This window comes from Ceratotherium simum, chromosome 35, assembly GCF_057802395.1.
Source record: "Ceratotherium simum simum isolate JZ-2026a chromosome 35, ASM5780239v1, whole genome shotgun sequence".
In the NCBI taxonomy this organism is placed as follows: Eukaryota; Metazoa; Chordata; class Mammalia; order Perissodactyla; family Rhinocerotidae; genus Ceratotherium; species Ceratotherium simum.
The window spans coordinates 9513791-9757583 of NC_141934.1; the positions used below are offsets into that span (position 1 = coordinate 9513791).

The 243793-nt window shown below is 44.9% G+C and overlaps 3 protein-coding genes and 1 non-coding gene across 9 annotated transcripts; 1 reads left to right on the forward strand and 3 right to left on the reverse strand.

The window, feature by feature from the left end:
• Window positions 1-9545: 9545 nt before the first annotated feature.
• KREMEN1 (kringle containing transmembrane protein 1) lies at window positions 9546-79716 on the reverse strand. Of its 3 annotated transcripts, none has more exons than XM_087424005.1 (9): window positions 79539-79715; window positions 59824-59986; window positions 55148-55239; window positions 35705-35829; window positions 28035-28188; window positions 17951-18283; window positions 16859-17020; window positions 15638-15722; window positions 9546-13790 (listed from the first exon to the last, which is right to left on the reverse strand). In XM_087424005.1, the coding sequence occupies exons 1-9, from the start codon at window positions 79633-79635 to the stop codon at window positions 13622-13624; spliced, it is 1380 nt and encodes a 459-aa protein (XP_087280131.1). In that variant the 5' UTR covers window positions 79636-79715; the 3' UTR covers window positions 9546-13621. The 3 variants fall into 3 exon arrangements, with proteins under 3 accessions (XP_087280131.1, XP_087280132.1, XP_087280133.1); XM_087424006.1 differs by having other exon boundaries at window positions 16862-17020; window positions 79539-79714; XM_087424007.1 differs by lacking the exons at window positions 55148-55239; window positions 59824-59986 and having other exon boundaries at window positions 79539-79716.
• An 8178-nt stretch (window positions 79717-87894) lies between these two features.
• C35H22orf31 (chromosome 35 C22orf31 homolog) lies at window positions 87895-89791 on the forward strand. Its single transcript, XM_014787217.2, is given in 2 exon segments — window positions 87895-88343; window positions 89309-89791. Coding segments are annotated over 2 exon segments (816 nt in total). The 5' UTR covers window positions 87895-88010.
• Window positions 89792-90357: 566 nt separating this feature from the next.
• On the reverse strand, window positions 90358-239003 carry ZNRF3 (zinc and ring finger 3). Of its 4 annotated transcripts, none has more exons than XM_087424008.1 (9): window positions 238517-239003; window positions 151984-152109; window positions 102952-103026; window positions 102398-102529; window positions 100705-100815; window positions 99533-99700; window positions 97762-97864; window positions 95287-97035; window positions 90358-93848 (listed from the first exon to the last, which is right to left on the reverse strand). In XM_087424008.1, exons 1-9 carry the CDS (start codon window positions 238814-238816, stop codon window positions 93802-93804), a joined length of 2811 nt encoding a protein of 936 aa, XP_087280134.1. In that variant the 5' UTR covers window positions 238817-239003; the 3' UTR covers window positions 90358-93801. The 4 variants fall into 4 exon arrangements, with proteins under 4 accessions (XP_087280134.1, XP_087280137.1, XP_087280135.1 ...); XM_087424011.1 differs by lacking the exon at window positions 238517-239003 and adding an exon at window positions 238023-238308; XM_087424009.1 differs by lacking the exon at window positions 238517-239003 and adding an exon at window positions 190249-190771.
• Window positions 172784-172890, reverse strand: LOC147912450 (U6 spliceosomal RNA). The gene has a single exon (XR_015549992.1). It is a non-coding gene; the product is annotated as a U6 spliceosomal RNA (small nuclear RNA).
• Window positions 239004-243793: the final 4790 nt, after the last annotated feature.

Here is a 243793-nt window from a genome sequence, read left to right on the forward strand (position 1 = left end):
GACTATAACCTTGTGGGAGGCCCTAAACCCAAACCACTCAGGTAAACTGCTCCCGAATCCTGACCCAGAGAAACTGTAGATAATACATGTTCATTGTTTTAAGCTGCTAAATTTTGTGGTAATTTGTTACATGGCAGAGGATAACTAATACATGTATATAGCACAGTGCCTGGCACCGTACGTGCTCAACAAATGAGAGCAAGGCGCTATTACTAATTGCTCCTCTTCTTTGGAATCATGCTTTGTAACTAGATCGAGCTCGTGGTACCAGCTTCCTTCTTTCCTTAGGCTGTGGCCTGTTCTAGCCAAGGCAACGGAGGGCTGGTCCCAACAGTTTGCCAGCTGTGTCTGAATCCCTCTTTGACTTGAAGAGGGTCTCCCACACCACTGTCCACAGCCATTACCGTTTTGGACTAGTTCATCTATTTCCCACTTTTGTAATGCCTCCAACATCAGGACTGTTTAAAAAAAAAGTGTACAGGCCTCCTTAAATGTCTCTTTGTATATGAAAGTAGAGACTCCTAAGGTTAGGAGGAACTCATTGTCTCCTTGTTCAATCCCCCTCCCTCTCACTCTAATCCAATGCCCTCATTTTCCTGTTTGGCCTCCTGGACTTCATCTACTCATCTGCCATCCTCAACATCACCCCCTTTCAGAGCTCATCATTCTCTGTTTTTGAAAAATCTCTCACCAGTAAGTACCTGTTTCCTCCCAATCTTGCTCCCTAGCAAGTGGAATCTGAGCCCTGTCCCTCCTCAATGTTTATATCTGAGAACATTAAGGAGCCAGTCACTCCTGAGCTGACCACCGTCACCCATCTTCCTCCAGATCCATTTCCTGTTGCTTTGCTGTCCCATCAGGCTGGAAAATAGCCCCCGTCAGCAGCACCCTGGAGGCGAGGGCATCCGGAAAAAATGCTGATATCGCTGGACTCAGGGCTGGCTACATCATTTGTGGGGCCCAATGCAAAATGAAAATGTGGGCCCCCTGCTTTGAAAATTAAGAATTTCAGGATGAGGACAGCAGAACCAAGCATGAGGCCCTTCTGAACACGGGGCCCTGTGTGACTGCAGAGGTAGCACATGCATGAAGCGGGCACTGCTGGCACCAGAGACTTTTCCAGCCACCAGTCCCTGTTGTCTTAGAACTCCCCAGTGCCCTGTGTTTGCTTCTCTCCTCTGTTCTTTATTTTCATTTCCCAGCTCCCTCTTGCATCCTCTTCTTTTCTGGAGAGCCGGCCAGGACTCCTGGCTGGCGTGGCTTCCCTTTGACATCTTTAGGGCTATTGGATTTCCCTGGACATTCATCGGGAAGATTCTGCCTCCTGCTCTGGCACCATCTAGTCCTTCTCCTGCTGTGGCTGGATTGATGTCAGGGACTTGAGCCACGTGGATCTTGATTGCAAATCAGCACCCTCCCCACTTCCACCTTTTCACTGCTGTTTCTCACACTGGGACAGCCTAATTTTACAGCCTCACCCTCTTGCTCCTCCCATGTGCTGAGCAACATGCACACTGGCCTTCCCTCCAATCTTGAGGTCTTTCAGGTCCTGACGTGACTATGACCTTTTGAATAGTGTGGCAGAGACAATGCCATGGATTCACCAATTTCATTTCCCACACCTCCTCATCCACAAGAAGACATTTCCCAGAGGCCCTTGCATCGAGGTGAGCCCATGTGACCTGTTATGGCCAATGGGATGTGGGAGGAAGTGAAGTACATGACTCCTAGGCCTCGCCTCTAACATCTCCTGAAGACCCTCTGCCCACACTTGGTTCCCTCACCTGCCTGTTAGTGACACAGGGTGCCTTGAAGCCACAAGATGGAAGCAATCCGTGGTTAACTTTGCATAAGCAAGAAAAGCTCTTTTTTGGTGAGGAAGTTTGGCTCTGAGCTAACATCCATTGCCAATTTTCCTCTTTTTTTTTGCTGAAGAAGATTAGCCCTGAGCTAACATCTGTGCCCATCGCCTTCCATTTTGTATGTGGGTGCAGCCACAGCATGGCTTGATGAACAGTGCATAGGTCCGCACCTGGGATTCAAACCTCTGAACTTCGGGCCACCAAAGCAGAGCACGTGAACTTAACCACTACACCACAGGGCCAGCCCCAAGAAACACGCTTAGAAACTGCATGATGCCCTCCTCCCAGACCAAGGGCAGAGGGAACACTCCAGGAGGATCAGCTTTCTCCCCATTTTCCTAATCCAGTTCTTGCCACCAGCTTCATTTTTTTTTTTTTTTAGGATGTTCCATGCAGTCATGGAAAGGACACTGACTGTGGAGGCAAAATTAGGGTGGGATGAATTCTGCTCTCTGGGACTCAGTTTCCTCATTGAAAAGATGGAGGAGGCTGATCCTTTCAGATCCCCAAGCCTCTCATGATGGGATTCTGGACCTGGGGGAGCTGACAGCTGCCCCTCTCACTCCCTCTGGCTACACCCAAGCGGAGACCTGACCGTAATCTTTGCACTGAGCTCCCACAAGTCAGCTCCTTCAAGTTTGGCACGGCTTCTGGAAGCCTGAAAGGTGGTAACCGTCATCTGTGTTTGCAAACACAAGTGGACAGGGATGGGCGGATGTGTCTTTAAAGTGGTAAAGCCCTGGGTTTCAGTCCCAGCGTTGCCACCACTCACCAGCTCGATGACATCGGGCAAGGGACATATTCTGTATGAAGAGGAGAATCTACCCACCCGAGATTAAATGACGTCAGCAGCAGACTCTATTTCTCTGAGACTCCATTTCCTCATCCGTAAAACGTGAATATAACCACACCCAACCCATGGGGTTGTTGGGAGGAGCAAATGAAATAGTGTGTGGAGTTTAGCAGGGAGCCTAGTCCTTAGGCATTTAATGAATGTTCGCCATTGATACGACTAACGACCTGCTCTTTAGCAAATGTTAGCCCTGTGGCGGGCCTTGCTCCCAACGGCTGTGTGTGCACACCCGTCACTGAAGGTCCTGCCCCGAGTGGTTTGAATGCTGTGGCTGCTCCCAACCCTTCACCTGGAGCAGGTGCTGTGGCGTTGGGGGGCTTTCTGGGGGTCCCTAGTGCCTAATTCACAGTTTTAAAGATGTAGCCAGCATCCCTTCCAGAGTATTCCAAGGCTTCAAAGGCCCCTCAAACACAAAGTTATAGCAGAAGCCCACATCAGCCACCCACAACCTGCTGCAGACCAGTTGGCTGAAGATCAGACACCCCGATTGCTGAGGGTTAATTACTGACCTGGCGCCCATCTGCTTGGGGAGAACTTGCAAGAGTCTTTCTTTTTTCTCTTTCCAAAGGCATAAACATTTGTTCTGCAAGTAGCCCAGGGGGCCTGGCGATGCTTATTTTGTAGTTAACGAAGAGAAGGACCTTTTGGCTTGGGGGCTGAGTGTTCTGCTGGCCCCAGGGAGAAGCCTTTGGGAGGCCCCCTGCACCAGCAGGTGTCTCTGCGGGTGATTCCGGGTGGCGTGGGGCAGCTTCACTCCCGGCTGATGAAATGAGTTCCTTTTATAAGCAGAAAAAAGGATGCTCCTAAATAAAGATCTTCCTGTTGTTGGGTCCCGTGGGGTCAAGGCCCAGAGGACTCACCTTCCAGCAGACAGTTAGCAAATCGGAGAGCTTCTAGCGACACAGTGAGAGTGAGAGTCCTGAGTAACAGATTAGGTTTAGGGCCCGGAGGGTTGCGTGGAGCTGGCTGCTCAGTCGACCTTCCCCCGCAGCTCTCCGATCTCACCACTGGGCGGCGCTGGTGAGCAAGGCTGCGCAGGGATGGCTCCTGCAGGGAAGGCCAGGGCGCGGAGGCAGGGTCTGGGGCTGTGCGGAGGGGCAGCCCCGCTGGCGCGCAGCTCTTCGGCGCCTTCCGTCTGCGAGGAGCTAGGCCTGGATCTTAGGCTGCCTGTTTGCCCACCTGGGGCCAGGAGGGAAATATGAGGACGTTCAAGTTCTGTATTTGTTCCTGACCCAAAGTAACAGATAAAGAAATCCACTGCAGGCAGGAAGCCAGCAGACAAGGGTATTTTCACCCAATAGATATGTCCCCGAGAAGGTGAAGGCCAGTAGATACTTTTATAAAATAGGGCCACATACTGAAGGTATTGGAGGAAACTAACTGTATAAAGGAACTGAGTCGGAAATTATTTACTAAGGAGAGAACTGCCCTTACTTCATTGCATGCTTGGAGTTTGATAATTGGGGTTCTCAATCACAAAGGCAGGGTGCACCCAAGGTCGCCCGAGCTCTTGGTGGTCTCCTGAGGTCTGGTTTGAGAACCATGTGATTCAGCTCCCATTTACAGAGTCAGAACTATGGGCCAGGCCCTTGACACGTTGAATCTTCTCCAGACCTCTGCTGTTAGAAGTATTACCACCCTTAGTTTACTGATAAAAGTCATTAAAATGCTGTTGACAGGGCTGAACACTTTATCTTTATTATTTTATTTAATCTTCACAACAACCCTATGAGAAACTAGTGTTTTGTCTATTTTATAGATGAGTGAACTGAGGTTAGAAAGGTAACCCTTTCTGCCTGAGATCTGAGAATAGAGCAGAGCCCAAATTGAACCCAGGTTCCCATGAGGCTGGAGCTCATACTCTTAATGCTCCTCTGATGCTGCGTCAAGGCTTCCAAAGTGAAGCCAGGTCACTTGGCCCAGGTTGCCTACACAGGTGTGACATCAAGCCCATGTCTTCCTCCAGCCCCTCGTGCTGTCACCTTCCTCAGCCCCAGCTTCCAGCCTCTGTTACCCCAAATCATACACAGGTATGGCCCAGAGTGTGTTTCTGGAGTAGAGAGTTTCAGAGCCTTGGGCCCAAGTTGCAAATAACTAAGGTGGGAATGGAGACATGGTAAAGAGCATCACAGAAGAAAGGTTGCCTGTTGCAGTCAGTCTCCTTGAGCCCGACGGTCAGCCGGGAAGGCGAGGAGTCTGAGAAAGTTAAGCAGATTCCGTCTCCCCTTTTGCTAAGAGATCTGGATGGCAAATCCCAGCCAAGCAAGGCAGCTTGCAAAAGGACCGGCCTTGCCCGCCTCTCAGGACTGAGAATAAAGGCAAGTTTCTAGGAGACTGGGGCTCCCTACATGGGAAAGGGAAGTGATTTTAGCTGAGCATTTGGCTGGGAGTCTGGCGGGTAGTTCCAACTCATGGGTATTAGCAAAGGAGAACAAGGAATTGCTGAGGGTGGCAAATTGGTTATAATTAAGAGAACCTGGGAGACGCAAAACAATGTGAAGGCCACCAGCTGTCCTGGATCTGGGGCCTCCGTCCCTGGAGGAACAGCTCAGGAAGCCAGTCGCCCTCCCCTGCAGTGCAGACCATTCAAGCAGAGACAGGGGAGGAAGGAGCCTCTCTCGGCCTCCCTTACACTCCCCCCGCCGAGCGTTGCCGCACCTTAGGGGCCCCCTTTCTGCTCCTCCAGCACCTTTTCCTTCCCTTTCTCCACAATTTAAACTCGCCCATCTTGTCTCTCAGGAAAGCCAACAGGCTTGGGGGTGGGCTCAAGTCCTCACTCCGGAGCTTCGTAAATGAGTTATTTAACCTCTCTGGGCCTCAGTGTCCTCATCTGACAATAATCTGATAATAACAATGCCTAATCCACACAGTTGTTGTGAGCGTTAAATAAGATGTGTCAAAGTCGTTGGCAAAGTGCAGGGGGTGGCAAACAACGGCCTGTGGGCTTGCCGCCTGTTTTTTTATGGCCCATGAGCTGAGAATGGCTTTTACACTTTTTAATTGTTGGGGAAAAAATTAAGAGAAGAGTAATATTTGGTGACATGTGAATGTTATATAAAATTCAAGTTTCACTGTCCATAAGTTGAGTTTTATTGGAATACAAGCTGCCATTTGTTTACATGTTGTCTGTGGCTGCGTGTGCATGGGCCTCGGTGCCCCCCCACCCTCATCAGTCTCCTCCCCCAGATCGCCCGGGTGGCTCCAGAATGTGCAGTGATGGGGTCCTTGAGGGTCCCAGTGGATGGGCCGTGTTTCTGGCAAGCAGATGCCTCCTCCAACCAGTGTGGACAGAGTTGAGTAGTTGTGACAGAGACCTGAGACCATGTGGCCTGAAAAGCCTAAAATAGTTACTATTTAACCCTTTGCAGAAAAAGTTGCTTGACACTTAATAAGTGATCAGGAAAGTGTATCCATGGTTACTATTATTATTATTACTCTTGTTGCTGTCCTTTTTCAGCTTAATTTTAACTTTCAGGTAACCTTGCCTATGGCTTAATGGAGAGATTCCAAACGTGAGGTCCATGGGAGGGTTTCAAGGGATCTCTGAATCTCCAGAATTCCTACGCAGTTTTGCAGGTGAGGTTTTTGAGGGGAGGGGCTTGATAACATTCATCTGATTCTCAGAGGGGTCTGTGTTTTCAAAGAGGTCAAGAAGTGTAGGTTGAGCCTTCCCTGCCCCAGGCAAGTTGAATTGGTCTTTCCCTGGGCTGTCTGGAGACATCGCCTGTGATGGTGAGATATTCGGGGGCCAAAGGGCGCCCCTCAGAGCCCACTCCCCTGCCCAGGTGGGAGAGGCCTGCAGTGCAGCAGGAGCAGGAGCCCTGGCTTTGGAGCCAGCAGACATGGGCTGAATCCTGGCCCTGCCCTCCACTGGCTGGGCCCCGTCCCCAAGCCTTGGTTCCCAGGCTGGGTTGTCGCAGGATGGATTCAATAATGTCTGTCAAGTGCTTGGCACAGTCTGGCACACATAGGTACTGCAGAAATGGTAGCTATTTTATTATTATCCTTGCACCTTCAGAAGCTTTCCTCAGCTCACCCCAGACCCATAAAAAGCTGCTCGATATTTGGCTCAATATGAGGTTTGACTACCCCTTGAATGCTCCCGATCCACTTTTATCTTTGGTACTAGTAACGAAGGCAAGTTCATTAAACACATTCACATGAGCAGTGGCTTTATTTGAGCAGGAACAATGGTAAATGTTCCTAAGAGTGAAATAAGTGAAATCTGAAACTTCTCTGTTGCAAAAAGGCTTGGCTGTTTCAGACCTTTCTGTTTTTCCCCTGAGGAGTCACTCTGGACCTCAAGCTTGGATCTACTTTCCCCCTAAAATGCCTCTCTGTGGAGCCCAGTTCCCCAGCCAGTCAGCCACAGCTAGCAGGTTCATTCCAGAGCCCAGTGACTACCACCGGCAGGGCCGAGGGTGTCACTGCCGCTGGGATGTCCTGGAGACAGGCCTCCTGGACACAGGCTGGTCCACAGCCAGCCCAGCCTGGTGCTGCCTGCCCCCAGTTGCTGGGTGTAGTCCCATTCAGCAGGGGCCTGGTGGCTCCAGACAACAGCTGGAGACCAGAAATGAAGACTTCCAGCTACAAGCAAATGTTGCTGCTTCTTGAGGTTGAAATATTCTATCCCCAAAGCGTCCCTTTCAGCCAAGCAAAAACAATCCCCCATGGGGACCTGACCCCGCCACAGAGGAACAAAAGCTTCCCAGTTCTCTGAGTCCCAGAGACTGTCTGCAGTTTCAGGCGCACACAGCCCAGTGAGGAGAGGAGATGATCATGTGACTTCCGAGCTTGGAGACAAGGTCGCTCTTGTCCAGCCCTTTTTGTCTCCACAGGAAGAAGGGCTTTCCATTGCCTGACAAAGGATGAGGCTGATGCCGCGCTGGTGCTGGCTCCCAGGTGGGCGGGTTTTTCAATGTCCCATCTCTCAGGTTTGGGAGAACAAAGAGATGAGGTCAAAGTCAGCGGTCCCCAAAGGCCACTCAGATGGGTTTGGGGGGCTCTTCTTGGTCCTGCCTTAGGCAGGACAGTTGCACATTCTAGCTGCATTTATTTATTTTTCTGTTGCAGGCTAATCTGTCTCTAAGAAATTCACCAGCGAGGCCATCCCATTTGTTTTCCACTGGCCATTAAAAATATTTTCCTTCAGAGAAGGAAAGCTCAGAGAAGATAAACACTCAAGCGAAGCTGGCCTTGAAGGTGCCATCATATTGCAACAGCCACAGCAGTGTTTGGGCTGGCTGCTGTGGGTGCAGGCCGAAGTTAGCAAGGGAGAGGACAGTGGGAAAGAAAGGGGCTCAAACCCCATGTCAAGGTAACGTGCCTTCTGGAGAAGTATCTGGGATAACTTCTGTGCTGCACACCTTTCTCCCCCCACCTCTTTCTGTCCTGGGATGAATCCCTGGAGTGATATAGTCTTTGCAGTTGAATACATACACTGCTGACACTGAAGGAAGCAGCCTTCCTTTACAACTGTCTATGTGTGGACAATTTGTTTCAGAAGAGAGGTGACTACCAACCAAACTTCTCAAACAAATTAAAATGGTTGTCAGTGAGCATCAGCATCACTCAGGAAGCTTCCCAGGGATTCTGATTTGGCAGGTCTGGGGTGGGGCCCAGGAAACTGCATTTTGAACAAGGAGACCAGGAATTCCAAGGCAAGTGATCCAGGCACCACTCTGAGAAACATGTCTGTGTCTAAAGCGGTGGTAATGTCCTTTTGTCGGACTGGTCTGTGCTCCCTTTTCTCCTCGCCATAACTGGCTAGAGCAGAGACACCTCACCTGGCAAATCGCCTCCTGAGAATTTGGAATTGGGGCTCACAGAACCAGCAGCGTGTGTGTGCCTGAACCAGCCAGGTTAGAAACTTGGCTTGTAGGTTCTTTGGCTTCTGGGGCTGGCTCCTCTCCTGACCCCCCCAGCCGCCACTCCGGTCCTGCCCAGGATCCTCCTCATCCACCTAAGTGTGTCCTGAGACACTGTCCTTAGCAGCCTTCTGGGGTGGCCCCAGACTCACCCCAGGATGTCGTCCATGCCCACATGTCCATGGACTGTGCTCCCCAGGCCTGACCCTCTGTGTGTCTCAGGCTGCCTACTCAGTGTCCCATGGGGAACTCATTTGACTTGGCTCAAACAGAACTCAGCATGTCTTCTCTCACACCTGGCACCATTTATGTTCTTGATCTCAAAGAATGGCCCCACTGTCCCCTCAACACTCAAGTCAGAATACTTGGCCATTATCCTAGACACTTCTTTGTTCTTAACCCCTCACCTCTATTCTAGAATAACAAGGAACAGCTACCATTTATTGAAAACATACCACAGGTAATAATTCATCACAACTCTATGAGGCAGGTACTGTAATCACCCCATCTGACAGATGAGAAAGTAGGCACACAGAGCTGGGTCATTCGTCCAAGGTCATGTGGTAAATGGTGGGGCTGGGGTGTGAGCCCAGGCCTTCAAGCACGTGCCCCAGGACTATGGGTGTGGCCAGCTTGCTCTTACTTAAATCCTCCCCTCCCTCCTAGGTCTTTCTGAGCGCAAAGCCCTGTGTGCTTCCCCATGACCCACCCCTGTCTCTCCCCTGTGGTGGGTTGATCTGGAATTCCAGCTCCTCCAGATCTTACTGGCTGAAGATCAACTGTGGGTCAAAGCCATGACAAGACCTGAGGAAATCTGGAGACACGAACAGGAAAATCTGAGCAAACGGCGAGGCCTGGCATTTGCACAGAATTAAGAAGCGTGCACAGTCTCCCAGCACGCGACACCTTCGTCACGGGGCGCTGGGAGCACTGCTGTAAAAACGACAAGCTAGGGCCCATCGCTATTTCTACAACAATGAGAATATTTATTTTCTCCAGACGGTAAAAATAACATTTTTCTCTCTTTTGTAAAAGTTAAGTACCATTACATTCCATTTTCTTAAATAACAAAATCCTAAAAATATATATTAAATTGTATACAGTGCGTCACACTTCATCTTATATTTTAAAATACATGATGTTTCTATTTTATTCTCAAAGTTGCATATTAAAAGCATATTTACAAATAAAGCCTTGTCATCCAAAGTCAAGATCCCCGCAGGAAGGTGAGTCTGGATGTGGGCAGGTCTTGATGCTGCGTGAACCCCGCGACGACGGCAGCCCCCTGCCATGTGCTCCTGAAGACACATCCTTTCTGAAGCAGTAGATTTACCTCAGACTTTCCTCCACACTCCACTTCTGCCTCACTGAGTATGTTCTACTCGGCAAGACAGAAGCCTGTGAGATGGGCCCTCCGGGGTCTGCAGGCAGAGGGCGAGGCCCTGTCACCCCTGAGCCAGCCAGCCCGAGAGGAGGCAGCTGTGGCTGGAAGGTTTGAAAAACACCCCACGCCAGGGCAGCTAAGCTGAGAGACCTGGCCAGGAGGTAGAATAGTGAGGAAGGTAAACAAAGACACCAGAGGAAACAATCAAAAGGTTAAAAATTCCCAAGGTAGTAACAAAAGCCGACATCAAACACCAAGCAGGAGTTTCGAAACCCAAGAGGTGCCAGTTGACTGGGCTCTGGAGAGGGAAGCTGGCCCAGCTCAGTGGGAGACCTGGGGTGGCCTCACTAGGCAAGGAGACGGGATCTCGGAGGCTGTCCACTTATAAGTGCTCATGAAGATTAAGTGCCCAGGACACACGGGGGCTTGGTGACAGCCTGCATACCCCGCTGGTGTCAGGACAGCCTGGCCGGATCCTGAGCTAGGTCAGACTCCCACCTTGGGCTGACAATGGGGCCCAAGGCTGACAATGGGGCGTGTGGGTGGGGCTGTGCCCAGACACACCTCATGGGTTTGGCCTGAGGGCCAGGACAGCTGTATTTGCTAGTGCTTTGATCTTGGTGGGTTTCTGGCCAATGGGAGTCTTGAGCCAGAGCCCACACTTCAGAAGTTACAACAAGCGGGTTACCTCGCTTACACTCAGAGAGAGGCCTCAACCCTGTTCTGACATGGGGAAGTGGGGGAAGGTACCTGGGGCTCATTCCTCCTCTTTCTCTGCTCTGCAAGCAACTGGACACTCGAGGAAGAACACAGGGCACCACGTGCCTTCTAGAGGGGACAAGGACACTGTGAAACATGGCTAAGAGACCAGTTCACAGCTGGCTGAAGCACATTCACCACGGGAGGCAACAAGATCAGCTGCCTGAGGGCCCTCCCTCCCACTGGGACACACACGGAGAAGGCGGGGCCTAGGAACCAGAGTGAAGGGATGAGGAGGGCACAAAGGCCCTGAGGTGCCTGCTTGCAGCCTCCTCTGCTCTGTCACCTCAGGGCAGATGCTTTGGGCAGGATGCTTTCAGAGCCAACATCTATGGTGGTCCCCAAAGCCCCTCCCCTTCCTCTTTCATAATTTTCTGCTTTGTGATCTGTAAGGTTCTTTTCTCAGGATCACCCTTTCCAATAACTTCCAACCCCCACTTTCTCTCTTCTAAAGTGGTTTGTTAAAAGATCAAGTGCTTCCTCCTTCAGTGCTCCTAGAAGCACACCTCGCCTCTTCTGGGACAATTTATTTAGCCACAGGGGACCCTCTGTGCCGTGTTGCTGACAGGTTCCAACCAAGGCCGTGGCCAAAATGTGGCCAAGGCTTTTATGGAAAAGGACAATTTATGGCCATCTCCCCCCACACTGTCCTGAGCTGGTTTGGGTTTCCCACCGCTGCTCCCTGGACAGTAAGTTGATCCTGGTGGCACTGGGCTGTGCCAGGGCCAGCCGGAAGGAGAGCACTGGGGCATGACCAGCACTTCTAGGATCTCTGAGAAAGGGCTGCTCCAGTGACAGGCTCAGACAACACACTGGCTTGGGGCTTGTTCTCCATGACCCGAGGTGTGAGGTGGGCAGGATGGGTGGGTGGGCCCATGGGCTGCCCCAAAGGGCAGCAATCAGAGTAAGCCCTAGGCAGCCGAACAACTGCCCCTCGGCTGGGCGAACTCTTTGCTGAATTCCACATTCCCTGTGTGCTGTGAAAGGATCTATTCAGAGCATAGGGCCCTTTGTGACTGCACACACCTGACACTTGTATTTGAGAGGAGATTCCACAAAAGCCAAGAATAGCTTGGAGGGGAGACTGCACATGTCAGTGTATTTCCAGTGGTCTTTGTATGGGACAGGCTTCTGTCTCCAGACCCAGGGGCCTGCAGACAGCTGCTCGAGGGTAATCACCCCTTCCAGATCAAAGCATGAAGATAGCACTGAGCAGTTCCATGTCTGCCGCAGGCCTCACACAGCGCCTGGGGCAGCACCCTTGCCCCATTCCCCTCCTCTGAATGCCCCTCTGCCTGCCAGCTCCTAGCATCTCTCCTGGTTGCTGAGTGTCACTTCTCCCTGCAGACACCTCCCAGCTGGCCCCACATGGCCCTCCATCTTTCTGGGAGTGGCCAGGCGCAGACAGGTTGCCAGTGTGGCAGAACCCAGGAAGAGCGGCAGCAGGCAGTGACTTAGGGACTGGGGAGGTAGGCAAAGTGCTCTAAGAGGAAACCTGTTAGTCCAGAGGCACAACAAGGCCCAAGGCCTGAGTGCCTTTGGGAGAGTCATGTTCTGACAAAGGCTTAGGCCCGGCCTTCAGAGGCACAGGCTGCTTTCTCAGCTGCTGTTAACAAAGCCTGCATTTGGATGGTGGGGACTTCTAAATTGGAGATGGCACTGGCTCACAACCGGTGGCCACTGCAGTTGCAGCTCGCAGTCTTAGGAGGCCCATCCTCAGAGGGTCTCCAGTTCCCAAACTCTCCCTCTCACTCCTCATGCCATCTCTGCAATTCACCTCCGTCTGAGGCACAGGGTGGTGTGGGCCCAGGGACAAGAGCCCCCTCCTTCCCCACTGAGCCATTCCAAACCCCATTCTGTCCCCATAAGAAGGGCAGAGAGGGCTGCAGAGGGCACAGGCCGTGGGGTGTTTTTCATCTTCTTTTAAAATGAAGGACACCTAAGGCGGGACTGCTGGCTCACATAATGCTGCCTGAATGCTAAACCACAATATTTATACTCCTTGTTCTGAACTGAGAGTCAACTTAGAGAATGACGGACAGACGGGCCTGGCTCAGCCTCCACAGGACCACGAGCTGCTCGGGGGCAAGGCCAGACACATCTAATCCAACAAGGAGTTACTGAGCACCTATAAGAGTTTTTAGTGAAGTCTGTTGCGTGAATAAATGAATGGATGTTTTATACAATCACTCCTCAAGCTTGCTCTGCTGGTCATCGTGCTATGGAAAGAAGCCTGTATGTGGAAGGTGTCAGGTTTGACATGAATGGGGGTCACCAGACCCAATTCTCAGGCCTTCCCAGGTTGGAGGAGGCCCATCCTCATCTAGCACCCAGAGAGCGAAGCCTCAGTGTCAGCATAGAGAATAGGCCCTCTTTAGGGCTTTGGGGGTGCTAATGCCCAGGAGTACAGAACCAGGCCAACTCTCAAGTGAACCTCAGAGTTCTGTCTGGCCCTGTTCCAAGCCATGAAGACCAGAAGAAAGTGATCTCTGTGTGGACAAAATGGAGGAGAAGCAAGCAAGACTCAACGTATACTATACCTACCCACCACCTGATGTCATCTAGAATGTACCTGAACCCAGTTTCAGACACAACCATCTCTGTTGTCTCAGCCCCACCGTCCTGACACCCCCATTCCTAAATCAGAGAGAGAGACACAGGAGGGCCTGGACCCTGGGACCCTGAGTCTCTCTCCTAAGTGCAGCCAATAAAGCAGGACGAATCCAGGCTGTGCCTGTCCCTGCAGCAGAGCGCCCCTTCCCAGTCCATAGGAGGGCGCCCCTGAAGAGGTCGAGGGAGAGGCAGGGGAGAGTTGGTCAGAGGAAACCACATGAGAGGTGGTCCCCAGCGGCCTTGAGCTCTGAGGGACCTCGTGTCCTGGCCACGGGGGGAGGTTTTAGTCACTCACAAGAGGACTACAGTCATCTTGTTGACTCTGACCCTTGAGCTTCTTCTTAAAGATGGAAATCGAAGTAGAAGGCTCATAAAAAATGCTCCAGATTTCCCCCGATGTCCCAGGTTGACGACAATCCCTAAGGTCCCCTGAAGCAGGAACGCGATGGGATCTGTCAAACAAAAATAACTTAATCTTTCACGTAGAACAAAGCTTCCAAAACGAGCTAGCATCTCACGAGATACCTGTATCTATGAAATAGGACATTCAGTGAGGTGAGGCCTCGGGAAAGACCTAACAGGTGCCTTTAGAGATCTGAAAGACTATTGTGCGGATGGAATGTGTCCTGTGGGACGGGAGTGCAGTGGGACAAATTCCAGCTCAGTATAACAAAGAACTTTCTAACTGGCAGAATTATTCAAATCTGGAAAGGGCTAGCCCAAGAGACTATGAATTTTCAAATTCTTGTTTTTTTTAAAATAGAAATTTCTTCAAATGTCATTTATCTGGAAGCCCACCTAGCTAAAACAGGATAAAGACAAAACCGCTCTGCTTGAAATGAGTCCTGCCTGACTGCCAACGCCTGTCCCTGTCCCGGGGCAGCCCCTGCGGCTGCCTGGCAGGGAAGTTGCAGAGACTCCAACGTCAGATGGGAGTCAGACATATACTTTAGGGCCTCAGTGTGCTGTGAGGTGCTAGGCCCTACAGAAAGCCTCCTGCTCTCCTGCTGCTGTAGGGGACACACAGACAGGACTGTCCCTGAGAGGCTTCCCCAGAAACATGTGAATTGTGACTTAAAAAAAAAAAAAAAAAATATATATATATATATATATAGAAGGCATGTAAGTGGGCTCAGTAAACAATCACAAGGACATTGTTTCCACTGAAAAATGTAAAGTGCAAGGTGGAGAGGCCTATGGTTGGTCCCAACATGGCCAAGAGCAGCCTTCACAGGGCAATGGAGGAGCCGGCATTTAATGCATAAAAAAGTCTATGGCAGACGGCAAGTGAGAAGTACAGGAAAAAGGTGGCTTTCACTGGACACCAATGTTCAGGAAGGCCTTGAAATGGAGAAAGCCTGTATGCCAATTATATCTCAATAAAACTAGGGGGAAAAAAAGAAATGGAGCGAGCCTGGACTGGGAACCACAGGAAAGACACTAAGGATCTAGAAAAAATTAAATAGAACTCCCCTCTGTAAGTACACAGACATCAGCAGCATGAACAACTGCCCTTTCCTGGAAGGTGGAACTGTTAAACCTGAGCAGCCAAATAAAGGAAGGAAATATTTTTTTCCAAATTGCTTAGAATTGAAGGATGAAACTTCTATAAGCTTCTTTTTTTTTTTTTTTAAAGATTTTATTTATTTATTTTTCCCCCCCCAAAGCCCCAGTAGATAGTTGTGTGTCATAGCTGCACATCCCTCTAGCTGCTGCATGTGGGACGCGGCCTCAGCATGGCCAGAGAAGCAGCGCGTCGGTGCGAGCCCGGGATCCGAACCCGGGTCGCCAGCAGTGGAGCGCGCTCACTTAACCACCAAGCCACGGGGCCGGCCCATATAAGCTTCTTAAATAATTGTCTTAAAATAACTATTAAGCAACTGTTAACAAAGTGTTAGAATTCTCTTCTTAAGAATGTTTCCCAATTTCTAGAAGGCATCAAGAAATAGGCAATGGTATTATCCTAGGAATCTTTGCTCTTGCATAAAGATCTCTTTAAGGGGCCAACACAAGCTAAATAATGGAAATTGTTGCCTTTTATGCCCAGACTGTTTCAATCCTCCTTGAAATTGTATCCTCTGGACATGGAGCAAACACAAGCCCTCAAACCTTACTGAGATTTGTCCAGTTGTACATTTCACTCTACAGAGAATGAGGAATGTCTCCTGGCTCATGTTGCAGGACTAAGGGCTTTGGAATCGCGTTCTGATATTACAATTGTACCCAGACAAATGAAGTAGAGCAGAAAAAGAGTTCTGACCCTCCCCCTCCTGGAACCAGGCGGCTCTCTCATACTCACTTGAACGTGACATGCAGAAGTATCTTTGCTACAATGGCTGTGACTGTGAGGATGAGGAGAGTTGCCAGGCCATACACTGTCCATCCTGCAAGTGCAAAAGACAAGGTTTATCGGACCTATTTGAGCTCAGTTTTCAGAAGGAGGTCTGTTGGAAGCCCCAAGTGAACACTGGCAGCTCAGAGATGCAGGTCTGGCTGAGGAGCTCCCTGCAGGTGGGGGCAGCGGCAGGAGCAGCTGAGAACCGGGGCGGCATGGGGCCCACGCCTGTGCGCACCTTGTCTTGCTCTAGAGCTCCCTCTTGGAGACAGGCAGGCGGTGTGGTTCAAAGTGCGCTCGACTCAGAGTCGAAAGGGGTGGTATACATTATCTCTACCACTGGATCCACTGTGCAACCACAGATGAGTTACATAACCTCTCTGGGCCTCAGTGTCCTCATCTGAGGAATGAGACGTGGGACCTGTGAAATCCTATTTGCATACACAGACAAATGACGCAGAGCAAGCACTGGAGGGGCCCTTCCCGCTGACCTTCTACAGTGGGTCCTGCAGGGGACCCAGGGAGCAGTCTGAAAACTGCTAGGTTGGGTAATTGCTAATGGTACGCTGCAGCTCTACCAGTTCATACAGGCCTCAACTTCCTTGGCAGAAAAGAGAGAATGGAAGTCTGTACCCAACCAAGTGAGGCAGCTTAAACCACAAGCCCATCACCCAATCTCTACCCCTCTCCTGCATGACTTTTCTTCACAGCTCTTATCACTATCTGAATCTATTTTGCTTCTTGTCTTTCTCCTCCCATTTATAAGCTACAGGAGGGCAGGGATTTTGTTTGGTTCACTGTATAGTCCAGTGCCTGGCACCTTTAAAGCACTTACATCTCTTTTGAAGAAATGAATAAAGAGAGCTCTTGCAATTGCCAATAGGGAGCCACAACTTGGCACTCTAGAAAGATACTCTGAGTGAGAAAACACTGGGTTAGCTGACTAATCACACGTACAAAAGGCACACATGTTGGATCTGTGGAAGTGAGCACTTTTTCCTAAGGACTAAGGGAGCAAGCTAATGAGAAAATGTCCCTCAAAGGCCAGGACAGAGTCACAGAGCCAATACCCACAACCTGCCTCAGAATGAGAAACACCCAAGAGCGCTCTGTTTCTGTAACTCCCAAGAGTGCTGCCTTCAAGCTCTGTGGCTCCCATCCCCTTTGATGGCGTCTGGGAACTGCTACCTGGGACGGTCTGGGGCAGGTGGCTGGGGCTGGTGGTGATGACGTAGAGGACTTTGGAGGACCGTGCAGCGCTGACACTGAGGTTGGCCTGCTCCGTGATCACCTCGGCCAGTGTCTGGTTGGCAGTGGGCCTCTCCTGTGGCGGTTCTTCCTTGATGGCTGGAAGATCAAAAAAGAATGAACTGGCGGAAAGCTGGTGGAGACAACGAAGAGCCACGAGGAGGCGGCCCTGGTTATGTAGAAAGGCCCTTTTCTTTGATTCAATTTGGGTGCAATTCTCTCCATTGCCCCACTGGCCCCAAAGCAGAACCTGTCAGGCTCTGGCCCTGAAGGAGGCAGAAGGAAGGAGCTGTCAGCTTCTAATCATTGTAATTATTTGACTGGTCCCTTCACAGACACCCGAGCATGCTTTATCGTTTTCCTACCCTTGTGCCTTTGCAGCTACGGCTCCCTCTGCTCAGGAGGCCGTCTTCCTTCCTATCTATGGACCCAGATCTTATCTGTTCTTCAAGACTGTCCCACCTTCGGGAAGGCCTCCTCCCTCTGACTTCCTGCAGCACAAACTGACTGAACTGTTCTCGAGGCCCTTGACATCCAGGACAAAGACTAGGTCTTAGACATCTGCTGTTTCTTGTGTGCTGGCAAATATACGTGCCTGGAATACATGTGTTCACATTAGAGCAGTAGAGAGTGCAGCTCCACCTTAGAAGGGTTTGACGAAAGATGGTAAACCAGTCTTTTGGGATTGGCTGGGATGTTTAGAGGCAGGAAGATGGACCAAATGACCTCTTTAAAGCCTTCTGACTCTCCCAATCTCAGCTCTTTCTTTTAGTTGTTCTTTTAACCCTACCATGAAAACTGTCGTTAGAACTACTATAATAGCAAAATTGATAGGTTTCATCTCTTTTCTACATCATGAAACATATACAAGTTATGAAATAGGAAGTGGAAAAATCCTCAAGTTGAGCCAGCAGCTCCTGACTCACAGCCCTCCAGGCAAGAAGCCCCAGGTCCGCAGGGCACAACAGCGGGCAGGAGGAGCCGGGCTGCACAGGCCCTGAGGGCCTCCAGGAGGCCACGAAGTCTTACCTTGGTATAAGACAGCAAATCCCTGGGCCTGATTGATGCGATCAGAGAAGAAATACAAAATGACAAAATCCAGAGAGACGTTAAAGGACGAAGGTGGGCGGCTCCTTCCATTGAAACGGACTAGGACACGGTGGGTGTAGCCGTCCAGCAGCTCCACCATGTCAGCGGAATCCCTGATGTCAAATAAGGTGAAGTGGAAATGGATGTGGGAGGCTCCTGGAACCCGAATGGTCCAGTAGCAGACCCTTCCTGTGGCGTAGGTGTCAGGAAAGTCAGGGGAATAGACCACTGAAGTCATGGCTGAGTAATTCCCACCGCAGGCGCCAACGAGAGCTGTGGAAGACAAAAGGACACCGGCCCTCAGCCTGGGGCTCAGCCACAGGGCTCACTTTCCAACTTGTTACAAACAAAACTCTTCCTAACTAATGTCATCCAGTTTGGGATATTGTTTTTTGTCTACAAAACCAACCGTCTTATGTTTCAGGATCAAATCACAAAATGAATCTCTTAAAGCCTGAACAAATGACTGTGGAGGCTTTATTTTTTTTGCCCAGGAGACCTTAGAATTAGCACACGGCACAGGGGTGTGGCCTGGGTGGGGGCCAGGCTGGAGTCAGAGAGTCTGGGTTTGGCACCAGCTGGGCCATATGATCCAGGGGCTGCTCTTCATTTCCAGGCCTCTCCCTTCCCTCAGTTTTGAGGATGGAGAGACACCACCTGCTCCTGTATCACGTGAATGTGTGAGAACAAATGAGATAAAAAACATGAGAACACTGGCACCTCCTTGAAGGGGAGGCACTCAATGAGGTAAAGTCGTAAAAAGAGAGGGGCTTTACAGCTGTGCGGGCATCTCCGATACCTGAGGGGTGCAAAGCTCACATAAGGTCCACACTGATTTTTCAAGGAAACTGTGGCACAAGAAATTATTTTCTGCACAGAGGAAACTCACTAGAGGCTGATCACTCTGTACTAAGCACATTTGATTTCTCTGGATTCCTGTTTTTGATTGGCAGGCTCTGGGAAGGGGATACAATCACTTCACTGTATCTTTATTTTTTATTTTTATTTTTTTTGCTGAGGAAGATTCACCCTGAGCTCACATCCATTGCCAATCCTCCTTTTTTTCTTTGCTTGAGGAAGATTAGCCCTGAGCTAACATTTGTGCCAATCTTCCTCTATTTTTTTGTATGTGGGACACCACCACAGCCTGGCTGGTGAGTGGAGTAGGTCCACGTTCAGGATCCAAACCCGTGAACCCAGGCCACTGCCAAAGTGGAGCACGTGGAACTTTAACCACTTGGCCACAGGGCCGGGCCCACTTCACCATATCTTATGTGGTGAAGTGTAAACAGGATCCTGGAAATGAAAGTCCTTAAGAGGGAGTGTAGGGCTGGGATTAAAAAGCAGGCTTTGGGAGAGTTCCATTTCCCTTTAGGATGTAGAAAGCAATAACAGAATGGTGCTTCCATCTGAACAACAAGAAAAAGCTGAAAACTTTTCTTTAACCCATCAGAAAGCTGAGGGATCAAGACAACATAAGGAATTTAATTCTAAAAAGTAAGACGCCCCATCCAAGGAGAGTCAGGCCACACAAAGTGTTTCATCTTTGACAGAGCTTGAGAGGAAGAGGTGGCCACCATAAAAGCAAGTAAGAAGAAAGCAGCTAGAAGGCTGGGGGGTGGTGTGGCTAGCCTCTCACTACGACAACCAGGCGCCCAGACACAATAGGAGTCTGCAATCTCTTGCAAGCAGTTCTGTGCAGGCCTCCACCCAATGCCCACGAGAACGACTGGGGTAGGGCAGGAGACCAGAGTCCCCCTTGGTGGCACTGATGTAACAGAAGGCGATCAGCTGCTGCTGGGGGACAGGTGTGAAACCCTGCCTGCTTCCCAGACCCTCCTCTCAAAGGAAGCAAAAGACTTAAGCTGCTGGGGGAGGGGCAGGAAACCCTCTTGCTCCCAGAGCAGGGTAGAAGCAAAACCTGTTTGACCCTGGGGAGGGAGTAGGAAACACTCATTCCTGCCACAGATCCACTGCTTCTGAGGGAAGAGCAGAGGCAAAGGCCATGAGCCCATGGTTGCCTTGAACCCCAGGATCTGGCACCAATGCAAAGCAGAGGTCTGCTACCCCTAAGGGAGGGGCAGGAACTCTCTCCTTCCAGAGAGCCACCACAGATACAAAAGGCAATGCTTGGCTGCCAGGGAGAGGTGAGGCGTGCAGGGATGCAGAAAAGGCCCCACCCCTGAGGCCCAGTGACATGTCCTAGGACTGAGGATGGTGCGGGAGAACCAAGAACCATCCCCCTACACACACACTTGACCTCACTATGAGCACAGTACCAAGCAACAAGCAACAGCAATCTACCGTTGAGGGAGGAGAAAGAACCCCTCTGTGCCACAGGCATGTAGGAACTGCTCAAAGCTGAAGGTGGAACAAGAACACTGGAAAAAACCTACTGGCATCCCGGGCTCCACACTAAGTACAAGGTAAGTAGCCCATCGCTGGAGGAGTCTGAAGCCTGACGTGCACCGAGGGTCATGATAGAAATGAGGAAACCCAAACCTAGCTCAATTATTGACGGAATGTCTCAATCCCCACGTGAAGTGGCCTGCCTATTTCCAGGTATAAATACTATTTCCCTCAGCCTCTACTGTTCTTCCACACATAGTGTAGGACTTGCAATAAAATATTACAACACACACATAAAAGCAAGAAGGTAAGCAAGAAAGAAAAAAACTTTGTCAAGAGATAAAGCACCTGGTAATCATTTCACAATATATACATATATCAAGTCATTATGTTGTACATCTAAAACTAATACACTATTATATGTCAATTATATCTCAATTTAAAAAAAGGAGAGAGAAAACAATCCACAGAGCCAGACTCAGTAATGACCCAGATGTTAGAATTATCCAACAGAGACTACGTGATTAATACAGTAAAGTACCTAGTGGAAAAGATGGACAACATGCTTGAACAGATTGGAAATTTCAGCAGAGATACGGAAACTATAAAAAAGAGTCAAATGGAAATGACAGAAATAAACAGTATCAAAGATGAAGAATTCCTTTGATGAGCTTATAAACAGACTACACACAGCTGAGGAAAGAATCAATACATTTGAAGATAGGTCAATAGAAATTATCCAAAACAAAAAAGAGAAAAAAATAAGTGAAAAAAGAAGAATAGAGCATCCAATAGCTGGGGGACAATATCAAACGGTCTAACAATACATAATTGCTGTCCCAGAAAGAGAAGAAATAGAGAACGGGGCAGAAGAAACATTTGAAGAGATAATGGCTAAGAATGCTCCAAAGTCAATGAAAGGTAATCTAAGAATCTCAGCAAACTCCAAGCAAATAAATTAAAAAACAAAAACAAAGAAAACACACCCAGACACATTACAGTCAAATGATAAAATTCTTCTTTTTTTAAGGAAGACTGGCCCTAAGCTAACATCTGTTGCCAATCTTTTTTTCTTTTTTCTCCCCAAAGCCCCAGTACATAGTTGTGTATCATAGCTGTAGAGTTGTAGCTCTTCTGTGTGGGACGCCGCCTCAGCACTGCTTGATGAGAAGTGAGTAGGTCCACACCCAGGATTCAAACCTGAAACCCCAGGCCACCAAAGTGGAACGCGTGAACTTAACTGCTATGCCACCAGGCTGGCCCCAAAAGATAAAATTCTGAAAACAGGCAGAAGAAGGGAAAAAGATTACATACAGGGTAACAAAGATTCAGCAGACATCACTAGAAACTATGCAAGCCACAAGACAAAGGAGCAACATTTTTGAAGTACTGAAAGAAAAAAAACTGTCAGCATAGAATTCAATGTCTAGCAAAAATATTTTTTAAAAATGAAGGTGAAATAAAGATTTCTCAAACAAAAGCTGAGAGAAGCCATTGACAGCAGACCTGCATTAGATAAAATGCTAAAGGAACTTCTTTAGGCCAAAAGAATATGATACCAGATGGCAAATAAGAACATGACAAGATGTTCATGGAAATGCAAATTAAAACCACAGTGAGTTACCACTATATGCCTGCTAGAATGGCTAACTGTTAAAAAAACAGACAATACAAAAGTGCAGGAGAGGATGCAGAGCAGCTGGAAGTCTCACATGTTGTCGGTCAGAATGCAAAATGGTATAGCCACTTTGGAAAACAGTTGGCAGTGTCTTATAATGCTAAATATACACTTAGCATATGACCCAGAGATCCTGGGACTCCTAGGTATTTACCCAAGAGCAATGAAAACACATGTCCACACAAACACCTGCACATGTATGTTTATAGCAGCTTTGTAGCACCTTTATCATAGACAGACCAAGGTTTATCAACTGGTGAACAGATGACAAATTGTGATACCTTTGTACAAAGGCAGACTTCTGAGCAATACAAGGAACTACTGAAACAACATAGGTGGATCTCAAAAGCATTATTCTAAATGAAGGAAGCTAGACACAAATGGTTAAATACTGCATGACTTCATTTATATGACAGTCTTCAAAAGACAAAACCGTACAGACGGAATACAGCTCAGTGGTTGCTGAGGGCTGGGGGAGAGAACTGACCAAAAATGGGCACAAGAGAACTTTTTGAGGTGATGAAAATGTTCTATATCTTGACTGGTATACATTTGTTAAATCTTATCGAATTGTACAACTAAAAGGGTGATTTTTACTGTATATAAATTATACCTCGATAAACCTAAATTTAAAAAAAATGGAAACTTTAGAGAAAGACTTCCTAGGTTCTACTCCCAACTTTACCATGTACTAACTACGAATTTGAGCAATATACTAAACCTCTGTATACATCAGCTTTCTCATCTATAAAATGAAAATAATAACAGTTTCTCCCTCTTGGGGTTTTATAAGAATTAAAATGAGTTGATATATGTAATGTGATTAGTATAGGATCTGGCACATGGTACAAGCTCAGTAAGTGTTAGCTACACTATTATTATTATTTGTAAAGAATAAAGGATCCAGGTTAAACTGATATTTCAACAGCAAGGGCAGACCTTAAACTTAGAACTTTCAATTCCCAGATTTGTGCCATGCAGACAGCACATCCAATTCAGCAGTTTTGAGAGCAAACACATGACATCTATGATGGATTCGTAAAATTCAGTGACAATTCAATAGGAAACTTGAAACTTAGGAATATATTTAAGATCTTATTTTTTGAAGGGGAGATCAGCCTGACACACACAACTCGGGCAGGTGGAGGGCGTGGAATACACCTGGGCAAAACCTCCTGTGGCAAAAAGCCAGTGTCCTCTGCCTTCTGTGACTTAACACCTTTCCAAGCCTCCAGTCCACCTCAATATTAGCTCAGTCAGTTTCTTCAGGAATAAGCTTCAGGCATCAGCTGGAACCACTAGCTTCCCCCAGATGCAGCTGAGTGCTCTGCTTCTAGACATGAACGATAATGGAGATGTCCCGGGAATCAAACCTTAACCAAATGGGTCCCAGCCATAAATCAGACTCCACTGAACTGGCACCCCAGAAAGTAGAAGACTATTACTATATTTCATCAATTCTAAGGGACACATTTTAATCTTTAAACCTGGGATGTGTCTTTCAATCAATCCATATCATTGTTTAATTGGAAGCATTTTTTTTCTCAGTGGTATGTAAAATAATGTTGCATCTCACAAGTGATGACATCTTGGAGCCTATGAAACACAATTACTAATGCAGTCCCAGTGGTCAGATCCTACTTGTCCTTAGGCCCTCAATATTTTTCACCATTAATCTCTTCCCTTCCCACTAAAATATAAGTTCAACGAGGGCAGGACCTCTATCTGTGGGACCTCAGGCAAGTAACTGAATTTTATGAGCCTCAGTTTTCTCCTCAGGCAAATAAGGATAGTAATACTTGCTTCACAGTATTATGAGAATTAAGGGAGAGAATGCATGGAAAGTGAATGGCGCAGTGCCCTGTAAATGTAAGTGTTCAACTAATGTTACAAAGCAAGGCACAATCCATATGACTCACTTCTCCTTTCACTGCCTAGAAGCTGAGGGAGGCCCAAGAGGCCGCCTGGGCAGTCCCCGTAACCCACTATTGACTCAGCCTGCCTGATCCTCTATTTGGTTCTGTTAATTTAATAAATTAAATTCCAAGGGTAGCAGATGCTCTGAAGCCTCCATCAGTGCAGCATTTACACAAAGTATGCAGCGTACTTTAGCAACCTCCCTAAGCTCCTGAGAGCTTGCTGGAAAATCAGCCATTGAGCCTCTGACAAATGACTTGATGTGGCAATGATAACTGAGCAGACAGCTTCCGCCAGTTGCCTCTGTAGTCTCTCTCCAGAGGTGCAAATGCAGCCTAAGTGCCTCTAGAGCAGAGGAGCCTAGAATGCTCTTCTGTAATGAGTGAAGAACAAGAGGACCTCACTGATATTCTGATTGAGACTCAGGTTCGAGCCACACTGGTAGCAGAGCCTGATGTTCTGGGACACAGAGACTGTAATCTGGTCCCTTTCTTACCACCTAACTTCTCCAAGCTCTTTAGAGAGACTTCTTTGCCTTCTCAAATTATAGGACAGTCTGTAGTCACCATCTCCAAAATGCTCAGCCTTATCCAATGGATCATAAGGATTTCTATGAAGCAGTCCTCGAGCTATTTAAACTATTTTACTCTCTAGTAGATGAAACTTTAGGGGTTATTTCTGCAGTGCTGCATTTTGTACCTTTCTTTGCAGAGGGGTGGGAGTTATTAGAGTTGGTTACTGTCTGGGGCCCCTGCCAGTCAACATACATCAGCGCCTCTGGAGACTAGAGCATGCAGCCTCCCAGAATGCCAACCTTCTTAGTCCTTGAGTGAATGGAAACCTAAGAGGGCAGCTTCTGGAGACCTGCAGAAGGGGCCTGTTTGAAAATAATCAGAACAACTGGGCAAACCTGGTTCACATACTTTTAAAGCATTAAACTGGATCTGTTATTACGATCTATTTTATTATTGTTAATAAAAGGGATTCTGCTGCTGAAAATAGAATAAAAAACGTGACAAACCTGGGTTTGAATCCTGGCTTTGGCACTCATTAGCTTGGACAAATTATTTTATCTTTTGATCCACAGTTTTCTTATCAACAGGGCTGTTGCAAGGATTAAATAACATAAAATAAACAAAAGCACCCAGCATCAAGTTTGGCACACAGCAAGCACTCAATAGACAGCAATTATTTTTATTATAATTAATTTGTTTTAATGCATCTTTGTATCAGGCCCAGTACTATCTCCTAGATATGTTTCTACTACCAAAGATGATACTTGGTACTTGACTGACTTTAAACCAAATTATTTCCATTTGATACCTCCAGTAGAGGCACTGTACTAAATAAAACATAATTATATCTGCCACATAGCAGATACCCAATAAAAATGTGCTAAATGAAATATTATCATATAAAAACTATATTCTCTTTTTTATTGACACAAAATTCACCATTTTAATGGGTACAATTCAGTGGTATTAGTATATTCACAATGTTGTGCAACCAACACTATTATCTAATTCCAGGAAATTTTCATTACCCAAAAAAGAAAATCCATATCCATTAAGCAGTCACTTCCCATTCCTTCCCTCTCCCCAGCCCTTGGCAACCATTAATCTGTTTTATGTCTGTATAGATTTGCCTATTCTGGACATTTCCTATAAATGGAATAATAAAATACATGGCCTGATGTGTCTGATTTCTTTAACTGAGCATAACGTTTTCAAGGTTCATCATGTTGTAGCATGTATCAGCATTTCATTTCTTTTTGTGGCTAAATAATATTCCCTTGTATGGGTATACCACATTTTGTTGAACCATGCATCAGTTGTTGGACATTGGGGTTGTTGCCACTTTTTCGCTATTATGAATAATGCTGCTATGAACATTCAAGCTATGAACATTCGTGTACAAGTCTTTGTGTAAACATATGTTTTCAGTTCTCTCAGGTATATACTTAGCAGTGGAATTACTGGGTCATAAGGTAATTGTTTCATGTTTTGAGGGACTGCCAGACTGTTTTCCAAAGCAGCGGCACCATTGAACATTTCCACCAGTAATGATGAGGGTTCCAGTTTCTTCATATCCTCACCAACACTTATTTTCCATTTTAAAAAATTAACGCTATGTATATTCTGTTTAAAGTAGAAAAACAGGTAGCAAACCTACACATCCTGCTTCTGTTTACTACCTAGTCCCCTAGGACACACTTCTGTAAAATGAGAGTGATAATAATAACGCCTTCATCAGATGGCTGCTGGGAGGACCTAATGTGATAATTCATATAAAGCCTTAATACAAACTAGGTACTCAATAAATGTTTACTTCCTCTCTTTTTTCACTTAAGAGTATACCAGTCAATTTGTAAGCTCAGCAAACATATTCTCCTGGGTTAAGGTGTCAAGGCAGAGGATTTTATAATAATGAACTCTGGAAATGAAAAGTTAAATAGATGTGTAGTGCATATTATTTGCCAACTATTCTTCCTTAAACATTAGCCAATGTTCAATCTTTAGCTTTAACAGAGGTACTAAAACTAAGCATTTGTCTGACATAACAAGATGCATAGGAAGCCAGCGGCAGTCTCCAATTGGCACATTTAACTAAAAAGACCAACAATTAACCACATGAGTTCTGCTTGCCAATCCTTCCCATGTCCTCCTCCTCAAACACACATACTTTAGACAATGTCTAAGCTATAACCTATGAAAGGCTCAGTTATAAACTTGGGCTGGGACGTACAGTGACCATATGTAGTGGTTGAATTGTGTCCTCCAAAAAGATAATGTTCAAGTCCTAATGCCTGGTATCTGTGAATGTGACCTTATTAGGAAATAGGATCTTTACAGATGTAATCAAGTTAAATGAGGCCTTACCAGATTAGGATGGGCCCTAAATCCAATGACTAGTGTCCTCAAAAGGAGATACGGAGAGACACAGAGGCACAGACACACACAGAGGGAAGACAGCCACGTGAAGAAGGAGGAAGAGATGGAAGTGATGCAGCTACGAGCCAAGGAATGCCAACTGCCAGCAATGACCAGAAGCTGGAAGAGGCAAAGAATTTTTCCCTGGAGGCTTCAGAGGGAGCATCGCCCTATGACACTGTGATTTTGGACTTCTAGCCTCCCAAACTATGAGAGAATAAATTTCTTTTGTTTTAAGCCATCCAGTTTGTGATAATTTGTTTTGGCAGCCCTAGGAAACTAATACACCATATGTGATTTTTGCTTAAAACTGAGCTACTCTGCCTAGTTGAAATGTCAAGAGTGTATCTACTCTAGCTTAATGACTAAAAAAGATGCTACAGACTCTATAGTGTATTTTGGTAATCTCAAGCCTTTCTTTCTGTCCTTCTCATTGTGAGTATCTCCTTTCTATCATCTTAAAATCTGGCACTGTATTGATACTATGGCTCTCACAAAATCTCACACCACTGAGTGGATATCAGTGGATTACAATAAGGGATCAGGTGGCCTAGAGGTTAGAACAAGGTGTTGGAGAGGTCAAAGCCCTGGATCCATACCCCATTCAGAACACTCTGCCCCTAGCCAGCATCTCACAAGTACGGCAGGTCAGAGAGGAGGGGAGTCAGGGCACATTCAGTACCAGGCCTGGAAAGACAACTCAAAACTTATGCTCGTCTTCTCAGTTGCATCACAATAAGATATAAATCCCAAATGCCTAAGAAAACACTATAAGGGCTTGGAAAATACATTAATACAAGAGGATCTTAAAGCTGATACTGAACAGTTATATCAGTGCCTATATTAAATTGGAAAGGTTACCTTTTCTAGGTTGTCTAAGCATCCCACAATAGGCCACGTCTCTTCAAAGCACATGGCACAACTATAACTAATTACTTATCTGTCCTCCCTTCTAGAGGGCAGAGGCCGAGTCTCCTTGTTCAGTGCTGTATCCCCAGGGTCTGGTCAGGGCCCGGCCTGCAGTAGATGCTTAATTAGTATTGCCAGGTGAATGAATGAATAAATGGAGGGGAGAGAGGGTGGGCGGGCTTGTTTCCCTGACCCAAGGGTTCCTGTGCCTTGGGCAGTGATGAGCACGGGGCATACTCACTGTCAAAGAGGATGATCCTGCCATCACCACCACAGGGCTGGGTGTGATCCCCAAAGCAGACGCTGTTGCATTCGGTACTGGCTGCCTCCTCGTACTTCCAGTAGTCAGGATTGTTTCCACAGAAGCAAGCATAGCCTGACTCCATTCCGGCAAACTGCGCAACAGGAAGCAGCACTTGGTGAGCGTCAGTCAGGGGTGTCAGGTGACCTGAAGGAGCCTGGCAGGGTCGATCCCCAGCAAGCAACCAGCCTCATCTTCCCAACCCACCTTGCCCTGGGACCTCTCCCTTGTCCCACTCTCACACACTTCATCACACACTGACCAGTAACTATGCACCACCACCGTGTTTCCCCTTCAGTGAGCCATCCCTTTTTAATGTTTGCATTTCTATGTATTTAAGTAAGTTTAAAGTAGGGGGGGACCTCATTAACTTGAAATATTAGTAATAACAACAGCTAAACATTTTATTGAATGTTTACTATGTGCCAGGTAGTAAGTGCTGTATAGCTAATCCTCCCAGCAAACTCATTATAGGCCCCATTTAAATTTTTTATTTTATTTTTTCTATTACCATACAGTTAAACTATTTATATGGTGTATAGCTCTATGAACTTTAACCCACGTATAGATTTGTGCAACCACCACTACAGGCAGGATATAGAACAAGTGCATCACCCCAACAACCGTCCTTGTGCTATCGCTCTATAGTTCTCCCTCCTATAACCCCTGGCAACCACCAATTAGCTTTCCATTACCAAAGTTTTGTCTTTCAAGAGTGTCATATGGTATAGACTGAATGTCTATGTCCCTTGCAAATTCATATTTTGGAAGCTAATTCCCAACGTGATAGTATTTGGAGGTGGGGCTTTCGGGAGGTGAATGGGTCATGAGCGTGGAGCCCTCATGAATGGGAAGTGCCTTTATGAAAGAGACCCCAGAGTGCTCCCCTCCCCCTTTCCACTGCATGGAACACAGCAAGAAGACGTCTGTCTATGAATCAGGAAATAAGCCCTCACCAGACACCAAATCTGCAAACACCTTGATCTTGGAATTCTCAGCCTCCAGAACTGTGCGAAATGAATGTGTGTTAAGCCACCCAGTCTATGGAATTTTGCTATAGCAGCCAGAACAGACTAAGACATCATATAAGTGGAATCATATAGTATGTAACCTTTTGAGACTGGCTTCTTTCACTCAGCATTAATGTCTTTGAGGGTCATCTGAACTGGTGTGGGTATCAATTGTTTGCTCCTTTTTATTGCTGAGTGGTAGTCCATTGTACGGATGTATCACAGTTGTTAATCCACTGGGTTGTTTCAAGATTTCATGATTATGAATACAGCTGCTATAAACATTTCTGTACAGATTTTTGTGTGAATATAAGTTTTCATTTCTCTAGGGCAAATATCTAGGAATGGGACTGCTGGATTATATGGTAAATTTATGTTTCACTTGATAAGAAATTGCCAAACTGTTTTCCAGAGTGACTGTACCATTTTACATTTGCAACAACAATGTATAAGTCTCAGTTGCTCCATATCCTTGCAACACTTGTTATTATCAGTATATTTTATTTCAGCCATTCTAATAGGCTAACGTAGTAGTATCTCATTGTGGGTTTAATTTGCATTACCCTAATGGCCAATGATATTAAATGCCTTTTCATGTGCTTATTTGACATCTGTATATCCTCTTTGGTGAAGTATCTGTTCAAGTCTTTTGCCCATTTTTTTTTAAACAATTATCCTTTTGTTAAATTTTTTTGAGGCAGATTGGCCCTGAGCTAACATCTGCTGCCAATCTTCCTCTTTTTCTTTTCTCTCCCTAAAGCCCCAGTACGTAGGTGTATATCCTAGTTATAGGTCCTTCTAGTTCTATGTGGGATGCTGCCTCAGCGTGGCTTGATGAGTGGTGAGTAGGTTTGCACCCAGGACCTGAACCGGTGAACCCTGGGCCGCTGAAGTGGAATGCGCAAACTTAACCACTGCACCACTGGGCTAGCCCCTGCCCATTTTTCAATTGGGTTTTTTTTTTTTTTTTTACTATTTAGTTTTCAGAGTTTTTTTTTTTTTTTTTTTTTTAACACGTTCTGGATACAAAGTCCTTTGTTGCAGACGTGATTTTTCTCCCGGGCTGTAGCTTGTCTTTTCATTCTCTTAAAAATGTCTTTCGTAGAGAAAAAGTTTTTAATTTTGGTGAAGTCCAAATTAAAATTTACCAATTTTTTCTCTTATGGATCATACTTTTGGTGTCATGCCTAAGACCTTTTTGCCTAAACTCAGGTCATAAAGATTTTCTCCTCTGTTTTCTTCTAAAAGTTTTATAGTTTTACATTTTACTGTTAGATCTAAGATCCACTTTGGATTCAGCATCTACTTTTGTGTTTAACTTCTTTCAGTTAGCATAATGTTTTGGCGATTCATTTGTGTTGTTGTTTGTATCAGTATGTCTCACTATATCTTTTCTTTTTATTGCTGAGTAGTATTTCACAGTACGGATATACCACAATCTATTTTTCTGTTCATCAGGTAATGGACATTTGGCTTATTTACAGTTTGGGGCTATTGTGAATAATGCTGCTATGAACATTCATGTAAGTCTTTGTGTGAACATAGGTTTTTATTCTCTTCGGTAAATACCCAGGTGTGGTATTACTGAGTTGAAAGACAGGTGTATATTTACCTTTATAAGAACCCTCAAGAGCTTTCTTCTAAGAAGCTGCACCATTTTACATTCCTACTAGCAGTCTATGAGAGTTCCAGTTGCTCCACATTCTTAACAATTTTTAGCATTTTCTGTATTTTTTAATTTCATCATGCTAGGGGATGTGTAGTGGTAATTCATTGTGGTTTTAATTTGTATTTCCCTGATAACTAGTGATGTTGAACATCTTTTCATGTGTCTTTTGGCCATCCATGTATCTTCTTTGGTGAAATGTCTATTCAAATCTTTTGCCCATTTTTAAATTGAGTTGCCTCATTATCGAGTTGTAAGAGTTCTTTATATATTCTGTATAGAAGTCCTTTATCAAATATATATTTGGGAACTACTTTCTCCCAGTTTGTGGCTTGTCTTTTTATTTTCTTAACTCTGGTTTTTCAAGATAAGATTTTAATACTGATTAAGTCCAATTTACCAACTTTTTCTTTTATGGTTTGTGTTTTTTTGTGTCCTGTTTAAGAAATCCTTGTCTAATCCAATGTCATAAGATTTGCTGTATTTTTTTAGAAGTTTAATAGTTTTAAGCTTTTTTTAATTGATATGTAATTTATATAACATAAAATTTACCATTTTAAAGTGTAGTTTCAGTGATTGTTAGTATATTCACTATGTTGTACAACTATCACCACTAATTCCAGAACACTTCCATCACCCAGAAAAGAAACTCTGTACCAATTAGCAGTAGTCCTAATTCCTCCCACCTCCCGGCAACCACTAACCTACTGACTCTAAGGATGTGAATATTCTGGACACTTAATATAAATGGAATCATACAACATGTGGCCTTTTGTGTCTGGTTTCTTTCACTCAGCATAATGTTTTCAAGGTTCATCTATATTGTAGCATGCATCAGTACCTAATTTCTTTTTATTGTCTGAGTACTATTCCATTGTATGTATACACAACATTTTGTTTATCTATTCACCAGGTGATGGACATTTATATTGTTGCCACTTTTTGGCTAATATGAATAACACTGCTATGAACATTCATGTACAAGTTTTATGTGAACATATGTTTTCAACTGTCTTGGGTACCTAGGAGTGGAATTGCTGGGTCATAAGGTAATTCTATGATTAAAGTTTTGATGAACTGCCAAACTGTTTTCCACAGCAGCTGCACCATTTTACATTTCCAAGAGCAATGTATGAGGGTTCCAATTTCTCCACATCCTCACCAACATTTGTTTTTGTCTTTTTTTTTCTTGGTAGTTTTTAAAAAAACTACGGCCACCCTAGGTTATTTATTGTGTGAAGTGGTATCTCATTATGGTTTTGATTTGCATTTCCCTAAAGACTAATGATATTGAGCACCTTTTTGTGTGCTATTGCCATTTATATATATCTTCTATGGGGAAATGTCTATTCAAATCCTTTGCCAGTTTTTCAATTGGGTCATTTGTCTTTTTATTGTTGAGTTGTTAAAGTTCTTTATATATTCTGGACGTTAGATCCTTATTCAGATACGTGATTTGCAAATATTTTCTTTCATTCTGTGAGTTGTTATTTCAATTTCTTAATAGTGTCCTTGACATACAAAAGTTTTAAATTTTGGTGAACTCCAAATCACCCATTTTTAGTTTGATTGCTTGTGCTTTTGGTATCATAACTAAAAAATCATTGCCTAATCCAAGGTCATGCATATTTATACCTATGCTTCTGTCTAAGAGTTTTATAGTTTTACCTGTTACATTTAGGTCTTTGATCCACTTTTAATTAATTTTTATATATGGTGTAAGGCAGGGGGGCCAAATTCATTCTTTTGCCTGTGGTTATCCAATTGTCCCAGCACCATTTGTTGAAAAGACTATTCTTTCCCCATTGAATAATATGGCACCCCTATGAAAAATCGACTGACCTTAAGTAAATGTGTGGGTTTATTTCTAGACTCTAAATCCTATTCCATTGCTCTATATGTCCATCTTTATGCCAGTACCATAGCTCCTTCTTCAGCAGCAAAATTTAAAGTTAATTTTTGTCTATGGTGTGATGTAAGGATAGAGGTTCATTGTTTTTTTTTCATAAAGAGCTCCAGTTTTTCTCCAGAACCATTTGTTGAAAGACTATCCTTTGTTCCACTGAATTACCTTGGCATCTTTGTTGAAAATCAATTGTTCGTATAAGTACAAGTCTATTTCTGGACTCTCTATTTGATTCCGTTGATCTACAGCAGAGGTTGGAAAACTTTTTCTATAACAGGTCAGATAATAAATGTTTTCAGCTTTGTGGACCACACAGTCTCTTCTCAAGTAATGAACTTTGCTGTTATAACATGAAAGCAGCCATAGACAATATGTAAATGAAGGAGTGTGGCTATGTTTCAATAAAACTTTATTTACAAAAACAGGTGGGTGGTAGGATTTGGCCCACATGCCATTGTTTGCTAACTCCTGATCTATGTGACATACCACTCTCTTGATTATTATAGCTTTATAGAAAGTCTTGATATCAGGCAGGGTAAGTACTCCAAAGTTGATCTTTTTCAAAATTATTTTGGTTATTCCAGGTTCTTTGCCTTTCCATATAAATTCTCGGGTCAGCTTGTCAATTTTTTTCAAAAAATATGCTATGATTTTGATTGGGATTGCATTGAATCTATAGATCAATTTAGGGAGAATTGACATTTTAACAATATTGAGTCTTCCAATCCATGAACAATGTCTCTATCTCCATTTATTTAGGTCTTTAATTTTCCCTTGCAATGTTATGTAGTCTTTAATATCTTTTGTTAAATTTATCATTATTCATGCTACTATAAACGGAATTTAAAATTTTTATTTTCTAATTGTTCACTGCTAGTATATGGAAATGCAACTGATTTTTGTATATGACCTTATAACCTGCAACTTCACTAAATTCACTTATTAGTTCTAGAAGCTAATTTATAGACTCCTTAGAATTGTCTATATATATGATCACGTTGTCCATAAATAAAGAAAATTTTACTTCTTCCTTTCCAACCTACATGCCTTTTCTTTTTTTTCCCTTATTTCACTTGCAAGGACCTCCAGTGCAATGTTGAATAGAAGAGGTGAGAGTAGGCATCATTGTTCCTGATCTTAGGTAGAAAGCACTCAACCTTTTGCCATTGAATATGATGTTAGCTTTAGGGTTTTTCGTAGGTGCTCTTAATCAGGTTGAGGTAGTTCCCTTCTATTCCTAGTTTGCTAATGACTTTTATCATTGATAGGTGCTGTATTTTCTCAAATGCTTTTGCTATATTTTTATTTTGAAGTAATTTCAAATCCAGAACAGAAAAAGTACAAGAACAATACAAAGAACTGCCCCTATCCCTTTCACCTAGAGACCCCCATTCAAGTTGGCAACTGCCTGAATCACATCCTTTGTAGAAAAGGATCCAATCTAGGATCACAGATGTACTTAGTTGTCAGGTCTCTTCAGTCTCCTTTAATCCGGAATACTTCATTGGTCCTTCCTTGACCCCTGTGACCTTAACATTTTTGAAGAATAAAGGCCAGTCATTTTGTAGAACGTCCCTCGTTTCAGGTTTGTCTACATTTCCCCATTATTAGATTCATATTATGCATTTTTGGCAGAAATATCACCAAAGTGATGTTATGCTCTTGACAGGTTAGGTAGTACATGCCAATTTTCTCCACCGGAGAATTACTTGTTTTCCCTTTATAGTATTTTGTGGGGAGATCTTTGAGACTATATAAATATCCTGTTCCTCATGCAACTTTTACCCATTTACCAGTAGATGAGGACATGGGATATTTGCATGCCTTGATATATGTTCTTTAAATCAATTATTACTATGATAGTTGCCAAATGGTGAATTTTCTAATTCCATCATTTCTTATACATTTATTAGTTGGCATGCTCCTATATGGAAATGCTTTTCTTCTCATTTATTTATTTATATCAGCATGGATTTGAGGATTCTTATTTAATTCAGTGGAGTGTATTTATTACTGTCATTATTTGTTTTGAAGCACCAACTATGTCAGATTTGGCCAGTGGAGACTCTTTAAGCTGGTTCCTATGTACTTTTGACAAGGGCCTATCACTCCTTACTTTCTTATAATTTCAGGATCATCTAGCATATTCTCAGAACCAGCTCTAGAATCAGCAATTTTCTCCAAAGAGCCCCAGTTCTTCTTAATGGAGAACAGTGTTCAGAAACCAAGGTTGCACTATACTAATAACTTCAACCACTGTCTAACACTATAGGCTTCATTCCAGTTTTCCCTAGCTCCCTTCTCCAAAGTGAAAAATCTGGCTCCCATTATCCTCAATATATTTACTTATATGCTCAATCCCTTTGCAAGCAACCAATCACTTGACCATGCTGGGCCAACCGCCTTGCTAAGCCACCTGCCTCTCACAGGCCCTGAACCCTGCCAGCCTACTCTCCTTGCTTGGGCCTGATTAATGACTTTTTGACAGGGAGGGAGGAAGGAAGGGAGGAAGGAAGGAAGGAAGGAAGGAAGGAAGGAATTTTCTTTTTTTGATATAACAAACAATAGTATTACTGAACCTTAATGGCCAAGGAATGTACTTCAGATAGAGGAATGAAGAGGAAGAAAAGTAAATATTTTGGACTAGTGTCCAGGCTAGGGTCCCTTGATGTATCAAGGAAGTAACCACTACCTTGGCTTATTCCCAGATCCTCTGTGGAGTCAGAGATGTCCCTGCTCATAACATACAAGGGAACAAGGAAATACATAACTCTGTCAGAGGTCAAATAGGGATGCAGATATTGGGGATTTTCCTCTCCTTTTCTCCTGGTCTTTAGACAAGATTGCTGCCTCATGCTCCTGAATCCCAAGCCCCACTCTTCTTCCAACTTCTCCTTGGCAGACAAGTAGAGTTGAATGGCTTTACAGGTTGTTTTAAAAAAAATGTATATATATTTTTAAGTTATCTCAGCAGAATGCATGTACATCTTTATCTTTTTCTGCAGATATACAGCCACAGAACTATTACCTTGAACCTCTGACTCCGACAAAAACTGATGCAGGTTTGTATGGTAAGTTTGTTAGACGTTTTACTGGCGCCAGTTAGAGGAGGTGGGTTTCCATGATCCTTGTAGCAGCCAAGGTTTCCAGGCACTGGAGAAAAAAGAAAAACAAAAGAATTTCACAACACCTGGCTGTGAAACACCAAAAAGGAAAAGCAATTTGTGCCAGGTACTTTCATCTCAGCCAATATTTCCACTCCTAAGGTACAAATAAATAACAAGCAATAAGCTTTAAAAATGGAAGCCTTAGCGTCCTCAGCTAAATGCTATGTTTTTGTTTTATTTTGAAGAGTATGTGAGGCCCAGGTCCACATTTAACTAACCCTAAGAAATATTTTACCTGTTCGATATTGATAGAATTTAGTATTGAAGAGAACTAGGAACAATTTCCCAAAAATAGAGAAGCTACAATACGTAAATTATGTTTCAGAGTCACTGGAGGGCAGGAACAGCCCTTAGAAGCCCATCATCCTATCCCTTGTCCTTCCTCTTGCTCCTTAAAAAGCTCTCCAAGGTCCCTTGGTGAATGTTATTAGTTTCCTATTGCTGCTGAAATAAATTACCACAAATCTAGTGGCTTAAAACAGTATAAATTCATTATCTTATAGTTCAGGAGGTCTGAAGTACTAAATGAGTCTTCCAAGACTAAAATCAAGGTGTCAGCAGAGCTGTGTTCCTTCTGGACGCTCAAGGGAAGAATCTGTTCCTTGCCTTTTCCATCTCCTAGGAGCTGCCCCTATTCCTCTGCTTGTGGCTGCACCATTTCAGCCTCTGCTTCCGTCATCAGATTTCTTTCCCTCCCTCTGCTTCCATCATCACATCACCTTCTCTGACGCTGATCCTCCTGCCTCTCTGTTATACAAACCTCTGTGATTACATTGGGCCTACCTGGATAATTCAGGATAATCTCTTCATTTCAAAATCCTTAATTTAATCACATTTGCAAAGTCCCTTATACCATGTAACGTAACATATTCAAAGATTCCAGGGATTACAACACAGACATCTTTGTGAGGCCATTATTCAGCTTACCACAATGAACATATTAGTGTTTCATAACCACACAATCAGATGGTTTGGTCTAGCAGAAAAAGCTGTATCTGAGAATAAGGAAATCTGAATTTATGCACCAACTGTGGGAGACAGCTTTCAAAGATGGCCCTCAATGATCCTCACCACCTGGTATTCACACTCTTGTGTAATCCCCTCCCTTGAGCGTGGGCTGGACTAGATTTTGACCAACAGAATGTAGCAAAGTTGATGGGATGCTACTTCTGTGATTAGGTTAGAAGAGACTAATTCTGTCTTGCTAGTAGACTCTCTCTATTGCCTTCTTGGCTTATATACTTTGATGAAGCAATATGCCCTGTCACAAAGGCCATGTAGCAAGCAAATGAGGGTGGCCTTCTGCCAACAGCCAGCAAGACACCAAGACTTTCAGTTTCTGCAAAGACTAAATCCTACCAAAACTATGTGGGCTTGAAGTAGATCCTTCCCCAGTAGAGCCTTCAGATGAGACTCCAGCCCTGGCAGGCACCTTGACTGCAGCCTCATGAGATACCCTGAAGCAGAGAACCCAGTGAAGCCATGTCCAGATTTTCTGACCTACTGAAAGCATGAGACAATAAATGTGTGATGTATGTATGTATGTATGTATTTACTTACTATGTATGTATGTATGTATGTATGTATGAATGAATGAATGAATGAATGAAGATCAGCCCTGAGCTAACATCCATGCCAATCCTCCTCTTTTTGCTGAGGAAGACTGGCCCTGAGCTAACATCCGTGCCCATCTTCCTCCACTTTATATGGGACGCCGCCACAGCATGGCTTGACAAGCGGTGTGTCGGTGTGCGCCTGGGATCCGAACCTGGGCCACCAGCAGCAAAGCATGCGCACTTAACCACTACGCCACAGGGCCGGCCCTAAATGTGTGTTGTTTTAAATCACTAAGTTTTAGGGTAATTTGTTACACAACAATAGATGACTAATACACCTATATAATAGATACTAAATATATGTTTATTGAATGAAGAAATGAATTTATTGTGGGCTGTGGACAAATCAACCTCTCTAGACCTTAGTTTTCCATCTGTGTTATTAATTTATGAATCATTTTGCTATCAGGTGAAGTTCTTTTCCTACTTTCTCTGTTTGGCTGCTCATAGTTTATATAATTGAAGATATAACAAGACATGAATGGGGCCTGGTCCTAGGAGCACTTCTAGGTCTGTTAAGAGTTATACATTATCCACTTCCAAAGTGAGTCACATAGACTCTTAGAAAGCATTTTTCCTTCAAGACTGGAAAACAGCATGGTCCAGATAAGCTTTATATCCACATTAGTCTTTTGGCATATAAAAATATACACATGTGTATGTATGTATGTATACACACACACTTTTTAATTTCTGCCACCATCCACATCTAACCAGCTCATTTTAAATTGGCAGGAAGTACCTCTGCTAACCCAAACAGTCACACTTTCCCCTCTAAGCCAAGTGGTTACCCTTCTCCCTTGCGTCACACATGGTTCAAATATAACAAACATGGCTCACCACACAAATGTTAAAATGCATCTTTCGGAAACAAACCAAATCTCTATAGCAGCAAATGTAAACATAAAAGCTCTAGGCAGTAGGAGTCCAGTGTTCAGTGGAAGTCTGCCTTGGGAATGTCTGGGTTTTCGAGTTTAAACAAATGCAGTGAGTTAAGCACTCTGGCAGGGGTGGGGGGGTGGTGGTAGAGGGGTGGGGATACCACATAAGCCGAGTTTGTTAAAGGGACCTTGCATATGGAAACCTGAGCCATACATTTAATGGTTTTTAATAAGAACTACTTGATCATGATCATCTTGGTCATTTACTGTGATTTTTGTCTCATTTATTCCATTATGCTCACAAGTAAGCATGTTATTATGTATTAGTTTATAGAGAGCCCAAGGCACATAACATAAAAGTTAAGATTAGACATAAACAAGGCCAGGGGTTGCATTAATGCTGCTGGAACCTATAAGCTCTATTCACAATTCAGTGAGCAAATCCAGGCAGCTCACATTCCAGTGGGGCAGTGAGGTCCCAAAACACACCATGGGGTAGATCACCGGACATCAGAACACACCATGCTGTTGCTCCAACCATTTGAACGTCAGTGGCCTGAAGTATCAACCCTGCTGCCCAAGTCAATCACTTGCCAGACAGTGTCAATTCTAACTCCTAAAATATTGCAGACATCTGTCCACGTCTCTCTATCCAAGCTGCCACTTCCCCAGTTCAGGCCATCATCTCCCCTCACTAAGACCACTGGATTGGCCTCCTATTCCATCTTCCTGTTTCTAGGCTCACCCTACTCTAATCTAGTTAGTACACTGCAACCAGTACACTCCAGGCAGAAGGAATAGCAAGTGCAAAGGCCTAAGGCAAGAATGACCTTGGCCTTTGCAGGAAGAAAAAGAAATGAGCATAACCAGTGACAGAGAGAGAGAAAAGCAGCAGGAGCTAGAGAGGTACGCAGGGGCCTTGCCTAAAACCATCAAAGCTCGCTGGTTGTCCCTCAGGATAAAGTCCAAATTTTCTCACATGGTACACAAGACCCTGCCTGATCTGTGCTGCTCCCCTTCTCTCCCCTGCCAGCATGACCCCTCTCTCTATGCCTTGGCTCACATTCTATATAAAGGCCAAATCAGATTGTAGTGTATTTGCAAATTTCACAATTACACATTACTCTTTGGCCTCTGGACTTTTACACACGCTATTCCTTCTGCTTGGAATACTCTTCCCTGCATAAGATTGCAGCCTGAGCATCATTCCCCCTAGAAAGCCCCATGGCCGTCCCATCATCCCCTCCCTCACAAATAAGGTTATATGCTCCTGCTGTGTAATTCTACAGCAGCCTATGCTGAGTTTGATTCTAAACACTTGTTTACGTGTCTCTCTCCCCGATTAACCATGAACAATTTAAGGGTGACACTGTACCTTCCACACACCACTGTATTCCCAGGGCCTGGCACGGTCCCAGTTACACAGCAGATGCTCTAAAACTGTGTGCTGAATCAACAAGCACCTTCCGTGTCCCCAGCTGAAACCATGGAGTGAGCAGGTAAAGGCACTTCTTAGGCAGCAGTGAATGAAGAGAGCAGAGCTGATCTGCATCACAACATCCACTTAAAGCTAGTAAGGACTGGTTTTACTCCTGCCTGCTCACCTACTCTATGGCTATCTAGAAATACCATTCTAGATAACTGAGTTTTCCATATAGGTTAACCTTAAAACTTAAAATTTTATCTTTATCATTTTGGATGAAACTTTTCTAAAATGCATTAGTCAGGGCCAGCCCCGTGGCTTAGCAGTTAAGTGCGTGCGCTCCGCTACTGGCACCCCGGCGCGCACCAACGCACCGCTTCTCCGGCCACGCTGAGGCCGCGTCCCACATACAGCAACTAGAAGGATGTGCAGCTATGACAGACAACTATCTATTGGGGCTTTGGGGAAAAAAAAAAAGGAAGAGGATTGGCAATAGATGTTAGCTCAGAGCCAGTCTTCCTCGGCAAAAAGAGGAGGATTCGCACAGATGTTAGCTCAGGGCTGATCTTCCTCACAAAAAATAAATAAATAAAATAAAATAAAATGCATTAGTTATTTCTTCAAAAAAATTTAATTAGTTTAACCTACTTTAAATTTTTCTTGGTGGCTTGAGGTCATCAAATGTACTTTACCAAATGGCCCCAGACTGTTGTGCTTTTCTATATTCTTGTGTCTGACTGTAACAACTAACCTGGGGGCTGGACCCCTGGCGTAGCGGTTAAGTGTGTGCACTCCGCTGCTGGCGGCCCGGGTTCGGATCCCGGGCTTGCACTGATGCACCGCTTGTCAGGCTATGCTGTGGCGGCGTCCCATATAAAGTGGAGGAAGATGGGCACAGATATTAGCCCAGGGCCAGTCTCCTCAGCAAAAAGAGGAGGATTGGCATGGATGTTAGCTCAGGGCTGATCTTCCTCACAAAAAAAATAAATAAACAAAACAGTTAATCTGTCTCCTTGGTTACTGCCGAGGCTGCTGAACCCTCAGAACGTTAGAACTGCAAGGAGTCTTAGAGAGCATCTACTTCTTGCTACTGTCAGCACCAGCAGTCTTTGCTCACTCTCTTCTTAATATGCTACGTCTTAGGCTTAGAACAAAATTACCGAGCTTATTAGAATTATGTGAAAAATAAGAATAAATCGTTTCTAAAAGAGGGAAGGGCTTTATGCTCCCTACTTTCTGCCATCCGTATTGTAGCTCAGGAGTTGTTTTTGCATACTTACTTCCCAGTACTCGGCAATATTCTGAAGGGCACTGGTGCTACTATCATCTGTCCAGAAGCAGCCAGCGTTTTGCAGCAATCACAAACGTGGGCTTTGGAGTCAGACTGACCCGAGGGTGAATTGTGGCCCATTCACCATAGCCTTTCTAAGCTCGGTTTCATCAACAGTAGAATGAGGAAAAATAGGGGCCTCAAAGAGTTCTTCTGAGAATTAAAATGAGGTAAATAAAGTAAACACCACAAGGCCTGGCAAGATGGTATGTGCTGAATAAATAGTGTTTATTATCATTATATATAATAAGACTTTCATCATTCACCACACAAACAAGAACAACTGGCTTAGTAATAGAAAAGTAAAATAGCATCGAATTAAAAGACCAAATCAAAGGCAGCCACCTCAGAAAACTGGGTTTGAGTCCAAATATTAAAATATTAATCTCTTACATCTGGAGAGTGTATGGTGCACTTTCACGTAAGCATCTGACATGAAACTCACAGCCCTTTCAGGAAGGCAGGACAGATGATGTTATTCCCATGTGACAGAGAAGAAAACACAGTTTCGCAAGATTAAGGGCCTTGCATGGGGACACACGATGGAAGTGGAGAGCAGAGTTAGCTCCAGGGTTGCAGATTCTCACGCCATGGTTTTCTTCTTGCTGTCCCAGGCCCCCTTTCCTCGTAGGGTCAGTCTGGGGAGCCAAATGAAAATGACTCCCTGAGATTAGAGACTGAATTCTCAAACACCCTAGTCCCTCAATACTCTGTGCAACACGAGGCCAGCCTCTGAGACAGTGGCCAGCCTCTGAGGGGTGCCACTGCCCTCTGACTCGCACTGGAAAGTGTGGCTCCAAGTCTCGCCGGAGAAGACACGTCATGTAGTCTACAAAAGCATTATTGGTCAACTGAGTGGATTTCCAGACCATGTCCCACCCTCAGCTCTTCCCAGAAGCAGGGAGGAAAAGTCCATTTGAAAAAGGATATTTGTTCTCAAATTCCTTTTTACTTTCAAGACCACTTTAAAGTCCTGTGGCTTGGTCATGCATTTTTCCTGTTACCAAAGAGGCTCCATCACTTTCAATTTTTAAAAAAATCATCTTAAAATACAAATGGACCCCTTGTTTATCATAGTTGATGCTTTAAAACTCATGACAGTTAATTACAAACATTCTCTTCAGAGTTCTTTTTTTTTTTTTTTTTTAAAGATTTTATTTATTCATTTTTTTCCCCCCAAAGCCCCAGTAGATAGTTGCATGTCATAGGTTCACATCCTTCTAGTTGCTATACGTGGGACTCGGCCTCGCGTTGGACGGAGAAGTGGTGCCTCGGGGCGCGCCCGGGATCCGAACCCGGGCCGCCCGCATCAGAGCGCGCGTACTTAACCGCTAAGCCACGGAGCCGGCCCGTCTTCAGAGTTCTTGACACAGAAAAGTTTTAGAGGCAGCTGAGGGGAGATGGTCTTCTGTTCGGATTAACCCAGGAACTATTGTTCTTTTACTGTCACAAGGAACTGTTGGGAAGCAACTAGGTAGGGTTACTAAACACTTGTTACATTTGGATATAACTGTGGCCTCAATGTGAAGGTGCTACACACATCTCCATGGGTGCCTCTACGGCTGACAGCTCTTTTCTGAGAACCAACTATTGCCCACGGCACCTTCTCAGAGGATCTGCTCCCATAACTGCTGCTGCTTGGGGAAAAGCCGAAGGACCCCATCCTCTGGCCACAGCTGACTCCCACTGGGGCCACCAGATTCTCTCTCCCAGGAAGCTGGAATTGGGATTCCAGTTTGTGAATTGCAGGCACTGGACTTGTAGGGTTCTGTCAAGTAGGGGTTAAGGCAAGTAGCCATATCTGGGCCACATGAGTTGATGAGTGAGCTGATTCTGCTGGTCCACAAAGAGGAAAAAGAACGGACACCATGCCGAGAGAGAGGCAGAGATGAGAGACCACGTGGCCTCAGAGAGAGATGGCAAGAGTGGATACTTCCTTTCCCGGTTCTTGGGACACAGAGTTTGGGTTCTGTGATATATACTTTCAATGTCTTTCCAACAAATCCCTTCTGCTCAAGTTAGCTTGAGTGAGTTCTATTCCTGGCAATAAAACAATTCCTGACATAGACAGAGAGCTGGTTGATTATGGTAAAAGCTCAATTTGAACACAAATCTTCAGATGGTAATTTGCATAAGAAGTAGTCCTGACTGTTACTGTGTTTTCTATTCCAGTGCTCTGACCAGATCTGGGATATTTTTTTAAGAAACTAGAAGCAAAGTTCTCGTCCTGTGTTTTAGAAAACTCTTCCCTGGCTCTCCAGAACTCCTTCTACTTTCTTTTTTTTCCTGAGGAAGATTGGCCCTGTGCTAATATCTATTGCCAATCTTCCTCTTTTTGTTTTTTTTTCTTTTTTCCCCCCAAAGCCCCAGTACATAGTTGTATATCATAGTTATAGAACTGTAGCTCTTCTATGTGGGACGCTGCCTCAGCATGGCTTGAGGAGCAGTGAGTAGGTCTGCACCCAAGATCTGAACCGGTGAAGTCCGGGCCACCAAAGCGGAATGCAGCAACTTAATCACTATGCCACCCGGCCGGCCCCCTTACTTTTTCTTATAAGTAAAATCTGCTTCTTCAGAAACGATGCGGCAACTCTGTTTATTTTAAATGTCATTTAACTTTGCATGGTAGAGACTATCTTCTGGCCCAGGGACTCCACGTTGGTGCCTCAGTAGCTGATTTCTCCCCTTTGTGGGAACAAGGACTAAGTACACAGGAGATGATGCCACTGGTGTCTTATGAGAGGACCAATCATTTAGAATACTTCCTTCAGAGCATCAATGGGTTAAGTGTGGATTATTCCACACTCGCAGCCCGTGACCACTAGCACACTTTACCCCATCTTGTCCATCTGCAACTTCCATTCCAAGTCTGACAGCTGCCATCTTGGTCCAAGTGCTATCACAATATGGCCCCACCCTGCCTCTATAACTTTATTCTAAACATCAACTTTCCTTTTCAGTCACTCTGATTCTTCAAGCAGCCCTACTCATGTCTGAGTCTATATCAACTCACCCAAATAAATAAGTAAACACAGCTTTTTCTTCCCCTATGAAGTTTTACATTTAGGAGAAGGTAGTAAGAGTTCCTAACAGTACTGACCCCCATACAGCCCTGACGTATCACAGTGGTAGTTCTCTTCTGGTGGGAGTTCCTTCTCTGAAACTTAATTTCTGGTGATTTAATGTGGTAGACAGTTTTCAAAGGAGACTCTAATAATTTTTCCCTTCCCTGTACATGTGTGTTGCACCCCACTTTAGGAGTTGGAATTAATTTCCTCTTGAATCTGGGTTGGCTTTGCAACTTGCTTTGATCAATAGAATGTGGTGGACTTCTGAGTTCATGCCTTAAGGGGACTGGCAGCTTCTGCTCCCTCTCTCTTGGAAGCCAGCCACCATATAAGAGATCTGAATATGCTGCTGGAAAGAGAGGTCACCCAGGTAGAGGAAGGAAGCCATCTAGGATGTCCTAGCCCCAGCAGAGCCCCCAGGTAAATGCAGCCACCTGACTGAGCCTAGATGAGAGTAGCAGAACTGCCCAGCTGAAACTCAGCCAACCCACAGAATCAGGAGAAATGATCAGCTGTTGTTGTTTTAAGCTACTAGGGTTTGGGGTGGCTTGTTATGCAGTAACAGACAACTGAAACACCTTACTTGACAAAAGGTCAGTCCAAGTTCAAGAGGAATGATAGAGCTGTGTCTCTGGGAAGAAGCGCTCAGTTTGTTGACTTAGACTTTTTTTTCAGCGACACCACAAATATCCCAGGCACAGAACCACAGAGTCATCTTTCACTCTTCCTGCTGTTTCATCCCTTATGTACTCCACTTGTCATCAAGTTCTATCTTCTTTCTAAACGCATCTTGGATTTAACCCTTCCTGTCTTATCTCACTGCTGTCATCATAGCCCAGGCCCTTATCCCCTGGATTTAGAAATCTACACCCATCCTCTCCTCCCCACACTTCCTTCTTCCGATCCATCCTGTAAACGGACACTGGGCTGATCTTCCTAAACTAGGGCTTTCAGCATGTCAGTTCCCATCTACTCAACTCTGGCTTTCAAGGTCTGACCTGGTTCCTCTCTGTCTACTCCTCTACTCAGGCAGCTTGGTTCCCAACCTACACACATACCAATCCCGTACCCTTCCTCAAGTCTGTCAGGCTGTTCCCTGACCCATCCAGCCCCATCCACCTTTCTCTGTAATGATGCCTCCAACCTCCACAACCTTTACTGAGCCCTCTCATCTTCAAATACTCACAGCACTCTACCTCATAATTCAATCTTATTTATATAAGTGGTGGGCAGCTCTCCAATTTTCTCCTATGTTTATAACGCAGATTCCTAATTATATCATCAGATTGAGGATAGGGACTATTTCTCACATTTTTGTATATTCCTCACAGGCAAGTGCTAGTGGAAAGATTTTCAGTAAAATCATCCTTATTGATCTGAATGATTTTCCCTTCTTAAGTTATTAGTATGCTTTACCCAACAGTGCTTTAGAACATTTTGGAAATACAGTATATAGCTGTCACTGAGGAAAACGTCCATTTGGTTCAGAAAGTCTGTATTTTTTTATGGGAAATTAAATAATATCCACTGCCAAAAACAAGGAACAATCGAGCATATGCCAGATATGAAACTGTAAACTGCATTGTAATGCGGGGCCTCTTATGTTCCCCGAGTGCAGTGCCACACCAGGCCCCAGGGGAATGGCCACCACAGCAGCTTAGGCAGGCTACTGAGCCCCATGGCCAATCAGATAAAAAAGGAATGACAAGGGCCAGCCCCGTGGCTTAGCGGTTGGGAGCGCGCGCTCCGCTGCTGGCGGCCGGGGTTCGGATCCCGGGCGCGCACCGATGCACCGCTTCTCCGGCCATGCTACGGCCGCGTCCCACATACAGCAGCTGGAGGGATGTGCAGCTATGACATACAGCTATCTGCTGGGGCTTTGGGGGGGAAAAAATAAATAAATAAAATCTTTAGGGGGCCGGTCCGGTGGCACAAGCGGTTAAGTGCGCGCATTTCGCTGCGGCAGCCTGGGGTTTGCCGGTTCCGATCCCGGACGCGCACCGACGCACCGCTGGTCGAGCCATGCTGTGGCGGCCTCCCACATAAAGTGGAGGAAGATGGGCACGGATGTTAATCCAGGGCCAGTCTTCCTCAGCAAAAAGAGGGGGATTGGCAGATGTTAGCTCAGGGCTGGTCTTCCTCACAAAAAAATAAATAAATAAATAAAATAAAATCTTAAAAAAAAAAGGAATCACAAATAAAACACAGGTTAGGAAGAACCTATTTGGGAATTAGATGACAGGAAGATGCCAATGGTAGTCCATTCCTTGGGGAAAGCACAGGCCACCACAATACCTGCTGGAACTGTCATGCCTACCATGTGCTAGGTCCTAGCCTTAGGGTTGTGTGTAGTTTACTCATTTAATCTTCAAAATAACCCTGGAAGGCACAGATGAGGAAATGAAGGCTCAGGGGAGAGTCACTCTGCCGTAAGCTATTAAGTGAGTAATGATTCAAACCTAAGCCAGTGTGACTCTGAAGTCCACATTCTTTCCACTAGCTTGTGTTGTCTCTCTTACTGGAAGAGACGTGACATCACATCATCAAAAATATTCAGTGAGCACCTGTTATGGCCTCCACTGTGCTAGATGTTGCAGAAGATTGTTAAAATATATGGCTTTTTTCAGTAGCTGCCAAGGAAGAGGCTTGAGGGGGTAAAGATCCCATAAATTCCATCAGCATCCCTCCATAAATAAACATACAATCCAAGTCAAATGAGGGCGCCTGCTATGCAAATACAGCTTTAAGAGAAATCCTTGAGTCCCCCTTCCCACCTTAAGTCTCTCCTTCACAGAAATTCCAGAGCTCCCTTGCTCATATCTTTGAACAGCTTAGTCTAGTTGAGAGAGCAAGAATAAACAATATAAAACAGGGTTCTGACAATGCTAATTTGGGCAGTCTAAAAGGGTTCAAATAAATAAAAATGTTAAGTATTGTAATGGAAAGACAGAGGTAAAAAAATTAGTTTGCATAATTCATATTATTAACCTTCATTTCAATATTGCTTTGGCTATCGGCTAAAGTTTGAGGTTCCTTTTAACTGTAAAGTGTTAATGATGCACAGAGATGTGTCTTTTTTAAGATGAACTTCAGCCCATGCAATGAAGACAAGGTGTTGGGAGAGACCCTGAGGCCTGGACAAGGCGGCTGATGCAGCATCTCATGCAAAGGGTCCAACTCTGGGGAGCCCCTTCCCAGCTGAGAACAGCTGGGCTGGGAACACCCGCAGAAATGGCCCAACATTCTACAGAGAGGCTCTGCTGTGCAACAAATCCTTCCTGGATACCATCGCAGCCTGCTTTACTCCTGGGGCTTGGGATTTCCCAAACCCAAAGAAGAAAGGAAAATGACTTAGAGCTAACAGCTTGAACTGCAGACCCTCTGTCGCCACTGAGTTAATCCTTTGGTTTCCTCAATGTCAAAAAGGCAATCTTAATAACTCAGCATACTATCAGAATTTCAAACTCTAATTCCCAAACAATCCACAAACAAAATTCTCAAGAATGACCTCAACAGTAGACTGGATCCATCCCAGGGCCCCCGTTTTCAAGCAAATAAAGGAAATGGGGCTGTTCTCAAGTACTGAAAGGAAAGGGCACTGGTCTTGCCATTAGGAGTCCTAGGTTCAAATCCTATCTGGCTCAGAGTGTAATCCTCATCAAATCACTTAAGTATTCTACCCTCATTTTCTCATCTGAACAATGCGGGGTGGGGGAAGTGGACATACTACCTGTTTCATAGGAGTGTTGAAAAAGTTAAATAAGATAAAGTGAATACAATCACGCATCACTTAACAACGGGGATATGCGTTAGGCGACCTCCTCGTGCGAATATCATAGAGTGTCCTGACACAAACGTAGATGGTATAGCCTACTACACACGTAGGCTGTATGGTACAAATCTTATGGGACCACCGTCATATATGTGGTCCGTTGTTGACTGAAATCTCCTTCTGTGACACGTGACTGTATAAGTGCTTTGTACATAGTAGGTACTCAATAATAGCTGAAATAAAAGCTAAAACATACTAAAAATCAGCACTAACATTAAAATGCAGAAAGTGCTGACAGAAACAAAACATTTTCTGTAATTGAGAGACTGCCTTGACCACCACTGCCAAAGTGCTCTTGGCTTTGACTCCCACTCTGAACATAGCTTTAAAAACTCTTATTAGGGATCGCAATTGGAAGCTTTCGAATCCTGTTTTTTGGGGCTGTATTTTTGTAAGGAACAACAAATCTATTTTGACAAAGTCAGGGTGTCATTTAATTAAAAGGAACTTGAGCTGGCTGAGATCAACTGAAGGTCCCATATTGCAGAGGTGCTATCACTGGCATCCTCTTAGGGCTGGTCTGTGTGAACGCTACAATCAATCACTAGAGAACTTCTCACAGCTTAAGAGGGAGCAACCTCACCCCAAATCCCTAAAAAGGGGGCTTAAAAAGCTATAGAGAAATGTCTCCCTCTGACACTTTGCACTCTCCTCAGCCTTATCACCATCTTCCTGGGTCGAGTCAAGCTCTGTCCCCAGACCACAAGATCTTCCATTATCTGGCCCCATCTCATTCTTCTCAGACCTCATCTTCTGACCTTCCTTCTTAAAATTTATGTCTCAGCAACACTGACTTTGCTTGGGAATTCGTGTGTGTGTGTGTGTGTGTGTGTGCAAACTGTTCCCTCTGCCTCCAACATCCTCCCTACTTCACCCAAGCCTAACATCTAGAACCTGGCTACTTAAAGTGTGGTTCTGCAGCTCTGGCATCCCAGGGGCTTGCCAGAAATGCAGAGTCTCAGGGCTGTCCCAGACAGACTGAATGAATAAGATCCCTGGTGACTATATGCACCTTAAAGTTGGAGAAGCTTTGCACTAAGATCCCACTTCTTCCAGAAGCCCTCTTTAACAAACAATAGCTCCTGCCTCACACCATGCCAGGGCAGATGCCCCTCTTTGGTGCTCCCAATCTTTTGCGCATCTCACTTACAGGGAATCTTGCATATGCTTATCTGTTTATGTGTCTGTCTTTGGTCCTAAACTAGGGGCTCCCCACAGGCTGCACACCACGCAATTCTTGTATCCTCCACTTTGTACAAGGTCTGGTATATGGCCAGAGCTTAAACAATGTCATTTGTCACAGCTAATAACTTCTAAAGTCTTTGTGGTTTTAAAATTTAATAGTTTTAAATAACTAACTAACTTTAATAACTAATAGTTTTAATAACTTTAAATAATAACTAATAGTTTTAACAAGTTTAATAACTAAAACTTTAATAACTTTATTTTATTTATTTTATGTTTTTTTGTGAGGAAGATCAGCCCTGAGCCAACATCCATGCCAATCCTCCTCTTTTTGCTGAGGAAGACCGGCTCCGAGCCAACATCCGTTGCCAATCCTCCTCCTTTTTTTTCCTTTTGTTTCCCCAAAGCCCCAGTAGATAGCTGCATGCCCCAGTTGCACATCCTTCTAGTTGCTGCATGTGGGACACCGCCTCAGCATGGTGGGAGAAGCAGTGCGTCGGTGCGCGCCCGGGATCCGAACCCGGGCCGCCAGTAGCGGAGCGCGTGCACTTAACCGCTAAACCATGGGGCCGGCCCTAATAACTTTAATAACTAACTCAGATACCTGTAAGCTATGTGTAAAAGTATTACAATTTCGGTTAATCATGTCACACATTTGAATCCAGACACTTTGACTGTTGTATTTATGTATTCATTTTTTAATATTTAAATTTTAAAATATTATAAAATTTATTTTTTATAATAGAGACTTTCAAACATACACAAAAGTAGGAAAGAATAAGGAGCCCATCACCTGGTATCAACAAATATTCACTTTTTTTTTTAACCATTCTTGTTTCATTTATGTCCTGCACTCCCACCCACTCACTCTTTGGGAGGCTAGACTATTTTAAAACAAATCCCAGATATAATATAATTTCAACCACAAATATTTCAGTATGTATCTTTAATTTAAAAGGACTTAGGGCCGGCCCTGTGGCTTGGTGGTTAAGTGCGCGCGCTGCGATGCTGGTGGCCCGGGTTCGGATCCCGGGTGCGCATCAAGGCACCACTTCTCCGTTCATCCTGAGGCCGAGTCCCGCATACAGCAACTAGAAGGATGTGCAGCTACGACATACAACTATCCACTGGGGCTTTGGGGGAAAAATAAAATAAATAAAATCTTTAAAAAATAAAAAAATAAAAAAATAAATAAAAGGACTTAAAATATACATATATAACCACCATGCCATTATTGTGCCTAATAAAATTAACAGTGATTCCTTAGTATAGTCTAATACTCAGTCTGTATTCAAATTTCCCTAACTATTTTAAAGATGAATTTTTGTAGTTGGGTTTGTAGAAATCAGGTGAATGTTGGGGCTGGCCCCGTGGCTTAGCGGTTAAGTGAGGGCGCTCCGCTGCTGGCGGCCCGGGTTCGGATCCCGGGCGCGCACCGACACACTGCTTCTCCGGCCATGCTGAGGCCATGTCCCACATACAGCAACTAGAAGGATGTGCAGCTATGACATACAACTGTCTACTGGGGCTTTGGGGGAAAAATAAATAAATTAAAAAAAAAAAAAAAAAAAAGAAATCAGGTGAATGTTTTATTTTATTTTATTTATTTATTTTTGTGAGGAAGATTAGCCCTGAGCTAACATCCATGCTAATCCTCCTCTTTTTGCTGAGGAAGACCAGCTCTGAGGTAACATCTATTGCCAATCCTCCTCCTTTTTTTTCTCCAAAGCCCCAGTAGATAGTTGTATGTCATAGCTGCACATCCTTCTAGTTGCTGTATGTGGGACATGGCCTCAGCATGGCTGGAGAAGCGGTGCGTCGGTGCGCGCCCGGGATCCGAACCCGGGCCACCAGTAGCGGAGCCGAGTACTTAACCGCTAAGCCACGGGGCCGGCCCCAGGTGAATGTTTTATAGCAAACAAAAGATAGCTCTCAGAGATGACAAGCTAAATTTCTTCACGCCTGTGGCCTTAGGCCCAAATCAGCTATGTGAAGAAAATTATATTTGCCTTTAAATGCCATTTGCTGGTTCCTCTCCCCACCTACAACTAGATTATTTACTTTCAAAAAATGATACAAAACTTTTATAAAGAACCTGTAGGTAAAATAGAGCAAAGCAAAAGCCATGCTGAAATCCATACAAGCACATCCCTCAAAAGCAATGAAATACAGAAGAATTAGAATGAGGATGATCATTTAACAAAAGAGAGATACACAAAGGACAGATGTTAAGCCAAATGATTTCCCCCTCAATAGCCAAACCAACAGGATTTATAGATTTAGAGGGTGGGATCTAGACGGATGGTAAACTTGATGGCGTTGGAATTTGCTTTTAAAAATCTGTACTACTTCTTTCTGCAATAAGAACTTGGGGTTTCCGAGAAACATACTGGCGGACGTGGTTTGAAGAGGAAATCCAATTACCTCAGAGTTGTTCTCCTTTTAACAGTAAGTTCTGATCCATGCTCTATAGGTCAAGAGCACAGTTCAAATTTCTCTTTGCTCCCTTTTTGAATCATACTTCATCTCTGCCTCCCTGCTTGTTTTAGCTCTCTACGTAACGCGCTGAGGGGCAGAGATTCCGGTCTCCACACAATGGCCCACCATTCAACCACATTCTGCTTTGTCCCTAAACATTCATTCCCCCTGGCTCCTGCTGGGTCTGTTATATTCAGATATGAACTTTCCAGGAATCTGATCATGTCATAGGCCTTTTTCTGTACGACAAGTTCAATGCTAATAATGAATAGCGGGCTTCACACAGAGGGTTAGTATTATTCATGAAAATTATGACTCCACATCCAGAAATAGGGCAAAACTGGCCTAAAATAGGCAGGCTGTATCTCAATTGAGTCCACCAGGCAATTACCAAGGTCCCTTGCTGCAAATAGCACAGGAGTTTTTCTCAACTATGTTAATCAGACACACTAGAAGCACAATGTTCTGCCAGACTCAAGGTCTGAGGCTCGGCTTGACGGGGAACCCTGGTGCCCACAGGATAAATGGAAGAGTTTTTCAAAGAACCAAAGCCAGACACTCCCTCTACCCTCCCAAACTAGGTATTCCCCAGTTCTCATTACCAATTTCTGTAAATCTCTCTACCCAGACCATTTCAAGGGCAGCTTTAGAAGCTTTGAGAGAGTTACCAAAGGGCCATAAGAAAAGGAAATGATACTTAATTTTCCTTTTTGGAACAGTGAGGCACATTCCAGCAAATATTACAAATTAGAGGGGTACTAGATGATTTGTACCATTTTGCTATAATTCTCTCTTCTGGAACTTAGTTTCAATGACCACATGAGCCAGCTCCCATTGGCCCAAATTATATTTTATAAATGCAAGTTGAGGATTATCTTTCCAAATAAAAGCGCCCAGATTGAAATCCCCTGTGTTCGCCATTCCTGAGAGAATGACATAGGCTGGCTAAAAGACTATCTTTGTGTAAAACAAATGGACCGAGGAAAATCTGCTTTCCTCTCCCCCTGCCCCTTTCTTCTTTACATAACTAGAGCCAAATGAGATGTTTTTCATTTTAAAAATTTGATTAAGCAGACTGAGTAAAAGCCCATTCTTCTGGTCTTTACTGTTTTCTCAATTTTGAGATGGATGAAGGCACACTCAGGTTGGAGGATAGTGAAGCAGGGCCTAACTGCCAGGCAGAGGCAACATTTGGAAAGTTAACTTATGAAAGGTGAGCACTGGACCTGCAGCACCGGTTCAAGGACTGCCCTTCCCCCTTGAGGCATCAGAATTTAGACTGTTGAGTGGGCATGACTGAGAGGGTCCCAGGTCCCACGTGAACATCCATGTCACTCTGCCTACACAGCCTCCTGACCTGAGGAGTGAGAGAGGTGGCAGGGCAAGGAATAGGTTTAAATAATAAGGAAAAAATAACTCAGGTAGAATTATTATGAATGAGCTGTCCTTTTCTTCAGCTCTAGGAACTGAGAAACCCTGCTCCTCTGGCATAATTAAAAGGATATTATAAACACTGTATTAATAAATTCCTACACAGTACCATGTTTAGTTTTGGTTTCTGTACTTTAAATCTTCCCACAATATTTTCTACTTTGTTTTAAAGTATCTTCCTCAGATTCTCTGCCACACCACATATCTCCTGAAGGTCAGGGTATCTTTCTGCCTTGTACCTTGCATATAATAAATATTAAATATAGAAATGAATGAAGGAAACAGAAAACAGGCCTTGTAATAAAAGGCTGAAGAAACTGGGTTTTTTGGTAAGAGAGAAGAACAAGTTGTGAGTTATCATAAAAACAATAGAACATCTTTATACTAATGTGAGGAAAAGGACTATCACGATGGCTTTGGAAGGTATCTAATTAGGTATTTACTGAATATCACTTTTTAGGGGACATAGCATGTCAAATCCAAATAATACAAGTATCATAACCTAGTTTCACTGTCTGCAAAGGAGTTCTTTATTCATTTAAAAAAATTCATTCCTGGATCAAAATGAATAGACAACCCACCAGCTGGGAAAAAATATTTGCAAACCATATATCTGACAAGGGATTAATCTCTATAATACATAAAGAACTCACAAACTGAACAACAAAAATCAAACAACCTGATCAAAAAATGGGCAAAGGAAATGAACACATACTTCTCCAAAGAAGATATACAGATGTCCAATAGGCACATGAAAAGATGTTCAACATCACTAATCATCAGGGAAACGCAAATCAAAACTACAATAAGATATCACCTTATACCCATTAGAATGGCTATAATCATCAAAACAAAAAGCAACAAATGCTGGAGAGGCTGTGGAGAAACAGGAACCCTCATACACAGCTGGTGGGAATGCAAACTGGTGCAGCCTCTAAGGAAAACAGTACAGAGATTCCTCAAAAAATTAAAAATAGAGGGGGCCGGCCCCGTGGTGTAGCAGTTAAGTGCGTGCGCTTCGCTGCTGGCGGCCCGGGTTCGGATCCCGGGCACGCACTGACACACTGCTTGTCAGGCCATGCTGTGGCAGCGTCCCACATAAAGTAGAGGAAGATGGGCACGGATGTTAGCCCAGGGCCAGTGTCCCTCAGCAAAAAGAGGAGGATTAGCATGGATGTTAGCTCAGGGCTGATCCTCCGCACAAAAAAAAAAAAAAAAAGAAATACCTTATGATCTAGTTATCCCACTACTGAGTATCTACCCAACGAACCTGAAATCAACAATCCACAGAGCCTTATGCACCCCTATGTTCATTGCAGCATTATTCACTATAGCCAAGACATGGAAGCAACCCAAGTGTCCCTCAACTGACGAGTGGATAAAGATGTGGTGTGTATATCTATCTATCTATATACACGTACATAGATATATATACACAGGAATACTACTCAGCCATAAAAAAGACAAAATCGTCCCATTTGCAACAACATGGATGGACCTGGAGGGTATTATGTTAAGCAAAATAAGCCAGAAAGAGAAAGACAAACACCGCACAATTTCACTCATAAGTGGAAGATAAACCAACACACGGACAGATAGAACTGTTTGGTGGTTACCAGGGGCAAGGGGGGTGGACGGTGGGCACAAGGGGTGAAGGGATGCATTTACATGGTGACTGACAAACAATAATGTACAAGAAAAATTGCACAATAAAGAAAAAAAAATTCATTCCCAAAAGTGCACAGTACTTTTTTTTTCTGGCCTACTACTAAGCTGTTGCCATCTCTATCCATGAAAGAATCAGCAAGAGGAAATTAAGAAGCAGAAATTCTGGTTGGGCTTATCCATCAAGGGAATGGGGTCCTGAGGGAACTGGACATTCACATTTCTGAAAAGCCTTCAACAAGAGAAGTGAAAATCCTCAGCCCAGGATGGCCTCTCCTTTCACCTGCTTCATAAAATCCACCTGCCTGAACTAACTGCCATCTGGCAGTAGCCTCCACCTCTGCACTCAAGTGTTCCCTGTCCTGAAACCTTCAGATGGTGCATTAGAGTCTTACTCTGGCAAGCAGGTATCTCGCAGTACTTCCAGTAGACACCGTCCTCATGCTCTGCCACGTAGCACCAGGGGCTCACATCTCCATCTGGGTTTCTGTTAGGGAAAAGGACACAACCAGTAACATTTCCGTCGTTTTAAGTTAGCTGGCTCATTGCTTTTCATTTTTCCCAAAAAGTAACACTTCAGCTTCTGTGTTATTTCTTTTTTTTTTTTTTTTTTTAAGATTTTATTTATTTATTTTCCCCCCAAAGCCCCAGTAGATAGTTGTATGTCATAGCTGCACATCCTTCTAGTTGCTGTATGTGGGACTCGGCCCCAGCATGGCCGGAGAAGCGGTGCGTCGGCGCGCACCCGGGATCCGAACCCGGGCCGCCAGCAGCGGAGCGCACGCACTTAACCGCCAAGCCACGGGGCCGGCCTGTGTTATTTCTAATAATTGGTATGTATCTCAATGCTACCTCTTATGAAGAAGAAAAAAAAACGGTAATACTACAAGAACACATCTATCCACTCCAACATATACTTCAGACTTGGGGGGCAGTGGGTGGGGGAGGGAGCAAAGTTGATATATGTTTATACAAATTAACTACAGTATCACCAGGACAACTGACCACTGAACAAATCATGCCAAACAGCACTGGCACCTTAAGTGTGAACAATGGAGATTTCCACAGCTGAGAGAGCACATGCAGATAAGAATGTGAACAGATGCAAACGGTCAGGATGGCAATTTAGTAATTAGAGTCAAAGGCCCTAAATATATACAAACTCCCTTTACTCGGCAATTTCTCCTTTAGTACTTTATTCTAAGGAAATCTTAGAATAAAGCTGAATAACTTACAAAGATGTTCACCACAGCATTTTTATAATATTTAGAAGTTAGAAACAACAAATACCCAACAATTAAGCCTTGGTTAAATAAATATGTTATACCCGTGTAGGGAATGCCGGGCAGCTAGTAAAAATGTGATGTAGAGACACATATATTAATACGGAAAGACATTCACAATGTCTTGTTAGGTTTTTTAAAAAGGCAGTTGTAAAACACGATGGATGACATAATCTCATTATTTGAAAATATGTATATAGAGAAGGATACACACCAAATCCTTGAAAGTATTTATCTCTGGATGATGGGACTATCGGTAATTTTAATTTTTTTTTCTTTTTTGGATTCTATTTTCTTATTTCCTCTACAATGAACAGGTTGTGTAATTTTTAAACAATAAAATAAAATTCACATAGCATGGACTCCACTGACAAGCCTTCATCAGGATCAGGCTGATCAACTCACATCTGCTTGAAATGGGTCTTATTTCTACCTCAAAATACTAACTTCTCAGAGAATTTTGAAGAAAACTATGCCAAAGAGTTTCAGTTAGAACATACAATCCTGTAATCCTGGTACCAACTTCTGATACAGCAATAATATTTTTAAAAGATTAATTTACATTTCTAAATGAGTGGCTTGGAATAAACGCCCTTTAAGATTTTTTTTTTCTTTTGGTGAGGAAGATTAGCCCTGAGCTAACATCCGTTGCCAATCCTCCTCTTTTGGCAGAGCGAGACTGGCCCTGGGCTAACATCCGTGCCCATCTTCCTCTACTTTATATGTGGGACGCCTGCCACAGCATGGCTTGATAAGCAGTGCATAGGTCTGCGCCTGGGATCCAAACCTGTGAACCCCGGGTCACTGAAGCAAAGGGTGCGAACTTAATCACTATGCCACCAGGCCAGGCCCCCCTTTAAGATCTTCTGAATTCAGAGATGCCATGACAATAATGGGCAACACTGCTGGAATAGACCAAAAAATGGCAGGGGCTACTGGACACACAGAAAAGCCTCGCCTCTCTTCACTGCTGTCCAAGCTCCCTTTATTTAGACTCAGAACACTGGAAACCTGACACTCCGGTTAGGCCGGAAATGGGTATAAAGACCCTGCAGCGGGAGGTTTGGAGTAACCCCTATCAGGCCTGAGAGGGATAAGCCTATTGTGTGGCCCAGAAGATAAGCCGCCCTGAAACACAAAGGGTCCTTTTATTTTTTGTGCCCAAAGGCAGGTGCCAGCGCCAACTCTGCTCTTCCCAGTCTCTCTGCCTTCCCCTCTAATCCAGATACGTCGAGCCCGGAGAAGTGCGTTCCCATCACTCGCCATCTCTCAGACACTGCAACTGTGATGGGTCTGGAAACATGGCACAAGACAAACATAGTGTCAGATGTCAGCTGAGAAATCAAAGTAGGTTTCTTGCACAAAGCCCTGCTTTAAACAATATTTCACTGTCATCTTCCTCCCTCTATTCAGTGTTCGGCTTTGATGTAGTATTTGGTAAAGACCTTAGAAAACAACTGTTTATTAACTATGTCAAAACCACTCTGAAAAGCATCAGAATAGCTTAATAAAGAACAAGTAAATTCATCTTTGACTTTGTTGCAGTGCTAAAACAAAAGGCCCGGACTCTCTGATGTGATAATAATCAACAATTTCAGCCTCTCTTTTTCGAAGTATAAACTGGTAGTTCAGGTCTGGCACATTCCTTCAAATCAAAAGAGACAGCTGCAGCCAGCCAGGGCTAAGGAGGAAGGTGGTTATACCTGGCTCTCACTGCTCTCTCAATGGATATTTCCTGGTGCATTTCTAGGAGGCTATGGGTAGAACTGGGTGCTAATCTATAAGGAAAGAATTTTTTCACATAAATTAAACCTCCTTGGAAATTTAAAATTTACTTAAAGTCAGACTTAAAAACTAGAGCCCTTCTGAGAAGACTTGCTTGACAACAGAATAATAGATAAACCAATAGCCTACTACCAAAAGACACTTTAGAGCAAGAAGATAAGTAACAATGTAAAAAGAAAAAACAGATGCTGGTTTCTCTTCCCAAACCAACCCAACTATTCTATGATTAGAAAAACTTAGAGGAAAGAAATAAACCAGAAATGGAGTAGGGTTAATTTTTTTAGTTATGCAAAAAAAAATGTTAATGAACATGTATAACTTTGAAAATAAAATGTAAAAGAATTACTTAATGAGCATGTAACTTGAACAATAAAATACAAAAGGTAGCAAAATGTGAAGTAAAAAATATACAAATTGTTACCTCTGGGAAGTGGGGCTTGGTGGGGAGGATTTGGGGGGAAAGAGGTAAAATGGGGGACTTTATTTAAACAATACATATCTGTAGGGTTTGAGAATCTTTTTGGAAAGCTTTTAATATTTTTATAATAATAAACAAACTAAAAAACAATGCAACAGCAACTATGGGGGAATGGCCAGTTGGCACAAATTAGGACAGAGGTGAAGGAAAGAGCTAAAGGCACAGGGATAAAGATGACATGGACTACAGGCCTGGTGACTTCAAAACAACCACATGGGTCCTAGAGTGTTAGCAAAGGTATGTAGGGAGGGCAGAAGGTAAACAGTGTGGCCCACGCAATGCAGGTATAAATATGTTGGCTCAGTTGGGTCAACAGTGCCATGGTTGAGATTTCAACATACTGGTAGAACACGGGACACAGTGTGTAGCTCAAAATGTAGCTCAGCAATCCTTTTTCCCTGTCCCAGGGGCTCAAGAGGCTGCCTTTGCACCTGTCCTAATAATAACTAAATTCAACACATTGCTGAATCATGAGTCACGTTACCAAGATCTTGGGTATAAATAGCTAAAATGTAGCTATAACCAAAAGTGCTTAGAATCTTTGCTCTGGTCCCTACAGACCCAGTGATTCTTTTTTTAAGGAAGATTGGCCCTGTGCTAACATCTGTTGCCAATCTTCCTCTTTTTCTTTTTTCTCCCCAAAGCCCCAATACATAGTTGTGTATCATAGTTGTAGAGTTGTAGCTCTTCTGTGTGGGACGCTGCCTCAGCATGGCTTGATGAGTGGTGAGTAGGCCCACGCCGAGGATCCAAACCGGCGAACCCAGGGCTGCTGAAGCGGAAGGTGCAAACTTAACCGCTACGCCACTGGGCCAGCCCCAACCTAGTGATTCTTAACTTGGTTTGGATCACAGATAACGTTGAGAATCTGATCAAACCATAGATCATCTCCCCAGAAAATCGCACGTACACATTTGAAGCACCATGGATCTCAGGTTAAGCGCCCCTGCTAGAGTCAGACAGGAGGTGAAGAGCAAAGACACACCTTGGTCTATTGAAAGGAAGGAAACAGCACAAATCTGATGGCTACAGCTGCTCTCAGAGCAAGGTTATCCTGGGCTGGCAGGAAGTGGGATAATGCAGGGCAGCTTCCTTTGCTCAGAAGCAAAGGGAGATTTGGGCCACAGATGGTGCTCTGCTTGACCACTAGATTCACAGCAGCTTAAGAAGCTGTGTATTGTCCACTGGTAGTAGGGTCAACTAAGAAAACCCTCCCAGAGAGACATGTAAGTGATCAGACAGGAAAGCAGAGTTCTGAAAACCAGAAATTTGTATCAAAGCCACTCAAGTTGAAAAGAGTAGTAGATTGTATGTGGATGTCTGTGTGTGTGTGTGTGTGTGTGTGTGTGTGCGCGCGCGCTCGCGCACAAGGTGTGGGAGAGATTTTTAAAATAATATCAAGACAGGCCTTCTGAGTTGGCCAAAAGGATACAAAGAAGTTCTCCCTAGTTGTGAGCAAGGTTGGAAGGGCTTGGAAGAAGAGATCAGAGATTTTTTTTCTAAGTACTGTGTGGTCCCATCTTACCTGCAATAGTTATGCTCGCCCAGGCCCCCCTCCCCGTTGGGGTATTTCAGAGTGTTGTATGGATGCTGGAAAGTCTCGTTCCAGAACAGACATGGCTTCCCGCCTTGTAGTGCCGTCCAGTTCTGCGTTCCCCTATAATCGGCACCATTGGCTGTGAAACATTCTAGGAGAAAGAAAAGACAGAGCAAACTAATTTTCTGGCAACATCTATAGTCTCCTCCCTCTCTGGTTGATGTTTTGTTTTGTTTGGATCAAGCTGGAAATGGATAGTGTCTTGCTAGATCCTGGACACAGCAAAGTTAACACTGGTAGGGCTGAGTAAATCTGAAACAAGGTACCCTCCAAATGCTAGGCTCATCTTGCCTTCAGCTTGTCTACAGACACACTTTCCCCGAAAGTATATAGATCCCAAATAGATATCTATAAACAGGGAGCTGAAATGTATTGAAGCTCATGAAGTGAACCAGGAAACCCTCAAATCTGGGAACAGTTGGCAACAGCCATCCATGAGGAATTCTGGGTGCTCAGAGGGGGTCACTGCTCTCGCCAGTGTCTCTGTGTGGTAACTAGAACCAGGTCACCAGCTGTAACTGAGCTCTCCCCTACAGTCTGAAAGGCTGCACTGACACTTGGATTTAATAAGACCATCAGATATAGCAATGCTTTGGAATCCCAATCACACAAGCCTGGGAATGACTCACATTCCCTGGTAATGAAGAACAGTCCTCCCCAGGCTGTTTGAGACAGAGGTGCAACAAAACAGTCAATAGGAGGGAGGAGGGGCTGAGTTGGCATTTTCTCTCCCCTCTTTCTGAAATTCCTTTCTACAAGATACGATGAACATGGTCTCAGGTCCATTTAATAAAATGACAAAATCCTTGCAGGTGCAACAATGTGCTTCTAAAATCTGCTTCTCAGACTTTGGGGGGATGGGAACTGAGGCTGATAGGATTTCCCCCCACATATTGCATGCATTAAATTTACAGAAGTTCATGAGAAAGGCACAGTACAAAGAGCAATTTTTAAAAATTAACTTAGTTGAAACTGACAGATAGAAGCACTTCAAACACTTCTTTAAGACACATCACTAGGAGCCTGACAATCCAGGGGAGTTACACTAACATTCTGAGCTTTATTTCTTTCCCTCTCCTGGCATGCACTGACCTATGACTTCCGGTCTGAAGGACTCTTAACACCATCTCCTGTTGCAGTGCATGTGCCTACTCCAGCCTAAGCATGTGCACAACATGAGTACATCTATATTCTGGAAGATATTTCTTTTAATATTTAAAATCTATCCACAGACCATCTCTCTTCCTGTACCCACTTCGTACCACTATTCTGGGCCCTGTGTTTTGTCTGGAATAGCACGGTTTTATGGACAGCTGAAATAACCTGGAATTCCAGGCTGCACAGAACACCCTAGCAATTCATCGTGTTTGGTGCAACATTCATATGTTACAATAAGTGATACTCATCATGTACCATAACGACCAAATTCTCTACCAAGAGTCTGCATAAATAAAAAAGTTCAAAGATAATTGAGGAGGCATCTCAGTGTAGCATAAAATACGCTGACCCAAGAGGCTAACCTCTGGCTTCTCATCCTAGACCTGCTGCTGACCAGCCGTGCAACCTTGGACGAATCACCATCATCCACATCACCACTAATGCTTACATAGTGTTTTACTGTGTGCCAAGCTCTGCTCTAAGTGCTTTACAAATAACTCACCAGCTATCCAGTCGGAAAGTCCCTTAATACTCCCATTTTACAGATGAGGGAACTGGGGCACTCAACCATACCCCATATTGTCTCTAATAGAACCCCTTCAGCATCATCCTTCTTTCGCTATCCTCTCTCCCACTCCACATCCCACTCATCAGCAAGTCTTGTTGACTTTCTTAAAATATACACCTTGAAACCACCCTCTCCTCTCCATCTTGGATGCCACCACTTGAGTCCCATTCACTATCACAGTACAGCCTTGCTCAGGTCTCACAGCTTCCACTGCTGTGCTCCTGCAATCCATTCTCCACACAGGCCTCAAAGTTCTCAGGAAAATGTGAGCACTGGGAACAAAACCCAAACCCTTCATCCTTGTCTGCAAAGCCTCTGTGATGTGGTCCCAGGCCCTCTCTCCCACCGCACTCGGAGCTCTTCCCCTAGTCACTTGCTGTGCTCCAGTCACACTGGTCTGCTTTTAATTCTGTAAACACACCACACTATTTCCTGCCCGAAGTGCTTTTCTCCTAAAACTTCCCATCACAGACCAAATGCTACCTCCTCAGAAAACCCTTCCCCACAATCTCCACTCTTATTTTTCTGCCCTTCATTTGTTTGCTTCATAGCACTTATTATCACTAGGAATATATATAATCTGCTAGAAAGAGAGAAAGAGGGAGGGAGAGAGAGAGAGACTGTGTGCGTGTGTGCCATACCAGAGCCCTATCCCAACCCCAGGGTCAGAATGGGACCTGGGAACCTGTATTTCCAAAAAGTTGCCCAGGTGATTCTGTTAAGTAATTAGGTTTAGAAACCACCACACTGGGCCGGTCCCGTGGCTTAGCGGTTAAGTGCACGCCCTCTGCTGCTGGTGGCCCAGGTTCGGATCCTGGGCGCGCACCGACGCACCGCTTCTCTGGCCATGCTGAGGCCGTGTCCCACATACAGCAACTAGAAGGATGTACAGCTATGACATACAACTATCTACTGGGGTTTTGGGGGGAAAAAATAAATAAATAAAATCTTTAAAAAAAAAAAAAAAAAGAAACCACCACACTAGATGATTCTAAGAACATCAAGCCAATCTTTGCCAACTGCTAGAATTTTAATTGCTATGTGTTAATACATCTTTTTCTCCTATCAAAAGTGGTTGAGGAGTGGCCCAGGAGCCAGAAACACAGGCTAAGCAACGGAAAGCCTCAGCAACAGACAGGGCGGTGTGGTCGTGTCCCCAGAGGCTCAGATGACTGGATTTGTAATACAAAAGAATGTGGCAGCCATCCACACTGTGTCAGTTCTCATGAATAGGATGAGGTGGCATCTGAGAGAGGGAATGGGAAAGTGTAGGCTTATTTGCTTTAGTCTGTTTCTCCCAGACCCAATCTTGTTCTCAGATACACTAGGGAAACTGAGGCAGTGTACTAGATTTTATGATTATTTTTTGAACAGACTTGCCCAGTGCATGTCAGTTGTAGAAAAGAGCAAGAAAAACACACTTCTTCTGGATTAAAGTTATGTGTGCATCTTAATGTCAACAGAGTACTAGGGTGTGTACTAGGTAATGAGGACCCTGCCTCCCTTATTTTCTACTGTTATGAAACTGACATAAGCTTTGGCTAAATAAGCAAGGAGTGGCTTAACCCAATAAAAAATAAAATATCACATGGCTAGCTGTATATTCATGCATTCAGTGAAAGAAGGAACAAAGGCAAAAGATCTAATGTCTAGGATATTATTCATTAATTCATTCAACAAATATTTATTCAATACTTACTAAGTGTCTGGCACTGTTCACAGCAGTAGAGCTATAGTGGTGAATACTCTGTACTCACGGAGCTTACATGCTAACAGGAGAGACCTGCTCATAATAAACCAATCAAAATTAACATCAGATAGTGAGAAGCGCTAAAAAGAAAAATGGAGTACGGGGATGGAGAGTGAATGGTGGAGGTTCTCTTTTAGATAAGGTGGGTCAGGAAAGGCCTGGAGAAGAGGAGACATGTGAGCAGAGATGAGGATGAAAGGAGGAAGCAAACCACATAAATGACATGGGAAGAGCATTGCCCGCAGAGGGCACAGCAATGCAAACCCCCTGCAAGCAGCAATGTGCTTGGCAGGTTTGGGTAACTGTAAGGCAGCTCCTCTGACCTGCCTGGAGCAGGGCGAGTGTGCAGGGAAGGGTGGGTGGGAAATGAAGAGGAAGACGAGGCAAGGCCAAGACATGTAAGGTCTTGAGTGTCATATAAACTAGATTTTGGCTTTTGTTCTAAGTGTGAGGGGAAGCACTGAAGGGCTCTGAGCAGAGCAATGACATGATCTGACTTATCTTTTAATAGAACTGTCTAGCTGGGTGGAGGAAGAACTGGAGAGAGGCAAGAACTCAGCAGCAAGACCAGTTAGGTGGTTACTGAAAAAGGACGGGCTAGAAAGAAGTAGGGCCTGGACCAGGCTGGTAGCTGAAGGGTGGTGAGAAGCGGCCGGATTCTGGATGTATTTTGAAGGTAGAGCCAAAAGTATTTGCTGGGGGGTTGAATACAGGGTCTGAGTGAAAGAAGAGTCAGGTACAATATCAAGGATTTGGGCCTGAGCAACTGGGTGAGTGGTGATGCCACTTATGACAATGGGGAGGATCCAAGAGGGGCAGAGTGTCTTGGGGTGGAATCAAGGGTTTTGTTTTGGATGGGTTAAGTTTGAGACACTTTTCAGAAAACTGGATAGAGATATAGAGTAAGTAGATGGCTAGATGAGCCTGGAGTTGACGAAAGAGGCTGAGGCTGGAGCTAGAAATGTGGCAGTAATCGTATTTATGTGTAAAGAGAACAGGATTACCGCGTGTGGAGAAAGAAGACATCTGGGGCTGAGCCCTGGGGCCCTTCAACATTTCAGGCTTGGAAGGAGGAGGGCCTGGCAAGGATGACTGAGAAAATGCAGCCTGGAAGAAAGGAGAAAAGCTAAGACAGTGTATGGGTCTTGGAAGCCTGGGAGACGACGTTTCAAGAAGGAAGGAGTAATAAACTGCGAAAACTGAGGAAACTTTATTTCCTCCCTGTCTTCTCTAGCTAGATCCCAATTATTTCACAGAATTCATCTCTGACTCTACCTCTCCATTGGAAAACTCCAAATCTTTTGTTTTGGGGATTGAATGAAAACAGCCCTTAAGTTAAACATAAGCCTGATAGAAACTTAGTAATACAGCAGGAAACTTCCTTGATGGAAATTTTCAAAGCTGGCATCGAAGCACTCAGGGGATTAATTCTACCTTTCTAAGTTAGTAATTCCTTATCCTTTCCCCATAACCAAAATCCTCCAAAGTATGGCATATGGCATTTATTTTAAAAGTTAGAGATGCTAATTTTATTGAAATTCCCTTGAGATAAGTAGAATCATATTAGGTATACAAATCCTCAGCTGAGAATCTCGAGCAAATGGTTTTGTGCAGACCGTTTTCTGTAGGACCTGCTACTATATGAAGGCCTGGAGGTCATTCTCATAGTAGTAAGATCTGAGGGCAAAGACTACATTTGGGTGAAAGCTCAATACTCCTTCGTGGCGAATAAAAGCTAGCTGGAGTTTTCTCTCATAAAACTATTATTGTTCATTATGCTTGGAATTTAGAAGAGTTGAGTATAAAGAAAAGACTGATGGACATAATAGCATATATATTTTAAACTTTGATATTTATACCTCAAAATCCATAGGATCTCACATGATCACATGCTGTATGTAACATTATTTGAAGATTTCAATTAATTTAGAGGCATGACCTGTAGAAGACTTAGAGATATTTCCAAATATATTTTCCACATTATAATTCTCAAAGTCAGTCTACCTAATGATTTAATGGGCAATCATTTAACAGTTTATTAATTGCACACACTGGAATGGAGAGTTGCAGCTTGCACCTCGTAAAGGGAGAACGTATAGAGCAGGGAAGAAGCCTGGACTCTCACTAACATGGCTGTCTGACTGCAGAGGTTAGCATCACCTTTCTGTCAGGACGGGAAATGTGCTCACGGTCAGGGAAGAACACTGACCAGCGAAAGCCCTGCTCTGCTCTGGCTCTGATTTGGCCGGTGTCTGCTGCCTTTGCACACAGCACATCCTTTTGGCAACTCAAGTTTCTTTAGCTCTGAAATGAGGGGGGGTGAGTAGATCAGGAGTCCTAATCATTTTAGGTACACACACAGACCTCTTGGAGAATCGGTTGAAAGAAAGGGACCCACTCCCCAGACAAATATCATACACACAACACTTTACAATTCCAGAAGTGTTCATGGAGCCCCTGAAGCCGTTCTATGCAGCCCAAGATCCATTAACTCTAAGTTAAGGACCTGCTGAATAACTGATATCTACAGAATACACACACACACACACACACAGAACTTTATAGGATTGAGTATTTAATTTCAAGGGCTATGAAATAGTTTAAATCAAATCAAACACTTTTCTACGTGGAAAACTTCTAGCAACAATGTGGTACAGGATGGAAAGAGCATATTAAGGGCTGGAGTCAGACCCCAGCTTCATGGTTTACAAGCTACAGGTACTCAGCTAACTTTTTTGAGCCTCAGTTTCTTTACTTGTAAAATGGGAGATTAGATTATCTATAGCTCAGCGTAATTAGAAGAATTGGAGAATGTGCAAGTAAAATACCTAGCAAACAGTAGGTACCCAATAAATTATTATTATGTAATTATAAAGTTTTTAAAATAAACTTTATTAGAAATTTTAAAGTACTATAACCATCATGATCACATAGTTTATTCTGGTCCATAAAAATACTTAGTGATAAAAGGCAATATAACATGAGTGACAGGCACGTCATCGTACTACAATTCTGTTTACAGTTATCAGGATACCATCAGGATAGAAAAAATATATATGGTTTGAACCTTACGTTGAATCCTAGCATTCAATAAACAAGAGGTAAGAAAAAAAGGAATAATGGAGCAAACAGGTTTTTCTTAATCAAAATTTCAACTGTAAATGTGATGAAACATCTTTGTTTATACATGTTACTAGAATCACATAATTCAATATTCGTACTTATTATAAGTGAGGAAAATGCCAAGTTAATAGAGTCCCAAGCAATTTAACTCTGCCAGCTTGTATATGTACTGCATTTTTCAAGTTCATGTTTAAAATTATAACGAGGTGTTCTTTTCTTTTTTTTTTTTGGTGAGGAAGACTAGCCCTGAGCTAATATCTGTTGCCAATCCTCCTCTTTTTGCTGAGGAAGATTGGTCCTGGGCTAACATCCGTGCCCATCTTCCTGTACCTTATATGTGGGACACCTGCCACAGCATGGCTTGATAAGCAGCGCATAGGTCTGTGCCCGAGATCCAAACCCGTGAACCCCACGCCGCTGAAGTGGAGCACACGAACTTAACCACTACGCCACCACGCCGGCCCCACAAGGTGTTCTTTTCAAATAATTAAAACTTGACATATATGAGACAGTGGTAGGAAAGCAGCAGTTAAAAAAGACATTCTAGGGCCGGCCCCGTGGCTTAGCGGTTAAGTGCGTGCGCTCCGCTGCCGGCGGCCCGGGTTCGGATCCCGGGTGCGCACCGAGGCACCACTCCTCCAGCCATGCTGAGGCCGCGTCCCACATACAGCAACTAGAAGGATGTGCAGCTATGACACACAACTATGTACTGGGGCTTTGGGGGAAAAATAAATAAATAAAATCTTTAAAAAAAAAAAAAAAAAAAGACATTCTATTAAGATATAATAAAGTAGAAGAGTATGTTCTCAATGAAGCTCTATAACTAGGTTATTCCAAATCACACAATTTGTCTGAAACCACACTATTGAGAAACAGAATACTTTTCTCATATTGAGTCTAGAATATTCCTAGTTTTCAGTAGAATTACTAGTTGGATCTCTACATGTGATGTGTGTGAGAGGCACTGTTTTAATCCATCAAAGTTAAGTCTCTGTTCTACATAGAACCACTCAGCATCTCTATTGATCCTATGTTGGAAGAATCTGGCTGGTTTTAGCCTAGTTTGGAATCAACATGAATCAATAAACATTACATTCAATTAAAATAAGATGGCAGAAAACATTTTCCAATGGGAATATCTTCTGTTCTTTTAAAGATGTCTATAAAATTTGGTAGTTGGGTAGATTATAGAAATACAGGGCTTAGGCGGAAAAAGCTCCTTTTAATATTTAGAGGGCAACACAACGGCGTTGTCAAATGTTTGCACAACACATCTGGAACTCATAGGTACATCAGCAAAGCCTATGCTCCTGGGCAAAATTGCCTTTGCCCTCAGACACTCAAAAGCACTACATGAATGCTTACTTCAGTTGCGTAGGACCCTGTAGTAAAGAGGCCCACGGCCCTGGGAAGGCAGCGGTTCCCAACTTTTTCCCCACCCCAACACAGCTGAGGCTATGAGAAGTCACTCTCCAGTCTTTAATAATGGCTCCCCAAGAAAAGTGATTCCCATGATTACATGGAGGAAGGTTATCAGGTCTAGATTAGAAAGAGGGTAGTATGGAGGGGGTTGGATCTTCTACACACATAGTACATATTGAGAATCCCTGAAATAAAAAGGAAATGACACCAGATAAGTAGCTGACACTGTATGGCTTGCTCAAATCACCTGGACACTTTGCGCCTCCGTTTCTTCACCTGTGAGATGAGGGGATTCGAGCCAGATGGTCTCAATGTCCCTTCAATCTAAACTCTAATTTCAGGATTCTAACAAAATAGAACTGAGGTTCAAAAGTCTGGGATGATGTGACTGGAAAGAACTGATGGCTAAAAATCTCTTCCAGGCTTAAAATTCTCTAATTCTACATGTTTCTCTAATGGAAGTGAGAATTCTACCATAAAAAAATACCTCACCTCCTATGCAGGCGCTCCCTCTGAAGAGGCACTTAAGCACTGTTTTTGCTTAGAACAAACTACATCTTCAACAATTAACTGTAAGGAAAAAAGAAATAGAGGGGAAACCTATAGATTAATAGAGACCTAAGAGTCACATCACCTAAACGTACCTTGCTTAGATCCTGATTTGAACTGTAAAACACACTAATGAGACAATCAGGGAAATTTAAACACTGATCACTGACTAGATATTCGATGATATTAAAGAACTATTGTTAATTTTTCTAGGTGTGATCATGGTAATGGTACCGTTACTATGTTCTTGAAAAGGGTTATCATTTAGAGATACAAACTGAAATAGTTACAGATGAGATATGATATCTGAGATTTGTTACAAAATAATCTAGTTGGGAGAAGGAAGGGGGCACAAATGAATGAAATAAAATTGAGTAATAAATGAAATAATATTGGCCATGGTTAATAATCGTGGAAGCTGGGAGATGGATACAGGCAATTTCCTTATACTCTTCTATCCTGCATGTGTTCTAAATTTCCCATAATAAAATTTTTTTAAAGGACATGTTGAAAATAGTTACCAACATGTTGCTTTACAATTAATCTATCTTAGCTTCTTTTCAAGAACTATAAACAAACTTAACCAGCCATAAATTCAGTCATCTAAAATCAAGATAGACATTCACGTATCATGTTCCTGGACTCCGTATTAATAGTTCAAATGACCACAGAACAAGCTGTACTTTTGCCCAAAGTATAATCACCACAAAAATAATCACTATAATTTTTTATCAGTAGTTTTCTCTTTAAAATATCATTTAGGGCCGGCCCCGTGGCTTAGCGGTTAAGCGCACATGCTCCGCTGCTGGCGGTCCGGGTTCGGATCCCAGGTGCGCACCGACACACCACTTCTCCGGCCATGCTGAGGCCGTGTCCCACATACAGCAACTAGAAGGATGTGCAGCTATGACATACAACTATCTGCTGGGGCTTTGGGGAAAAAAAGGAGGAGGATTGGCAACAGATGTTAGCTCAGAGCCGGTCTTCCTCAGCAAAAAGAGGAAGATTGGCATGGATGTTAGCTCAGGGCTGATCTTCCTCAAACAAAAAAAAAAAGAAAACAAAACAAAATAAAACCCAACATCATTAAAAAAAATATATATATATCTTTTAGATCTTCCTTTTCATTCAAGGAAACAGTGTCCTTAAAAACAGTAACAGAAGAAAAGGCCATGCTTCTCAGAGCTATTTTAACAAAAGAAGTTATACCTTTGGAAGGGTACTTGGGGTTTTCTATTTGAATCTCCAGTTTATTCATCCCTATTAATAGATGAAATATTTAACTACTTAAAAGACTATTCCAAGAAAAACTGAACCTATAGTAAACATAGGCCAGAGGTTAAAATTCAGAAGATCCATGAAAACACTTCAGAGAGGAGTCTTTATTATTTGTTATAAAAAATTTTGAAAAATAGTAATTCTTGAGGCAGAGAAGGCCTAGAATGCAGTGCTGGTTGGGTACCACTCTTCCCACCTGGCTCTCATCTTGAATATGTTCTACTCCCATCCAGGCAGGACCCACTGGAAAACATGCTATGGTTGTCACTGTGAAGTACACATGGTTTTGCCAGGAATAGTCACCATGAATGTGCAGTAGGAATTTATTGAATTTATTTATCATTTGGGATATTATAAACACATACAACCATCAAACTGAAGACCAAAAGATCGTTTTTGAGAAAGAATCCAGCTCTATAACATAGATAGAGAGATCAGGCCAAGCCTCAGTTAAAGAATGGACCCACTCATTAGTTAGAAATCACTGGCTCAGCAGAACTCTAATTAATTAATCTCATTAATTAACCATGGATTTTACTGCCAATACCACCAGAACATATTCTATCACACTTTGGTGATGATATCTCTCTCAGTAAAATATTTCAGTACAAACGGATCTACTTCAATCTTGAAAAAAAAGTTCACACTAGAAATAGTTTTCACATAAGGAAACAGGAAGCATAAGATGTTTTAAAGCTCAAAGTCCAGTTCCCTGATGGACAATAACTCAGTGCATTATAAGTCAACTCTAAAGGAAACAAAAAAACAAGACAAAAGATGGAGCACTATTTGAAAGCTCAGGGTCTAGAACAGACAGCACTATACGCATATAGAACCAATGGGCTCTAAAATAAGTCCCACAGTGCCTGCTACCACAGCTCTTGTAAGACTTGCTCACCTTGAACTGTAACTGCTCGAGAAGCACCCGGCCCTGCTTCCACTAGTCCGTGAGTTTCTTGAGCATCTCACTCGTCTTCATATCTTCAGCAACTACAGACCACACAGGATGTGCCTGGCAAATGTTAGTTGAATGAGGGAAGCAGGTGTATGGGGAGCAAGGGGGGAAAAAACCCTTACAGACATATTCAGAGTGCCCTGGGCTTCCTCACCAATTTATGCCTCTAAGCTAGCAATCATGACTTACCTAGCAATGAGCTGTGAGACGTTCCAGGAAAGTTTATGTAAATAAAGTATTTGAAAATCAAATACTTGCTATTTAAACCAGGGGAATCTGCTATTTAAAGGAAATCTGTGGTGAAGCCATTTGTAATAGAGAATAATCAACCCCCTTTGTCATGAATCTACATCTTTATATTCTGAGTCTGCTTTAAGCAGCAGATACCTGGCTCAAATCTACACTTTGACTCACCATCTCTTAAGCAACCCTATTTCACACTGTCTGAAGCTTTCAATCAGTCTAACAGGAGACAAAATAAACTGATATAATAAGCTTCTGGACAAGTTTCATGAGTATTGCCTGTGCCCTATTTTTAATTTCAGATGGCAAGAAAGTTCCCCAATAATGGAGTCCTGGAGGGCAGCCAATGTTCCATGGAAGCCAGGCTCTGGGCTATTTAGCTTCCCTTGGTTGATATAGGATGGCCAAATAATACAAGAGTTCTTGAGTGGGGAGCTGACTGCCAAGTAGACAGCGTATCCCTAGAGCACATCTTTAAAGTAAAACCTGAAGTAACAAAGTTGTAGTCTTCTATGAACTGGCACAGGGATGAGTCCTAGTCAGAGATGCTGGGCATACAGTAGGCATTTGATAAGCACTTGTTAGTTGGTCCCAAGATAAAAATATGACTCAAGAGACAAGTTTCAGAAGTTCTGGCCAGGGAGACAGATTTGGGCAGAAGGAAAGACTCAGTGTAGCACAGACTTATTAACAGGAACAAGCAGTGCCGTCATCTCTAGCCACCCAGAGCAATAAAGGCAGACAGTGGCAACAGATTGATTTGATAGTCAAAGGTTTAAAGTTTCATGTAATGTCTCATGGATCTAGAGTAGGACTGGCAGATTTAGCACATGAAAATACAGGATGCCCAGTTAAATTTGAATCTCAGATACACAAAGAATAATTTTTTAAGATAAGTATTCCCAAATATTGCATGAGACAGACTTATACAAAAAAATTACTGTTTATCTGAAATTCAAATTTAACTGAGTGTCCTGTGTTTAATTTGGCAATCTTAGTCTAGAGATAGTAGAAACATACAGTGAATCACAGGCTTCCTCGCTCCATTAAGGTTTCTGAAACACTGTTCACAGAAATGCTTAAGGAGCTTAGATATGGATAATAAAGTGTCTACTTTATTAAGAGTGAAAAAAGATGCTGATCAGAGTTGCCTACTCCCAGGCCACAGTGAAGGGAGGGACAAAAGAATACAATTAGGACAGAGTTTTTCATCCTCAGCACATTTCGGGCCAGATAATTCTTTGTTGTGGGGCTGTCCTGTGCATTCTAGGATGTTTAGCAGCCTCCCTGGCCTCTACTCGACAGATGCCAGTAGCATACTCTACCCTACCCCAAGTTGTGACCATCAAAAACGTATCCAGGGGCCCGCCCGGTGGCTTAGCAGTTAAGTGTGCGCGCTCCGCTACTGGCGGCCTGGGTTCGGATCCCAGGCGCACACCGACACACCGCTTCTCCGGCCGTGCTGAGGCCGCGTCCCACATACAGCAACTAGAAGCATGTGCAACTATGACATACAACTATCTACTGGGGCTTTGGGGCGGAAAAAAAAAAGGAGGAGGATTGGCAATAGATGTTAGCTCAGAGCCAGTCGTCCTCAGCAAAAAGAGGAGGATTAGCACGGATGTTAGCTCAGGGCTGATCTTCCTCACACACACACACACACACACACAAAATGTATCCAGGTATTGCTAAATGTCCCCTGGGGGCAAAATCTCCTCCAGTTGAAACCACTGAATTAGAAGAAATGTCAAATAACCAGAAAGTGTCATATCCATTAACTAGTGATTATATAACAAAAGATTCTTCTCAACAGAGAAATTTTCAGCTCGCCCTGGGCTCCTGCAAGCCCCTAACAAGGTTGAGAAGGCCTAGTCATTTCAGCTAAGACAATCAGAAACCCTTCATCTGCCAGAAGCACTAGAGAAGAATCTTTGGCAAGCCAAGCCAATGAAGCTCTGCATGGCAGTGCACACATCACAGCAAGCAGGGCGTCGTACCCAGCCTTTGAAGAAGTTTCTTTTAAGTTAACCTCCCTTCCAACTAAACTTTTTCCAAATCTCTTCCTGCCATTTGGAAGTTGAGTGATTCTCAGCTGAAAAGGCCTGTATATACGAGGTGCAGATGGCAGCAGTTACGGCCCTCACCAGATGCTGCAGTCTCTAATTTGATTGAAAGGATATAATTAGACAACAGAAACACTTTAATGAAAGAGCAAAACATGGAGGGAGGGAAGGATTGAAGGCCCTTAACTGATGCCAAAACACCCACCAGTAATAGAGGCTTTGAGTCTGGGGAAGGGGAAGGGGAAAGCCCCTTAAAAGGACAGTCCCCATCCTGTTTATTTCCCCATAGACATAGGAATAGGGATTTTATTATCGTAGATTTCCACTGTATTTTATGTGGGAACAATCTGATTAAAACCAGAAGAGTCTTCGGAAGAACATCAAAGAAAAACAAATATGGCTTCTGTGGTCATTATTAAAAATATTTTTACCAGCCCAATAATTTTCTTTGAAGATGAATTTTTAGAGATTGAACAGCAGCAAGTAATTTAAATACTGTGATGACATTGGTTAACAATCCCTACTATTCTAGAAAAGAACTACTTGGTTGCCATGTTTTGATCCAACTTTAGGACACCAAGGAACACGGACAACCATTTAATGTATCTGTTTGGAAGGTATAGAGAAACCATGTAGAGGTAGTTCTATATGCTGATGCTGCAACCATTTTGAATCATCTTTAAAAGTTGCCTATGCTGATTTTACTATTTCCTAGCTTTCAAACTTTGAGTATGAGTATACTGTTCTGGTTCTAACCAAGAATCTAACCAAACTGAAAGAAATCCAGCCCTCAAAGTCTGAAGTTGCTAATGCGGTGTGACACTTGGGTTTGGAAGCAGCTGCAGCCTCCTCAGCCGACTAGAAGCAAGGCCCCGCCCTTGTGGTAAATTGAACAATAAAAGTTTAATGCTTTGGTGACTTGCCAGGGATTAAATTGGTGCCAAGAGAAATAGAAGCTGGGCCCAGCAGAGGGGCAGCCCCAAGAGGGTCCTGTTCTAACTGAAGGAGAGAGGCGACTTTGCATGCGAGGTGACCTAAAATCTTTTGTCTGCGAGGTGCTTCCTAGCACCCAACTTCATTCCTCTTCAAATCAGTGCAAGTCCAGGCTAGGGAGGTGTTTACCTAGAAAGAGGATTAAAAGTGGGGGCGTGGGGAGGGAGAAATTTCCTTAGGGAGGAGAAGGCAAGTTTCTGTAGACTGGCTACTTTTGAGGAGTATGGATACCCTTCTGCCATTTCTACAACGGCCTCTTTCCTTTCCCTGTTCAGTCCAAATCCAGGATAATGTCTCAGAGATGAGGTCTGGGGAAGAAACACTGCCATCTTGAGAGGAAGACACTGAAGACAACAGAGAGAGGGGAAAAAAAAATAGAGTGACTTCAGGCTGCCATTCCTAGGCTAATACTTTCCGGTTCCAGTCGGATTCTCAAGGTCAAACTGAATATGGAAGGAGCGTCAGTCATTGTTCTTACCCATTCAGAGGCTGCACGGTGAGCCAGCCAGAAACCAACCTGCCAAGTGGCATCAGGGGGCTTGAGGAGATCTTACCTCAAAACCTGCATAGGTAGTCTTTTAAGGGACATGTTCACTTCCTCCTCTCTTGTTCTTATTCAGGGGGCAAAAACTCAGGCAAAAGCTACAGATCCAAACTTCCGGCCTCTCTCAAGTGTTTTGCATTAACTGTTCCACAGTACAAACACAATCGACTTGCTATGTTTGAATGTTCCATTTTGTTTTTTCAAAAATGTTTTAATTAAAACAAAATAATCAGCCATGCTAAGCAGATTGTTGTTTTTTAAAGGCCGCTTTAAAAACGATGATGGAACCATGGAAATACAATTCAACTGCTTAGGAAAGTGATCGAAGTTTCTTTGCTTTTTTTTTTCCCCTGGCTGTTTTTCTATGTCTCAGGGCTGGTGCCACCTGCTGCCTGGGCTCTCCTCTGAGAAACAGATCTCTCAACGGTTCGTTCCCAGCAACATCTGTGTGGTTGAACAAACCACGGGCCAGTTCCAAGGCAGGCACTTTCTTTATGTAGCGCACACTGAACCATACTGAATTTCTTTTTAAAGTCTTATTAAAGATCCAAATGTATGTGCATGAACTTCTCCCCATATTTTTATATTTTAAAAAATTTATGATAAAATATACATAACACAAAATTTACCATTTCAACCATTTCTCCCATATGTCTCTTAAAGTTAGTTAATAGTAAAAGGTAAAATGTTCATTCATTCACTAAAATCAAGTCTCCTTGTCACCTTTCCAAACCAGCGAACACTGGAAAAAATCAATACATATGGACCTAGAGCAGGACCTGGCAAAGTACAGCCTGCAGGCTAAATCTGACTCGCTGCCTGTTTTTAACCAGCCCATGAGCTAAGAACGGTTTCTAAAACTTTAAATGGTTCAAAATGATCAAAAGAATATTTGTGACGTATAAAAATTACATGGGGCCGGCCCTGTGGCTTAGCGGTTAAGTGCGCGCGCTCCGCTACTGGCGGCCCAGGCTTCGGATCCCAGGTGCGCACTGACGCACCGCTTCTCCGGCCATGCTGAGGCCACGTCCCACATACAGCAACTAGAAGGATGTGCAACTATGACATACAACTATCTACTGGGGCTTTGGGGAACAAAAGGAGGAGGATTGGCAATAGATGTTAGCTCAGAGCCGGTCTTCCTCAGCAAAAAGAGGAGGATTAGCACGGATGTTAGCTCAGGGCTGATCTTCCTCACACACACACAAAAAAAATTACATGAAATTCAAATTTCAGTGTCCATAAAGTTTTATTGGAACACAGCCACGCCCATTTATTAACATTTTGTCTATGGCTTCTTTTCCCCTACAAAGTCAAAGAGTTGAGTAATTGCAACAGAGACAGTACATGGCCCACAAAGCCCAAATTATTTACTGTCTGGCCCTTTACAAAAAATGTTTGCCAATACCTGATCTAGAGCCTCAGATGGCATTACAGGCTCAAAGATTCTAAACTAAAGATAGTATTTTGTTCATCATCAAAAATCCCTAATCTGTATATTGTGAAGCCATATAAAGCAATATATTTTATCTTCGTCATTTATTGCTGTTGACCCAACTATGCTAAATCATAAGTGACTGTATTGATAATATCTATATTAAGGGTACCAACTTGCTATTTATTAGTAGTGAGCCTAAATGGAACTTCTTTTTGCTTTAAGATTTACAAAAGGTCTCATTGCCTACCTCAAACATTTAAATGGCTTTGTCTAGTGGCCAAAACAAATTTTCAGAAAAAGATCAGAGTCATTTGATACCAGGTCAGTGTTGACAGTTTTGTGTTTCTTAAAATACTCAAAGCATAAAAGTAACTGGTATGCATGTAGGTTCACTTCACTCCTCTCAGCCCCTATGTTGCATACAGGTAATTCTACTAACATTAATGAAGTCCTCAAGAGGGACAGGGCTCTGTACAGGATGAAGCTCTCACTGTTAACTGAACTCATAGGTTTTATGGCAAGACCTACTATTGGCTAATGGGATGAATTCTAGATGAGGAGTTAGAGGAGAATGAACATCAACTATAAAAGGCTGTTCACAGCAAATGTAACCTGAGTTGAGAAGCTCTGTTGATGCATATCTGAGAGCCCCCAAATGTAGTGAAACACCCAAGCAGGTAGTTTGCCTTAGGCGGAAAACTCAAATAGCCCAAGTCCATCCAGCCTTCTGTGCTCTTCCTACCTCTCCGCTCTCCACTGCAGGTCAGTAAATTCCAGATGGGAGCCCACTTCAGACAGCCCATGAGCCCCATGACCCTGGCTGCCTTCCTCCTTGAAAAGGGAGTCTAGATTCCACCATTAACTTCTATCTTCTTCCTTATCAGTTGCGAAGGAAGGAAGAGAATCTCAAAGAAAGAATGAAGAGGAGAAAGGAGATCATTTGGGGTTGGCTACACATTGTAATTAGAAGTAGCATTGATGGGGAATGAGCTAACTGTTTTTATAAAGTCAGCATTCAAAAATGCAAACCACCAGTAATTTAAATATTACAAAATTGTGCAGAATATAAGTACTGAAATAATTTTTTCCATCCACAAAATTTTAGAGAAAATTACAGTATCAAAAATATAAAATGGCAAGTTTGGCATATCCTCAGTGTAAAACGTGTTTTTTATTGGAAAGTATTTTAAAAACTAGTGGGTAGGCTCTAGACAGGATGTGATGCTGAAGACTATGTGGTATCTCCCTAAAACTGCTTCTGGAACTAAAGAGGAAAAGTCACAAAAGCATTGATGTACCAGGACGGTAGGAAAAGAGCTCTTGAGTCTCAGTGAATTGGGAACTTGGACCACTTATCATAAATCATTTCACGATGATTATTTATTTGTCCCTAGCTCAAAATCCCAAATAAAAGCACACCAAGGTCTGAGGTTTAAACTACCTAAGAGCTGCTGCATTTGACCCTTTCCAGCAAAGCAAAGGTGCCTGAGGGAGAGGATGCCACCTTCTAACAAGCGTAGCACAGAGTTGGCTCACTTAACACGTTTCAGAGCTGCTCCTCTGCCGTTTCCAGAAGGGGAAGCGGTCTATTTCCACCCATACCTCTCTAGAGCTCCGTAGAGGACATTAAATCCTGACCACACAAATGGCAAAGTGGAACTGAGGGGTTACTAGGTTACAGTTATGTTGACATATACTGGCTCTCAGAAAGTCCCTCCTTCATTCCTCACATAACCACAAACAGTAGAAGTGATCAAACTTCTGTAGAAGTTTTCGTAGAAACCCCCTAGAAGGCTGCCGATCACTCAGAAACCATGTCCTGAGCCTAAGGCTTACAGTACTTGGAGAGCCCCCCTCTACCCATCTAAAGCCAAGCTTTGCCTTTTTTACAAGGATTAATCAGACTGGAAGCTCACAGCGTTTGGAGGGCAAATGAGGTGTCTAGCACGTGGTGAACTGTGAAGCACTATAAAAAGTATTAAAATATGTTTAGGGGCCAGCCCAGTGGCGCAAGTGGTTAAGTGCAAGAGCTCCGCTGCAGCGGCCCCGGGTTCCCGGGTTCGGATCCCGGGCGCACCAACGCACCGCTTGTCAAGCCATGCTGCAGCGGCGTCCCATATAAAGTGGAGGAAGATGGGCATGGATGTTAGCCCAGGGCCAGTCTTCCTCAGCGAGAAAAACAAGCAAAAAAAAGAGGAGGATTGGCAGTTAGCTCAGGGCTGATCTTCCTCACAATAAATAAATAAATAAATATGTTTATTGACTGCCTTCTATACCCGGAGGTGGTACCTGCAGTATATCGTTTAATCTTCACAACACCCTGAAAGGGAGTTATCATTATTCTTCCTTTACAGATGAGGAAACTGAAGCTCAGGGAGCTGAAGGCACAACCCAAGGTCACACAGTAAGTGACAACACCAAGTCCTATCTTTTTCACTAATCCAAGTTGGTAAGTAAACAAAGCAACTCTGGGTTTTCTTTCAGCAGCAAAATCCTGTCTGTCTAACATCACAGGCTGTGACTTTAGGTGGAGAGACCAGAGGCCGGTTTTCCGACTCCGGGCAAATCAGTAATGAACTCTTGCCGTCTCTTTCACTAATGCCCGATTCCCAACACCCAAACAACCTGCTGAGGAACGTAACTGGGCCAGACAACGCCCTCCTGCCTGCTCTTCAACTTGGAAAGAGTTCTGCGGCAAGGAAGGGTGTGTGGGGAAGCTAAGCAAAGTCCCAGCTTCCATCCTGGTCCAAGGCCCCACCTCGGGAGGACCTGGCCTTGGCTTTGGCCTTGGCCTGGGGAGCAGGTGACCCCGTTTAAAGTGTGGGGCTATCCTGGAAGCGGGGCTCTGCACTGCACCTTCAGGATAAGCACCCTAAGCTCTGCAGGGGAGAAGTCTCCCGTCGCTCCTTCCTTTCTTCCTCTCTCCAAGCTGGGGCGGCACCTGAGTCACAGGGAAGTTCAAAGCGGCCCCGGGGGGTCGGGAGGGGGCGTCCCGGGACCAGACCTGCCTCTTGCAGGGCGCGAAAGTCAACTCGACTCCTCGAGGGGCAGAAATCAGTGTGGGGCCAGCGGGCGCAGCGGGGACGGGGCAGAGGGGCCGGGCGCCCGCTCCCGCAGGGGGGGCGCGGGGGGCCGCCGGTGTCGGTGGGAGGGGAGGCAGGGCTGGGGGGCGCGGGGGCGTCGTTGTGAGGCTCGCGGAGGGGATCCTGGCCTGGGGGTGTCGCCGAGGGGCTTGGGGCGGGCGGGGGAGCGGCCCGGCCCGAGGTGCGTCGCGGATTTAGGGAGGAGATCCCAGGAGGCACTGGGACAGAGGGGGCGTCCCGGCCCGGGGGACTTGAGCAGGAGGTCCCCGGTCCTGAGACAGGGGACGTCCCAGCCTGGGGGCGTCGCTGAGGAGCTCGGCGGGGGGCTCCGGGGAGGGACTGAAGCGGAGGGCGCGTCCCGGCCTGAGGGCCGTCGCTGAGGGGCTTGGAGAAGCGGTCCCGGAAGGTAGGGGCGAGGGGGTTGGGCCCCCCGGGAGGGCTCCGCGCGGGGCGGGCGCCGGGGGTCGTTCACTCACCGGGTCCGGGGCCGAGGCCGGGGCTGGGTGCGGGCCGGACCGCCAGCGTGAGCGCGGCGGCGGAGAGCAGGGCGAGGCGGGCAGCGGGCGGCGCCATGGGCCGTCAGTGCGGGACCCCGGGGCGCGGCCCGGGGGAGAGGGGGCAGCGCCGGGAGCCGGGGGCGGCCATGGGAGCGGGACGCGGGGCTCGAGCGTGGCCCCGCCCCGGCCGCCCGGCCGCCCCGCCCCGGCCCGCCCTCCCCAGAGCCGCCACCGCCCCGGCCGCCCGGGGCCCGCCCGGCTCCGCCGCCAGGCCCGAGAAGCGGAGCCCACTGCGCACGCCCGCTCGCCCCGCCCGCGCGCCGCGCCTGCCACTCACGTGCCAGGCCCCGCCCCCACCCCCTCCTCACCTGGGCCCGCCCCCCGCGGAGAGCTTTATTGGTCCGATAGAGGGGCGGGGCCAGCAGGTGAGGGGCGGGGTCTGGGCCCCGCCTCCGAGTCCCCACCCCGAGGTTTGGCCCACCGGACCGGGCCGGGAGCCCAGTGACCCCTGCTCCACCTGCGCTCAGGTCGTGACCCAGGGGCTCAACCGCAGCGGTAATAATCAGAACAGCAGTTTGCAAACCACTTTTCCCTGCTTGGCTCATCGTAGCGGTTTAAAAACGAGTACCCTGGATTCAGCCTGTCCGGGTTCATATCCCACTCGGTCACCTATAAAACCTTGGGCAGATTTAAAGGAAAAATAGCTCTCTTACTTCAATTTCCTTATCTGTTAAATGGGGGCGTTATATCAACTACTCCCAAAGCGGTTGTACTAAATGAGGCAATGCATGGAAACTTTTACACACGTAGAGTAGGAACTTCGAAAATGTTGAGTTCCTTTCACCATCCCAATTCTTGCAGCCAAGGAGGCAGCCTACTGAGCCCTGGTTCTGAATCCTATTACACATCCTTTGTCAACGGGGGCAAGCTTCCTGCTCTGTCTGAGCCTCAGTCATCTGCAAAATGGGAATAAAAGGCCTTCCCAGGATTAGATGAGATAGAAGCAAGTGAAGCTCCACAGAGAAAGTCCAGAAGTGGATGGGGCAATGATGCTTCCTTACAGACTGGGACACTGGGACTCTGAGCTTGCCTAAACCTCAGCCCCGGCTTGGCGGACCCTTTGCCCACCCCCGCCCCAGGTCTTCCCTTGGCTGCGCTCGGGGTCTGTCTTGGGCCTCCCTCCTCCCCCGCACTCCCCCAGGCAGAGGAGGTTTTCCTTCGGTTCCCGCCTAAAGCGCCGCGGTGACGCCCCGCGGGGCAGGTCCGGGCGGCGCGCCGGGCGCCTTCAAGTCCCTAGTCCCGAGCTTGCAAGTGCGGGCCTGCGCCCCGCGCGGCGGCGGAAGCGTCTACCCTCGTGTGCCGACTCGTCGCGCCCAGAACTGGGCTGGGGCGGTCCTGTCCCCGCGGGCTCCGGGGCCCGCCTTAGGTACACTGGCCCCTGCGCCCCCTCTCGCCACCGCGGAACTGCCCCCTCGCGCACTCCTAGGGTCCGCCTCCCCCAAACCCCCAGCCCCAGCTGCTCCCAGGGCTAGGCCCTAAAACAGCAGCTACCTCCCACCAGGCCTCTCAATCTCCGTCGGTCTCCACCCACACGACTCAGCGCCACGGCAAGAACCATCGTGTTCAGTCATTGTTTGCGCTGTGTCATTCCCGAGTTCAATAATCCTCTGGGCTCCTTACTGGAGTAGGGGGACACCCCCGCCCAGCCAGCCCGGTCCGTGGGGACACACTCTCCACATCCCACACGGTGCCTCCCACTTTTGCTCACCCTCTCTCTTCGGCACCATTTTGAGCCTTTCCCTACCTCCAAAACCATCTCCTCCTGGCATGACCTGGGAACTCTTCACCTCTAATTTAAGCTCCTTCAAGGAGAATGAAATGAGCAGATGCAGGTGAAACCATCAGCACAAAGTAAGCACTCAACAAGGTGACCCTTCCTCCATCCAACAAATATTCAGTGAGGAACATGCCAGGAGCTGAGAGGACACAGCCACCAACAAGATAAGCCAGTCTCTTCCTCCTACAACTTACATTCTAATGGGGCTAGTCAATCAACATGAAAAAAATGTGAATTTCAGAAAGCAAAAAGTACTGCAAAAACAAGAAAATGATGTTGTTAACAGAGAATGATCTGAGGACTGTTTTAAATAGGATGCTGGGGAAAGGTTTTAGCAAAGCAGGCCACAGCTCTCTATAGCTGACAAGGTTCTTTTGCATCTCATCCGGGTGTCAGAGGAGGAAATAGGAAGGGGCAGACAGGAGGTTAAAAATAAGGTTTATTTGGACAAGTCTGGGGATCCATGCCTCTTGAAAGTAGCTTTGGCCTGTCCTGCCCCACTGGAGGAGGGCACCCCCGCTGGGTGGTTACCAGCTCCCTTCCTTCATTTAGCTCTCTCTGCCTGTGTACAACCAGGACAGGATATGTAATTTGCAGGGCCCAGTGAGAAATGAAAATGTGGACCCCTTGTTCAAAATTGTTAAGAATTTCAAGATGGTGACAACAGAGCGTTAAACCAAGCATGGGGCCCTTCTAAGCGCGGAGACCTGTGCCACTACACAGATTGCACGCACGTGAAACTGGTTTGTACAACAGAACTCAGAAATAGTATGCAAGCCCCTGCCCCCATTGGCTGCTATGAGAAACATCCCTCTAGTCTTCCCCAGGCCTCCCTCCCCTCTTTTCCAGCTTCAAGTCCAGCACAGGTGATGGAAACAGTGCATAGAGGCTAAAAATACAGCCGAGCAGGTCTAGGTCAGGGCACTTAATGGCTCAAGGTCTTTTTCTCAGTTATGTGGTCCTGGCTCCTGGCAAGGAGCAGCCTGAGATATTCATTTCAATGCTTCACATGCCTTGGTCATTTAGCAGGTGTGAGTGGAAAGAGTAAGGACATTGACCGCAGCCCCTGGGCCTCCAAGAAGGTGTCTGTCTGTCTGTTAACCTGCTTGTGCTCTGCAGTCAGGCCGTTTGACTCCTCCAAAGGCAGCGAGATTTGCCAAGAAGCTGCGAGATCTCAGCTGGTGGAGTTTGAGTCATCTTAGTATCTTTGAAACTCTAGTTGGGATGATTTCTGCTCAAAGGGCAGTTACGTTGGGGAGAGAGCACTGGAAGAGGACCCTGATTATAATAACAACAATAGCAAACATTTATTGAAGACTTTACTAAGCTCTAGGCAGTGTGCACTGTTAGCCTTCACAATTCACATAATGCTCCCAGTAGCCCTGGGAGAGAGGTACCCTTACCACTTCCCTCCTCCAGAGAGGTTAAGTGACTTGCCCAAAAGTTACAAAGTGGTGGAGCTGGGCTTTGAACTCAGGCAATGGGACTCCAGGCCTACACTCTTAACCACCATGGTGAATTGCCTCCTTGTCCTCACGGGGTTCTGGCAACAAATGCTTACTGAGTGTCCAGGGCTGGGACCAGGAAGAGGCTAGTGAGGCACTGACTTCAGGCACAAAATTTAAGGGGTCTACAAAACTCAGTAATCAAGATAAATAAATATTCTTTAATAAATTTAAAAATATATTAAAGGGGCCGGCCCCGTGGCGTCGCGGTTAAGTGCGGGCGCTCCGCTGCTGGCGGCCCGGGTTCAGATCCCGGGTGCGCACCGATGCACCGCTTGTCAGGCCATGCTGTGGCGGCATCCCATATAAAGTGGAGGAAGATGGGTACAGATGTTAGCCCAGGGCCAGTCTTCCTCAGCAAAAAGAGGAGGATTGGTGTGGATGTTAGCTCAGGGCTGATCTTCCTCACACAAAATATATATATATAAAATATATTTAATAAATAGTAGTTCAATGCAATGTTTTAAAAAATCTAAATGAATGCCAGAAAAATCCATGATGAACAAAATATCAAAATTTTAAATAAAAATAAGATCTCTAATCCTGATTTTCCTTTAGCCTCAGGCTCGGCTCAGCACGGTACCGTTTCTGATCCTGTCTCCCAGGTTTCTAGGTCAGGCAACTAGTGATGGAAAATTCGCGAGAAGTAGTAGTTTACTTGTTCTGATGGGAGTGAAGGGAGAGAAAGAATTTGGTCTGGAATATCATGAGTTAGAGGTGTCTGTGGGACATCTAGGTGGCCACATCTGAGAACTCAGAGTCAGGTGAGAAGGATCGCAGGGTAGGCAGGGCACCCTTATTTCACATACTTGGCCCATGATAGGTGTGTCTTCCACACATGTGGTCTAAATCACTGGTCCTCAGAGTTTGCATCATGGTTCAGGAATCTTTTCAAATTCTCTCATCCAAAGTTTTTCTCTTCTTTCCTAAATCTTCTACATCAAAAACCTCAAATATATTCCCATATGGGTGTGGAAGTTTACTGCTTGGGTGTTAAAATAAAAACATTTTCTGAGGAAATTAAAAACAACTAAATTCCACTAGAATTTGGGGGGTGGAGCATAAAGGGGGAAAATGAGAATTAATATAAATTGGCTCAATTTCCTCTTTATTAGCTGATCCTCCAGAAAGAGAATAGGAGCTAAAAGAAATTAGAGAAGAAAGGTAGTAGAAAGGAAAAAAGAAAGAAGGAAGATTATAGGAGCTAAAAATACAGTGAGGAGAGCTTGGCTAAGCATCAAAGGAGGGCAGATGTGTTTCCAAATAGAAGTGGTGGTTTGGATATGTCAGGAAGCACAGCTCCAAATGATGGGTGGAAAAATAAAGGTTATTTAGACTGAGCTCAGCAGAATAAAAAGATTCATTGGAGAATCAAACTGAGGAACAGGCCTTTCAGCAACATGGAAGTCCTACTGCCTCAACCCCAAGTTCTCTGGATCAAGTGTTGGCACCAACGATGGAATCTCTTGCCATGGTTTCAGGACTGTGGACCAAATAGAGTCTTTCCATCCTGACTTTATAATACTGAACAACCTTCAATGGAAGGTTGTTTAACAATCTCTGTTAAAGACTAGTCACTCTCCTTAGCATATCCTCAGATACCCACTTCCTTTTCTGTCTAACAAAGTGTGGGATATTCTGGACATCTCCCACAACCAGGGGGAAATGTAGCTCCTGTAAATACAGCACTTCTGTGAGGTTGATGAATCTGACAAATATTTAGTGAAGATGCATCATGGGAAAAGAGATGTCATGCTACCCAAGTCAGATCAAAATCATTCCCCACTTCAAGAGACTCTTGCTTGCCTCATAAATCAGATGGATGCACATGAAAAACCTGAGATGAAGTTCATATCAAGTGTTGGGTTATGTCACTCAGACCATGAGCAACAGGGGCTCCAGAAAGGGTCAGATGGGCAAATGTGCCACAATATTAATAACTTTAATAAGAACATTATTTATTGAATGCTTACTCTGTGCCAGGAACCGCACCAAGTGCTTCATATATAGTCCCATGTCATCCTCACAGTAATCCTGGGTTAGGCACTATTACTATCCCCATTCCACAGATGAGGAAATAAGGTTCAGAGATGTGAATTCACTTGCTCATTGAGAGAAGGATCTGAGATGTCAGCTCAGGCAGACCAAATCCTGAGCCCAGAGACAGCCTCATGACAATGATAGGACATGAACTGGGCCCAGGGGTGATATGTGGATGGGCTGACCAGATGAGAGGCAAAGCATCAAGTGATATGAGTGGTTAAGAGCAAGGGTGGTGTAGACCTTGGTTGAATCCAGCCTTAGTTGGTTAGTAGCTCTGGGTCCTGGGGCATGGTTCTTGAGCAACTTCTGGGTCAGTTTCTTCATCTGTAAAGTAGGGATGGTGACAGGACCCAAACTCATAAGACTGTTGGTGGCCTTTCATGCGATGATGCTTGTGAAGTGCCTAGAACAGTGCCTGACCTACAGTAAGTATTCAATAAATACAGATTTTACTGACATAGGAGAAATAGCACAGGCCAGATTACCCTGGGTTAGTTCTAAGAAAAGTAAGGGTTTCCTGTTGAGGCACAGTCAATTGAAGTGAGTTACACTGAAGGGACAGAAGGCAGAATCTGATTGAATTTGAAGAGTATGCCGTCCACGTGAACAGCTCTGTGCTAGAAGGAGATTCAGAGTGCTCCTCAGAGCCAGAGCAGTGTCACTTGGTCATTGAGTAAAAGGCCTAGGAAAGTAAATACAACAGATGAGTGCCTGGAAAGAGAAGGTACGGGAAAGCCAAGGTCGGGAAGGAGAGAAGAGACACAGAAGAGCTACTTCTAGGATGCCTTTCTTGCCTATCAGTTCCCTTCCGTCGCTTTATGCAGAGTAAAGACAGGCAGTAGCCCAACAGCCTGGTGCCACCTCTCCACGACTCACCGGCTTTGAAAGGATGCTTGCCTGCCCAGTCAACAGACATCTGCAAACCTTTCCCAAACCCTTTCCAACGCCCTGCTCTAAAACTGACCCACCTCTCGGGAGGTGAGGCCAGGGCTCGCCACTGAATGGGCCCTATTGTCCTCCCAAGCGTCTGTGGGTCCAGATGCTGTCGGCCTGGAGGTGGTTCCACCGCGGCCTGCGGTGCAGTCTGCCTGCAGACTTTGATTCACTCCAGGGACAACACTTGAAAAATCAGACAGGCAACACATGCGATTCCAGGAACGCTTGCCAGAATCATACTCTGTTTTTCCATCATTTCACTCTCCTCCCCCTTGGGAGGGAGCCTCCTTTGGCATTTTGCATATGAAAAATGAAAACCACCAACAGGACAAGCACCTGATAAGGAGCTAGGCATTGCCCAAGAGTTCCCAGGAAGAGGCCTCTTTGTTCTCGTTTCAAGCCCTTGACACTGCTAACAGCTCTAATTACTGCATTTGCCATGGGATGTAAAATAAAACCACATTCCAGAAACCATGTAGTCTCCCGGGGAGAGACACGCAGGGAGAGGTGCCCAGGGCTGCAGGAACGTGTGGTTTCATTTCTGGTCCCTAACCTTGGCAGCCATTCTGAGAATTGAACAGTACCTTCTTTATGTGCGTGGAGAAGGGCACTTTTGCACATGTAAGGATGCATCTCACTACCTGTATCCACAAATCTGGTCTGCATATTTGACTATGTTATGTGCGAAGCATGCTTCTTAAGAACCTTAGGACCTTCAAAATTCACCCAAGCTAGGGGCCGGCCCGGTGGCGCAAGCAGTTAAGTGCGTGTACTCCGCTGCGGCAGCCTGGGGATCGCCAGTTCGGATCCTGGGTGCGCACCGAAGCACTGCTTGGCAAACCATGCTGTGGCGGCATCCCATATAAAGTGGAGGAAGATGGGCACGGGTGTTAGCCCAGGGCCAGTCTTCCTCAGCAAAAGAAGAGGAGGATTGGCAGATGTTAGCACAGGGCTGATCTCCTCACAAAAAAAAAAAAAAAATTTCACCCAAGCCATTTTGGGGGAAATGAGGACTTCAGAAATTCCTCAGGCTGTAAGCACAACAAAATAGAACTTCTTCCAACATAATTTAACTATAAAATCTGATGATGTAACACCCACCCACACCCACATCACAAACCAAAGTGACATCACAAATACTAGAGATAATGGTTCAAAACTGCCATCATGTGAGCCAAAATCTAAGCAAACTGCAATTTGCCCATACACGACTGAGGCAGAGAAAGACAAGTGACTAGAAATATTAAAACAAAACAAAACAAAACAAAAAGGGAGAAAAAGAGAAAAGAAAATACATATTTCTTCCCCCTACTAAGCTAGCTAAAATAAAATTTAACGCAACCGAAATATGGTAAGGTGATTTTATTTTTTATAGATGACATTGCTTAAAAAGCCAGGTGTCTTTTACGTATGTGATTCTAATCTATCCAAATTGTTTTTCTTGTTCATGGCTAGTCCCAGGAAATGGAGACCAGCATCATTTACGTTGTGCTTTTGCCTTTATGGACCCCAGACTATATTTCCCTGTTTAGCAGCTTTCTTGGCTCATGGCAGTCTGGTTAGAAAGTGTATTCAGGGTTTGGCAGAAGTTTACCTGCTGTCATTTCTGTGTTGCAATATGACTGAGGAGTGACTACAGCTCCTTTGGGAATCTTGGAGTGATCCTGTCTCCCATTCCTTTCCTGCCGTGTGGTCCCTTAGCTTTCCAGAAGACAGGAATTGTCTTGGAGTCCTTGTAAATGCCGCCTGACTGTCCACTTCCAGCCCAAGCATGCTGTGTTCTTTCAGACCCTGAATATCACCATGACTTTGTGAAGTTACTGTCACTTCCCTACTTGGTACAAGAGGCTTTGATAAGCAGGAGAGAGGATGTATAGAATGATTTCTAAGAGCTGTGTTGGAGGAATGGTCTATAAAAAGATGCTAACACTTTGCCTCCAAAGTAGACCTTCTAGTCTCTGCTTGAGAACTGATCATTTTTATTCCCTTTTTTCCCACTTGTAATTCTAGCATTCGATCCATGTGAGACGAGACCCCAGCATCCCCACCTATGGACTCCGACAATCTATCTTACTGAACACCAGGCTTCAGGACTGCTATGTGGACTCGCCAGCTCTCACCAACATCTGGATGGCCAGAACGTGTGCAAAGCAGAAAATCAGTGCCCCACAACCAGGTACCACCTCTTCCTGGGAAGTTGTAAAGAACCCGTTAACTGCCAGTTCATTCTCCCTGGTTAAGCTGGTGCTCCGGCGACGACAACTGAAGGATAAATGCTGCCCGGTACCACGCAAGTTTGGAGAAGCAAAACCCTCGAAGAGATTAAAGCCCAAGGACAATTCAGCAATGAAAGCCACCCAGCGGGGCAGGATAAGAAACTCCATTAGTTCCAAGAGCAAGCGGCCAGTGGGGCAGGGGCCAGGCTCACCTAGGTGCAGGGGGCCTGCAGGAGGCATCAATGAGGTAGATGATGGCTGGGGGTGAGAAAATGTGATGGAGTGGGGAGAGGGAAATGTAAGCTAGAGAACAGTTAATGCTATGTGAAGCGAAGGAAATCTTAAAGTTAAACACAGGGTTGTGTGGGGGTGATGTGGGGGATGGTGTGGGGGATGGCGGGGAGGTTAGAACGAGGGTGAGGAAGGCAGCAAGATATAGTGGAGAGTGTACCAGATCTGGGGTCACTACCTATCTACAGTCTGCCTAGTTTTCTAGGAGGATGAAGTGGGTTTCATAGACAAAAGGAACTTGAAGTGAAGGGAAATAAGAGTGGGCAAGGCCAGGATACGGGTAGTGCACCCAGGCACACACACTCGAACAACAGAGGTGAGCCACAGATCTGGCTATGAACTTCCCCATGGAGAACCTGGCATCCAGAGGCCTGATCCAAGTCCAGCTCCATCACTCCATGGTGGCCAGCAGAGCTCAGAATGCACCCCGTAGCTAGGCTGTCAGGGTTCAAATACCAACTCTGACGATAATTTGAGGACAACTGTGGGCTTAGCCTCTTTCTGCCTTGGTTTTTGTCATCTATAAAATGGGGGCTAACAGCCTTTCCCTCATAGGGTTTCATGAGGATTAAATGAGTTAAGACATGCAAAGGGCTTTTGAACAGAGCCTGGCACAGAGTAAATGATTAGGATCTTGCGTGGCATTCAATAGATGACAACTGCGGTTATTAACCTTCCAGCTGTGTGGCCTTGGGCAGACCAATTCCAATTTCCTTGCCTTTAAAGCTGTCTCCTGCTGACCTTACAGGGTTATGGGGAACGCATGCAGCGGTATACATGAAGGAATTCAGTAAACTAGAACACGCTAGACAAATGTTGGTTGTGGCTGTAACCAAGACTCTGGGACACAAATCCCAGATAATTATTCTGAGCTCCCTTCTCAAGTTTTAGCTTTGACTTCTCTGCTTTCTTCCTGGCTAGAGTAAAGAAAGTTCAAAGGAGAAAAAAGTAACAGTCTGCCAAGATCTTGAGAGCAGATATGCTGAACATGTGGCTGCCACCCAAGTGCTACCCCGGGACATTGGGACAACAGCCTGGAAGGGCCGAGCGTTGCTTCCTGAAACCAGAAAGAGACAGTCGTCAGAGGACACGCTAACCATCCACGGCCTCCCCACAGAGGGTTACCGGGCTCTGTACCACACCGTGGTTGAGCCGATGCTGTGGAATCCTTCAGGGACCCCCAAGAGGTACAGCTTGGAGCTGGGCAAGGCCATCAAACAAAAGCTCTGGGAAGCTCTGTGCAGCAAGGCTGCCACCCCCGAAGGCACTCAGAAGGACCTGCGACCAGGCAGGAAGCGGCTGGAGGTCCACGAGGAGCCTGTGCCCAAGAAATGGCCCAAGTTCAAGACGGAGAAATAGGAACAGGAGCTCACAGGATCGGGATATTCTCTGCTAGATGTCTGAAAAATAAACACCACTTTGCACCTTCCATGTAATCTGAGTGCTTTACAAATTAGTAACTACCCTCCCCGGGAAACAAGGCAAATGGGTGCGAGATTCATTTCAGACTGAGGGCCCCCCTCCACTCTCATGATTAGGTAATTTCGAGGGCTAGATGCTGGGGGCTTTTTTCCTACAAGCCCCTTTCCCTTAACAGGGGCTTGAGGGTCTCTCAGTCTTCCAGGTAGGAAAAGGCCTGGTAGATGAAGTCGACAGTTTATATATAGCCTATATTCCCTATTTTTAGAAAGTGGACTGCTAGGATCGACTATTTCCCTCACTCCCTCCACACAGGGCTGAGCAGAAAAACTACCACCACCTCAAGGACATAATCCCACACACTCGCTGTCAGATACTCCCCCTGACACCACCCAAATCCTCAATAACCTGAACTCTGTGTTAACAGGAGAGGAATTTATAGACACTTCCACGAGCGACTTGAAGTTAAGGGTATTGCTTCAGGCAAACCTCTCCTTTGTGGAAACCGTAGACCTTTACCAAATAGAGCAATGACAACATGTAACACGTACTTGATAAAATTGTATTTTTTTTACAGTCATTTGTACAATTTGTTACAAAACCATAGAAGACTATAACTTGTTTTAAATCATTTTTGGTCGGCAAATATGTAAAATCTGTGTGCAATTATCATGTATTTACAGGGCCGCATGTTAGTCATTTTCAATGATTATTCCAACAATGTCACACTCTCAACATAAGACATGGCTTAAGATAAATATATTAGTAAATAAATATTCTGAGAACATATTTCCATAAATGAAATGTGCTGCTATACATATACAGAATATACATAAGTTGTTTTCTAGCCTTTAAAACATTTTTTAAAAATGGTAATGTTGGAGAAGGAGCCCTTAGACCATTTTATTACAAAATCTTTACAGCAAAGTCTTTACAAAATATCTTTTAAGTGCTATGGGAGAAAGTTTTTAAAAAACATTTTAAAATAGTGCCTTGTTAGACCAACACAATAGAGTTTACATAAAGAATAGAAAAAGGCAGTTCTGTTTAAAAAATAATACTCTTGATTAGTAATTATTTTTTAGACCTCATTCTAAAAGCATTAGTCCTGCATGAACTTTTGAGTAGAAACTAGCAGCACGTTAGGGAGGGCCTGAGCGGTGGCACAGCAGATGGCGCCTCATAAAATGGCGTGGGTTCAAAGGAGAGGCGAAGAGACTGAGAGACCTAAAGCGAGCATACTGGGGCTGCGTCTGCTACAAAGAGGTACCTTGTTGATCAGAACTCCCCAACTCCCAAACCGTTTCTAGCACTCTTCAGTTTACATGGCTGTCCTACACCCAGGGCTGGGCCACGGGACCACGCCCAACAGTCACACTCCAGCCTGGGGGGTGGTTCTCAATGGAAAATGCTATGCTCCCAGTTTCCACGGCGATTTAACCCCCACACGCTATGGAGAGGCCAACGAAAAAGCTACTTGTCATCATTATTGGAGTTTTACAACTTCAAAGAAGACATTTCTTTTGATTTGAATGGTGAGGCAATAATACCATTGGCTACTGTATTCTGGTGACCTGTCTGGTGAGCCAACACAAATTTAAGATAATGGCTGATATTTAAAGTTCCATTTTTCTGTTTCTACCACCCTGTAAACTACAAAAATTAAATGTGCTTCTTTTGCCATCTGTACTTATTGCTCTTTCAAATGAAAATTAGACACATTTAATAAGCTCAGTTGAAGTCACATTCTCTACTCATCTATTTATTGCTTAAGGCGCCTGAGGAGTGGTTTTCCAGCCAGGGCTAAAGAAAGCCACTTTGGGGGTATGGTTTCAGACAGGGAAGATCATACGCATTCAAAGGCATTAAAAACAAAAAAACAAAACCACAAACAAACAAAAAAATCTCAAAAATGAGAAGCTGCTTTTTGCAATTCATGTTAGAAGCCATACTCCCCACCCCTTCCCTAAAACCATGTAATGCAAGCTGTTGTCCTCAGCAGCTGCTCCTCCTGGCCGGAGAAATAAAGGGAGCCCAGATCACATGTCAACAGCTTAGGCTCTTCTCACACCCTCGCCAACAGGTGTGCTAGGCATAGCCCCTGGGAGGGGGGTACTGCACCTCAGAGACTGGAGGACAAATCTTACCACAGTGAGTTCCTAAATGGCAAATGGCTCAATCATTTGATACTAGAATTTCTTTCTATCAAATCCTGGCTAGAAGTAGGTAGGTAAATTTCCTCATCATAGGCTGGGGTTTTTAAGAAAAAGCGATTCTGATACAGTGAGATTCTCATTCAAAAGGTTCTGGTCTGGACCCTGGGCTGACTTCGCTGAGCCTTACTGGAGAGGAGTCATCACAGTTGCCTGGCAACCCAGGGTGGTCTCCATTTCCTCACCTATAGGGGGCCAGGTCTAAAGTTTCCTATTCCGCTAATAAGCATTTCAGATGACAACTAATATTTGCTGAATAAATGAATAAATAAAAGTGATCAGAAGAGTCAGTGAACATAAAGCTAATGTCATTAGTTTCCTCTAAAAAAAATTTTTTTTAGAACAAGAAATACATTGGACGAAAAGGATGAAAATCCCTGATCTGAAATAGCTTTAGATTCTCCCTTTTAAAATGGAAATATCTTTAAAAGAAAAAAAATGGTTTGGGTTTTTAACTCTCCCTCCCTCTTAAAAAACGACAACAACAAAAGGCTGGAAAAATATACAAAAACCTACCCTTTGGGTCTAAACTATCTGATAGTCTCTTTCTCTGTCTCATGGAGAATCAATACATAATAGTGCATTAGGTAGAAAGGATAGTAGACATTTGCAGGCGAGATGAGCACTTTCAGCCATGAGGCAGTGGGCTGAATAACCCTGAAGCGGTGCTTCGCTAGGGAAACGGGATGGGAAACGTATCCTTCAAGCGGAGCTCGGTGCAGACCCGGCGGGGGCCCTGCCTCGCGCCCCCAGGAAGGCAGCCCAAGGGCTCAGCAGCCGAGGGGCGTGGCTGCGCCCACACAGACGCATGCGCACAGGCACGCTCCAGCGCGCCCTCCGTCCCTTCTCCGGGTTAGAGAGCACTCTCTCCCAGCCCTATCCGACACCAAGGCCGCAAAACGACCTTCTTCCTGGGTGTTTGTCCCCACACACCCCGTCGAAGCATTTCTGCAGCCAGTGGCAGGAAGCCCAAGATCAGGATTGTGAACTCTGTCCTTTTACTTAGAACGATGACCCGAGGGGACAGACTGAGGACACTGGGCAGAACCGTCCCTGTCACCCTGGGGCTTATGTAGCAATGGCTTATCCCGGCTCCCCAGTGCTGCAGACCTTCCCCACTATTCCTAGCTGTTTCCATCAGCTGCCTAAAGGTGTGGGCTGGAGAGGCATGGCTTCTGAGAAAACCTGAAAGTTTGTACACTGGGATTTGCCACGAGAAAGAAAGAGGCAGCATTGCATTGTTCCTCAGAGTTTGTACCCATATCAACTAGCTTTACTTCAAGTTTCTGGTTCATTTTCTAAGGCAGGTGTAGCCCTGAGCTTTTCAAAGGCCTGAGCTCCCTCCGGGGAGACAACAGTATCTACACATGATGTGGTTTAATTAATGCAGCAGTGATTTTTTTTTCAGCAAAAGTTGGCGGTTAGAGTTCTTTAAAATATATATTTAAATAACTTTTTACATTTACATATAATATCTTAAAAACAAAGCAGAGAATTCAATCCCACACACCTCGGAACCCCAAGCACACACACTTTACAAAACAGAAGAATAACATGTTATCAAAAGAGGCAAAAGACTCAGAGAATTTTGTCTGTTGGTTTGTTAATTGTGGGGGGAGGGTTTGCCACAGGTGGCTCACATTTTGGGTTGAGAAGGAGGGCTCTCTTTATTACCACTTTTGTGTGTTTGTCAAAGCTAAAAAAAATTTTTTTTTTCTGAAGGAAGTCAGAGTTTGGAGTCTCCGTACAGTTCCCATTTCCACATCAGAGTTCCTTCTGGGCTCAGGCACCCGTGCTGCCACCACCGTCTGCTGGGCGGGATCTCTGTCCTGGGAGAGAGAGAACAATCATCAGGAGAGGGAGCCAGCACCGCAGGCTTCGGGTGTATGCACAGGGAGCAGGTAAGGGACTGGGGTGCCTGTCCCCAGCGTGTGGCAGGCTCAGGAAGGGACAGCTCACGATACTGGACAGACTGTGTATATGGTAAAGGGCTGAAGCAGAGCTCCTTTTCTAAGAGCTCCTCATCCTGTGCTAAGAGCACACATGCCTCCTGGAGAGCTGGCCTCCCTCATCTGGATGTGCAGAGCCTTCTGGAAGCCCTTAGGTAGCATGAAAACACAATGTACAAAAGATGTACATCAGGCACTGGGAAGAGCAGGGGAGAAGACTCCTCTCACAGAGCTTACAGACCCCAAAACAAAGTAATTTCAGATTGTGATAAACAGGGAAGTAAACAGACAGTGTGAGAGTAACCTCAGAGGGGGCTGGAGGGCGTCCCTGAAGCTGAGATCTGGAGGAGAGAAGCAGCAGAGAGGTCTGGAGGCTGGAATGAACTTTGCATGTTGGAGGAACAGGATGGAGGCCACAGAGCAAGGAGCAGCGAGCAATGAGGAGAGCAAAGCAGGAGACAGTCAGAGGGGCAGGCAGCGCCAGACCACATGGAACTGCGTGACGAGTTGACAGTTTTGAAATCCTAAAGGCAATGGCAAGTCACTGAAGGGTTTTCTAGTGTAAAGACATAGACCTAAGTTTGAAAAAAGACCACCCTAGCTCCCATGCAGAACAGAAGGCAAGACTAGCGAGAGACCAGAAGGCTACTGTCTTCCCCCTGGAGAGAGGAAACGGGCCTGACTGAGGGGACAGCAGGTGGGGATGCGCAGTAGATAAATGTGGGATATGCTCTGGAGGTGAAATTTGTCACAGTGCTACTCAAACGTGCTGGACTGCACACTGTTTAATTACTGAGACGAAATGTTTGGAAATTTTATAGCAATTTGGCAATGTCTGCTGAATCTAATAATGAATTCTGGACCTGGATTCTGCATGTCTTTTGCTAAGTTTTGTGTTTCTGGGAGTTCAGTTTTCTGGACGGGGAAAACATGCACATGTGGTCCTCACAGACAGGTTGAGAAGCCCAGGACACTGGAGAGTGAGGGACAGGGTGGGCCCAGGGATGGTGTCTGGGCTTTTGGCCTGAGCAGCTGGGTGGGGAGTGTTGGAGAAGGTGGGGCACAGAGGGAGGAATTCAAAAGTGCTGCTGTGGACGTGATGTTGGGATGCTTACGCAGCATCTGGGGGGAGAGATCATGGAAGCAGAGGGCCTAATGGGTCTGGAACTCAGAGAAGGCTGGGTTGGGGAATAACACTGGGAAATCATCAGGCGCAGATGGTGTTTCAAGTCAGGGGCACAAAGGAAGTCACTTAGAAAACCACCAGAGAGAGAGAAGAGGAACCCGACTCTGGCCTGCTGTCATCTCCTGCTCTCACCTGCAGCCTCAGTGGCTGTGGCGTTGGACTCCTGAGTGTCCTGGGGGCCAATGGGAAAGCTGGCCCTGGTGGCCCCTGCCTCCTCTAGGGGGCAGCCAGGGGGCAGCAGTGCCCTGGCCTGGCAGCACAGAACCCGCTCTTCTTCCTGGGCTGCTCCCAGGCCCCTGTGGGGCCGCAGGGCGTCTGGGCCCAGCGTCCCACCCCAAGGGCCGAGGCCATGGGTCCCATGGCAGTCCGAGGACAGGCCCAACTCACAGTCCACATCCTCTGGAATGATGGGGATGCGCTGGCTCAGGTCCCGGGCCCCTGGGTGGCAGCTGGGCAGGGCCTCCTGGGAGAGCGTGTACTGCACGCTCACCGAGCAGTCCTCAGTGTAGCAGCCGCCGCCGCCTCCGCCACCGTGGGCCACCTGCTTCTCTTCATAGAAGCAGCAGGGCAGGCCCTCATATTTCACCCCATCTGTTCTGGGCAAATGGTCTGGGTGAAGGCCGTACAGGGAGCTTCCTGGCTGTGACTCCCCACCTGTGGGGCCACAGCCCTCACAGAGTGGGGGGCCCAGGAACAAGGTGCTGCCCTCAGCTGCTCCTATGCTGGGCTCCAGTGCGGAGGGCTGGGGCTCGCAGCAGCAGGCACACAATGGCCCCTCAGGGCCCCCCTTCCAGGTCCTCCTGAGGTCTGGGGCGGCCCCAGGAGAAGCCTCGAGCCCCACTTCTGAGGTAGAGCTAGTGGGCCCCCTGTGCTCCAGGGAGGAGTTGCTGCTGTAGTTCATCTCCAGGCTGCAGGTGGACAGCTGGTCCCCCGAGGGAGAGGCAGGGCCAGGCCAAGGCTCTCCCCGCCCAGCACCTGGACTGTGGGCTGCCACGAGCTCCTCAGGTGGCAGGGAGCCCTCGAGGTGCACAACAGGCCCCTGGCCAGAGCTGCCCGAGCCCCCCACCTCACTGGTGCGACAGGGGCTCCGGCTGCGGTAGATGAAGGGGTCATAGTCGCTGCTGAGGGAGCTGCGGAAGGTGGAGCAGCTCCCGTACACGCCTTGGTTGCTGACCTCAGTGCAGTCCACCACGGAGTCGCTGGAGGAGCAGTGGCACTGGCCAGAGCTGCTGCTGCTGCTGCTGCTGTCACTGCCCGGGCAGTCGGCCAGGTAGCCACTGCACACCGAGCGGTGGCCGTGGTAGCAGCTAAAACTGGATGTGCTGCCGCTCTCCAGGTGGGCGGGTGGGGCCACGTGCACCACAGTGGGGAAGAGCAGGCTGCCACTGCCACTCGGGGGAAAGGCACGGGACGGGCCCCTGGGAGCGAGGCTGGGCGGGGCCTGACCCTCCTGCTCGGGGTAGCTGAGGCCCTGGAAGTAGTAGTGTTGGTACATGGTCTCATACTGGGAGAAGCAAGCTGCCTTGGAGAAGCTGCGGCTGCTGAACTTGGGCCTGCGGAAGGGGTGGGCTGGTGAGTAGGCCCGGTGCTCCAGGCCGCAGCGGTGAGGGGCCAGGGTGTGGTCCAGGTGGAGGGGTGGGTAGCCGCGGATGTAGGTGGGGGTCTGTGGCGAATAGAGGCTCTGCTCCCCGTGCCGGTCCACAGTCAGCAGCGTGACGGGGTTCCCGTGGGAGTCCATGCTTGTCCTTGTAGGGTAGGCTGGGATGGCGTTGGTCCTGTGCACGTGGCCGGGGTAGTGGACCGGCAAGATCACCCTCTGCTGCCGGCTGCGCGCGAGGTTGCCGGTCTCCACGCACACGGCGCTTGGGTTTCCCTTTTGTTCTGGGGAGAGGTGGAAGAAGCCAAGTCAGCAACGCTGAGCACACTGGGCCCAGAGGCTAGAGGGACAGATTAGGGCAAAGACTGAGGCAGCAGGCTTGGTGACATGCCAAGGTGCCCATTCTAAGGTGTCACCAAACTCAGCCACGCTGCCAGAGGCTGACCCGCTTTTCCATTTGAAAGGTGGTCACTCCTGTAAGGGCCCATCTCCCGCCTACTCACAGGAGTTTGAGCAACAGGGATAGGAAGATGAAGGCGTTTCCCTCTTAGAAAAAGAGCTGCCTGGAGGGCACCCTGTGTTCCAGCTCCCTTACCCAACACCACAGTGACACAGGAGTAGCACAACAAGCCTGCTACCTCACATTCATCATCTCTTGTGGCGCAGGAACAGCCCCGTGGGAGTAGGCACAGGCAAGCATCATTATTGTCATTCCCACTAAAGAGATTGTGGGCCTAACGCCTGGAGAGGCCAGATGCCTTGCCCAACGTCAGGCAGCTGGTTCATGTGAAAGCCAAAACTCCAACTCAGGGCACTTCTTCACGCCAGGCTCTCCTAAGGGTCTGGAGGCCTGGTGACCTCTAGAACCCAAGGCTGCCATGCCTCCAAGTCCAGATGGCAATGCTTGGTGGTTTTGCTCGCTCACCAGCCTGTAGCATGTGCCACACTCTTGCTAGGCACTGGGTGGGAACAGTGACTCTTCAGCAATGATGGAGGCAGGTGACAGTTACCTATGATGTTGTGCCGACAGTGGGGGCAGGTGTGGTGCTGCAGCAGCCACGGGTCCACACACTTCCTGTGAAAGCGGTGAGTACAGGGGATCACCCGCAGCTCCTGGAAGGAAGAGAGGACACACAGCCTGAAGGGAGGGCACAGGTGGAGGGCAGTTTTGCATTAGCCCCACACATGCTTCTTCCTGCAGAGCCCAGCGTGGACCGAGGAGCCCTGTTCACCATGCCAGGGCCCAGAGGCTCCTTCCCTTCCTCCGCCCCATCTCTAGCTACATACAGGTGGACTCAATTCCCTGGAGTCAGGGCCCATGCGTGGCTTCCAGGGAGAAGGAAATGGCCCATCAGCCAGCCCCAACCATGGCCCTCAGTGGTAAGGGAGAAGGTACACAGAGGCAGGCTCCTTTCTTGTCGCTGGAGGAGGGCACTCACGTTCATGCCACACACAAGGGAAGACTGGAGCCATGTGCTAGTGCAGGTGGGCCGCCTGGGGATGGGGAGAGGGCTAGGTACACCCCAAGACCTTCTGCGTCTCTGGGATGGTGGCCGCCTCCAGGTACCCCAAGTGGGGACCAGCAGAAAGGAAGATACCCGAGACTCGTGATTGATGGGTGGGGCAGCAAAGAGGCAAAGCTCTCCTGTCCTCTCCTTTGCTAGATCCTGAACTCTCACCTGGGGACACATGGCTTATAACAAAGCAGCCCATGTGGAGAGGAGGAGATGGGGTTTTCTGAGGCAGAACCACCTCTGGAGTTCCTGAGCCCAGGCATCCTCCAAATTTGCTAATTTTACTTTGTTTTTCCATTCTCTGACCAGCTTAACACAATAACATCCAAACTAATCCCTAACGCTGTGCCTGACTGTGGCAAGAGTTCTACCTGTATTTTCTCACGTCACCTTTATGATCACCTGGAGTGCAGGTCATTCTCGGGCCTGTGTCACAAGCATAGGCATAGAGAACGAAGTCACTTGCCCAAGATCACAAAGCTAGAACTCGCCTGAGCCAGGATTAGAACCCAGGCAGTCTGCACCTAGAGACCATGCATGACTCTATTAATCCAAAGGCCTCTGCAAAAACTCATTTTTCATCCAACAGCCTACACAGCAGTAGAACACTTTCATCAGAGGGGCATCAAATGTCTGCAACTAATACTCAAGGGGTTTGCCCCCTCCCAGTCCCCAAAATGTGAGTGTATGTATGCCTCTGTCTAGAAAGAGATCAGCAAACGTGACAAAATGTTAACAACCATTCTAGGCGAATGATACATCATTCATTGTATGATTCTTGCAACTTTTCTGAAAGTTTGAAATTTTCAGAATAAAAAGGTAGAACAAAGGATACATCACATCCCTTGTCTCTTTATAAGTAAAAACACCAAACATTCCACACAGCTTTGTAGAGGAGGTTTGTATCAAGTCAAGTCTCAGAGTTTTCAGAAGAGTAATTCGAAAATTAAGTCAACATGTGTGAATGTTCTTAAAACCAGACATTTTCTGGCCCTACCATATATTTCTGATCAACTTGTGAAATCAATTGTGTTCAGCTGGGTCGTCTGGAGAAAGTGTCTCTGTAATGTGGCTACTGCTTTCCAAGGGGAAATAGCAGTTAGAATGTCTCAGGCCATCCCCTTGAGACCTAGGCATTTAAGCCCTTCTGCTCCTGCAAAGCTGTGGGAAAAGGCCGTGGGGCCCTATCCTTCTAGGTCCTGTGTGCCTTTGCTAACCTATCCACCTCGTCCCCACCTGGGACAGGCCCTGTCTCTGCCGCCATTACCTCTCCATCGATGTACTTCTCGAGGCAGATGGCACAGTCGGACGTGGAGCTGCTGCTGAGCGTGTCCAGGGCCCCACAGCTCCCCTCTCGGCGTCCCTTGCTCTTGGAGTTGAACTTTCTGGTTTCCATCTTCTCCAGAGCCTGCACAGCCAGCCTATTCATGGAATTCTGCATGGCAGAATGTGGTCCGTGTTAGGGTCCGGGGTGTATTAACAGCAGGAGTCACCCCAGGGCCATGGCACTCGATGCACTGGGACAGGCAACTGCTAGTCTGTATCAGGCCAGAACAGACTTTTGAGAAATCACTAAAAACTCCGACTGCCACAGCACAGATCTTCCAGACTTCCGAGTGTCCTCGACATCAACTCAGGCTTTTCCCAAGTGGCAGTACCAGCAGAGGCCTACTTCAATTACTTGGATAACTCTGCAAGACCCTGAGTTATTAACCTGCTCTATGGCAAGTGTTCCTCCTCTTTACACTGAGGAAAGTTCTGAGGGCAAATGGGACAATGAGCATAAGTGCTCAGCACTTGGCATATGGCACGAGCTCAGTCAACACCAGCCACTGTCCTGTTGGTGGGGGTCACTCAACCCTTGTGAGAACTCAGCGATTCTCCTCGAGAGATTGCCTGCCAAGGTCCACCATCTCTCGCGCGATATGTCACACCACTACACATTTGATAGTCTAGATTCCTGCTTATCCTCTCATCACCCTCCACCCTCAAATCCTTCCTTCCATCAAGCACACTGTGATGTGCCAGCTGGGGCATTAGCCTGGAGAGCTTGAGAATCGCCTGGAGAGCTTGGTAGAGGCAGATTCAGATTCAGCAGATCTGGGCGGGGCGCTGAGATTCTGCATTTCTGCCAAGCTCTCAGGTGATGCTGATGGTCCCCAGATCATATTTGAGGCGCGAGGCTCCAGGGCTTCACATTAACATTAAACATTTCTTTGGAAAAACTCCTTGCTGGAAACAACCCCAGTGCTCGGCCTTTGTAGGACTGGCCCTTTTGGAACAGATAAGACGCAGCGCTATAAGCTTTGCTCTTGTTTTCTCCATCTTTGCTGTTTCCAGGCCGCTGAGAACAGGCTGCAGAGCTCAGGCCCCACCCCTGGTTTTTGCTAGCAACAGGGGAGTGGGGGTCATGGTTCACGGGCTGCAAAGAGAAATTACCTGACTGCGTCGCTGCTTCAACTTGATTTTGACAAGGAGGATGAGGCAGACCAAGGAGACCACGACGAAGAAAGCCAGGAAAATCCCCATGTCAAAGTACTCAGTGGGTTGCTGGAGCAGAACACAGACACAATGAGTCACAGCCCTCTTCAGCCTGGGGATCGGCACATGGGCCGTGTCGGCCCTGGTCAGGATAAGGATGGGGCAACTGGGGTGCATTTCCCCTCATTTGCAGGAAATACCTGGGGTTCTGCTAACACACACACAGTGTGCTCTCCAGGCCCAGGTAGTACCCTGCAGTGTGGCCAGGGGCAGGCCTGCAATGGTCTCAGCCAGGCCTCCTAGTAGCCAAGAGAACTGTTCATAAAGCCAAGCTCCCCGTGGAATAGCGTAAAGTTCGCTGTAACCGGTAGGAGAGGCCCTTCCAAATAAACACAAATATCACATTTATGGGACAAAGGAGTGAGTGTCATGTTTTGAGGGAACAGTGATTACTAACCATGTAATTAATGGTTTACAACAACTCAGAAAATTGTATGCTGCTTCCACAAATATCAGCTTCCACTACAATGAGTCATATTTACCAAAGCGCTCTTTTTTCCTTTAAAAAGAAGCCAGCAAGTCAGTTCTGAAAACTCCCTCTGGTTTTAGTTCTTACCTTTTCCTCACAGCACACTGCCTCCTAAAACCTTGAGGCTACCTCATCTAGGACATGCATTTAGCCAATAGGAATAGAGTTTTGCTAATTCAATGTTGCAGGTATCTAGATATTTTGTGTATGCAAAAGAATCATCCTATATGTGAATATTCCAATATTTGTGAGGAGGAAATAAACCATATATGGGGCACCTGTACCAGGTTCCTAGCATCTTCAGCCTGAGGTTTGGGTAGAAGATGCCAGACAAGAGTTAATGGCCAGCAGTGTCCCTTCAACACACTTAGGAGAAGCCTCAATGCTATTCATTAACCACCTGGAAGTCATGAACTTCAATCCCAGTTGAAAGCTAACTTTTCCAGACTCAAATATAAGTTAGGGGGTTTCAATAACACAATTAACCCCATGAGAAGAAGGAAGTACAGGCCTTTTCTTTAGTCTAGGTGAAATGGAAGGAGGGAGACATGGGAAGCCGAGTGCTGGGTATTCTGTCCTTTCAATCCTCCTCTCTTCTGTCTCATCTTCAGAGGGAGATGGGGCAGAAGAGAAAGAAGGACAAGAGGTTACCAAGAGCAAATGGTGGGTGGAAGAGACCAGAGACATCTCAGCACAGATCATCTACAGTCACGTGCCATATACTGACGTTTCGGTCAAAGATAGACTGCACATTCAATGGTGGTCCCATAAGGTTAGTGCCATATGGCCTAGGTGGGTAGTACACTGTACCACCTACGTTTGTGTAAGTACAACCTATGATGTTCACACAATGAGGAAATCAACTAACAACGCGTTTCTCAGAACGTATCCCCGTCATTAAGTGACGCATGACTGTATTTCTGGAAGGACTTCTTAAATCCTCTCTAAAGGAACACAGGTAAAATTTTTCCCTGGCCTCCAGCCTTGTATCTGATCTAAACCTTCAGGAACCTGGGGTGCATCAGTATGTTAGACAGAAAGAAGACAGGAATAAAAGCCCAAAGCCTAAAGGGAATCAAGCAGAGAAGGTGCCGGGCGTGGCCGGCCAGGGCGGAGGCTCACTCGAGGAGGGCGGTGCTGAATCCTTGCTCGAGCCACTTTCTGCTTGTTGACGATGTTCATCAGCTTGATGGCATCTGCGCCCTTCACATACACCACTGGCCTCTTGAGCGGGTCTTCTGAGCCCTGGTTTAGCTAAGGAAGAAGAGACGGTCCTGGTCAGAAGATACACTTACTTTAAGAAGCAGGGAAGAGAAAGAAAGTCTGGAGGAAAAGAATACTGAATACCCATTTGGGAATCCTCAAGCTCCTCCGGCATTATAGCCTTGGAGCTCCCGAAGGGCAAGGCTGAGGATGATGCTCGTTTTAGGGTAGACTAGGCAGGCTGAAGGCCCAGAAGGGTCTTTGAAAATGCCCCCCAACCCCCAACTTCCTGGCTCTTAACCCCTCTCAATACACTTGCCTTGGAGTATGATGTCCAAACATGGCTATCTAATGTCAGCAGACACATGCCAAGGCCCTGAGATGAGGGTGACACGACTGTGACAAGCCAAGCTAACTAAAGGAAGTGCTTCTCTCAGGGAGCCTGCAGCGTTGGCAGGGCCCGAGGGGCTTACCTGGTCGATAGCTTCTGGGTTTTCAGACACATCAAAGATGACTGCAGTGGCTCCCCGCTGCACTGCTCGCTTGGCCTGGCAGAGTGAAAAAGAGCAGGTTGGCACTCTGGTCCTCTTACCTTTCCAAAGCTGGCCTTGGAAATCAGACCTGTATTCGAATGCAGAATCTGACAGTTCCCAACTTATGTGACTTTGGGCAAGTTACCAACTTTCGTAAGCCTCAACTTTCCCATCTGTAAAAAAGGGGCAATGCCACCTACCTTGTACAGTTATCTGAGAACCAGATGAGTTAGAATAGGTGAAAATAGATAATTGGGTACTAAATTAACCTTTGTCTCCCTATCCAGCCTAAACCTTAACAAACAACAAATCTGGTGCCAGCCTGGTGGCATAGTGGTTAAGTTTGTGTGTTCCGCTCTCCCGGCCCGAGGTTCGCATCCTGGATGCGGACGTACACACTGCTCGTCAAGCCATGCTGTGGTGGCATCCCACATACAAAATAGAGGGAGATTAGCATAGATGTTAGCTCAGCGACAATCTTCCTCACAAAACAACGACGACGACGACGACAAAACTGCCGACAAATCAACAACCTGCCCGTTCAGCATAAAGGTATTGGTTCAGTATTTTCTGCTTTGTCACAGAGGCGCTGGCAACCAAAGCAAATGCTTTCAGTCCTTCTCTCATGGTCCTTCTCTCTTCCCATGTCACCCGGTACTGTAGTTAGACTAGCATCCTGAATATTTCCAAAGGAGTCTCAAAATGGTCCATTTTAATAACTGACATACGCTGAAGACTTCTGGAGATGCTGCCGTAGGGAAAAGCTACAAGAAATAATTGTAAATGTGGATTTAGATTTAGAGCAGTTGGCTGCCAAACCTGGCTGCACATCAAAAACCACTTCGGAAGTTTATGAAGCAGATCTCCTGGCTCAGATCACAGAGACTGACTCAGCAGGGCTGGAGTAAGGCCCAGGAAACTGAGTTCTGAAAGTTTCCTGAGGGATTCTGATCATTCAACCACTTGGGAAACTATTGATCAGAGAGATGAGATTAAAATGTTTTAGGAACGAATGAGAAGTGGTGGGATTCTTTTGGAGGAGAAAGGATTCCTTTCTATCCCAATGAACCTTCTGATTTCATGTCCAGCTAGGTAGATAACAGGGAAGAAGCTGTGGAAGAACAAGACATAAGACATCACCCTTGCTTTTAGAAACCCGAATCTTGTTAGGGAATAAGACACCTCAACGTGGGGAAAAACAAAACAAAACAAAAACCAAAACCTCCTATAAATGGGCAAATGATGGCTAGTGCTCAGAGGTCAGGAAATCTCTACAGGCCAGAGTGCTTGAGAAAGAATAAAATCTGAATTCCTTCGATAGGAATAATCACTCTACAGGGATGCTGCATAAGAAAGCAACACTGAACTTAAGCAGATGAGAATGTGGCTGGACCAATGGCTCCACCAGCCCACTAGAGGGCAGTCTTATCCCACAGCTTTTAGAACAAGACAATTCCCTATACTTTGTACTAAACAAGCAGGACAGAGAAATCCTCAGAGATATTGCCAAGTCCTCTGCAACTGCACAAGCTCGGGCACTCTGGGTGCTTTGCTGCAGAAGCTGTTCTTGTTCTGCTGGAGTCTCTCTCTCGGTGAACTGAGATTCAGCGTATTTAAAGTCTCCTCTGCTGCTTGTCCATCCCACCCCATTTCATTACCAGCATCCTGCAGTCAGAAGTGACTCTTGGTGGGGTCAGCCCAGTGGTGTAGCGATTAAGTGCTCGCGCTCAGCTGCGGCGGCCCAGGGTTCGCAGGTTTGAATCCCAGGCGCGCACCAATGCACCACTTGTCAAGCCATGCTGTGGCAGCGTCCCATATGAAAAAAAATGGAGGAAGAACGGGTACGGATGTTAGCCCAGGGCCGATCTTCCTGAGCAAAAGGAGGAGGATTGGCAACGGATGTTAGCTCAGGGCTAGTCTTCCTCACGGAAAAAAAAAAAAAAAAAGAAAGAAGTGACTCTTCAGAGCTATTCCTGGCCCTGCCACTGACAAGCTGCTAACGGTGGGCGGCAAGTCACTGAATCTCTTTCAGCCTCAGGCTCAGTTTCCCCACCTGTAAAAGGAGGAGGGAGCCTATGTCATTATGACTAGGGTCCCTTCTAGTTCCCAGTCTTGGCCACTCAACTGAGTGGGGACTGTCCAGAGCAATGTAGAAAGCTGCAATGGCCCTATTGCACACCTCCAGCAAGGCAGGACATGATGGCACAGTGAGAAAGTTCTGGGCCAGGTGACATCACTCTCCTCCATAAAGCTCTTCGGAGGCATAGACTTCTTTGCCTGCGGCCAATAGCTCCTGGGCCCCTGAGTTAACAGTAAGCAGGTGCTTGTGTCTTCTGCTCAGGTGGTATCCCAGTCTTCTTCACAAATTCCTTCCCTAGATGTAGAAGGGCCCTGGGGAACAGCACCGAAAACAAGGCAATAAACAGGACCTCTCGTTCCTTTATTTGGCTTTCACTCCACAATCAGGTACATCAAACAGCACCCGAGGGGAATGTGCGCTTAGATCCGTCTTGATGCTGTTGCACCTGAAGAGTCTACCGGCCCGGGATCTGGGGTGTGTGATACCTTCAGACATGTGGCCTGCTCGCTCTCAGGCTTCCCTCCTGCACAAGAACGTGGAAGTCTCAAGGATTTGGAGGTGAGGCATGACCCATTTGTGACAAGCACTTCTTTTGTTTTTTTTTAAATTATTTTATTTTTATTTATTTTTATTTTTTTATTGATGTTTTAATAGTTTTTAACATTGTGAAATTTTGGGTTGTACATTTTCGTTTGTCCATCACCACATATATGACTCCCTTCACCCCTTGTGCCCACCCCCCACCCCCATTGCGCCTGGTAACCACAATACCGTTTTCTCTGTCCATGTGTTGGTTTATATTCCACATATGAGTGAGATCATACAATGTTTGTGTTTCTCTTTCTGGCTTACTTCACTTAACATAATACCCTCCAGGCCCATCCATGTTGTTGCAAATGGGATGATTTTGTCTTTTTTTTATGGCTGAGTAGTATTCCATTGTATATATATACCACATTTTCTTAATCCAATCGTCAGTTGAGGGACACTTAGGTTGCTTCCACTTCTTGGCTATGGTGAATAATGCTGCAATGAACATAGGGGTGCATAAGCCTCTTTGGATTGTTGATTTCAGGTTCGTTGGATAGATTCCCAGTAGTGGGATGGCTGGGTCATAGGGCATCTCTATTTTTAATTTTTTGAGGACTCTCCATACCATTTTCCATAGAGGCTGCACCAGTTTGCATTCCCACCAGCTGTGTATGAGGGTTCCTGTTTCTCCACATCCTCTCCAACACTTGTTTTTTGTCTTGGTGATTATAGCCATTCTAACGGGCGGGAGGTGGTATCTTAGTGTTGTCTTGATCTGCATTTCCCTGATGTTTAGTGATGTTGAACATCTTTTCATGTGCCTATTGGCCATCTGTATATCTTCTTTGGAGAAGTGTCTATTCATTTCCTCTGCCCATTTTTTGATCGGGTTGTTTGTTTTTTTGTTGTTCAGTTGTGTGAGTTCTTTATATATTATGGAGATCAACCCCTGTGACAAGCACTTCTTAAAAGACATTTTTAACAAAACCTAGGAGGACTGATCCGTCTCCTGGTTTCTATAGTGAAAAAAGCAGGTCAAGAATAAGGTGCTTAAATCCTATTTATTTCTTGACTTCAGACACAAGCAGGCTAATGCACAGGATCCAAGTACAAATATTTTGAGAAAATGATAATTCTCACAGTTGACTAACTTTAAAAATTATGTTTAATGTAAGCTATTAAAATAAGGTTCTATTTCCTGCACATATCAGGACTGGACAGGAGGGGAGGCTACCCAAGGTCTTGTTGGGAACTCGCCTGTCAGGAGCTGGCTCATTTTTAAAATAGGCCGTGAATAATCCATATTTAGAAAATGACACATTTATTACACTATTCCCAAAGCAAATTAAAAAACACAGAATACTACTTGGTCACACTTTCCCCCTCACCCCACATTTTCAGTTTAAAAACTGGTGAGGCATATCCATGAACCAATCTTCCTATCTTAGACCATTCATCATTTTACCTAGTCAAGCTTGGGCCAGAATATTATTTCAAAACAAATCTAGGGGCCGGCCGGTGGCGCAAGCGGTTAAGTGCGCACACTCCGCTGCCGGCGGCCTGGGGTTCGCCGGTTTGGATCCTGGGCGCGCACTGATGCACCGCTTGTTAAGCCATGCTGTGGCGGCATCCCGTATAAAGTGGAGGAAGATGGGCATGGATGTTAGCCTAGGGCCAGTCTTCCTCAGCAAAAAGAAGAGGATTGGCAGATGTTAGCTCAGGGCCGATCTTCCTCACGAAAACAAACAAACAAACAAAAAAAGGAAATCCAGAACATAGTTGGGAGATTACTAGTCTTGTGATTGCCAGAAACCCTATCTTTATAAAGTCACACCCTAAACATCCAAAACTCTCAAGATGAGGCTGTTTCAAAGAAAGGATGGGAAAGATGCAAACGGGTGGATGTTGCTAGAGGAAGGTCACTGGTAAACTGGGCTCCAGTTGGAAAGGGCAGTTACCCTTGACCTGTGTACAGACCAGAGCAGAAGGAAGAGCATGAGAAGGCTGTGAGCAGCAGCAAACAGGTGGGAAGTCTTGGTAAGGCCTCCCAAAGGCCTCGCCTTACTGACCTCTGCATGCCCTTCCCCTCGACCCCACCCTCACAGGTATTTTCACATCCTTTATCACCTTTGCTGCTTCCATCAGGCCACAGCAGGTCAAAACCAGCCAGCAGGTGACCAGAAGCCCAGCAGCAGAATGTGGAATGAAAGGCTGTGGTGGTCTTTATTTACCTTTCCAGGGCTGCAAGACCCGAGGCTAAACAATGTCCACAGCCACTCAGACAAGCATCAAAAGTGCAAACACCCACACATGTACATTTTGCAAAGTACAAAATTTCAAGCCGTAGAAGACAGGGTCCTACTGTGGTTGGCATTTATTGCAATGCAAGACTCCTATGGCCAATCAATAAACGTTTATTCTACATGAAAGAAAGCCTGCCTGGGACCATGCTCTGGGGTTATTGCTCCCTTAACATAGATGTGGTTTACCAAGGAAGTGCTTCTATTGACACGTTTGAGTCTCAAATTTCTGGATTGGAATGGGGCATTCTGATGAGAACAGTCCCACTACCACACTACCGGTGCGAAAACTTAGAGCCTAGAGTCTGCTTTAGTTTCAATTAAATTCAGAAATTCCAATCGGGAATGGATCTGGCACTCTCCCTGCTGTGCGAAGTTACACACAGCCTTGGTTGGGGGTAGGTCCCACCCCATACCTACTCCCTGGAGCTTCTGGGCACAGCCTCCATTTTTCACCTGGTGTTTATCCCTTTCTTTGTCAAGTACTGGATGTGATGTCCCCAGTGTCTAATCTTTATTGCAGGAAAACCCTGACAGAATACAACCTTGATTGGAAATAACCCAAAGGATAACTAAAAATCTTTGTCCGAAACAATCCAGGAAGCTGGATTGTTAGTGCTGATGTGAAGACATGTGTCTTCAACCTCTTACAGGAATACGGGGGCTCCAAGTAGACTTTTTTTGGCCTCTATTGAATACAATTTTGTACCTGGATTTTTTTGCACTTATCATAAGCTTCCAATAAGTCATTAAAAATTCTTTGTAAATATCTATAAGGCTGTGATATATCCCTTCATATACTCTCCTCACTCCTGTATTTTTGATATTGGGCTATTCCAGTTTTCTGTTGTTTTTTTGTGAGGAAAATTACCAAAGCTAACATCTGTTGCCAATCCTCCTCTTTTTGCTGAGGAAGATTGGCCCTGGGCTAGCATCCATGCCCATTTTCCTCTACTTTATTTGTGGGACACCTACTACAGCATGGCTTGATAAGCCGTGCGTAGGTCTGTGCCTGGGATCTGAACCCGCAAACCCTGGGCCGACAAAGTGGAGTGCGCGAACTTAATCACTATGCCACCGGGCCAACCCCTCCAGTTTTTTTATCATCATCATTAATGCTACGTTGAATAATCTTGGCTTACATTTCCAACTTCCTTAGGATGGAGGCCCAGGGCCAAAGAATATGAAGATTATTAAGAATCTTAATACAATCCACATAGGATTTTAATGCCCCTCCTTATAAAGCCACTCAACTCAATTTATCTGCAGTAATGACAAGATAGGATGGCACAGACAAGACAAGACAAATTTGTTAACAGATTTAACTTCTGGGTACAGTGGCTTGTTGGTGAGCTGGCTAGGAGAAGGAAGTGAGTTGAGAGTAACTCTCGGCATGATACTTCACATGCAGGAAGACATTCCAGAGTGAACTATAATGAGTTGATCATACCTATCCTGATTCTTCAAGGTCAAGTTCATTACAACCCTTCCTATAAGACTGAGAAGTGCTTCTCTTTAGCCCAAAGCGGCTCTTATCCCTCTCTGAGCTTTAATATCTCTAAAGATTTCTCCTCTGCCGCTTACCACTTTCGATGATGCACTTTCCCTCCAAATATGACCATCTTTAGTGTTTTTGCTATTTACAAAAGTAATACGTGCTTGATGTGAAAGTTTTAAAATAATTTAGAAATTGAAAGCAAAACGCTACTCCCCTATTAATCCCCTATATCCCAGCTTTATAACATTATAGCGTGGTATATCCTTCCATGTTTTTTTAACCCATATATGAGGAGGAATAAAATGCATATGTATACACTTACATATCAAAATATACTTAAAAATAAATTGGATGTATATACGGTTCTGTACTCTATTTCCCCCCTTAACTCAATAATATGTATTGATGTAGAAAAGTGTTCGTTCTTCTTAGCAGCTACACATACTATTCGATTATATGGTTGTACCAGAGCTAAAGACTGTCCCTCTGACAGGCATTTAGGGGATTTCTGCATATTCTCTATTATAAACAGTGCTGTATTTATATTCTTGTACTCACATTCTGGTGGCATCTATCCTTAAAATAGCTACAAATGGTCCTGCTGAGTTGAAGGGCATAGACATCTTACATGGAAATGCCATGCGGTGCTAGACTAACCTGCCCTTGGGGTCTAATGGACCCGGGAGGTAGATACTGAGTCCGTGTGCCCTGTAAAGTAGATTGCCCTGGGTGTGCTCCATACTCGACAAATTAACATAGTAGGCGGGAACAGAGTTTAATTCTATTTGTAGTGCCATTTATTAATTTATTTGTTCAACAGTGGTAATTAACCAGTTACTACGTGTGCTAGGCCCTGAAGATACCTTACAGAGGTGAGCAGTATGGTGACAGACCCCCGTCCTCACAGAGCATGCCTTCTGCCAGCAATGCTGGTACACACCTCTCTGAAGAGCCCAGGGGAGTAATGAGGAATAGTCTGAGCATCTGGTTCCAAAGGCAAATGGGTAAGAAATTATGAACATAGGATCACGTATCTCATGCCTCTATAGCAGCTTCTACCAATCAGGGGATGGTAGATTTTTTTTTCTTTTTTTATAATTTTATTTATTTATTTATTTTTCCCCCAAAGCCCCAGTAGATAGTTGTATGTCACAGTTGCACATCCTTCTAGTTGCTGCATGTGGGACGCGGCCTCAGCATGGCCAGAGAAGCGGTGCGTCGGTGTGCGCCCTGGATCTGAACCCGGGCCACCAGCAGTGGAGCACGCACACTTAACCGCTAAGCCACGGGGCCGGCCCCCAGGGGATGGTAGATTTTCTTGGTCGGTGTCCTTTGAGAAATGCTGCATATTCTAGGGTTACCCCTGACATTTACGGAGCACATTAGTGTGCTAGAGGCTCTTACCTACCCGGGATCTCCAATTTTTCTGGACCAGAATCTTTTTTGCAGCAACTCATGTCAACACTCTCCCTTGCATCGGAGACATTTTGGGACCCAATGATCAGTGGTGTATGGTATGCTAAGGTGAGAGGAGTATCATCTCTAATCACTCCCTTGCTCTAACTCACAGATGGAAGGCTGAGGGACGTGCCAGAGATCTACATTTTGATCTGGAAAACAATTACTAAAGAATATACAAACCACAATTTAAATAAGACGGTTATTGGTATGAAAACGTTCGATTACATGGTTCAATTTGACAACTACTTCAGAGGGGCAACTGTGTGCCAGGCACCTCAAGAAAGATACAAGCCAAGACCTTCTAGAAGTGTCTGTCATTGCATACTTGCTGCTGTCCTGGGGGAAGAGATCTTGCTGAGCAAGGAGCAAGATGAGGGCGCTGAGGTCTCTTCTCTTCTTACCCAAGAGTGTTCACGTGCGGCTCTCCTCTGACACATTTATATAGCAGTGTGACCCATGGTGGCAGAAACCACGATTGCAAAGAATCCAAAATGGCACCAGAGTCCCAGGACTTGGTTCTCATGACTTGGCATCAGCATTCTGCTTCAGCTTGGGTCCTCAAGTTCCTTCTGTGGCTATCTGAGAGCAGAGCACACTGTACCAGACACCCGTGGTCATTTCTTGCTCACGCTGATAGGGGTGCGTGGGGTCTTGCCATGGACCTACCCTTCATCCAGTGCTTACAACCTGGGCTCCTTCCTCAGGGAGGTGCTTCCCATACCCCGCCAAGAGCTAAGCTAAACTACAGCCCTTTGCCCTCACCCCTACACTCAACTGCTTACCAAGTTTTGCTGATTCCATCTTCCAAATCCATCCATTGGTTTTTCATCCCCAGTGCTGCCACCACGTCAGGACACCAGACTTCTCACATGAGTCACAACAACATTCTTCCTTGGGGGTTTCCCTACCTGCCCGCCAGCGCAGTCCCCACCTGGCAGCAGAGGGATCTCTCTAAATCACAGATCTGACCTGCACTGCTCTCCTTGAATGACTCTGTGCTGCTCTTAGGATAAGATGTGACTGCCCCACCGCTTATTGCAAACTCAACACTCCAGCCCCCAAGTCTAACTGGGCTGACCACCTGTGTCCTTCCTGCTGAGGAATACACGACCTCCCCAACGCCGGCTGGCCTTTACCTCTTCTATTCTAACTCTTATTCGGTTTAGGTGTTATTCCCTCCGCGCTGTTATCGCCAGTGGCCTGACTCTGCTCCACCACTGCAGTTCTTATGACATCACACTGTAACTGTTTACTTAAAGTGCCTCCCTCACTAGAGGACAGCCAACATGTCAGAATTCTTTCCTGCTGAATTCCCAGAATCCAGCAAAGGGCCTGGTACAGGGTAGATGGCCAAGAAATGTTTGTTGATTAACCTAAAAAGGATCAGCTTTTCCCCTTGGGGTTAGCATTAAACACCCTGGGACGTGCTACTCCAAGCACAGCCTGTATGTAGCTCACTCCTGACCACCTGATCTCCTCCCGTTTCCTTGGACTCTTAAATTGAGAAAGGTCCATTCTCTACCAGTTCTTGGAACTCAACTCTGAACTTCAGATTTTCAGGATTTGGTTTCTCATTAACCACATGCACATCTTCTGCTGTAGCATTTGCTGATGGGCTTTTATTGGTGGTTAGTTCTCAGGCAGGCATTATTGTCTCTGGTCAACCTCGACCCCAGCCACTAACAGTGGCTCTGCCTTGTTGTGGATCTTTATCAGGCCTCTGTGCAAGCACATCTCTGATGTCAAAGCTCTTAGAAGACAAGCCTGTGCACCGACAGTGTTTGTTCCTTCCACTCTTGGGAAGAATGCAAGCCCCCTTTAGAACTCTCACGAAGAAAGCCGAGCAAATGACTACCCTTGGGCATATCCACAAGAAAAGATGGCATGAGATGCATTTTTTCCCAGTTTGCTCCCATTACCACTTAGGGTGGTACCACTTGGCTTTTCTTCAGCCTAAAAGATTGATGGAGTTCACCCTGAAACCTGTGGAGAAAGATGGCCTGCACTAAACAGGGGCCCATCTCAGGAAAGTGCATGGACACTAGCCATCCCTCCCCATCTGATGTGAGGATCTGGAGCTTGGCTTTCTGGGTGAACTCGAGGCAGAGTCCAAACTCCCACACTCAATGGCCTCGTTTGGGACAATGAGAGACCAAAACACAGGCTTGAGAGGCACTATGGCCTGAGCCTCGAGCGCATCATTGCCAGGAACAAGCCCTGCTTATGTTGCCACTGCCGCCTGAAGCCCAGTCCCTCTTGGCTGGTCCTCCAAGCAGCTCACTGGGTCCCTTTATGCCCCTCCCTCTGGAGGCCACCAAGTGGATTTTAAACCCTCCCTCCTCACTTTTTCCTCCCCCCCCCATGTTCTTCACTTAGTAGTGACCACCCAGGCACCAGGCTCTTGATCATTCTGGTCAGCTGCTGTTCCCTGAAGCATGAGTCACTGCATGACAGGGGACTCTTGCCAGGCGAAGGGGCTTGCAAGGCCCGTTTTCCTACAGAAACCTTTCATTCCATAGGAAATGAGGTCACACACCAGGGCACACGGGTAACCGGTGAGAAAATCCTGGTGCCAAGAAGGGGGCGGGTGTCAGAAGTGGGAGGGAAAGGACCCTAACACATACAGACACCAGGAGAATCACCTGTGCTCTGGGGGCCTGGCGGGAGGGGGAGGAAGGGGGAGCACACAGCTTAGAAAATAACCTGGTTTCTTTTAAAGTATATACAACACACACGATTTTCCCAAACCAAACTTGTCGGGCGTTTGGCTACTTTACTTTCATGACTTGGAGCCTCTAATCCACTGCCTAAAGGAGATCAACACACACGAAACAACCATAAAGGGGCAAGGAGGGGTGGGGTGGGGCGGGCGGCCAGGCAGGCTCACTTTCCGGGGGTGGGTGGGGGTGAGGGTGGGTGGCGCAGCCCTGCCCGCTCCGCCCGGCTCCTCGCTCCGGGGCTTGGCTGCAGCCCGGCCTGACCTTCCAGGTTTCCCTGGCAGGAGATCAAAGCGAGGAAGCCACAAACACGGCTCAGAACTCCGAGGCCCCGCGCCTCCCCGCAGGGTCCCTCCTCCCTTTCCACCCCTCCAGCTTCTTCCCTGCTCCCCACCCCCCCCACCCCGCTTCCCCACGCCCGCCCCCCCAGGGTCCCTCCCCTCAAGAGTACCCCTCCCCAGGATCCCTCCCCCTCCGCTTCCCCAGATCTCCCCATCCCTTCCCCCACCCAGTGGGGCCAGCCTTTGGGGGCGGGCTCCCATCCGGCCTTCTCTGACACTACCCGGCCTGCCGCGCCCCTCCCCAAGGGGAGAAGGTATTTCTAGCCATAATTAAAGTCATTAAGCCTCCAAAGGCTCCCGTCGGCTGCTGGTTCTGAGCTCCGGAACGAAGATGATGCATTTTAAGTCCTAGTTAAGATTATGCTGATCTATTTAGGAGACATGTAGCAGCGAGAACTCAGCGGTTAAGTTAGTGGTTAAGGCTGCCGAAGTTTAAATAGTGTTATTTATTCCCAAAATATGTAGCAGCCCCACTTAATTTCTCCTAATTAAAGGAACCGACAGAAGAGGCTGGAGTCCGCGGCCATGTCACGGCGCCATTGCACAGGTTGGTACCTTTTTCACAATCAGAAAATACTGGGTGTCAAACGGAAGTGCATTTCCCTAGATCTTAATCTTAAACCTAGACATTTAGACCAGTTCCAAGAAACACAATGATCCTCTTTGTTTCAACACCTGACAAGGAGCACCAAAAACCCAGGGAGCCTGTCCACACCCTCCTTTCCATCGCCACTGCTGGGTGAAGGGATGTTACAGAAAAAACGTCTGCAGCTGGATTGTTTCATGAGATGTCTGTGCCTGGAAGAGAAACTTTTGGAAGAACTTGTTAGCTGCTATCTTGGGTTGAGTTTCCAGAAGTCCCACTTCAGGCCAAATCTTATAAACTCAGCAACCAGAAACTTCAAAAAGGACCACCCCTTCTCTGCATATGGCAGCTAACACTTGTTTTATATAAACAAGTGTTAATTAGGTGGTGGAATCAGGCTTAACAAGGAACAACAGTGCCTGCTAAGTCTGAAGACCCTACAGTCTCCCTTCTGCCATAAGAGGTGGAGGACAGGCTCTCTTTGAGGGCTGACGGTTGAGCTCCTCGCTGCTGGAGCCAGCAAGCAGGGCAGACTTGGGTCTCAACCTTGGCCCAGAGGAGGCAACTGGGAAGATTTAAAAAATACCCATGCCTGGGCCCCACCCCTAGAGATGATGATTTCATCTATGTGGAATGGAACCCCAGCAGCAATATTTTTCTACAATTTTCCCTGTTTTAAAATTCAGGTAGGACTGAGAACCACTGAGCCCAAAATTGCATGAAGTCTCTGGGATGACTGTCCAATGCACATTCTGGGGCCCCTCTACTGATTCACTTGGACTGGTGTAGGTCCAGAAGCTATCTAACCAGCACCTCAGGGAATACTTATGATGAGGCAAAGGAAAGTGTTAGAGAATTCCTTAAGCAGGTGGTAGACTGATTGAAAAAACAGGATTATTTTGATTATATGATTTTCTTCTTTTTATTAAGAGGAAGGGAATCTGGATGAAAGAATTTCTGCATGCCCGAAGCAGGCTGGCTCATGACATTTGTGGGGCTTGAGAAACGAGCTAACAAATCATTACATAAAATATATCCTCCCCCTTCTATCTTGACATAGACACCTTCATAAAGAACTGGAAAGTTTGGGCCTGCCCCATGGCTTAGCGGTTAAGTGCGTGCGCTCCGCTACTGGCGGCCCGGGTTTGGATCCCGGGCGTGCACCGACGCACGGCTTCTCCGGCCACGCTGAGGCCACGTCCCACATACAGCAACTAGAAGGATGTGCAACTATGACATACAACTGTCTACTGGGGCTTTGGGGGAAAAAAAAAAAAGGAGGAGGATTGGCAATAGATGTTAGCTCAGAGCCGGTCTTCCTCAGCAAAAAAAGAGGAGGATTAGCATGGATGTTAGCTCAGGGCTGATCTTCCTCACAAAAAAAAAAAGAACTGGAAGGTTAGATTCCAACTGAGATTTCTCTAAATCCTTGGAGTTCCTCGTCAGAATGTGTCAATGTGGAGAAAGCTGACTCCAGCCCACCCTGCATTTCGAGGGGGCTTGTACACATGTGAGTTGACACCTCAGCCTTGAGGCCAATGTTTGTCTACCCTCCTTGGGAAGAGGGGTGTGCTGCTAGGGCAGTCTGCCCCCAGGAGAATGGTCCTGGAGAAGAGCAAGGTCCTAGAAGCCAGCACAGAGTTGCCTTGGGGGAATTTGGGGATCCTGGGAATGGTTTAGAAGGGAGGTTCCCCTTGGACTCCTCACCTGGTGGCCAGAAGCTTTACAAGCAGGCCTGGTCTTTCTTGCCTGGTCTTGGGACAGTACTGGCCCAAGCATCAGACTCCAAGAGGGGAAAGTACCTATTATGCACCAGGCAAGGCTGCTTTCAAATGGCACTGAGTCTGCACAGCAGCTCTGCAGGTGATGTGGTGTTGATCCTCATTTTACAGCTGGAGGCTCAGAGGTTACGTCACACAGTCACCAAGTAGAGAGCTGACATTTGACCTCAGCCTCTCTTCACAATCCTAGGCTAGAGAAATACTCATGTTATCCTAGGGGTTTCCAAAACTAAGCATGATGGAGATGTGCATATATATAAACATGACTGCTGAAACTCCAAGTGTTCCATTAATAGCTTATGTTAAGTATTATATTTCCCAATCCCACACGGAAATTCCAGATAGCTCTTATCCTAACCCATTTGGACTCCTTCATCTTTAAAACTCCCTTTACAAATGTCATGCAGCTCATATAGTCAACATAAGGAGTGGTAGTAGGGTGGAAATTTCTACTTTTGTACAGAGTTAGCTGCTTGAAAGTTCATGTCTGTTTTGTCAGAGGCTATTTTATTCAAAGGGGTTCTATCCATCTCCATTTTAGCCAATGCAAGCTCACAAACAGTACAACTTTCACCCTGTATACTTCTTAACGATCTACCTAGGTTGTTTCAAAATGGTCCCCTGTGTACCCTACTGTCTTGACTCCTTTTATCTGTGACTTTGTATTAGAATTTAAGAATGATATAGTTTCATTATCTCTTAACTTCACACCAAAATCATTTATTACAGCAACAGAACCAAATCTGTCTCTCTAGAGAAGGGCAGAGTCACAAGGCCTCCAGCAGCCAGGTCCTTATCTGGGTGCAATCAGTTGGATGACACTCCCAACCAAGGTGGCCTTGAGGAAGAATACATTGTGAAGGTGAATGGGCAGGCCAACCTAGATGGTTTTTAGCACCGCTATGGAGGAAGGGCAGGAGGAGGAGTTGTCACCTCACACTGCTTGGGCTGAAATCCTGGCTCACCTTACCAGCTCTGTGACTGTGAGCAGATAATGATGAGCTTTCTCTGCCTCCACTGGTTCACCTGTACAATGGGGATAATACTAACAGAACGTATTCTCACAGTCATTGGGCGACTCGATGAAAAGATGCCTGGCACCCGGTAAGAACTTAGGCATCATCTCCCTCCTTTGGACACAGCACATAAGCTGTGTGTGTCTCCTTTGGGCACCTGGCCCCTCCCTTGACTGTCTGCATACAGGATTCCTCTCCTCTCCAGGAAAGGGAGCCAAGTTCCCACACAGAGCATCAGGCAGTCAAGAGTCACAGTGACTCTACCTTCTGACGGGTTCTGGAAGTTGATGTGACTGTGCTGCAATCATATACACACAGGAACATCGCAGTTTAGGGCAAGAAATGATGCCTTGGCACAGAACAGGCAGAAGCTGGTTAGTGGGTGTCAGCCCAGTGGCATATCAGAATGTCCTGGGGAGCTTTTTAAGAATACAGAGGCAGACCCCTCTCTGGAGACTGAGGGGCGCTGGGCTGGAGGTGGACCTGGCCTCTATATGTTTAAAAGCTACCTGGGTTGATTCTTAGGCACAACCAAATGGGTAAACACAAGACCAAGACCCTAAGGAGGTCAGAGGAGAGAGGGTGGCAGCGAGTGCTTCTTAACCCCTATTCATCAACCCTTGTTCCTCCCCTCTCAGAATTGCCAAATTCCTTTCTCAGTTCCACTATTTGGTTTCTAGAAACCCACTTGTGCTATTCTAACTCAAACTTAAGGAAAACCCTCCTTAAAAAGAAAAATGCGCTTCAAGGCAATAAACAATTGAGCTTCTTGTGATGTCTGGCTGCGGGAGTGATACCTACCAAAGCGGAAGCCTAAGTCCCTCACAATCAAAGGTCTCAGGGGCACAGGCATCCTCAGGTCACCAGCTCCTAGCACCGCACCTGGAATCCAGCAGGTAGCAAATGCTGCCGGGCACAAATGCTGGGAGGAGGGGCTGTGGGCACAAGAGCAACTATCTAGCCCATATGGGGTGAGCTTTTGGGGTTCACAACAGAAGTCCTTCTGGCTCCCTGGGTCCAGGCCTTTGGCTTCTACTCCACAGGGGTCCCGGGACCTCGAACAGGGGCCTCTATACCCGCTACCCCTACCCCTGGCAGGACAGAGGAATAAAATGCAAGTTCCAGAAGAGTCTTCTGTGATAACAGGATGATAAAAATTCAGAAAGAGGAGAATCTCAAGGATACTATTTTCAACTTTTAAGTCCCCTTTTTCTTCACAAAACACATGCTTTCTTGAATTAAGCCCTCAAACACACTCTGAACTGAGTTAACCAAGTCACAAAACTTGGATGCCAATTGCCCAACTAATATCCACTTCTCTGCAATAAGTCATGACAGCTTTTTCCATTAGGAACAATTCTAGTGAGAGAGACTGGGGGTATGGAGAGGGGATACTGCCTGTAGCAGCCGAGATCATGGGTTAGGCTGTAAAACATAATATGAGTTAAATCCAGAAAGGCCATATTTTAGTGTCTAATTCAAAGAACAAGCCAACAAGCTGAAGGCCACATTGAAACTACATTCTTATTTTTTCTAAATGCATTCTAGTCCTGGTACTCAATAGTCATCACAAAGGTGGTAATGATGGAAGGGGAAGGAGAAAAGCTGAACAGGCACCAAACTGGCCTTCCTCAGGCCAAGAACAGACATGAGCTGGAGGAAAAAGATGCCCTTGGGTGTTGCGGCTGCAGCAATAGTACTTCCTGCTCATAGGTTCACAGTCCCATCCCTGCCCCTCTGTCTGGGCTGCAAAGTAGTACATGTGTGGGGCGTGGGGGGAAAAGTTCTCACCTGTGCAGAGCTTGCAATCTACTGACTTCGAGAAATGGAACTAGACCAACAAGGGAAACCAATGGATCAAGAGCTGAAGCATATGGGACCATCTTGAAGGTGCTCAAAACAGGTCTGGAAGAGATGAGCTTGGATGGGGGTGACGTGTTATGGCCTGGTGTGGTCAGGAAGGGCTTCATGGAGACCAAGCTGCCCTAATGAGGAGGACAGGAGACTGGCTAGGAGCCAGGCACAGGAGGCGCTGGCTGAGGCTGCAGACCTTGCAGACACACCAAGTACCACAAAGGGAAGAGGTTCGCAAAAGGGGATGCTTGGTTGCATGGTGATTATGCATTATAGTCCACTCACAAGGCCATCACATCAACATTGACTACTATTTATTGACTAGCCTTTCTCTCAGGAGCAGTCAGCATACCAACAGATTAGCTTTTGGTACACAACATCCAAGCAGCCCCTATGGCTTACTGCGATTTTATTTTCTCTGGAAGGGGTTCCCTAACCCCTACACAAGGTTCAGTCCAATGGCTATGTGCTTCTAGGCAAAATGCTTAATTGTAAGTGACTGTCTTTCCCAGGATTTATTAATTTAACATATTTATTGAACACCTACCATGATTGTACAATCATATGCTGAAAAGATCCGGTCCTAAAAAGATCTAGTCCCTTTTCTCACGGAGCTCCAGTAGTCACACCAGGGACCCTGCATGCGCAGCAAGAAATACTCCATGAATGAAGGAAAAGAGAGAAAGGGGGAGGAAGAAAGGTGCTTGCTGACAGGGTCCAGTGTCTCCACTTTATGGCAGACCTCAACTCGTCATCCTGTAAATGGTACATCTCAACAGTGCAGGCATGCTGCCTCGGAACCCTCACTCAGCAAATATTAAAACATCTACCCAAAAGGAACACTCATATCCAACAACAAATATATGGGCAATTACTGTTTCAAGAAGGCAGATTAATTAATTTTAAAGTATAGTTTGATAACCTTTAATAGCAGAAAATTGAAAAAACCAGTTAATGACTTTAAAAGTCATTACAATGAAAGAGACTAAAGACTATGAACCACAGAAAGGTGGAGTTGGGCTGGATCACTTCCTTTGGTCAATAATAGGTCGATGACTGTGTCATTAAGAAAAGGACTTCTTGCAAAGGAACAGCTTAATCCCAGGAAAAGGAAAGAGTAAAAAGGTTACATTAAGGGAATCAGGGATAATCTCTATCAATTAACCAGAGCCTTTCCTGTTGGGGAAGTCTCAAAAGAAGAACAGGAAAAGAGCTGGGTCACGATCCAGGTGCTTACGCTTTGTTTTATGATCCGAGAGTTTGGCAGTCTGGTTTGTGGGTGAGTGGAGAGAGCTAAAACTACAAGTGCTATGTAACCCCAGAAACAAGCAGATAATTGTGGACTATGCCAACGTTGGCTCAAGAGGCACCTATCTATTAGGCAGGCGTGGGGGACTGGCTGGCATCCTTTTGAGGCTAAACAAGTCAAACTGCGTACCCTCCAGGTGGCTGGGGGACATTTGGAAGGAGCCAAATCCAGAAGAGAGGATTGAGCCTGCTTCTTCTGGCCCCGGGAGCCAGCGTGGCCCACCTGAGAGTCACCGCAGTCCTCGTGCAGAGGGACAAAGGAGGCCTCTTAGGCAACAGTGACCTCGACTATGGTCCATCTGAATCAATTTTAAGTGCCTCTCAGTCCTGGAATGGGATTAAAGAGCACCTAGTCCCACGTCCTAGATTTGCAAAGGATGCAGCGACTTCCCGAGGTCAGGGTATGCTGGCAGCAGCGGAGGGCGTTCAACGCAGAGCCCACTGCATCCTGTCAACCCTGCCCCCACTTCTTTATAGTTCCTTAAGTTTTGTCATGTCCAAGTTTTTCTTTTTTGGGGAAAATCAAAACTTAGGGGAATCCAATGTTAGTTTTCCAAAAATAACTGAAAGATATATTTAACCAGCACCTATTAGTAAGAACATAAGTATTTTGTGTATTATTTTAAGCCATCGTTACTAGAACATTCCTAAACTAAGATTTGCAGCCAAGCATTTAGGGAAAAAAATCTTTTAAAAACTGATTTGTGAAAGGAAGAAGGTTGAGTCTAATGGACTTAATAGCAGACAGGTGGATATTAGCTTAGAAAAGAGATGGAGTCTTGAAGTGCAAATTAAAATGATTTCAAATGTACCAATCAAGTTCACTATATAAAAGTAAATCTTAAAGTGTGTACTTTTGAAACAATAACAGAAGTCCCCTAATTTTCCCCCATATACTGAGTTTGCTTCTACTGGAATTAGGATATTTGCATAATGCAAATTTATAAAGCAGAGTTGACTGAAGCCAGATCTTTTCACAGAGCACTCAGCCCCTGCTATTCTGCTGGTCACACCATCAAATACAGAGCCCCATACTCATGCTATCATGAAGATATGCTACATTAAGGTACAGTGATGGGCAGGGACCACCCAAGACTCAGAAACACTGGGTTCCCAAAGCTCCACAGCCCTACTTCAGTTTTAGCCTCGAGAGAAAGTGTGCCCAGGATCAGGGTCTGACAGTCAAGAGGAGGTTAGGTTTGGGGGTCACGTTAACAGCTAACAGATGAAGTTATAGATTAACTCATCACTGGCATTAGTTGGTTAATGTACAATTTTGTAGGTAACTTCAATAGTCCTTGCCCAAGTTTAGAGTAAAAAAAAGCAGTGTTCCCTTTTCTTATTTAAAATTTAAAAAGGAATAAACACTGATACACACAACCAACATGGATTAATCTCAAAGAAATTGTGCTGAGTGAAAGCAGCCAGATTAAAGAGTACATATTGTATGATTTCATTCATATAAAACTCTCTAAAATTCAAACTAACCTATAGTAGGAGAAAGCAGATAATGGTTGGGGATTGGCAAAGGGCAGAGAGGAGGGGGAGGGAGGAGATTCAAAGGGGCACGAGGGAACTTTTTGGAATGAAGGGAAGTTCATTACCTTGATTGTGGTGATGATTTCATGGGCGTGTGTGTGGGTGTGTGTATGTGTGTGTAGGTCAAAACTTATCAAGTTGTACACTTTAAATATGTGCTGTTTATTATATGTCTATTATACTTCAATAAAGAACTTTTTTAAAAAAACAGGAGTGGGGGGAGAATCCACAAATATTCTTTTCCCATTATTGTTCTTGTTGCTTAAAAGCAGAATTTTTATGACATAAATAACTCTATCATGTATGTGACTGCTGTTAATTTTAGTTAATATAGGAAAATTCTAAAACTGGTTTTAAAAATATCCAAACTGAGCAAGATAATACCTCCTTCTGGTATCTAAAACTGTCTCAGTATTCTTTTTTTTTTTTTTTTTAAGATTTTATTTATTCATTTTTTTCCCCCCAAAGCCCCAGTAGATAGTTGTATGTCATAGGTTCACATCCTTCTAGTTGCTGTACGTGGGACTCGGCCTCGCGTTGGACGGAGAAGTGGTGGCTCGGGGCGCGCCCGGGATCCGAACCCAGGCCGCCAGCATCAGAGCGCGCGCACTTAACCGCTAAGCCACGGAGCCGGCCCTGTCTCAGTATTCTAAAACAAATACACTCTCAGTGAATCTGGATGAATGAGAAAGTTAGCAGTATCAGAGCCCGTGTGGACTCTGGGAAAGAGGCAGATCCTAGGTCAGTATGCACGAGACAATCTTATATCAACAGAAGGATGATCAGGATTGTTGGGGGGGGAGGGTGTGCACGTGCGTGAGTCTCTGTGCAATTGCTACTGCTGCCCACAGTCAGGGAAGCCCAGAGGCCTGAGGGACTTTTTTATTCCTGGTTCTACCACTTACTAAATAGACGCGCTTGGGCAAGTCACTTCATAGCTGATCCTCAGTTTCCTCATCTGTAGAACTGGGACAGTGAGAGGATTTTATAAAGTTGTTGAGGGGATCAAATAGTTCATGGGTGTAAAGTGCTTGGCATAGTTTGGGCACATGGTAGGCACCAATTAATGGCAGCTATGATTTACTACTCATTGATCTAGTCTTAAGTGAATAATGGCACTTAGGAGGTGTTGATTGCTGCCAATCAGACAATGCTGCTTTGAGAGAGGGAACTCAGGCTTGAGTTTGGAACTGGGTATCTCAATGTCTTTAGTAATCACTTTAGCCTGATGTCATGAATACAAGTGGCATTGTTTTCCCTGGCACTACCTTTAGCTTTCATTTGGAGCAGAACTGAAACAATCTCCTCCACAATTAGTTGGGTCTTCAGGATTTAAATTGCTCCATTGTGATCTTCAATCCTTTCTGGCTCAGTTGAGAGTTCAATTGACCCAAAGAATCAAATAGCTCCTCCTGCCAGGTGTTACAAGAAATTCACACCTGTCAGGGTAGACTGAAAAAAATGGCCACAATACTTTGCAGCTCCTCCCATCAAGAGGTGGAGTTTATTTTTACAGCCCTTAGAGGAAGGGGCTTGGTCATGTGACTTGCTTTGGCCAATGGTTCATTAGCAAATATGATGCATGCAAAGGCTTGATAAGTGCCTGTGCGCTGGGCTTGCCCTCTTTTGCTACTGGGAACCCTGAGACTAACACGTTAAGGAGCTTGGGCTAGCCTCCTGGATGATAAGAGACCACATGTTAAGAGGGCACAACTGTTTCAAGTGAGGCCCCAAAGAACCACCAGCAGACCACCGAGATCAGCCAAGCTGGCCCAGACTAGAAGAACTGCTCAGCTGACCCACAGAATCATGAGCAACTGAAAACAATTGCTGTTTTTGAGATACTGAGTTTCAGCGTAGTTTGTTATGTAGCAAAAACCAACCAATACACCTGTGCTAACTGAATGCACTACCAAGTCACGCTGCCTCACCTGGGTTGTCCTCTGCACTGCTCCACAAGCCTGTTGACATTGGTTTGTGCTCATGAGCCTGCTTCTCTTCTCGCATGTTTAGGCTCCCTTCCTACTCTTACATGGTCCCATTCACTCACTGCTTGCCTCTGGAAATTTCCAGACACTAATATCCTGTTGATATACCTCTCTCCTTAACTCTTCCTCAGTCCCTTTTATTGGCTTTCCCCTCTCCTCATACCTTATTCCAAGTTTTCCTTGAAGTCCTGTGCTGGCCCTTTTTCTCTTGCTAGTCTAGACTTTCTTTCTGGACATGCCCATTCAGATTTTTTGTTTGAACACACACTCCCACCTAATGCCTTCCTAACCATCTCCAGCCCTGATCCCATTCTTGAATTCCAGGGCTCTAATTCAACACAACCAAAATCAGTTACTAAGTTTCTCTCAAATCTACATTACTTGTCTCAGATTAATGCCACCATGCAAGCCCAGAGGCTCTAGTCTTCCTCCCCACCTCTCATAGCCCTTTCCCCTTCCCCTCTCCACATCCAGTTTGCTCAATTCTTCCTCCATGATGGATCACTCTCAGGTAGGCTCTCCATTTGCATCCCTACTACCCTGTATTGCAGGAGTTTTCCTGTCTCCAATCTTTTTCCAGTTCATCCCGTACATAATGTCCAGAGTTATCTTCTCGTCCTTCTCAGATTCAAATCCCAAGTCCTTACCTTAATGTTCAAGACTCACCTTAGTTTGGACATAGTCTACCTGGCCTACCTCCTCTCCCACTGTGTGCCTCCAAGCACTGTGTGCTCCGGCCACACAGTTCCCCCAGTTCTGGAAAATTAGGATGTGCAAATGCTTTCTTGCTTAGGTTATTCCTTTTACCTCAATTGTGCTCCTGGATCTTTCTCTACCTCTCAAAGCCCTTCTCACACTCAAGGACCCCCTAAAAGCCTCCTTTCTCTGCAAAGCTTTGCCCAATTTTTCCAGAACCATCTCTATACCACTGTAGCCACTGTGTGAGCCCCTCTTATGGACCTTTACTTCACTCACCCTCATTGATGGAACATAAGCTTCCTGTTTTCATGTTCCATAGGCCTAGGATGGCTGTATGTCCTGTCCCTAGCATGCCCAGGACAGCCCCAGTTTATACTTGCTTTTCCACCATAATAAATAATGATGGCATCCCCTTCCATTCTCAAAAGTGTCCCAGCTTGGATGACAAATTATATGGTCACTCTACATCGGTCTTACAGTGCTTGACATAAATCAGACGCATAAAAGAAGTCTGCTAATCCAACCTATCTTGGATCCACCTTCATATCTATTGTTTGACTGTCAGAAAATATTGGTCTGTTCATACTCATTTCACTCAACCTTCCACAGACAACCTTGATGGTATTTACTCAGCAGTTTAAAATCATACAATGGAGATCACAGACTCAACTGCCCACAGGGGCCAGGTATAAGACTGATGTCAAGAGATATGCTGCTGTGGCCTGTGGTAGAGACTGTGGCAGACTGGACAGTGCACACCTGTCTGACAAGGGCAACTTCCACACAGCTCAGGCTACCTTTACCAGAAGGGATGGGGCACCAGCATTGCCAGACCTTCTGATTTTTCAAGAGAAGGTAGAAATGTGGATTTTTACACCAAATCTTCCAATTGAAGTATTGACAAGTGATTTACACTTAAAACACTGTGCAGGTGCATCCCAAGTGGCCAATGCCTCACATCTCTGGCCTTTAGCAAACCCACAGATCTCTGCTCCACATCCCACCTTCAGGAATGGAAATTAATGAGTGGGCTCCAGAAGCGGGCTGAGTCTGTCTCTGCCACTTACCAGCTCTGCCCCAAAGATCATTTGTGGGGGCAAAGCGCTACTGTCTCAGTTTATCTAGAATATAGAGATCAGACAACCTTTCTTTCTAGGTAAGTGTTACTTTTCTTTCCCATTTCAAGTCTCTTGGATGGAAACGTGTTGTTGAGATGGTTTTACTGCCCTACTAGGCACAACCCCTAGGATGCTATGGGGAGTTTTGTATGGGAAGGAAGTTTCTCCAGCAGAAGTCACAATGCTCTGAGATACAGCAGCCCAGCTCTGCTCACAGCTCACCCCAACATAAGCCAATAGTCAGGGGCCGGCCCCGTGGCTTAGTGGTTAAGTGCGCAGGCTCCGCTGCTGGCGGCCCGGGTTTGGATCCCCGGCGTGCACGGATGCACCGCTTCTCCGGCCATGCTGAGGCCACGTCCCACATACAGCAACTAGAAGGATGTGCAGCTATGACATACAACAATCTACTGGGGCTTTGGAGGGAAAAAATAAATAAATAAAATCTTAAAAAAAAAAAAAATAAGCCAATAGTCAGTCAGATGGGGCAAGTTCTTTTTTTTAATAACAGTTTTATTTATTTATTTATTTTGTGAGGAGGATCAGCCCTGAGCTAACATCCATGCTAATCCTCCTCTTTTTGCTGAGGAAGACCGGCTCTGAGCTAACATCTATTGCCAATCCTCCTCCTTTCCCCCCCGCCCCCAAAGCCGCAGTAGATAGTTGTATGTCATAGTTGCACATCCTTCTAGTTGCTGTATGTGGGACGTGGCCTCAGCATGGCTGGAGAAGCGGTGCGTTGGTGCGCACCCGGGATCCAAACCCGGGATCCAAACCTGGGCCGCCAGTAGTGGAGCGCGTGCACTTAACCGCTAAGCCACGGGGCCGGCCCTGGGGCAAGTTCTTTACATCAGAATATGAAAACATCTTATTTGAAACTCCTTGGTTACATCAATAATCACTCAAATACTAAGAGGTCACTCACATATTAAGGAACAAATGCACTTCTGTTTCCATCACCTCTAACAGGTAATTTGCAAAAAATCCCTAAATTCAAGCTTTATCTCAAGTCTCATTAAATTAACCCTTAAATTTAAGTCCCTTAAATTAACCTTCATTGAACAAGTGAAAGGATGGCCTCATTTAGGCTTTCCCTCCTATAATTATTCAGTGTTAGCAAGACTTGACTTAGCAGAACAAACAAAGGAAGTGGGTTCTAGTATAACCTTTTATTTGCTAGAGCTCCAACCCTTGCCCTAGCAAAGCCTTGTTTTCCCATTCACTTTTTTCTAAAGAGAAAGTTCTCTAACTCATTACAACCTGTCTGCATACTTGCATCTTCCTTAGGTGGTCAAACACCACTTCACCTTCCCAAAGGCACCTATCATGGGCAGAGAGGACATTTCGTTGGTCTGGTCTCTGGATTTTCATGAGAACATGAGGTCAATGCACTGGGAAGCTCTGCATAAACTGTGACAACGACCTTTGCCAGTACCAGAGACATCATTTAGTAATGATCAGCTGACCTCTTGCAACATTATTTAGTTCGGAGTATACGATTCAACCCTCATCAGCCAAGCCAGTTTTAGTTTTAATCAGTTTTGTTTTTCCCTTTCCTTCCTTCCCTTCTTAAAGCCATTGGGAGAAGGAAAGAAGTCTGGAAGGAAGGATATTAACCCAAAGCAATACACCAAACCCTGATTTCAATTAAACTTTGGATTTCTTAGGCTAACTAAGCATTAAAAAAAACACCAAATGGTTAAGTTGTAGGCAATTCCTAGAATAAAGATCTTGCGTATAGATCCTTTTATATCACACAGCATATTATATTATAACTTTCAGAGGGTTTAAAAGCAATTGTCACAAAATAGTCAAGTAGATAATATTTATCAATACCCAAAGTATGCAGTTAACTTTCTGCAAGACTTAAGTGCCCTCGTTTTATTACTTAACAGATAGGACTTACATGGTAGCAAAGTGCCATTTAATAGAAAATGACAGGAATAACAGGAAACTAGAGAGCACATCTCACATGGCAGATGTGCTGAAGAACAGATGACAGAGCTGGTAGATGCACAGAGGTAGGCAAGCTCTGATGTGGTGAGGGGTGCAGAAATGTTTCCCTCTTTTCTTCCGGGAACCTTAACTCTGGTCTCTCAGCTCAAGGCAGCCTATGCAGAGAGACTCACCACTCACCCTCTCACCCATTTATTGGTCTCGCGACGTGCACCACAACCTGCAGTTAGCCTGTTACGTGTATGTGTGTACTTGCTGGTTGTCTCTGCATCTCCTCTACTGACTGTGAGCCCCACAAGGGCAGGGGACTTGTTTTTTTGAGTCACCACTGTATTAGCAGCATCTAGCACACGACCTGGAATGTAGGAGGTACTTAATGAATGTATAAGTGAATTCCAAAGATGTAGTCTGTTCTTCTGCACTGAGTTACAAAAGGGAGTCACTTAGAGTTAAGTTCATTGCATCCTTTCAGCACAGCTGGGAGCTCAGGGCATCTCTGCTTCCTGTCAAACAAGCGAGTTGTGGTAAGACGGTCTGCAAGCTCTTGTCCCCACCCTGGCTTCTGTGCAGTGCTGCTTCCAAACTGCCGTTGGCTCAGGGATCCCATATACATCGGGAATCACATCACGCAAGCTTGCCTTACAGTTCAAGTAGACCAAGGAGCTACTGCTACCAAGGAAACTACTGTGGGCATGCAGGGCATTAACAAATGACATTAGACGACTGAAGGACATCAAAGATGCCACCACTATTAATTGCCTTGTTCAAAAAAACAAAAACAAAGGCAATTAAAAACAAGGGGGCGGCATGAACCAAAAGCAAGAAAACAACGGTGGTAATTAGAGTGACATTTCTCAACTCTTCCAGGGGGGCAAGATTTTGGCTAGGATCCTCACTGTTGTCACAGCAGCACTCCGGATATCTGTGTGACTTTATGGCAACATGGAAATGACCAGGGTAGAAGGAAAAATACAGGGGAAAGATATTTAGGGAACAATATTAAGACTATTAAGACTTTCGCACTGTTTCGGTCTGAGCATGGAGATATTTTTAACATTATTAACAATGCTAGGCTGTCCTGGGAAAGACCACCACCAATATTCTGTGATGCCCACGGCTGCTTATGCTAGAGAATGGTGCCCACTCTAACCCAGGCCCCCAGGCCCACTGCATCCAGTTCCTCATGCTAATATAGTAAAGCAGCACTGCCACAGACCCAGTATTGTTCAGTCTCCTCCATACTGTCATGCTCATGGCCCACATAAGCAATCCAAAAATCTGTGACAGAATTCGGTTCTTGACATCTGAGTCCCTTTCCAAACCCACTGTCATGACAAGTTTAGCAGGCAATGATCCAAGCTATTCATTAGGTACAAGTGCAAGTTGACATGCAAATTATCAGATCCCCCCCTTTCAGTTTGATACAGCTTTAAATTAACTATGAGTGTAACTTGGCAAAGATTTTCTATAACAACAAGGATCAAGTTGCTACCACATTCTGCTATTTAAGCACCACGCGTCCCAAAGAGCAACAGAATAAATCAAGGACATAATGGTAAGGTTTTCTTTTGTCTTATCTTTTTAAAAGGATCAATGTGGCATCTAAAAACTCAGTTTTCTTTTTATTTCTGGATCTACCTGTTTCACAATGACTTTAGGTGGTTCCTAAAAGCTCCACTGACAAGTAAACCAAGAATGACAAGTTGGAACAGGGACAGTTACGGGCACTGAAGGGACTCTGCTCTATCATTTTGCCAGGCAGCAAACAGATCAGGCCATTTTTCTCCAACAAGCTGTAGCGGCCTGACCACAAATATAGAGCTGAAAAAACATCTTGGGATTCCCTGAAACCTAACTTTAGACAGTATGAGCAAGCTGAGGACTTCTGGGAAATAAATGCAGCGGACACATCCGTCTGGCATGTGACAACCAGGAATGGGTGGCTCTTGGGCAGCACCAGGCTCCTCACCAATGACGGGGTAGACTGTTGCTTAGGAATCTGACGGTCTGTCCTCTTACATACGCAGAGGTGGAACAACGACCATCGGTAGGCTCAACTTCTAATTCCAAGGACAGAAATGGTGTGCAAAGAGGAGTTGAGGTGGCCTAGAAAGAGCAGGTCTGAAGTTAACTTGGGGCCTGGACAGTGCCATGTGTGGCAGCTGCAAGTACGTCTCTTCCTCTGAGACTCAGTGTATTGATCTTAAAGTAGAATATCAATAGGCTCACGGAGTTTTGAATATTAATAAAAACTCTGTCTGGACAAAGCCCAGCTCAGCACGGAGCAGCTGTCTCAGGTGAAGCATCCCTCCTATATTTGACTCAAAAATGTGTCATTTCCCCTCACAAATTTTTGAAGTCATTTAGGCACAAGCGTTTCATATTAAGCCATGAACTTAATGACAAGTTAACAGTCCTCGATAGTGCATAGAATACTCAGGCACACAAAATTCTCACGTGCCCTTCCCACGCACCACATATGAAGGATGACAGATGCCTCAGAGAAGAATAACTACCCTGAAAGGCTGAAAGGGCACATCACTCCTCCTCATTTCAGTTACTAGAACTGGCTAAAATTGGTTCTATAATTTACCGACAGCCCAATACTTTGGGCCCAGATGACCCTGCTCATTTGCCTTTCTAGGACCAAAGAGAAATTAAAATGAGCGAGATCATCAGTTCTAAGACCTGGAGGATACCTGGGTCAGTAGATGATGTACCCACAACAAAACAAAACTGGTATGTGCAGATTCCCCACACATGTAATACTTCTGGATATTCTGAGAATTAAGAGGTGATCAATTTGAAAAAGAGCACAGCTCTTCTGCTTCACTGCCTAGATCAAACAGGCAAAGAATCATGGGGAAGTCTGAAGAGAGAAGAGGGTCCCGCCACCTGGTTCAAATTTGACCTTGGAGCGTCAGAGCTGCAGTTCTCCTTTACTGCTTTGCATTTTGTTCACACTTCTCTTCTCCTTTGGGACTTAACAAATTTCACTTGCAGTCTAAGCATTGAGTGTCTCATAGGGTGGGGGGCAGGCAGCATGAGATCCAACTTGGCCAACAACTTCAAACAACTGGCCAATCCAGGTGACCCAGCCTCTGGGGCCCAGACCAAGCTCTTTGTTTTGGGTTAGGCTGGTGGCAGGGTCCCCCGGCTGTGGTGGGCCTACATTGTCGGCTTGTTGCTTCTTTCCCAAAAGAGGATCTTGTTACAAAGAGAAGCTGGAAATTTCTTTGCACACAAGCAGAGACATGGCGGCCCTGCAAAGGCCCCAGGGTAAGGATTAAAGAAAAACAAAACAGAAACCCTTCCATCTCTAATTAGGGTCTTCATTTGCCAAAGTGCCATTCCCCAGCAGGAGGATTTACATTCAGGCCGTTGCTTGGAGTTACTTGGAAAACGTCTCCCAGCAGGTTGGTTCCTCAGTTCAGGCTCCTTTGAGCCAACAGTTTCTGGTTACTTGGAGGAGAGCTGCCTGCATATTGTTTTAACTGGCCTGGCTTCTGCAGCCAGCTTAGCTGTGTGAACAATCTCCCATTCAGAATCCAAAGATAAAAGCACAGTTTGGTTGAAAAATCTTTTTTTTTTTAAACTTGGGAATTATAGGTTTTGGAGCTAGCATTATTTCTCTCATACACAAGAGTGTTTTTCCCCCTCTGCCTTGGTTCTCTGCCAGCAAAGGCTGCATCCTGGAGTCCGGCCAGCTGCCAGTCCCCACTTCCTCGCCATTCACACCGTGGGGCTGGTGGCAGCTGGCCATGGAGGCGGACAGGAGCTCCCCATTTGCAGGAGGTTGACCACAGAATAGTGTAGCCAGCTTGCTGGAACCCTGCGGCCAGCCTAGGGCACCTTCTGTGCAGTTCCTTATCATTCTTTGTATCCACAACAGCACATCTTCTAACAGATGGAGTCCCAGAGAGCCTGGTCCAGGAAGCAAGATTTCCCTTCCTTTCTGGAATTTTCAGGACAACAGTAAATTATAAATCAAGACTGAGTAGTAAGATATGTTTGTATAACCTTCTATGTGTAAAAAAATGTTAGGTGAAGATGAATTAAGGAGCAAATAGGGCCGGCCCAGTGGCTTAGCGGTTAAGTGCGCGCGCTCCGCTACTGGCGGCCCGGGTTCGGATCCCCAGGCGCGCACCGATGCACCGCTTCTCCGGCCATGCTGAGGCCGTGTCCCACATACAGCAACTAGAAGGATGTGCAACTATGACATACAACTATCTATTGGGACCTTGGGGAAGAAAAAAAGGAGGATTAGCACGGATGTTAGCTCAGGGCTGATCTCCCTCACACACACACAAAAAAGGAGCAAACAAAAAAGAGAAGAGGGCCGGCCCCGTGGCTTAGCGGTTGAGTGCGCGCACTCCGCTGCTGGGCGGCCCAGGTTCGGAACCCCGGGCGCGCACCGACGCACCGCTTCTCTGGCCATGCTGAGGCCATGTCCCACATACAGCAACTAGAAGGATGTGCAGTTATGACATATACAACTATCTACTGGGGCTTTGGGGGGAAAAATAAATAAATAAATAAATAAAATCTTTAAAAAAAAAAAAGAGAGAGAAGAGACACCAATAGCACAGGCAATGAAAGAAAAAAAATAGAGAAACTGGACTTCATCAAGATTAAAAAATTCTGTTTTAATCAAAGGATACCATCAACAGAGTGAAAAGGGACCCACAGAATGGGAGAAAACATTTGCAAATCATTTATTGGATAAGGGATTCCCATCCAGAATACATAAAGAATTACAACTCAACAACAACAAAAAACAAACAACCCCATTAAAAAATGGGCAAAGGATTTGAACAGTCCTTCTCCAAAGCGCATATACAAACAGCCAATAAGCACATGAAAAGATGTTCAACATCATTAATCATTAGGAAAATACAAATCCAAAACCACAATGAGAAACCACCTCATACCCCTTAAGATGGCTATTATTAAAAAAAAAAAAAAAAACAGAAAACAAGAAGTATTGATTAGATGTGGAGAAATAGAAACCCCTTATACACTGCTGGTGGGAATGTAAAATGGTGCAACTGCTGTGAAAAATGGTATGGTGATGGATTCCTCAAAGGATTAAGCATAAAATTACCATATGATTCAGCAATTCCATATCTGGGTACCTAAAAGGGTTGAAAATAGGGTCTTGAAGAGATATTTGTATACCCATGTTCACAGTAACATTATTCATGATAGCTAAAAGGTGGAAAGAACCCAAATGTCCATCTTTGGATGAATGCATAAACAAATATGGTATATACATACAATGGGATATTATTCAACCATAAAAAGGAAGGAAATTCTCATACATGCTACAACATGGGTGAATCTTAAAGACATTATGTAACTGAAAAGCATACAAAAGGACAAATATTATATGATTCCACTTATATGAGTTACCTAGACTAGGCAAATTCATAAAGACAGAAAGTAGAATGGTGGTTACCGGGGACATGGGGGGGGGGCGGGGATGGGGAGTTAGTGTTTAATGGGTTTCAGTTGGAGAAGATGAAAAAGTTCTGGAGACAGATGGGGGTAATGGCTGCACAACAATGTGAATGCACTTAATGCCACAGAATTGGTCACTTAAAAATGCTTAAAATGGTAACTTTTATTTATATATATTGAACCACAATTTAGAGAGAGAGAGAGAGATTCAGGGTAAAAAGAATTAGCACCACAGAGATGGGAAATTAGAGCTATATTTGTGTTTTATGTTGACTGGGCAAGTTCTACCAAGTACCACTTTAGTTCATTCATGTAAAAATTCTCTTTGATTTTACATTTTAAGGTCTCTAATACACTAAGTTTTATTCCTCTCTTTTACTTAAATTGCCATAGAACAGCAATATACAGCAATATCATAGAAATGTCTAAACTGGCAATCTATTTCTAGGCCTAAACACTTCCTGTTCCCTCTGCTGGAAACCCACCCTCCTCCTCTCCACCACACTCTGCTCTTTTGCACACCTCTTGATATACTCAGTGGAAATGCCTTCCCTATCAAGAGGATCTTCTGCCCGCTAAAACCATGAGGCCAAGTCAAGTCGCTCTTTCTGACTGGCCCTAGGACACACCATGCATTACTTCTGCGCCTGCTGGCACCACTTCTGGAATTTCCTCCTCTATCCCTTCCTTACCCAAACCCATCCATTCTTGAAAGTTGAGTTTCATCTCCTCTGTGAACCCTTCTCTGTTATCACACTACTGGTCTAGAAAGACTTGCAGGAGAAAGTGATGTTTAAGACCTGAAGGAGTCCGTCTCGATTCTCTCCTCACGACGGCCCTGTAGTGCCTAGAAGGGTGGGAGGGAGCACTGTGGACACTCCAAAGCTGCTTGCTTAACATGAAGGGACCAGGGCAACCAGCACAAAGGAGTGTCTGGATAGCTGTAGTTCTGAGACTTCAGGTAAACTGAACATCCTGTAAACATCCATGCCTTAAATTACAAACCCTGCTGCAATAACTGAATAAACTTTCTTGGTTAACAAAACAGATTAATTGGCTACCTAGATTATCACAAACACAGAATGTGGACAAACAACAGAATTGAATTGGAGAATCGATTTTGAGTGGTGAGAGACATGCAACTTCCCTAATCCTTCTGTTAAAGCTGCCAACAAGGAGAGTCCTTGGTGTAACTGAAGAAAAACCAATAACCTTCTTCTGAAGAAATCACTAAATTCAAGTCAAGAGCCATCACCAATGTAGTCTCCACCTGCACAGATGTGAAAGAGGCCCAGGCCATCCCATACCCCTCCCCATTAATTTCTGTCCCCAGAACACAAAGAAAGAAAACGGTACTTATTTATTCAGCCTTGAAGAGCTATGTCCAAGTTAGAGAGGCTTGACATTGGGGAGAAAGAAAAGACATAAAACCCAAAAGGTTCAAGTGAATCAGAACCTCAAACCCCTCTTTCCCAGTCTCTTTAAGACACATGCCTGACACCTAAAGAGCCAAAGTAAATCACGCCACTGTTATTTTTTGCATGTCAAGCTAGATAAAGAATCTTGGGAGAGTTATCTCAGAACACGGGATGAGGAAGCCATCATTTCCAGGGAGAGCACACACAGGCAATCAGCAAACTCCAGACTCCAGTGCTCTAAAACATGTGGCTGTGGTGCCCTCAACAGACCCTGAATAGTTCAGGGTCTTCAACTCCCACTAGTAAGAACACAATTCGGAGCACATGCTCTGTCCACCGGGACACGGTGATAATGATATTTTTGAATATAGAGAAATTGTGCCATCCTCGGATGCCCTTCCTTGTCGTCTGGACATACAAATAAAAGAAGTACAATTTCAGATGGTTTTGTAAAAAGGAATAAAATAGTTTTCATAGAAGGGGCAAATGAGCAAAGGAAAAAGAGGAGACATGATCAAAATATTACAAAAGGTAAAGATTGGGAGCAAATTAACAGCTGGAGAAACATCCAATTTCCCATACATACTCTCTAGTTCAGTAAGCCCGAGGCAGAAATGAACATCCTGAGCTCCACGTGAGGGGGGCAGGCTTGGCATCTAAAATATAAGATCTTCAGAGGAGATTCACCTTTTAATTCCAGCATCATCATGTAGCAGCCCTCCAAGATCATTAAACCAATTCTCCCTCTCCAGTCAGATATGAGAGGCTTCACTCCTTTGCGTTATTCAACAAACAAGCAAAAACAAACAACAAATTCAGTGGGCGAATGCTCAGGCATCCGTGGTGGCCCTGGAGGAATGAGCAGATACCATCCTCACCACTCTGGCTTGGGGGACAGGAAGCCAGCGCCACCTGCCTCGATTCCATTCACTGCTGGCCACAAGACACAGGTCTAGCTGAGAAAGTGCCACATGGCCTCCAGGTCCCACTACCTTGCCAATCCAAGTCCTCCTCTTCCTTCCCCACTCCCACCCCAAAGGAGGCAATCTCTTTTCCTATAAGGGGCTTAAGCTTTGCTCTTTTCTTCAATTTCAGAAAGGCTCCCAAACTCACTCTCTCACCTATGATCTCTACATCTCATCCAAATCTACAAGGGGGCATGTGAGACTCATATGCCATACGCAGTGTGTGCAGCTACATGCAGCTGCTCTGTGTGTACATCCACATGCTCTGCTGAGGGGTACTTCTGTGAGGTTGTACAGCCTCACTCAGCAAAGGCAAGGTTCTCCTCCCAGCAAGCGAGGGTCAGAGGCCTGGCTCGGAGGAGCAGCTTATTATGCGGCCGCCTGGGGCAGGCAGCAGAGAGTGCAGGGAGGGGAAAGGTTCCCTTTGAAGCACATGGCACTAAGAGCTTCCCAGTGACCATGGAAACAGGCGCAGTGGGTTCCTAGCCTGAGAACCAGGGAGAGCAGCCGTGATTCACACACAAAACACACACGGTCTGAAAAGCGGAGACAGGAGGGGTTGGGGTGAGGGGCGGGCAGCGGGGGCTGGCAGGAACTGAGCGGCTCCCTGGTAGGAAAATCTGGCCAATGAAGCTGAGCAGGTTCACGGGGTTTCCTTTTCATTCCCGGGGCTTTCTTCTCACTCCCGTCATTGCCCTTCGGGTCCTATTCAGCACCTCATCAGATCAGTAGAGCCGAGCCTTTGGCTGGCCTGCTGGCGGCAGGGCCTGGAACTGGGCGGAAGGTGATCAAAGGAGCCGCCAGTGCAGCCGCCACCCTCCTCCCTCCTCCCTGCCCGCCCGCTTGCCCTCCTCGGATGAGGCCCTGCCAAGGTGATTCAGTGGAAGCCACTGGGGGAGGGCAAGGAAGAGAGGCAGCTTTTATGTTAGAAGAGACACAAAGCACAGCTTGAACGGAGACGCGCCACTAGCAGGTCAGAGCTCCCTCCCTCTGGGATGTCTCTGTTCTTAAACTGGGCAACAGAGAAGCCACCTAGACAGGGGTACACTTGGATGCCCAGATCCTGAGCCCAAAAGATTAGCAGCCCTGCGACATGCTGCTTCCGGGTCCTCTTTCATAGCTGTCCGCCTCCCAACCCTCGAGATGGATGAAATTACACTGAAAAAGGTATCTGAGATAGTGTGCCCCATTTCTTCAGGGTTCCAATTTAAAAGGGGAGAAAAAGCTATCTGGGATTTCTTCAGCAAGGAAGAGGAAGCGATGTGATTAGAATCTGTTAAGGAGGAAAGATCTCCCACTTAGTGATGTATCTGTTCTCTCAGGTCGGATTGAATCAAAGTCCAACTGTGTCCTATTGGGTCAGGGCCAGGACCAGTAAGAGAATTGAGCCCACTTCTCAGCCAGGCCTCACTGCCACCACCCAGCAGGGCAGGCTTCAGCCCTGACCAGTGTCTCTTGAGGAAGGCAGTGTTTGGACAGGCCTGTAATTTGAGAAGCCCATTAGGTGAGTTCTCCCTTTCTTACCTTTGTTGGGCTGCCAAAATATTTACTTGACTTCTTAACTCTAAATCTCTGAAACACACCTGCATTGCCTAAAACAGGCAATTTTCTTATTTTCTCTTATTCATAGAAGAGAGCCCAACCTAAGCAAAGAAGACAACAGCACAGAGGGATAAATAGGTGGGGGCCTGGTATGAGATGCAGCTTTACATAATACAACCGCTTCTTCAGAGATGGGTGTGTGTATACCGCATTTGTCCTTTTATGGGGGTGTGGCGGGGGGTTGCAGGGCAGTGTGGACAATTGAAAGTCATTCTACAGGTAATCCTTTTGCAAAACAAATTGATTCTATTTTGACTTTTAAGGAAGAATCCATTTCCACGCCAAGTAAAAATTCTGTGTGGCAGCCAACTGCATTTGTTTATTTATTTTTTAGCACAATCATGATATAAAAGCCAACTGCACTATAATATCAGCAGAGAGACTGAAGACTATATAACAGGAAAAATGGGGTGCTTAAACAACAAACAGTATTTGCAGAGTTTTAGATGAATTTCAGATGATATAAATGACCCAGAAATAACTACAAAAATCTTTTTTTTTCTTTTCTTGGTGATTCTGGCATCATGAAAAAGAACTTAGGAAAACAATCTCAGGTCTAGCAAGCATGAAGCCACTGCATGACCATCTCCCTTGCCACGTGCGCCTGTCTATCAGCTCCAGTTTCTGCCAGGCGCTTTGTGAAGCACACGCTTGCCAAGGCTGAGTGGCCTGAAGTCAGATCTTCCAGACAGGCTGTGGTTTATGGGTAGAACTCGACAGAAGGTCCCTGCACTGCCTGTTGGCGCTGTTGTTAGGAGCACAGCATCTGAGTCAACGACCCTCACCCCAAAAGACACCTATGTTCCCTTCTGAGAACAAGGGCCCAGGCATCAGTTAAGAGAATTATTTTCAGTCTGGTGCTCATTGGCAAACCTTCAAGAGAAAAATTATGTTGGAAACATTTTGCAGATCTTGAATATTCTGAAAGGGGATCTTTGAGCTGTTATCTTTTCAAAGGCACTAAAAACATAGCAAAGGTGGGAGCCGTACTGACAACTGTCACTCACCTATGTCCTTGCTGTAGCATTTCAAAAACAGTACCTCTCTTACCTTTATTTTGATAGATTGTGTTGTCTTCCCTATTTAGACCTGACAGAATATAACCTTAAGCCCATAAGAAATCAGGTCCCTAAAGCTGGTCAGCAGGAGCATCCACATTCATGGGCATTTGCTGGGATTCTAGGAAGTGGCAGGCCAATCTCTTCTAGAACCATCATTAACTAAAAAAAGGAAGAGGCTGGGCAGTAGTTCTGCTGTCTTTCCATATTTTTAACCCAGCCATTCAACTACTGAGCTGGAACTGAAGGAGTCCTGACCACTGGCACGCCTAGTGACCTACCATCCTCCTGCCATAGAATGTGTGGAGACGGTTGTGGCTCAGATGTCGCAGGTGAAATCAAGGGATCTGGGAAGGCAGGTCAGTAGAGGGACCAGCAATGAAGAGAGACCAGTGCTTCCTGGCTCTCTGTTAACTTTACACTTCTGGAGGGAAAAAGAATAAATTCTTTATTACCAATCTCAGAAGGGCCTTAAGTATATGACCACGTAAAATACCACAGTAAGGACAACTAGCAGGTCTCAGTGAAAGAATGAGCCTTCCAATGGTTTCTTAGATATGACACCACAAACATAAGCAACCAAAGAAAAAAATCGATCGACTGGACTTTGTCAAAATTTAAAACTTTTGTGCTGCAAAGGATGCCATCAAGAAAGTGAAAAGACAACCCATAGGATGGGATAAAATATTTGTAAATCATATATCTGTTAAGGGCTGTATATCTAGGATATATAAAGAACACTTACAACTCAATAATAAAAAGATAAATTACCAATTAAAAAATGAGCAAAGGATCTGAATAGATAAGAAGATATACAAACTTTCAATAAGCACATGCAAAGATGCTCAACATCATTAGCCATCAGGGAAATGCAAATCAAAACTACAATGAGATACCACTTTATACGCACTAGGACAGCTGTAAAGACAGATAATAACAAATGTTGGCTACGACGTGGAGAAATCATACACTGCTGATGGTAATGTAGAATGTGTGGCCACTTTGGAAAACAGTCTGGCAGTTCCTCAAAAGGTTAAACAGAGTTACCATATGACCCAGCAATTCCACTCTTAGTTATTTACCCAAGAGAAATGAAAACCTATGTCCACACAAAATCTTATATGCAAATGTTCACAGGAGCATTATTCTTAATAACCAAAAAGTGGAAACAATCTAAATGTCAATCAATTGATAAATAAACAAGCAATAAACAACATACAAGAGAATATTATTCGGCAATAAAAAGAAATGAAGTACTGATACATGCTGCAACATGGATGAACCTTAAAAACATCATGCTAAGCAAAAGAAACCAGATACAAAGGACCACATACTGTATGATTCCATTTATATGAATGCCAGAATGGAGAGGAGATGACTGCTGAGGGGTAAGGATGTAATGAAAATGTCCATTTATCTGATAAGGGACTTGTATCTATAATATATAAAGAATAGGAAAGCACTAAAATTCATCGTGGTGATGACTGCACAATTCTACAAATATACTAAAAACCACTGTACACTTAAAAAAAATGAATAAGCCTTCATGTGGGAACAATCTGAGCCATCATTTCTGTTCTGTTTCTGTATCGAGTCCAACTATCTAAAAGCATATTTCCAGAAGAGAAATGGGTAGAAAAGTTTTGGTGGTGAAATGATCTTGGGCAACCTAAAGTTGAAATAAGTTTTGTAGTTGGTTTTAACCAAAATATACATTTCCTAATAAAAATTATGTGTGCATGCTGGAATGGAGTGAAACTTGAATATGGTGATTACGATAATGAACACAGATTCTGAAAGCAATTCCCCATGCTGAGAGTTGGGGCAGGGATAGATGTACTAGATGGGAGAGGATGAGGATTAATTAGGATTCCCTGGTCTAGAGAATAGCACAAACAGGCATTTGCTTTGTTGATTTACAATGAATTCTTTTAAATGTGTTCACAAGTATATTTCACTTAGCTCTGGAAATATGTTTTAAAACATCAAAAATTCTAAGAGTGTGGTACTGGCCCAAAAAGGGATATAGAATTTATTTGACAGTAGATATCGCAGGATATGATCATCCTAAAGAATTCAGTAGAACAGAATATATTATTTTTTAAAAGGAGGAAGATATGTAAAATGAAGGACTTAAAAGGTATTGGGAGAACTTTGAGAGAGAGAGAGACTCTACTGAGCAATTCCCTGATATTACATATCAAAATAAATTTTAAGTGATTTAAAGATGTAATATATTAAAAGAAAAACAGTGATTAAAGAAAAAGTAGAAAAGGCAAAAATGAGTCTAAGCTTGCAAGGGAGGGAATAAAATAATTAAGTTTAGAAGCAATAGAAAAAATCATGAAGGAATGATGGAATGAAGGAATCATGAAGGAATGATGACTATCTAAAAATTTTGAACTTCTCCAAGCCGAAAAAGCTAAGCAAACAAAAAACAAGTAAATAAAAGGGTCAGTTAAAAAATATTCCAAGTGATAAGAATTTAATACATTACTACAAAAAAAAAAAAAAAATACAGTAAGATGCACCCATAAACAAGCAAGGGACCAGAACAGACAATTCACAAGAGATGAAATTTAATTAGCAGATGGAAAAATGCTTGGAGTTTATAAAGAAATGCAAAGGAAAACAATAAAGAACTATTTTTACCTTTCAAATTAGTAAAAGAAACGTAATAATAATAATGGTCAATGTTAGCACTGTGTCTGTGAAAAATGGTTCACACTTACTTCACTAGCGGCAGGGTAAACTGAGGAAAATTTCCTGGAAAGCAATCTGTAATTGTTTGCATCAAGAGTCATAAAAAAAAGTTCATATTCTTTGATCTACAATCTCCTCCTGGAATACTACCATAAGGGAATAATTCAAAGAGAAAAACAAACCCATCCTATATACAGAAAGGTTTCAGTTTGGTTTATTTGTAAGGATTAAAAATAAAACAGAAGCAATCTAATTATTGAACTCTGAAGGAATGGTCAACTAAATCAATGTTATGCAGACATTAAAATTACAGATTATGAAAATAATAGCAAATTGGTAAAATGACTAGCATATATCATTAAGTTTGAAAAGGCAGAACAGATGTTTATACCTTCATAATAATTACATTAGAAATCGGGCTCAGGGAAAAAGACTGGAAGAGAATAAACCAAAATTGATAGTACTTGTGTTACAAAGTAGAATTAAATTCTATTTTCTATTTTCAAATTCTCCATAATTAATTGTTTCATGCAACAAATATTTACTGAGTGCCTGCTATATGAGCTAGGCACAGTTCTTGGCACAAGGAATATAATAATGGTGGTAAAATTATTATATTGCTTACACACTTAAAAAAAAAAAAAGACAGAGACCAGAAAATTTCTGTTACAAAAATAGTAAAATAAGTTAACGCTATAAATTTGGGGTATACCTTTAAAATTAGGGTTATAAAAAATGTTAAGATTCTATCAATAGAAACATTAAAAAAAGGAAAAACACTAAGAAAATAACTTATTTTAGAAAACCAATCTACTATGTTTATAAATAGATGAAAAAGAAAGCTTTTGAAGCTAAACACTTTAAAATTTGATTTCTAAAAACCAAGCCAAGGTAACAAAAGTTCCTCGCATATTCCACATTCTTTTCTCTGAGGTTCATTTAAGAGTTGATACATTTGTGAAAATCTATCAGCAGTAGGTTAATGTGTAATAGTGAAGGCCAGTGCCTTTATACAGCCCAAGAACTAGCCCAAGTTCTTCAGGCTGACTGGAATTTTATTTTATCCAGCAGTGCTCAGAACTGGAATGTGTTGAAACTCTTATTTTTTTTTTATAACTAGCAAAAATGATGCAGAATTTAAAGTACTTCAGTATCCCAAAGGAACTGTTTAGACTGCCTCAAACTTAAAGCAGAGCATAAAAAGCATTAGTGAGAACACACAGCCCAATGTCCGATTTGGAAAACAAGATCACCAAAGCACAGCGGTACCTTTTATCAAATAAAATATGGTGCTTTTTGGAAAGGAAAAGCAGAATAAAGAAAAGAGATTGCATTTGCCTGTAGTCTGGGATGGTCTTGTGACCAAGGTTAGCAGACAGGATCTCACCCACGTCTCCATTCTTCCTGCTTCTGCACCCACTGGGAATCTCTGCCCAGGCTGGAGGTGCAGTGCTCTCCTGCACAGGTGCAACTCAAGTGCTCTAAAACGTGCAATGGTCAAACCTGATGTGCAGGTTTTCCAGGGGCTTGGTAGATGGTAAACCAACTACACGCAGTCACTGTCAGGACAGCCCCCCAAATCTGAAATGCCCATGAACACGGGCAGAAGCTCACTTGAGTGACAGCCCACTGTGGCTTACTCAGGATAATTCATGCACGTGGCCAGGCATATGCAAGGCCCCTCTGTCTGAGGACAGACAGCAGATGGGGACTGGGGGTTGTCTCCAGGTATGAGAGACTCAGGTCACCCAACTCGAGACTGGTATACATATTACGATGACTTAATATGTCAGGTTCTAACTTCTTTTATACTGTAAAAGGGCCTCTCAAAAGTAAACAGGTCATTAGCCATTTTTGATGGGCTTTTCCACTGGCCTGTCACATCATTCCTAGTTTCCAGCCTCATTTGTGGCCCTTGCTCTACTGAGAACCTGGTTCAATCGAAGGGGGCATGGCCAGAAGGAGTGTAGGGAGCCAGGCTTCCCCCAGTCTGGGGAGGTGGCTGGCAGCCTGTGCTCCTCAGGTTGGCAGACACATTATTTGTTCTATTCACTCACTCTAGCTTCAAAACTCCCTTAAGCCTCTCAGTGGATTTCAAATAATGGTTTCGGTTAGCCTTTTATAGCTGAAAATGTCTGGGAGCTAGCAAAAAAAAAAAAAAAAAGGTATTGTGCTTAATATAGGCTTTTAACCAAGAAGTTTCTGGAAGATTTAGGTGTAGAAGAAAAGCATCAAATTAAAAGTCTGTGACACATGACCTTAGAAGAAAAGTGGTATTCCCCGAGTTTTTCCTTTTTCCATTCATATCATGCCAATCTTTTCCTCCTGATCTGATTTCTTTTACTAAGTTCCTTTCTTGCTTTCCTTTTTAACCAAATATGGGAGGTATTTACCCAAGTGCTCCTTAAAATAAATCTGAAGAGCCTTCCAAACTTCCTCTCCGACAAGAAACCCATCTCAGCTCACCTTAGAAAAAGGGCTTCCATCTGCTTGGTAGGAGTATGTTTAGAGAAAGGAGGAAATTGATATTTGTTGAGTATTCACACATTCCAAGAACTTGACATACATTACTTTTTTAATCATCACAACTATATTTACAGAGGGGGATATGGAGAAATGGAGGCAAAGAGAAGTTAACTGGCCCCAAGTTACCCAGCTACTACCAGAGTAGGATTATCATTTGCACCCAGGCCATATGGCTTCAAAATCTGGGCTCTTTGTACTCCTCACATGGAAACACGAATGTGCTCTAACAGTGATTACGCACTTCAGCAGAACATACCACACAAAGGCTACCGTGAACCTGTCATTGTACTGCAGGGCAGTGGGTCAGAGGAGGGAGTGAAGGAGGAAGAAGTGGAATTTAAGGCCTTAGAGAGAGAAAACTTGAATGTCACCATAAGACAGGGATTCTCAACCACAACACTATTGATATTTGGGGCCTGATCATTCTTTGTTGTATGGGGCCGTGCTGTGTGCATTGTAGAATGTTCAGCAGCATCCCTGACCTAGACGCCAGTAGCAGCCCCCAGCCACTCCTGTATATTTTTGTCTGAAGACCAAAAATGTCTCCAGATATTGCCAAGTGTCCCGTGGGCTGCAGTGGGGGGAAAGAGGGGTACAAAATGCCCCCAGCTGAGAACCACTACAACAAGAGGACTCAGATAATATGCCCTGGGAAGGTTGGACACAGGCAAGTGTCCCAAGCACAGGGTGCTCCCAGGAATACCATGGCAATGAGCTATAGTCACAGGGTCCTGTGCTCAGGTATGTGGCAAATACCACACTCACTTCCCTAACCGGAGGAAGCCAATGCCTGTGATGTGGAGCAGCAGCCTCTGAGACCCTGCTACAGTCAGCCGCCTTCTCTCATTTCCCACAGCAAGTCAGACCCCAGGATTTCAGTCCCACCAACCCTCTTGAGAAGCAAATTTCATACTCAGAAGTGCTAAGCTGGACTTGCCCTAAGGAGCAAGGCACTCAGGTATCCCAGGAAATGCACATCCGTGACCAAAAACCCAAATGAGAATGGCACGCTGAAGGATAAGTCCCCCTCCCCCTCCACACCTACATGGCTCTTAAACAACTCTGCAGCATTACCCAAGTTCCTACCTCAAGTAAAGGCCTATCCAGTTAAGCCCTGTTCTGAAGGTCAAGGCTGAAGGTTATTTCCCAATGCAAGCCTCAAAAATATTAAGATCTTTTTTACCTAGGTTCTTCAAATTCATTGTTTGGTTATTTGTTATTAAATGTGGAAAACAGCAAACCATTGGTTTTATTCAAATTACTAACAGTTCAGAACCAATACTCTTTTGGCTCCAATACTGCAGAACAGAATAATTTAATGACAGCATGTTCACCTTTATTTCCTGTATTGTCTCCTCATTTGTGCTCATTTCCACTAACTTTATCACAGGATTTCTCCCTCAGCCAAGCTCTATGAGATGATCTCACAGTGGGGACATATTGCTAGGCTGGTGTACTCAAATCTCTCCTTTACGTTCTCAAAAATTAAGAACCCTAAAGAACTTCTGTTTCTGTGGGTTATATCTATTGATATTTAGCATATTAGGAAGTAAAACTGAAAAATCTTTAAAACATAGAATATGTGAGCACACATTCCATTAGCTGTCAGAGCAATGAAGTCACCACACAAAATGATGCCTCTGGAAAATCCACCATACACTTGTGAGAGAATGAGACGGACAAAGGCAGGCGACATCTTAGTGTCATTATGAAAATAGCTCTGATCTTGTGGGTCCCCCTGGAGGGATCTTGAGGATGCCTAAGGGTCCCCTGACCACACTTTGAGAACCACTGTGCTAGATTAACACCTATGCCATGATTTTATCAGCTTTGACCTTTACCAGAGAACCCAGAGAGACGATACCCAGAAGAGAAAGCCCCAGTTCAGAGAGATTTGGCCAAAACCCATTCATCATCGTGGGGCGATGGTCCCTTTTCTAGCTTATTCCCAGGTCCTTTTTTTCCTTTAAACTATTGGCAAAACTATTGCCTATCACTATGTTACATATCAGGTACTGGTTAATATTTGGTGAAGAAATTCAAACATCTGTGGATTGCAATTAGTGTCATTTTCCTGTTTTCCACTATGTCATGAAGAGGATACAAATAAAAGTCAGTTTTTGCTTTACTCAAATTCTCTGTTTTGGGAGTTGTTCTTTAAAAGATAAATAAGAAATTTTCCAGGGGGTAGCCTAACGTGCAAAGGAGGATTTCGTCTCTGTTCTCACTGCTCCTGGATCGTCTGTAACACCTCTTATGGGACGAAGGGTTTGCTTTCCACCAGGACTCAGCAGAAGTAGTCATCATTCCTATTGGGACTATACTCCATCGCTTCAGGAACAAAATGTTTACTTTTTTTTTAATACCTGTCATCAAACTCCATATATTGTGAAATTATTTAAGTAATACCACTTCTTCTTTATTGTGGCAAAATATACATAACATAAAATTTACCATGTAAAACCATTTTTAAGCGTTCAGTTCAGTAGCATTAAGTACATGCACATTGTTGTGCAATCATCACCACCATCCATCTCCAGAACTTTTTCATCTTCCTCCACTGAAACTCTGTACCTATTAAACACTAACTCCCCATTCTCCTCTCCCCTAGCCCTGGCAACCACCTTTCTCCTTTCTGTCTCTATGGATGTGACTACTTAGGTAACAGCACTTTGGGTGCTAAAAGAAACTGAAGGATAATGAGGGAGGGAGAGAGGGGAGGAGAGCATGGACAATAAGAGTTGCTACTTTATTTAGTGCTTTCAGCTGTGCCATGACCAACACTTGACATACACCATCTCCTTTAGGTGCTGTTCCCATCTAAGGAGGTGGAAACATGCAAAGGGGTTAAGCGACTGCCCCAGGTCACACAGATTAAATGGTTGGAACTGGGGTTTAAACTCGGCTTAGATTGATGTCTAAACCCAAGTCTTAACCATTACATGCTCCCTCTCCCCTAACCACTCTGAAACAATAAAATTCCTCTGGCTTTGTTTTCTGTCTTCCAGTCATTTTGGTTACTAGAGTCTTTATTCGTTCTCTGCGAAGAAGTTACCAAGACACTCAGAGGGCTGAACATGGGTTGGTGGAAGGGATGTAAGGGTTCTATTTTGCATCAACTCCTCATCCTTGGGTTTCTCACTGCTTATCAGAAGAGCCAGGATTACAGACTAGCTCTCCCGTCTCACAGCAGAGCAGTTTTCCACCCTGCCACGCTGTTGCCATGCTGCCTCTACATTTCACATTTGCCTAAATGTAAAAACAGAAAAAGGGCAGATGAAGAGACTAGGGAAATCTAAAGGCATGCATGAGGTATCCCCGGCACTGTCATTGACTTGAGCCTCACCAAAGCTTTAAAAGAATTGATGTCTGGGCCCATTTAGTTCCTGGAAACACCCACCAGCAAAGAGTAACCTGATCCTCCCCTCTCCCACCAGCCTAGACAACACTGTCAAATGAATATTCCCAAAGCCGGATCCTATGGCACTCATCTTTTCATCAGAAATGCTCAGTAGCTCCCAGCTTCCTAGGAGATGAAGACCAAATTCCTTGATCTGAAAACCTCCTTCTTCCCCAGCTACTTGCAATGACCCTTGAAGAACTTCTTGCTCCCCTTCCTCCTGCCCTGATCCTGGAGATTATTTCCCCCATCTCACTCTGCCTCATACAGCCCCTCTTTGTAAAACCTGCCGAGCCCCCCAGCCATGTGGAATCCCTTCTCTTCACTCTCAACAATGACTGTCTGTGTCAGGGACTGGCCCTCAGTTCAGGGCAAGAAGAGCATGTGACTCTTCATAGTACACATGAACTAGAGAAGTCCCTTCCAACTAGAGGCTCTCTGAACAACTCGGGACAAACTGAGGGCGTCACCTACTGGCTTACGATCGCATACCTGACTTGGTGACTGCAGGGGGCTGCTTAGGAGATGGTAACTCAGCACTGCCCCCCACCACCTTTCTTCTGGACAGCACATCTTCCTCCCACTCCCCACACGTAGCTGGGCAGGAAGCTACGTTCCAATGTGTTTCCATCCCCAGATCACAGCTGACCAGCCTAAAGGCGAGCACCTGATCTGCGATGGATTCCTTTTTCTGGAATCCTTTAGGCTCGAAACCAAGAGAGTATCAGGCCCAGGGATATTGGGGGTGCTGTGTCTCCCACCAAGTAGGTGAAGAGAGAGAGAGGAATAAAGCAGATACACAGAAGAGAAGACCTGGGGAGGGGCTCCTGGCATTGAGCCCTGGAGTCAGCTGTTCTAGAAGAGCAGCAGCACTCTCATCATGGGATCCCTGATGCTGCCCAAGATCCTCAGAGCAAATTCTCCTTTCTGCTCACTATAGCTTGAGCTGGGTTTCTGTTAAGTGGAATCAAGTCCTAAGCAAGCCTGTGAGCATCCAATTTTTATCTAGAAAAACTGGTGAAGACAAAAGGAGGCAAGGAGAAGAAATTAACATTGATGAGATAGTAGAACAGTCTTTATCTTAGATCTCAGCTCAGCTACTTGGGAGCCGTTCATCTTAGATTACGTAGAGAACGTCCCTGAGACTTGATTTCCTCAACGTAAAATGGAAATCTGGACACAATCTTAGAGTTAGTCCGACAATGACAGGAGATGCTGCATATAAAGCTCTTAGCACTTGGTGAGCATCCAGTACATGATGGCTGCTTTTACACTCTCATCGCCCATTTACCGTGAGCCAGGCTCTGTGTTAAGTGCTCCACAAACATCTCGCAGAACCCCCACCACAATGACAAAGGCAGCATGAGCCCCAATGAGGAGAACAAGGCCGCAAGCACTGAAGTGACCTTTCCAAGGTCACTCAGCCAAAGCAAGGTCTCTCTGACCTGAAATTCCCTGCCTGCCTTGTGTTTTAATTAACTTCCTCACACTGTCCTCCTAAGTCCCAGAAAGAGCCAAGTCCAAGCCTGCTGACCATCCTGTCTTTCAAAACCCTCTCTAAGACTCCACTCCAATGTGGGGTGTAGGGGTGCAGAGGTTTATTCTGCCTTGATTTATGGAGTCTGCGCCAGGCAGGCTTTGTTAGAAAACTCCAGCACATCTTGTGTGTTCCCTGCCAAGAGAATCTCCATGAGGTAGACGGGTCATAGGAACCAAAGGTATTAAGTCAATTTTCAAAATTCTTACCAGTTCGTAAGATGCTTAATAAACACTCTTTGAATTGAAGGGTTAAAATGCCTAGGGCATAAACACAGACTCCTGCACTTGGGGGATGGTTTAAGACACTTACTTTCAACAGCAAGCTGCTCAGAAATGTCAATTTTATTCTCTCTTAATTTCCTAGGACTTAGACTGTCACAGGCAAGAGTCTGTCTTTCAATGCTACAACTAGAATCTCCCCAAACTAGAATATCAAGGGGAAATTTTAAATATGATATAGAAGCTCAAAATATTAGAAGAGCAAGGAGCCCAGAACAACCTCTTCACGTGAAGTAAAAAAGAAAGGCCCAGAAAGCTGAGGAGATTTGCCCCGGGCCTGGTGTGAGGCAGGGCCTGGCCTGGCGCCCTGGCCTGCCGCGTCCCTGTCGGGGGCTCACCCTCACCCCAACTCTGCCTCCCTAGCTGATCTTACTTGTCTGCCCTGCCTCCCACAGAATCAAAAAGATTATAAGGAGGGGACCATAAATCATTTTTCTCTCATGAGTTTATAGCGTTCCTTTCTGAGGAGTTCAAAAGCACTCAGTAATAAACCAAGGTGATGAGTTTATGTCTTTTGCTTTTAAAATGAAACTTTATTTGAACTCCTGGAGAGGCATTTACGTTTTTTTAATTTAGGACATTCCTCTCTCATTTCAACGTTTCGCCCCCTGGCATTTTCTGTGGGCGGGTGGGCAATGAGAGTGGATGATGGGGCGGGGGGGAGGGAGAGGGGTCTCCGTCTGGCCCTCCCCTATTCTCCTACAGGCTTTTCCAAACGCCTGACAGAGCCCTCCCATCTACGGTTTTCAACAAGTCTTAACATCTATACGGAGGAGTCCCTCCTCCCACCCCCACGTTGACTTGCCTGTAGTTTCTTTCTTTTGTGCCCCTCTCCACTGCCCACCTCCCTCTCGCCATAGCCACTAAGAGCACAGAAATGATAGAAAACCACGCTATCTGCAAGAGATTGGGCTGCCGGTGAGGATCTCTTTGCTTTTCGTTACCCTAGTCTCTTGCCACTGCCCTTGCGGGCTCAGAAAAAAGAAAACACAGTTAGCAAAGTTAAAAAAAAACTGAAGCTGAGAGCTACACTTTAAGAAGAAGATGAGAGAGAAAAAGTGAGATGTTGGGAGAAAGAAGAAGGGCAGGAGGGAGGGAGGAAGGGAGGGAGGTAGAGAGGCAGACCTGACTCATTGTACCTCCTGTACCAACCAAGGTTTTAAACAAATGCGAAACTGTCTTGATTTGTCTGGCCCAAGCATTTTTGCTAATGATTTTATTCAGGTGTTAAGCCCAATTTCAGTAACTAACCACATGTAAATACTGCCTGGCCACCACACAGCCTTTCCAAACAGAAACATGGGGGCGGCTGCTGCTTGCAAGCAGTTAGAACCACAAGCTTAGCTTCTGGGCCCCTGCATTCAATAAATATTTGGTGAATGAATAAACCCAAGAAGTACTTAATGATTCAATATATGTCTAGGGTTTTTATTTCCCCTGGCCTCACAGGCCAGCAGGCCAAACCATACAAAACTCTTCAAGTAAAACCACTATATGGTTGTTCCAGGTGGCAGAGGAAACAATTGCGTTTTCTGAGTGACTTCAACACCAGTAAACCATGGGAGAACAATGGGGTCTCCCTGGGAGCCCTGTTTGAACCCATTTATAGACACAACAGATGCAAAGGGAGAGCCCCACCGGACTGGGGCAAAACAAATTAAGCCAAACTGCTGAGCCCTGCATAGCAGCAGCTTAAGTCCAGGAGAAAATATTATACTAGGAACATAATACCTACAAGGAAAGCACTGTTCCTAACCTTTGAATGTAGCTGGCATTTCTCCTAGGAAAACACTAAAATATTCTCAAGGGGGTCACTGCTCTCCTAGCATCATTAAGCAGCTCTAGCCAACTATTTAAACGATGAAGTATCAGGGCCTGGGCCACCTAAAACATCTTCATTCAACTTCATGAACTGTAAACCAAACAGGTAATAATTCCTGTGGGCTTTTTTTCCCCCTATACAAGGGCAGGAGAACTCGACAAGTGCTCGGAAGATACTCAGAAGACAAGTAGGACACAAAAATCACAAACAGATTAGACCCATGAGGGTCTCCGGGGCCAAAAGTCTTTCAGGAGACACTGCTGGGCCATCTTCAAATCTGGGAAAGGCTCCTTCGCTAGCACTCTGCATCAAAACCACCTCTTCTCTGGCCTGGGATCTCCCAAGAAATCCACAAGAGGTCAGGAACCAGGGCTGTCTTTTCCCCCAGCTGTCTCCCCAAAGTATCTAGAACAGCAGCTTCTGAAATATATAAAAAATATTCAGGCAATAACACTGTCCTTAGGAGACAGATACCACGTTTCCTCCAACCAAAATTCTAGTAACTTTCTCAAAACCTTTCTCTATAACAAAACGATCAGTTTAAAACAGGCTGTTACCTGTTATATTTTAAGATCATTGACAGATGGCTTTCCAAAATAAATTTATTTCTATCTTATCCTGCAGTCAGAGGTAATGCTGACCCTCTTGGCTAAACACAGTCTTTTTTAGTACTTCTAAATGAGATAACAGCCAATGGCAGCAAACATTTTTTGAGAGCTTATTCTGTGCTAGACGTTTGCATCTCATCTCACCTCCTAACCATCCTATGAGGTAAGTTCTAATACAGGACCATAATTGCTGTCTGCCATTCTAAAACCAAAAAAGCTCTAAAACCCAAAACTTTTTCCATAACTTACTTGGCAGAAAAACTTAATGGACCTGAACTCATTTGGAGGCAAAGCTGCCCTGAACTAACACAAGGCTATTTAGATTTCAGTTATCCCACTTAATGTGAATATCCATATTGTTTGCTATACAAATATGAATGTTTGATTATTGAGTATTGCCCCAGATCTCCTGGGGGTTACTTAATGTAAAATATGTGTACCTCAATACCTTTCTAAACCCCTCAAATCTCAGAATTCTGCAGCATTTGGCCTCAAGGGTGTAAGATAAGGTATTGTGAATCTCTATTATCAACCCATTTCTCAGATAAGAAACTGAGACTCCTTCAGGGGAAATAACTTGCCCTTGGCCACACAGTGGCCCAGAAGTGGAGCTGCCTCTGAGGCTGGCAGTCTCCATCATAGCAAGCACCACGGTGGGCTGCTACAAGAGACCTCTTAGTCCTCAACCCACGTGACCTCAGCTAGGCAAGAGCACTGTGCCAGCATGGCTGTTCTCCGCAACCAACTGTTAGAGAACTGAGGAAATGGGAGAGTGGAGAACACCAATCGGAATCTGAGCGATTCGGAGGACCTGGTGCTTACCTTGCCCAGGACAGTGAGGCATGGTTTCGGGTCCAATTCTGGCTGTTCCAGCTTCACCACTCCTACCCAGCCATATTCATACAAGTCCTCTTCATCATTGTTATTACACAGGCCCAGTGGGTGCATCTAGGAAACAAAATGGAAAGAAAACTTCAATACGCAGGCTGCAGATCTGCTTGACACACACTGTGCATTCCTCATGCTCAACAGTCAAAAGTAACCTCAAAACTAAATTATATGGGAGGGGGATGTTTTTCAACCCATGGGGAATCTTATTTCAGCACAATGAACTGAACACTGGGGAGAAAACAATAGAGCTACTATAAATATATTTTATGGATGCTTTTTCACTGGCTTTGCAAGCAGTGGTCGCCCAAGGTGTACACCAACCGATGGGATGTAGGGAAAGAAAAATAGCATAACTCCATGTAAATGCCAATCTAAACTGCTATAAAAAAAATACCATAACATTAAGTAGCAATTACAGATGAGACCAGCAAGGTTAGTATCCAAGACTATTTGGCTTCTAGACCTTAACAACACGTCTGCTTCAATTTATGCAAGAAGACCTGGAAACACATTCAGGAATTTATGGAGAGACCACTAGACATATGGCAAAATCACCAGTACAATTAACAGGCTGTTTAAAGGCTATCCCTGGTTAGTGGGAAACAGATGAAATCCTTTGAGGTTTTTTTCAAAATTTGCAAAGCACAAAATCAAAGATAGGTAGAGGAGCATCGTCAAATTTTCACTAGTAAACGTGTAGTAGTTGAAGTCTGAAAACAGAAGAATCCTAAGGTTTGCGCTCACAGTTCCATCATTGAGTCATATCAGGCCCTAGTAGCTGTAATAACAATCTGAGAACAGGAAATCCTCCTGGATAAACATAACTTATCAAGAAGTTCATGAGCCTAGCACAGTGCTAAACTCTATTTAAATAACTGGAAGAAATCTATCTTGAGATTCATAGCATGTTAGAGACACAAGAGACCTAAGAATCCACTGTGGTAGACAGAATAACGGCCCCCAAAGACACCTACATCCTAATCCTCAGAACCGGTGAATGAATATGTTCCCTCACACAGCACAAGAGTCCTGGCAGATGTGATTAAGTTTGAAATGGGAAGATTATTCTGGATTACCTGGGTGGGCCCAACGTAATCACAAGGGTCCTTATAAGGAAAAAAGGAAATCATGGAAACAGACAGGAGATGTGACAACGGAAGCAGAGGTTGGAGTGATGTGCTTTAAAGAGGGAGAAAGGAGCCAAGAGCCAAGGAATGCAGGCGGCCAGCATCTAGAAGCTGGAAAAGACAGGAAACGGATCTTCCCTAGAGCCTCCAGAAGGAATGTAGCTGTGTCAACCCATTTTTGATTTCTGACCTCAGAACTGTAAGAGAATAAATCTGTGCTGCTGTAAGCAACTAAGGTTGTAGTAGCTTGTTATAACAACAAATAGGAAACTAATACACCCACCTTATTATCTCCCACTCATTTCACAGATGAGAACAGAAGTTCAAGATAAGTAGCTTTTCTAAGACAACACAACCAGCAAGCAGCCGCACCCAGAGGTGACCCGGCCCTCAGATTCACAGTCCAGTGACTTCCCACTCCACCTGATTAACTTCAATTTCCTTTCCTCAGAGAGCTGGTCATCTGATTGGGGAAAAAAGACTAAGTAATAAAGTCTGTAGGAAAAAATGCTGTCAGTTCTCAATTCAGTAGTATTAGAGGGCAACATGAGTTTAGTGCAGGCAGCAAGAGTTGCTGGAATGTTTGGGCAGGCTTTGTACAACTGCTAAGCCTTGAGCTGAGCTTTGAAGGAAGAGTTAGGCTGGTCAGGGAAAAAAGGAGAGAGGGCAGACAGTCATTCCAAGCCTAGGGAGGAGGAGCTAAGGGCTTGAAGGAGAAGAAGAACGAGACCAGCCTGATCTGTATGGAGGGCCACAGTCTACACGGAGAAGGAAAGAGATGAGATCAAAAACTAGAAAGGAGTGTGGACCCCAAGACAATACCATAGGTTCCTCGGCAGAAGGGAGGCACACGGAAAATAGTTATTTGAGGCAGATGGGTTACACACCTTCTGGCAGTGCTGTGCCTGGACTTGAGAAGCATCAATGAGTGGAGGAGTGAAGGGTGCAGCCGAGAGATGAGAGATCCTCGGTAATTCAATGGAACAACGAGGAAGGGGGTTGCACAAGCCCATGAGGCAGGTGAACACAGCATGCTACAAGGGGTGGCCAGTAGCTACCTTTATAGCGGTAAAGATAACCCACCCCCTGGGAATTCCAACACATGAGACAGAAAGCCCTGGGACATCCAATTTTTGCATGAGTCCTCAGGCTCAAAGAGTGTGTCCAAAGGACCAATGAGGGTTCTGCAGTGCAGTGGACAGCACAACTTTCCCTCCACTGCCCCTGAAGAACTCAGTCCACTCTAGGATGTTTGATGGTCATTAATGATGAGCAGCTTGAAATGCAGACCTCTGACTGGAGAGGGGATAAATGAGGGTGATAAGCCAATTGTGCCCACAATCAGTCACCTCTGACCTCCAGGAAAAGGATCCCAGCCCAGCTCAAGTCAGCTTCTCGAAATCCCAGGTCAAGTCATGTCAATGGCAACCACACTACTGACCCTTTTCTACAGTATTCCATGGTACTTTTAAACTGGCCACGTGACTTGGAGGTTTCCAGATGGAGAGTTGCTTTTTGTTACTTACACATGTACAGGGTTTGGCCAATGATAAAGAGCTATGTTGGGGGAGCACAGGTATTATGCAGGTCTAAGACCTTGTATCTACATCAAAACCTTACTGAAGAAGGAAGTCAGACACAAAAGGCCACGTATTGTTGACTCCACCGAAACGAAATATCGAGAATAGGCAAATCCATAGAAACAGAAAGCAGATTAGTGATTGCTGGGCGAAATGGAGAGTAACTGCTTATTGGGTACAGAGTTTCCTTTTGGGGTGATGAAAATGTTCTGGAAGTGACAGATGCACAACACTGTGAATGTATTAAGTGCCTCTGAATTGTATACTTTAAAATGGTTTAAACAGTGAATGTTATATCAATTTTACCACAATAAACAAGTTTAAAAACACATGTCCCAAGAGTTTACTCAGAAATGACTGCCTTCTTGGGCCGGCCCCGTGGCTTAGCGGTTAAGTGCGCGCGCTCCGCTGCTGGCAGCCCGGGTTCGGATCCGGGCGTGCACTGGCGCACCGCTTCTCCGGCCATGCTGAGGCCGCGTCCCACATACAGCAACTAGAAGGATGTGCAGCTATGACATACAACTATCTACTGGGGCTTTGGGGGAAAAAAATAAAAAAACAAAATCTTAAAAAAAAAAAAGAAATGACTGCCTTCAGCTAACATGTGGATCCACAGTAGGGAATGACGTGGTTTCCACCATTCCAGAGCCTAAGCCTTCTGGAACTGTGTGGAACTCCTTCTGGAAACTGTGTCCTGCAGAATACTAGCCCTGCAAGATGAAAACCAGGTTCTTATACAAGTAACTAATGCTGAGAAACACTTCTTAGGGATTCAGGATTTACATTTGTAAATTAAAGCTCTGCAGAGGCCTAAGGTTTAAAAAACAAAAGGTTTTTAACCTTTGCTAAAACCAGCATTTCCTACCCTTTGATTATAAGACCATTTTGCGTTTAATACAATCATACTGTTTCATGGGACACACTTTTTCAGACATGCATACACGCATGCGAGAATAAACCTATAGCAACAAACGCTGAACACTCGTGTCATAAAGAATAAAGGCTATGATGGGAAGAGACAGAAGGGCAGCTGGGGGGAAGGGGAGGCCTGGGAAGGTGGGCAGGATGTGGAGAGAGGGAGAGGAGGAAGAGGATCAGGAATGAGAATCCAGAGCAGCAGAAGCAGAGGAGATGCCGAGGCCTGGCCCTTTGCAGCCACGGTGAGGAGGAAGTGGGCCTGACCAGGCTGGAGGCTTATGTTGTAGAAGAGCAGAACACAAGGCCACAGGAGAGGCATGTCAAGAGCACATCCCCAGGCATGCAAAAACCTGAACTATGTAAGCCTCAAACACATCCACCAGTCCCCTCAGGTTTGTCAGGCCCAGAGCCCTAGGCTGCACTCTGCTGGGCCCTATCTCCCTCCTCAGTAGTCACGCCCTCCCATTCTCCTCCAAGACTCCCCTATCAAATCTTCCATGACACTGGGTGACTGATAGCAGCTCAAAATGTCAGCCCTGTCAAGGATGTTGACTTCTAAACAGAGATCAAAGACTTACAAACCAAAAGGAATTTTTCTAAAGTGCCAGTAGGTGCAGTTGGTTGGTGTGGGATGTTAATTTTCCCATGGAGGGCAAAAAGGCCACCAATATCACATCTCAGAGAATCGAAAACCTACCTCACCATCTCCACTCAAGTTCCTTGTCTTCTGAGTTCCTTATTCCAGTTTACATCTCCAGGTGCCCAAACTATGGGGCCTGTGAATTCAATCTCAGCCACATTTCAAGCGTAACTAGCCTCCTTGACCCATCTACTGAATAGATTCAGGTCTCCATCAGCTCACCCCTGATGTCAGTATCAGCTTCTGGAAATGCCTGCCACCCCAGGTCTCCAACCTTTTACACCCTGGGGTTCTCTTTCCCCAACCGCTCCAAGTTATGAGGTCAGTAGAATGTTTTATAAGGAAGCACAAGTAGCGATAACATGAAAATATTCATTCACAAACTGACCTGTCTCAAAGGATGCAATATTCCAGGCAAAGGCATAATACTGCACAAACAAATGTGCCAAGTCTAGGGAAAGTGATACATCAGTGAACGATGTTCAAGCATGTTAACTTTGAACTTAATGTAGCACACAAGCATTTAAAACATAGGCATTTCTGAGTTTATTTTCTCAAAATGTTTGGATGAGTGGGGTTTACTTGATCAAATGTTTGAAATTTAAGAAGTTTTTGATTTTTAAGAAGGTTAATATTTTTAAGAAGGTTAAAAATGGCTGACTTGTGTGTAAGAACTCAGGGACGTCAGAAAGAACTATTAATGAAAAACATAAAGAAAAAATCAAATAGAATTGGAAACCTAGAATGGAACGTCACAAAACTCATGGCACAGAGAACACTGGAGAAAGGGAAGGACAGACTGAAACAAGAAGACAAGCAAAACTCCCGGGAGAGATCCACAGAACAACGCAAATAATTAAGAAGCTACAGTTAAAGTGCGAGGATATAACAGAAAATAAGTCCAGTGCTATAACTTTGGTCTTGTGCTATCAGAACAACAACTTTGGGACACTCAACGTCTTTGCTTAAGTCAACTGAAGGAAATGCCCAGTTAGTGCTTCATTGGGAGGTTTGACATTATTAGGAAGTGTGGCTCTTGCTCTCTTACTCCTGATTTTGTTCAAAGGCGTGTTTTGGGATGGAAAGACTGAGCGCTTTGGAATCATGCAATCCTGTGCTTAAACCTCACTCCTGCCTCTTATAAGGCACATCTCCTTGGGCAGATGACTTGATTTCTATAAATCTCGATTTTCTCATCTGTAAAATGGGGACAACAGCATCTGCCACAACAGGGTGCTGTAAGGATTAAATAAGATAAAATACATGACCACAGCAACACAGTAGACACTCAATCGATGGGAGAGCCCTCACCTTCTTCACTTTCTCTAGACTTGTAGTGTCTGCTTGCACTTTATGCCTTTGCCTAGAATACTCTGTCCTTCAAGACGAGCTTAAATGTCACCCCTTTCATGGAGCTTTTCGAATGCACCAATACAGCTAGTTGCTTTCACCTCTTTGTTCCCAAATGCTCTGTATGGTGCTTATCACAGTTCCTTCAGCCTCCCTTCTAAGATGGGCACCTGCTTCTAGAAGGACAGTCTTACTCAGAGGTCCCCTTTCATCCCACCCAGAGCCTTGTGCCCAACAGGAGCTCAATAAGTGACTGCTGGTTGAAGAGCCTTTGGCCTGGAGGCAGGCCTGCTGCCATGCCTCATGCTTTGTTTTTGGTAAGCCACTTGGGTCTCTGCTGTGCTAAGTGAAGGACCAGCAAATAGGTCAGGATTTAATCAAATTACTGCATGAACTTTAAAAGGCTCGGCTCTTATAGTTGTTGAATGCCAAGTCACCAAAAACATTCCCAGGGCAAAACAGATTTACTGGCAATGGCATAGGAGCAAAGGCTGTTCCTTCTTGACCCTGCTGTGGAACCACAGCAGCTGGGCATGCAGAGGCGGCTAAGGCTTTCTATATGCAGAGAATACAACACTGTTGCCCTTCACTCAGGCAGGCTCATGACAGCGCTTTACACGGGCAGTGGAGGGAGAAGAATAGAGGATGTCTCCTCCTAAAAAGAAAAACCTCAAATTCCCCCACCCATGTCTAATCTCAGAAGCTGCCGCCAGCCCCAACAAAACAAGGGAATAAGCCAAGGAAGAGGCAGGCATGGGATCCAGGACACAGGGAATTCAACAGAGAAGAGAAATTGATGGCGATGGGAAATCCCAGGATGACAGCTATGCAATCAGCCTGCCAGGGACTAGTCCAGATGGGACCAGAAGGATGAGGGCTGCAGGAGAGCCAAACAACAAATAAACAACCAACCAACAACAACCTGAGTCATTACCCAGTGGGTTTGACAGTACTGAGACGAGTGTTATAATTCTGAACAAAAGAATGAAATGTGATAATTATATAGCAAAGTAAAGTGGTGGGGAGAGGGGGACAATTATTAACTCCAGAAAAAAACAAAAAGTTACACCAGAATTATAAACCACAATCAGGATACGGCCTGCATGGCCTGGTTGAGAAGAGAGACAGCCATAATGATGTAAATTCTAATCTAAACAATTGTGATATAACTATACAGTCATGTGTCATTTAACGACGGGGATGCATTCTGAAAAATGTGTTGTCAGGTGATTTCCTCATTGTGTGAACATCACAGAGGGTACTGACACAAAGCTAGATGGTATAGCCTACTACATACCTACGCTATATGGTACTAATCTTATGGGACCACCATCGCATATGCGGTCCATCGTTGACCAAAACATCGTTACGAGATGCGTGACTTTATTGGAAAAATGTAGAGATGGGAAGTGTGTGAGTATTGTCGGGGAGGAGAGGAGGGAGGAGGTTAAGAAAACAAAATTGTCATCTTCCATAACAGGAAGTCAAAAAATTTTTAAATGGACTGAAAATATGCAGCAGCAACATATGCATGTTATTTATTTATTTATTTGTTTGTTTGTTTATGTGAGGAAGATCAGCCCTGAGCTAACATCTGCAAATCCTCCTCTTTTGGCTGAGGAAGACTGGCCCTGGGCTAACATCCGTGCCCATCTTCCTCCACTTTATATGGGACGCTGCCACAGCATGGCTTGACAAGCCGTGTGTCGGTGCGCGCCCGGGATCCGAACCGGCGAACCCCGGGCCGCCACAGCGAAGCAGGCCATCCCCTATGCATGTTATTTAGAAACGATTCAGAGACATTTATAAATATTCACAGAAGTGAATAGCAGAAGAAACCACTAAATAATGGAAAATAGTTGCCTCTGAGAATAGCAATCAGGGATGGCAAAGGGTGGAACAGAGGAAGGCTCTTTTTTATTATAAGCCACGAAGTACTCTTTGCCTTTTTATAAACATATACATGCATTATTTTGATTATATATATTATAACTTTATATGCACTGCCAGACAGAATTCCCTTCCTCCTGGTGTTCCAGCAGATTCTATGGGTCCTGCAGGGAAGCATTCCATCAGGCCAAAGGGAGACCCCCCCAGGCAACCTGCATAGGACAGTGGACACTCAGCGGGTGACTCTGTCTGGCACGGCTGCTCTGGGAGCCATCCAGGACCTGGGCTGTGATGGCTGGGAACACAGCACAGGGATGACCCAGGAAGACATGGTGCAGAAAGAACCAGCAGCCTTCACCAACCCCACAACCAAAAATGACTCCCAGGTGGCACCAGAGTATGGTGTGGGTTTGGGTGTAATAGAGATGGTAGACACAATAACCAGGGTGATTCTTCTGAGAAGCCCCAGTTTTCTCCTAGACACAAACAGATCCTATAGTCTCTAGAAGAAGCACTGAACATCCCACTCGCATGGAGCTGCTAGGGCAAAATGGCAACAACATGCAATGCAGATACCTGCCCACCATCAGTGCAGGTATCGAACATCTGGTTTTATGCTGAAATATGAAGATGGTCCTTCTTCAAATTTTTCAAAGCCCAAAGAGGTTGACTATCACGGTTTCACTGTTTTGTTAATGGACAAAGAATCTACCGGAACTTCAAAGCCAAAAGACTATGTCAGACAAGGTTAAATATCTGGAGAAACAGAACTATGTTCCCTTGAGTATGGTACATCAAGCCAAGCTTTGAAACCAAGACCAGCTCTTTAAGAAGCTTTCAGTACAAAATCCTTGAGATATGCTGGTGCACTTTCCACATGTCTGAAAGGGCAAAACTGAAACTGGGGCTGGTGGTGTTCTTATCCAAGGTTACAATATCTCTACACTCCACTGAAAGTTTAAAATAACTTCAAAAGGGCCGCCTACTTCTAAGTGGGTTACTGTTACACAGGAGCCAAACACGGAACTAATACGAGGAGAGACATTTCACTCTGTAATATTATCTCAGCGAAAAATTGCTGGGGATTTAAAAGGGAAACTTCCTTCCTTTTGTCCTTCTGCCGCTTTCGGCCAGGGTAGAGCGCCACTATGGTACAGAATTTCACATGAAACAACAGACCTTTTCTTAAAAGGTGTAGTGGCTAGAATCAAGACATATAATTTATGTGAAAGAATGGAAAGGACGGCCCCACCCATTTCTCTCCTGAATCATAAGGATTATTTTTTTCTCTTCTATGTACAAAGAAACAGACAACTTTATTTGCATTTTGAACAAACCTAGCCTAAACCTTTTTCTGGATCTAGAATCCAGAAGTACCTGAATACAGTTTTTTCCCCTGTTGTCACAGCAATGGGGATGGAAATTGCGCCAGGCACAGAAAAGGATCTGGCTGTTGCTGCTGTTTGCTGGAAACTTCCAAATGGGAATTGCCTGAGGCTTAGACCAGCATTTCTTCCCTGAGGGCTCTGGTTTTCAGAACACTAAGCTGGAGTCTCCTGTAGTGGGTGTCACTTTTTAGAGAAAAACCAAGAACAAGCTCTATCCTATTTGGTTCCTCTGTATCAAAAGAACAACCAAGAAGTCACCTACATCAGGACCCGGGGAAAGCAGCAAGTATTTCAAATCCACCTTCTCACTTGTATATCTCCCATCCCCTGGAATTTCATTTTGTCAGATAATTATATTGAAACTTAAAAATGACACTGTGTATATTTCATGTCTGACTTTACAAACCTCAATTTAGAACTTCCATTTTCAATTTCAAATAGGTAAGGAGATGTTTCATAAGACAAATTTTCTTTAAGTATCCAACAGACTATAGAAAAGCATCTGAAAACATTAAGCAAAAGTTAATTCTAAATCCATTCTTAAAGTGACTCCAAATGATTCATACAGCTACCAGATGACAAGTATTGATCTCTACACAGAAATTCACTGACAGAGTTTTACTTCAAATTGCAAGGCAACTTAATAAACGACACTTGACTGTTCGTATTATAAAAAGGTAAGGATTAGGTGCTTACATGCACCAAAGACGTATTAAATCAAGAAGAAATATGTTGGAGGGGAAAGGGTAAAAGTGGAATTCTCATTCTTCCAGATTTAAAAAGAATACTATAAACCAACAAATCATTAAAACTACATAATGCCAGTCTGAAACTAGAAAAAAAAAGGTGGAAATGAAATTCTAAAAACACATTTAAATTTTTATAAGATCTTAATATGACACAAACCAGGAGTAACATAAGGATGTATAAAGGAAGTATTTAATAAATCCTGTTGGAACAAGTGGATAGCAATGTAGAAAAATGTTCAGTTTGGCCATCCATAAGTTGTTCTAAGAAAAGATGAGAGGCAACACAAGTTAAGGGAATTCCTTTAGGACAATTGATAAGATAGGCAGCAACAAAGGGGGAGAAAGAACAGTGCATTCTTAAAACTTCTCCATACGATCTGTAACAAAATAAAGATATAACAGAAAGGAATGAAATGACAGAGAGTTTAGGGATGTATATAAATAGCTTATAGTAAGAACAGAAAAACTATCAACCTGGGCCAGCCCCGTGGCTTAGCGGTTAAGTGCACACGCTCCGCTGCTGGCGGCCTGGGTTCGGATCCCGGGCGCACGCACTGCTTCTCCGGCCATGCTGAGGCCGCGTCCCATATACAGCAAGTAGAAGGACGTGCAACTATGACATACAACTATCTACTGGGGCTTTGGGGGGAAAAATAAATAAATAAAATCTTAAAAAAAAAAAAAAACCATCAACCTTGTTGCTGATTAATGCACAGCAAAATCACCAAAGTGAACCAGTGCTAAACCCCACTGAGGGAGGGCTGTAAGGTGTATGCGAACACACCTGGCCATACTGCAATCAGCTCCATTTGAGGGTAATCGGTCCAGCAATGTGCAACAAACCAAGCTCCTTATGTCTTTCTTTCTCCCCTAATTCCATTTTTAGAATAGATCCTGAGGAAGTAATCCAAAACAAAGAAGTAACTTTACGTGATGAAATGTTCAAGCAGTCCTTCTCCAAACCCTGAAAACTTAGAAAACAACGCACCTCCCCCCACCCAACTATATAATCAAGCAAAAAAAAGTGATTAATTCATGGGATATTATATAACCATAAGACGACAATGATGAAGATAATATGATATAAAAAGTGCCATGAACAGTTTATGTACAAAACGACACCTATAGCTGGTCCAGCAGGGCTGAGCGCACCCTCGAGAAAGCTCTCTGTGTATGCTGGAGAGCCAGGCACCACGCGCGTACGCTAGCTGCCAAGGCAGGCACAGGCTGCCTGCAAGTGCTCCGAGAGAAAAACACAAGAGAAAGGTTTAAACCAGCATACAGGGTGGTGTCAACAATAAACACTTTTCTAATCAATGATGACAGCAGTGTAGCTCTGGTTATGCTAACACTTCCAGCTTGTCCAAGAGGACCACCTGAGCATAGAAATACTCTACCAGTTACACCATAATTTCGTTTTCTTTCTTCAACACACACAAAACAGGCGGACAAAAACAAAAACAAAGCTAAAAATCCTTTCACCATATGCCCGAAAAAATACATCCCCAAGTATTACAAAAGTACAAGTTAGGGGTTCTTTATAAAATAAAGACAATGACTCTTGAGATTTAAGGAATTTCTTACAAAGAACCAATGGATGTAATAAGCCCAGCTTACTGAAATCGTGAGTAGTTTTCTGAATACAAAGAAAGGAAGGCCTTTGAGAGGTAGGTTCATTAGCTCTCAATCAAGATTCTAAGTTTATTTTTATTTGGAAAGTCTCTTTAATTGGAATAACACAGAAAGTAAAATGGGAGGAATAATCCAACATTTGCCAAGTAACTGTTCTGAGAAGGGCATTCTTTTTTTTTTTTAATTTTATTTATTTATTTTTCCCCCAAAGCCCCAGTAGATAGTTGTATGTCACAGTTGCACATCCTTCTAGTTGCTGTATGTGGGACGCGGCCTCAGCATGGCTGGACAAGCGGTGCGTCGGTGCACGCCTGGGATCCGAACCCGGGCTGCCAGCATTGGAGTGCGATCACCTAACCGATAAGCCACGGGGCCAGCCCCGAGAAGGGCATTCTTAACACAGTGGTAAGAGCAGACACTTGAGCGTCCAGCATAAGAGCAGAGCCCGTCATTCTACGCCGATACCATGAGGGAACTGTGCTGGTGCCACACTATGCTGGACATGGGCTTTGAGCCACTGGCCAGGGTGGATCCCAACACTGCCACTTAACTTCTGTGTGGCCTTGGAAGAGTCATGTAACCTCCAAGCTTTGTTTCTCCATCTGAAGGGCAGTGCTGATTCTGCCCACTGTGTGTGTATTCCTGAGGATTAAATACAAAGTGGGCCCATGTGCCTGGCAAGTGGGAAGTGGGGAAATAGACATGACACCAAAAGCACAAGCAACCAAAGAAAAAACAGATCAACTGTACTTCCGACAAAATTAAAAACTTTTGTGCTGCAAAAGACACCATCAAGAAAGTGAAAAGACAACCCACAGAATGGAAGAAAATATGTGCAAATCACATACCTGATAAGGGACTAGAATATAGACACAATTCTTACAACCCAACAATAAAAAGACAAATTATCCAATTAAAAAATGGGCAAATGGGGGCCGGCCTGGTGGCGTAGTGGTTCAGTGTGTGCGCTCCACTGCTGGCAGCCCGGGTTCGGATCCTGGGCGCGCACTGATGCACTGCTTGTCAGGCCATGCTGTGGCGGTGTCCCATATAAAGTGGAGGAAGACAGGCACCGATGTTAGCCCAGGGCCAGTCTTCCTCAGCAAAAAGAGGAGGATTGGCATGGAGTGTTAGCTCAGGGCTGATCTTCCTCACCAAAAAAAAAAAAAAAAAAAAAGGGCAAAGGATTTGAATAGATATTTCTCCAAAAAAGATATGCAAATGCCAATAAGCACATGAAAAGCTGCTCAACGTCACTAGCTATCAAGGAAACGCAAATCAAAACCACAATGAGACACCACCTCACACCCACTAGGATGGCTGTAATCAGGACAGAAAATACTAAGTGTTGTCTAGGATGTGGAGAAATGAGAGCCCTCATACACTGCTGGTGGGAATACAGAATGGTGCAGCTGCTTTTGAAACAATCAGGTAGTTCCTCAAATGATTAAACATCGAGTTACCATCTGACCCAGCAATTCCACTCCTAGCTATATAACCAAGAGAAATGAAAACATACATCCACACAAAAACTTGTACATGGTTATAATAACGTTATTCATAATAACCAAAAGGTAGAAATAACCCAAATGTCCATCAATGGGTGAACAGGTAAACAAAATGTGGTATACCCATACAATGGAATATTATTTGGCTATAAAAAGGAACAGAGTACTGATACATGCCACGACATGAGTGAACCTTGAGAACATTACTGAGTGAAAGAAGCCAGTCACAAATGTCCACATCTTGTATCACTCTATTCATATGAAAGTCCAGAATAGGGAAATCTATAGAGACAGAAAGTAGATTAGTGGTTGCTTACGGCTGGAGGGTGGAGGAATGGGAGGATGGGAGGAGGAGCTAAAAAGTACAAGGTTTCTTTCTGAGATGATTTAAATGTTCTAAAATTGATTGTGGCGATGGTGTACAACTCTGTGAATATACTAAAAACCACTGAATTGTACATTCCATACAGGTGAATGTATGTATGTGAATTATATCTCAATAAAGCTGTTATTAAAGAGTTACACAAATAAAGGGCAATTTAAAAGAGAAAAGAAAAAAAAAACAGTAGGGCAAAACTCCAATTACCCTCAGCGGCATGTTGTGATGAAAAGGACGCAGCCCCGAGGTAGTTTCCTCATCTGTAAAAGAGGGATGGCACCTGCACCACCTGAATGAGATGGCAGAAGCCAATATACTTAATAAATTAGGATTCCAAGGCGGGGGGGGGGGGGGGAGGTATATTACAGTGTACTGCCTAAGAGGGAAAGAGCTCTAGCCAGTGCCATGAACAGAGTGAAAACAGGAGGATCAGTGAAAGGAGAGTGGGGTGGACATGGAACTAGCCCCATTCAACATCCCCAAGACCATGTAATCAAGCAAGAAACCCACCACAAAGAATGCATGAAAGCAGGACAGCAGTGATAAATCCAGAGCGGGCAAGAACCCCGCGGGAGGGAGTAGGGCACCTTCAGCTCCTTGAGGACTCACTAGCTACACCCACAGGCTACAGATTCACCCCATTCCATCCCTGCTTCTCTGTAATTGCCCTGGTGAGTTTCCAAACCAGAGCACTTTGGGAAGGGACACTTGTTGAGAAGCACCTGATTAAAATATTCCTGCTAGGGGGGCCGGCCCGGTGGCGCAAGCGGTTAAGTGCGCGTGCTCCGCTGCGGCGGCCCGGGGTTCGCTGGTTCGAATCCCGGGCGCGCACCGACGCACTGCTTGGCACGCCATGCTGTGGCGGCGTCCCATGTAGGGTGGAGGAAGATGGGCACAGATGTTGGCCCGGGGCCGTCTTCCTCGGCAGGAAAAGAGGAGGATTGGCGGATGTTAGCACAGGGCTGATCTCCTCACCAAAAAAAAAAAAAAAAAAATTCCTGCTAGTTTGTTAATGGAGGGGAGGGGGGATAAGGAGGAGAGGAAACCACAGGCTCAAACATTAAAGCAATAAATTTTATGCTGGGCTTTGCCACCCTGTATGACCTTGAGCAAGTCGCATAAGCACCCCATTCTCTCTGATCTTGAGAGTAAGGGGAATGCCTGCCACCTGCCTACCCCATGGGGGTTTGGGGAGGATTAATGAGATAATGTCTGAGCTGTGCTTCAGGCTCCTTGGAGACAGCCACTATATATCAGGAATTATTAGCACAAGCTAGGACAGTTTCTTGCCCATTCCTCACCTCATTAAGCTACCTATGGTTTATTACATCTCCTATAAAAGTTCTTGCTCAAAGAAAAGTGGAGGTAATAACCCAGGCTGGGTCTGCCCTGGCCGATTTTGTTCAAGCCACTCTCTAAACCCACACTCGTTAGCAAAAGGGCACCTTAAAAATTTAGCACAGTGACCGGCATTTGATACCAGAGATGGATGACTAAAAAGGCCCTCTGGACTTTTTGTTATTGAGATCCTTTGCTTTGTGTTACCATCCCCCACCCCCCAACATTCTAGGGCACTAGGTTAGGGGGGCGTGCAGGGGACAAGCTCCTGGAGTCTTCAACTACTCGGTTCTTAGGTGTCAGACTGATGGACAGGTTTTTGTAGTGTCTAAGTTCAAGGCTACCAACTAAACAAACCACGTGGCTCTCAGTTCACATACAAAGAAACCTGTATTTATGGTGTTTCTAAGTGAGGGTAAGGCCATGTTGTGTGAGTGTGTATAACAGATACTCCATGTGTGTCTCTATCTTCAAGGTTGAGTAAACTTGACATTTATTCCTAGAAAGCTCACTAGCCTTGGTGTGTATCACGAGAGAAGTCAGAAAAGGGGACCCAAGAGCTTCAGGTCAAAGGATAAGAGACTGTGGGCCTGTGGGCGAGAGGGGAGAGGGGAAAGGCTCAGCCATGCCACCCTTGCGTGTATCCACATGGGCCACACAGGCAAAGGCTTGAACGCCTATGATCCTCGATGAACAAGAGAGGACTTGGGGCAGTGGGGGGATCGTAAGGTGCACTTCAAGGCCATGGTCCCATTCACCTCCCTGTCTCCCGAGAGGCTGTCATGAGACAGTGTTTCATTATCTCCCGGGTTCTGATGAAGATGAGGCTTCCTGGCCTGAACCTCTCAGAAGAGAGGTGCAGAGGGTAAAATCGTTTAGTTGTAGGCTAGAATTGACTCCTCAGCAACGGGGCAACCCACAATTCACACTGTGGTCATCTGGCCCCTTCTGTTTTAGTGTCATACTTTTTTGGTGTGTGGGACAAAGACCATAGGGAGCCAGCACCTTCGTCTACCCTTCCTTTTGCTGTCTATGCAAGTAACAAATTGTCTGAATCTACAAGTGGCTCATGGTACCTTTACCAGCTGAACTGGTCAGGCCTTGGCTTGCCTTGTCATGTGCTTGACTAAAGGGTGCACCCAGCTCTCACTTTGATTGTACCAAAGCTTTGGGCAAGAGGACAGGGCTGCTTCCTAGGGCCTGTTAAAAGAGAGGGCAGCAGGGTCCAGAGCAACAAGCAGAGCCGTAGGCCCACACAGACCAATCAATGCCTCCTGGGTGGGCCTCCTAGCATAGATAGAATTCTTTCCATCTCAGTTTCGTCATCCACACATAAGGATACCAATACTGACATTATAAGGTTGTTATGAAGATTCGCGATAACACATTAAACTTCCCAAGCAGTGCCTGGCACTAAAACATCAGTGATAATAATAATAGCTGCTAACACTTATTGTGTGCTTGTTGTGTTCTAGGCACTGTTTTACTAGCTTTATAAGTGTTAATTCATTTGATCCTAACAATCTTTGAGGAAGGTATTCCTAGTATTCTTGTTTTGTAGGTGAGGAACCCAAGACAGAGAAGTTTAGTGATTTGCTCAAGGTCACACACAAGAAAGTGGTAGAGCTGGGATTTAACCCCAGGCAGCCTGTGAGCCCGGGCTCTTTACCACCCTGCCGCAGCAGACATCAAACATATTCTCTTCACTGTCTTGCTGCTAAAAAGAAAGTAACATGTTTTACCCAATCGAAGTGCTAAGGATGGTTCCTGTCCTAATATCTTCCTAGTCATCTGGTTAAGCCTGAGGTTAAAAAAAAAAAAAAAAAATAACAATGAGACAAAGAGAAGGGCTGGCAGGGATCTAGATAATGGCCTCTAGAAGTGATGGGTGATCCAGTCTAGGGGGTGCCAGAGTATATACGCCACGTTCACAGTTAGAGAGAAGGACAAACTGAGTTTCATGATGCTCTGCCTCCACAGGCCAAAGGCCCAAATTTAGGAACACGCAAATGTCCACAATACATTCAGCCAAATGCTGGATCAATTAAGATAGATGTGGGAACAGAAATGAAAGTACCAAACCCAGGATAGTGGTCACATCTGGCAGGAAATCTCCAGAGACGGAAATACTGTTTCTTAGGCTATTTTGTAAATGCCCAAGTGTCTGATAAATTACTGTTTTACATCTCAATCCCTTGATTTCTTAAGAAAGCATAAACTTAACGACTTTATACACAATAAATCCATCCATAGCACCACCATCTCGAGCACACTCGACCCACTCCATAAATCAGTGATCTTCCTAATATGTCTCCTGTCTACTTGCAGATATTTTTGCCCAAAACCCTGACTGGCAAAAGCCTAGTTCCTACCTCTGCAAAGCTCTCAGGTCCTTGTCTAACTGAAGGGGGAAGATGTAAAAAATGAAATGTTTGAATTTCAACACTGTACCAAAAGATACCTTGAAAGGAAGAAAACTACCATGAAAGGAAGAAAACTACCAATCTGCATCAATTTCCCTAACCTGAAGAAAAAAGTAATACATAATAGCAAATAATAAATGTGCTAACTTGGTCTAGCAACATGTTAATACAAGAAATAAGTCTTTTTTTTTTTTTAACTGCGAGGTGGTGCAGGGAATACATCACGTATTTGATTAGTCTGTTTGTTGGTACAGGAGGACAACCAGCTATCTTTCCATCTCCTTCATCAGAATGCAGCTGACCCATAGCCAGAAGCCAGGAGACCACTCACAACTCTGGAGAAAAAGATCATCCACTACAATAGGAGCTGCAGCAAGAGATCTTTAACTTACACCTAAGCTTGGAGAACTAACTCCAGATCACTCGGGATGTCTGCTTAGCTGATTTACACCCGAGGAGAGGTGTACAGAGCATAGGATCTGGGCCACAGCCTGAACTCATCTCTTACAGCCGTGGCCTTGGGCATGTCATTTGGCCTCTCTGAGCCTCGAGGTTCTTCATCTGTAAAACACGGGAAGAAACACCCCAACTTGCAGAACTTCCAATACAGTATGTAACAGAGGGTGGCCACTCAAACACAGGTCCTCTCCCCATTCAATGAGACTAAATTTGTGGCTGCCTAAGAGCAAACCTTTCAACTGGAGTGTAAGCAATAACCTACTGCCTTAGTATTTAGGATTAAGGCTTGAGATGAAGTAGAAGTGCAGACAGTAAAAAAAAAAAAAAAAAAAAAAATGACTACCTTAAATTGTTACTTCCTTGTAGGTCATCTAGCTTCTCTCTTGTGGTAGTTTTGGAGATTTTTGCTTTATCCCTATGTTGGACTATTTCACTGCAACATGTCTGGGGGTGGACTTGTGGATTTATTTTAATTCATCTTGTTAAGCAAAGCACTCTGTGTGTGTTTTCTATCTGAAAACTCATGTCTTATATTGTTTCTGGAAAATTCTTAGCCTTCATCTCTCTGAATAGTGCTGAATCTGCTATCACCCTTACTCTCTTCCTCTAGAACACCTAGCAGATCTGTGTGAGAGGCTTTAGGTCTGCCCTCCATGTCACCCACGTACTCTGTCAAAATATTTTTACTCCTCCTCTACTGTATTCTGGGTAAAATCTTCAGCATATCTTCTGATTCACTAATCCTATCCGCATCTTTGTCTGGTTTGGAGTTTCACTTATTAAGATTTAAATTTCAAGGCCTATCTTTCATTTCCAACTTTCGTATGTTACTCTTTTTCACATCTACCTATTAATATTTCCTTTCTGCCAGTCGTGTTTCATATTTTCTTATTCTTTCTTATAGCTGTAATTCCCTCTTTCATCTCTAATACTTTTTTTTTTTTTTTAAGATTTTATTTATTCATTTTTTCCCCCCAAAGCCCCAGTAGATAGTTGTATGTCGTAGGTTCACATCCTTCTAGTTGCTGTACGCGGGACTCGGCCTCGGGTTGGACGGAGATGTGGTGCCTCGGGGTGCGCCCGGGATCCGAACCCGGGCCGCCAGCATCAGAACGCGCGCACTTAACCACTAAGCCACGGAGCCGGCCCTCATCTCTAATACTTCTAAACATGCATTATACAGTCATTGTCAGACCGTTCTATTTTCATTTAATCTCGAACAAATTAATTTCTCATTGTTGATTTTGTTGGCTATCTTCGTAGAGTTAGTTCTCCTTAGATGCTTTGTTATTTTGGTTTGCAAACCCAAGGAGTAAGAGTTAATTGAGTGGGAGTGGGTGAGGTGGGATGGGAATTGGGGGTCTTTTCTGCACCCCTCCTCCCACAGTGGTTACTTCTCCCATGATCCCTAAGCCTAGAAAAGGTCTTGTACTGACAGATCAGGGCCCCCAGGACGCAGCCATGCTGTAAACTTCAGGCCTCAGGCCTCCAGGTGGCCTTGGCCCAAGTGTGAGCTGCCAGGCTGTATCTGTTTCTTCCTACCGCCCTAGGTTTCACCCAGAGCAGTAATTGTCTTGAATGTTTTTAACCTCCTTTCATAGCTGGAGCAGCCCATCCTAGACCTTGGTTTTAAGCAGTAAGTCTGGCTCCAGTCCCCTCCCCACATGGGCTACTTTTAGTTCCCACTGCCCCACCGGTGTGGAGCAGTGCACCACTGCCAACTTCAGACTCACAGCACAACAGGACTGTGGCTTCAGCATCCATCTTTGCTTTGTATTTCTGTTCTATTTTTTCCCCTAGATATGCTTATCTTGTTTTTGAGCATAATTACATCTTTAATTTTCTTTTTATACTTGGTGTTTGCAACCAGGGGGTAAAGGGAAGTGATTCAAAATTAAACGTATACACTGAGCAGAAGGTGATATTTAAACAAACACTAAAAGGAGATAAGGGGAGTGAGTCATGCCTGGGGGAAGAAAATTATTCCAGACAGAGGGAACAGCAGCAAGTGCAAAAAACCTGAGGCAGGTCTGGCATGTCTGAAGAACAGCAAGGAGGCTAGCGTGGCTGGAACAGAGTGAGCAAGGGGGATGGAGAGTGGGAGGAGAAAAGGAGAGAGAGGTTACAGCAGGCCAAACCACGAAGGATTTTACAAGCCTTCGTAAATCATTGGGAAATCAGTGGTAGATTCTGAACAGAGTAGTAACATGGTCTCACTTATGTTTTAACAGGATTACTCCGGCTGCTACCTTTGAGAAAAGATGGGGTAGGGGCAGCGGCAGGAATTTGGGAGTAGATGAAGGCTCTTGCAATAATTCAGAGGATAAATGATGGTGGGTTGGAACAGGGTAGTACAAGCAGAGGTGGTGGAAAGTGGTTGGATTCTGAATGTATCTTGAAGGTAGAGCCAGCAGAATTTGTCAATGGCTTGGACGTGGTTGGGGGAGAAAGAGAGGAGTCAAGAATGACTCCAAGGATAGAACTGCTATTACCCGAGATGAGGAAGAATGGCAGAATAGGTTTGTTTTAGAGTGAGTTCAGTTTTAAACACTAAAAGTTCAGTTTTAAAACACTTTCTTACTTGACTAGGAAGATATACAAATGACTAAAAGATTCAAAAGAAGACTGAGGAGTATTATCCAGAATATATAAAGAACTCTTAAAACTCAATAATAGGAACACAACCCATGTTAAAAATGGGTAAAAGATTTAAATAGACACTTCACAAAGAAAAGACAGGAATGCCAAATAAACATAAAAAGATGCTCGACATCATGACTCATCAGAGAAATAAAAAATAAAACCACAACAAGATACCACTACATACCCACTAGAATGGCTGAAATTAAAAGACTGATAACACAAACTGTTGGCAAGGATGTGGAGCAACAGGAACTGTTTTTTTGTGTGTGTGTGAGGAAGACCGCCCCTGTGCTAACATCTATTGCCAATCCTCCTCCTTTCTTTTCCCTTTTTCTCCCCAAAGCCCCAGTAGATAGTTGTATGTCATAGTTGCACATCCTTCTTAGTTGCTGTATGTGGGACGTGGCCTCAGCACGGTCGGAGAAGCGGTGTGTCAGTGCACACTCGGGATCCAAACCCAGGCCGCCAGTAGCGGAGCGTGCGCACTTAACCGCTACACCACAGGGCTGGCCCCAACAGGAACTCTTATACACTGCTTTTGGGAATGCAAAGTGGCACAGCAACTCTGGAAAACAGTCTGGCCATTTCTTTTTTTTTTAATTTCAGGTGTACATCATATTTTGATTTCTGTGTAGATTACATCATATTCACCACCCAAAGACTAATTAAAATCCATCACCATACACATATGCCTAATCACCCCTTTCAAAAATATAGAACGCTTCACAAATTTGTATGTCATCCTTGCACAGGGGCCACGCTCATCTTCTCTGTATCATTCTAATTTTAGTATATGTGCTGCCGAAGCGAGCACAGCAGTTTCCTATAAAGTAAAACATACACCTAACAGGTAATCCAGCCATTCCACTCCTAGGTATTTACACAAGAGAAATGAAAACATTTGTCCACACAAATCTTATACTCAGACAGCCACAGCACATTTATTTATGAAAGCCAAAGAGTGGAAACAATCCAATATCCATCAACAAGTAAATGAATAAATAAAATGTGGTATAACCACACAATGGAACACTACTCAGCAAGAAAAAGCAACAAAACACTGATGCATGCTACAACATGGATGAACCTCAAAAACATCATGCTGAATAAAATAACCCAGATGTCCTCCTCTCCCCCCAAAAACGGTACATAATGCATGTTTCCATGTATATAGAATTCCAGAAAATGTAAACTTATCTATAGTGACAGAAAGCATATCAGTGATTGTCTGGGGCTGGGGTGGAGGAAGGGATGGACTGTCAAGGGACAAGAAACTTTCAGGGGTGATGAAAGGTTCTGCATTTTGAATCTTTAAATGGTTAGTTTATTGTATGAAAATCTCTTAAATTGTTTGTTTTTTTTTAAAGGAAATGGCTGAATTCAGGGCAAGAACAAAAACAGCATTCTAAAGAGAGAGTCTACACCTCTACCATGGAGCTCTACAACCCAACCCAAAGTCACAAGCATCCCAGTGCTAACCACTCAATCATTACCAACAGCCTCAGTTATGTAGGTGGGCTTTTAATTCATAGATACATGATGGCCTGGTGGAGAAAAAAGTGAACTTTCCTTTTCTGATTCAGGTCTAGCTCAGAACTGGGCCATAGAAAACTCAATAGGAGACAATAACCCAATAATGGCCATGGAAAACCCAAAAAGAGGCAATGCCTTTTCTAGACAGCTAGTATGAAAGTGGTTCTTCTCTACGCTTCATAAACCATAATCTTGGTAGAATAAAGACTAAAACCTAGAGCAGAGCCCTTGGGATGTCTTACCATCCAGTCAAAGGCAGTGTACATGCTGAGACATACAAGAGCCCTCTTTGCCTCGCCCTTCCAAAAGAATACTCTCTGTATAAACCACTGTGCATAAAACGACTTGCCTCGATGCATCTGAACTAAGAGCAGTCCCTCACCTGTAACTCTGCATTCAGGGTTTTATTCTTGCAAACTCAAAGAATGTACACATCAAATTCCAGTCAGAGACCAGCAACCACAACAAAGAACATTCTTAAGAGCGGAGGCAGCAACATGGCAGCTCATTCCTTTGTACAGGAGCTCTTCTGGCTGCAGCTGTCCTCCCCAACTGTGCCTCCCCACATACAGGCACATACCTTCACTCTTATACGGTGATCCAGCCACACACGACCGTGTAAGAATGTGCCACTAAGGGCATGTGTAGCATGCCACATATAACTATAGGACAAATGATAACACACTGGTTCTGCTTCTATCGTGGCATGCTACACAACCACAGTAGCACCTGTACAAGAGTCAGTCCAACAGCTAAAGTCAGAGGTTGTCCCTCTCCGTGAAAAAACAAATGACTGCTTGTGTCTTTTAGGAAGATGAATCAGAGAACATGGCCTGAGACATGTGTCAGTACCACAGACAACTTCATTGCACTCCTCTGCACTCCAAGCCCACCTTGCAAGGTCGGAGGTTATGGAGAAGTTAGAAGTTACGGAGGAACAGAGGTTATGGAGAAGTCACTCAGTTGAGACAGCACCTTTGGACCAGTGCTGTCCAATAGAACCTTCTGCAATGATGGTGATGTTCTATTTCTGCACTGACAATGTAGGAGCCATGAGCCACATGTGGCTATGAAACTGGGGAATTGAATTTTAAGTTTTACTTCATTATAACCACAGTCATGCGTCACTTAACAATGAGGACACCTTCTGAGAAATGTGTTATTAGGCAATTTCGTCATGGTGTGAACATTACAGAGTGAACTTACACAACCCTAGATGGTATAGCCTACTATACATCTAGGCTATATGATACTAATCCTATAGGGCCACCATTGTATGTGCAGTCTGTCATTGACCGAAACGCTGTTATGCGGCACATAACTGTAATTTAAATTTAAGTACCCACATCTGGCTAGTGACTACTATGTTAAATTTAGACTCTGAAATCTAATACTTCTCTACAATCTCAAGAAAGAAAAAGAGCCCAAACATACTCTTACTCTGTCCTCCTCAAGTTATCTTAAAAGTATCAAATTAAAGTCAGGACCAGCTTGACTCCAGAAGATAAATAAATGTGTTTGATGCTATGGGCTACAGAGGAAACGATTTTTTTTTTTAAGATTTTGTTTTAGTAGCACCACGTAGTACAGAACAAAACAAAACACTGCAGGAAACCAGCAATGAAGGTGTTCTGGGGTAGGAGGGTGGGTTGAAGACCAGCAGGTGGTCAGGTGACACAGGAAATTCAAGATAGCAAGGGTCAGAAGTGCAGGCTGCCACTAATTTCACTGCGTAGTCTTGGGCAAATCACTTTTTCTCTCTGCACCTCAACTTCTCAACAATAAACAGGATTTAACCACCTGCCCCATCTAATTCACAGAGTTGTTAGAAAGGAAAGGGAAGGTAAATAATGCTAAAGAGTATCAAATGCTACTTAAAAGCAAGATGTCATCATAAACTCACCTAGGTCACTTGCAGGTCCTTATGCCCCATTCTCTGGCCCCGCCCATTCTTCATGGTCCAGCTCTAGCCATTGCCTCCATGTGATCTTTCCAGAACCCTTCAACTCACTATCACTGTTCCTGCCTCTGACCATCTATCATGTTTTGATTCTTTTAAGTTCAGCTATCGCATGTGCATTCTCTCTCCAATGGGGGGTGAAGGGTATGTCTGTGTCAACCACCAGCTCTGGATCAAATGAAATAACGTGTGTCAAATGACAAACCTTTACATTACGAAAAATAAACAGTAACATCATAAAGGGAGACAGGTACTCAAGTGAGTCACCAGGCAGAAGTCAAGGATGGTGCAGTCTTACACACTTTGAGTGACTGGGAACAGCCATAGAAAAGTAAGCAGCTGGGAACCCCTAACCATGGAATTGCAGGGACCCCTACAAGGGGGGATAAGATAAGAGCAAGCAACAGCCTGGCAGGCGAAGGCTCTGCTATGGTCTCAATGGTTGTGTTCCCCTAGGATTCATATGTTGAAATCCTTACCACCAAAGGTGACAGTATTAGTAGCTGGGGCCTCTGACAGGTGCTTAAGTCACAAGAGTGGACCCGTCATGAATGGGATTCATGCCCTATAAAAGAGGCTCCACAGAACTCCCTAGCCTCTTCTGCAACACAAGGATATAACAAGAAGTCTGCGACCCAGAAGAGGGCCCGCACCCGACCATGCTGACACCCTGATCTCAGACTTCCAGCCTCCAAAACTGTGAGAAATAAATATCTGTTGTTTATAAGCCACCAGTCTGTGGTATTTTGTTATAGCAGCCTGAACGAGCTAAAACTCTGAACAACAATGTAGGCTCAACACCTAGAACTGAAAATACCCTGATTTGGGAAGGCAGCAGCAAGGCAGGCCCAAAGGTGAACCCGCTGCAATTTCCTTCTAACTAATTTGCCAAAATATCCTTTTTAAATATAGTCCCTATCAATAGGATCCAAGATCTACAGAATTCAAGAACCTTGAATTCAGCATGGCAACCTTGGTCCCCGACCTTTCCTGCCAGATCAAACTTCCAAGCTGTGCTGTTGTTCATTAATTAACAGTGGCTCTCTGGCTTCAGCCACTATTAATAAGAAGCCCTGGGCATCACTAAAAATGCAGTCCAGTGGGGACTGACTGTAAAGGGGCACAAGAGAACTTTCTGGGATGATGGTCACATTGTCCTTTATCTTGACAGAAAAGATAAAGGTTGGGTTACACAAGAGGTCACATTTGTCAAAAGTCATGCCATAGTATACTTAAGATTTGTACATTTCACTCCATGTGAATTTTAGCTCAAGGAAAAAAATGTAAACAAAGAAAAAATGCACAGTCCAGCCACACACACAACCCCAATCAGAATCTCTGGAACTAGGACACAGATTTTGGGTTTTTAACATGCTTTCCAGATGATTCTGATGAAGGTGAGCCTCTGAGAACACTTTGAAAATTACTTGCCTAGACCAAAGAAAACAGGTCAAGTATAGATAAGGAACATACTCAAGTAGGCTTCCCATTTTCTATCTGAGATTGACTATATGACAGAAATCATAAAAATCTCAAGAAGTGGTGGGAAGAACGGTATGAAATGGCCACTATGTGCCAATTTTATATTTATAAAAATGGCACTTCCATATGATTCTAATATTATTACGGTAATAAGATGCTATCACTTCTAGATGCAAGCATACACCTTGGCGAATGAATAACGTCTTAGCCATAGAAGAGCATAATCTTATTTGAAAGAGGTCTACTCAGGCCAGAAATTTATCTCCATGCTGAACTGCACTACTCCTCCAGGAGAGGGAGAGGAGGCAGCAGCTAAGGGGTGTGACAATGGCAGTCAGAAGGCAAAGCATCCATCCACCTGCCTGGTTTCCACAGCTAAGGGGTCACTTTCCACTGGGGAGCCGTGGAACTGTGGGGCCAGAAGCTCCTGTAAGTTGAGCTTCCTTCTTCCTTCAAAAAGACCAGCCTGTATTTGCTTGTTTCTGAATTCCAATTTTTCAATAAACCAGAATTCTCACCCCAGTGGTTACAAAACAAACTTCAGAAGCAACTCAGCCTTCCCTTCGGAAGGATGGGAGAGTGAATAAGCAAAAGATCACTTTCACAAGCGCTTGGGATCAGTGAGAAATTCTGGACCAGAAAGAGTGCTCTTCTCCAGGGCTTTGGCCTTCCTAAGTGACTGTGTTCTCATCTGGTGATGAAGCCACTGCTCACTTTGGCAAGCTCCCAGAATACCTTTTAGTCCTTGCCACAAGATGCAAGGACAAAATGTACCAGATGCAATTCATTCAGCTTTGAACACAGTAACTTGTTGTTCTTGAGCTCAGAGAGAAGCTAAACTGGGAAATACGTCTAACAAAGGACAGTGGGTGAATTGGTACCCAAGGAGGGTAGGAGAACCAAATGCAACCAGTCACAGGCCTGAGGCTCCTGGTGTCCTCTGCACCCCCTGAGGGCCACTCTTAGATTCTCGCCCCCATCACTGACAACCACTTCAGGGTGTGCAATCCTTACAATTCATAACACAGGTTACATCACCTCCTCCCTATGAGGTGGGCAGGAAAGAGAGATTACTGCCCCTGTGCCATGAAGAGGAGCCTGGGCTCAGGAAGTGACATACCCAAAGAAACATAAAGTCAGCTGGACCCAAGTTCAAACCAGCCACTCTGTCCTCCCTCCCCCCACCATGCTCCTAATCATTGCTCTTAATCACCGTCATATACCTTTCCCAATAGGAAAAATAAATGACTTTTTAATCACTCTCTGGATTTGAGAGAAACAAAAGTTAAATCAATTGTTTTATCCATCTCCAAATCTATCAATCACTGATTTATTGCTTGCCTAGTAGGCACTCAAATAGTTGTTGATAGATCAACTGGTTACTACTTTTCAGCAAAAACAAAACTCATTCCAATGAATTGTAACCTCAGCTCTTATTAATAAGTGGACAGAAGAGTCATTTGCTTTTCAAAGCATACTTTTTGACTCCCCCACCCCCAAAGTTATCCATACTCCCAAAGTGAGCACAACAAACATCTGTTTCCCACCTCTAAACATGATACGATCTCAGGGGATGCAGTGTAATGGACAAAGTCTCAGAAAGAGTGAGCATTATTATCCAAACTGAAAGCAACTTGTAAGTTTATAAACTTGTTCAATAAATTTACTGAGCACCATCTGGGTAGCACGCCCTGTGACAGGTGCTGTGAGTGACACAGTGAAGAGTCAGATCAAGGATCCCACTGTGGAATGGCTCCAGATGATAATCCTTAGCTTGGAATTTTCTAACTGTGAATCTTATCTTGTAACCAGTGCCACCAAAGCAAAATCTCAGGACTGCAAAGCCCCTCGACGAAGAAAGAATTTGGAAAGCACTGTCCTGGCTCCAAACCATAAAGCCTGGGGTTGTAATAAACCCAAAGATGCTCCATGTAAATCTACACTGCTCTATAATTCTACTTCCTAATGCAGACAGCCTTGAACAAAAAGCCCTGTGTTCTACACAATATTACCTTCTCTAGACCTAATTCAAATGTACCTTCTCAACAAATCAAGATGTGCTGGGAGGGGGAAATAGCCAGTCGAGGCTCCTGGTGCCCCTGGACCCTACTTTGGCTGCTAAGACCCCTATGGCTAAAAACATGTTGGGGTGGAAAGGGGTCATGGCAATTAGGCCTTATTTTTCCTACAGAACTGACCCAGTCTGATTCCAAAGCCCTCTGGGACTATTTATACCCCAGGCCTGAAGTGATGAAGCCCCTCCTCCTCTACAGGATGCAGTGTGATGCCCAGGGAAGTCTCAAGAAGCAGGAACGCCTCGCTCAGTTCTCAGCTCTCTCACAGATAAAGTTAAAGCAGGAATGCACGAAGTCCTCCACACTAACCTCATATACTACTTTGGACAATTAAGTAATTTTTTGCTCAGCTCTAGGTTCAAGAAGCTAGCGGGGAAAGAGCCCCTGTCAGACCAAGTGACTTTAAAGGACTGAAAGACAGACTTTTTGCTTTGTAGACAAGCCTCGCTTCCTGCTGGAGAAAAGGCAAAACCAGCTTCCTCAAATTCTCCATGCTGCCCTCTCAGTTACACAGAAAATACCAGCCCCGGAAAAGAGAAGGGAAGAAGAGTCAGGAGGTCTCTCTGTTTCCGGGAAGCTCTGGTTTCACCCAATGCAAGAAGCTGCTGCTAAAAAAAATCAAGGAAACAAAAATTAAAGGCTGCTCGGAAAACCTAAAAAATGCCACCAGACACTTTCATCTAACAGAAGATCTACAGGTCTTAGTAGGAACTACCCATCACCTCTCCCTTTCTCTGTACCGCATTCCTGTCCAATCCCTTCTATGTTAGGGTAGGCCTCACACGTCACTTTACCAGCCCACTTCCATCCCAGAAAGCAGCCAGCAAAGCACAAATGCCCTCCTTGAAGCCAACGTTTGCCAGGCCAGACATTCCTGTCTCTAACCTTCTCTGTGGTACTCAGTATGCACCAGCAGTGGACAGAGCCCTGGCCAATGTGCTCTTTCAGCCCTAGCGACAGAGAGAATCCTTTGCACCCCCATCCTGCCCAGTCTGTGGGACCTTGTCAGGCTGCTAGTGTGGCAAATGATGGCTCACTGTTGGTTTTCAAACCATGTTTAGTAGTGGAAGTCCTATCGATAAACCAACCCTTAAGTGAAACTCCAATACGTGAGACAGATAAAAGCAGGGCTGTGCTGGGTGAAGAGGCTCCAAAGCTACTCCTTTTGCCTCCTTGCTCCTGGCAGAAGCCTCCAAGCTGCTCCACAAAACATGACCTGAAAACTATTCATGGTACTTGGTGTTTCCCAAAACGCAGGCCATGAGCCACTGCCAATCCACAGAGGATTCTGGGTGGTACACAGGCGGGCTTTTTAAAACAAAGACATTTATTCACTTTAGCATGAACTAGAAAAGATAACCAGCACAAATTCTTGATAAAATTTCCTTTAAAAAATACCATTTTTCATCAAATCTAAGACGCCATCAACCATAACATCTTTTAGTGGACAAGAAAACAATTAAACCAGGACATGCCATGGATTTTAAGACATTCCAGTGTCAGAGATGATAAGATACAAAAAAAGAAAAGCAACTAAGAATCAACAAAATAAGTTCCTTTAGTTTTTAGAATTGTAGTCACTTTAAAGAAAAATATGAAATAAATGACTAAAAAGGTGGCACACAGATATGGCAGAAATTGCAGAGGTGTCATAAGAATGACCAAATAATGTAACAACGCATAGAGTAAGCTGTGTGCCAGGCCCTGCTCTAGGTGCTTTACACAACTGCACATATTTAATCTTTAAAACAACCCTACAGGGGCCGGCCCCGTGGCTTAGTAGTTAAGTGTGCACGCTCCGTTACTGGCGGCCCGGGTTCGGATCCCGGGCGCACACCCACACACCGCTTCTCCGGCCATGCTGAGGCCGCGTCCCACATACAGCAACTAGAAGGATGTGCAACTATGACATACAACTGTCTACTGGGGCTTTGGGGAGAAAAAGCGAAAAAAAGGAGGAGGATTGGCAATAGATGTTAGCTCAGAGCCAGTCTTCCTCAGCAAAAAGAGGAGGACTGGCATGGATGTTAGCTCAGGGCTGATCTTCCTCACACACAAAAAAAACCCTACAACATGGTACTACATTATCCTCATTTCCAGAGCAGTAAACTGCAGTATGATGAGGGTGGGTGACCTGCCCAAGTCACAAACAAGTAAGTACAGAGGTGAGAATCCCAGCCCAGCACAAGTCATGCAGGTCTCCAGCTCCCTGCCCTTCTGAAGCCTCTCCAGAGACCTCCGGGTAGGGCCATGGGAAATTCCCAATATTCAACCATTTCTGACCTACAAAAATGGCAAGTTCATGGAATTCAACCTAATAGAGGTAAGTATCATTTGTTAAATGTCTGATTAACGACTGACACGTGACTGGCTGGAGAGAAATATCCTTTCAGGATATAGTGGAACTTCGGTCATCAGTGGCACATCACTAACCTCAATCCAAGGCCCTGAACCTTTTGAAATATTCTCGAATGTTTATCTAAAGCCCCCTTCATCTTCCTCACTCAGATGGCAGCCTCCAGAACCAACAGAAGGACACGAAAATTTGTAGGAGAAAGGTATAAAACAGAGAAATACAAGCACACTCTTTTCCTAAACTTCAGGGTTGGCCCTCAAGGCATTTTAAAGCAACCTTAAAAGACAACTAATAATTCTCCAGATTGATCTTTCACAGGCTGTGGCCTCACCCCTGTCAAGCTGTTGCTGAGCTAGTGGTTAAAAGGCAAAGCCATAACCCACAGTTGACCAAATACTCCTCAAGATGGACAATTTGGTTTAAGGACACAGAATATCAAGAGTTATGGCTAGAGTTCATTTCTAAAAATAATATGTATTAATCGACTGAAGAAGCAGGGACCTCCACCCACGCCTTTCCTGTTAGCATCTGCATGCAGGGCCACACAAGGCCCAGCTCTGGCCGGCATCCTTCATACCCTGGTCTAATCCTCGTACTCTAAGATGAATGGGGCCCCTGGAGTTGTGCAACATGCTGGCCCTTCCTGCATGTATGTAGGGAAGTATCTCAGGTTTCTAATAACACTGGGCAAATGCCCAAAGAAGATCTGAAGTTAAGCAGAAACCTGATACACAAAACTGTGACCACACGGAAGAAGCCAAGGAAAAACTCAGATCTTATTTTAGGAAAATGCTACCTTTTTCTGACATTTAACTCAAAATACCTAATAGTCAAGGACTTGGAGTGAGTTAATACTCCTTCCGGTTCTGAGAACAGCAGATCTTGACATAGGAATCTCTTTTATTTTTATTTCTTCATAACTTCCAAAGCTTATTCTTATTACTAATATACCTCCATTAACTCCTAATTCCAAAGAAGTGTTAAATATGCACATTCTCAAACATGTTCTTTTTTTCTTTTTAATCATCAAAGCTCGGCACCAGAAAAAATTAACTCAAGCCAGAGAAGATTATCTTCATAAACATTATGTTCCTAGTAGAAGTAAACTGCTCTTTTCCCTTAAGCGAAATAGAACGTAACTATGCAGCGCCTTTTGTACTTTTCAAAATGTGAATGGGAACACTTTTCTGAAGTTGCGAATATACAAAAGAACCAAATAAAATCGTAAAAAAACATAGAAATGAAGAACTTCTCTCTGCTGAAAGGAACTGTTCTTTGTTGATAAAGGGAGGTTCAAACATATTTTAAATATTTTTAAACAAAGGCCTAGCTGATGTCCCTAATCCATCCATCCAGCTCAACTTTCCGCGCAGGCAGCTGCTGCAGCGGAGCACCCATCCAGAAGGGAGGGCCAGAGGCATTTCCTTAGCGTCCCACATTCCTGGGGGACACGGGTCTTAGCAAAGTTAACAGCAATTTTCAACCTCCAATGCAAGTACAACAATATCTTCATAAAAGTTTTACAAGGACAAACTGGCAAGAACCAAACTACCACGAAGGGTAATGTTTCGGGGCCCTGAGCATTCCAGCAGCCCGCTTTTCTTGGCCACCTCTCCCAGCTGTGTGGTGCAAATAGGCGGTCAGCTGGGAACCCACAGGAGGGTCCCATGGAGAAAGCACTTGGAGAAAATAAAGCCAAATATACCCTTGCTGGCTCAACGCTCCTTGCTCCGCAGGAAAGGGGAGCAAGTGGAGGCCAGTCAGATTTCAACATCTCTAATCAACGCAGGGGAAGAGGAATGGACAGAAGGGATGGAAGCAGATACACGGAGCTGCCTGCCTCTGGGTCTGATACCGTCTCTATCCATCCTTCCAGAAGACACCTCTCTCAACCTTGCATTCCTCATTGGTGTGAGCATTAATGGAGCATTGCTCCGAGCAGGACCCTTACACGGTGGGGGCACAGTCACCCTGGGAGACCATCTGTGGTATGACCTGCAGAACAAAGGTCCAAGGTGAATAACAGAACCACAGGGCCATAAGAGACAGCAGTCAGCCTTGAGGCCAATGTTAGTTTCCTGGGGCTGCCGTGACAAAGTACCACAAACTGGGTGGCTTAAACAACAGAAATTTACTGTCTCACAGTTCAGGAGACTATTAGTTAGAGATCAAGGTGTCTGAGGGCTGAGGGAGAACCTGTTCCATGCCTCTCCCCTAGCTTCTGGTGGATGCTGGCAATCTTTGGGGTTCCTTGGTTTGTAGAATCATCACTCCTATCATAGCCCCCATCCTCACATGGCGTTCTCCCTATGTGTGTCTGTGTCCACGTTTCCCCAATTTTATAAGGACACCAGTCATATTTGATCAGGACCCACCCTAAGATCTCATTTTAACTTGATTAGCTCTGTAAAGACCCTATTTTCAAATAAGGTCACAATCCGACCCCCAGGTACTCAGGGTTAGGGGGCACACAATTCAACCCATAAGAGGGCCAGCCCTTAGGAGAACCACTGGTGGTTGAGGAAGGAAGGACCTATAAGAAGATATTAGCATTTTCATTCTTTAGCATCTATTTCACAATAAGTAGCTACAGAAGCCAAAAGTCTGTATCACAGTGCAGGAATAAGTTAAATGAATAATTTTTTTTGAGTGGGTGGAAAGATCTGGGAAACACAGGCAAGGTGCCATCACAGGGAGAAACAAGGAAAAATGAGGTGTAAAATGATACATTCATGGACTGTTTTGGCAGAGAGGCCTGTTGCCAGTAGCTATACAGTAGACTTTCAGAGTTTGGCAAGATATAAAAGAGGACAAGGCCCAAAATACATTAATGGCCTGGCTGTGGCTTTAGATCGAGTCATAATTGGCTGGGAAACGGGGCTCACCTTACAATTCTATGAAATGCTAAGTTTGAGTCTCATGCCATTCAGCAAGGATTTACATGGCAGGGATCTGGTCGTCATTGCCAGCCACTGGCCCAGGCTTGAACTAGACACCAGTCTAGGGTTTTTAGAGTAAGGAGAGTCCTGAGAAACAGACATAATGGAGGAAGGCCCTAAAGGACCATTGCCTTTTCAAACCCAAAACATGAAATAAAGGAAACATCACATTCAAGGAAGACAGGTGATAAAGAGGGTCCTTTCCTTGGAAGAAAAAAAAGAAAAGGAAAAAGAAAATGAGAAAGGATTTTATTTTCAAAGGAATCTTAATGGTGATTACTTTGTGATTTTCAATATTGTTGAAGCCTAAAAAGAATGATGCAACTACAAGGTGCATAATACACAAAATATATGTATTATTGCTATCATCGTGCAAGCTGGGGCTAACATTCTCAGATAACAGAGAGTCAAGAGCCTTTAAAACAATTTTATCCCAATTTCCATTAAATGCCATCTAGCCCAGAGGTTCTCAAAGTCCATCTAAGCCTCTGGGTAGGTGGGGGGAGATCCTTAAAACTTTGTCAGGGAAGCTGTGAGGGCAAAACTATTTTTGTAATAATCCTATGACATTCTGCCTTTTACACTGTGCTGATATTTGCACTGATGGTGTAAAGCAATGGTGGGAGAAACTGTTACATCCATCAAAGGCAGTGGCACCAAACTTCACTCTTGATTATTACATATTTGCAATTAAAAAAGTTTCCTTAGGAATGCTGAAACAATATTGACAAAGAATACTGATCAAGTCAAAACTATAGATTTTATTAGCTCTTAGCTCCTAAGTACATGCTTTTTAATACGCTTTGTGACAAAATGGGAAGTATGCATAAGCACTTCTGGGGCATACCAAACTACGATGGATGACTCAAGATAAAGTACTGGTGCGATTGTAAGTTGCAAGCCAAACTAGCCACTTAGTTATGAAACACCATTTTCACCTAAAAGAACAACTGACAAAGGATGGTAACAAAGATGGGCATAGGGCAGACATTTTCTCAGAAATGAATGAAGTGAGCCTGTCACTTCAAAGAAAACAATTGACAATATTCATTGCCAATGATAAAACTTGAGCTTTCAAGCAAAATTAGAATTTGGGGAAATTTATATCTACCACCAAGAGCTTGAAAGACCCCAATATTTAAAGACTTTCCTATTAAGACAGGCGAGGATATAGAAATGTGATTTTTTAGTATTGTATAATGAAATGTGTCAGCATGTGGAGGAGCTGCGTGACTCAGTGAATCAGTATTTTCTAAATGACCGATGCATGATAAGACAAAATCTTTCATTGGTAAAACATCCATTCAAAGTGCAAGAGAGACCAATGGATTTCAACATAAGAGAGTATGAAGAGTTCATCAATATGGTTCCAGGTTCCACATTACTACTCACCTTTAAGAAACTACCTCTTGTCAAGTTTTGATATAGTATCAAAGAATATCCACAATTATCTTAAGAAGCTAATAAAATACTCCTCCCTTTTCCAATTGTATATCTGTGTAAGGCCAGATTTTCTTTAGACACTTCAGCCAAAGCATATCACAACAGACTGGATACAAGACATGTGAGAATCCAACTGCCTTCTGTTAAGCCAGATATTAAAGAGATTTACAAAAATATAAAACAAGGCCACTCTTCTCACTTTATTATCCAAAACAAAATATCATTTTTCATAAAAATATTAGTTAACATGTAATAGGCTTATTACTATTTTAAAATTAATTTCAAAATTAAAGTTTCTCTTTTAATTTCTCACAAGGCAAATACTGGCAGATATAACCCACATAAAGAAAATCTCTTTGTGGGCCTTAATACTTCTGGAGCATAAGAACTCTTACAATTCAATAATAAAAAGATGAATAACTCAATTTAAATGGACAAAGGATCTGAGTAGACATTTCTCCAAAGAAGACAAACAAATGGCCAAAAAGCACATGGAAAGATGTTTAGCATCATTAGCCATCAGGGAAACCCAAATCAAAACCACAATGAGATACTACTTGACATCTACCAGGATGGCTAGAATCAAAAAGACAGATGATAAGTTTTGGTGAGGATGTGGAGAATTGGAGCCTTCATACACTCCTGATAAGAATGTAAAATGCTGCAGTCACTTTGGAAAACAGTCTGGCAGTCCCTCAAAACGTGAACCATAATTCCATGTACCTTGAATATAGGTATATACCCAAGAGAAATGAAAACAGGTTCACACAAAAACTTCTACATGAATACTCACAGCAGCATTGTTCGTAACAACCAAAGAGCAGAAACAACCCAAATGTGCATCAATTTATGAATGGATAAATAAAATGTGGTATCTATCCAATGTAATATTATTCAGTAATATATGGTAGATAACAGGGTACCAGATGAAAGAAAATTCTATCTAGACAGCTGTGGATTCCCACATGTATCTATTTAAAAAATTCAAAATCCAAGAGAGTGTTAAAAAACTGAACTCTCTCAAGAGAGCCAGTCCTAACTTCACTAGTCCCTCCCACATGATGAACCCAACAGAAGCTAGTTTTACCCACATTTCAGCATTCTGGACTGGCCTCTCAACGCCTTCCCAGGCAAAGACTGCTATATTTATCTTCTTCCCAGCCTTATGGATTTCCCAAGTAATTGGTGACAGTGAGGGATGAGGAAGCAAAAGGCTTGTCAGCCCATGATTTCATAGCTATTCATCCCCTAACTCAACCAATCTCATAGTCAAGTTCATCTCAACAGACAGTAGAGACCTTTCTACCCTCAGCAGCCATCACCTGCTACTGCCAAACACAAATGAAACCCACCCTTCAGACCCCAAAACCCTCTTCCACCACTCCAATGCCCCTAGACAATCTGCTCATAGAACCATCATCTGCTAACAGTTCTCATTCTTCCCAAATCACAAGCATTTTCTAATAAAGATAGGCTCCATAACTAGTGATTTCAATCACCAACAAACAGAAGGGCTCCCAAAGCCCACTGCCATTCATCCACCTTTAGCAAATGGACAGTCCACCTGAACTTTGCTATAAACAACTGACCCAAAGACCACTGCCCACATACTAGTAAGTCATTTTGAAGTCAGGAATCATTGCATGATTACAAAAGATGGTATTTTATTGAGTTCCTGCTAAGAGATATAACTTCCTTTTGGACAAAACTCCAACTTTTTAAAGCCATTTCTCTCACATAAAGAATGATAGTGGCATTTATTTAAAAAAAAAACAAGGGCCAGCCCGGTGGCACAGTGGTTAAGTGCGCGTGCTCCACTTGGGCGGCCTGGGGTTCACAGGTTCAGATCCTGGGCGCGCACTGATGCACTGCGTGTCAAGCTATGCTGTGGCGGCGTCCCATATAAAGTAGAGGAAGATGAGCACAGATGTTAGCCCAGGGCCAATCTTCCTCAGCAAAAAGAGGAGGATTGGCATCAGATGTTAGCTCAGGGCTGATCTTCCTCACAAAAAATAAATAAAAAACAAACCAACAAAAACTCCACAAGCACATTCCAATGACAATAAAGCAAAGAACAGAGGTGTTTTATTGGTTTATCTATTAAAAAAGACTTCACTTTAAATGAAAATATTCTCAATGTACTTTTTGGGGGGTGAGAAATCAATTAAAAAAAACTTTCTCAGATTATAAAAGCAATATAAAAATCACTGAAGGACTTGGAATATGAAGAAAATTAAAGTACCCCAAAATCTCATTACCAATGAAAAAACTGGGGAGGGGACTCCATTACAGTCTTTTTTCTATATATGCCACACAATTTTTTTAATAAACAAAATTAGGACTATATATTACATTACATTCTTTTTTCTCTTATGAGCATTTTCCCTTGACATTAAATATTCTCAAATAATTTTAATGTCTGCACAGTACTCTATGACATGAACAAAAGTAATATCACTTAGCCAGGCCTCGATTGTTAGATATTCTCATTGTTGGCAATTTTCTATCATAAATAATATGTTAGTGAACATCCTCACATAAAAATCTTGATACACATCTCTGATTATTTTTTTTAGGATAAATTCCTAGAAGAAAAACTGTTGAGTCAAAGGGTAGGAATATTTTTAAGGCTCTTGATACATATACCGCTACAAACAACACTCCCACCAGCAGTGCATAAAAGTATCTATTTTCTTGTACCTTTTTACTAAAATGTGTGCTAACATTATTTTAGCCCTTGCCACTTGGATAACAAAAAAATAGCTAGTTTTTGTTTTAATCCACGGTTCTTTTGGAATCCTTGCTGTTCCACAACGCCCTTGTTCTGTCCTTGTCCCACCATGTTCAGCACAAGTCCACTAAGCTGAAGAGAAATCCACACACCAGCTGCATATAGCACATCAGGAGCAGTCTGCGCAGGATGGGGCCACACATCATGGGATTCTGCTGCTTTAAAGAAAGAGAAAACCCGGATGCTTTGGGGGAAAAGAGGAGTGCTCAAATGTGTGGAGACTTAGGTAATTTGGCAATTCCCAGAGCTCAGATTACATCAGGAAGCAAGTTGAGTGCCAACACACAAACACTTGGGGAGCACAGAGAGGAACAAATGGTGCCCTCCCCGCTCCAGTGTGTGTTAGCACATCGTAATAAAAATGAGAAGTAAGTCAAATAGCTTCAATAAAGAATCACTGCAGCATCTATTTCCAAATTATCCCACAACTAGGGCAATCCTGCACACTTAAAACTGTTTGATTCAGCACAAATATCCCCTCCACATTCCGCTCCCCCCCAAAAAAAAACCTCATATTCTGGAAAGAGAAAACACAGGCTGAGGGATGCTGGGAACCCTAAAGGAAATGTGTGAACAGCAGGCCCCTACCCCCAGCCTGGTAAATCTCTCATCTATAATCCAACATGAGAGACAACAGGCAAACAGCAAGAGGTCATCTTCAAAGAACCGGTTGCTACGGGAAGCAAGTGCAGAGGCAGCAAGCATGTCCCCATCAAAGTCCAGCAGCTGCAGAAGAACCACAAAGGTACAGCTCCCCTCAGAGTAGAGCAAGAATGGGGGGGGCCTCCGGGGGCAGGAGGACAGGAGGAGGAGGAGGAGGAAAGGAAGAGAAAAACATCAGACCGGCAGCAGCTGCCCAGCGGAACATAAAACCTGGCAGTTTTGTCTTATTCAACAACGGGGAAAGCAGAGAAAAGAAGAAATATAGAAAATAGCATTTCCTGAACTGCCTTTTTAAGTGCTAGTCAAATCTTTCGGCATACCTGAGAGATGGCCAGATAAAGCCCACAGCTATGGAAAGAGAAACATTGCCATAAGTGATAAAACGGCAAGTTCCAGCTTTACACACCATCTCAGGACAAATGTGATCATCTCTTGGTAGAAAAATCTCTAAACCTTTAGTCCCAAATGCCCCCTCCCCAACAAGGCAACACCAACCACAGAGAAGAGGGGATCTACCACTTGTCCACAGAATCTAAACACGGGAATCTGAGGGCCCCCCTTAATTTGGGTAGAAGCTACCCTCATTTTTCCAGGTGAAAGACACAAGACACAAGTCAACAGACTTCACAGCCCCTAAGTGGATGTCTCAAACAGTCCCTTTCACATTTGAGATCTCCAACCCCTCATATAGCACTGGCCCATGGAATCACACAGGACTCAGGGGAAAGAGACCGCTAGAGAATCAAGTTCCACCTCCTCACTGTGAAGACAGACCATGGGCCGTCAAGAGACTTGCTCAAGGTTTCCCAGATCATCTAGAGGCCACATCTCCCAACTTCCAGGCTGCAGTTTTTTCCACTGATGGGTGACAACCATAAAGGTCTAGGGACAAGACGAAGAGAGGTTAAAAGCTTGGTCTTTGTTCCTCACTTGGTTTCTGGCTGCTACCAAATGGCTTGATGCAAATGAAAGTGCTGGTTCTCTCTTCTCTTCCAAAGAACAGTCTGTCTGTTGGTTCCAGTGGGTTTTCACAGAAGTCAGGCACCAGGCAGGTGGACACCTCTTGCCCCGGCTCTCTGTGTCTTCATCTCACAGCTCTGTTGAGAAAGTGCTCAGACCATCAAAGAAGGTAAGGTTTGCTCAAAATGATTTCCTGAAAGAGGTGAGAGGTTCGTAGGGCTAGATATACACACAGAAAGAGTTCAGGCCTGAAACTATCACAGAACCAAATCCCATGTGAAAGGACAAAGCTAAAATGGCACGGGTGAGTTCTTCCCAAGTAAACACTCAGAAGTGGAAGACTTATGCAATCTGTTTTTATCAATGGATCTGTCTTCACCACATTTTACAGATATAAAATGTGTTTAAAAACAAAAATCAAATAAAATTTAAATGGCTCTTTCAATAGGCCAAGACTTTATCTGTACTTGTCCTCTGCCAAGTGGACATGAGTAAATGAGTAAATATGAAATTAAAAAAATAAAAATTAAAAAACTCTGACTTCAAATCAATAAATGTAAATTTGCACTACTCTGGGCACCTTCTTGCCACACAGCTAATAAACAAACAAGTACACCAAAGGAGCGTGCAAAGGCCTCAGAATTTTCTTCCTCAGCCGCCACCACCACCACCATCACCTCAAGCTAATCCTTTCTATAGTGATAGGATTTCTAAGGACTCTATTTCTACTCCTGTTTTTTCAGTGTCAGAGGAAAACAGAAGTGTAAGGAGAGATGTAGGCACTTATTTCCAAGAAGTAAGACTTCTTAAGGCCTTCTACTTCTGTCTCTAAACATGTTAGAAAATCGAAGGCAGAAAAAGGGAGAAAGAAAAAAAGAAATTCATGAGTGATTCAAGTGCCTGAAAAGGAACAACTGTCCATAAAATGAACAACCTCAGTGAAATAAATTTCTGTTATATTTCGTCATTTTTATAAATTTTTTTCGCTGAAACCTTTAGAAGCTTCTGGCTGCAATGGCAAATTACGGAGGAGAGTAAATCCCTGCTGGTTGGTCTCGTTTACAGTTCACAACTGGACATTAAGTTTATGAGACCCAACCCAACCCCCTACTCAAAGAATCAGACTTGCTCCTGCCCTCCCAGCCTTCCGAAGGCCCAGAGGAAGACCTCTGTGGCCCCAGGTCAGGCGCTGGCAGCCTCTAAAGGGGAGGGCAAGGGCCTCTGAATGACCAGATTAAGTCTGAATGGATGAAGAACCTGTGGTTAAGTTTTCTGAATACTTGGCTCTCTTAGGGGGAGCAAACTCCTAAAAAAAAAAACAAAAAGCAGAAAACTAGTGTGGCTCTCTGCTACTGCCCCTCAGAAATGGGAATCCTGCTCTTTGAGTCTAGGAGAGTGGATTTTCACATACTTGACGAGTCAAGCCTACTTTCCAACCAGTGTGTGGAGTTCAGCTGATTTTCCAGGGGAAGGAGGAAAAAATAACATTGCCCTACTTCTTCTCAAGATTACTATTTAGACAGTTCAGGTTGACAAGGAACATGCTTTAACCACCAATCCCCTAGGACAAACTTAGAAACTTCTCTAAGTCATTATACAGTAAAGAAACTAGTCTTTCCTTTAACTCACTTAGCCTCATCTTCAACCAAACTTCTTTACAGTATTGTTCTAGCTTCACTGGCCCAGAATCCTTGCCAGAATGCTCCCTACCCCAAGCAGAAGTAGCAAAGGAAAAAAGCCAACAGCATTTTATCTAACCTGTGGCAGCCTGGTCAGAATTGTCTTGGCTACACAAGATGCAGGCCTGCTGAGATTTTGTTCTGCTTTTCTAAGTGGGGAGAAAATATCAACATAAATCTTTCCTCCCAGTGAAAGAGCCAAGGATTAAGTGAATTCATAACGCAGACTACTCATATATCAAGATATAATTCACTAAAACTCTTGTTGAACAAAATGTTCAGTTACCTTTCTACGTTAAAAACTCAAGTTTGGGTGTAAAAGACTAATGTCTAAAAAACCCAGTGGGAAGGATGGTTGGAAGAGGTGAAAAAAAACTCTCCAAAAATGCTAATGTTTAAGCTCGACCCATCTTGGCATGTAGGATGTGAGCCGCTTCTACAGCATCTGGTTCTGCAACTGATATTTAACGTGTTTCCATTAAACTGCAGGGGATGCAAGAATGAAAGGCACAGCTTCTGCCCTTTCAAGAGACTGTAGTTACACAGAAGAGAGAAGGTACGAACAGAATAAAACGTACATGGGATGAGGGTTAAATGCCAAGAGTGAGGCCGGTCACAAGAATGCTCTGAGAAAGCAAAGACGAAGGTACACGGGGTTCCAGGAGGGCTGTAGGATTTAGTCCTGAGAAATTAATATATTTATTAAGCATAACAATAGCTGGTTCTTAATATGTATTTATTTAATCTTAACAACAATCATAAGAAGTATCTTTTAAGATACTCATAACAAAAACTCAGAAAGGTTAAGTGCCTTGCCTGGAGTCACTCAGCTAAAAAGTAACACTCAGAATTCGAACTCAAGTCTGATTGCCAAGACTGTTGCTATACCTCCATCTGTACTGCCCCACTTCTAGGCACACATCCCCTCCTCCAGTGGATTTTACTTAAGGCATCAAAAACCTACCAGTCACTTAAAACCCCCACTGTAATACTTATAATTATTTGTGTATATGCATCCCTCCCCAACTAGACTGTGAGTTCCTTAAGGACATCCTTCACCTTCATATTCCACCACTGAGCACAGCACACAAGAAGGCTGTACAGAGGCCGGCCCTGTGGCTTAGCGGTTAAGTGCGCGTGCTCCACTACTGGCGGCCCAGGTTCGGATCCCGGCCGCGCACCGACACACCGCTTCTCCGGCCATGCTGAGGCCGTGTCCCACATACAGCACCTAGAAGGATGTGCAACTACGACATACAACTATCTACTGGGGCAGTGGGGAAAAAAAAAAAGGAGGAGGATTGGCAGTAGATGTTAGCTCAGAGCCGGTCTTCCTCAGCAAAAAGAGGAGGATTAGCATGGATGTTAGCTCAGGGCTGATCTTCCTCACAAAAAAAAAAAAAAAAGAAGAAGAAGAAGGCTGTACAAACAATGTTCAGACAAAGCTGAGTGGCTCATGGCACCCAAGACGCCAGAGAGCCTGCTTCGGCTGGAAAGTTGTCAAAGGGTTTTGCTTGCTTAACCTCCCTGACCCTCAGTTTCCTCATCTGTTAATAGGGATAATAATGATACCTGTTTCATAAGGTTGTTTTGATAACCGTGTTAGATAGTATATGTTAAATGCTTGGCAGTGCCTGGAACACGCTAAGTAATCCACAAAGGCGGGCAAATAATCTCTAACCTCCAATGCAAGATAAAAGGGAGGTGTGCCAGACCTCACATTTAATCTACTAGATTTAGAATCTGGAAACTGATAAGATATTATTAAATTTTAAAAGGGTACAAAACAATGTGTGCTATCCATTAAAACACAATGGGGCAAATCTAGATATACTGATAGAGAAAAACTGTATTTAAATGAAAAAAGCACGTCCCAAGATATGTGTGTGTGTATAATTACATGTGTAGACAAGTATACAAAAAAATACTCTGAAATATACTGGGAGTGGGATGGGAGGAGTGAAGAGGTCCTTCACTTCTGTCACTATGCAGTTTTGGTATTTGAATCTTATTATAAAAACACATTCATGTATTTTCACTAAAAGTAATAAAAGTGTAGAATTTAGTCAATACTAATGTACCAATGTTGGTTCCTTAGTTGTGACAAATGTACGATAAGAATGGTAAGATATTAACAATAAGAAAAAGTGGGCGCAGGGTATACAGGAACTCCCTGTTCTATCTTTGAAACTTCCCTGTAAATCTAAACTATTTGAAAATAAAAAGGTTATTTAAAAAAGCAATAATATGTATAGCACAGAACTATCTTTGCTTTTAAGAATATGTCCATATATATATAAGTATATTTTCATCATACTCTAAACTGTAAACAATGGTTCTGAGTAGTAAGATTGAAGATGATGCTCATTTTCTTGTACCTTCTAGATCAGCGGGTCTCAAAGGGTGGCTGCCGGATCAGCAGGAGCAGCAACAGCAGGAACATCTGGGAACTTGTCAGAAATGCAAATTCTCAGGCCCCACCCCAGAGCCACTGAATCAGACGCTTTAAAGGCGGGGCCAGATGCTTCTGATGCACACAGAAGTTTGAGAACACTGTTCTAGATCACAGAAACTGGTTTTGTAACAAGTGTCACTTTTATAGTCAAAACAATAGAATGAAACTTGAAAAGGGGGTCAGTATGTTGATGGATGGATAGCATTTTAAGACCAGACACGGGCCTTAACACGCTACATATACTGAGAGGCAGGCACAGGCCAGTCCCAACTCAAACTGACCTGTTCTGTCCATCCTCATCTCCCCGCCACCCCAAGCCAGCTTCCGTGGGGGCCTCTGGGGTACCTACAGAGACAAATCTCAGACAAACAAGTCTGGAATGGGGGGTTTTCTTTTTTAAAAAAATTTTTATTGTAAGAGAAGTTTGTGGGCAACAGCTTATCATCTTCATCTTCAGATTTATGGTCTCTAGTCTCAATTTTATGTTAACAGCACCAGCGAGGGCATGACAGTTTAAGAGGCAGAGACTCATCTTCATGACTAAAAAAAAAAACAAACTTAAACCTGTATGTAGTAGCAGCTCAGATGAACAAGGTGCCATGCTAGATAACAAGCCCCGGCTTCAGAACGGGCCCTCATGTCCTTCTTCCATCCAATCTGAGGTCCAGGAGTATTTATAATCCCCAGCTGGCTTCCTCCCCTCCAGGTATATCTGTAGACTCCTTGGAAAGTGCAGGACTTGCACCTCATGTAGAAGACCTGTGAAGTACGCATTTCAGCTCTACTTTTGGAGGCACTCAAGGGGCTGCTTGTGTCTGGTGGCTGAGCTCTATGAAAGCCATGGTCAAGAAAAGCACAGAAATCTAACCTTAAAAAGTTACTTTAAAAATTACTACCTCCTCAAGCCAAGGAGGGGAGGAGGGGGAGAGAAACAAGACTAAACCAATCAGAGGTAAGCCACTCACAACTGCACAGCAACTCAGGGCATCTTCACGGCCCAGGGAGAGGAGCCACATTCCCAGGTGCTGAGCTGGCCTCAGGATCCCAAGAGAGGTGCCAGGCACTTGGACCTGAAAGGCATCAGGGCCCACTGCTGATGTACTCCCGGGCTAGGGGACAGTACATCATCAGGGTGGGAGACCGCACAGGTGTGGCATGTTGGTTGGGCTTGACAGCCACAAGACCCAGGCTGTACAGGCAGAGATGAAAGATGGAACAAGCTCATCTGGTCATGGCTGAGTCAGGTCAGGCCTTTCAGCCAGAGGATAGGAGAATGAAACTTGAGTGTGGAGAGACAGGAGACCATTCTCCCTGATCAGGCACCTGTGGCTGGAAGACCTCTGCATGAGTTTGGGAGCAGCGGAGACTGGCAATAAAGGCGCCAAGGTGAATGACAATGACGGCACTTGGGAGTGACTGACTGATGCAGAGAAACCTATGCCGAGGAGAACAGAGTCTAGCTTCCTAAATTACCTGGACTGTGCCTTTTGGCTACACCCCTGCACTCTCTCACACTGCGGATGGCACTGGAAAAGGCCATCCATGGGGTTCAGTGCACACGAGTGGTGAAGGACAAAAGTACAAGCAGCACCGCTTGAGACAAAAAGATCATCTACCCCCGTCTCCCAACCCCCTGGGTTAGTGAGGTGGTTGGGAATCCAGGTGGGGGAGCCTCTTTGGAGACCCTAAGAGAATACTGTTGCTGGTGGAAGTAACTCTATATCAGGTTTAGAAAAATGGATTCTATCATAAACCATAGAGATAGAATTGTAGAAAATCACTTCTGCAGCCACTGGAGGCTGGAACCTAACAAACCTTGGAGGAGATGGGAGGAGGCAGTGGGCTGACCCAGGGCAGCTGGCCAGATGTATTGGTGTGGGCACCTCACTCACATATGGGTTCAACAGCAGACAGGCCAGCTTCCATGGGTAGAAAAACAGCAGTCTTGACCTCAAGGAGTGGAGCCTGGTGAGTATACTTCAAGCGAAGAGCCCAGAATGAAGAGAAATGAACTGAGGACATGGGCAGAGCACCCAAAAACCAAAGCCACCAAAGAGCAATGCTAAGGTCGGGACAGAGTGACTGGAAACCTGAAAACCCGTTGGACTTTATCACATGGGACTCTGAAGTGGGCTGCCTCTGCAGGGCCAGAGCAGATCTCGTGACCAGGGCTCTCACAGGGGTACCTCTAGGGACAAAGGGCAGGCACAGAGGCAGGGTCTGTGTGTCCGTATCTGAGGTGGAAGGAATTGAGATATTCAAACATTCTATCCCAGAAGAGCTCTATTAGGAGAACAACATAGGAAGAATCAAGAATCGTGACAGCCAGGTCCAGAAAGTGGGGCAGTGCCTGAAAGCTTACAAGAGAAGAGAAGAAGTGAATCCCTGGGGCTTAAGATAAGCGCCATTCCCCCACAAATGCCTGGGAGTGTGTGCTGTTTCATCCAATCTGAATCGGAAGCCATGATGGGATGTGGTTATGGTGTACCTTGTGTACCCTGCTATATTCAGAGAATCCCTGAGTCAGCAAGTCAAGGAACAGGGTACATAGATAAATGCACAGAAAAGAAAAATCTGACACCCAGCTGGTCACAGTGGCATCTACAGGAAGAAAAGCAGGGTGGGAGGGCTTCTCCTTTTCAATCTATATACTCTTTTACTGATTAGATTTTAATGTATATGTCTTCTTACCTTATAGGAATAATTCCTTAAACCTCTTTTTTTTTTTTTTTTTTTTACAAAATTTAAGGCCAAAAGTACGGGAGAACCGAGCAACGGCTATCAATGAATGGCTTTTGATACCAAGTCTCAATGCACCTCATCGGCTCTTTTTCCAAAGGGTATTTGAGAGTAAATAAGAGGCAGAGAGAAATGGCCACTCCAAAGCACTCTATATAGAAACAGGCTAAAATTTTATGGGGCCCTCTGGGCTGAGAAGCTATTAGAAGCCACAGCTCCAAAGAAACTAGGTGGCAAAGAAAGCACTCCAGAGGAGCTATTCAAGAGCCTCCAAGATCTTCCCATTTGTAAGTGTGAAAGTACTTTTGTTCTTCTCCGGGTTTAAGTTTCTGGGTCACCCAGCCTTTTGTCAATAACCAGATAAACACATCTGCAGTAGAGCAGCACCCCCTCTACTTGTCCCCCCAAATATGAGTGACCTGGAGAGCACTAATACCTCAGGTCCTCAAGCAGAAGGCACTCAACTGTGTGCCTCAATTGCACCTCACCATCACTCTGTCCCCATGAAGCAACTTTAATGAGTATCCCAAATAGGAAAAGAGGTACCATTCATCATTACACAATAAAATAATTATTACACCCTGTCCCCCAGCTCCAGGTAACTATGCATGTGTGTGAGGGTGTGTGTGTGTGTTGGGGGGGGATGTTGACAGGAGGTTACAAAATGTTAAGAAGGCAAACTCTACATCCCCACAAAGCCAGTGTTTCTTTGGACATAATCAAGAATCTTCCTTTGTTGAGCCTAATGTCTATTCTCATCCTGTTCTAGCATCTCCTCAGAGGAAAAACAAAGCTCGACTGCCAGAGAATGTTCCAAGCAATTGTTGATAAGAGATAACAGCAGAGGAAGCCCTCTGGTTAATGTTTAGACATGGCAGAGGTAACGTTAACTCCTTAATAGTTATGGGGCCCATCAGAAGACTCCAACATTTGCTCCATAAGCCTGTGGCTCACCAGAATGCTGACTGCTTCATTCAGGTTCAGGAATGCTCTTTCTAAAAATTCAGAATAACACCTAAAACTCCTTTTAATTACCATACTGCACAGACTCGAACTGATTCATTTTTGAACTATAATGTACAATCCCCTAGTTTTTATAAGTAGAGTCCAATAATTTCTACAGAAATTAAGGAGAAGAAAGGGAAGATCATGGTAGAGTTGGGGTATAATTGAGAAGAATGCGCTTGTTCACGAGTTTAGATGATATTTTAAAAACCACAAGCTATTAAAATACAGCTTTACCCTGAGAGGGAAGTCTATATTCTCAAATGTCAGATGATGTACTTTGGAAGATGTGGCCACTATTATACATGGAACACACACACACCCACAACGCTTCACTCTAATAAACCTTGGCAATCTTTGTTTCCATATAATTAGAAGTTTTGCTTTCTTTCTTTAAAGTAGAAGGAGGGAGAGGAAGGGGGCACGGGGAAGAAGGGAGAGAAGGAACAGTGTATCTCAGAGAGGACGTGCACTGAAGATTTACTGCTGGTAAAGAGAAGGCATCAGAGCTCCTGCTGAGCAGACAGATATTTGGTGACTTTCTCCCATGAGGGTTCTTAAAAGGAGTCACCGTAGCCAGTGACACCCAAGACAAGGATTTAAGGAAATATGTGTCAGCCCTGTACAGGCTTTCAGGGTTCCAGCTGCAGAAGCCCACTTCTCTGCTTGGTCTTGCCTCTCAGCTGGAGTTACGGCAGAGCAGAGAAGCCTGGTGACAGATTATAAGTATACTCACACAATGACTCAGTGTTGCTGTGTGGCTACTATACTCTCACACTACCCCAGATTCTGTATGTGCCATAGGGACCTGGTCATCTACAAAATAGACATTTTGTGTTCATTCCAAAGGTAACGGGAACCAGGAAAAGCCAGGTCACCTCCACTCATGTGGATCATTGATCAAAGATCAAAGAGGCAACTGGTTACATTCTTACTCAACAATGTGGAGATTTTTTTTTTTTAATTCAAACCAGGAGAGACCTTTGAGATGCAGGCCTCATTTTATAGGTGAGGAAACCAAGCCAGGAGAGGGGACAAGGCCTCTTCTGGCTAAGATACACATCAGCAATTCCACACCCTACTACCCCATGCAGAACTCCCTATTTCTTTGCTTGCATCCTTGATTTCAAATACTTAGGCACTCAGCAATGAGCGTCTGCATGGCTGAACAGTCCTCACCATGCTTGAGCAGGGTAAGATTATCATCTGAGCCTCAGCTACAGGTACCACACACCACACCTGTCCCTTCCACGGTCTTTGTTCCAAGTTGGCCCTACACCTGGCTGACGACCTGCACCGTCCTTTCCGTGGTTCTCCCAGGCTGTCTACAGTGATGTGTCACTGAGCTCAGTGTGTCCCCATCACTCTGCCTCCTCTGACCAGAGGAACCTCACCCGTATTTTGCTATTTGACCAAGCTTAGTTGTTCCTTGATTGCACATTCTCTTTACATGTCTAGCCCAGTGGAACTGGGCAGGAAGAGTCCCTCTGATTCTAGGATGAAAATGTGCTGGGACCTAGATTCCCCAGTACAATGTGGGGCTCCACGAGGGCAGGGATTTTTGTCTTTTCCACTGCAGCATCCCTAGTGCCTAATATAGTGCCTGGCACAGAGGGACAGATGGAGTTCCCTAACAAAGGAGTAGCCTCCATGACTGTTTTCTCCTTTGTCAATTCTCACGTCAAAAGATTAATGCTGGCCTAAGGGCAGAATTTGTGCTGTACTAATAACAACTTGCCCTAATAATCCCAGGGTTTCCCTGATGCTAAGTGCTACACAATTTCAGTCTTCTTCAGGTTACACAAGTACTCACAAAGTAACATCTTCATCTACTGGGCTGATTCTGGCTTCCTTTGTGGGGCAGGGAAGGAAGGTTACAAAGAACAATTGCATCGGCTCCAGTTTATGCAGGCCAAGTTTCTATAACTCACAACGGTACACAACAAAAGGTCCTTCGAGGTACGAACATCAGTGCAAGATTGATCTAACCATTCAACAGCACAAGACTCTGGCAGACGGCTCCAACGTTGGTCAACCTGCTGATGAAAGAATGAAAGTGGCATCCTGGCATAAATATTTCTTACCTTCCAAAAGACTCTAAAATGTTGCACTGTGAAACAACTGCTTCTTTTCCTCCAGGGTAGTGTGGTCTTCACAAGTCACTCACTTTGCATACACATCAAAGCATGGGTAAACGACCTGTGACGAGAACCCTGGCTGCCTCTTACACTCCAGCCAAGATCCTGGTCCTCTCACCTCCTGCCGCCTCACCCCGGCCTGCTCTCTGCGTTCATCACTGAGAAGCCAGTGACAAAGATTCAGCCACGCCACGTGCCTTCAGCATCAGCATGGTAGGAGCCCAAAGCTGTTTCCACAGAAATGGGTATGAATTTGTACTGAGCCAAGCCTCCTCTGTTTCCTGTTCTGACCGAAAGCTCTCACTGTGAGGTTCAAGCACTCTGTGATCAAAGAGCAAGATGCAGCCAACACATCCTCAGAAGAGCAAATCAATTCTTGGGCTCAGCAATAGATGGCTCATTAATAACATACCAGTGTGGGCCAGCCCCGTGGCTTAGCAGTTAAGTGCCCGCACTCCGCTGCTGGCAGCCCGGGTTCGGATCCCGGGCGCGCACCAACGCACCGCTTCTCCGGCCATGCTGAGGCCGCGTCCCACATACAGCAACTAGAAGGATGTGCAGCTATGACATACAACTATCTACTGGGGCTTTGGGGGAAAAAAATAAATAAAATTATAAATAAATAAATAACATACCAGTGTCCCAGGGAACACCTACAAAGATGTGTCCTGTTACGTGACCGGTGTGTAACCTGCAGGATGACCTGCTCGGTAATTAAGACAAGCATTACTATAATTCTCACTTGACAGAAGAGCAACCAGAGGCTTGGGGCCACTAAGGGGCTTGCCCCAAATCCAAAGAGAAAGTGATAGAACTGGGGCTTAAAGCCAGATCTTCTGACTCCTAAGGAGGGCACACACTTAGAAAGGATACCACCTTCTCTGGGAGCCTCTCCACATACTTCAGAATATAGTAGGGGCTATAAACAGACCTGCCCAATTAACCACTAACTGATGCCTGCTCCTACTGCAGACTCCTGGCCAGGACACCACTCTCTAGGACCCCCACACACCACTGCTCCCATCAGCCAAGCTGTACATGTTTCTAGATCTTTTTATGCCAACTCTACCTGCTGTAAGTATGTAACTAAACTAAATCTTAAACGATGCAAAAAAAAAAAGAGTTTTATCCTAAGAAAACTAAGTCAAATACTTTGGAAAGAAAGATTAAACGAAGGCAAATAACTAAAAAAAAAAGGCTGAGAACTAAGTGCAACTTTTGAAGACTAGATGAAAAAAAGCGAAATTCTAGAAGGCTCCTGATAGCTTTACAAATAACTATAAGTTTTTGACTCGCTTAAAAGAAACTCCCCAGAACTATAAATTTTAAGTGATACATTCAAGGATAAAACTAACGTAAGACTTTTTTTTTTTTTTGGTGAGGAAGATCAGCCCCGAGCTAACATCCATGCTAATCCTCCTCCTTTTGCTGAGGAAGACTGGCTCTGAGCTAACATCTATTGTCAATCCTCCTCCTTTTTTTCCCCAAAGCCCCAGTAGATAGTTGTATGTCATAGTTGCACATCCTTCTAGTTGCTGTATGTGGGACGCCGCCTCAGCATGGCCAAAGAAGTGGTGAGCGCCCGGGATCTGAACCCAGGCCGCCAGTAGCAGAGCGCGCGCACTTAACCGCTAAGCCACAGGGCCGGCCCTAACATAAGACTTTAAGGAGCGCAAATCAGCGGGCCCATTCACAAAACCCTGGGCATGAATGTCCACTTACGTAGGCCTTAGTTAAAACATCATTTTAAACTATCCTTCTTTTTTAAATCATTCTGTGCCTCAACTTAACTGACCCTTTTCAATTACCCAACCACCTACAGGTACCAAGAGTATCAGATAACAAGGTGTGAAAACACGAAAAGGCACACACTCAACTGTCATGTGCCAACTGATTTCAATCCCTTAGCGAGTGACATCTAGAAAATTCTAGGTTCTCAAACTGAGACAGGATTTAAAATAATTGAATTCTCATTATAACAGGAAATGTCCCTCCAGAAAATCATCAGTAGCACAGTAAACATCAACTCAATAATTAACCCTAGGGGCCGGCCCCATGACCTAGCAGTTAGGTGCGCGTGCTCTGCTGCTGGGGGTCCAGGGTTCGGATCCCCAGCGCACACCGATACACTGCTTGTCAGGCCATGCTGTGGCAGCATCCCACATAAAGTAGAGGAAGATGGGCACGGATGTTAGCTCAGGGCCAGCCTTCCTCAGCAAAAAAAGAGGATTGGCATGGATGTTAGCTCAGGGCTGATCTCCCTCACAAAAAAAATTAAAAAAAAAAAATAATAATTAACCCTAAAGAGCTTCTAGACTGATGGTTCTTAACTAAGGACAATTTTGTCATCCTTCTCCATTCAACCAAGGGACGTTTGGCAATGTCTAGAGACATTTCTAGATGTTATGACTGGGGAGGGGGAGTTGCTACTGGCATCTAGTGCGTGGGGGCCAGGGATGCTGCTCAACATCCTCCAATGGACAGGACAGGACCCACCACAAAGAACCATCCAGGTCCAAATATCAATAGGGCCAAGGTGGGAAAACCACCTTGGAAAAAGGAGTGCCAAGATCTATAGATGCTGTTATATCATTAAAAAAGTCAAACTTTGAACAAACAAAGGGAAGAATTGATTTCTTCCCTCTTGATTCAAACATAACTCAAAGGCCACTGGCTTCTTGGTATTCCTAACAAAATTCCAAATCTCTCAGCAAGAATTTTCAAAGACCATAATTTTTGCTTATGTAGTGAAACAGCACAACAGTCTTTGGTCAGTTTCCTTTCTTTTTTTTTTTTTTACTTTCCGTGATACCTTCAATTATCTCATGGATGGTCATAAAAATGAACCAAAAAATCTGTCCAAAGCTTCATTTTTAAAGACCATAAGAAGAGATGGAAAAGCAAAATTGGTTTGGTTTGTTGTGATAGCAGGATTGTGGGAGAAGCCTTTCCTTTTATTTTGCTTCCCATTAGCATTATAGTGTCTGTGCATCCATGTAACATAACTACTTTAAAAGTTAAATACTACAGGAGAACGTTGAATGGATCCTGGGTTTCTTAAAGCCAGCTATAAAAGACATTTCTGAGATAATCAGAGAAATTAAGTGTATCAAGTTCATAGGTGTGATGACGGCACAGTGATTAGGAGCATGTCCTTAGTCTTAGCAGACAGATGTATGCTGGAATACTGAGGGTAAAATGTCATGATATTGGCAACTTTCAAATGGTCAGCCAAAACAGAAATACACACACACACACACACACACACACACACACACACACAGTGTATGTGTTAAAGTACAAATTGAGCAATTGTTAACATTCTGCCACACACTGAACCATTCATTCAACTTTTCTATGGGCTTAAAAACTTCAAAATGGGGGCCGGCCCAGTGGCATAGTAGTGAAGTTCGCGTGTTCCACTTCAGCCCGGGGTTCACAGATTTGGATCCCAGGCACGGACCTACACACTGCTCATCAAGCCATGCTGTGGCAGCATCTCGTATACAAAATAGAGGAAGACTGGCACAGATGTTAGCTCAGGGACAATCCTCCTCAAGCAAAAAGAGGAAGATTGGCAACAGATGTTAGCTCAGGGCCAATCTTCCTCACCAAAAGAAAAAAAAAACACTTCAAAATGAAAGAGTTGGGCAAAAATTAAGTACAGACCATGATAGTGGGTAGGGAGCCACCAACAACTCACAATTGTCACTGGATCACAGATCTATACTGCACAAAATAAGGTCTCTAAACAGAATCAAACTGGAGATGGTGGTCTTAGCGTCATTATTAAAAGGTTGTGTAGCTGCCTCCTAAGCTACAGCAAAATAAAATAGGTAGGACACCAGCAAAAAAGGCGTAGTCAGCAGGTCCAGTACGCAACTCACATCACAGATCTCTTGGCACCCTGGAGGCCACAGGAGACCACAGCAAAGTCAGGTCATTCTTCTGAATACACACACACACACACACACACAAAACTGAAACCTATCTGAGCCCGAGGCCCTTAAGCAGGGAAGCCACAGGTTGGCACTAAAATATGATTGCCATTCAAGAAAGGAAGAGCTTACCCATTCTATGAAGGGAAAGAATCAGGTAAGAATCAGATAAGCTTGTAGATCTTGTCCATTTCCTGTTTACAACAGTGAAAGAAAGTGCTTCTTCTACTTTAAAAGACTTCACACACACACACACAATCACGTCAACTTGTTTTGGAGGGAATACAAATCAAAGCAAAGCAAAGAAAAAGAAGAGTTCATGGGAAGCCAGCCTAAGTGCAACAAGTTGTGGTTCATCTTAACTTGGCAAAACTTATTCATTTTACCTATAATAAGTCAAAATATTGCAGGCTTCTGAGATCCTTTGAGCAGATGTGCAAGTGAGAGCTAAAGCCTTTCTATGAAAGGGTCAGAGGATAAGCGGACTTTGCCAATTCCAATGAAATTTCCTCCCAAAACGCAAGTTCATACTGATATTTCAAGAAACGTGACACGTTTTATTCATTTAAAAAACAACAAAAAAAATCACACAATATTGTTGTACCTACAGATTTTTTAAACCAGTTTGTTTAAAACCCACCAGAAGTTCCATTCAGCTGGCTAACTCACACTCTAAGGTAGCCCCCTTGTATAAAAACCTACAAGCCTCTGAACAAAATGGGCCCATGCTCACTGCAGCCACAAGGTCACCTGGCCAGAAGGCAAAAGGAGGAACAACATGAAGGAAGGGCAACGGACTCTGCTTCAGGAAACGTGATGGGGCAAGTCATTCAAACACAAGGGGGTCTCCAAAACAACTCCATGCCCCAGGTGGTCCTGAGTTCTCCCTTGAGTGTCTGAATAAAGAAACAAGATCCCATAGGCTGTTCCCAACTTTAGAGAGAGAAAGATAGAGACAGACAGATAGATCTGGATCTCAAAGTGGTAGAAACAGAATAAAAGGGGAACCTCAAAATACTGTCACATCCATGAAAACATGAGCACCTACTACGTGCTAGATATACATGTGCTCAGGTTTCAAACATTAAAGGCACATCAGATGGACAGATATGTGATACAGCAAGTATAATAAATGTTAATGGTAGAATACAGATGGATGGGTATATGGGTGTTCACCGTAAAATTCTCTCACTTTTCCTATCTGAAATTTTTCGTAATAAAATGTTGGAGGGAAGTGCTTCTGTAAAAGATGGGGAAAATCTGATTTGTAGTTAAAAAAAGGAAAAAATCCCCCCAGTCTTGCCCTCAAGGAACTTACAGACAATTCAACGTGCACAGACAAAGGCATCATGGGGTCAGGTAAGGAAAGACAGTCTAGAGAGACACCAGGTTTTTAGCCTGAGTAACAGACTGGAACCCAAAAGAAACAGACTTGTCTGAGAAGAGAAATCTGGACTTACACATACTGGGTTTGGGTGGGATGCTGCAAGATGCCGAGGTGGACTTGAGACTGGTGAGTACCCCTGCCCCGCTGATCCTGAGCTCTGATGTGGGGAGATCTTGGGAGGGAACTCCACATCCAAGAAGCTGGCTCAGCTGGGAGGACTGCTTTGTCTGTGTAACTTACTAAGCAAGAAAGTGGAGTACGGCTATGATTTTACTCATGGAGGTGTATATGGCACGGGGTTTCACGGATGTGTGTACTGAACAACTACAAAAGGCAGGGGAAGATCTCCCATGGGTCTGTGATTTTTGCAAAGACTATGAGAATATTCAGGCTAGGGTGGTGGAGACCCTGGCATTCAGCCATATTCTTGGGAACCTCCGCCCCCAACAAGGGGATTGCCCTGCTCACCAGCCTCAGGCAAGCCTCTCACACCCACTGGGGAAGGGACAGAGGAGGTTTCTTTCTAGAGCGAGGGGTGGGAAGGACCAAAGGCAGACCACAGACCCCTTGCCTACTTGCTGGTTTGTCGCCCCGCCTGGTTCACAGGGGTGTTCCAAGGCCTGACTCGCCCACCAGAGGACGCTGCTTCCAAAATCTCAGGAGTGTCACTTGGGAACAAACCCGACCACCCTAAGAAACGGACAAAAATCAGCTGATCCTAACAGAAGCAGTTTGTCTTTTACGGAAAATTCTACAAGTGCATCTAAGAAAACTGCAGCCACCTGCAGCATTCCTGCCCTACCGCGGGCCCACCAGCCCAGAGTGGAGCCCTCCAGAGGCCGCATGCCCTCCCCGGCACACGCTTCACCTCCCTAAACAAACAAGGGGTGTCTTTGTTTAAACTTAAAAAAAAAAGAACCTGTCTCACAGGCTACGATTACATCAGCAGAGCGCTCTCCTTCTCGGCATCAATCCGGGCTGCCTGGCCGGCTTTGAAGCGCCCGAGCGCGAGGCGCCCTTTGATCTTGCGGTTCCCGCCCGGGGCAAAGCAGATACCATCGCGGCGCCCACGCTGGGATCCACCATCCACTCGGATGGCCCAGCCAGCGCCAGCTGCGACCCCACCAGTTCAGACTCGACCAGGACCCCCCAGACCAGGGGGCCAGTGCTGGGATATTCAAGTGCCCCAACTACACACTTGATAGCTTTTACGCAGTGGGGGGAGGGGGGCCATCCCTTTGGAGGGGACATCACTAACTTAACATTAACCTCTTGTGGGAACAGCATTGGGATTATGTTTTTTTAAAAGAATCTTTGTTTTAGAGATACTGAAATATTTGCAGAAGAAAATAATATGGCTGGCTTTGCTTCTAAAGAACACAGGGGTGAGGGTACAGATGAAACCACAGGGGCCAGGAGTTGACAACTCTGGGTGACAGTGACAGTGGACGTACATTGTGTACACGACACCGTTCTACTTGTGAATACATGTAACATTTTCTATAATAAGAACTTGAAAAAGAAAGTAACCTCTAACCCTTTGCTATTTTTAAAGGTTACTCCTCACAGACTTTTAATTTAAGGAAAAAGCAGTTTGACACTAGATGGAGTGAGGGGAGCTCGCATCTGACTTTCCTGCTGCGACCCCAGAGCAGTCACTGGAGCTACCAGGACAGCATGTGGCCCACAAGCCAGCTTCTCCAGTGCAATGCCTGCAAGGAGAGGGGCATCAAGTGCCACCCCAATCCCGGGCTCTTCACCTGTTTGGGCATCTCAGACCTCTTTAAGAGACAGATGAATATTACAGAGTCCATTTCTCCAGAAAAATACCCACAAACACAGAAGAACCTGGAGGAAATACCAAACCCACCCTCAAAATCCATTACTTTCAAAAACTGGATTAGAAATGGCCACTGGAGTAAGCACTCCAGGCTGCTGCAGTTGGATAACTCTTTTCCTCGAAGAGCTACAGGCTCCCAGCGCCGCCATGTGGGGCCATCATGGGACATGGCACATGGCACATCCCTGGGCTGCCTCACAAGGCCAATTTTGCTCCCTTACTGGCCCTGTGGCCTTGGGTAAGTCGGCTGACCTCTCCAAGTCTGTCCCATTTTATAAACGGAGAACTACTAACGGTGACCCTGTGTTGTCACCACCTCTTCTGCTACAAACTTAAGTGGTAAGAAATAGAAAAAATGCCAAGAAGGAAAAGGTATACGGGGATGCAAACATGATTGCACTCCCAGATGCAGCTGAACAAGCGACGCACAGATTGGGCACAAAAGAGTTAACAGGGAAACAGACATGTTCCAGGACTGTTAGGTGTGTTCAAGGCCAGAATTTCAAACACACAGGCCAGAAGGCAGAGAAAAGGACTGGGAGGGGGCAGAGAAGGGGAAAATAAATCCTTCCCATACAGGTGGATCCACCTTTGGGACATCAAACTAAAAATTCCAGTGGAGACCATCGAGCTACGCGAACCCCTCAGAGTCGAGGGATCGACCACAACCTACGGAAAAGGTCAAGGAAACAAAATATATTATCATAATAGCTAAAAAGATTAGAGACATTTTTAAGAGAAGAACACAATTATAACAGTGTAAGTAGATATCCAAGAAATGAGTTAGGAGGGAGGAGAAGTTATAAGAATGCTGAAGCCTAAAAATAAAAGAGGAACTAACTGGGGAGCAAAATAGCAACAAGAGCAGATTAAAAGAGCACATACTTGTTACTTTCATCTTGAGGGGGTCTAGATCAAAAATTCCCACAGTAGACCACTTCCCAGTAAAATCATACACACAAAAAATACGTACAAACTCCCTGATTCATTCAAGAACTCTTGATCTAAAAGTATATTAATTCTAACACAGCATAGACCCTATAAAAATCTGTTAATTATTTTATTTTGGAGACTCATTTATCAAGTCTTTCGTTCCTATTAACAGAACAATGATAGGATTTCAGTCCCAGATCCTTACACAGCATCTAATGGAGGCTCTATCTAGTGCTGGTGGGATACAAAGCAGTTCAGAAGGCATGCCTCTGACCTCAGTAGGCTTACAATCTAGTGAGGAGACAGACACACCTATAATTAAACAACAAAAAATAAAATATTATGAAGTGTCAAATGAGTGACCAGACCAGGTTGTTTCAAGTTCAGAGGCAGCAGAGACAACTGGGTGCTGCAATGGTCCAGGAGAGCTTCCTGGAGGCAGCAGCCTTGAAAGATGGGTAGAATGTGAGCAAAGATGCAAACGAAGGTCAAAGCCTATTTGGAGGAGCCATTTGACTGGAGGCACAGGGTTCTGCAGCAGTAGGATACCAAATTGGAAAGACAGACTGGGAACAAAGTGCCAAGGGCCTTAGAATATTAGGGTTAGACAGAGTTTAGACTCTATCCTATAAAGAGTAAAAAAGGCTCTTCAAGATTTGTGAAGAGGAGCATGACATCTGGCAGCCGAGCAGCAGAATGGGAGAGGGGTTGTGGGGCCCTAAATGAAACAGACCATTGGAGGGTAGGGGGCTTCTTGCGAAAAGAGAAATGACTGCCCCTCAATGAACCAGAGTGAACCATGTGCTCAGGCTAGCAGTTGTGGGTTTTTTGGTGTTTTTTTTTTTTTTAAACAAAGGGTGAAGATCAAAAGAAACTGTTTGCAAATGAGAGCCCTCCTACTCTTCTGACCTGTCATTTCTATTCCTTTCATCTACCCTCTGGTTTGAAATTCAGGTAAAAAGGAGAGGCACGTGGCCAGTGGACTGCTGGCCTGGCCCCATGTGCAACTGGGAGCAAATCACTCAAGCCCTCCCAGCTCCCTCTCTCCCTGCAGCTGAGCGAGGTCAAGGATGGGATCCCCAGTCCCTTGAAGGAACTGCCAATCTGGACCTAGGCTGGGAAGATACCAAAGCCTAAGGCAAGGACTCCTAGAGGCGCAGACCACCCACTGAGCCCACCACCAAGACCGGCAACTGTGACAAACCCAGCTACAGAGCCCTGCAACCACCTTCCCTCCTTTCTAAGGAGGAAGAAAAAGCATTTATGTTATAAAGACAACATAGAGAATTAGAAAAGTTCCTCTTCAGAAACCAAAAGGCAAAAAGCACTGATGTTTATTCAAATATAACTGATCAGCAAGAGTCAACTGATGCACATAACTGTCATAATGAAGAGAGTTCAATGTTCCACTTCTTTCTCTAATAACATTTCTGACCAGGTTTGGGGCGCAGAATTAAAATTTTATCCTCCATCACTTACTGTAACCAAACCTATTGAGAGTAAAGGGTCTAAAATCAGCTTGACTGGGTCTGTATTTCCATATTTCTATCACGAGGTAGTGAGACCTTGGGTAAGTTATTTCAGTTCTTCAAGCCTCAGTTTCCTCATCTATAAAATGGGGACAAGGACATTTAACAGCATATGGCCATTATGAGGAAAAAATGAGATCATTCATGTTGGGTGCTTAACGTAATGCCTGGCACAAGTCAGCAATAAACATTACCACATGATATTTTAAATCTGTGGCCCTCACCTCTTGTCTAAGAGAGATAGGAAGCAGTGTAATAAGACGTAAGAAATCCATATGATACAGGCATTTCCCAGGGAAGAAGGGACTGCAAACCTCAGTTCAGAAAGAACTTGTGCGGGCCCATCTGTGGGGAGAAACAGGTTGGCATTCTTCTCCAGAATATAACAGCTGCCTCTCCTCCCATCTCGCCCGACCCCTCCTCGGCTGCAAATACTCAAGGATTAAGAAGACATTCAAGCTTTGTTCCGTCTCATTTCTGCTCTGGCATTCTTCTCTTTGGCCCCTTTTCCCTAAATGCCATTTCTACTCAGCAGCAGGCCCCACATTAAAGAAGTGTCTGGCACTTTCTCAAGGTGTCCCCAACCCTTTACTTCCAACTGGTCCTTACTTTACCAATGGGAACCAAGGTTGAGAGAAGTCAGGGCATTGTGCTGGGTCTCAGCAAATCCCAAATGTCAGAACTCAGACTTCGAGCCCAGCGGTCTTCTGGGCTGCAGTGCTCTGACCTGAATCAGAGATGGGCTCAGTGGCGCCTTCCTGCTCCAGCAGGGGCAAGAAGCAGGGCTGGCTGCTGTAGGACCAAGTGGAGACACTTGAGCCTCCCCCACCACCACCCCACACCTCCCCATCGAAGGAGCCCCAGGGAGCAGTGCAGTCAAAGGGACTCCTGCCGCCAAGCCTGGCGGCTGCATTCTAACTCTCTCCCCTGTTGAGAAATACTCCTTTCCTGGAGACTTTAAACACACACACACATACACACACACACACAGAGAAAGCCAGCTGCGACCAGGCTGGAAGCTGTGAAATACGTGAGGAGAACCAACCAGCCTGGTGGGTCACAATGAAGGCTGGGGGCTCAGTCTCACAGCAAACTCCCTGCAAGAGAAGCGCGTGCCAAGCCCCACTCCAGGTTTTATTCTTCACCAGGTTTTACCTTTCACCGCTTCTCCCAACACTTCAAAGGAAGTATTTTTGCACAGGCCAGGGAGGAGTGTAAACTGGCCAGCTGCTTCCAAAGCAGAGACATTAACCCTGAAAGGGCTGGCCTCACGGGGGAGAGGGGAGGCGAACAAGGTCGTGGGGAGTCGAGTCTGAGTCCCCATACTCGGCCAGGCCTGCCCTTTCAGCCCACACCAAGGGCACGGCTCTTAAACCACTACAGAAAGGCAGGGCCTCAGTTCCTCTAAGCATGCAAACAGCTAGTTATAAATACCCTCCCAGGCTGGAGGTTCAAAGGATCCAGCAGTTAGCACTTCAATGGAAACTCCAGCTAACAGAACAGCCCTCTTTCTTGCCACCCTCCCTCCCTGAACCACGCAAAGAACTGAAGGGCCCAAAAGCCAGCACACAAAACCTGCCCCCAGAAGTCCAGCTACTTCGGGCTTAGTGGCCAGGGGAGAGCTCACCCTCAGCAGCATGCTAGCAACTGAGCCCTTTCTAAACAGCGCCCTCAGGAGCGGGCTGCCCCTTCCCACGTCCTCTGAATGGCAGGCCAGGAAATCTTTCCCAAGAGATGGCTGAGGGACAATTAAGACCCTAGACCCTAGCAGGCCTTTTGAAGAGCTTTTACCTACTCTTAAAATTCTTCACCCTACAGAGATTGTATCGTACCCAAATTTAGATTCAGTATCTTCAGTTCTTTGTTGGAATTTGACGGCTCCATTCAGGTAAGATTAAATGGACATTGCACTGGACACTCCCCTGTTCACCAGTGATTTAACTTAACAAACCTCCCTGTACAGACCACTGAAAACACAGCCACCTGGGGGGCTGGCAGTAGATCAGCATGGGCTTCTCTCAAGAGCCCACATACCTCGACGTCTTGTTTTTTTTATGCCCAACCACTCCATCTCAAAGGACATGGACCCTACTAGAAACCCCCATGGCATCTCAGCAGGCCTGAGCCTGGTGAGGTGCTGGAAGCACTCAGGTGGGGCTCAGCTCCTGCCACCTGGCTGCAAGCTTCTGTGCAATCGTAGAGCGGCAGGCAGGTGGGTGTTTGCCCCATCCCACTGGCAAGAGCATCCTATAATTTACTGACACTGAAAAGTATGCTATAAATAGTTGGTGTTTTTAATGTTGTTGGGCCTCCAGAACAGAGGGGGGCCTAACAGCTGTGTGGGGCCAGGACTCTGGGCATCTCAGGGCTACAATTTGGAAATCCTGGGTGGTGCAAAGCATCTTCAAAGAAAGGAACTCCAAGAGTGTCACACTCCATCTGAAGAGACTACAGTAGAGGCAGAAAGTCTGTCAAAACTATCAATCAGGATTTACAAACCACAATTTAGCAGAAAAGTGAACAGCACTGAGGGTCTCTTCGTGGAAAGAGCCACAATTCAACGGCAAAAAGGGAAGTGTCTACAACAACCCCCAACTCGAAGCTGCCATTTCTGCCACATTTAGGCCTCTGAGACACAACAGGACGCTCCTGATTAAATAAACACAAGATGTTTCAGAGGATTTGTTTAGTCATTCAACAAACTTTTTTTTTTTTAACTTCTCTCTGCTAAGTGCTGAAGATACCAAAGAACAAAACAAGTAAGCCTTTTTGACACTTAATTTCTGGTGGAGGAGATGGGCAATAAAAAGTAAAACAATCTCTAAAAGTGAAGAAGATACCTTATAATTTTAAATCTAATTACACTACAGCTTTGCATAAGAGTATGTACCTAAAAGGAGTTATATTCAAATAACTGAGTTACTTCTAGGCTCTCCAGACAGCAATTACACTTCAAAAGAATAAACACATCTTTACATTCATTTGTTCTTTTGAAATAACTATCTCCACTGGCTTTCCTAAAACTGAGGAAGGGCAGAGAGCAGTGAATAAACTTAGATCCTGAGCACTTAACTCTAAACATAAATGCCTGAGTGAGAAGACTTACGGTAGCACTGCTCTTGTGAGGAGTGTGTACATGTATGTGTCAATGGTCAGACCTATGCAGGCAAAATTAAAGACAAATATATTAAAGTTGCTACTGAAAGTTTGGCAAATCTAGAAGATTCCAAGATGGTCAAGGACCTCAAAACCATCTCATATGAAGAACGGAAAGAACTGGGGTGCTCACCAAGGAGAAAACGAATTTTATTGGTTTTATTGGTGGTAGTGGGAAAGGGGTGCCAGAGGCTAACCACCTTCAAAGATCTGAAGGGCCATCATGTCTTAGTGGTTTTAGGTTATGAGCTGAATTGCATCTCCCAAAAATCTATATGTTGAAGTTCTGATCCCTAGGACCCCAGAGTGTGACTACTTAGAGATAGGGTCTTTAAAGAGGTGATTAAACTAAGGATGGGCCCTAATCCAATAAGACTGGTATCCTTTTAAGAAGAAGAAATCTGGACACAGTTACAGAGGGAAGACCATGTGAAGACACAGGAAGAAGACAGACGGCCAACTACGAGCCAAAGAGAGAGGCCGCAGAAGAAATCAACCCTGCCATCACCTTGATCTCGGACTTCTATCCTCCAAACTGTGAGAAAATTAATTTCTGTGGTTTAAACCACCCAGTCTGTGGTACTTTGTTCTGGCAACCTAGGACACTAATACACTCGAGAAGGCAGACCCGGAACCAAGGAGCAGAAGTCTGGTTCAGTGTAAGGAAGAACTTTCTGACAATCAGCGTCCTGCAAAAAGAGGATGCCCCTGGGGGGCTAGGGGGGACGGGTGAGCGTGTAGTAGGGGTAGAGGGGAGGCTGAGCCCCACCCTCAATGCAATAGCAAAGCCTGGGGCCTCATCAAAAGGCACTGAGGTAAAAGGCTGAATACCCTAGGCTAGAGAGAGCTTAGCTGCTGACAATATCCATCAGGTAGGTCAACCCCAACTTAAAAAGCTAAAAAAAAAAAAAACGGAAAAAAGCCCTAAGTCAACACTATGAAATATGACACATAGTTGGAGAAGAATTTAAACTCCTCATCTCAGAGTCTCCTCTTAGCACCTCACAGAGAGAATATCTCAGCCCTGCTCATGTCACATTCTTCCTACAGGCAACTAGGGCCAGAAGAGTATATTTAATCTTTTGTGCACCAACCAAGGTAGACAAACCTGAAAAATGCATGTCCATTCAACCCAGCCCAACACCTCCAAGGCAGCAGGCCCCCAAAACCAGGCAGGCAAACTCACAGTCCAAGAATTAGAGTTGGGGAGGACTGCCACCCCCAAATCCAGGATGTTAACTCAGTAGAGGGAGGCCGGTAGATCAGCCAGGGAGAGTTCTCCTTCCAGAACTAACATGCATTTCATCCCACTCTAAGATGCCAACCTTGTGGGGAGTCTAAGAGACTGTTACACGTGTACATGTGTTAAACACAGGGTCAAGCCTAATGAAAAGTCATTTAGGACCTCCCAACTGCTGTGGCACTCCTCTATCTTATCTTCCCTCTGCTCACGGTCCCCACAGCTTACCAGGTGCCCACAACTCAGCTAAATCACAACAAAGGCACATCTTCCTGACCCCCCACAAACGCCCATAGGACAGGCTGCCTGGGGCTGGTGTTGGGCTTGCTTTGGTATCATTTCAAACCTGCTGGAGGGTATTTCTGTTTAACTCCTTCGTGAATCTTCCCATCCCAGTAGCAATTAAATTCCTCAAAGAGAGACACTGTTTCTTGCTTCTTTTATACTACAACTCCCTACTCCATCACCCAAGTACAGAGAAGACCACAAACCTGCTAAGCTAAAATGGAAGAAATGATCCGAACACAGCTGAAAGGCATTCAGGCCATCCCTGGTTGTGATAACTATATCCCAGGGCCCTGTGGGAAGTTGTAAATTAACACAGTCTTGGTCTTCCACGCTCACAATCCAATGGGACAGCAGCTGGACAAGCGCAGACCCTAAATCAACCTAATATCAGCTAGCTGGAGCAGATCTCCCAGCACCTTGGGGCCTTGTAGAGAAAGCAGTTCTGTGATCAAGTATATCTGGGAAATGCCAGACTGAATAGAGTTCATTTAGATTCCTTTTCAGCAGGAATTCTCAGAGCCATTAATTTACTACTGTGCAGTTTAAATCTCCGAGAATGAATGAGGATAAACAGTTTTCTCACAGTTAGTTCACCATGGAACCCTTTCCAGAGCATTCTGTAGGACTGGTGTTGTTCAGAAGACACCTTGAGAAAAGCTCGTCTTGAGGCATAATCCAGAGAAATCTGCATTTGACTTTAGAAAGTGTACCTGATTTTAATACGGGTGTGCCTGAGGCCCTAAAAATTCACAATGTTCCTGAGCCAAAATAAATCAAGCCACCCAGTAAAGACCCAAATCAGCAAGAGCTGGGAAACCACGTCCCTGAGCCTGGATGGTCTTTGTCCATCTCAAAAAGAACTGTCTTACCGGGACACCAACAAAGGCAAGGTGGCCTCCGCCTCCATCCCCCAGAGTGTTTGCTCTGCACCTGACATCTTTGCTAGGGACAAGAAGCAATGAGTGAGTGCTTTGGTTCAGAGGGCTCCTTGATCCCCAGATGTAATCCAGCATAGCTAAGAGATAAGGATCAAGCCAAAAAAAGGTTACTTAAGCAGAAAGGAATAAAGGTCACAAGGAGCTGAAGCAGAGGAAGATGAAAAGAGAAAATTAAACATTCTAGAGAAAATTCCGCCTGGACTGGCCCAGTTCATTCTGCACCTCTTGCCCTAAATAAAAAAGCTGACGCGTGCTTTGGTCCTGGCTAGAGCAAGCAACGTTTCTGGAACAACTTCACCTTGGTTACATATTTCTACTTGAAACACTCCAAAGTTTCAGAAGGCCTCCCAGGAGCATCTGCTCCTGTTTCTTGGGAGGGAATTAGTTCCTGTGGAAAGCGTTTGTTTGGTTTGATTACAACTTTGAAGAGGGGTAGGAATTCTGGCCCAGAAGAATTTAACGGCCAGGCCCTTCTCTTACATAATTTGTAAACAAACAGAGTTTATCCCAGTGTGGCTCATTTGGCTCAATGGCTGGATTTAGAAAAATATATTCCTCATTCATTTGGGAGAAGCCACAGTAAAGCCTGTCAATAACCAGAAAAATGTTCAAACCAGCCTGTCACTCTATTGCCTAATCCTAACGGACCTTGAAATCTCTCTTCTGAAACCCCGGACTGTCAACAGACAGAGCCCCAACTGAGGGTTATGGGCAGAACTTGAAAGACAGCTGATGAATAGCTCCCCAGAAGTTTCTACGCACTAGTAGTACATAAAAAACCCTTGGAAAAAGGGACCAGCACAGGGGCATAGTGGTTAAGTTCGCGCACTCCGCTTTGGCGGCCCGGGGTTCGCGGGTTCGGATCCCAGGCATGGACTTATGCACCGCTTATCAAGCCATGCTGTGGCAGGCGTCCCACCTATAAAGTAGAGGAAGATGGGCACCGATGTTAGCCCAGGGCCACTCTTCCTCAGCAAAAAGAGGAGGATTGGCAACAGATGTTAGCTCAGGGCTAATCTTCCTCACCAAAAATAAATAAAAATGAAATAAAAATTTTAAAAAGTAATCTATTAAAAAAAAAAAACCTCAGGAAAAAAGGCCACAACAGCATATTTCCCCAAGGTGTCATGAATGGTTGAGTGTATGGGTGGAGAGCAATTTGTTACTAATAACAGTTAAAAGCCAATGTTGGCATGTAATTTATTTATCTTTAATAAAGTGAATTCAAGGTTGTTACTAGAACATCACTTACTCCCTTACATTCCAGGCTGCTCTCAGGAGAGGAAAGCACAGCCCCCGGCTGAGCCCCCTGGCTGCTGTGATGACAAACTGTGCTGCTGGATAACATGGGGTGGGGGCAGTCATGCCATCAAAAACCCAGCCATGCACAAGGACATCATCATCTATTGCATGTGGCTGTGGGACCCATTGGTCCCTATAATGAAAGTCAAACACCCTCCCCCAGCATTCAAAGCCCCTCCCACACATTCCCCACACCCTCTGAAGTTGATTTCCCTCCCTGATTCTCCAGTTTGGGTGATTCTCCCCCTTCCTGTTCCTGCCCTGGCCCCAGGCACACAGATCTTCCTTCCTCCCTCCAGGAACCTCACCCAGCCCCCAGACCCAGTTTACGGATGTGGGGGCTGAGGCTTATGCAGGCTGGCTTCCCTAGGATCTCACTTAAGTGACAGACCAGGGAGCACATCAGGTCTCTTGTCTCCCAGCCATGGCCTCACTCTGCCAGGAGCACATTCCACGCCGCGCAGCTTCCAGGTCTACTCGTTGCCCCCACAAACTAGGAAAAGCCCCATGGATGCCAACCCACCCTGGGTCTCCGCAATGAATGCCTTCCCTGCATCGAGGGCCAGCATGGCTGAATCAGAGCACGGGCCTTCTTTAGGAACCCAGCAGGAGGCCGGCCCCCAGGGCATTCTCAGTACTTCTAGGCACTTTCCCTCAGCCCCAGGCATGTGCTACTCGGCCTCTGTGTGTAGTAATGTCACCATCTCAGGGACACATTCTGTCTTTCCCATTGGCCCATAAGCCCACAGGCACTCAGGAGGAGGCCAGCAGTGATTCTGTAAACACCATCCAGAAAATGTCAAGCCCCACATCCAAACTGCTCCAGGAAAGAGGGCATTAAGCACCACCAGACACACCTTTAAACATCCAAGGCCTACTGCAGACTTCTTCACCCTCCTCTCCAGGAATACAGCGACAACGCAGACCACAATGACAAAGCGATTGGGACTGCTCAAATCCACAAGAGGAGAAAACACCACGTTAACTTCGCTTTTTTTCTTACTACCTTTCCGATCCAAAGTCTAATGGAGAAACCAAGGCTCCCAGATACAAACTAGATTTCAACAAATTCATTGTGTAAACGAGGAAAGTACATGGGCTAAAAGAAGGTGCTTTCTTCTTTTCGTTGAACTACATTTCTAAGAACATAGGCATATAGGCCTGATTTGCATCATCATTCTATACCAGAAAATTTTGGTTTGACTATTTTCTGAGAAAACAGACACAGTGAAAACCATCAGGTCTAAAGGTAGAGTCCGCAGTAGGGTTAGTAATAAGCCCAACAGGAAGCCCCAAGGACAAGGCTGTAGGCTCCTAGTTGCCGCCCATTCCCAAGGGCAAGTTTCTCGTAGGCGGCAACAAAGAGGGAAGACCAGGAAGGGCTTCAGAGCTTTGGCAAGTGGTTCAAAACCAAAAGAGCTTCTTCAGACAAGTGTGCATAAAACGCCCAACTGAGACATTAGGTCCTGACCGGGGAATCAGTTGTCCCTACTACACCACTAACTTCATCTTTGCGCCCCGCCCACACAGATCTAATCAGCAATTTAAAAAACCCAACTGCAAGGACAGGTCCTATCACTGTATTATCAAGGCAGGCTTTCCCTTTCTCGGGCAAAAACAAATTGCATCCAACTGACCACGCATCCAGCAATCCAGTTCAGCCCGAGGAGGAATAGATTTTGCTCCCGTTCCTAGTCCTGACAGCCAGAAAGGGGGCAGACACGTCCCATATGGCATGGGGCAAATTCATGCTCCATAAGTATCACTAGAAAATGCCAACATCACCATGTACAGGCCCCAGTGGTACTAATTCAACCCTCTTGGACTTTGTTCTGTCCCATTCTGCCAGTTGGTGATGCCCACTTATCCCCTCCAAAAAAGCTACTTGCACACTACCCAACACTACTTCAAGATGTGCTACTGCCCTATCCACGGCCACTGTGCACCATGGACAAAAGAATGCCACCAAGATGCCCAAGAGAAGGTAAGCAAACGTAGAGGGCTGTCAGGAGTTCTTCGGAAGGAAATCTGGGCTTCACTTAATTCTCAATTAACTCTATGGAGCTGACCTGCAGCCAACTTCAATCACGTGCTGTCTTCCCTCTCATTTACCCTTCTTCTGAACCATCCTTTCAATCAGTTGTTTTTTCATCTGAATATAAGCTAGTTTTAATATGAAGTTAGACATGTTATTTAAAGAAAGCATGGGTACCAAAGTTAAATATAAATGACCCACCCTAGTGGTACCTTCAGACAGATCAAAATTAACATTAACATTAATCAAAAAAAAAAATTAACATTTTCATGGTCCAAAAGGAGTTAGGACATCATCTTAGCTTCAAATCAAGTGTATTTAGAAAACGTCCACTTCCCACTGAAAGTTTGCTAACTGAACAGGAAAGACACAGAAATGACCTTAAACTATTTTAGAGAAAGGCTTATTTGGGTTAAGTATATAAAGACAATAGCAACTGCCTTTCAATTGCATCTTTTGTTCAATTGTATTTTTTGTTAAAAATATTTAACATTTTTGTTAAATACATTATCAATCAATTCAACAAGTGAAAGCATGCTGATGTCTACTCTGGACCATGCACCATGTGTTAAAAAGTTCTACCGCACAACCATCCGCACTGCTTGCAAAGGGGTGGGGGATGTGGAGAGTGAGACTTATGTTTCAAGATAGCCAATGACAGAGACAATGAAACTGCAGAGAAAAAAGCCACAGTGCTGGTAATCAAATCTGAATATGGCACTGGGTTGGAAAACCAAATCAAAGCAAAATCTTATCAACAAATCCCCATGGAACCAGACCATGAGAAGGCACGGACACCATCTGGGCAGTGTGGGGAACAAAAGGAGCACCACCTGCTCCCTCGGAGGGTTGCTTGTCATTCTCAAGGACCGTAAAGTTCTCATGTACAAGAGACCAGGAAAATTAGATAAGATTAAAATAATAGTTGAAGGATAGCACAAAGCCATACAAGATAAACTGTCAAATGGAATGTGGCTATGCCATTTGGCATCTTGGGGTTTTATGAGAAAATGACTTCAGGATATCTTTCTCCAGGAGGCAATTAACATTTTAGGTCAAATTCCCCCAAGGGAAAAGGAAATTTCGGGGAGGGGGGGAGGTTGGGAATCAGTGTGACTCAGTGGCTCTGCCTGGCACAGAACAAGCACTCAATACATATCTGCTGAATGAAAGAAAATAAAAACCCTAGCTAGTGGCTCAGTCCTGGGCCCCTGCTAAGCACCAGCACATCTCTCTGCTATAGCTGGCAAGTTTACCTGGTTTACCCAACCACCTAATAGCTGGCTTATCTGGTTTACCTGTCTTTCCCACAGGACTGTGAACTCCTTAAGGGTGATGATTCTAGAGTAGCAATAGTCACAGGTACTAACATGTATTAAGCACTTACTGTATACTTTAAATATATTATCTCACTTAATCCTCACAATCCTTTAGAGGTACAAGCTATACTGTCCCATGTTAGAGATGAGAAAAGGGAGGTTCAGGGAGGTTGGGTGACCCGCTAAGGTCACAGAGCTGGCAGTGGCAGAGCCAGGATGCAAACACAGGCCTGTCCAGCTCTAGGGCCGTGCTCTTCACCTCTGTGCCCCTTGCCTGGAAAGAGCCTGGTCAGCTGTGAACTCTCAGAACACAACATACAGTAGATTTTAGCTGCAAGAGGTTTTTTAGCTATAAGAGATTAGCAGATCACCATCAGATTTACCTGCCTCAAACTACTTTATGGTGAGGCTGTAAACACAGTCCTGAACTCCAGGCCAGCTCCTCCATTCCCTAGCTGTGATAGACCTCTCTGCACTTTAGTCTCCTTATCTAAAAACACAGGGATGGGACCTCTTACTGCTCAGAAGCCTCCTGAGGATCAAGGGAGACAACTAGTATAAAGCCCCAAGGACAGCGTCCAACATGGTATTCATTCATTCAAACATTTCACCCACCACCTACGTGACCTTCAGCCCTAAAAGGCTTCCATGTAGTAGGAGGCAGAGCCAGCAATGGTGGAGCCAGCCATGAAATGTTCTGGACCCAGGTAAGTAACAGCAGCCGAGAGTTCAATAACTTGGATTGTTTCACAAGCAGAATGTTTACTCAGAGTTCAGGCTGGAGAAATACTGTCCTCTGTTTTGCCATTTGTTTTAATTGGTACAAAGTTTCTTCTTCCTTTTCCTTAACAGTTTAACAAATCTACATGCAACTCTGTTTTTCCCATCCCTGAGACTGAAGTCTAAGATTCTCTATTATTTTCAGCCAAGAAGTTGGGCAAAGCCAATTGGAGCAAGTCTGCAAAGATCAGGAGAGAGTTCTATCTGTATTTCCTGCCCAGCTATGACAGTATCTGCTGAAGTTACATTATAAATCATAACTCGCTGAGGCCCGGTCAACATGCGCAGGCAGGGTAGGACATCGCAGCCTGGTCATTCATAAAGAGACACCTCTACACGCATTGCCCAGGTCTCCACACTGATCTGAAAGCTTTTAGGTCAGCCAAAGAGCAGATTCCTGAGCCAAATCAGGAAAAAACTCAGTCTCTAGAAAGTCAGTGGACGAATGGAAGTGCCTTAAGCAATATCAAGCAGGCAGGATGATATAAAGAGGTGGCCTTTACCAAAGAGGCAAAAGGAAGGGTCAACCTTGTGTGTGTCAATGCAGCCAAAGAGACTTCACCAAAGCTGCAAAGGAAACAAAAATAAACTAACAGGATAAAAGGGAGGCTGTTGCATGAGGAAGAACTTTTGCTCCAGTTTAAAAAAAAGAGAGAGAAGAAAAGAAAAGAAAAAGAAAGCACACACTGAAATGATCTAAAGCTGCCTATAAATATTTGGGAACATCAAAGGCGGTCCTGTTAAATTAAAAATGCTGTCACACAGATAGGAACTAGCCTCTAGCACTGCCAGCTTCAACATGTGAGCCTGTGATCTGAGGAGCAAGGGCTCAGCTCCTCAAGAAATCTGATTCACTAAAGAAAAAAGTGAACGAGCAGTTGAGTTTTAATAAGGGCATTAAATACCTTAGGAATGAGCTAATTAGAGTTTAACTCTTTCAAGATTGTCCGAGCTCTTAAGAATGCTATAAAGTAAGCTCCCTCCAGAATCTAGTTAAATCGGTCTCAAAACCTGCAATGTAAGAGAAAAGTATTAAAATAGCACCTTAGGACTTCAAAGCTGGTAAACCCCACCAGGCCCCCTCAGACTTAAAGGCAGAGGCCGAGTGAAGAGAAGGGAAGAGGCTAACACAAAATTGTGTGCAGAGATGAGGTTAGGTTGCTTGCTTATTTAGAGGTGCTTTTTTTTCTAGTTTGGCCTAGATAAGTACAAGCTCACTATCTGATACCAGATTCATCCTACCCTATGAGTATGCCCTTTACCCAAGACACTTTCAGAGTGTTGAGTGGGAAGCCTTCATCTACTGACCTCGCTCGTTGCTCACGTGCCATACAAGAAATTATGGCTGAGCCTCCCCAAACATACTCCAGTTCACTGCAGGAAGTCACCCAATGATTTCCCTGCACACATTATGGATCAGAATCCTAAGGAAACCAGGGAGAGTCCCCAGTTAGCAAAGTTCCATCACAACAGCAGATCCCTTCAGGAGCAAGACTCTGGCCTTGAAATAGAAAGAAGTGGAACCTCTTGGAGAAAGGATATGCACACCTGCTCAGAAGGAGAAGGGGCATCTTTCCATCACCCAGTCTCAGGAATGTGAGAGAAGGAGGCAGACAGACAGAGATGGAAACACCTTCTCCATTCAAGGAGAGGAATGCACAGCCCAGTATGGGCAGAGCAGGGTTGGGGTAAAGTGAAAAAAAAAAACACCACAATGCACTCCTATCATTCCCATTTTTAGAAAAAGTTGATGTGTCTAATTTGGAGGGTTAAGATTAATAAAGTATTTGCTTTGGCAAAATCGCACACTGGATCAAACCAAGCACTGAAGTCACTTGTGCTTGCCATAGGTCCCCCAGAGCACAGTCTCAGCATATCACAACATTCCACATGCCCTGGCCGGATCCAGAGAAGCAATCAACCACCCAGCTTTCCTTCGGAGCGATCATGCCCGTATGCAGGCCATGTGGCCTCAGGAACAACAGGAAGGCTGGCCTAGAAACCTAGTCTCCTGTACACAGGACTTGCAGTTCACGTGTGTGTGCGTGCACACACAACAGAGCTCAGGGCCTGGACAATGGTCTAGCTGTAGAACATAGGGATGAGCAGATGAAGCTGCAGCAAAGCACCCCTCCCAGGAAACAGAGGGGAAAGAGGGAACTGGGGATCAGGGAGGAATGAACACTGTGAGCCCTTGCAGAGCTTAAGAACCACTCTGGGGAGCCCATGGGTCCCACACTAGGGGAGAAGGGACACAGGTGCAAGTAGTAAGGCAGTGAGCGTGTTAAAAAAATGATACCTACGATAGATCACGTCTATTCCCAATAAGTAGCACCTTTGGATTATTTAACCATGATAAACTACTTTATAACAAAAATTTTCAACCATTTGGAAACTACAACATAAATGTTAGGTACCTATGCAGAGCATCATGAAACTAGTCATGTTATAGTCTTCATCATCATCCTCACCATCACTAAACACAAATTGTATGCTGTAACTCATTTAATCCTCGCAACAAATCTAGGAGAGATTTATCTCCATCTTACGGATGAAGAAACTGAGACCCCAAGAGGCAAAGTCCCCTTTCTACAGCAGGTAATTGGCAGAGCCGAGATCCAAACCTAGGCAGTCTGGGTCCAAACTTGACACTCTGCTGCCTCTCCATCAGCAAAGGAAATCAAGGACCACTTGGTTATGCAAAATTTACAATACACTTTAAGGAATCTGGCAAACCTTGGTGTCTGCACATACAAGTTGAAAATCACTGCTCCTAATAGCCATGTCAATGTCCAATGACACAGGAGTGTCCTCTCAACTCCTCTAATACAGTTGGCTCAAGGTTGTTGTTATAACACAGAACTAAAGAGGACTTATACCCAAAGCAGGTTCTGGTCCAAAAGTTAACTTACAAGTTTGTTAGTAGGAATACATGTGTATCTTCTCCCATAAAAAAGTGGTGCCATTTCTGCTCCACAAAAGGCCTACCCATTTAATTACAATGTACTCAAGGTTTAAGGACCCCACTCTAGTCAGCTCACCTCCTAAGAAGAGCTGACACAAAGCAGAAAAACGGCTAAAGCAGATGTCAAGAATCTGCACACTAAGCTCCTTATGCCCCCTTGGTATCTTGTTTCCTAACTTTACACACAATTCTAACATGGTTCCCTGGTTTTCTAGGAGTGGACTCAGAAATCAGAAGCAGAAAATAGAACAGCTGAGGGAGAAGCACTGGAGGGGAGGGGACAACTTATGGACAGGTGCCACATCAGCCAACAGGGAGACAGCCGTGCACTGCACAACTCCAGGAGGCGCCCTTCACATCTGTGGTCATAGATCCACATTATGACCAATTTACGGCAGGAGAAGTCAGGTATCTTGAGGAAGGGGCAGCTTTTCCTAATTCACACAAAGGGACTCTCTGTGCTGGAGTGGGAAAATGTCAAAAAATTGAGACACCAGCCCTGCCCTGAAGGAGGATACAATCTAATGACGACTCCAGGGGTGACTCCAAGTCAGCAAGTAAAGATGAAATTTGTGGTCAGCTTCCCCTTCTGAAATAGTAAGTTTCCAGGGAGCTTGCTTTTTTTGAGTGAAGCGCCTTGAGGGCAAGCCCTCCACAACACGAGACTGCCTGAGCAGTCGAACCTGCACGAGTTCCAGCCATCAGTGGCTCAGGTCTCCTTCTGTAAGGGGCGCGAGGACAGTGGATGGTGCCCATGAGTCCCATCCTGCTCTGCGATTCAGGGCTCCCAACTGGCTTACTAGATCTGATCAATTCTCTTCCTGACATTTCACTGCACAGCACCAAGGACCACAGAATTAATCATGAAGGACACCATTTGTGCAAAAGGGCAAACAGCGTCGCAGTGTGGGATGCCAGGGACACATCCCTCCTCCTCCCATCCCAGCTCTGCCTGCCAAAGCCTGAGAGCCGGGCATCCTGAGATCCTACTTATGGGTGATGGCACCTGCAACCATGGTCTTTGCTGAATATACAAGAATAGGGAGGGAAGAAGATAGGCCTTCTTGGGATGGGGAGAAGGGAGTAATGAAGATAAGGAGCTGGAGGAAGGAGAGTCCCCCATCCATCCTCCCTCCTATTCTTTTCCCACCCCCTTCCCCAATCATGACAAGTCTGAGTTACCAGAGGGCAAGGGATGTTGGCAGGGGGTGGGAGGAGGCGGTCTGTAATCTTAAGAGAGAGAAGATTCCCTATTTACCCTGCAGCAAGTAGGGAAGACATTCACACATGAAAGGCCCCCTATATAACTTCCACAGGTTTGCAAGAGGACAATTAAAACAGTCTTGCAAAAGTAAATTAAGAAAATTAATGTTATCTGAGCACGCAGGAAGAATTCTAGAGTTTTCTACAACGTCTTCTTGCAGGGGCACATATAGGGAATAATTTTACTTGGAATATTCAAAACTATTCTGCCCCCATCCCACTGCTGTTTTAGAGCCCCCCCCTTCCAAAAACAAGGTTGGCATGGTAACTAGAGCACCAGTCACCGTGGTCCCTAACCACATCCGCCAGGGCTTGGCATGCTGAGACATGTGCCAACTCTGTTGTCTGTAGGGCACTCCTGGCCACAGTTCAGAGCAAGCTATAATCAAGTCCGAAACCACCGCATTCGTATAGAACTCGGCTCAACATAAATATTCATTAAATGTGAAAACCTATGGTGATGCAATGTTGAGACTGCAAATTTAAACACAAGAGTCAGGAAATGCAAAAATTACCACTGCCACTGCAACTTGAAATCACCCACATGGCACATTTAATGCCACAAGCGAGTTTGTATGTGCTCTAGAGATTTAAACCTAATAACCCAAAACTTCAAAACTACACATTATCTATTCATTGAATTCCCTAGATGAGGGTGACATTTACTGATGGGCACTGGGACATTTCTGGAGTGGACATGCCATGAAAACCCTCTAGTACAAGTGAACTATAACACATCATGGATAGACTGGAGTACTCCTGAAGGTCCCAGCGCCCATATAATCGCCACAAAAACAGCAACAATAACCAAAAAATCTCAACATACCAACATGTACATAAATAAGCAATAATTTAATAATTCCCAAATGTTTACAGCTGGGCCCCGTAAAGAGTAGAAAATCAAATGTTTATTAAATTGAAATCTAAATTTCTCCCACACGTAGCCTGCTGGCCTCTTTAGAAATATTACTGTAGTCCTTTAAAACTGCTTCCCACCCTGGACTTATGCACAGGATCAAGGCCCACGCCAGAACTGCCAAACGGGGGCAAAAAAGAAAAAAATCAAGGAAACAATATGGTACAAATTTAAGGACCCACATACAGTTGCTTCTGAGGGGTCACACTGGAGCTACATGTAACTTCTGCTGTTCCCCCAAAGTACCAGTTTTTGAAGTGCTACCAACATATTATTCATATTTAAATAAAACACACTCCCCAAAAGTCTGCAGTCAGGCTGAGATGTTCTCTTCTCCAGCATGCTTTGAACAATGTACCTAGGCAGTCACACGTCAGGCTGGGAGGAGTTAGACGGTGTCATCTCCTCGTACTACCTCCTTTTTCCAGACCTCCTGGAGAGCAGAGGCAAGGTGAAAATTATTTTGCGAGTTTGATCCATCCCAACTATTTGGACTAGCCCTAGGACACACCTGTGTCTGAAAACTGCTTGTGAATTGTTTCTACAATCATAGAAAGCTGTCCCTCAAAAAGCCAAGTCTTTTTCTGGCCACACTAACATCCCCATCACTCCCCTACCCCAAAGTATTACGATGTAGCAGAATTCCAATTCAGTAAATAGTTAAAGAGTTTTACTGCAAGCAACAGCAGGATGAGTAAGACATAATCCCTATCGACTGGGAGCTGTGATCTTGTGGGGAAAAGAAAACATTAATAAAAGAGTACCTACAACAGGGAATTTAAGACCAGCTAAGAAGTGAAAAATGGAGTGCTTTGGTTCAAAGGAACGCACCGGTAGGACTTGGAAATACTTGATGGGAAGGACTGGAAATTGACTGCAGGTGAGGGAGTTGAGAGATGGGAAAGGAAGAGCAGAGGGCAAAGATGGGGGTCGGGAATGCGGAGGCGTAGAAATGTATTCCCGCAGAAGGGCAATCTGAAATGAAGGGCATAGAGGGAGGAAAGCCCAGGACCATTCAGGAAACGAGGGTGGGAACACACAGGATCCACGGCCCCATCCTAGAGTCAACAATAAGAGAGAGGCTAGAGACAGCCCAGGTCACCTCTGTACAGTCATGCGCCGCATAACGACGTTTCAGTGACAGACGGCATAGACGGCGGTGGTCCCATAAGATTAGTACCATATAGCCTAGGTGTGTAGTAGGCTATACTATCTAGGTTTGTGTAAGTACACGCTACAACGTTCACACAATGACGAGATCACCTAACAACACATTTCTCAGAACATATCCTCACCGTTAAGCGACACGACTATACTCAGCTCAGTAGTAAACAACAGGAAGGCTCTGAAAGATTTTGATCAAGGGAGTGACGTGGTCAGAAGTTACTTTAGCAACATGAGTCCAGTGGGGAGGGGAAGAACTGATGGGAAGAAAGAGAACGTAAAGGAGGTAGAAGCTCAGGCAGCATCCGGCATGAAGAAGTAAGGTCAGCAAGGAAAGCCAATCAAGCATCGTCTTGAGTACACCATTTCCCTTTGACTTGGCCACAAGCTACCTTGATTTAAATTTTGAAATGGCTTTGCAAGTCAAGCTTGCAACATTCTTTACATGCCATTATCTGTCTGCTTACCACCTACTCCAAGACTAAGGCACTTTCTGAAAAGATGCCAAGTCTCCAGGTACCCAGTGATATTTCCAAAAATCGCATAAAGGGGTTGAACACACAATGTCAAATGCTATTAAGTAAAAATATACAATTAGGAACAAAGAAAAGCATTCTATGTCAAGTGTGGGACAAGCCTTGGCAACCAGGACAACTTGAACAGCAGATGGCCTTCTGGGGCAGAATCCAGGGAAGACGTGTGAGGATGAAACAAGACAATACAAGTGAAAGGGCACTGGGACCCTAAAGCACTAGGCACATGGAAGATTTTCTGGAACTCAACTATCAATGTGGGATGCCATTCTAGAAAGACCAGCAACTGCGAGCACCAAGACCCGAGTTCTAATCCCAGCTCCTCTTGTGACCAAAGGCCCGAGGACCTTGCTCACATTCCTTCACTGTAAAAGGAGAGCTGAGGCACAGCATTTTCAGGGTGCCCTCCAGCTCAAACAATAACTCTAGTAGTCAAAAGAAACCAAGGAACAAAAAAAGAGAAGGGAGAAAGATCTTAATGAAGGCACAGGCCAAATGGCTCCAAGACTTCAGCCTTCAAAAAGTCCAAGAGAAAATGGAAGCACCTATACCAAAGTAAAAAGAACACTCTGGTCATGTCAGGGCCGGTTCAGCCTTCCCCAGTAGCATAACTTGAGGCTCACAGGGTCCACTGAAGTGTCACAAAGCCACTAATGGACATCTGACATGCAGATGGTTGAGGAAGGAGAGAAAGGAGACTCACCAAGCGCAACTTAAAAGCTTTCCGCTTCAGAACTTCCAGAGATAGAAAGGATGGCAAATTCCAATGCCTTCAGGGGCCGGCCATCGGTAAAAGCATTAACAGTGAGTGAAATAAGCCACTGCGACGCAGAGGGACTTGTGAACTGGAGGACCTGCGTTCCATCTGAAGAGGACAGCTGCTATTCTACTGGGGCAGGCTGTTGCCATGTGGGAATGTGGACCCAACACTGACAGATCTTTTAATTTTTCAAGAAGAGCTACAGCCCCAGATTTTTATGTAAAATTTCTAAATTTTTAACAGGGATCAAACAAAACACAAGGGAGCTGTTTTCAGCCCATGGGCCTGCTGCTTAAATGCACCCCTGAAAGTCTGGTGCTTGGCTCTACTTGCGTCTCTGCCCACCATGAACTGACAGCGTCACTCTGAATGAGAGGACAGATTCATATGGCCTTCAGGACAGAGCCTGTTCATAAGCAGAGAGCCTACTCACTGGGAAAGAGGCAGGGCAGAAGAAAGCAAATGCAGCAGCACCCTCCTGGGCCACAATCTGCTGCCATGGGGTGTGCCGACAGCACAGTGGCCCCTTCCGTGAGGTCCTCTCTAGACCTCTGAGTACGGCCGTCTGCCTGGATAGCTGCTGTGTCCTGCCAAGAAGACAAGGGCAGCCTGCTGCTCCTGAATCGTGCTCAGATACACCTACGAGGGAGGTACCCAGGTGCCATGCCAGGTACCTTCCTTCAATGCAGACATTAGTCATAACTCAGATCCTCACGGCAGAGGGAAAAAGCCAGTATTTTACTATTTACTAAGTGAGAGGAATACACAGACTTTCACTTTTATGAAGTTGTTTTTGGGGTTTAAGAAACAGATACTATCCATTCTGAGTAGGGGTGCACAGAAACATATGCCGACCTGGTAGGGGCGTGTAAAGAGAACACTCTTCTGCAGAGCAAACTGACACTACATATCAGGAGCATTAAAAATGTTTCTACCACTTGACCCAGTGGTCCCAGTTCTAGAATTTTATTCTATGAAAATAATCAAGAGATAGAGAAAGGATGTTCCTCACAGCATTACTTATAATAATGAAAAAGAGACTATGTTACGCAGACAGTAAAAATGTTTCAGAGTATTTAGCAACAGGAAAATACTCAAAGTTAAGGAAGGGCTATAAACACTATGTAATGTTTTTTCCAATTTTCTTTAAAATCTGTCCCAGCTCATGGGAAAAAAAGAAAGGAAAGCTATACCAAAACACAAAAGGTTTAACAGGTTATCTGTAGGTAGTGGGATTGATCTTTTTCTCATACTTTTCTGTATTTTCCAAGTGTCCTACAATAATCAGGCATTATTTTTATAATTAAAAAATAAGATATAGATAATTTTTTTTAAAGGAAGATTTTGGCCCTGACTAGAGGTAATATAAAATGAATCAATTCTAACATTTTTGCCTAAATCTTACCAAAATACACTTGGGTCCTCAGGCAAGTGGGTCAGTGAGCTTCGGCTTCTGGTGACCCAAGTTCAATCCCAGCTCTGTGGCCTCGAGAAGCTTACTCAGACTCTCAGCCCCAGTTTCCTCTGTAAAGTGAGGCTAATGTGACCGTCCAAATTTGTAACAGAGGAATCAAGAAATAACATCTGTAAAGTACAAACTATACCATGGGTGCATAAAAGCTGTTTCTTCTCTAGACTTTATTCACAATAGGAACTCAATAAATGTCTGCTGACAAGTTAGCAAACTCAAATTAACCCAAGTTCAAGTAGAAAATCAAGTTTCAATCAAATTCTTACAGCACTGGATGGGACCTTACACACACCTATCTGAGCACCCTGTTCATCCCTTTTATTTGAATAATGCAGCACTGGGGGCCGGCCTGGTGGCATAGTGGTTAAGTATGGTGCATTCTGCTTTGGCAGCCCAGGGTTCACAGGTTCGGATCCTGGGCGTGGACCTATGCACCACTCATCAAGCCATGCTATGGCAGACGTCCCACATACAAAATAAAGAAGACGGGCACAGATGTTAGCTCAAGGCCAGTCTTCCTCAGGAAAAAAAAATGCAGCACTGGGAGTCCAGAAGTGCCCATTCCAACACACATTTTCACCTCAAACTTCTAGAATCATCAAAGTCTATTTTCACTGAATCAACTCTACACACTGAGTTTCTCAACAACCATATCACACCGGCTGCTGGGGAGAGAAGAGGATTAATATCAAGTCTTACAACACATCTTAAGGGTAATAAAAATAAAATGCTCTCCCTCGAACCACAATGGGCCAGCTGACCTCATTCTCTTCACACCATCATGAGTCAACAGAGCCACTAAAAGTCAGATTTTAAAACATCTCATTCAAGCTACAAATGGAACAAAGAACCTCTGCTCTTTACCTCCTCCCTATCCTGTTTGACAGGTATAAAGGCACGTCTCCACAAAGGGGTTATAGCTTTAACCTCAAAGGTAGGTAAAAATGAGCTGGAAAAGTCCAGACGGCTCAAATCCAAGTACTGTGTCGTTACATACATGTTTCTTCTGAATGTGTTGCCCAGGCTTACACTTAGCACCCTGGACCAGGTATATCCTCAGTACCCTTATAGATATGTCCTGCCAGAAAGGAATTGCGGCTCACATTGCTGTCTGCCCTCTACTCTGTCCTTGCCTGCCGCCTCACCTCACACAGGGTCTGGCGGACAGAAGGCAGCAGTGAATGTCTGCTGACTGAAGGGATGCAGTACCCACAGTGAGTTTTAATGGCCAGGAGAATGGAAGGAGCAGGGAGAATCCACAGCTTTAGGTTCACACAATCTTTTAAATCAAATAGTTAGGGAACGCACAGTCTGTGCAAAGTAAGAAAGGCGACGAACGCGGGACATGACCTCTTTGGAGAAAGCCATGCAGAATCCACAATGGCTCTAAAAAGTCAGCCACAGGAAGGAGATGTGTTTCACACCAGAAAGCCCTTTAAATGCCAGAACACTAGGGCTGTTCCAACTTTCCCAATAGCCAAAAAACAACGGAAGTGCCATCAAGTGACAGTTGTATACTTCAAGTCACTGGTCCCTCTTCCCAAACTTGGCAGATTGGCTCTTAGTGGAAAAGACAAGTTGGAAAGAGACTTCTGTGATTAAAAAAAGAAGAAAGAAGGAAGGAAAGGAAGGAAGGAAGGTAGGTAGGTAGGAAATAAATCTCTGTAAAGGTAGACAATTTTCTCAGCTGAAGTTATAGACTCATTTCTTGGTCAATCAGTCTGGGTTTATACCCGCCTCTAAATTGCACCATCAGTTCCCATAATCATATCCCAAGCAGAAGAAAGTGCCAAGTGGAAGCACTCTTATAAAAACAGAAATGGCTTAGAATCAGATAGACCTGGGTTTGAATCTCAGCCCTACTGCCAACTTGCTCAACGACTTTGACAAATGACTTCACCTCTCTGAGCTTGGTTTCCTCATCTGAAAATCTGGGGCATGCCATCTACCAGCACCGTTAAATGTGAGCACAGCACACAGGAAGCACTTAATCATTAGTAGCTATTTTTAAAAGCTCTGACAGAGAGGAAGAGTGAGCAACTCAAACTCTAAATTAGAGGAGAAAAGCAACCACTTAAACCCAGTGTACAATTTAAGAACGCACGGCTTTCCCCAATTATACACCTCACCATAAAGCACACTTCCGCATCTGCTCTTCCTGGTACACTCAGCCAAGGTGCAGCCAAGGATGACAGAAAGGCTCCAAGCCTGGAAGTCAGGAGACCTGAACGGTTATCCCAGGTCGTCTCTGCCTCACCACATGGCCCTGGGAAAGGCGCTTCACCCCTCTGGACCTCAGTCTCCTTAACTGACACATTAAGAGCTGAATCTGGTTCTTCTGGCTGTCAAGACTGATTTAAACGTTATTTTTGTCATGAACTGCAAATCCACATTCTCCAGACTTAGGGAACACCATCAAAAGCCAAGTTTTCACGTGGCATATATTCAGGTTAATGATGAATTCTGAATACCGAGCCTTTACAGTTATTCCCAGGGACACAGCTGGACTGCGAACTATTCTTCATGTGTCTGTCCACCCATAATAGGTGTCTACATTAAGGCTTTCTCAATACTCAGTGTTTTATCAAGAAAAGAACGTCTTCAGAACTTTATAATGCCAGGTATCCTGCCCCTGAACACACATACATGCAGGTCACTTTCATACAATCTGGTATTGTAATGTGTGGGTCTACCAGAACCAGAGAGAAGTCTATTCTTTCCATCTAATCAAGCAAGTTTCTGGAAATAACAACCAAAAAGGAAAGATAATCCCAGAATTTACTAGCCAAGCCAAATGAAGTTGATCTCATCAATTAATCCAAGCCCATTAAGACCCACTGCCTGCCTGATGTCCACTCTAAATCCATCATACATTCACTAAATATCGAGCATCTGATAAGTGGCAGGCTCTGGGGACCCAGGGGTGGATCCAGGGATGAGCTAAACAGACCTGCACCCACGGGGCCCAGGTCTACAAGGGAAGGTATAAGGAGGTGTTCTTAAGGCACTAAAACATCGAGAAATACCCCGTTTCGTTTTCCAATGAGTGTTGAAAAAGAACACATTTACACTCTGCTTTCCCACATCCTGCATTCAGATCATCTCCTCCTTACTCTTCACCATATAAATGCAGAAATTCTTTGAGTGACTGTTTTCTCACTTCTCCCAAGGATGATGCATTTAACTAGTAGCAGATAGATGCACAGGAGAGAAGTTAATTCATTATAGACAATGGATTCCTTAAGGACTAAGGGCTCAATTCTGTGGGGAAATCCAATTGGGAAGGATTATCATTTATCCATACACATGTCTGTTTCTATAAGAGACTGTGAACTCCAGAAGACAACAGCAATATGGCGTCCGGTACAGAACAGGGCTTTGGTAAACATCTATCAAATGAATATGCTCGGGGGCCGGCCCCGTGGCTTAGCAGTTAAGTGCACGCGCTCTGCTACTGGCAGCCCAGGTTCAGATCCCAGGCGCGCACCGATGCACCACTTGTTTGGCCGTGCTGAGGCGGCGTGCCACATACGGCAACTAGAAGGATGTGCAACTATGACATGCAACTATCTACTGGGGCTTTGGGGAGAAAAAGAGAAAAAAAAAAGAGGAGGATTGGCAATAGATGTTAGCTCAGGGCCCGTCTTCCTCAGCAAAAAAAGAGGAGGATTGGCATGGATGTTGGCTCAGGGCTGATCTTCCTCAAAAAAAAAAAAGAATATGCTCAGTGGAGACACATAAACCTGGAGACTTCTCTACAACTCTTGCCAGCCTGAGCCCCATATCACTCCACTCAAATTCTTAGCAATGGACTATTTGATGATGGATACTAGATTAGTGCTTCTCTTTTTCCCTCTAGGGGAGGAAGAACATCACAGAACCCTCCAAAAGGCAAAACTGTATATCTTTTCAGGAAAATAATTCTGTGCACATACACAAGATTGTATGTATAATTTCAGGGGTTCACGGGCCATCTTTGGAAGTCTATGACCCTCAGGTTAAGAATCCCTATACTAGGGCTGGCCCTGTGGCTTAGCGGTTAAGTGCGCACGCTCCACTGCTGGCGGCCCGGGTTCGGATCCCGGGCGCGCACCAACGTACCGCTTCTCTGGCCATGCTGAGGCCGCGTCCCACATACAGCAACTAGAAGGATGTGCAACTATGACATACAACTATCTACTGGGGCTTTGGGGGAAAAGATAAATAAATAAATAAAATTATTAAAAAAAAAAGAATCCCTATACTAGATTGTTAAAAATTAGACTTGATTTAATGTCAAAACCTAACCAGCCAAGTTCTATTTATTTGGCAAAAATAGGAACAAAGGGGCCAGACAGACCTGGGTTTCAATCCAAGTTTTATCATTCGCTAGTGTGTGAGGTTGGAGATGTCAAATCGCCTTTCTCAGCCTCAGTTTCCTGATCTGTAAAATGGGTTAACAATAGCTGCTAATTCCATGTTAAAGGCAGGATGAGACAAGCAAACACGTGTCATGCTTGGCAAAGTGCCCGGTACACAATAAGTTCTGGTAAATGGAAGCCATCACCACCTTCCCTCTAGTCTACAGACTCCACACTTACCATCCCCATCTTCACCTCCATTCAGAACTGTATTAGTAACTCCCATGGGATCTCAGGGAACAAGATAGAAAATAAGAGCCCCTAAGAATTCATAAGGTCAAAATACAGCTCTAATGTTTTCTCCCAAATCAAATACTTGGTTTTAACCTATGAAGGCCCTTCTGACAAGACAGTCGGCAATCCTTTTCTGTGTAAATCCAGGTCAGCTGTCAGCATACAATTGTTCTATTAGGCCAAGTCAATTTTTAGAGGCAGGCCTGTTAAGTTAACTTAAAATGGAGATAAAAAGAAAGTGTTTGATCAAATGCTTAACTGCAGAAACAGTGACAGAGAGACAAGGCAGAGGAATTAGTTTCCTAAAATTATTCCCTGTGATACCCTTAGCTAACATTGGATATTTAAGGACCTCACTCAGCCTTTCTAACCTACCACCCAACTCTCCTCCCACCCCCATAGCTAAAGGCACTGGCTTAGTTCTTAAATGTTCTCAGCTCTCCTCTGCTTTCAAGACTATTCAACACTTAACCCAGGATCCAGAAAGGCTAATTTTAAAGTTACACAAAGCCCATCATTCAGATTCCTTCTACAAATGAATTTCTCAAGCATTTCTAAATATTTGACTTCAAGGGGAAAAAAATGCATTTCCACTTTAAAACAATCTTTCATCTCTAGCGATGCAAATTTTCTGTTTGTTTAACCAATCCACATACTACTAGCCAGTGTTTAATCAGGCCTTTTTTTAACATTACTAGCCATGTGAGTTGCACAGCCAAGTCTGAAAGTTTCAGATAATGATCTCATTAATAGCAACAAATTGGTTTAAAAATGAAATATGTATCAATATGTCTAAGAGCCCTTTAAAGTTTCACACTTCATAACTACAGAAGTGTAATTAATTACTCCCGCATTCACACTGGATGCCTGACACTCTTACAAGCAAATGGGCTTTAATGCTGCATGAATGAATTAGATAATAAAAGTAATTAATAGCATTTCATATCCACACATTGTTTTCACAACTTTCACAGATGAAGATGTCAAAAAAACCCCTCTCTTCTTACAGAGTGCATTGGTGACCCTGGGAAAGTTATTTAAGCCTAAAATGAACAAGGAGAGATCCAAGACTCCCGGTGACTAATTCCAAGGTTTGAATTACTATCTCTCTCTCTCTGACACACACACACACACACACACACACACACACACACTTCTTAACCAGGCCTCCTTCTACTCTAACCCATGCAAATGACCTGAACAGGTACTCTAATTAGAAATATCTGGGCAAACCAGACTATGATATGGTTATCTACTACATAAACATATACACACATATTTTCATTGCATAGAATAGGGAGGGGAAAAAAAATCAGTGATACAAACCAATGTCTTATCTTAGAATTCTTAAAGGAGAGACTCCCAAACAGGTTTTTTTCTCCCCTAAACCATAAACAGCAGTGGAAACCCCACTAGAAATAACAAAAGCAATGCTACAGCACTACTCTTTAGGTTTAATTATAGGAAAATGAACTCTGCTCTGAAGACCGTAAAATATTAAATAGCAAATCACGCAGAGTTTTTTAAAGATAGTAAATAAAAGGAGGTTTGGAAAGTTCAACAAGGGCACTTAGAAAACGTGATTATCTGAAGCAGAACACCAATTTGTTTCTTCTACATTCTCATTTCTCATGGAAAACGTTACATTCCCTCCTGGCAGTCCTAAAACATCAGCTCTCCTTAGAAAACCTTTTTCAGGGCTGACAGTGGCCACACCAGTTCCCTCAATTGGGCAGTATTCGAAGAACTAATAAAAGCATGCCAGCCTCTGTACACACAGCCCTGAAAGCCACACTGTGCTCCTTCCATGCACACAGAGGTTCAGCGAGTCAGCCTCCACGATCAAGTTATTAAAGGTATAGGGTGAGAACATCAAGAAATGACTTTGCAGACAGCTCAGATAAACTCACCAACATTACTGCAGTTATAAGGAAATTAAGGACACCTATTAGTGATTGCTTAACAGGTAAACTTATTAAATACCATTTAAGTCACTTTTCTTTACTTAGCAATTGTTGACATTTTTTTTCTTTTGGGCCAGGCTAATGGACTACAAAAGAGTCAGATAAGCACTTCAAAAAGTTTCAAAAGAGAATAGATTCCTTCTGCCAAATTCACACATTATCTTTCTACTCACAAGGATAAAACAGTTACAAATGGTGTGTTTAAACTCCTAATTTTGTATTAAATGACGAACCCAAGATTACCTCCAAAGCATAGCACTACTCATAATGGATAGCTCGCCAGACAAACTATCGTGGAAAAAGAGTACAAGTTAAAACACTGCAGATAAAAATCGCAAACTTCAAAAGTCTCCTTCAAAAAGTGAAGTGCCGCATTAAAACATCTTTTCCCTTGGAAGGCTGTAAACCAAACATTTCTAAAGCCATCAGGGCACACTGAAAGCCTCAAAGAGAAACAAGGAGTCACAAGGAGGAAGCTTTAAGATTCAAAATAATCTCAAAGGCTGTGCCTGAAATGTATAGGAATCTTCAGCAGAGCATCATCTCTAAAGCTTATAAATTAAAGATAATTATAACATTATCAAAGAAAAAAGCCCAAAAGCTTCTAACATATGTAGTCACAGGACTCAAACAACATTTGTTTCCCCTTCTATTTACCCTGCAGAAGTTTAAGATAGGGATAAGAGCCCTGTAAGGCAATGCCGATGATTAGTCGCCCAGCAGAGGTGCCTCCTCCGGGTCTGTAAGGACACACCTCCAAGGAGCCAAGCTGCACAGCTCCTGTCCTATCCACGCAGGGCTTTGAGTCTGCACCAGGGGAGGGAAAAGGAAGAGGCTGCTAGGCAGTCATTCCATACAGTCCCCTTCTCTTCATTCATAACTCTCCCAAGAGTAAAGTGCAGAAGGCCCTGCAGCCATCCTATCACCGCCAAAAAGGTTCATAGACAAGCCAAACATTTCAAATCGCCCCCATCCGGGGCACGCATATTAACCTCCATAAGTGCGCTGGCCATCTACTAACAAGTTGATTTTATCAAATCATAGCCAAGGAAGCGGGAAAGCATCTACCCAGCTCACCATCTGCAGAGACTTCAGCTCAGAGTCCCTCCTCCAAAGAGTGGGCACAGCTTCAAGTTCTCCCTAACCAGCTTCCTTAGGAATGCAGGCTTCTTTCATCTGGAGCAAGGTGGAGGGCCCTGTCAGTGAGCGACTCGGTCTCCCGATTTCCAGGCCCTCCGCAGAAGTCCTTGGCCGAGGAGCCTCCCTCCCACCCTCTGTAATCTGAGGCATGCAGCGAGGGCTGCCTTCCACGGCTACTCCAGGGCACCCACAAATCCCCATTCCTCCTCGGCCAGCTCCCTCTGCTCCCCTACCTGCTGCTGCTTGTCCAGAGCCCTGCAGGAGGGCAGGCGCCCAGGTGAGGCGAGCGGCAGGTTCCAGGGAAGACCCTAATGTTGTGCAGCCCCTCGGACAAACCTGGCTATTCCCCAAAAGAACATGCATGGAAGGAAAGCAAAGCCTGCGACCTGAAACAGGCCACCCCATCCTTCATCACTTCTCTTTCCAAAGTTGGCATTCAACAGGTAGTTCCCGGGACTTCCACCTGAGGCAAACCCAAATGCCCAATCGGCCCAGGGGGGCCGCCCCAACATGGGTGCCCGGACCCACAGGAGGCCGAGCCCCCACGTGCGCTCGCCCCCGGTGCGGCGCCCTGGAGGCCGCGTCCCGCCCGCCCGCCCGCCCTCCGGGGAGGGATGCCGCCGGCCCCCTCGCCGCCCCTCCCGCCCGCCCGCCCGCGGCGGGGTCGGCGGGCGCAGCCCCCGGAGCCATCTTGTGGCGGCGCGGGGCCCGGGCGGCGGGCAGCTACCTGCACGATCTCGCCCTCCGCGCTGAGCGTGGCCCCGGCCCGCGAGAAGCGGCCCGTGAGGCCAGTGGTGTAGGTGGTGTAGTCGCCGCTCGGGCTCGACTCGAACAGCACCACCTCCACGAACGCCGTCTCCTTGGCCCGCGCCGCGCCGGGCCCCGCGGCCGCCAGCAGCAGCCCGAGCAGCAGCGGCAGCGGCGGCGGCGGCGGCAGGCTGCGGCGGCGGGGGCCGCGGGGGCGGCGGCGGGGGCGGCGGCGGCGGCAGCCCGGGGCCCCTGGGCGCCCGCCCGAGCGCGGCCTCATGGTCCTGCGGCGGGAGGGCGCGGAGGGCGGGCGCGGCCGGGCATAGTCGCGGGCCGGCGGAGGACCGAGCGCAGGCGGACGCCTCACAGCCCCATCGCGGCGGCGGCGGCGGCGGCGGCGGCTTTGTGGGTCGCAGGCTCGGCTCGGCTCCCCCGGCCGTCGCGCCGCGGCCCTTTCATCTGCTCCACGTGAGGGGTTATCCCCGCCCCGGCAGCGTCGTGACCCGCTCTCCCCTCCCTCCCCGCGCTCGACCGCCGCGGCCGCCGGGGGGGGGGCGGGAGCGGGGGGGCGGGGCGGGCGCGCCTGCGGCGGGGGGCGGGCCCCGATGGGCGGACACGCCCCCAGCTCTCGCTACGCCCCCTCGTCCCAGCCCCGCCCCGCCTGCCGTCTGCGCTCCACCCTATTGGCCTCGCCCCGCCCACCGCCCACCGTCTTGCTCCGCCCCATCGTTTTCGCTCCGCCCCCACGCCGTCTCTGCCCCGCCCCCTCACCCTCGCTCCGCCCCCACGCTCGCGCTCCGCCCCTTCGTCTGCGCCCCGCCCCCTCCTGCTCCGCCCTCGGCGGCAGACATTTCTCCTCGCGGTTGCTTGAGTTCGGCGGGAATGAGGACCGTGTCCTGCTCCGGGGCGATGTGCGTCCTCTCTGGAGGCCCCACGCCTCCCTGTCCCGGGCAGGAGTTAAGGCCTTGTCCTTCCCGACTCCCCTGCCCCAATCCACAGTTCCCGGGAGCGGGGCGCCCGCACCCGGCCCTCCACCTCACCCCCACCTCCAGCATCACCCGGCGGTCAGGGGGCGTTTGAAGCTCGGTCATCCCGGGACGTGTCCGGTTCTTGCACCGGTGTCGTTTACACAGTTAATATCAACTGGTGGAGGAGGTTGGGGGGGGTAGCCATTAGGATTCTGATGGAGTTCCTCTTTCTGCAGCCCCAGAGACTGTAACTCGAAACACCCCCCTCAAGAGAAGTTCTGAAACTTTGAGTCTCGTGGTGTGCAGAAGGTCCGAGGATTCCAACACCCATCACCCTTTAGGCACAGACTGATGGCCGCCAAATTAATGTACCTAAGATACATGCTCCAGGGCCCAGAGTTTCCCGTCCCCCAGAAGATAACCTTCCAATTCCCTGCCCCTCTTTGGAACATTCCTTTTCCTTCCTCATCTAGTCCTCTTTGAGAATCAAACCTTCCTTCAAAATTCAGATTCCATTCCCACTTCCTCCGTGGAGTCTTCCTTCTCTCAGCAGAATGGCTTTGTTCAGACATTCGCAAATATTTGGTTAGGGTGATCTGCTTCTACTTGCTACCACACCCAAAATATTAAAAAGACAGAAAAGAAAACTCATTGAGAATTATCTTGGGTAAACAACTCACCAGGGTTACATTTTAAAGTAGAAAAATATTTTCAAAATGTGAAATAGAAAATACACTTGAAAAAATCCACAGATCTGCGTTGCCACACTTGGACCACCCAGAGCTTTGCTCCGGAGGGAGGTGTCTGGGAAAGCAGGGCTCTGAGTATGGTGCCTTTTTAGTTTCCGCAGAACCAAGCCTAACCAGTGGTGATTGGAACTGGGAAACATCAGTCCTGACAATAGTCTCCCCCTAGGTGGCACAGTCCAGTCCTTAAGGGGGAGGTCAGTTATTGCAGCCCATCCATGACACTTTGCAGTATATAAAATTCAAGGTCACCGTCAACTGATGAATGGATGAACACACATGGTATAGCCATACAATGGAATATTATTTGTCAAGGAATGAAGTACCCACGCATGCTATAACATACTTGATACAATGTTTCAAGGATGAACCTTGAAAACATTATGCTAAGTGAAAGAAGCCAGACACAAAGGGCCATATAGTGTATGATTCCATTTATATGAAATGTCTAGAATAGGCAAATCTGCAGAGATAGAAAGTAGATTAGTGGTTGCCAGGGGCTGAGGGGAGGCAGGAATGCATAGTGACTGCTAATGGGTTTCTTTGGGGAGTGATGAAAATGTTCGGAATTAGATAATGGTGATGGTCGCACAGTTCTGTAAATATACCAAAAACCACTGAATTATATACTTAAGGGTGAATTTAATAATACGTCAATTATATCTCAATACAGTTGTTGAAAAAATTCAGAGTCATTAGTGGTATTTTCATTCAAACACACCCACATGCATACACACAGGATGCTGTGTAAGGATATTCTCTGCTCTTTGAAGTCTTATTTCAAATCTCTCACTCTCAGCAAGACCTACTCAGCCTACTCTATTTACACCAGCAATGTGCCCCCTGTCCCTGACTCCCAACCTCCCTTGGCCTGCCCGCCCCCCATGGCATTTATCACCTTCTAACATACTAAATAATTTGCTTATTTATTTTTGTCTCTTCTCCACACCCCACATACACACATGCCAGAGAACAAACTCTATAATGGCAAGGGACTTGTCTTGTTCACTGACTAAGGCCAAGGCAGCCTGGCCCAGAGTAGGCACTCAATAAATATTTGTTGCATGAATTAATGACTAAATGAATGAGTGATAAGCTCATCGTCGTGTATCCCTCCCATTTTGCAGACATTTGGGGCAGCTTGTTAACTAACAGCTGCTTAGGAGCACTGGGCTTCATGAGACCAAAATAAATTCTGAATGTGGAGAAGAGCAACAGTCCTTCCCTCAGGGACTGCAATGAAAACCCAGACAAGGGTCAAAAAAGAAACCGGTTTCAATTTTTAAAACTCTGCTTAAAGAAAGATATAGTTAATAAGACACAGGCCAGCAATACGAAGGTAACATGATTCATCTCTCAGCAATGTAAAGCTGTTGAGAAATAGAGGTATTTACTGAGTAATGAAATTTCACCAAAATCAGGCAGGCAATAAGAGGAGATAGAAAATAACTTCAAATAAGAGATAAGACCCATTGGCCAGGAGCAAGGACTGGATAAGAGAGCAGGATTAAGTGATAAGAGTGATGAGAAGTAATGCACGTTCATCATCTCTCATGGCACAACCCTAGTAGGCTATCCTGAGTATAACTTATCTTATTCTTTTCTCTACTTATCAGACACAGCTCAGATGAAAATAATGAAGAACAGGTGCATCAGCATTGGTTAAAGCTGCCAGACCTTTGGCAAATCTCGCTGACTTAGGCCAAAAAGCCACACAAAGCCTCGGGAAATTTTCTGCCATCGAAGTTCTATTTATATGATCAAATAGGGAAGTTTGGGGATTTCAAATCCATAAATGTATGCTTTACTACCTAAAGAGACTATCCATGTGAAATAAAAACAGACATGGATATTTACTGCAGTGTTGTTGTTAATAGCAAAAGACAGGAAACAACCTAGATGCCCATCAGTACAGGGTTAGTTAAATAAATTATGGTACATCTATTTAATATATAATGGAACACATATTAAATAGCCATTACAAAGAATGAAGAAGCACTCTATGAACTTGCATAGAATGATCTCTAATATATACTGCTAAGTGAAAAAGATGTGCATATGGTATACTACAATGGAAGGGGGGTTGGCAAGGAGACAACAGATACATGAAAGTTTGCAAACAGTACCTATGTGTACAAGGAGATGTAAGAAATGAATAAATGGTTGGAGAGGCATCTGGGTGACTGGGAGGCAAGGAAAGGAGGGAGACATACTTTTCCCTGTATACTCTGTACCTATTGAATTTACTCCATGCACATATATTACCTATTCAAAGGTAATAAAATAGACTAACCTGCTAAATCAACAGATGATAACATGCATTTTCTATATGCAAACATATTCATTCAATAAACTTTATTGAAAACCTACTATGTGCCACTGGAATACAAAAAGGGATTGGCCTATAGTTATAGAAGATGTTAGCGTTGGGGGAATCTAGGTAATGGGTACACAGGATCTTTCTGTACTGTTTTTATGACTTTTTCTTCTAATTATTTACAATAAAAACTAAATCTTAAGATAATAGATTAGCCAATCCCTGTATTCGAGTAATTTCCTTCCTTTTTTCCCTCTTTCCTTTCTTCTCTCCTTCCTTCCTTCTGCAAACATTTATTACTAAATGAAACAGAGAAGTTATAAAAGATGACAATAAAATACACTTCAACTATTTTACAAAGTAATTTTAAGAGTTTGAATCTCATCTTGCTTCTTTAAGGTGATTCAAATTTAAAGCATGCTAGCATTCTTCCACGGTATTTATATCTATTTCTGGAATCTTTCATTTATTACATTTAAACATCATATAATTCTGTTGAAAGGTACAATAGATGTTATACAGACAAGTAGCGGCAGTTCTTTCAAAACTCTTAGAAGTGTCTCTTCCACCTTTGAAGTATACCATCAATCTACGTCTCCTTTGAGCCTTGAGGCAGAAGGCCAATCTGAGCCCCGATTCATCAGTGGTTTAAACCTTGCTTCAACCTGTCCCTGATTTGCAGTGGCCACCCAACCAGGAGTCACAAACTCAAACAATGCTCCAGGGGCCAGGCAGGGAATGTGACTGAGTGAGGTGGGCCAGATGCAAACAAAAATAACCCAGCAAGTGAGATGGTAAATGGCAAAAAGACCTCGGGCGGAAACACCCTTGGGAGTAACGGCCTGGGAACACATGGCTTTCCAGAAGGCCTCTAGCACACATGCTGCTCTGGGGGACGTGAGCCTAGGATTCACAGATCTCCTGATTTGTTCAAAACAAGCAAAAATCCAGATATATTTGTAGTGTCTCCTGGTTTTTAAATGCTTACAATAGATTTTAAAGATTTGTATTGCTGTATGAGGCCAAATAAACACATCAACAGGTCATTTTTGGCCCAAAAGACACAGAAGAGAAGTTTGACAAAGTAGAAGCTGGTTGGACCTGGTCATAAAACTATCAGTTCTAGACTGTTAAGGTGGAGGAAGAGGAAGAAACTCCAAGATCTGAGAAGTATAAATACTGCACTATATAAAGGAGACAGTTGCGTGTGTGGGCAGTACCCTTGA

Coding starts and splice junctions, on each gene's coding strand:
- ZNRF3 (XM_087424008.1), bottom strand. CDS start 238,816: ATGAGGCCGCGCTCGGGCGGGCGCCCAGGGGCCCCGGGCTGCCGCCGC. Junction 102,530..102,951: donor ACCCAGAAGCTATCGACCAG/GTAAGCCCCTCG, acceptor CTTCTTCCTTAG/CTAAACCAGGGCTCAGAAGA. Junction 93,849..95,286: donor CACAGCCACTGAGGCTGCAG/GTGAGAGCAGGA, acceptor TCTCTCTCCCAG/GACAGAGATCCCGCCCAGCA.
- KREMEN1 (XM_087424005.1), bottom strand. CDS start 79,635: ATGGCGCCGCCCGCTGCCCGCCTCGCCCTGCTCTCCGCCGCCGCGCTC. Junction 28,189..35,704: donor GTCGGAGTCAGAGGTTCAAG/GTAATAGTTCTG, acceptor CCTGTTGCGCAG/TTTGCCGGAATGGAGTCAGG. Junction 17,021..17,950: donor ATTTGCTGTCTTATACCAAG/GTAAGACTTCGT, acceptor TTGATCTTCCAG/CCATCAAGGAAGAACCGCCA.